This window comes from Paralichthys olivaceus, chromosome 19, assembly GCF_024713975.1.
Source record: "Paralichthys olivaceus isolate ysfri-2021 chromosome 19, ASM2471397v2, whole genome shotgun sequence".
Taxonomy (NCBI): Eukaryota; Metazoa; Chordata; class Actinopteri; order Pleuronectiformes; family Paralichthyidae; genus Paralichthys; species Paralichthys olivaceus.
In genome coordinates this window covers 2,016,355-2,285,000 of record NC_091111.1, presented here as the reverse complement: position 1 = coordinate 2,285,000, position 268,646 = coordinate 2,016,355, and the positions used below count along the sequence as shown (strand labels likewise).

Genomic DNA, 268,646 nt, shown 5'->3' with positions numbered 1-268,646 from the left:
GCACCAACCTCCTCCACCACAAAAACAACAACCTCCTCCACCACCACCACCACCACCATCTTTTCCTGCCACATCTTCTTACGTTGTCCACCTGAAGTCGCCGGTGGTGAATTGGGGGAGTTTTCTCCCCAAACACCTCATGCGGGTCGATCAGGAGTGGATTGCCCAGTGTCTTCACAACCCCACAGGACAGCTTTGGCAAAAGTTTTCTCAAAACTGATTCCATCCACCTAATCCATAAAAGCAGACAACTGTACCACCAGACCCGATGTGGGGTATTCCGCTAAAATGCCATCAGTGCAACACCAAGATGCACCACTCTGGGATCTAAACAAAAGTACAGGAAGTAATTGACCTTGACTCCAGGTATTATCCATTCTGAGTTAAGCCATGGACTTTAAGTGGGGCAGTTTCCTTTATTCCTCTAATCTTACTTTTATTGCACCTCCATTTTATGTAGTTTTAAGTAGTGCCACATGGCACGCTCATAGCACTGCCATACAAGCCAGTAGCCAGTCAGATTTACTTTTAGCCTCTTTCAATGTGGCTGAAACACTTGATGACACCAAGGTACAATCGAAAATATTATTTTCATTACAACAACCACTCCCAAAAAATTTAACAGAATTGAAAACTCTCTTTGAGGTTTCTTCCACCTTCTTTTCCCTGTTAAAAGGGTTTTTTTGTGGGCAAGTTTTTCCTCACTCGAACCGAGGGTCTTAGGACAGAGGGTGTCACTCCCTGTACAGATTGTAAAGCCCTCTGAGGGAAAATGTGTTTTGTGAATTTGGGCTATACAAATAACATTTGATTTGATTTGATTTGGAAACCTTTTATTATAAATTATTATTATTCTTGTCATGGATTTTTTTTTAACAAATTGTGGAATAATATAATAACATATCACAGAACAAAAAGTTACTACTGCTGCTGATGCTGCTGTGTGAGTATGTATTGCTTCATAAGAGCAGTTTCAAGGAGCATTCTGTGGCTTATGATGTTTCTGGTTGGAGAGGAAATAGTTCTTACAATGACATGAGGCGTTCAGGGAAAGTTGGTCGGTTGAAACCTGACTTTAAAGCAATTGGAAAAGGTGACAGTCATAACACCTGTAACTATTGTCATGAGGAAGGACATTGGAAGACAGATTTTGCTGTACAAAAAGCTGAAATGAAGGGAATGAAAACTAATGTTAAGCCTGCTGTGTTTGCTGCACCTGTTAAAAACTGTTTCTGAGGTACTTACCTTTCACACTTGTGAACTGGATGTTTTGGCAGCTGATGCTCCTTTCATTCGAGATGGGTCTGTATCACTGGTGGGAAGTGTGAGGTACTTGTCGGTGGCTTGGCTGGCAATGGAGTTTGGACTGACACTCCTTCCTCACCTGTAGTCACATATTGACCATTTGTGTATCAGAGGAGAGCGCCAGTGCCAGTGATCTTTTCATCTTGTGTGATTACACGCACAATGGGCAAATCAGTTTCCGCCATGTCACCTGACCGTAATAGTACTGATCTGGTGTTGGTCTCTGTCTGAGCTTCTATTTTCACTGTCACATAGGTAGGTAGTGCAGGAGCAACGTAATGATAGTTCTCTGAAAGAACTTTTGAACATGTTTTGTCTCTGAGACAAGTAGTGTTGCAAATGAATATTTTTTGCATAATGAATTGCTGTTCAGAAATTCCATTCCCATGTCTTGAAAGGTGCACATAAAGAGTGAGGACATTTTGGTGTCCAGAAAACGTACGTTAACATCTTAAAACATTTGTTTTCGCCATGCGTCAAAAGGGAGGTGTCTGTATATATTAAAACCTGTCATGTCTGCCAACTAACAGGAAAGCTGAATCAGAGTGTCAAGCCTGTACCATTGCAGCCTATTCCAGCTAGGTGTGAACCATTCACACACCTTATTGTGGACTGTGGGGTTCCGTTTCCACTTGCCAAGTCTGGTTGAAAATATCTGCTTACTGTGATGTGTCAGAGCACCAGGTATCTGGCTGCGTATCCATTGAGATCAATTACAACTAAGGCTGTGGTTAAGGCATTGTCACAATTAATTTCAATATTTGCCATTCCTAAAGTAGTTCAGAGTAATCAAGGCTCAAATTTTTCATCTCATATGTTTGGGCAGGTGTTGAAGCTGTTGCGCATTAAACAGAACCAATCCTCAACTTATAATGCTCAGAGCCAAGGTGCCTTGGAAAGATTCCACCAGACTCTGAAGTCTCTTCTGTGAGCTGGGAGGAGGGTCTTCCATGACTTATGTTGGCTGCAAGGGAGGCGGTACAGGAAAGTACAAGCGTTTAGCCTGAATGAGTTGGTCTTTGGACATACAGTGCGGGGTCAGTGCTGAAAAGATGATTGTGTTGATACTGAGCCACTGAAGAACCTTATTGATTTTGTGAATGGGTTTCAACATTGTTTGTTTATGGCTGGTTGTATGGCAAGAGAGAAATTGTGTGTGTCTCAATGCAAAATGAAAAGTTGGTATGACCGTCGTACTGAGTGCCATGAGTTCAGCCCAGGAGACCAGGTTCTTGTTATTATGCCTATTATGGGTTCTCCATTTCCGGCTAAGTACACAGGTCCATATACCACCAAAAAATGTCAGATTTGAATCATGTTGTGGCAACACTGAGATGGAAGAAAACAAGGCGACTCTGTCATGTTAATCTCCTGAAACCTTACTACAAGCATGTAGGTCAAACAGACTTGGGTCAGGATGCCTGACTTTGGAGGTTTTGGGGCAGGCAAGAGATGGAGTGTCGGAGCCAGATGATAGTCTGTTATGGCCATTTGAAAAATTCTGAATCCCTGTGTGATTTGGACAAATTGTTGGCTCACTTGCCAGAGTCAAAAAGACATAAACTGTAAATGGTAAATGGTTGTATTTATATAGAGCTTTTCTAGTCTTGAAGACCACTCAAAGCGCTTTACACTACAGTTTTCCATTCACCCATTCACACACACATTCATACATACAGTGCTTCTATAGCTAGAACCTTCTGGTTGGAGGACGACCGCTCTACCCCTCAGCCACAGCCACCCAACTGTCTGAGTTGGTTCGAAAGTATCCTTGTTTGTTTGGTGACATTCTTTCACGTACCAATTGGATACAGGCATAAGGCAGCTATGCTTACTACTACACAACCATCACCATAAAATCCTTACAATTTCGCTGTTAGAGTGCGATAAATGTGGAAAAAGGTGAAAGAGAAACCAAGCTGAACGGAATCCAAAGAGGGGAAGAAAAGACTATTTAACTCAAAGTTCTGTATCACATAAAACAGTGATTACCCTAGCTCCTTCAAAACCTGGAATGCCCTTAAGTCACATTTAAGTCACTAACAAATCAACGCCAAAAATAATTTGTTTCAGTTGTGAACTTTGTAGTTCTTGTGTCATCACTGAGAAGGATTACTTACAACATCTTGGAGTTCATTTTATGAAAAGCGAGACTGTGCACTATGTCTTTAGAGAGCGGGATATTAACACAAACGTGTATTGAATGTTTGCATTACACAGATCCAGACAACACACAGCACATTCTTCAAGTGACTATCAATATGATAGTATACATAAGTATGTAGACTAGTCAAATATTACAGATGATATTGCTGTAGGACAATGTTCTGAGGCATTTGAGTGTTTGGCAGCATATGATTGTTCAGGAGAGTATGAAGTATGAGTATGTGTAGAATTGAAGGAAGAAGAAATTGAACTGAAGCTGGGCAACCCTTTATTAAAGTCACAGAGCATTTATAATGTGCCAAGCAATTGCATTACTGAAGTTGAACCTGTAAATACATGTTTATGGAAACATGACTGTGTGCTTAATGACTCAGCTGTCTCTGATTTAGTAAAATGCTTGTGTGAGTCAAAACCCATTGGCACAGCTTCAAGAGCTGATGATCCCCTTGCCACATCTTACAAAAGATTTTTAAGAAGTCATTTTAAATGGTTGAGCCTGTTGAATACATTCTGGACAAAAAGAAAGGTCAAACATTACAATACATTCCCATTCTTCAGTCATTGCCACAGATATTAAGCCTGAAAGACAAACAGGAGAAAGCTTCAACTCTTCATACGCTACTCTTGAGGGATGGTACAAGTCATTTTCTGATGCAACACATTTGAAAGAAAATGCACTTCTCTCAACTGAAGACATAACGCTTCCTCTCATTCTCTACATTGATGATTTGGAGGTTTGCAATCTGCTAGGGACATCAAAATAACTGCAGTATACATTCGTTTGTGAGGACAAGACAGAAGAGAAAAGAAAAAAGTAATAATACAAAAGGCCTTAGTGAAGAGGTGGTGCTTGAGGTTTTTTTTTTGATAGATTCAGCATTGCGTATTTCGGCAGTTGGAAAAGGGAGGGCTTTTAATTCCTGTGTTTGGAAAGAAAATCAAAGGCACAATAGTTTGTGAAGTAGCTGACAATTTCGGTGCAAATTCAATAATAGTATTTTTTATTTATATCAAATTGTTTCTCTTTATTTATAATTGCATAAACACACCACAGCTGATACTATGGTGGCAGGCCTATTTATCGAAACAAAAGCTATTATAAGGATTTTGAGCTTTACTCACTTTTTCAAACACACTGCTGTTATTTAGAACACAACTGTATCTTTGGACTCCTTACCATTTTCTCACATAGGAGCAGATCATTCTCACCATGCTCTCACCTTTTGTAAGGGGAACATGGACTACTCTTGGTGGGCACATCAATCAGGGTGATTGGCCTAATTATAGGCACCAGAACTTTTAGTATGGACTATGAACTGATCGATGTTCTCAAGAACCCAGCTGACACATCACATCACACAAGCTTCTTTGTTTATATCACGATATTAGATAAACCACGGGCCTGTACTACAAAGCGGGTTCAATATACCCAGAATATCTTTTTTTCCTAACAATCACAATCAGATTTGGATGAGAGATGAAACGTTTCACTTAATCACATGGTGTAGCCTCTATGGGCTTTGGTTTAACACACACTGTCAGCACTGACTCTGAGCCCACATTGTGATGGAAATGTTTGCAATTACTAGTTGTGGCAGTAGACCATGCCACGGGGCTCTCACCACAGCAGCCAGAGATGAACCACTCAGACTTGAGCATTTCACTTTGCTTTATTTTATTAATAAAAACAATACTTCACAAACTTCAAGTTAAAGGCAGTAAGCGCTCCAGCACTGTCTCTCTGATCAGTGTCCTGTGTGCGTGTCCTCCCAAGGCAGCTCAGGCGCTGCCCTTTTGTACCAGGGGATCAATCAGCTAACGGCTCTCACCTGCACTGATTGATCCTCTGATCCAGGTGAAGGCGCTCTCCCAGCTACCTCCAAACTAGTCATGTCCACACAAGAGAAATGTGACTGTACATTGGGTACATTTGTGACAGGACGGTCCTGCTCTATCTGGAAACAGGGTGAGATTCAGATGTGCTGGGTGTGTTAGTGGCGATGATCAAGTTAACCGACCAGACATTGTTTCTTACCTTAAAGGAGAGTGCATCACGCAACAGTGTAGTGTCATTTTGGTGAGAGCAGACTGTGCAAGTCTCAGAGAGAGAGAGAGAAGAGGGATGGGAGCTGTCACAAGGGAAATCTGTAAATCAACCATTCCAGAAAAATATTTAATTTCATATATTATATTTCATAATATTTAATGTCATTAAGATGCTCATTAGAGGAGGCTAAAGGACGACCTGAAGACCTGTCCTCCTCAGAGACAGTCCACACTTAACTCCACAGGATCCTCTTTATTTTATGTTTTTAGCGACATAGGGTTGTCTAAGAACTGCAATGTCATGTTTCAAAGGAATTGATTAGTAAGTGGGCTGTGCTTTTATACTGCTTGATTTCTTATCTCCAACTTAACCTGCTCCAGAGTAGGTTAGCTGTTCAGCATAAGTAACCATGGTGATTTTATTAAGGTGAATGAGATTCGTAGAACTAAAAACCCTCAAGTAAACCTGAGGTTACCCGATAACAGAAAAATCCTGTTTCGTAGTAGAGGAATTGAGCCTGAGATTTAACATATGCCATCAACATGGCACAAACAAAGGACTCAAGTGCACGACTCGTCAAACTGGAAATAGTTTAAAAAAGAGTGTAATCGTTCCAATAGGTTTAGTATACGATAGGTCAATCACACAAAAATATAGAGAAGCAGCTCACACTGGGGATCGAGACGATCTGGGGATGGGGAAACACGAAGACTAAATACTCAAGTAGGGGCGATAATGAGACACAGGTGCGTCACATGAAGGTGGAGCAGATAATCAAACATGGGGACCAGACCAGAACTGGATGTGACATATACAATGCATACACGGCACCTCTGACCTAGTGGCAAGTAAATGTATTAGTATAAGTCAGAGCCGCCTGAATGTAAACTATTCATAAATGATTAATTTCACATGGCTTGATCATATTTTCTTTTTTTCAAATGAAGAGTTACATAAGCAACATGAAACCATGTGCAAAGCAATAGTAATATAAATGTATTATTATTATAATATTGTATTTATTAATATGTGTAAACATCAAAATGGTGCACGTACACAGGAGGAGTTTCCATTTTTGTTCTAGCAGAACAGATATGCTTCAATTTGTATCAGTCTGGCTGACAAGCAAGGCCAGCTGTTTTACTCATGCTGTATTTAAAACATAAAAGTCTAGTTAGTCCTAACCACAATAATTCTGTGTTGAATTTCTGCCTCATGGCATCAGAAAAGGTTTATCCCCTGTTCTCATTGACACAGAGTTCAAAGACCAGAATGAACATCCTCCATTTTTCAAATTCTGTGCTGGCAGAAAACAAATTTCCTTGATCAGTCAACTTGTCCTCCACGAAATGGTTAATAGTATTGTTAATCCCTAGATCACTGTTCAGTATGATTCAGCTCTAGCTGTGCAGGCAGGCCGGCAGGGATTGAGACTAGTGGCTGCTTACTCTGCCAGATAGCCAGTTCCTGCATGTGGTGCCTCTCTGCCCGCCTCTCATTGAAAATGAATCATTACCAGGCGGCTGTCGAGCCTTGTCTAAAAAGCCCTTAAATCTTCAATCTGCTTGATTCTTTAGTCTGCTGGGTGTAAATCTGTGTTGTCCGCTGGATGGGTGCTGCTGTGAGGGGGCTCATTCCCCCTAGACCGCATAAATGGCAGCTCCAAAGTGCAATGAGCAAAAAAAAATACAACTTCAGTGTGACCATGGCAACCAAGTTACATAGAACACTGCAGGGTTTGCTGTCAAAGTATGGACTGGAAAAGGAAAGGCAGAGTAAGAACAACAGTGAATGGGAAAAGTCTCAGAATAATGCTGCTGAGGACTTCTTTCATCCCACAGCCAGTGTGGTTATGTATGTGAGGGGCTGCCGAGCACACTTACACACACAAACACACAGCCGATGACCTGAATTTCACCCCTCGTTGAAATATTCCCACTGCAGAATTATTCCTTCCCTCTGTGACAAATCCATACATGCCCACTGATGTGACAAATTTCAGTGGTTTATAAAGTTTCTAAGAAGCTGTTACCTCATCTGCAGGATTTCCATTCACTGTGTTGTCTTACCAGAAATTCCTTTTAGCCTTTTTCCATTCCTATGAAACAAACACTGCAGCCCTGCTGTTGCAGGGTTGGCACTCATTTAAGGTCGAAAGGGCACCACGGTAAAAGTTTGTCAAATCAACATGGCGTAAAGTTCATAAAAACAGCCTTATCTAAGAAACCTTTTGATGTCTGGAAGTATATTCAGAATGTCACTTATATTCCTGACACACATTTATAGGAGAGCATCGCCTCCGGACCAGCACTATGAAATTGACATTAATGAGAGTTGAGGTAGGGGAGGAAGATGGTGCTTCTCAATTTCTGACTTTTTCCAGAATGCTGCAGACGGACTGTTTGCTTATGAAAATAACTTTTTTAAGCACAATGCTGTTGACCTCATGCAATTGCTTGTGTAGCGAGCAAATGTTGTGTGGTCTGTGTGCGCAGCACTTTGGTAGACAGATTACCATGACGTGGTATGAATATTCATTGTCCTCCAAGCAGCACCTACTCATCCTTTTTCTAGCACTGGCATTAGGTCACATTTTTACCATTGCTCAACACTTGTTGGTTGAAATTGGTTGAAATGGAAGCACAGACAAATGTACCTCCTATTGAAAAAAATAATTGCTTTTCCACACATCATGTTTGAAAGTACTTATCGAATGTACGGAGCTGTGGAAGTTGTGTACCTTCACATAGCTAGTCCACAATTACATGCTTTCAGTTTATGAACTGAACTCTAGATAATCTTCTGACATTCTCTGGGCTCACCTGGTACAGCTGGCGCCCCATATACGCAGCTTCCCGGGTTTGAGTCTGGACTCCATCGACATTATTTCCATCTGAAAGTGTTGGTACTGTAGTATGTGGTATGGAATTGGGATACACCTTTCCTCTGCTGTCTCCCTCTTTGTGGACAAGGTACTATCAATGATTAATAGAGGGACGAGTGCAATCCCACAGAGAATGGCCATAATTTAAAATGAACGCAGTCACAAAACCTTCAGATAAAGCTGACAACCAACATGTTGGAGAACTTGCCAGGTCATATATAGTCTCTTTTGCTTTCTATATTTGCATGCAAAGCCTGAGTATATTCTCTGCCTTGATGAATCTACACCTGCTGTGAAACCATGCAGCTAATATCCCCTTGTCAGTGTCACGTGTCTGAAAGTAACACCCACCCACACTGAACCATCTTAGGTTTCAATTTCTGCTCTAATCCTCCTCTGCATTATGCAGAAACCCTGCTGCTCACTTACTCAAGACTGTCCCAGGAAGCTTTGCTTTAACAGGATAATCATAGTGACGATCGGATTGACATTTCAGACACTCGCTCCACTCATTCCATCAATAGGGAGCTCTGCCTCTATCACTAGATCCATATTAGACTCGGTAGATTATCATTTAGTCCAATTCACACTTAATTGTGAAGTTCTCACAGATGGGTTTTGCATTCAAGGTTGTAGCTTCTCTCTGAGTAAGATTAACACACACATATAATTTGAATTTAATTCATTTCTCCTCTTTTAATCCCACTGAGGCCAGAGAAACAGAGATCCTCTATTACTCTCCGTTATTGTCAGCCCATCAGTGGCGACGACTTTGGAAGCAAATCCAATTATTTGACTTAGTATTCACTTTACTGCACTGGGGATCCTGCCTGGGTGTCTTTGCTTGTGGTCATTTTAGGAAAAGCTGGTGGAAAAAATCTATTATTTTGATTTTATAGCTGAGCTGTACTTGAAAGCAGCAAGTGGAGAGTGAATCTCTGTGCTGTGATCAAGTAGCTGACAATGTGACAGTTTGATTCAGCATTTGATTTGTAAATAAATGGTAAATGGTTGTATTTATATAGTGCTTTTCTAGTCCCTGACTGTTGGACTGTACAAACAGTGATTTTAGATTTCCTTAATTGGAAAATGGGACAGAGTAGGAAAGAAAAGCAGCCAGAGCCCATACACCAACGGGGGATTTTAGTATTTACACTTTGTTTTGAGGTTGATAATGTCTGCATGCAATCGGTTCATAATGCACATAATGATGAGTGCGACAAATATGTTTAGAAGCTTAACGTCCATCCTGGGGGAGGGATCCCTCACATGTGGCTTGCACTGAGGTTTCTAGGTCTTTTCCCCTGTTAATAGTTTTTTTTTTGTAGTTTTTCCCTCTTGTTGAGGGTTAAGGACAGAGGATGTCATACCTTGTAAAGCCCCATGAGTCAAATTGTGATTAGTGAAAATGACCTATACAGATACATTTTGGGTTTATTGATTGATTTGTTACAAAACCCTTCACGCCATGTTTTTAAATTCAGACAATGAGAAAGGTAACTGACTTGACTGTGGATGTCATCAGACTGTGTCCACTGGAAATTACTGGATTTCTCCATCCAGGAGTGAGTTGCTGCTCAAGGGAAGGACTTCAGGGATCTCATGGTGATGAGTAAGGTGGGCATTGTATTAGACTGCTGTGTTGAAGAGGGAGCCTAGCTGGAAGGAAAAGTTTTTAATTTACTAGTCAATCTACATTCCTACCCTCTCCCATGTGATTTGGGTAGTGACAGAAGAAATAACATTTCAGATGCAAGCAGCCAAAATGTGTGTCTTCCGTAAGTTGAAAAGTCTCAACCCACAACTCAGACGTCTGGAGGGAGCTCGGTACACAAATTGTTTGCATCTAAAGGAGTACGTTGAGATGGTTTGTGCATCTGAGCAGGATGTGTCCTGAGTGCCTTCCTCTGGAGGCTCAACTAGAGGGAAACCCAAGGGTAGGAAAATAGCATGCAAAGACTTTATATATCTCATTTTACTTGGCACCACATGGAGGAGCTGGAAAACTTGGATGGGAGGGGGATTTTGATGAATTTTAGTGATTTTATACAGTAACAGGAGTATTTGAGTTTAATCTCAGTATTCAGTCTGTAACTGATTGAAAACCAAACCTCTGTGATGCCCCTGTTGTGAAAAAACACAGCATACAGTGAACAAAAGTGAAATGGTTGATTTGGGTGAAAAGTGACGATTCCCCCCATTTGTTACCAACTATTCTTGTGGGTTTGCCCTTGATCACCAAATTCTACTCAGGTCATCCATGAGTCCAAGTGAATGTTTGTGCCAGATGTAATGAAAATCCCTTTTGGCATTCCCAGTATATTGCGTTCACAACAACGTGAGGTCACATGACCATGAATTTTCCACCATCAACTACCAAATCCAATCAGCTATTCTTTGAGTCCAAGTGCATGTTTGTACCAAATTTTAAGAAATCCCCTCAAGCTTATCTCAAGATATTACGTTAAAATGTGTTATAATGCCTCCAACCACTGGCTGTCACCAGAGCAGAGGCATAAAATGTGATAAGTGAGAGCCTTGTGACCTTTGACCCTTTGAGTCCTGAGTAATCACATGATCATGGCTCAACGTGTCTTTGGACATCAGGTCTGCTCTCTGTTCCTCACCTATTTCAAGGCCTCACACATGTTGAATATCTCTCTTTTGATAAAAATGTTAGCTAGCCACATTTTGGATTTTACAAACCTATTATTCATATGAACATTAGCTAAATGTTATGGTGGATTATAATTATATTGCTCTGGATAGTTACAGTAATTAGAGCCATTCATTAATCGAGCAGCATCACTGTACAAGGCATGTTTCTGTATCCATGGTAACAGATATTTTCTTGCTATTGAGTATGTCCCAGAGTTTACATGTTCATTCATTTACTCTCCTCCTTAATGCACAGTGTCATCCACAGATGTGAGTTTGGCTTCACATGGAGTGACACTCCATCAGTGAAGGGCCAGAGGACAGGGACACTGCATGTTAAAGGACACATGCTTGGCTCAGCCGTCCACCATGTTGGCGGGGACTTGGTTAAAACGTATAAAGAAGTACAGTACCTGCAGTGAGTAGGTGACCCAGAGTGATCTCTGGTACTTGCTCCACAGTGTGACAGCATGTCTGTTCAGGATTGTTATCAAACCACACAGCCACCCCACATCTCTATGTTGTGAGCAGAATCGGAGAAGCACTTTGACAGTAGCAGCTACTCGCTTCCATTAGCTGATGTCAGCCACTCAAGTGGCCACTGAAGTTGGAGCAATCAGATTGTGGCAACACAGCCATTTCCTGAATCTGATTTGTCGGAGCATGAATCTGTTTGCTGTGCATGTTGTCAGGAGATTACAAAAACTCCCAGACTGATGTGGGCAGCCAGCCTTTTAATAACTCACAAGGCCATTAATTTGTTTACTGAGATAAAAATGCTCAGACTTGCACATGCAGTCATTCATTTAGAGACACAGATATGCATGCAATCAAGCACTCACAGTACAAATGCTGATGTGTCAGTGAGCATTTTTTAAAGGGGCCAGATAAAAACAATTTTTTATTATTTCTTCACTGTGTTGAATTTTGGATCCTATTTTAAATATGTTTCAGCCTGACAACAACACAGCAGCATCAGAAAGGTCTCAGGGTATTCACACGTCACAAAGACCACTCCCCACTTTCTGCCCTGAGAGCCAACAAAACTTTAGTGTGTACAAAAACTTTTAAAAGATATATGACACGATCCAGACTGTTAATAAAATGCTTTGACCTCTTTATGCAAGTCATATAACTAAGTGATGTGCGAGTCAAGAATTTATATTTGTTGCACCCATGACCTGTTATGAGAGCCAAAAATATGCCTTAATCTACAACCCAATACCCCAATAACGATAACTGTGAAATGTCTAATCCTACAATTTACTGTTCTGTCACTGTATATCAATATATTGTTTCTCACAAGCAGGGCCATTGCACTGTAGGTTACTGTACATGGCCTTGAATTATGTAAGTGCTGCAGCTAAGATTAATATTCCCACGTAACAGTAAATAATTAGAGTATTAATCATATTTTTAGGAATAGTTATGAGAGTAATCCAAGTGATCTAAGACCAAACTCACCAAAGAACCTGCGACTGACAGAAAAGGGCACAGCCTATATGGATATAAATATATCCATCTTTAGAACCACAGCCAGCACTGGCAATGTAAACAGACATATCAAATGGGTGCAGATGAGAGCGGCAGAAATCCACAGACAACATCAAAAATGTAAATACATGATGAATAAAGCTGCTGATGAGCTAGGACAAACCAGGGTAACTATACAATCATTAAACCTTCATTACTGAGGGTATACAAGGACCTGCAACCTCCAGTGTGTGTGTTGGGATGGGGGGATACAGCCTACAACAGCAAGCCTGTGGTATAACACACAATGCTTCTGTAGGCTATTTATCAGTGGCATGCTGGGACTTTATACATGAGCTGCCAGCTATATGTGTGTAGGGGGTGGGTAGTTGCTCACTAGATCGGTTAAGTAAATAAAAAAATATATATGGTAAATGATAAATGGTCACAACGTTTTTCTAGTCCTGATGACTACTCAAAGCACTTTACCGTACAGTTTTTTATTCACAAACACACACACACACACACACACAATGAAACAGTGCATCTATGTGCAGCACTTTTTTTATGAGATGGGGCCGTTTGGGGTTCAGTATCTTGCCCAAGGACACCTCGGCATGCATACTATACATGCAGACTAAATATATATACTACATAATACTATCAATAATTGTTTGTAGTAAATGTTGTGAGTTGTGCAAGTGCATCTGAGAGCAGCATCAGTGACGAGGTATCTCAGAGAATGGAGACACAAGTGTGTGACAGTCGTCTTTTATCCTATTGGTTAAAAGGTAGCAGTAATGAGTATGAGTGAATTACACTGAAATATACCACCCTGTTGTGATTTGACCCATATATATGACTCCAGTTGTTGATGGTGGACCAGAATATGTGATCAATTCTGCTGCCGGGACGTAGGCAAGCAATGTGAGCAGGAACTTCAATCTGGAGTTTTAAGGAATTGTGGCAGTTAATAACTGACAAACAGTCTAAACTGCACAAACATTGCACGGCTAGTTCACAGCAACACTGCTATCTCTCTGTTGCAGTCACCATCCTGCAGTCTACCTGTCTACAAAGTTCTGCCTCAAATCTTAAAATCTTACAGACATGATTGATCTGGTTAATTTGCTCATTTACCTGCTTTTACTAAAAGTCATAGTTTCCCCTCTGCACATCTACACAATAATGTGTGCAAGACATCTGATCTCAGAACAGTGGATGTTGAGTTGAGGACAGCTTGACAACACACGTATCTGCTGGTATAGCTGAGAATAAACATAACTATCAACTCCCTCCCATTTTATACAAATGAAGCTAAAAAAAATCCCAGCTAGGGATGCCACCATCTTGTGCTTTTGACGTTATTACTGACTTCATTACCTTGTCTGTGTGCAGCATTTATTATTTAGACTGGTGTGATTAGGGTTTTTGTTTGGAGACATTTTCAACTGTGGATTAACACACATTTAGTTCTTTAGCTGTAGTTGGCCATCTTTATCCACTCAGCCTGAAATTGTGTTATTTCATTGTTTTGATGGGGGAGGAGGGGGCATGCACTTTTTGCCCTCGATCATTTGTAAGTGGTTATGTTTCTAACCCACTCATGTCATTGTCAGATGACACAGTAGGGGCTTTTCACATTGATCAATGGAAAGTGAAGATTGAAAATGATGAGCTTACGTTACATAAGTGTTACACTTGGTGTCAACTAAGACATGCAGATGAGTCAGGGACTGTTATGTCCACTGTTAAAATGAAGGGGACAATAGCACTTCGATCAAGAAGTGATGGAGCCAGAGTAAGATGTGAAAGAAAAAGTGATCTATTTACAGTTGTGACTCACAGAATACAACAAAAGGTCAAACTGTGGGGGAGGACGGAACAAAGTGATTGAGTGCCAAATACACTGAAAGTAATATAACAAAACAAAGCCTAACTGATTCTACCTCTAGAAACTAAAATGTAAACAAAAGACTCAACTGACTGATTTAAAAAAAAGAACTTTACCAAAAACAGCACAATAGTGGCACCACCAAATTAAGCTAGTGATTCTAAAAGGAAAGTGATCTATGTGAATGCAAAGTGTAAAGGGCATCATTCAGCTACCCATGAGCAGCAAAGGCCAGACTTTACAGGTAGACTTTAATCAGGCTTGTTAGCACCTGGAGAGAAAGACACAGGGGAAACCAGATACAAAGCCTGGCATTTAACAGATTACATGTAAGGCTTGACATACAAGGTCAAACAAACACCTTCAACAACACTCTCACAAAGAAATGACTTGTTTGTCAGAGTGGACGAAATATCAAACTGACGGTGTGGAATTTACCAGACTGCCTTGTGTCTCCTGACCGGGTAAGGTCAGTGATATAACATATAAAACATACAGAGCAAGCAGTATGCAGGGATGTGTTGGTCCAGTTTGAGTAGTCTCCACGGATACAGACAGGGCACCACATGCACTCCTGCTGTGGGATGATGGGAAAGACTTTAATTTGCTCCCATTGTGCATCTCAGACTTCTCCCCGTGGGTGTAAGTGGATTAAGGCAGTGCTAGTGCTCAGTTTGAAGCAGCAGTGGGTAGATAATGAGATACTGCACCACTTAGCATTTACTTTGCAGGTCTAATGTTATGATCCTGATCTCTGTACCGTCTTTAGACTCACTGTGTGAAGACACCCTTTCATTGGTAGCTTAGCTTTTGAGCGGCCCTCCAAGGTTGCCTGGCTATGGCATTGGAGCAGGTGGCAGTTTCTTTTAAGGGTTTATGGTTTACCTCCAGCCAAAACAGCTACTTAACCTAAGTGTCTCTGGATGAGAGGAACAGTAAGCAGCTTGCCGTATGTGATGAAAAGATGGGTGAGAGGAGCTATGGTGCCAGGAGAAACGGTTTGCCAACACAATATTGTCTGGTTCCAGTTTTTCAGAATGTTCAAGCAGAATGTGATTGATGCATATGGGTAAAATTAGACTCAACAATTGTTTTTTGTTGTGATTATCAAGGGAGATATTATTGACCAAGTCACCTCATAAAAACAATGGTGACCCTGGCTCATTAGTCTAGTGATTAGTTGCTTCTTCAGCTCTCTTTCAGTCAAGACTGAATAGGGCGGTGTAATCCATAAGTCTGGACATTTTTGACCATAATGTTGCCACTGACAACAGCTGTCAAGGTTGCAAATTAATCTCCACTGAATTCTTTGGTGTTAATGACAGGAACCAGCTGAGGACTGAGGCAGATGCTACAAAACTAATCATCAGTGTGAAAATGGCTCATTTGGCAAAGGGTGTTCTTACAATAACATTAGTGCTTTACAAGAAGAAATGGGCCCCTGGTTGGGCTTTCGCCCAATAGCTCACCTTTGTGGAATGTCTTCCCCATTATCTTTCCGCAAACTTGAAAATTCTGGGTCTCTCTTCACAGTATTTCTTTTTTCGCACAGTATTGTCAATTAAAATGTAAAAATCATGCCGATTATGCAAAATCATATGCACCTGTCAAGCCTTTTCCTCCCGAAAATGTTATCTCAATTAAATGAAAGCAGAAAAAAAAACACAGAATATTTTTTATTTCTTTCCGCACCCACGCACATGACTGCCTCACCCACAATGACAGCCCAAGATTCTGTAACCATTCAATCACAGAGAAAACTTCACTTGTTATACTGTTAATTACCATATTGATTCATACCCCCGGGGACTCTATCCCATCACAACCTTTTATACAAATAGTAAATCTGTTGTGTCAACCCAATCTTTGCATTGTCCAGGGATCATTATAGTTTTCCATTTCCATTGTTAAATCAAGGATAGTTCAAATGCACGTTTTCACTAGGCAAACAAAGAGAGAATATAGTGGTGAACTGATGCTTATTTATGGAACACCTGTAGCACCAGATTTTTATTTGAACCATTTCTCTTCTATTGATCTTCCTGAACTGGCCTTATTAGTTTCAACACCTAAACCAACAATTAGCCTCTGTCCCAACTAGACTTTTTAAGGAAGTTTCCCCCCTAATTGACAGTTCCATATTAAATCAGATTAATATGTCTTTGTTAACTGGCTACGTACCACAAGCTTTTAAGGTAGCTGTAATTAAACCTCTGCTTAAAAAGCCCACTCTTGATCCAGAGGTTTTAGTAATGTTTTTATTTTCAATTCCTAACTCTGCAAAATGGCCTTGGATACCTTAAAAGGCAAGTTATTATTATTATTATTATTATCCATTCATTATCCGTTATCTATTTATTACATCGCTTGTCCTTTAGAGCACCGCGGAGGAAGCTGGAATCCCAGATGACAGTGGTTGAAAGATGGGGTAAATCCTGGACAAGTGAAAATAAAGCATATCCAAAAACCATAACGTAACCAGTCTCCTAACCATTAGTGCTGTGGGACTTTGGAGTCTGTTTTTTAAACCATCATTATTCTCTCTTGATATCTTTTGTAAAATACTGGACAATATCAGCTGATTGGATTTAACACAGGTACTGGCATGAAACCATTTGAGAAAAGCACATCTGACATTTGCCAAGGAGACCCAGTTACACACTGGTTTTTGTAAGTGATTCCCTGAGGATCTAAGTGCAGATGGCATGGAACTGCATATAGAAACATCTGTGAGGTAACACTTCATTGATATATATAAGCATTGCTTTTTTATATATTGAAAGATTACAGATTACATGTTTAGCAGGTTTCGGTTTTCACTTAACTGTCTATCTACAATTCACTACACCCCTGTTAAATGTTGTTTATTATACTGAGCTCACAGTCTCTAACTAGTTCATTCCAGTGAAGAGGCACTGTAAAGTTTTTTTTCTTCACAGGGACCTGAGGGATATAATTACAGGAAACTTATTGCTACTTAAAACACTAATGAATAAACTATTGCCAACCTCATCAACTGTTTTCTATGAAAGCAACAGTGTCGCCAAGCACAATCCAAGGGACTGTGCCAGTTTCTGAATGGCACAGTTGTCACCTCAGCACCCGTAGACCTGCAGAGGTGTGGTCAGGCGCATCGTTATCTTTAAACAGTGGAAAGATTCAACTTTTCAATCAACAGATCTGTTATGTTCAAGTTATGTTAATATTCACCTATACATGGGTGCACAATGCGTTTACACTCAGGTAGTCAAAGCAATGCTTGCAAATCCACCGTTATAATGTAAATCTGCCACGGTTCAACTTCTCATGGCTTTTAATAGGGAATGGGAATGGCACTCTGATTGGTTTATTGTTAGTTACTCTGACTCACAATAATGATTATTTAGGTGACAAAGAACAACATATTTGACGCATTTGCTTTAATTTTTGAGAATGTACACGTAACTAAATTATTACTTGAGATTTGTCACAAATCTATAAGGTTTGGTCTTACTTGTTAAATCATAAGTAAATATCATATGAAAATTATATTTTGTGTTTTTTAAGTTAAATTTGGATCTATAAAGTAACAACAGACTACATTTGCCAATTAAATGGTGAAGCATTTTCTCTGAGATGTAGTGGAATGGAAGTAGGAACATAAAGTTCATATACTCATGTAAAGTAAGAATCTCAAAATGTAATATACAATATTGTATATTGTATAATGTTACTTGCCACCACAATGAAAAGGTTGTAAAATTGTAATACTAAAGCACAGTATAGTGTAGTAGAGGATGCACTTTGTCACATTTCATCGCTGAAGTAAGTACACAGAACATTTTTCAGCTGGAGGTCATGGGGGGTGGTGTGTGAGCGTGTGTGACACAGAGTTTGATTCAGCAGGAATCGTGTGTTAGCATATCTCTCTCCGGGGGGGGTCATAGAGACGGTCCCATGCTGGTTGCACAGAATGCATGCCCTCTGCTGCTGTGCCCCTGGTAGCTGTTACAAATGGAAAGCAGTCAATGTCAGCTGAGACGGAAAAATCTATCTGTATCATGGTAATGGTGCTCACAGCTCAAAGGATCTGACTCTGTCCTTGAGCAGACAACGCTAAACCTGCCAAACACTCCGCGCCTTTCAAAACCCCCATTAAAATTCAGCGTATTTCCTCAATAGAGACGCTGAGTCATTACATAACTCAGTGCTCCTCTGACTCACTGAAAAGCAATCATCCATTTTTTGGTTGAAAATGAGGATAAATCCCTAATGTAAGCTGCAACAAGCTGGAGCTTGTATTCATCTGGTCCAAACCGACAGACAGACAGAATGAAAAGCTGTTGGACACTCACCACAAACACTACACAGTAGAAAAATAAAAGCTCTCTGACATCTGTACTGGGAGCTGCTTTATCAGATTCTTCTCCGTGCATTCCGCTCAACTGAACTTTATTTGCCTCTTCGGGGCACTAATCCAAAATGAGATATCAAAAAACACTCATTATGGGATGTTATTTTAATTCTTTTTGTGAGAAAGCTAATTACGTACACATTCCTTTCCATTAATGATTACGCAGTCATATGTATAATTTGAGTAATGAATATCAGGGAAAGTGTGGTCTCAGAAGCACTGTGGAAATTAATACTTTTCATTTGGGATCAGTTAAAAAAAAACACACACGGAAGATAAAAAAATGAATAGATGTGCCAGAATACGCAGAGAGAAGCAGAATACTGCTCATGTACAGGTTAGTAATGACGATTTTTGTAAATGGCGTCATATCTGTCAGTGGAAAGATGATTCACCGGTTTCAACTAATAAATGTCAAGAATTGAATCAGTATGTGGAGGTTAGTTTGTAATCAGTGTTCATGTATCATTAAACATGTTGGATGTGTTTCCTCACTCAGAAAATATTTGCTGACTTTCTGTGAGCGTTTTGAATCCTGCAATGTTAACGTGCTTGCAGTCTTCTTTTGTCTTTCGTTGGCACACTGCTTCTTGGTGGTTTTACCTCCATTTGTGAATCATTAGAGTAAAAATAAAATGAAACCACTGACAGGAATGTGTACTGTGCTCACAATATGCCGAATGTGGGCCCTGTGTAGATCCATAACAATACCTGTGGTTCAAAGTCCACAGGGGCATTAGCGTGACTAGTGCATGGAACTTGTTTCCGATGAAAAACAAGTGTTTTGGAACATACTAAGAACAAGGCTCAATTTTGCAAAAGTAGATTATGTGGTTGAAGAAGTTTCACTGAATGTTCTGGTGCCTTTTTACTGCTGCGTTTCTTACGTAGAGGACACATCACACAAAATGTCTGGGTCTGTCTCGTGACGACTGATATGTGCTATATGATAGCTGCTATAAATAAGACAAGAAAAATAATATATATAACAAAATAATATATATATTATGTTGTCAAGGAGAATCAAACAGCCTGACTGCTCTCTGTGACCATGTAGGCAGTGTGTGTTTTAGTTGACTTGTGTGTATGTTTGGAGATGCGGACAGTCTGTCTGGGCCACTATCCTCTCTTATTATCGACCAGCAGCAGGATGTCTTTATCTCCTGCCATGCGCCGAGCTCTTCGCCCTGGCTGACTTGTAGGGCGGCCCGGTTGCTCTGGCACAGCATCACAGCCTCCATTTTGGAAAGAGCTCCACCTCCTGACACTCCTGGGTAGCGCTGAACTTCTGACCCCCGTCTCTTTTGGACACAGTTGCTGCTCTGTAATCCCCTGATCCGTTCTACACAAGAAATTATCATGACAAAAAAAGCTGTACCTGGAAAAAAAACAAAACATGCACAGCTTTGTTTTATTCAGCTGCAAATACGGCCAAGCTCATCTCCATTTCAGAAAGACATTATTTCTGTGAATTGCAGTTTATGGTCGAGAAAAGATGAGTGGGCTCGGTTTTAGCCATCTCTTCTTACCATCTGTTGTATCTGCTTGTGTGTAAAGTAAGCCTGTTTCAGCATGTAAAGCCTCGAGAACAGGCGGAGCTGAACGCAGCTGAGCGAGTGACCGACTAATCCCCTTAACACATGGGACAGTGCCGGCACCAGCCCTAATTGATTCCTGAAAATGACTGGGACTGAATCTGCGAGTGAAATGAAAGGTTTGAGATTCCTGTGTGGGTTGAGGCTTCCAGCAGCAGAAGCAGCAGCAGCAGCAGCCAGAATTTCCAGGTGCAGCATGTCTCAAGCCTTAATCAGAAGATAAGAAATGAAGATTGCTGCTGTTGCAATGAAAATAGATTTACATACACACAGTGGACGCCTCACCCCTTTTTGGCATTTTCAACCTCTGACTTTCAAAGTGACAAGATGTTCGATTTTCCTCTCCCTCCCTCTCTCACTCCCATCATATATTTATAGAATCTCTTTCAGGGGGCTGGGGAGGCAGAAAAAGGGATTATGATGGTTCCCCATGAGAACTATCCTCTGGGCCAAAGTTCCACACACACACACATATATATGAATGATGTTTTTTCCCCTTCCCTTTGCATCCAGACATCCCTCCTGATTAGGCTGTCAGATTTTCTCTCACAGACATCTCAATTTTTAAAAAAATTGTCTCACGCATCATATCTTTCTCACAACAGACGCGACGCTGCAACTAAAAGCAGCACGTTTTGGATCTTCAGCGCTCAGAAATGTGAATTCATGTGTCACTTTAATGAGTGTTTTCACTCGTTTAGCAATTATCCCCAACGTCCCCCTTTGTTCGCTGCATTAATTGATGTGTATTGTGGTTACAAGTTTCCACACATGACATTTATTAATCACAAACCCTGTAGTAATCAATTTTAAATCTTTAGAGCACGTGCCTGATGTGACACACAGCCTCTGGTTATAGTGGCCTAATTAGCAACTGCAGAGAGGCATGGATCCAATGGTTCACATGTCACTGCCCTCTAACATCAGTGTAAATGCAGCGGGTGAGTGAGTGCGTGCATGTGTGCTCTGTAACAGAGTGCCTGAGGACGACACACCATCTATCGCCACGTCCGTGCCGCCGCTTTATTCCTCATTCTCTCGTAATTTAAAGTCACATAAAGGTCATCGCGCTGTGCTGTTATGAATCATAATGAAGAACAGCTCTCAAATATGTTGTGTATCTCTGTGTGTTAATGAAATGAAGAGGTACCGATCAATGCTCCGTCAGTCTTCGTGCCTCTGAGTGGGCGGGACCCGTTCACCTTTGACTGACAGCTGAACCGCTAATGTCAATAAAGTGGCAACATGAGTTCACCAATAGTGTTAAATTAAAGAATTACTGATAACACCATTTAGCATGAAGTCAGTGTGCTATTGCTGATGAGCTAACATGCCTGTCTTCCAAATGACACTACAGGTGCTGCTAGATACTGAATCCCAAGTTGTACCTGACGGCTCTGAAGACATGGATGGTGTGTAATGGAAAAAGCGTTGCATGTATGAATGAGTGCATGAAGAGGTGGATGCAATGTGTGCTGTAAAGCACTTTGAGTGGTTGGTAGGACCAGATAAGCACTATACTTAGTGTAAACTGTAATCAGTTTTTAAATATCTGACCCTGGTTAACTGACTACATCAGTCATTTTTAGCACAAACAATAAAATCAAATGATTCATGGAAAAGGGGATGCTCATAGTGATGAACCCGCAATTAATTATATTCTTCTCCAGAGTCAGATGGCAGCTGTTTTCAGCAGATTTGAAAAATCCTCTGACATCAGCAGCAGAAACAATGGTTACAATAAAGCCACATTCAGACATGAACTCCGGAGGATGTCTGCACAACTGGGTTTGGTTTTTTTCTCTGGAGTTTGCCTTTCGCAGATGAAAAATTCAGCAGGAGATGCTTTGCTCAGACACGTCCACAGCAACGCAGACATGTCCAGAGTGTTCAGGTGAGATGTGGAGCAGCAGGCAGAGGAGCAATGTAACGTATAAATTCAACTGCAGAGATCACATATTTTTGTTTGCAGCACATCAACACCAGACGGCTCTTATCATCAAAAGCTCTCTTGAAATCTCCATCGATGTCTTCTACGTGTATGGCACCGCTTCTTCATTTATTTTATTTTCATTTTTCTGTCATGTGTTCTCACATCAGCTCATTTGGACACTCTCTAGAGTTCTACCAGAGGTAAACTCTGAGGCTCTCACTTGGACTTTTTGTCTTTTCACATACAGCTCCCCCTGAATTTCATCTATTTAGATTTACATACACTATGAAACCACTCAAATGTAAGCATGTGTGTGACTCTTAAATGCTGCCCTTTTGCGCCCAGGGCAACATCAAGCCAAGAGGCATCCCAGGCGCAGTGCTCTTCCGTGAACAAAGTTATTTATTTCATCTTCCTAACGACAAAGATGCCACACAGTTATCATGCCCAAGACAGTTTTACTCAAAGCAGCAGGAGCGTCGGCGGTCACAGTCACCTTGCTGCTGGTAACTCTGCTCAGCAAGCTGCTCCAAGGCATAGCAAAGCACGGCAGCTTTATTCTTAGAGCACATTTCAAACATACGCAAGAAAACTGTCGAACTTTGATAGAACTGTAAGAATTGAAACCCTGGATCACAAAAAGGAAATGAAATAAAAAGGAAATAGAATATAGATTATATAGAATATATAGATCTAGATTAAGATGATCATCAAGCACAAACACAGTTATAGTAGCGTAAAAAGTTGCACATTACCACAAATTAGATTAAATAAGATTAGATTAGATTCCACTTTATTGTCATTGCACATGTTACAAGTAAAAGGCAACAAAATGCAGTTTGCATCCAACCAGAAGTGCTTAAACAGTGAATAAATATATGGTACAGTATGCTAAAGTATATGTATATGCTAAACAGTAAATAAGTATATTTTACAGTATGCTAAAGTATATGTAAATGCTAAACAGTGTATAAATATATTACAGTAGGTATACAGTATTAGTGATATGATTCTACCAGATATTGCTATTGACACAATATACCGGTTATATACAGTACAATGTACAGTATAAACATTAGTGCAGGTGATATGAATTCACAATATTCAGTGAAATAATTCAGGAGTGCAGGTGGTGGGAATTTATGTAGCCAAAGGAAATTTTGAGTTTTCAGCTTAGATTTAAATGTGGCAAGTGTTTGAAATCATCAGGTAGTTTTTATCGGCTGACTACTTTCTAAAGATCTGGTAGTCCTCCTTGGTTCAGATTCTTCAAGGACATCACAAATGTATTTTAGCCCCAAGCAAGAGAACCTTTAAATCCTATAGGAATCTGGATGCTAGTGTAATGATTTAAGCACATGGTTGATGCACTGAGTGTTGTCAGCTGAAATTGTGTAATGGTCTTTTTGGGAAAACCAGAGTTGCAGACATCCACCCTGCTGGAGAGGAAGGCATCACTAGTTTCTTTATATCTTGTCTGGACATGGAAAATCCTTCTCCAGCCATTTATATCAGGTGGTAAAATGCAAAGTACTCCTATTACTGCGACAGAGTAAGGGACCCACCTACAGCTAAACTCAGGTTACCCTCATTAGTGGTGTGTTCGAAACACTACGCACTGAGCCCCTACCACAGAGGAGAGAGCCCAATGCCAACAGGTGCCCGTTATTTCCCAGTCACTGTCAGTGTAATGAATAACAGTTTCAGCCAAACCAACTGCCGCTAAAAGTCACACCACCAAACACTAAAACAAAACTGTACAACAAAATATTTTAAATCCAAAGGAATTTATAACTTCCAATTATTTATTTGCTTCTTTAAAAAAGTTTCAGTTGGTCAGGCCAGTGAGCAACACTCACTACGTCCAAACTGTTCTATTATTCATCTTCCACCACATCATCCTCAGGCTCATCCTGATGTCACCAGCCCGAAAGGTACATGTTGTGAAGGATGACACAATCTGTTATGACCTGAAATGGCATAATAGTTTACAAAATAAATGAACCCACGCCCCATAAAAATCATAGTGTTAGATGTAGATCTTCTCTAAAAATCATGTTTTTACTTGTAGGTGTACAAAGGTTTGATGCACCCTTGGCGTTGAAAGAAGATGACCTGGAACCGAGTCTTGATCATCCCAAAAAACACGAGCATGTCCTGGGATGATGGACAGTGAAGTACTGGGCTCCTAGATGGAGAGATGAGGGAAGTGTGTGTTGGAAGGATGGCTACCCTCCAAATGCATGGATAAATTGCCGTGGAAGAGGGTCGAGCTCTGCTTGTGGACGCTAGAGTCGAACACTGACTGGGGCCCTCCCGCATGCATGTCTGTGATGCTCACAAACAGTCTGCAACAGTTTCCTCTTCCTGGAGCACTGATCTCCAGGGCCACTCAGTGGATGCGGTAGCCGTTAAGTGCTCCAGTTATTTTCATGCTTTGTTTCTTACCAGCCCTGCAAACCTCCAGGGTTCTGCTTTCAGGTCTCATGGGGTCTTCAGATTGTGGATGACCTTGCAGCGAATGGCCACCACCTCCACATGACTCTTGGGACAGTTCAATGAAGTCCAAACACTCTGGAGACCAACTTTTTCCTGGTCCATAGCAGGCAGCCTCCTTTTCAAGTACAAGTTCATTTTGGTGTTGTCATTTGCTCTTGACTGCTTTCGTACAGATCTGAATTTTGTTCAATACTTGCGATATAAATTGTCAGTTAGACTTTAATAAGTCTTGAAATATGTGCATGTTCTCAATCTTGTGTGTTTATACAAAATAAGTGCTCCTCTTCAACATTTCAATTTTGTGCCTGACTCTTTCTTGCAAACAGGCAGTGCACACCTCAGCCTGACACTTTTCACCTCTTCAGAAATACATACCAGATATCAGTTTATTATTCCCTTCATCATGCTTAAGTGCTTTTGAGATGTTTGCTTCCTGAAGTAGAGATCCACGATGGAGAGCAAAATTTCATCCAATGTTACCTTTGTATAAGGTGACTAATCTTTTTAATCCCCCCAGTTGGATCAGCCTTTAAACAGAGTGGCAAACACATAGGGTGGATTAAGAGAGAGAGAGGGCAACCGGCGCTCCGCAGAAACAGTTTAGGAGAGCTCGGAGCACTGAGGCAACAGTACAGTGATAAAACAGGACGTCCTTGACATAAGCACACTTCGCTGTGAGGTTCTGGAAGGGTGGAAGTACACAAAGACAGCTTTGTTCCAAAACAGATATTGCACATGAAGGGCATATTTCAGGCACTGAGTGAAAAACTTAAAGCAAAAATGTTTTTCACAAAATAAAACAAGATTACAGCAAATATCTAAATCCAAGCTGCCATTCTAATAGTCCTAAATTAAATCTGTAAGTCGTGTGTAATGTCAAGGTCTGGGAAACATGGGTCACATTCACCAACAAAAGCTGATAGTCAGTTTTTTGCAACTGCCAATATTTTCGAATTACATGTATATTTTTTTCTGATATTTAGAAAATGTTTCACTCTTACTATAGAGATGAGATGTGAATTTCCAGGGAGAGACACTTCACAAGGGGGAAGTTACACATCAATAGCTGACAGGTGGATATCCATGTCCTTTAAGGTGGAAGGCTTTAAGTGTTAAATCTTATATTTAACAATGATCAAAAGAACAAAATATTAAAAGTGAATTCAAGTAATAAGTAACCGAAAACTTTTTCTGTTAAAAAGATTCAGAAGTCAGAGATGCAATTGGAGAGAATTAAAAATGTTGTATAGTGACAAAATCAGCAGTTTGGAAACGAACACCATTGGCTAATATGCAGTTGGTCCTCTAAAAAGCCCATAGGCCCAATCCCATTTCATTTTACTCCCTACCCCTTCATTTTGCACGTTACTGTGTAGGTTTAGCCCTCGCTTGTTATTTGGATATTATAAGTTTGTTACTTTAGTAAATGCAAACAATAGCATTGGTTGATTTAAGATCTCAACAATGTTATTACAAAACGTTTTGTATCGTCTGTTTACATCGACAACTACTGATGATGAGTCAGGTATTTGCGACGACTACTGATGATGTAACGGCTTCTTTAAGGGCTGTCCAAATTCGTAAGGGAAGATTTCAACCAGCAGCCCTTGTGAGTCTGTTTCAAGGGGCAAGATAATCCTCGCAAACAAGGGGTAGGTAGTAAGGGTAAAATGGGATTGGGCTTTAAAGTATGTCATAAAAAAGACATTAGCAACAGATCAGATAATCTCATATTACTGTTTGCAAGAAAGAAAATTAACCTCTTTCCTAGAATGCCATAGTATTGCTTTAAAAAGACTCCCACTGAACACCAAATTTGTAACAACGTGAGGCAGACTGACGATGAGTATAGTTTCTGTGAATATCTGCTTTCAATGTGCATCTGGAGTAAAAACAGCAGTGCTGAGGATTGGCTGAAGTAAAATGCATCAGACCGCTTTATGACCTGTAAACTGTGGCTGAATGAGAACTGATTGGGTCTTTATTTTAAAATGTGTGGCTTGTCAGGAGATGATGCCAGTGGCTATAAACTATTGCACATCCCCAGTGTGCTACAAAGACCCTGTCAGAAGCCCAATGGGAGGCTGTTGCCAACACCGTGCTCTTTACACACTTCCACACTTTACAGATAAGATCACCCCCCCCGCCCCGCCTTTAAACTCAAGGGAGAGAAATAAACAAATAGAATGTTAATCTTAAAAAGTGAGAGGGTGAGAAAAGGAAGACGGATGTGGGTATTGGCTTTATGTAACTTTTCTCATAGGCAGGTTTATTTCTGTCAAACAGTGTTTAAACCTTTCATAGCTGGTTCAGACGAAGTAGCTGAAATCAATTATAGAATGCTAAATCTTCTATTATCTAAAGCCTCTCTGAGGGGCCCAGTAATGTTCAAATAACAGGTGCAGTGATAAGATCCAAAGATCCATGCTACTGATTTGTCCCTCCTCCCTTGTCTGACTGCTGTATTCACACTGCGGCTCCAAAGATTATGATTAAAAGCCAATACATGACTGATAAATGCAGCCTTCAACCACCTTAATACCTATAATTTAGGGCAATAAAGCGAATTCCATCCAGCCTTCATCAATCTCAGACTTTATCAGTTTTTCAAATTGAATTAAAGTCAGCGCTGCGCTCAAAAGGGATTTAAAGCAACCTGCTCGGAATATTGCAGGCTTGTGAGCCTTTAGTCTATGTCTGGAATGCCAAGCACAATTAATCCCCATGAAATGGAGCTCTGTGGCATTGACGAGAATTAAGGTCCTAACACGAAGTCAATCAAGGGGATCAGCGGGCTGGCGAGTGGAGTGCCAGCAGCGCCGCCACACAGACAAGCTAACTGATGGAAGACGAATGGTCCAGTGGATCAAAGAGACATCAGCAGATGACAGGCTTACAAATATCTACAAAATTGTGCTGCTTCTTTTCTTTTTTTCTCTATTCAGTTTTTGACCTACTGTTAACAGGGTCTGACAATGGCTTTGTCGGTTTCTATCATTCATATCTGAACAACTACGCAATCCATGGCCATGAATTTTTTTACAGACATTAAAGCCCCAAAGAGAATGGATCTTAATGATATTGGTCATTGAACAACTTTTTCTCACAAATCAGACGTCTTTTTCTCGCAAATATCAACCTCATGTCACCACCATGAGGTTGATATATGTGGGTCATTGTGAAATATCTTGACAGCTGCATATGGCTTGCCATTCCTTTTATTCAGGTGATTTTCATTTCATTTCAAAAGTAGTTCACCATATACAGAAATATACTCCATGGGATGTGTCCACATTTTTACATTAAAGTACGGAGAGCATCCACATTGAGCCAGCTGACATTCTGTCTTCCCACAAACATGATGGGCTCTTGTAATAATAAAAGTTGTTACTTTCTATTGTAAAAGGAGGTAATGCATAATACTATTGTTTTTTTTTTACAGGGTCAAATAACTTAACAATTAAAACCAAACAGAAATATGTCAGAAACATGAACACTTGAACATGCATCCATTTTAATTGAAGAATTAGGTTTTGATAAGACTCAAAACCTCAAACAAATCACATGATTGTTTGTTTCTTCAAACCAAAAATGGACGTCATTAATCTGAATCGCCCCTTTATCACATTTTGTAATAAGACCTATATCTCAAATCATAGAAACCATTGAAATATTTACCTGCATTTTATTTATGACCTATACTTTAACCAGCCACAAGGGGGCGATTCAGATTGTTTGGCCTCACTTCTGGGGTGTTTTCACGTCATCCATCTTTGGTTTGAACACACAACCGATACTGTAATTTGTTGGAGGTTGTCGTTCTCTTCAACACTCAATTTTTCAATTAAAATTGACATACTGTCAAAGAATGCTGGAATGAATGATGAACTAAAATCACTGCACTACACCGAGTTTATTCCTCTACCAGGAAGAAAAGCACACCCAGTATCCATGGTGAGGGAAAAAGTGACTGATTGATACACCATCCAGTTTTTTATTTTGTGTTTCCTGTGCTTGTTTCCTGTGCTTGTTCTTCACATTCTGCTTTATTAATACTTACTGAGAACATACCACCCACATATACAGTGTGCTAAACCAACGCCTGGTGCCCAGAAGCATCACACTGCTGTTTGCCAGAAGACCTGCTGAAAGCTAAGCCATGTTAAATCTTCATCATATGGTGAGTGAGAATGCCAATTTGAAGGACCCCGTTATTCACTCAGAGGTCATGTTAAAATGGAACACCTTGTGATATTTTTTTTGGTCTGCCTTTCCTCTTGCCAGAAGCGTTCGTGAAATTAGAAGGTGAACCATTTCAAACCTGGCAACTAATTGCAGGTAAAAATGAAGCTGGAAGCCTGGCAAAGATAAACACCTTGTATAAATAGAAACAGGCAGTTTCAGAAAATGTCAGCCCAGCACATCAGAGGTGTAAGATGGATTTGGCAGCCAGATAGAACCAGACCTGGGTGTGCGGTGAGAATGGGCCACCCGCAAGATAATGAAGTGAGTAGGCACTAAGTGTAGAATTGACTGCACTGAACATATTTCATTAGCCACACTCAGTCCTCACATTGTTCTGCCGTAGTACACCTGAATCCTGAGCAAGGATCTCAGCGTGGATGAATAATGAGAATGAAGGAGAGGGAGAGAGAGAGAGAAATGGAGTGTCACAAAGTTAAAGGGTCGGTTCACCCAACACATTTTATCATGGCTCTGTACTACATAGCCATGTACATACAGTAGTGTCTGACACAGCAGTAGTACAATGAAGCTAAATGGAATCTCATCTGTGGTGCACATGGCATTGAAAGATGACATTTAAAGGAGAAGTTCAAATTTTGGGGAAAAACTCTCATCCACCTTAGTTCTGATGGTAAGTGGGACACCTCGCTCTTGTCTGAGCATTAAAGATCCTCACTACAAAACACTGTATGTATCCTTGTTGAATGCCATTTCTTCCTCATGAAATGTTCAAAATGCTTCTGTTTTGTATATTTCGAATCGAATTGTTTGCACAAGGCCCAGAGAGGAAGTTTTTTGGGGCTACATAGACTGCAATCCCCCAAAAATGTGACTGTCTGACCTATAGAGAATTTGGGATCCAGGTCCCCGGCCTTTCTGTTGTCACTTAGCAACAGAACTGCAGTTTGACACAAAGAGAAGGTTTTTAGACACGTGCGCCATTAGCTTTTTCGGTTGTGTTGAAGCCTGCTACTTAAGCACCCGATATCTTGTTGCTTGCCAGCAGCATTACTTCTTTGGAAAATCAGTTTGTCATTTCGTCAGTTTGTTTTTTATGGTATGGACAGACGCCTTCATCATTGTATTTGTAAAAATGATTTCTTTGGTGCGATGAAAACCAGCTACTAAAAGCTCAATAACCTCACTTTGATGTGGTCTAGTAGCGTGGATTTTGGCCACGCCTCCCATAGTCCAAATACATGCAAATAAGCTGGTGTCTCCACAATGCCTGTGCGTGAGTGTGCCTGTCAATAGCTTTTCCATCTCTATATATCAGCCATGTAATGGACTGTTGACCTGTCTAGGTTGTACCCATCTCTTGTCCAATGTCAGCTGGGACTGTATACAGCCCCTACCCCCATGACCCTCAAAGAAGAAGCACTATAGATAATGGAAGGTCTGGAAGCAATGACTGTAAATAAAGATGGACGACATGACATGAGCTGCCATGTCATGTCGTCCATCTTAATTTACGGACATTGTTTTCAACCCTGTCACCTCCATTAGGGATGCATTACATTACTACATTGCAGGTAGACATTTAACCCATGAAACTGTGACAAAGAGAATGAGCTGGTGTTGTTACAGTGCTGTTGCTAAGCTGCCAGTCAGTCTGAGTGGAATGTGAAGGCGTTCAGACTTGTAGCTGGTGCTGCATTTGAGTCAGTGGCTGGCTGATGAACTCCTTGCTTTGTGTTGTTGAACTGAGTAGCATTCAAGTTTCCACAGGCTGAGCCATCAGGGCGGCTGCTGGTCTATATACAGAGGCAACTATGACTGTGAAATGGTTATGGTTGACAATGGTTTTTCAGTAGTTGTCTGTGTAAAGATTGTGGGGTGGCTGAGCCGTAAATTCATTTTTCAGTGAGTAGACAGAAAAAGTATATCCCACATTCCATTTTATCCAAATATCACCACAAAATCCCAGAGCACAGTGTAACTGTCCCGTGTGTCAATTCTGGCACAATCATACAGTAGTTTGGCAATGTGGTGCAGTAGAAGTTGGGAAATACTTTACTGTACTGTTGAAGTACTGTTGACAGTATAGTGGGACTTTTTTATTATTTATGTATTTCTTACTCGCTCCACCTATTTTACTCATCAAAGTCATTTAACTTCTTCTAGGTTATACTGCTCATCCTGTAAAAGCAGCTGTCTACTGTGCTCTTTCTAATGCCTGAAATTGTCAAGATATCATTGTTGACCATCACATGTGCAATTCATCCACATGCTGTATGTTGCATACTTATAAATAGGACTTTAGTATTGCAATAAGTGTCATTATTATTTTGGTGATCAAGAGTACAGGAAGATTTTGAGCATGTTGTGCATGTTCCTCTTCTGCCTCTGTTGTCTCAAAGATGAATTTCTTCATATTTTGGGTTAATCTGACATTTTCTGGTTCTCTCCGTGTCTTACTCGATGTGCAGTGTTTGTTTTTGTTAGCCTTAAATGAGTTGCTTTTGTTATCCTGAAATTCTTAAATTACAGATATAGCTGCAGGCGTTTCCAATTGTCACGGGGTGGCACTAATTACTAGGTGGACCATTTATGGTGGCTCAGATCCAGTAATTATTGCAATCCAACGCAGCAATTAATTATTTCAGGTTTTTCACCTGTTTGACATCTCAACATATCCTCACTTTGGAGCTCTGCTCTAAAACTCTTTACATGGTTCACATTAATTTGATTTAATTAGATGTCCCCAAACAACCACAGGTTACATGAGCTGTTTGGTAATTATGTTAAAGCCTGGGAGGATGTGTGAGAAACATTTAGGCATTGTGTCATTGTTCATCTTCGCCAATATATACAGAACATAGACAATGATGGGACCCCCAACACCCACCCAGGGTTTTTCACTGAGAACCTGAAATAGTAATAAAGGAGGACAGTTGCCTCCATAAATCACTGTAAATAAAGAGATGACTCCACTTTAGTAATTCACTTTAATTTTCTATCAAGGAGCAAACCACAAACTTTAATCAGTCTGTTTCCAATCACATGAATGTAAGTATTTTTGCACGAGTGTGTCATCAATATGGATTAAATGCAAATGTTTCTAATGCTCCATCGTTTTTAATTGTAAGTCATATATTACAGTGACAGTTTTAAAGATATAAAGAATGATTTAACTTTGGTACTGTATAACCAGATATAACTGCTCGTGAAGATAAAATGCTTGATTAGGGTTATCCATCAGATTTTATTGTTATCCTTGAGAAACCCTAATCTGTCACTGAATTTACCTTCTTCTTCATACACTGTGACCTTTACTGACATAAAAGTCAATGTGTCTGAGTAGAGAAAAGTAAATGTGTGTGTGTGTGTGTGTGTGTGTGTGTGTGTGTGTGTTTGTGTGTGTGTGTGTGTGTGTGTGTGAGTATGATGACATGATGATGCAATAGTGACACATCTGTGCATACAATGATAAAAATTATGTAAGTGAGATGAAAATGAGGGGTTAATTTGTTTAAAGGTGCATGTGGCCAAACTCACAAAGACAAAATACTCATGTCATAATGTAGCAATAACTACTGAGGACTCATTCTGGAGGATGTAGTTTGTGGATTATATTGTGGATTATACCTCACTGATATGAATGGGATGAACAATAATGTTATGAATTACAGTTCAACAGCAGCGATAACTACATCAAAACGTGAAAATAATAAACTTCATGAAGTTCGAGTTTATTGCATGACCTTTAGGTGGATCTATAACTGAGGGTTTAAAAGTATAAAAGTGGGTAAGTGCTAAAGTAAAGTACTATATGACACAATAATAAACAGCTATGATTGTGTAGGCCTACTCATTGATGAGGGGGGATGTAATCATGAATGCAAAGAAGGGGGAATAATATTTTTTTGTGTGGAATAATTTACATCTTAGTTTACACTGTGGGTTCATTTTGATAGTTTAGTATATGTCATTAGGAGCCATAGTTTATTTTTATTTGGTTTATACAGTAATTTTACAATTTGTACTGGGTCTGCTTTCTTAGATTCAGATGACAGATGACTGATTGATGCTGAAAGAGCTTGATGAATCATCTCCCTGCCTGTAAACGTTTCTGCAGTATTCCCAGGAACGGCTGTCAGACTCTGTAAAACCAAACTTTTCTTTGTATTTCGTAACTCTCTCTTCTCCTGCCTACTGTCCAGTGTGAGACATTGTGGTGTCTGAAATGCTATGTGTAGTCTTCCCCATAAAAGAAATTTATCTTTAGGTTTGAGGTCCACAGGTCTTGAGGAATGTGGAGAAAGCCTGAACAAATGGTAGGGTGATAGGTCACAGCTCTAAGTGCAACATTAAATTTGGGCTAGTGTCGTCTCCCTTCCTGTGACGGTATAAACGTGAAGAGCTGGTGCTATTCCCTTCCTGGCACCGGACAATCTGGAGGAAAGCCAGATGCATTTTCTTTAGGTTTACGCAAACAACCCTCCTATATAAACGAGGAGTTGAAGTTGCCTCAGCAGAAGAGATTCATATTGGCTCCGAATCTCTCTCCAGGCAGCAGAGAAGATTCACATTGGCCCCGAATCTCTCTCCAGGCAGATTGCTTTGCTTGTATTGATGCTGAACTTTTTGTATTAAACTTTTATATACAATCAAGACGGTGTCATCGGAGATTCCTTCATCATCTTCACATCATCGCAACCCCAATATACGACAAGACTTGGCGTCACGAACTTCGGACGTGCTGTGTCCTGCAGCGTCGCCGACAACTTCAGCGCACCTACTCCCGCACCACGTCGACAAAAGAAAAGGGTGAGCATTTCTCACATTATTGGGCGCTGGTACGTTCGTTGCTGCTGTTGTGTGCTGCTGTTTGGTCACACCGTAAATGATTCATCTGTGTGGGCATGTCATGATGTGTTGCTGTTGAGTGGAGCTCCGTTCTAAATTTGACTTTGTTGCGTAGTGCACAACGCAACAGGGGGGAGTACAATAGAGAATATAAGGAATATAAGGAATATAAGGAATATGAGTAAAAGAAAATGGAAAGTACTGAAGATAGTACAGAGTTAAAGTAAAGGTGTAGAATAGTCTGATTAGTAACGATAAGGTGAGCTAAATAACACCATGCGAGATTAATGAAGAAAGGGCCCTCATCTTCTTAACGGTAAGACATGTGTAGATTAGACGCTGCGTGAAAATAGACTTTAAGGAATAGTCGGATTTGGTTTAAAAAAAAAAGTAAGTAACAATCCTGGGCCCAGGAGTAATTGGTAATGTGTAAAAAGATGTAAAAAAGGATAAGGTAAAAGAGTAAATAAGGAATAAAGTAAAAGGATAAAGATAAGGAATAAAGTAAAAGGATAAAGATAAAGGACTAAAGTAAAAGGATGAAATAAGAGTAAATGCTTGTAAAGCAAATAGGAATAAAGGTAAGAATTAAAAGAAAAAGCCGCGGATTTGACCAAGCCCTCAGGGAGGCGATTCTAAATCGGCCTAAATCCTAGAAAGTCACTAAGTGAATTTCAGGTCAGTTCAAGGAACTGGAGATGTAGAAATAAAATTCAATTGTAAGTTTTCAGCAATAGTTGACGAACAGATGCTCGAATTAACCTCTCATTGAATAACTACACCTCAAAAGGTAGCATAAATTTAGATTTAAAAGGATAAGGAAGGAGCGGCTAAAAGCATGCTATAGGAAAAGTATGAATGAGTCGACTTGAAACTTTAGGATTGGATGCTGTCTGTGTCTTTGGAGTGATGCCAAAGTTCTCTGTGTGTGTGTGTAAAATCAGCTGCCGAAGTTCTCTGTGTGTGTGTGTAAAATCAGCTGCCGAAGTTCTCTGTGTGTGTGTGTGTGTAAGATCAGCTGTTGGAGCTCTGTGTGTGTATGTGTGTGAGATCAGTTGAGAGCGCTTGATCTGAGTGGTTTGTGTTGCTGTGTTGGTTTAAATTGAATAAATACATGTGGTTGAGTAATAAAGAGACTTACTATTTTATAATATAAGATATTTTGTTTTTAATCTGTTAAAGAACATGTATGAGCCCTATTGATGATAAAGGGACTTTATGATTTGATTAATTACATGAGCCTTTTTTGGGGACGTTTCAAATATCTTAATAAACCTAATGAGCCTCTGAAAGGAGGACATAATGATTGGTTAAACATGAGCCCCAAAAAGGACGTTTATAACTATTAAGAGAAATAAAGAAATCAGTGAGGATGTTTTGTGTGCATAAGCATGGATAAAACAAGAGAGTATTGGGAAACACTGCTTGGGGATAATAAAATACTATTAAAATTTGAAATGCTATTAGGGTGAATAAAATTTTGTATTGATGATGTCTGGTATGTGACTGTGCGCTGATGTTTGAAAAGTGGATGACTTCTGTCATAGATAAAACAGATCTAATGTGTTGGCAGATGTGCGTAAATTGTATTGAATTGTTATTTTGCTTTTATAAGGACTTAGTGGGATATTAAGTTTCTGTCTGTTTTTTCCCTTATCCACCTATGGTGTGTAAGGGAGAGGAGAGAAGAGAGACAGACGATAAGCAGAGACGCTGACCAGTGTGTCCCACGGAGCGATACTTGCTGTGTGCTCCTCCTGATTCCAATCTGATTAAGGCCAGTGCAGTTTTATCCACAAACTCTTTAACCTATATCTGCATTTAAACATATGTATGTCCACTCATTTATAGTCATTATTATTGATAGATATTAGTTTTCTTTGACTTAAAGGCTTTTATAAAGATATTTCTCAATTTGGGGGGTGTTGGAGAAATACCTCAGTAAAGTGAGAAGATAAATTGAGCGAGTTGGGAGATCGTTAAAGTGTTACTTTTATAGCTCTGAGTTGGTTGTGATTGATGTTTGTGTGACACTTCTGGTGTTTGCTTGACCTTTTAAAACACTTAGTGGTAGAACATCTGGTTTTGTATGGTTTGTTTATGAACTCCTGCCACTTCTCCTACATCATGTGTTTCTCTTACACTAAATTGACTTAGATAAACATTTCAGTATTGCCTGATATCCAGTAAGCAACTTGAGACTCTGAGTTGTTTCCTTTTTAGCAGAAAACTACCATTGTCTATACTTGGACTAACCTGAGCTATCAGTTTTTGTACTTGTACATTTCTATTTTTAGTGCATTAGTACATCCATCTGTCTGCTTATATATGACATCTCACATGCTGTAGTTTTTTTTAACAGAGACGCTTGGCAAAGCACTGACCAGTTGATGCATTTAATTAATTCATGGAGTATGATGATTTGATTTAAATTCAATGCTGAAAGTTGCAAAAGTGAATTTGTTGTCTGTGTATGGTTCATTCTGATTTGAGCTTCATTGATAATTCAATTTTGTGATTGTTTGATGATTTGAGGTGAATGTGTGTTAGTTTGATGACAATTAGGTGGTTGTCTGGCTGTGAGTGGGAGCACATTTGCTGATAGTTTGTCCCTTGTTGGAACGCTAGATTTTTTGAGCTTTAATTCTGATTGACTTTTCTTTGTTTGCAAGACATTGAGAAAAGTGTGTTTACAATTTGATAGATTGTTTGTGTGCTGAGTCGACATTTTATGTGGACTTATTGTGGTGATCTTGCTATTATATCAATAAGTGCTTGATTTCTTTAGAGTTGACAAATTAATTTCATTTTCTCTCACTGATTGTTATAACATAATGGCTTATTAAAAATCAATTAATTAATGAATTAAATTAAATTAAAAGAAACAAATAAAATAAAAAGTGATCCAATTAGCTTTAAATTGTCCTAGTCTCAATAATTAGTTTAAAATACAATAAGGGGATATAAAGGCACCATTAAAATGTTTAAAAAGGACATTAAAACTTCAAAAGCACTCACTCCGGTTGATATAGTACAGAAAAATAACCCTTTAATTAAAGGCATAGGCATCGTAAAGGTATCAGAGAAATGGCATAAGCGTTGGCCTGATATTGACCAACCATGGCCAGTACAGGGGACTCTTAACCCTGATGTAATTAAAACAATGCAGGTTCTTGTGTCTACATATAAGGCAAACCAAAAGAAAGGAAAAAAAGGGGCCAAACGTAAAGAAAAGAGACAAGTGGAGCTCGGCATTCTCCAGTTGTTTGAAAATGAGGGACAGAAACTGATAAAAGCTGCAAAGGATAGCAGAGACAGAGGAGCAGAAGAAATAGGACAAAATGCTAAAGAAACAGAAAAACTGATGATAGAAATCAGTGCACCGTTCTCACATACGGATCCAGTGAAGAGACCCCCACCTTATGAGAAGGAGGTGAAGTTCAAGGATGTCTATCCTCAGCTCCCAGTGATCAGTCAGGAAGGAAACTATCGTGTCAGAGATGATGATGACCGAACGATAGAGATGGGAAAAGCGGAAACAACCATAAGGATGTATCCAAGCTCCAAAAGTAAGAGGAAAACGTCAACTCTGGAAGCCAGAGGTGGACTAAGGATGAGGAGGATGGAAATCAGAGATGATGATGATGATCAGAGTGACTCGGAGCAGATGATAGGTGGATATGATCCTGAAGTCAGACGGATGCTGGCTAGAGCGGAAAGGAGAGGAGATAGAACATGGAGGACAAAGGACTTGGGAGATGCTAGCTCCAATGAGACTGAGAATGAAGACAGCGATGGAGATTGGGAAACCAGAGGTGCTTCATCTTCAAGAGGGTTTTCTCCAGGGACATCCAGCACCAGATTAGAAGACCACAGAAGGGTTCTGGATGAAGTTGAAAGAAGCATAGATCAATGCCTTTCAAAGTTGGATAAATCCACCAGATCAGGGAGCAGAGAAACATTGGAGAACCAATTGGAGGAACTGCAGATACTGAAGAAAAACTTGCAGAAAAAAGAACCCCAAAAGAAATATTCACTGCGCTCAAGGAAAGGGAAGGTACCTGAAAAGATGTGTCCGGTGATAATCCGAGGACAGAATTTAGAGTACAAGCCTTGGCAGAGTACAGATATGTCTGCTATACTTGAGAAGTTGCCTACACTTCAAGATGGAGCACATCCTTGGATTTCGAAGTTGGAAGAGATTATGGTGGGAACGCAACCTGCTGTAGGAGACATTAAGAGACTCTTGGCTAATCTCCTTGGTGTCCCAGCTATGGAAGAGATTCTACAGAAAGCAGGACTGACTCGACATGTGGGAACTGCTGTGAATGATCCAGAATTGTTTGCTGCAAGGAGAGGTCAAGTGTGGAGAGCATTGAAAGACACATTTCCAACAAATGTACATCCGGACAATATTCTAATTGAGCCATTGGGACAGGAAGAGAACCCGAGGGCCTATGTATCAAGAGCCCATCAAGTGTGGAGAAATGTTACAGGAAACGATCCAGATCTAAATCAGATGGAGCAGTCAATTTTGCGAGCCAAGTTACAGAAGGGGCTGCCCATACCAGTGAGGAGCAAACTAGCAGAGGTGGTTGGACTTGGAAGCATGGCAAAGGGTGTGTATACAGATCACATAGCCCATCAAGTGGAGCTATATAGGAAAAAGGAACATGATCAGAAGGAACAGGACCAAGAGACTCTCAGAAAACTTAATCAAATCCAACTGGTAGACAACAAGAAGAAGGAGAAGAAGCAAGCTTTGGTTATGCACAGTCAGCCTCCGCTGAATCAACCATCACCACGACCACAGCTGGAGCAGGTTCAGCCCCAATCACTTCAACCACAACCAGTAGTTCCAGTTGTTTCCTTCCCACAGTCAGTTTCTGGTCAAGCGCAGACCTGGAGAGGAAGAGATCAAGGAAACTTCAGAGGAAGAGGAGGACGATTCACTCAGGATTTCCAACAGCTTCCAGAAGTATGTTATAATTGTGGACAGGTTGGTCACTTTGCCCGGGAGTGCAACAGATCAGGAGGAAACTTCAGAGGAGGAAACTTTAGAGGAAACTTCAGAGGAGTATACAGGGGCCAATCAAGGTCATTCAGGGGACCGGTGCACCCATACAGGGGCCCGGAACCAGGATTTTAGAGGTGCCCAGAAGATCCGAAGGGGGGGTGTCAGCTGGTAGTGTCAGGACCGGAGAAAGATCCAACAATAGTGGTGAAAGTAAATGATCGACCATTGGAAATGATGGTGGATAGCGGAGCTGCTTTCACCTGTATTCGGCCTAAAGATGCTACACATCTTCCCATGTCTGGTCAATTGATTAGGACAATCGGATTTGAGGGAGTGAAACAGCTGATTCCTCTTACAGAACCAATTGAGCTCTGCTACAAAAATTTGAAAACTACAATACCCATACTGGTATCAGAACATACACCAATTGCACTTTTGGGAAGAGATGCTCTATGTAGACTGAACTGTGTAATAAACTGTACACTGGACGGTTGTCGGGTGGAAGTACCAGATGATGCAATTCACCAATTACCAATGACAACGGAGACTGATGGCTCTTCAGTCTTTTGGATTGGAAATCTCAGTCCAGATTTTTTGGAACCAGCTAAATTGTGGAAGAAGTTTATCATAGCAAACATGCCTGATGCGAAGCCTCCAGAGTATCCATTACACTGTACGCTTAAGTATTTCAAGGATGATACCAAATCAAACTCAGAAGAATGGTTGAGTCGACAACCAAAACAAGTTCAACTCAGCTCGAGCTGTATAATCTTGGGACCACAAGGAGCAGCTATGAAGATAAATAAAGATGACTATTTGGACAAAGAGTTTGCTATCAAGAAGAGTGCACCACATGTGACCTTGTTGGTGTCTGATGACTATGAGCAGAAGCATATAGGAGGAATGATGACAGAAGCAGAGGAAGCTGTTTTTCAACCGGTGAAAGAGAACCTTGCCATCTGGAAAAGTGAAGATCAACGATTCATTAAGATTATGATCTCTGCTCAAGGACAGGGACAGCCACAAATAGTGCGGATGACACATGAGTCAATCTACAGTGTTAAGGAGAGCTTAGACACTATGAGAGAGGAAATGCTGCAACAAGTTCCAGAATGCTTATGGTCACGACATAGTACTGATATTGGACTTGTGAAGTCAGCCCAACCGACGAAAGTTGAACTCCGACCAGGAGTCAGACCTCCTTGGAAGAACCAGTATCCACTAAAAGAAGAGGCAATCCAAGGGATTGAACCACAAATTGAAGGACTTCTGAAAGCAGATGTTCTTAAGATAACACAGAATCCTCAAAGTAACACGCCTTTGTTACCTGTGAAGAAGCCAGATGATTCTTATCGCCTGGTACATGATTTGACAGCAGTAAATGAAGTAGTAGCTGATTCTCCAGCAGAAGTGCCGGATCCGCATACTTTGCTAACTCAAATTCCTCCAGATTCAACACATTTCACAGTATTAGATCTATGTGGTGCCTTTTTCAGTGTTCCACTTAGTTTAGAAAGCCAGGGTCTATTTGGGTTCACATACAAAGGACAATTTTATGAGTATAAGAGATTGCCACAAGGGTTCAAACATAGTCCACATATTTTCAATAAAGTATTGAAAGATGATTTGGCAGGGATAAATCAGGAACTAAAAAGCACTGTTGTTCAATATGTGGATGATATTATCATCTGTTCACCAGATAAAGAGACATGTCATAAGGATTCGATTAAACTACTACAGATACTGGCAGAGAAGGGGCACAAGGCCTCTCAGAAGAAGCTGCAGTACTGTCAGGAGAAAGTGGTTTATTTGGGTCAGACGATAACAAAGGGACATAGAAGCATTTCTGATAGTCAGTTAGAAGCTATTCGAAAGGCTCCAAAGCCTAGAACAGTTAGAGAAATTATGACGTTTCTTGGTATTGCTGGCTATTCCTCAGCATGGATAGAGGATTATGCTAGTTTAACGGGGCCGTTGAGAGCTATGATTAAAGATACTGGCAATAATCAACTTCATGGTAATCTTTCCTGGACACAGGAAGGCCTTTTGGCATTTGAGACTATCAAACAGAGATTACAGGAGGCTCCAGCATTAGCACTTCCAGATTACACTAAGAACTTCTTGTTGTATGTGTCCACTTCTTCTGGGGGTAAATATGCATGTGCAGTTTTTTGTCAACCAACAGGAACGGGGACAAGTCCACAACCTATTTCTTACTATTCCACTGCTTATTCAGAAGTTGAACTGGGACTACCACTGTGCTACAGAGCAATGGTGGGAGTTTCTTTAATGTATGATAAGGCATCATCTGTTACAATGGGTTATCCGGTAACAATTCTTACACATCATAGTCTCAGAAATCTCTTGAATTATGGTAAATACACATTGACTATGTCTAGGTTAAGAGACTATCATAGGCTTTTAGAGCAGGAAGATGTCACCCTAGCCAGGTGTGTCACGGTGAATCCAGCTGAGAGTTTGCCAACCCCAGAGGATGGTGAACCGCATGACTGTTTGCATGAAGCAGAAAAATACTCTAGACTTAGATCAGATTTGCAAGCCCTCCCTTTGCGTGAGGCGGATCTTGAGTATTGGACTGATGGATCTTGTTATCGTGTGGGTGATAAATTGAGTGCTGGCTATGCAGTGGTAAAAGCCCAAGGAACGGGATTTGTTGTTGAGAAGGCTGAAGTAGTGCCACAGCCTGCATCAGCGCAACTTGCTGAACTAGTGGGGCTAACTGAAGCATGTTTGTTGGCGGAAGGTAAGCGAGTGACAATATTTACAGATTCTGCGTATGCACATAATGTGTGTCATTTGTTTGGATCAGTGTGGAAGAACCGAGGGTTTAAGAAAACAGATGGTTCTCCAATACAACATCACGATCAAATAATGAAACTGTTGCATGCCATGATGAAACCTAAAGAGATAGCGATAGCTAAATGTGCAGCACATAAAAACGATGTATCAAAAGTCACACAAGGAAATAAAGCGGCTGACGAAGCTGCAAAAGCAGTCACATGTGCAGATAAATTGGGAAAAATCTTTCTAGTCACTCATGAAGTGGACTTAGAAGAAAAAATTACACTCAGAGATGTGATCTTAATGCAAGAAACTGCTGTTGCAGCTGATAAACAGCTTTGGCTAGATCGAGGTGCAACCCAAGATTCTACTGGACTTTGGAGAAATCATGAGGGGCTGATAGTAGCACCTCCAGACCTGTTAGGTCTGATGATTCAGGAAGCTCATGGGTTAGCTCATGTTGCAAGGGGGGAAGTTAGGAGAAAGATCACAAAGGAGTATGGTTTTTGGGCACCATACTTGCTTGAACAAATTGACTATGTTATTGGCAGATGTACCATCTGTTTGAAAAATAATATTCGGAGGGGTGTACCAGTACCTCCTGGTTACATTCCAACTCCGAGAGGTCCAATGCGTGAGTTAGTAGTGGACTATGTTGACATGATAAAACCAGTTGAAGGAAAAAGATATATGCTGGTTGTTGTGGACAGATTTTCACGATGGCCTGAAGCTTGTCCAACCAAGCGGAAGGATGCTCAGTCTGTAGCGAAATTTTTGTGTAGAGAAGTCATAAGTAGATGGGGACTTCCAGATCGAATTTCTTCAGACAATGGCAAAGAGTTCGTGGATAAGACGATAAAACTAATACTGCAAAAACTAGGAATTAAACAACGTCTCGGTGCGGTCTATCATCCGCCCTGTGTTTTTGGTATTTTTTATATATATAGAATGTTATTATAAAAGGGGGGGAAATGGAAATAGTGACTCATAATTGGAAATAATGTGATGTCATGAATTATACATTTCTATGCATTTGATTGTTTCTGCAAAAGATACTGTTTGGTGTTTTCTTTTCTTTCTTCCTAGAACAATATTGGGGGATATGCTGAAGGGATTAAGACACTCAAACATGGACAATAAGAATGGACTGAAGGACTCTGAGCAAGGACACTGTGATAACATGTCTAGAAGTCACCACACCATCGACACTACACTGAGAGTCGACGCTGCGAAGGAGCTGCAGTGTGATATATTCTTGTCTTTTCTTATATATTTTTTTGTTGTAATCTTTGATAATGCTTATGATAATCTTAGTAAAATATAAATGTTTGACTTAGCTTTTAGTTTTTTTTATTATTGCATGAGTAATACTTAACTTCTATAACATTTTCTTTTACAATAATTTTTGAAGAATGATGTTGTTACTGGGTGAATATATTGGGACCTTAGATTTTTTGATTGTTTTGATGTTTAGGGATATTGGGGCTAGGCAAGGACAGGTCCATTGGAAGGTGCGATGGGTCGACCAGCCTGAATTTGGACATTTTTTGATTTTATTTTTCTGAGGTTTCCATATGTATTTGTTTCAGTAATATTCATATACAGATTATTAAATTCTTCATTTTTTTGATTGGTTTGGAGTACTACGTGTGGCCGCCTTAGGCAGAGGGGCCGTGAGAGAATTTTCCTGTCTTGATTGATTGAGGGATGTTTCAGGAAAGATAGCTGCCTGACAGGTTTTTCACTCTCGCACTCCATAAAGTTACTTAATGTTGCTAAATCACAAATATAACATATATGTTATTATTTTTGTTTTTCGAGACTCTGCGCAGTCTCGAAGGGGGGAAATATGTGGTGTCTGAAATGCTATGTGTAGTCTTCCCCATAAAAGAAATTTATCTTTAGGTTTGAGGTCCACAGGTCTTGAGGAATGTGGAGAAAGCCTGAACAAATGGTAGGGTGATAGGTCACAGCTCTAAGTGCAACATTAAATTTGGGCTAGTGTCGTCTCCCTTCCTGTGACGGTATAAACGTGAAGAGCTGGTGCTATTCCCTTCCTGGCACCGGACAATCTGGAGGAAAGCCAGATGCATTTTCTTTAGGTTTACGCAAACAACCCTCCTATATAAACGAGGAGTTGAAGTTGCCTCAGCAGAAGAGATTCATATTGGCTCCGAATCTCTCTCCAGGCAGCAGAGAAGATTCACATTGGCCCCGAATCTCTCTCCAGGCAGATTGCTTTGCTTGTATTGATGCTGAACTTTTTGTATTAAACTTTTATATACAATCAAGACGGTGTCATCGGAGATTCCTTCATCATCTTCACATCATCGCAACCCCAATATACGACAACATCAACAGATTGCTTTCAATACGGGCAAAAATAAGGACTTTGAACTCACCATTGGACACCAGTTCTCGTCCCCAACTACAATTACCAGCTGCCTGACCTCCTGAGGAGTGTCACCTATGGGGTGGTCACCCAATGCAGGAAGGTGAGCACCAATGAAATGCTAGCTTTGAAAATGATCAGTAGGCAAAGGAAAACTTGCAACAGAAATTCTGTGTATCAACATGTGGTACAAAAACATTGCTTTCACATCAAATCTCTCTAACATTGCGTGATCCCAGAAACCCACTCTGAAAATGATTAAGGCACTTTGACTCTGCAGACTCACCAGCAGCTTCCTCTCCGCAGCAGCTGCTGTTTTGTCTCTTTAATTCCTTTACCAGATGATTTATCAGGATTCACATTTTATTCTGAAAGCAATACTTCCACTCCTGGTCACGATAAACTATATGAGCAGGGCGATTTTATACTACCAAGTACCACAATATGATATTAACATCTTTTATTAAGTGTGAATTATGCAATACATCCAAATGTTAGACTTGTCAATGTAAATTCATTTTTACAGCAGGCATAAAAAAAAAATATTTAAGAAGAAGCAAATCCCAAAGCTTTGCAAGTCTTCATCTGCCCATCACTAAGATAAAACAGAGTTGATCAAGACCAGGCTGAAAAGTCCATTCTCGATTTATTCATCAGTACAGATATTTGTTCATGTTTTGTTGATCAGACCCTTTCAGCTTTCTGGCATTGGTTCTGAATGTGATCTAATATTCCAACTTCGTGGCATGCCCCTTAATGTCTTGGTGGCCTTGGGTGGTAGATCACTCAGATATAAATGTAGCTGTTATCTGAGCTTTCTTTGAACGGATGTTTCACTGTGAGTTTGGGGTGGCTTTCTAGCGACAGAATAATATGTACCCATCATCCAAGGTCCCTCACCCACAACACTTCCATGACATCTGCTGATGGAATTTGTCTCTTGCCCAGTCTGACAGATCCAAGCAATCCGGAGCCCAAGGACACAGGACACAGACCTCGCCAAGCGAAAGATGATAGACTCATCCTCTCATGAGCGAGGACCAAACCTGCAAATCTGATTTCAAAACCTTTTCTTTCCTTCCTCCTTTTTTCTATCCTTTTCCTGTACATCTCGTTTACAACTCTCATTGTCATGTCGCGCCTTTTTTCTTCTGTTTTTTCCCTTCCCTTTACTTTCTTTTCCTTTCCACTCCTTTCCTTGATTTTTCTGTCCTTTTCCTTTATCGTCTCCTAACTGTCATTTCCACGTCACACCTTCTTCTTTCCTTTCCTTTCTTTTAATAAGGTACTGTAAAAGGAAAGAAAGATTTGCAAAACTCTACAGTTCAAATAATCTACCTGCAAGATCGTAAAATCTCTTATTGGTAATTAAAGTAAAAATAATAATATGTCTAACATCTAGATGGAGAACCATGAAAGCGCAGTGTGAAGTTTCAAACTCTCCCGCAGAAAGGTTCCCCTCATCCTGAACCTTGTTCATAGAAATGAAATGACATCAGCAACTTGTTGGGGAGATGACTGAAAGCTGGTTCTTTATGAGGTTTCTTCAGACGAGCGGCTGTCGTGTGAAATGATCTTGTAAGGCGCATTTGTACTTTGTGTTGTGGTGTCACGGAGCGTTCTCAAACAGGATGTGTAGAGAAATTATCGGAGAGCCCGTGTGAGGATTGGCGGTCACTCGACTGCACCCTCATTACACTTGGCAGCAGCGTGCACAGCGATGACCTCTCCAGCTATAGCAGGAGTTGGACAGCAGCTGCAGTGTCCCCCTCTCTCTCAGACTGTCTCATTCCCACGTGCTGCTTCTCCTGCCAGCCGCCACCGCCACCGCCGCTGTGTCGGATTCTGCAGTCGCACCACACAGACTGAAATGCTGTTAAATTACCAAAGTATACAGTAAAATGTCTCCTCTGAAAGAATTGTGTTTGTTTGACCTCAAAACACCTTTTTATTATGCAATCAGTGAAATTAGCCCGGGGCTAAGAGCACACTAAAGCCTTTTCTTTTTTTTTTCTTTCTTTCTGACCTAAGTGGGGCTCTTAGCCGTGGGGTAGCAAACATTTTACAGGGCTGTCTTTTGAAGTGGGTATGAAAGAACCCAAATTGTAAGAGCTCAGTCTTTCGACATACTTTGAAAGGACCTCTCGAAAAACATGTTTTTATTTGTTTCTGCTGTTTTTGGATAGAAATGTTTGTGTTTTTTCTGCAACAGGCTGACTGCTGTGCCTGAATAAATAAGTTCCGCCTACGTGTCCACTACCACCAACCACTATAATCACTGTCAGAGCGCTCCCACCACCTACCTCCACCCCGAGGAACCAGAGAGAGATGAGAGCTGAGGTGTCAACACCATCGGAAGGCAGCGAAAGTCAGAGAATCCACCTGAAGCTGCCTGGTGTCAGTATCAGGCTTCATGCTAGCTCTGCTTCTCTGCGCGCTGTATTTTTAGAAAAGATGGGGCACAACCATCGAGATTGGCTGAAGTTTCATAACTTGAATAAACAACAACACATCATGAGTGCATGTGTGTTTGTGAGAAACATGAGGAGTCAAATGAAGTTGTGCAGTACTCCTTTTACACCTGGCAGTGAAATGGTGACAGTACAGGTGTAAATCTGCCCATTGAGGACAGACCGTCTAATAAGATTGACCAGCCCATCACTAGGGGTGATCAGGAACACACTCATTTATTCTTTTCCCTATTTTCTCTGCGTGCCGAATGTGATTTGTATTTGAACAGACATTGAAAATGATCTTTCGCCACATTTTTGCTGTCTATCTCTCAAATATGTCACAAAGTAAATATTGCAATAACACTTCCTGTAGACTGAATCCATTCATTCGTTAACAAGGAAATGAAATATTTTCAGGATTGAAGGATGCACAGTTTCTTACCGTAGAGTCTTGGCATTGATTTAAGTATAGGCTATTTTTTCCCGAGGAAGTTCAGTAGTCATACCACAAACCCCATGTAGCAGCTCCCTGTGTGGACAACAGATGTGGCTGAGACGCAACAGACAAGTGTTAATGCAATTTCTTTTCAAACCACATACAACATCAACATGGGCGGAAATAATAACCACGTTGTGACTCTTCCAAACCAGAGGGGTTTAGTTAACACAGGAAGTTATTATTTACATCTTCCAGTTAACACAGGAAGCATTCTTCTCTACTCAGTCCTCAACTATGGATGCTATTCGAGACACCTGAGGATGGAGTGATGGATTCTCCCCCTCCTTTGAAAACTAAACAAATAAAATATAAAAATCTATGAATTACTGTCATCTTCTATTCTTCTTTAAACCCTTTTGGAGTTTGTTATTTATTTTGGGGTTGAAACAAGAGGAGGATGTGACGTGAGCTGGAAAGAGCGATCAGATCTCAATTGGATCTCACTTTGGACACTTGAGACACATATTTAAACCAGGTGTTATTGAAAGTCAATGTTGACTAATCTCAAGTTTGGTCAGTTTTATTTGGACCGAAAACAAAGCCTACTGGCAAAAACTCATATCCGCCACAGCTTGTATCTCAACCTCCAGGTCAAATTTTGACTTGTCATAGTGCCAAAAACAAAACGATGGCCATAACTACAGCGATGGAACCAAAATTCTATTAGATCATAATTAATGTGGAAGCTAACATTGTCCAATTTTCGAAAGTAAAATGTAAAGCTTCATTAATAGATGCTGCATTCTTCAGAGGCTGCATTTGAATACAGAACGCGTATGGTGTAACCATAGCATAGGACCATAGGCTGTCCCATAAACCTTCAAATGCCAGTGGACAAGGCATCCTTCTATTCATGAGCAATACAGGATCCAATGGGTGCATCCTTCTTCGCTTACCATCCCATGATTTATTGCGAGCCAGTGACAAAGCTAACAAGCTGGCTATCTGGGTGGCTGGGCTGCAGAAAATGGAGCCATTCGAAGTGGGGAATACTGGTGTTACAGTGTACTGTGGGGTTTTGGACATTTACTGCTGAAAACAATTTCATATTGTGGACATGACACTGATATGGATAATGAGGCTGTGCTTAAACAATAAAGTTTCAGGACGTAAAAAACAAAGCAAAGACATGAAAGACAATTCAGAGGTTGATGATAATTCTTTTTGGGTTCCTTATAAGCAACATCGTTAATTTAAATAAGTTTAGTTCAGCTTTAAACATGACGTCTAGAACAAATGTTTGAGTTATTGCAGAGGGCACAACAGAAAAATCTAGTCACCAACCACGCTCTGTCTATCACATCTAATTATATATTTTTTAAGTGTGTCTGTGGAACACAAAGACTTCTGACAGGAAATCTATCTCTGTGACAACAGTGTGGCAGGATGAAAGACAAATCATTCACAATACATCTTCGTATTGAAAACATTTAAATTCAAACCTGGATCAAAACATACACCGTGTGCTTCAAATTCACAGAATCCTTGTTAGATTATCAACACACTGTCTGAAACCGCCTCCATTTACACCAGAAGGAATGTTAGAATTACTGTGGCAAACACAAGAGTCGCTTCACACACACTTCACATAGTCAGTGCCACAGGTGTGCAGTGTACACCTTTTGTTTTTCACGTGAACAAATGAGTGCAGTTTTACAAATGCCTCCGCGGACAGACATTCTGAAAGTGCACACGGTTCAACCTTTTTGTGCACAGAGCTGTGACTCACCACACTAATTTCAGAAAACTCCTGGAATGTGCTGCTTTGTTTTGAGCTTTAAGCAGCTTTGATATGTCCAAGGATGCGACGTGTTTTATGACTCCAGCTCTCTTGTTAATACAAAGCTGTGATTTCAAAATAAAGTTTGTGGTAGTAGAAATCTGTGTACTGAGCTGTTGCATGTGCACATGGATTGTATTTTAACAGTGTGTTTAAACCTTATACTGCCTTTTTCCCAGTGGCCTGATTTTCATGTAACCTGCTGAATGTGACACTTTCTGCATGCATTTAAGAAAACAAAAAGGATAAATGTGAACAAGCATCTTTCAAGCTTTGTTCAGTGACATCTTCAAAGCACATTTTCTCCCCGATCACTTTCTTAAGCTGTTTGAAGTCACAGGATGCGGCTGCGGAGACAAACGTGTTTACTAAAGGACCTCAACTTGATTACAATTCAAAGAGGCAGTCCCACAGCGCTTACTCTCTGTGGAAATATGACCTAAATTTTGTCAGGGAAGCTCCGCTTTGAAGTTTGAAATTAGTCTGGGGAACTTTTATTGTTATTTTGCGAAAAAGGCGGCTTCATCAAACTCTTTTTTTAAGTTAATTCTTAATATTAAAGCTTTTGAGGACTCAATTAGTCATTTCTGGTGTTGCCATTGAGCTACTTCTTTTAACAGATTAGTGCAGGGTCATAGAGAGCAGAATGTGACATAAAAATCTGGTTCAGGTTGTTTTTGGCTTCATTCTCAGATGCTCTGCAGCATATTTCATAAATAGAACACCTTGTGGAGCATTACGGCTCCGCAAATGACATCATTCAGGTTTCCTTGGCCATCACACAGCAGCAGAAACCATGAAGCATCTGGTTGTCACATATATAATTTGTGCAAAGAATTCATTTAGCATCTGTCTGCAAAATGCAAGAATAACAGAGGTTAAAACAAATGTGTAAGATATGATTGGGAAATGACTATGATGTTAAAATATACAGTAATTGTGTTTAGGCTGAGCCTGACCTACCTTTACCATGAATGAACTTCCTTCTACCTCTGCTCATAGTTTTGAAAGTAGTGACCGATTCTTGAGACACAATTAAAAATGTAAACTAAAAGTAAAGTCAAACTCCCACTGCAAAGGGTGAATTGCAAAATTGTGCTTGGATGCAGGAAAGACAAAAACTGTGAAATGTTGCAGTACTTACCTATTTCAATGTTTTGCTAATTATCATACTTTTATGATATTTAAGGTACTTGTAACTCTACTAGTTAATTTGACAGTACTAGTTACAAAGCACTTAATCAACCTTTATTTATTCTTAGTGTAAAAATGCAGACATAAAATGCATCATTGCTAATATACAATTTAAATTAAATATAATAATACAGCATTTGCAGGGGGCTATTTGTCTGTATGTAAGTACTGTATGTGTAATAGTGTGTTCAAACCGAACGTGATGCAAATTTCGTTTGGTTTGAGTGCATCGTTTGACATTTTGAACCCAAATGAGTTTTGCATTTTTACTTTAACTGAGGAACCTGAATATCTGCTCCAGCCCTTCTGAATTACAGTCATTTTAATTTCATTGAAATTTACCTGCTCTTTTCTATATATTTGTTCTTTGGTAATTTAAAGTTGTATTCTGGCACAAGTGCATGCTGTAGCATGAATTAATGTTCCAGAGCACAGAGTGTAATCTAGTGTGCAATGTCGGCTCTTTAATGGACCATTAGACAAATACACATAAAAACAGGAAAACATTAAAGTGCAATAAAACCCAATGAAAAACACCTTATCTTTTATGTCTACATGACTGATCCCTCAGCAAAGTTCCATTTGAAATTTAATTTGAAATTGAAAAACAAATTGCCTTAGAGAAACATTTGAGAATACAATCATCCAGTCTACTTACCTAAAATATTTCCGCATGAGACATGATGAAGCTAAAAGCTTATTCCCATACATGACCTCTAGTATGTATTAATGCTTAACTATGGCAGATATATAAATCTGAGTTTTCCTCAACTTTAATGTATTTATATATATATATATATATATATGTCGCTATACAAATAAAATTGAATTGAATATCCCCCTATAGATTTAGCCTGACAGCACTGATTCAAACCTGAGAGAGTTTACTGGCAAACTCACACATCCACTCAGCCACAACACATAATGTCATATAACCAGAACAAGCTATGGCTACTTCTATGATGTGCATAAGATCAGCTTCATTTAGGAAATGCAGCTGTCCAACTGGATCCAACACCCTCAAACCAGTTCAGGAAATTCCATTAGAAAACTTTTACAGAGGTTATTTCTACATTTTTGCTCTTTTTCAATGATCTTATATCCGCCAGACTCTGATTCTTTATTCTTACAGGGAAACTGTATCACACCCACACACTCCACACTACATATACTTTAATCTCATGCTTTTCCTTTACCTTGAGTGGTCCTTTAAATCCGAGCTTGAAGGCAGATATTATGTTCAGAGAAAATCATACAATACATCCAGAAGTTTGAAGAAATCATTTTACAACTTTACTCCTGATTCTAAAACTTGGCTTCAGGCTACTGATTAGATTCTTCTCACCTTTATGGAACATGTGCATTTCATCCCAGTGGCAGAGCTATAGCTTCACTATATATATGTATATATATATATATGGAAGCTGGTTAATATGGAGGGGTTATTTCAAGAAGTTCCTCATCACAGCAGGCTATTAGAGTGTACATGGCTCTGAGACATAGTTCAACATTGCCAGACACAGAGGGACAGTTCTCTCATTGAGATTGTGCTTTTTAAAAAATGAACCTGCAATTAATTACATATAGGCCTGCAGTGAATATGCACATGACATATAATTACAGAGTTTCACTCCTACCAGGTCTTTGCTGGCATGATGAAGTGTTTCATACAGCACAGAACCATCTGTTAACCGACCTGCAAGGAGTTCAGTAGCTTGTAGTGTACTGCTCTCTAGAGTTTACTGCTTTCCACTGCAACTTGAGTTTGTTCCATTACTTTTCACATCAGGTTTCACTGAGCTGCAGCGGCAGGATGGAACATTTGAGACAGGGATTTCCATATGATTTCATCAGCCACAAGATGAAAAAACTTAAGAAGCAAATTAAAATTATTCTTTATTCTTCTGTATTTATTTTGGTTTTCAGCTCTGATGAATAGCATGAATACAGACACGGTAGGTAAAATTAAAGGGTCAGTACACTCAAAATAAAAAAAGAGAGTATACTTTTGGAGATAGGTGACACGATAAAGCTAAACGTAGATACGTATAAAATTGTCTGGTTAGATTTATACTGTCTTCACTTTTTCTTCAGTCAGATAGTCTTTGATCAGGATCATATGTTTGTCATTCATCACATATTCAAACCTTTTATTAATGCTCTTATTCTTCGGATAAATGTAGCAAAAGACATCATACGCTGTTGTTAAAAAGATGTTGGGGGTAGGTGACAACCACTACACACTCTTTTTCTCCATCACCCTCCAATAGAGACTGTATCCATAGAGCTACCTGTTGCCAAGAGGAACACTACAGGCCAGGTTATGCTTACAGCTAGGAGGCAACTCTGCTATAATGAGAATACAAATATTTTATTCCTATTGTGTCTCTTACTTCACTTCATAATGCACTCTGTTGTTGTGGGGACTTTTGGGTTTCTTTATAATATTGTATGGTCTCTGCTGTGTAAAGTGCCTTGAGATAATGCGTGTTGTGATTTGGTGCTGTACAAATGAAATTCCATCAAACTGAATTGACTTGCATAGAAGGTTAAAGAAAGATCCACAGTGAGGGTCCAGCTCTAGATTATGTCTGTGTCCATGCCTAATGTATTTATGTGTAGGTTAATGACAGAGATTCTATTTTATGTACACCTGCATTTCCCCCAGTTTTTGACTTTTCCTAAAATTGTGTTGCACTCCCTATTGTTAATTCAACTCAATAATTTTTTATTTGAATGGCACAAAATCAAAACCCACATTATCTCAAGGCACTTTACATGTGAAGGGTGAGACCTTAACAATTATAGAGAAACCCAACAGTTCCATCAATGAGCAAATAGTTTGGCAGCTGTGGAGAAAAAAAAACTAGGACAGAGAGGAGAGGTGGGTGGAAAAAAGTGGAGAGAAGAGAGAGAGATCGGGGGAGAGGGAGAGGAGGAAAAGACCAGCAACAGTTGTGAAGTAAAGAGGGGAGAGAACAGAGAGATCGGGGAAGAAGGATGGAGAAAGAGACCAGGAAGTAAAGAGGGGAGAGAAGAGAGAGAGATTGGGGGAGAGGGAGAGGAGAAAGAGACCGGGTACAGTTGTGTAACCATCTACTTATTATAATGAAAATAATAGGGGTGCTATTTATAACTGCAATGACGTTATTAATAATGGCAGCACCAGATGATAATAATAACTATAATAATAATAACATATCTTTTTTAGCCCTGAGAGGCAATTTTTTTGTACAAAGGTCAATGACTGCAGGGACAAAAAAGTTCTGCTTGTCCTGCATCTGATAAAGCAACGTGAATTTAGTGAAGTAAAGAGGGGAGGAGAGAGAAGAGATAATAATAAAAGTATTTGTAATAATATAATTATTATTATCATCATTATTGTTGTTCAGTGGTGGATCTAGTCTGTATGTTGATAGTGAGGTGATCTATTGGGACCACACGGTGCAATGAGCTCTTTAATATACGGTGGGGCTTGATTATTAAGAGATTTAGTATATCGATCCAATATATCTGTATTTATGGATTATTCAAATCTCTAATGTGCCTGTACTGATACGGATCCAGTGAAAGGCCTCGTGGGTTCAGTCCAGTTTCTCAGCAGGCACAGACCACGGTGCAGGAAGCGAGCGGAGGAAATGTGTCCCTCGCGACTCCCCGTACTACGTCACAGTGTGTTGACGTGTGGCTAAACAGAGAGAGGCGTCTTCTTAGCTAGCTAGCACGCTGTGAGAGTGAAGCGTCCGGGAGCAGCTCTGACAGCTGACTCGCTGTACCGACACTTTGAGTTGGGACAATGGCGGCCGACTGGGAAGAAATACGCCGGCTCGCCGCGGACTTCCAGAGGGCTCAGTTCGCCGACACGGTGCAAAGGTAACTGCTAGCAGCGAAGCTAAACGGTGTCTGATTTAAACGCTGTGGTTAGCAAGAACTAGAGAGGGAGAACAACATGTCTGTGAGTGGCAGGGTGACGCCGTCACTTACTGTGAAACTGTCCACAGGCTGTCTGAGAGGAACTGCATTGAGATCATCACCAAACTGGTTCTGGACAAGAAGCTGGATGTGGTGCACACGCTCGATGGGAAAGAGTATATCACCCCAGCGCAGATCAGCAGGGAGATCCGAGATGAGCTGTACGTGCACGGAGGTCAGTGTCACAGCCGAACGCAAAGTAGACTCATGGTCCACAAATGTTCCTGTTCACATCACCATGTAAACCATACATGAGTGGTCTCGGGCTGTGGGGTCAACCACTGTTATATTCAGGAGGAGATGTGATGGATCAATCCTGTCATTTCCTTCCACAGGGCGAGTCAACATCGTCGACCTCCAGCAGGTTCGTATGAACAAGTGTGTCTGTGTCCTGCACCATATGTAATGGAAGCTCAGAGCCAGAGCATTATCTTACTCAAACATTCTGGATATGTTGTCACGACCGTCTTCCTTTCGTTCAGATTCTCAACGTGGACTGGGTCCATGTGGAAAACAGAGCGAGTGACATCGTGAAGAGTGATAAAGACGTCCAGCTCGTACTGGGACAACTCATTGATAAGTGAGTGTGACAGTTATTGCACATTACCATGAAACAGGATCCATTCTGCCCTCATATATTCTGTATGGTAAATGGACTGTATTTATTTAGAGCTGTTCTACTCTTCACAACCACTCAGAGATCTTTACACTATAAACCACATTCATCAGTATCCTACCCAAGGACTCTTTGGCATGCTTCTGTCTGTGTTGTGAGCCAAACCTGAACAAAACATTCTAAAATAATAGTTAATCAAATAATGAACCCACATCAGACACTTGGTTCATGGGTTTTTATTGTTCTGATTCAGTTGAAGTACACAGATCAAAAGACTCTAAATTATGACTGTAGTTGTGAGATGTTGTCAGGTGACAGAGTGAGGCACGACACAAGACCCAGGATAGCAGACAGTGCAGGTGTTTTGAGTATTTTGGTCCAGCCGTTTTCAGACATGAACTCTGAAGAATGTCCGCAGAATTGGATCTGCTGTGGAGATCATGTGTTTTGACATCATATTTCACTATGGGGCTGGCTGGAGAAACTCTGAGCCTCTGATTCGGAGATTTACTTCCTCACATCCAGGCCCTCTGGAAAATGTCATGACATGATCTGGAGTTCAGTGCATGTTTGAGAGAAATTCTCAAGTGGGTGAAAACAAAAGCAGGATCTGAAAAGACTCAAACTTTATTAGAGAACAAACCGGGTGAATCTGAACTGATGTGTGGTTTGATCGTCTTGTGTTGTCCGCAGCACGTACCTGAACCGTTTAGCTGAGGAGGTGAATGACAAACTGCAGGAGGCTGGTCTGATCAGTATTGCAGAACTTTGCAAAAGTTATGACCTCCCCGGAGATTTCTTATCTGAGGTGAACAAATCTCATGATACATTTGCTAATAAACTGTGTTATCTTTGTATTCAGACAATTGATTCCTCATTGTTTTTGACCGTAGCTTCTTTATACACACACATTACATTGCTGACTTCACGGTTTCTATCTCAGGAGTTGTCGAAGCGTCTTGGGAAGCTTATCCAAGGGGAAATGGACCAGTACAACAGGGGAGTCATATTCACTCCAGCTTTTGTTGCTCGACACAAAGCCAGAATACGAGGGCTCTTCAGCGCCATCACAAGGTAAACAGTGTTGAGATATTTCATACCAGAACCACTCCTGTAAACAACTTGTGGCAGATGCAAGTAATAGTAGACAACTTGCTGTGGATGTTTAACAGACGGCTCACACCAGCATGTACAAGTACTCTGCCTTTCTTCACAAAGGAAGAGAATTATGGTACCAAGGGTTGGGGGATGTGACTTCAAATCAATACCACGATTATTTCAAACTTAGACCTCAATTAATGAACGATTATTCTATAACATTCCCCAATGGGGCTCATCACTCGGCACATTACTCAGCGACTCTGCTCTTTTTTAATCTCTCACACGTAGAGCTGATCTTTATAAAAACCTGTGGAACTCATATATTTGTTGTGGTAAACAGCTTTAGTTCTCTGAAAATATCTTCCTTATCCCGGAAAATCAACGGTGATACCCAGCGCTAGCAAAGTATTAACTAACAAAACTATTCATGCATGAGACCCATTGACCTTCTTATATGTGTTGTTTTGAATGTGATATTCAATGTTTTACTTCCGTCTGTAGGCCGACACCTGTGAGCAGCATGATCGGAGCGTTTGGATTTCAGGAACATCTTCTGTACTGTAAGGAGAGACTCCTCTTGATGTTTTACAGTTGTTTATTTGACTGTGTTCCACAGTGAATTTCAATCACTTGGATTTTTGTTGTTATCAGCTGTCCTCGAGGAGTTGGTGAATACTGGACGCCTGAAAGGAAGCATGGTTGGAGGGCGACAGGACAAAGCCGTGTACATCCCTGATATCTACGCCAAAACGCAGAATGCCTGGGTGGACTCCTTCCTCCAGCAGAACGGATATTTAGGTATGTTTTTGTATTAATCACAGAGACAAACAATATCAACTAACATTATTATTTTAACAACTGTTATGAACCAACATTAGAATAGTGACACATCTGACATCTGCAGGACAGATAGAAACTTCTGCCACACTCTGAAAACATAACATGAGCAGCAACATGGGACAACACTACCCCTTCATGGCCATGCGCAAAACATAGGGTAGGGCTAAGTGGTGAATTGGGACAGGCCCTTAGTCCCCCTGAGTCTTTTGAGTTAAACCCTGAATGTGCAATTCATTTCAATGCACTAAATTCAGATATTTTATTGCAAGCTTGCTTTTATAGTCTTTAATGGAAAACTGGAGAAACATAAATTAAAATGTTGACATGTGGATGTTTCTTTATGAGCAGAGTTGAAGCTTGGATGTAATTTTTAATGAATGTAATATATTTGAATGTGTTAGTCAAAGACATAAAACAATATAATTACAAAAAAGATGTGACACAGTGTGAGTCATGCATCTGATTCCAGAACGTAGGCATGATATCTAAACTCACACCCAGGGGCGGTGTTATGTCAGCTTTCTTTGGTTCGGTGTAATCTTAACTGTTTAAAGGAGGCTCATGGCGTGACTCCTGGTAACCCATGACCCCCTCGTATCATTCTGGGTCTGCAGTAGGGTTGTGTGTAACTGATGAAGTTCTCTTCCTACAGAGTTCGATGCATTGATTAGACTGGGGATCCCCGACCCCCCCAGCTACATCAAAAAACGCTTCAAGTCCAACAAGCTGCTGTTCCTCAGGGCCGCCTGTGTGGGTCAGACTCTGGTCGACCAGGTGGAGGCCTCTGTGGAGGAAGCTGTCAGCTCTGCCACCTGGACTGACATACAGGTGCTCACACATGGCTTAAGTTAACTGCTTTTACATTCATTGTTATTTTTTTGTTTAAAAAAAATAAAGATGACTTAATTTTCTCTCATCTGACTCTGGCTGCTGTAGCCGATTCTGCCTAGCTGCCTGTCGATGGAGGACGTTGGGATCCTGATCAACCAGGCTATGAGGAATACAGATATCCAGTCTTCTGCCAGAGTACTGGGAGGCACGGTGGTCGTCAGTGAGAAATTCATCAGCAACTGCCTGTCGTTATTTGACGAGGCCATGCAGCAGAAAGCTCAGAAGGTCCACTGTCACACATCTTCACAGAAAACATATGATCATACATAGGGGATTTTTACAGCTGTAAAAGAACAGTGTTTGTGTTTTGTGTGATGTGATTTTTAGGAAGTCAAGAACAACCCTGTGTTTCTGATAACTGAGGATGATTTGAAGCAGTCGTCTATGACCGAGAACTCAGCACCGTCTAAAAAGGAAAAGAGAGAAGCTGAACGCAGGAAGAAGGCGACAGGTTTGTTAAAATAGCCCCCATCTCACCATGACACGCAGCATTCTCTTTAATTATCTATGATTAAATGACACCTCTTAACTCTCTGTCTCTCAGAGGGCAGCGGCAGTGTGAAATCGGGCGGAGGAGGCAATGCCAGAGAAATCCGTATTCGTAAAACCAAGAAGAAAGGCCGAAGAGATGAGGACAGTGATGAGGAAAACGTAACTTCACAGCAAAGTATGCTGAGGGCCACAAAGCTATTTTATCTTCACCGGGATGTAATGTCACTGTATGCACATTAAGCCTTTTCAGTTAGGCATTTCACTGTAACAAGAGCGTGATGGCTGGTTGGCTTGAAATCTCTCCCATGGGTTGTTAAGCATTTTTTTTTTGCAAAATGGAAGACAAAGTTTAATGTAGTTTTCCTGTGAGACTAATTAGCTTGTGTATTACCTTTGCCAAGATCGCAGCAGGCAGACTGAGGCCCCCTTTATGGTCCCGGAGGAGATTGTGGCTGTTTTAGAACAGAGAGTGAGCGACTGCCCTGAAGAAATCCTCTCTGAGCTGGCGGAGGATCTAGTGAGGTAACGCACAGGTTTCTGTCTGAAGTGGGAACTTCTCCAAAGATCAGGGAGAACAGCAATATCATTCTCTGACTGTTCATGTCTCCACAGGCCTCTCACTAAAGCCTATCAGGAGGTGATGCGAACAGTGTTCATGTCCTCCACCAGCTCCCCATCAGGGGCCAACAAGAAGAAGAGCATGAAGGATCTGCAGGAGGAGATCACCAACCTGTACAACAACATCCGGCTCTTTGAAAAGGGCAGCAAGTTCTTCTCCGGTAAATGCTCCTGCCACAAATGAAAAAAGTCAATGATCAGGTTATGTTAAGATTAGAAATATGCATCACACAATTAATTATGCTTGTCAAAACTAACACAAAACAAAGGTAGAGTTGAAGTAATTAATTCAGTAATAAACTGCTCCTCTCGGTGTCAAACGAGCTCTTTACATCTTCACACTGAGCCAAATTTTATTCATTTGAAAAAAAAAAAAAAAAGGGTGTTGGTGGTCTGTGTAAATATTGTGATGGTGGCTACAGATTTCAGTATACATGAATCACTGAGAAAAGTAGAAATACTTTGGAATTATATGAAACTGTAGCGGGTCAGAGGAGTAGGCAGTCCTTCAATGTTTCCCAGGACACAGTTGCATTCATTCAGCTTAAAGAATGTGGTCACAGGCGTCCTGGACCATCTCAGAATGTGGGTTCATTCCCACCTGTGCCTAAAGCTGTACACTTGGACAGATCACTCTACAGCCACACTACTACGTTTTTATTTGGAGACCCCATCAACTCTGCTACGGATACGTCTGGTGTCCACACTACTCTGGAGTTTTAGAGCCACTAAAACAAAGAAGTTTGCTGCTGACCCGTTTCGGTTGTCCAAGGCTGTGTTTTATTCCGGACAGGCAGAAACAGACATGTCTGGAACCAATGAGGTAGACTCACAGTCTCTTGCTGATTGGGTCTTTTTGGTCACAATGTAGCTTTCGCTGCTTCGTCAGGCTTTTATCACATGATCCCCTTCTGGAAGAAAACAAGCCTCAGCTGCGAGAGTAGAACGCAACATTAATAATCCATCACAGGCCTTGCTGACCCTGTTGTCTTTGCTAACAGCTGTTGTACAGTTAAACTCTGTATTTTACAATGATACTAGTTGCATGTGTAGGAGACGAGCCATTATTCGAGCAATCTGCAACAATTCACACATTATATAGGAGCCTAAATTTATTCTATAATGAATGTAACATATATTTCGTTCTTGCAGATGAGACACAGGTCAACATCGCAAAGCACGTCCTGAAGACTGTGTGCACAGACGTCACCAACATCCTGGTGAACTTCCTGGCTTCTGACATGATGATGTCTGTGGAGAACCCAAGCTCCATCGCCAGCGAGGTCAGGAAACACTTTTGCTGATGTCATCTGTGTTTGACTTGAAGAAGCCTCAGGGAGCGATGATCAGTCAGAGAGCCTGGCATCAGATTTAAATCAAGTTAGAGTTTTAACACCATGTGTCATTGTGTGAAATGCACTGTGGGAGTTGTTAACGTCGACTGGATGTTGATCGTCTCTGACATGTCGCCTCAGGTCAGAGTGAAGATTCTGGGCAAACTGTCAGAGGAGAGTAAAGGACCTCTCATGAAGCTGCACAACTGTCTGAATGGCAAAGTGAGTCCAGCATGTTTCCTGTCAGGTGCATGATCAGATGCTGCTTCTCTGTGATGGATAAAGTATAAAAACAGTCTTCACCTTGTTTTTTTTCAGACGATTGAAGACTTTTTGACCAACATAGAGACCTGTGCTGAAGTGTGTGGATTCATGCTGAAGAAGGGAGACAAGAAAAAGGAGAGGTGTGATTTTATTTTCTTCAAGGGGCCTTCTATGTTTTTTCTTATTATCTGAAATACATACATGTTGGTATGAAATCAGATCCTTGTATTAAATGTAGCAAATATTTAAATTTTATGAGGTAAACATATGTAAAAGTACCGGTACGTGCATGTGGTCACAAATTGGTGCATTATGCTTAACGTCACAAACAAAGGCACTCTCACCTAACTCTCTTGCCAAATTAGCACATTCACCCAGGTGTCATGTTTCCCTCAATACTGATCGGAGCAGGAGCCTATAATAACCTGCGTCTACTGCAGAGTCATTTGACATGGGAGTGAATTTTAATTGTATCTATTACCATAACAGACAGAAGCCAGATGTGAGTGGGTGTTTGTAGATTTTGTGACTTGTTAACGCATGTGTTTGTGTGTTTGCAGACAGGCCCTGTTCCTGCACCGTCAGGCCCTCACCGAGCAGCTCAAGGAGACGGAGGACCCGGCTCTGGTTCTCCATCTGACCAGTGTGCTGCTGTTTCAGGCCAGCACCCACTGCATGCTGCACGCTCCGGGACGCTGCGTGCCTCAGATCATCGGCGTCCTCACAGGCCGAATACCTACAGTATGTCTGACACTCACTGTGACCAAAAACCCAACCAGTACTGTCAAAATTAACATTATAATTTAGAAATAGTCATTAATGATAGCTATATTATTGTTATTTTTGTTGTTATACTGTTGTATCATTATCATGTTGACAGACTCCACCTCAGTCTAAATCCCAACTCTTTTTTGTGATCAAACTCACTCTGAATCAACAGCTGCCAAAGAAACATTACGTTGCCAATACGTTTCAAAGCCCATCAGTTAGGCCACTGTGTGAATAACATGATATATCTAACCTATATTTCCTTCTATACTTAATTCTAGACATAAACCATGGAACTTAAATGTGCTGAAGCTCAGAACCTGAAGAGCAGATGTGTAAATAGCCAAGACTATGTCCAATAACTTACAGCCTTTATTCTCTACATCCTCAAGGTCAGCTGAAGTTTGACCAGTCTGAACGAGCTGGATAAGATCGCTGTCTCAAGCCCATTTCTATTCTTATGTTATTTTATTTGCAGAGCATTGTCCCCAGCACGAACCTGTATGCAAATAGCAGGTCCCTCCACTGTAGACATGGAAACACGGTCTGTGGAGACACAAAGGGGAAAACCATAATAGGAAAATGTAACAGACAAAATCCATTTGGGGCTGTTTATTTTTGATCCATAAACAGGTGTAGGAAACCTGAAATAGTACATCTTTATCTCAGTCATAATGGTGTTTGTGCTTCAGTGTGCTCTAAATGCGTCAGCAAATGTTGGCAACGCGTCACTTCATCTTTGGATTGTTTACATCCACTTTTCAGACTCAGCAGATGTCTGTAATCTCCATCTGCCGCAGTGTCGGTGTAATAGAGCGTCTGTTCGTCGAGGTAAACTGCTGAAATGTTATCTTGCGTCCATGTGTTGCTGCAGGAGCAGCAGCAGCTGCTGTCGGCCTACCAGAGCCTGGTGGTGAAGCAGCTGGTGAGCCAGAGTCAGGGCAGGAAACAGGAGGAGGCCGAGGGCAAGGCCGACAAGGTGGAGGAGCAGGACGAGGAGGCCCGGAGCGTCCGCGCGCAGCTTATGACCCTGACGCCTCAGGTGAAGGAGCTGGTGCTGTCCCAGAGGAAAACATCCGTCAATGAGGACTGAACATTTCAAAGAGAAGAAGAGTGAATGTTGGACCTGATCCACAACGAATATTTTTATGGTCCTAAATGTTCAGATTAATACTTTCAGGACTCCTAAGTCAGTTGTTAAAACTGTATTTTTGTGATTTATCCATGTGGACATAATTCTAAATAATTGAATGAAATTCCTTTCTGGGATGTCTCACTGTAACAATTAATTAACGTGAAAATCCTCAATGAGGTTTTGATTTTCATGCATTCATTAAAAGCTCAGCTCTTCCCCGACGTGTGCCCTTCAATTGTTTCATGGTCAAATGTAATTGTCAACAATACTGACTCATGTTTCTACACAGACCTCTAACATTTAACTGGACATTTAATTCTTAAGCCTTGGAAAGAGCAGTGAACCAAGCAATGTGCTTGTTCTTAAGCTTTCTGTAACAGATCACTCAAATCACAATATACATCATCTCAAAGCATTAAATGTAAAAAGGTTGAGATCTTACAACTAAACAGGTACCACAAGTGGGGGGGGGGGGGGGGGGGGGGGGTAGCTCATCTGATTCAACTCTAACCTTAAACTTTATCAGAGAAGTTGAACCTCAGATGAAGTGAGGGTGTCTGCCTCCTGAACCCAAACTGAAGGCTCTAGCTCCTCTACTCTTCCAGACTCTAGGAACCATAGGTGAGCACATCTCCCGAAACCAAACCGTGTGATTTGAGGCATGAGAAGTAACACACTCTGTTAATGTGCAGACTTAATTGAGATTCAGCTGTCCAACTCAACTTCTAATACATTTTCAAGTGCCTGTACTCGAATGGAAGTCGATACTTAGTCCTAATAAAGGTGTTTGTCTGTGTTTGTTTTCTAAAGATTGTCCCAAAGAAAGCCATCATTTCTATGTTTCATGGAAACCCAACACGTAATGTGGAATACACCACAATATGGCGTGAGAGGAATAATGGTGGAATCATGGAGTCACAGGAGGACTGAGGAGCAGGACATTGAAAAATACATAACGTTTCTCTCTTGTGGCAAAATGTGGAACTGCATATACCTGTAACTAAAGGTTTGAGTACCTATGTGCGAGTTCTCCTTTCTAACACTAGGGGGCGACAGCAGCCCACTGAGGAATGTGTATTCAGTTTAAGAGGACCAGAAAGATGCTGTGTGTCTATATACCACGATAGTAGGTGGCCAGTCAGAGACTTAGCTCCACTATGATGGTATCAATAACAGAGGGCGGGTTTTAGATAAGGACGTGCCATAAAAAAAACCTCATGAAGCTTCTGATGCTTCTTCTGCTGAACAAAGATTTGATGACAGAAAGAACGGTGACATCCAGTGATTTGCACAAAATACAGACCCAGCTCCATCCTGACCACCACACACTGTCTGATGCTACACCTTGACACAGACAGGAGCTTTTTTTAAATAAGCCTCATCTTTCCCTCAGATGATTCTGCATGGTGGAAAGCACTTAAAGGTACAGTGTGTAGAATTTTGTGATATCCAGTGTTGAAGTTGCATGTTGCAGCTGAACCCCCCCCCCCTCACCCTCTCCTTCCAAACATGAAAGAACCTGTGGCAGCCTTCAGTGGTGTTTAGTTTGTCCAATCTGGACTAATGTAAAAAACATGGCGGCCTCCATAGAGAGGGTCCCCTCGATGTAAATATAAAGTATTTAAATATAAAGGGCCTTTTCTGGAGTAAAGAAAAATACAATTTGTACAATTTAGATGAAATGAACTAGTGAAAACATGAGGATTATTCTACATTAAATTTCTGCCAATAGATCCCTTTCACTTCATCTTACACACTGGACCTTTAATACTATCACTTCTACTGTTACAGAGCAGATTGTTATGTAAGCTCCTCTTTCACTGGATTCCAGTAAATTTAATTTTAGGATTTCTAAGACTCATTCTGGACTTGTGCATTTCACACCTTTTGCATAATAACCTGAGATCCTTAGCGAAGGCCCTACTCTCCATTCCGCAGTCATGGCTGAGGATCAGAGGTGACCTTTTCTGTCAGGGCTCCCACTCTCCATCTGCCTGTGGCAATCTCCTTATCATTATAAATGGGCTTTCTCATCTGTAACATTTCTTATTTTTGTATTTGTGCTCTAATGCTGTGTGATCTTTAAATTAGCTTTTACTTGTTTCCTGTTGTTTGCCTTTAATTTTAACTCGTAAAGCACCTCGTAACTTTGTTTTGAAATGTGAATACTTTTTATAAAAAGAATATTTCTTTCAGACATTAATGTTTTCCATCTTAAGAAAGTCAGAAAACAGAGAAACTATACTACATATAGCCTGGAAAGTAATAAAGTTTAACGACACATTGTGGCACTAAAGGTTTTAAACCCGAGCCGGCCCCTTCTCACGTTTTGAGCACAAAGTGCACCTCCTGTGCGGGTCCTGACATGTGACTGCACCATGTGCCACGTGGAGGCAAACACGCTTTCTGCATCCTGGCAGCACAAGAGGCTGGCGAGGAGGATATGTATGTGTGAGGTCATCATACACATAAGCACATGCTCCACATTGCCATGGAAACGGGCATCTCCTTGCTGAGGCCAGATTCTTTTTTTTTTTTTTTTCCCCTCTCCTATTTTTTTCTGTCTTCCTCCAAAGCCTGCAGGTTTGGCATATGAGATGTCAAAAGAGGGATTTCGTTCTAAAACGAGAGGTTGAGGAACAGCCTCCTACTCTTAGAATATGATTCATACCAACACAAAATACCGACGCAAAGTTAAAACCACACTAATCCCTTCAGACTACAGAAGAAATAGACTCATGGATAACACACATCTTTCTGTTTGTTTCCCAAATCGCAGATACAGCACAGAGAGGTGGATGCAGCGTTATAATCCTCACTTAAGCTGTTTTTAACCCTTAGCAGGATTTGTGGGACATATGATGCTCAGAGACATATTTCGTAGATAAAGTAAAGATCTTCAGGGTATCACTTTCACAGGCTCTAACGTCTAATGCTGCTACGTTTTCCAGATAAGGTAAACAAAATAGGAACAACCTATTAATGGGTGCTGGATCAACCAAACATAAAATGATTGATTAAAAGAAAATCTGCACATCTTAAAGCTCACGTTAAAGGATTTATTTACCAGCAAACGTTGTTAGCACCAAGCTCTTCCTCAGACGTCTGATAGAAAACAGACATTTATTAATCACCACCTTCTGATGTGACATGAGTTTTTACATGCGAGTTTAAATATGACATTTTGTACAATATTTTTCTATGTAAATTTATAACAATATCTACTATGTTTATATTTACTGTATCTTTAAAATGGATTGTAGGTATTTAAGATGGCGACACTGTTTTTCTATCAGAAGTAGCATTGAAGAGCCAAGAAGAGCATTCTGACACGTCACTGACAAATAAAAAAAAAAAGCTTAGGTGTGTAGATTTTCTCTTTTCCAAGATAAAATCACATGAACCCACACAAGAACCGAGCTCTGCTGATGTGTATGAAGATCCGAAATTAAGTTATGAATCACTTTATCACCAGATCTAATGTGTTGTCAATCCACATTCTATACGTCAACTACACGGGCAGAAAAAGGGAGCAGCTAGCAGCCATTTGTCAACACACCTCATCTCTCAACGTTATTCAAGACACTCAAAAACAATAGTAATGTCGGTCCTGGCAGAGGCCGTCCACACCGAGTCTAGTTCTGCCGGAGGTTTCTTCCACTTGGGAGTTTTTCCTCCCCGCTGTTGCTCATGCTTGCTCGGTGTGGAACAAGTTGGATTTCGCGTTTCTTAAGATCTTGGACTTTTGTGCAGCACCCTGAGAAAAATGTTTGTTGTGATACCGTGCTATATAAATACATTTGATTGATTGAAATTTGATAGTGTAATTAGTGGCTCTTCTGTCTGTCGTCTTCTGACCTTTTTTGTAGTTGGTTGGTTGGTTTTTGTTGTGTTGGAGCCGTGCGAAAGAGATGCGAGCTGGACAGAGCGACCAGAGCTCCATGTCGACACCGGACACACAGGCTCAAATCATATCTGAATGTCAAATCTAAATGCCTGATGTCGACGTGACCGCAGTGAAATCAAATATGTAAACAAAAGCAGCTTGTGACGAAGACGCCTATTCTCGTTTTGCCCCAGTGAGAATCCATCATGCATGAGAGCAGTCGGTCTAATACACATTCTCCCAGTGAAATTACACAGTAGCGACTTGGAAGTGGCTCATGCAGTGAATTGAATCCATGTTGATCCAGTCAATGATTGATGCTGTTTATGTAAAAACCTAAAAGCCTCTCATGAAGGCACCTTGTACTAATGATTACAGGGACACTGGTTCCCTTGGCAGTGCATAGCAACAGCCTGAGCAATCACAGTGCTCATATTGATTCAGGAGTTAACAGAACATTGTCCAGGCAGTGCAGTCTTATGTTTTCTTGACCCTTTAGTTATGCCTGCATGAGGTAATTTGAGTATTGCATAACTGTCACTACGGGCAACAAGCTGATGCCACTGATCCTCTCGAAACTGAATACATATTCCCAAGAATCCACATTCCACAGGGTGAGGACACGAGCTCCCTGAGAGAATTTAAGATTCTCCGAAAATACATCCAAGGTTACCCAGAAATCCCAGTGCTCGCTCCACATTAGCATTTTTAGAACATCAGCTTCACAACACGGCAGGTGTGAACGCAAAAATATGAAAAAAAAACAGGGCTGTAAATTGTCCATGGTGCAGTGTGCTGCATGTGTCAACACCACTTATCCACTCAGTTAAATTGCAGTGTCTCTTCCTGTATGCCAGAAATACATTTACATAAATCTTCATTTTCCGGGTGTAAGCAAAATATAATTTTTGAAAGCCAACAACAACAACGGTATGATGTATGAGATAAGATGAGATGTGATCCCATACAAATAAAACTGAATTTAATTGAGTTGAATTGTATATTAAACCACTTTCAAAACATACCAACTTCAAGATTCAGATCCTACATTACCCATCAGTCACCCAAATGTTTTTTTATACATTTAATTATTAATATTCACAAATCACAATTTCCCTCCGAATCTTTATCAAAAGGTTTTTTACTAAATATTTTTTTAAAGTCTGTGTACACTTCTTTACTTCAGCAAAGAATGAATGGTGTTAAAATCTAATCACACATCAGTGAGTGATAGTTTAGAGTAACTTTATATTTCTATGTTCAAAACAAGTGCCGTCTGCTAAGATCTGTCACAGATGTACATTTTCCACCTGCAGGAACGATGATCCCTTGTTTCAGTCATTCTCTGGTTTCTATCTGTAACAACAATCATGGACCGCAGCACTCAAATCTTATAATAAAGATGCTTGAGCCACGAGCACAGTGATACAAGCCCAAGTGCTTTTGACTTCTATCTTGTTTCCTCGCGCGAACATCACTCCATCCACCATCACCATGCATCCTCCTGAGACATGTGCAAGTTCCTGTTGCTTAGTAATCGCCTTCAGTGCTCTGATTAAAGTGAGCTTCAAAGCTCTGGATACGCTCATTACTCACTGCTGGCTGTATAATGAATCCCAGGGAGGAAGCTGATTAAGAACACCATCTTTTATAATCACAAGTCTGGAGCAAATCAAACTGACCTCGTCTCACTGGAACTAGCGGCACTGGTCCGGTGGAGACAGGTCGCAGGGGGTCAGCGGAGGTGTGGCAGGTCTGATGTCGGCTCACGGGAACAACCCTCTGACCTTTTCTGGACCGGCCGTGTTTCCCATGTGATGCGGACAGTTGCCAGACGCCTCATTTGCTCTGCTTTCATGTCTCCCGGGCCACACAGATTATGGCCCGGGAGGCTTTGATGTGTCTTTTGGGCTGACATGAAGGTGGGTGGCTCTGAAAGGTTTTAAATTAAATACTGACTTAGAATCATATTCATTACGCATTCAAACAACTTTATTTAGCAACGTGTAAATATACAAACATTGAAGATGTGTTCACCACAGAAAATATGCAGCTAAAGTGAAAGTACAGTTAAATAAACAGTCGTGCAGATAAATAAATATCAATTGGTAAAATTAAAGCGTACATAACATTATTTACAACATGAAGGAGAGAAAATAGAAGAAAGGGGAAACTGCTCATTTACAAGTCATAAACATCTGGATCGTTTTTTAGTGTCTATAAAATTGTGATTCAATGGATGTGAAATTTACCACACAGAATCATTAAGTATATAATAAAGTCAGTTATAATTCTCATTCTTAAAATGTGCAATAACATTTTAACAGTCAAATTTCACACTAAGATTAGATTTAGACAATATACAGCAGGTGAAATAAGTATTAACACGTCACCATTTTTAATGATTTTGGCCCATTCTTCCACACAATCTTCTGTGAACCTTGATCTTCAGTTCTTTCCATAGATTTTCAATGGGATTTAAGTCAGGGGATTGGCTGGGCCATTCTAGCAGCTTTATTTTCTTTCTTTGAAACCAATTGAGAGTTTCCTTGGCTGTGTGTTTTGGGATCATTGTCTTGCTGAAATGTGCGCACCCTCGTTTCATCTTCATCATCCTGGTAGATGGCAGCGGATTTTTGTCAAGAATGTCCCAGTAAATTTGCCCTTCAATAATGTGACGTTTGCCAGTACCATTAGTGTATTATGGCATCCAAACAGTTCAATTTTGCCCTCATCTGACCAGACTATATTCTCCCAGTATTTCACTGGCTTTTCCAAATGTTGTGCAGCAAACTTTAAACAAGCTTCAACGTGCCTTTCTTTTCAGCAATGGAGTCTTGCGTGGTGAGCGTGCACACAGGCCATGGCGGTGGACTGCATTACTTACTGTTTTCTTTGAGACAACAGTTCCTGCTAATTCCAGGTCTTTTTGAAGCTCTCCACGAGTGGTCCTTAGCTGGTGAAATGATTATCTGTCCACTTCTGTATTATGGCCCCAACAGTGCTCACTGGAACATTCAGAAGCTTAGAAATGCTCCTGTAACCAATGCCATCGTTATGTTTGGCAACAATTAGGTTGCGAAGGTCTTTGCTTGCCATCAGTTGGGACTGAACCAGCTGATATTCATTTGCACTGACAAGGGGCTGGATTGCTTTTTAATTACTGATAGATTTCAGGCTTTCCATGCCTTTCTGCACCTCCCTTTCTTCATGTGTTTACTCATAGTCATACTTTTTCCCTGTGTCATTTCACATTCATTTCTGAACTTGTTCGTTTTGGTTTCTTTGTATGTACGGACTACTTGAGTTCTTACCAACATCTGGTTTCATCTGGACACATTTCATGACAATAGCACCTTTGAAATATATTTAGTGAGAAAAATGGTGACGCGTTCAATACTTATTTCACTCGCTGTATAATAAAATCCTTCCTCAAATTCATTACACATGCAACATATGACTGGCAGGTGATTTTTTTGTTTTTTTAAGAAAGATAAAGTTTAAAATGATTTTTGAATCATTTTCATTCAGGATTCAAATGTTGTATTTTAGTGTTCAGGGTGGAACAAGCAAAAGTAGATTCTTTACATTCTAACTGAAACACAGAGAGGCTGCTTTCTCTTAATCACATTATACATGGTTTTCCTGCTTTTTGTCAGCCGGCCTCTAAGATCTATTCCTGACACATCCAGCACATTTCAGGCAGCTGCAGCAGCCGTTGACAAGTTCTAGGGTTTAGTATAAGCAGGATTAAAAATGGGTGAATGATATTCCCAGCTGACTATTCTCATGAAGAAATATGAGGCTCACAGAAATGAGGTAGGTATTTGCAATGCTTTGTTGCAGTGTTCCATCCTCACATGTTGACTTCATGATGACGTCCGCACATTTGGTTGGCTGGCCGAGTGACGGGAGTTGACAGTTACTCTTTCAAAATGAATTGTTTCCTGTCACCTTGTCACCGGCAGTGTGTCCAACGTAGTGCATTCGTCTCTCCGCTCAACCCAACCAGTCAAGGCAGACGCCCCCCTGCAAACACAGACTCACACACGTATTTGTGTACTTACCCTAATTAGAGCTTTGCCTTGATTCTATTCCTCGTGGACAGCCTAATCAAAACCTATGGTTAGATTTAACGATGAATGCTCAAGTTAAGTATCCCATAATGCATTTGGTTAAGGGTAAGGAAGAAGGGATGTCTCACATTCATGCTGTGATAAACTCTATAATTTTCTGAATTAGATACATTCATTTACCAGACTGAGACAAATGTTTTCAATCACATTTGCCTCTTTCTAACAGATGCTAGGATTGTGTTATTTGTTAATGAAGATGCAGCTTCTCATGTATTGAAATTACACTGTGGTTGAATTTCTACAAAGAGCCTCAGGGGTCGGTCGTGATTTAAGAGGCTTTTTGTGCAAATGTCCAAGTTTAAAATTGTGCTCCAGAGTCAGACTCAATGTAGAGAGCAGTCACCACAGCAGAGTGCAGAGCTCAGATAAGAAACAACCTTTGAAACGGATTGTAGTGTATGAGCGTGAGGATGATGCACATTTGAATTTCTAAATGTCATTTTCAATACACAGAGAATCACATTCGCCTCCACTGTACCAAGGTGGAGGCAGAAATTGCAGAGACTCCTTCACCATTGGAAGCTGGACTGGAAGCATGAATTGAAAAGCAACTGCACGGCTGGATAAGAAATGTGCAAATGTTTTCCGTGATAACAGTGAGCTTACCCTCGAGCCCCTGTTCCACCTCAATTTGCATTTTTAGATTTTCCAAGCAAATCACCAAGACTTTCCTGTGCATTCATCTGCTTAAAGTAAAATCATTTATGAATATAAGCACAATAAATACCAAAAATAAATGACTATAAACCAACGGAAAATATATATACACGTTCGCTCTTTTACCTAACACCTGTAGTGCAGGACATTGTGAGCAGGGACGTGAGCTCACACTTCTTACACAAAACAACACATCTGTGAGACTGGAAAGAGACGTGAGGCTGGTTGTCAGGCACAGCAGCTGATGCAGCTCCCCGGCATTCACTACTACTACTAGCTGCATTTCACGGAACGCTGTTCGCTCGACTGAGGAGTATGAGTGGCAGGCTCCTGTGAAATCCTCATGTGGAGGAGTGATGCATAAACGCACAGCGGGCGCGTGTCGCCCTCTCGAAAGCATTCAGCAGAGACAATGGCAGGAAGTGAAGTCCCTGAGTGGAAAGAGGAGACACAGGTGATGCGTTGGGAGGAGGATAATCAACGCAGAGCTTGCACAGAGGCGTCACGTAAACAACAGGGAGACAGATGCCTTACACACACAGTAATGATGTTTTTACATGGAGATATGCTTTGAAATGCAAAACAAAATGAATCAGATATGAGGTTAGCAGCTGATGATTTGTTTTAGGTGCATTTAGTTTCTGTTTTAGCTTTTCTGAAACAACACCATGACATTTTCTAAAGCCTTGTCGTACAACAATGACACATTATTGTCTCATATTAAAGCTGGAAACACAAATATGGATCAGCAGCGTGAGTGTGAACATGCCTCTGTTTCCCTTATAGAGGCTCATGTTTCGGTATCCAGATCATATGGAGATTGTAATGTTCATTTAAACACATGTGGTGTCACATAGAATAAACACTTATCGTTAACACAGTTCTACAGCACCTACATGTTATTATTCCAGCTGACCTTGAGAAACTCTCCTGCTTCTCCTCCTCCGTCGCTATGGTCACACATCAGAGACAATTTTACTTTCATGTTCACATGGATGGGGCCGTGAAAGATTCAATTCAATTCAATTTTATTTGCATAGCGCCAAATAATAATATACATTGTCTCAAGGCACTTTACATAGAAGGTCAGGACCTTAAAATCTTACTTAATATAGAGAAACCCAACAGTTCCCACAATGAGCAGCACTTTGGTGACTGTGGAGAGGAAAACTCCCTCGTTAACTGGGAGAAACCTCTAGCCAGAGGAGAGATGGGTGGAAAAGAGGGGAGAGAAGAGAGAGAAAGATAGTGGGGAGGGGGAGGAGGGGGAGAGAGAGGTGACAGAGACCGGGAATGCTTGTGCACCATCAGATCTGACTAGTTCAAATGAAAACAAAAACAGTGTCAAGAAGTTATTTATCATTATTATTGATAACAGCAACAATTCATAAAATAATGATAATTTTAATAATAACTAGAAAATTATTAAAGAGGCTTATTTTTAAAATCTAGGCTCCTTACAGGTTTCCTTATAACATCCCATTACTATGGGGAGGCTTATTTTGAAAATCTAGGCTCATGACAGGTTTCCTGATAACATCCTGTTACTATGGCGGTACTGATGTACCTTGTGTGAATGTGCATCAAACTTTGTGGGAGGAGTAGCAGGATGAAAATTTACGGAAGCAAAAGAATAACAAGCCCGAGCGATAATAATATGAGTGTGATGCATTGCAGGGGCTCCGTCTGCACTTGTGCACCACTAGGCGGCACCCATAATAAGCTTCACCCCTGCAATGCATCGCCTAGTGGTGCACTTGTGCCCACAAGTGTTATTACCCAGAATAATCCAACATCATTGTTCCATCATTTATTTTCTATCTGTCTAAAATGAACAGTATGTTTTACAGAGAGCCACTTGAAAGATTTTAACTTTAACTCGACAATGAGAGCTGTATTTTCACTTAGTTCAAGTTTTCAGCAGGTGTTAGTTAACTGTATGGTAAATTGATTTATTTTTATTTATCTATGTAAAATAAACAACGTAAAAACGTTGTAAAGACGCATTATTGAAATTCCAGGTTGACATTGAATGACATGGAACATATCCCTGCTGAACAATGGAACAGCAGCTATAGCCCAAGGCTATAGTAGGTCTTCAGCTAATGAGCCTCGGTCAGCCATAACATTAAAACTGTTCATTGTGTTGCATTGTGGTCTATTTTAAAACCATCACATTAGGGATGTGATTTATCACATACCTTTTCACTTTCTAGTATTTCACATGACTTAATGGCTTGACAAAGTCTAAAATACACTGATCTGCCACAACATTAAAACCATTTACCAGTTTTATTGATCCAACCCCAACAATTTACTGATCGATGCCCAACACATGCAAACAAAGAGTCCACTTCACAGCGTTTACCAAGGTAAGAAATGTCTATTTCTTTATTACATTCAACAGTACAGTACACTGAAATTGCACATTTTCACCAGATATAGCAGCATTCTGACTGGCAAGTGGACTATTCAATAGGCACATCCAAAACATTTAAATTCAAACATGTTCAAATGGGTCATGGACACTTCCTGACCACATTCAAACTCCATTGAAGCTGTTAATTTACATGCCCTGTATAACAACTTGTACACTGCTAAAACAAAGTGTCCTTTTCCCTCCACTCACGGTTCCAGTGGCAAGAACAAGATCAAGTCCAGTCCAACAGCGCCTGTGTTTTCTTTTTAGCTCAATATGAAAGTTACAATTCATTTGTGGATACTCCTGCATGGTCTGTGCCATTCAGTGCATTCCAGGAATTATAAAGTGGTTTAACTCTTTTTCATGATTTGTATGTTTCATTTACATTGACAACTTCACTTAAAGCTTCGTGTTATTACCCAGAACGACACTCTATCACTCTCAGAGACAAACTGCCTTCTGTGGGATGAGTAGGTGAAGAAAGGAGCCATAGCTAGAGTGATGGCATTGAGTTTATCCGTGACTGTATTCTTGGCATTGAAATTCATCATCTGCAATGCATTCTGGTCTATGAGTGGGGCTGGGTGATCCACTTGAAGTCTAACAAAGCATTAAAAACAGTCAAGTATTGTCAAAAATCAATATCACAATTATCTTGCTGAATCTCTCTTTGACCGGGTGCTTCCTGATTTCAGCAATCATTTTCCTAAATGTATGGCTGCTTGTGAACTTGAACTGTTTTCACTCAGGGATTTCACTGGCACTAGTATCAAAAAACGTCAACTATTGAAGCTTTAATTGAAGATCACTGATGCTGGACGGTCGGTTTACCTCTTCTGCAATGTATTTTTTCCGGTATAGTTGTTTCTGCACAAGTACTAAATCAAAGACAAATGTATTTATCTTTAATCCGCTAAGAGACACAACAGCCAGTGCAGTTGCCTTTGAGTTGATACTTCTTGATACACAATGACCTGATCTCAACCTTCACACACTCTAAAGCTGGACATACACTGTAGGATTTTAGCCCGTTTTCTGAGTCATATGACTTAATTTTCAGCTTTGTCGTGCATTGTTTGTACACGGGGGAAATTTCTGCTCTGATAAATTTCTGACATGTAAGAAATTTTGGTCGGCCGACCTCATTGAAGCAGAGCCACGAGTCGATCCCTTAACCTCTGTGGCTTTTTCCTGACTGCGTGAAACGTCGCACAGAGACAGCGAACTTAAGAAGCCTCACGGATGAGAGACGAGACGTTTCACTTATCTGATCACAAGATGTAGCCTCTATAAGGAGCTTTACTTTCACACACACTGTATTCACTGATTGAGGCCACACTGTGGTGGAAACATTTGCAATTACCAGTCAATAAAAACATAGGGCCCTATCCAAAGCGCAGTTAGATGTTCAATGCTAACACACCCACAACATCTCAAATTCGCCCTATGTTTTTATTGACATGTTTTTGCAAACGTTTCCACCAGTGTGGCCTCAATCAAAGTCGGTGTAGAGTGCACAACCTATTCTCTGGTTCTGACACGTTATTATTTCATGGCCACTTTGTATTTTTTCCCTAAATGTCACCAGAAGGGCTCCTTAACTTTCTGCATGGGCATATTACACGTACAGTGCGAGCAGTCAGGTCGTGGCAGACGACTGAACCGTACAGTCTGAGCACACCGTCACGTTGCAGACGATTAACTCGTACAGTATGAGGTGGAATTTAACAACAGCATTTCTAAAATCGTACAGTGTATACCCAGCTTTATTAGAAAACTGAACTTTCACTGTGGTCAGGAAAAAAAATTCAATTTGGCATCAAGTGTTTAAGTGTAAAATATATCACTATTCAATCATACTCACCAGACCAATCCAATATTATAGAAAATATAGCATGATTCTAAAACAAGTTTCAGTACAGCCATCGTGTACTGAGCACCACCACAATGAGAGAAACGAGTTGAAGCTTTCACCAGGAAGTGAACACTCTTTGACTGAACATTAAAACATTTTGCACATGGAGAGTCCAGTTGCCTTTGACCCCCCCAGATATTATATGGATAACCAAGAAACATACACCCTGACGGTTTCTGAGCATCAGTGCAAAATGGTGAGTCAGACTAAAATCAGCATTGCATTAAACACTGTTCTTATGAAGGTTCCAGCAAAAATGCAAGGTTGTCCAGCAGAAAGGTTGACCCTGACTCAACTTTTGCTGCAACGCATCACATCACCCAGCCAATCAGATACAGAGCACACAATACCCTGCACACTTTGATTAACAGCATAGTTTAATGCTTATCTCAATATTGGCAAGCTAGAGGAGAAGATGGTTTCTCTTAGGGATGGGTTATAAAAACAACTATATTCTAGTGCAGACTACATAATCAAAAATTGTCAAGTATCTTATTGTCAAGACAAAAGCGTATATTGGTCAGAATTAGGTATTTCAAATCTATATTTTTTTCTATTAGGAAAGAATCTCATTATTGTAACAGAATTGGTATCGAACAAAACCAAGCTTACTTAAAAATTGTAACACCCTGATTTCTAGAAAAACGATTCTCTGAACAGTGTTTTGGCATCAAACAAGCTTTGAAACTCATAGATGTTTGCATTTCACCTCCGACCCTGTAGCGTCACACCCACATTAACCTTCCCCCTTTTTTTTAATTTTTTTTTAATGCAGTGCTACTTTCTGTCTGAACACCTGCTAAGAGAAGTTTACCACCAAACAGCAAAACAGGCAAATACAGTACAGTATGTAAAGATTTTTTTTTAACTCTGTATGAGTGTGGATTTTACTTCAGACCACAGAGCGATGCTCTCCGCACACATACACTGCGCTTGGCTGTATGCGCCGCTTCGTGTTTCCCGGCAGCTGAGGAAGAAACTTAAAGTACTTGGGCATCAGGTCGAGGCAGGCGTCGCGGAACTTCTTGATCCGCCAGTAGTAAATGAGAGGGTTGAGGGCTGACTTTAAGTAGCACAACCACAGGACCCATGTGCTGATTTGAAAAAAGCTGTCTTTGTGGTAGAACCCATCGCTAAAGGTAGTTACCAGACTGTAGGCAGTGAAGGGTGCCCAGCACACTGTAAACACAGAGAAGAGGATGAGGATGGTGGTGAAGGCACGGGTCTTGAAGCTCATGTCTATATTCATTTGGAAGGGCCTCTGGAGGCTCAGCAGACCCAGTTTGCTGGCCTGGCTTAGACAGATGCTGTCCGGGTGGCTGTGGATGCGGATGGCATTGTGGCGGATGGTGTTCAGGATCCCCATGAATGTGTAAAGCATGACCATGAAAGGCATGAAGAAGAAGACTAACATTAGGATCAATACATAGGCATGGTAGCCAGGCTCGATGCTGTAGCCAAATACACACTGAGGGGCCCTGGGAGGGATCTGAAGGGGAGGGGAGCCAACCGCCAGGGGGAAGGAGAAAATGAATGACAGCCCCCATGTGACCACGATAAGCACTTTAGCTCTCTGAGGGCTCAGCTTATCCTGCTTCTGGACAATAATAAGAAAGCGATCGATGCTTATTATAAGCAGTACAGCCACGCCTTCCATCACGAAGAACCAAAAGAGCATGGCCGACACTCGGCAGAAGACCTCTCCAAAAATCCAGTTGGTGGTCACCACAGTAACCAGAGCGAAGGGCATGTTCAGGATGGCCAGCATCATGTCTGCAAATGCCAGGCTTGCCAGGAGGATGTTGATGGCCGAGCGCATGGCAGATCTCTGGTACACCATCAGACACACCACCACATTTCCCAACAGTGCCACCAGCAGGATGGCAACCATGACGGAGCAAAAGAAGACCTGCAGAGGGAGGCCGACACCCTGTAGACTCTTCTGGGCCTCCGCTGTCGGCATGAGCGGCTCCAGGGGTGAGTGGGAGCCCAGGGAAAGGTTCGCCATGGAGATGTTCTCCATCGCCAGCCTCTCAGAAAAGTTCAGCAGTCCCGTATAGAGGCAGCAGAGACTGGTGTTAATGTCCCTTGCCTCTGGGGGGGGGGCAGTAGTGGAGTGAACCATTCTTCCCCAGGGTGAGCAACCATTGTTGCTGGTGAGCTCATCCCAAACATGGTGCTGTGGATGCAGGTATTCCCAGGTCAATGCAACATGGCGGCAGCTTCACGGCTGTGGGACCCTAAGAAATACACAAATATGTAGTGAATACAGAGAGAATAAATTAATTAAAACAATTTAATTAAAACTTCCAACCACCAAAACCCCCCCTTTCATTTTTTTCATTTTCAATTACCTCATTACACCAATCTTCATTATCAGTACTGACACAAAACACAATGTCTACGCTCATTGCTCTAAAGTGTTTTAATTTGCGTTGCAGCAAATTTCAGTTGATTTGCATGCAAACTACTGCCCTTCCTTTCACAACAGCTAATACTCATTTGTTCAAAACTGTTTGTTATATAAGCATGATGGATTAAGTTACAGTGTTTTATAAAGATCAGATGAACTGTGGAACCAGCACACTGCACGAAAACTCACTTGTATTAATAGACCTATTTATTTTAGGGGGTTACACAGGGGGGGGAGATTGTCAGGAGTCTGTGTCCACTTCCACACGTCCGGCTGAGAACAAGCAGAACCATGAACTGGCCTTAGGTAAAAGGACATGCTGAGCCTACAGACTGTATAAGGTGGACACAACAAGCCTGAATGTACAGTAAAAAAATACAGCTACCTACAAATACAAGTCTGACTGACAAGGCTTACATCACACTTTGTTATTTTTTGGAGTTGTGCACCTAAACTCTTATTTATTTCTATCCAACAAATAGACACAATTCTTCCATTAATCTTAGAAGAAGACAGAAATGTAATAATTGTATTTCTCAAAAAGGTGAAACCGAATATGAACTAAAGAGGAAAATAAAAGCGTTTGTTTACATGAATCTTTTATTAGACTGAAATGTGAAAACAAATCATGCTGACTGCTTTTCTTACCCGCTGCCAGTATCTAACAGCCAGTGTTCAACTGGAGACAAGTCAAATAGTGCAATAAAACCTTATCACTTGGATAAACACTGACACTGTTTATTTCAGACTGCCTGGTATCATTAACAGTGACTAAAAGCCAAATGCCAAATAATAAACATACCATAGAAAAGAGTCCATTTATAAGTACTTTTCCACATTCGCTTTCATTACTTCATTAATGATCAGATAAAATCAAGGGAATAGATATTCAGTCAATTATGGGGACAACAGTGACTGCCCATGCTTAAACATGGGTTGGCTGCATTAGTAGCTATTTAACAGATAGTGCTATGACATGTCACCAAGACAGTCCAGAGAAAAGCTGTAGTACGGAGATAAACAGGCCGGCAGCCAAGTTCAGGCTGCTCTATTCTCCTGGTGATGACAACTGTATTGTCTGCTGCAATTACCTCCTGCTTCATCCCGATGAAGACCTCGTGAAGAAGCGGGTTTCATTTTGGCCTAGTTCCTGCTCCATTCACCTCCCACACTTACATGCATCAAACTCATTTTCTAAGGTCATGGGCTTTGTGGAACACAATTCTAAACATACTGTGGAGCACTCTGCCAAAACAGGGGATGTAATGCCACATCTCATTCCTTTCCTTTAGAGGCAGCGTGGCCTAAAATGTTAAAATAGCCACTTGAGCGTCCAAGCAATCAAGTAAACCTGCGGTAGAAAATGGACGATCGGGTACTTGGCGTTCAGAAAGACGGTGGCAACGCAATTATGCAAGTGAGAATTGTGGAGAGAGCATCTCGAGAGCTTCTTAGCCACTTCCCCCTGACCTTGAATAGCTTGGAAGAAGAGCTAGGAGACAAAGGGTTGCAGCCGAGTGAGCCTTAGACGGTGCGCGCTGAAAAGTTCACTAGTTCATGTACAAGTTCACCTCAGAGCAGCGTTGTTGATCGGAGGCGGTACTGTTAAGCACCGCTGATATGTATGTGTCTCTATTTCATTTCTGAATAATGAAGTAGAAAAGATTTAATGGACATGATTAGTTACATCAGATTCTAAAACATAGTGTCTGCATATGTAAATACATCTGGATAATGTAAGACACTCTTATTACACATTTACTAGCATGGGTTGATATTAGTCCGAGGCCATAATGAAGTGAATATTTACCACTTCCAAAGTCCTCTGTGAAAAGGAAAGCTGTAAATAGATGTTCTGTCTGACCCACTCCATTTCTAGATCAGTAAACAAGGCTACTGTTGTTAAAATAGGAACAACTAAGAAGCCGTGCTGAGCAGATAACTTGGAATCCAAACCATTTGAGATGTAATGAGGAAGGCCTTTCGATTAAAAAGTGGTGGATAAGAAAAAGACTGTAACTTCAAAATGCAACTGTGTTTAAGTTAGCTTTGCGTTCACAGGCACCGTAAATGAACTGAAGAATTTTAAATCTACAACCTAAAGCTTGGCTACATGGATTAATGGTTTTGCCACCAAACACCTGTGGGAGTGATGGTCTCACCATGAGCTTCGGCCATTGTCGCGTTTAAGAGACGAGAAGTTTTAATACACCATCTCAGCAGCACGGCTTCACTGTGCATCACTGACCTGCATGAAAAAGATGACACTAGCTGGTTAGCATGCAGAAGATGTCCAGCAGAAGAGAAGTGAAACCACGGGCGATACTTTCCACCTCTGTGGACAGATGTTGACGTGTAATGGGATAAAGTCTGATGAAGTCAGAAGTCCCAACTTTTAAGCAGCTAATGTTGAGATGGGCTGTGTGGAAAAAACCTTCACATAGCACCTTTGAATTTTTTTTGTTTAAATATCTGCAGTCAAACGCTAATAAATCCAAAGTTTTTTCCATTTAACGCAAGTTTTGGGATCGAAGATGACAAGTTTGAGTAGCCTGACCATACAGTATTTTGGGATGCGGAAGATTCAAACTGTTATGTACTGATTTGCAAAACTGACAAAAATCGAATTTTAGAGGTTTCAGACTTCTGTGGTCGGAGATTTCATCTGGACACAAATGTTTAGATGTTCAAAGTCAAAATAGATTGAAGCTTCAACTCCAGTTGCATTTAAAAGTCAACATGCTTTTACATTTTGAATGACGTTCGGTGTGTGTTAAAGACAGGAACACAGGGATCAGTGCAGGTTTCTGACAATAACACCCCTGATGAGCTCGCTGGTTGCCATAAGTTCCAGATCAATGATGATCCAGGTAAATAACCTCCATCACACGCAACAGCTGATGTGAGATAAACTCAGGGGGAGATAAATCACAAACCAATCAGAATGACACCTCCTCCACATCAGGCCCTCACTTCATCCACCTCATCCACCTCCATCACATGTGTAACAGCTTGTCTCTGACACACAGTCCTGTGTTATTCCATCAAATGACTGAGGAGGACACACTGAGTGTCCATGGAGAGTTGACATGTTTGCAGAAGACACAGTGTGCACCCAGGAGCCCATCATCTGTGAACAACACACCAGAGAACATGACACACAGCTGGTTCTGGTTCGGCTGCCTCCTCGTGGGCTCTCACCTGCTTCGTTCTCCCATGTCGAGGCTCAGTCCTCCGCACGGTGCATCTCCCCCGACGGCAAAGACGTCTCCTCCCGCTCGAAGTCAAGACAACGGACTGCGGCTCTGCAGAAACGCGAGCAGAGATGGTTTCCGATCCGAGGTGTGGGGCTGCGTGTGAGGCCGTGTGCTCGAATCAACAGCGCGACAGCCGCCGGAGCCTCCACCTACACAGATGGAGCCGGAGGAAAAGTGAAATCCGCATTCGCCTGGTGTCGCTTTGTTTCCGGAGGAGCAGGAGCGAGGCGGCGCTGCGTCTTACCGGAGCTCGTGTGGATTTCAGCCGGTTCTGTCTTCTCCTCTTCGTCCGGCTGCGACGCGTGAGCGGCTCATCCTGCACATACACACGTAGCACACATGTAGCTCTCCGTGCGGAGCCCGAGCCACCACCGTCAACACACTGTGGAACACTGATCACTGTTCGATACCCGCAGCAGCGCCAAAGAGACAAGCACCACTTCCTGTTTGGACTGTCAACATAAAATATCTATAGAATGTAAAAGGACAGCATTATATTATGAAAATATTTTATGAATATATATATGTATACATATAAAAGAGAACAGAGATACACAAATAGAGCGTATATATTAAAAAAATTGTTAATCTTTACATTTACTCTATTTTTTGCGTATGTAATTATAATATATATATGTGTGTGTGTGTGTGTATAAATATACATATATAACCCAACACCCTTATAAGTAAAGAAATAATAATATTAATCTAACACTGATATTCAATAATAATAATAATTCTGATAATAATCTTACTTGTATATGTTTTCATTTTCACTAATAATAAAGTAAAATTTGTAATTTTTTTACTCGTATTTATGAGACTTTAAGAGTAATGTTTGAAGTATACTATATATTGTGTTACTGTAATCTTGGAGAAAGATGGCACAAGACGTTTTATTCAATTGTACCACAGAGGTAGATTCAAGGTGCTGTTTCAGGGTCATTTAAAAACAACAAAGAGACGAAATGAAAAGAAATACATTTTAAATCAGAATGCACAGTTTAAGACATTAAAACAGAGATTAAGCAGAGCAGGATTAAGAAATTAAAAGAGGTAAAAGACTTAAAAAGCATACATTTGTGTTAAAAAAGTTAAGGGAGTAAACTAATACTAATAGGATAGCAATGTGTACCATAATAAAATAAAGTAGGGACAAAAGGATATATAATTTGAATCTTACACGTTGATGTTATAACAAATATTCACCGAAACACACCAACATGTATATTTTTAATATAGTCTACCTTCAATGTTTTTTAATTTACTGTTCTGGCCAATGTCAGCTCACTGCTATAAAAAATGCTTTATTGTGAAAGCAGAACAGTGCAGCTTCCGGCGGTGTTCACTCTCTTTGGTCGGTTTGACGCAGCTTTGTATTCTGTGATGACTGACACCTACAGGAGCCAATGACATGGCTGAAATGTAGGATACGCCCCTGATTGACTGGGTTAGACAAAGTGGGCGCGGCTTCGGGTGGAGGAAATACTTATTTGGTCACGTAGCTCGTTGCTGCTTAAGTTAGCTCATATTATTCACTGTGTCTTCAGTTTGTGACTGAGAACAACCATTACCTTGATGTGATTTCAACACAGCATTGCGTTCATATTACTTTGCATGACTCAACCACACATCAAATAAGATCATATTTTTATTTTATGAATTGTGCGTATGTGCAGCAAACAGATACAAATGCCACCAGGTCACTCTTCTCTATCAATGCATTTGATGTTTAGACACATTGGTTCTTTAAGTTTATTTATAGAGCTTTGGCTTTTTGGGCTTTCCCGGCAATGTCAAAATTCACTGAACGGCATTCAAAAAGCAGAACTCTGCTATTTGTCAGCTCCCAGTCTTTGAAAGAAAATGTTCTATAAATTAAAATGAAAAACGTTAGCTGTATGATTTGAGGTATACTGTAAGAGACATGGACTCATTTGCAAGATTTCCAATACCTTTTCACCTGGCTTTTCATTTCAGGCAAGAAGTAAGGTACAGGTTTCACATGAGCCGGAAAATATTTCACATGTTCGACATGAAATACAAAATATAACATCTGGATGCTACTGACTGGTCCACCCCCCTTTGTTTTTTTGCTTTCACATGTAAAAGGTCTTTTTCAAGAAGACGTCTTAAGATGTCACATTGGTCACAACAGCAGCAGTTCGGACGCTCTCTTTACATGTGAACAGGAATAAATGTCACAGGTCAGTTTTAGTATTCAAATTCAACCAAGCACCGTACTCACATTAACTACAGCAGATAAATGACTGATCATCTAGAGGTTTTGTTATGAAATTGGAAACATCTGTCTGGGGTCACATCATGTGGCTCGGAGGGTGGATTCAGCCCTGGAGCCACTATTTGAAAACCATTTCATTATGTGGTAGCTACTTAGATAAATGGCATAATAATGTATTATCTTCATCAAAAACACAGTGCTGCAGAGTTCTGTCATTGGAGCTCTGAGTGGAGCTACAATGACCCAATAATTAACCGACTGGGTCGACACAAATAATATGACAGATGCTGTTTTGCCTTTCATTGGGTAAATATGATGTTCACTGGATAGGACTAGTCTTTTTTTCCAAGAGTGAGCTGAGAAGAGTCAATATAAATATTTTGTATTTGCATCATGTTTGTCAGAAATACCGTTTTTGAGGTTAACTAGTAGAGTAGCATAAAATGGAAATACTTGAATCCAAAAAGCTCAAAACAGCACCCATGAGTCTGAATGTAGGTAGCCAATAGCTTAGCATAATGACTTGAATCTGGGGGATAGCAAAGGTTAAAAATACCCAGCACATCTGTGAAGTGACTAGAGCTTGGCTAGTTGTTGTAATTGCTAGTTAATTAATTAGTGTATTTCTGAAAAAGTAACATTCCATTGAATTCAGATTTATCAACCTTTTTCTAGACCTACAGAGTATAAATACTTGTGTTGAATTTTCACCAGCTTCCAAAATCTCCAAATGGACTATAAGAAACAATGCTATAATTTAAGATGAAATACATTTTCATTATATAGTGAGTTCTTAGACCCACTGTCTTTATTCATATTTTATTATTTTTCATAGATTCTTTCATCAACCTTTGTGTCCAAACCCCAAGCTTGAGAAACTGTGGCTGATCTCCTGCAGGTCAGGTGACTTTCCCAATGGCAGTGCGTCGACATACATGAATAAATCTGTTAAACACTTTATCTTATCTACTGATCACCATCAGTCCAGTCCTAAGAAGCTTTTATCTGCTTGGCGCCGTCGCTCTTGGGCGGTATGATCTTGACCTGGAAGGGGATGAAGAACTCAACAAGAGCCTTTGTGTCTTTCAAGTCAAGAGAATATTCCTGAGCGATCTTTTCCGGCGTCCACGTCTGAGGCTGACGCTGGTGGCTGCTCAGGGCCTTCAGAGCCTCAACGATGGTCAGTTTGCCTCTAGGAACGTCTGTGAGATCCACCAGGCCGTACGCCTCCCCTGGTAAACTGAACCTGAGCGGCCGGCGCTCTGCCTCTTTACCCGCTGTGACTTCCTTTGACTCCTGTGGGAGGATCAAGGTAAAGGAAATGAAAAGCCTTGGTTTAGTTAAATACACACTTAACCGTGAAGAGATTCCACACGTGTTATGATTCTGAAACCAAAAAAAGTGTGATGCACATGGCCACAATCTTGTAATGCGATACACTCCTTTTTCATTCCACTATAGGTCTGAACTGAAAACTAGTTTTAGAGAAACTTTACATAATTAGCAACAAATTAAGAAAGTAGCAAATTAGCAACAGCAATGTTTTGGTGCCCTAATATGTGTGACCACACACACATTTGACCCAGCTACAAACAGCTGCAGCTACAATGAAGGTTAGATACCAGCTCCTGTTTCACAACGACTGGCATCTTCTGAGCCACAAAACTTTGATATCCAAATCTATATATGCCATGTGTATATTACCAGCAACAAACACACAGTAGTAAGACTTCTCACATACACCATCCTACTGCAGCACATTTTCACTTCAGTATCAAATCTGGATTGATCCGCCACTGAAAATAGTCCCAGACATAATTACTTTAATAAAACAATTTCATATTGTAGCTCTAATGATTAGTATTATAATAATAATTAGTTACAAATGAGCTCAAACAAAGCAGCATCCACCACCATGGCCTTTAATCTATTGCTCTTCTGTCTGTCCTTGGAGAGGGATCACACACGTGTCTCTCTGAGGTTTCTACCTTAAAGACAGAAGATGTCACACCTCGTTAAACCCTCTGAGACAAACTCTGATTCATGATGATGAGCTATACAGATAATGATTGAAAAACAAATGTACACAGCCAGTGTCCCATCCCAGTCTGACCTCCGCTGCTGCTGCTGCTGGATCCGTGGACTCCACATACACAGACCTGAGGAGGCTCAGCAGAGGGTCGTTCTTCTGGTTCACTGTGTCCACCACTGAAACACACACACACACACAAACAACAACACAAACACATGTGAACACTCAGCACGTCCCCATGCTGTGTGATGGACCTGCTGTGACCCCGAGGACACAGTCACGGTTACATATGGCCGCATGTCGCTCACCTTCGGACGGCGGCGGCGCCCTGGGCTCGTGTCGCGGCGCCGCCCGCGGCTTCTCTTTGGAGATTTCTCGGATCACTCGGTTCTCCAGGTTGAAGTTTCGGAACATTCGAGCGATCCGCGACCCCATCTTTGACCATCCGCCGACAACTCCTCACCAATAAAGTTTATTCAAACTGTCGACGGCGAGAGAGGAGGCTCATTCCACGGCGAAAAGGCGAACACAGGGACTCGCTGCGATGGCACAGTGCTCCATAGTACAGACTTTAAGTAATACATATATTATACACACAGTATCAACTTTATATATTATATACAGTCTTATCTTCGAAGCCCTTGTTTTATAGATAATAATACATTAATTTGTATAGCACTACAAGTAACAAAGTGCAAACAATAATAATAATGATAATAATAATACAGATAATAAAAGCATTTGACATCACAGGATAAAACCTTTTATTTATATTTATGTGTAATGATGTATGGCTTTACGCAAAGCTACATTGCTAACAGTAAACAAGGAATTGTGAATGGCCCCTTCATGGCCACTGATTTAGACAAATCCTAGGTTTGCCACTTTCAAATTTATTCCAAACATCATATACCAGAGGGAAAATATTTCATCCCACATTTTCTTGTTTTATCACATGCATGAGGGTTCCCACCTTACTGCTGCATTGAGTTTGGACTGTGCCAACACAATGATCTTTCCCTGCTCACTTTAAGGCCATTCAATTTTGGCCATTGTGTACTTTGAAAATTTGACCTACCATGATTCTTATCTCATATCTGAAGTAAAATTCATGAATCCCAGTTGCTTAATATGTTTGGTATTTGAGAGAGGTCAATGTCTTACTTGTAGAAATCTCCAAAATTCATTGTTCATATTTATTTTTAATTTCATAAAGGATGTGAAACTGATATCTCCCATTGTGTCTTCACTAATACATTTACCCCACAAGTTATGAGGTTTTATTCTAAAGAATACTATAACCTGAGTAGTTATATGGCCAACAGATGGCAGTATTTCATTTTTAAACACAAAGGCTCAACATAAAGAAAAAAAACACATGGCCTCTTTTTTTATGGGCTTCATGTTTTATCAGGGGTTGGTTTCAAACACAAACAGAGCCTGTTTGTCACAGTTCATAGTGATACAAAGTCAATACATCCACCATCCTCTCTGCCCTCGAGTGTGCCGACTGGGCCAGACAACAGAGGTCACTTTTCATTATGAAGGAAGCAGTATGGAGCACATCTGGAAATGGTTATCGGCTCAATCATGACAAAACAACCCACAGCATTTTTCTGAGGAGAGGGATGGAAAGATCCTCTTTTCATTTCACTTACTTGGTGGAATCAGACTCGCGGATGAAAGTCAACAAAAGGCTACAGGTTCTCAGCCAACGGTGCTTTGTTACACCAGAGCCTTACACAGCTGGTTTACCTCATTCAAAAAGAGCTGACAAATAACACATTTCACTGAGCAGACAGATATGAGTCTGCTTGTTTATTTCTCACAACAATTACCTTATTGTAATAAATAGGAAAAGGAAACGGTTCTGTTAGAGATTAAAATGAATGATCTGATTGGCCTTTTGCATGGGAGTAGTTTTGATATCTGTTCATCATCTTTGTCCATAGTTTTTATTTAGTGTGTGGAGCCTGTGACGTGAGGAGGGCAGATGTGTCTCAGCACTGTCAGTTCATAAATATAACTTTCCACTTCAGAAATCCATCTCTCTTCACAAAACACTACAAATGGAAAGCATATGACTGGTGTGTGTGTGTGTGTGTATATATACTGTATGTGTATCCCAAGCCTGATCTGGTTCTCTGAGCCATAGAGCTCCACAACTATTAACATGTTTGTGAACGCTGGGTGACATGTCCCTTCATCATCATAAGCACACACACGTCAGATATAGGCTTTGATTCTAAAGCTTAAGCGGGCATTTGAAGAAAGAGACAGAGCCACAATGGCACTGTGTTAAGTGCCTTGAGATAATCTCTGTTGTGATTTGGTTCTATACAAATAAAGTTGAATTGAATTGATTTCATTACCTCAGTGTGTTCTGCTGGATTTAAACAGTTTCTGTTTGCTTGTTTTCTGGATTCAAAGTTGGATTTGCAATGTTTATTTATAATGAAATGTAAGTATTGCTACATAAAGATCTTCATTTATTTGTTCCAGCTAAAGGTACAGAGCTCTCTTGGCCACTGTTCACAGTTCACACATTCATTAGACACAACACACAATGATCGCACGCCTCTGCATGTGGTAATTTTATTTACAAATGGTAAAAAAGAAACCATAAAAATATATCTTGCTTTCACATATATATATATTTATATACATTTCAATGTATTTCTATGAACTATGTAGACAGGACAAATCTCATGTACAGCTGAGGCGACTGCACTATAGTGGCTAACCTTGAGATCTTTGATACAAGGCAGGACCTCTGAACACAACTATGAACAAACTTCACACAGACTCAGTTCTAAAGCTCCACAGAAGCTTAATTACATCAGAGGTGATCTGGTTTCATCTTGGCAATTCTTCAATTCCTATTTGGAATCAGTTGTTGTATTTCCTGATCTTATAAGTATTAAGGCCACTGTTAGGGAAAAGGAAATCTGACATTACAAGAAAAAAATCTCAATATTTTGGCAGAAAAAATCGATATGACATAGGAAAAGTCATGATATCATGAGAATAAAACTCACAACATTACGAGTATGTTACGAAGAAGCTCAGTCGTAATTTCAGATTACACACACACACATTTCACAACACATTTCTTATGAGTATGAAGTCATACTTTCAAAAAGGTCATCAGGCTTATTTCAATGATCTTGACTTGTCTGCCTATTCATCTTGTGTTTCTGTTTTTGTTCTTTCTACCTCAATGTTTTGTTTTGTTCTATTGTATTGTGTTTTGTTGTGTTCTGATACACGAGCTGCTATGACGACTTAATTTCCCTCCGGGGATGAATAAAGTAATCTATCTATCTATCTATCTATCTTGATGTCATTGCTCAAGTGCATTAAGGACATAAATCCACTTTTAACTTGTGTAGCGTACCATTATGAGACTACATGTGAAATGAATGTAATTAATCGCGTGTTTAGATAATGATATACTTTTGATTTACTATGTTGTGAGATTACAAAAGAAAATCTGATTCAGATAATAAAAGCCATTCTATTGCAAGAATAAAATTATCTAAAAAAATGCAATTCACAATGAGTAGTACATCATAATTTGGGGGGAAAAAGCCATAATACCACAGAAATAAAAATTGGTAAATGTATGTATGTAATGAACTCTATGATTTAATCATTTGTTGAAATATGAAACTCATAACTTCAAATCTTTTGCATCCCTCATGTGACATGTAAAAACTGCCAGACTGCTTACTACTAAGATATTAATTGGTAGCATCTTGAAACATTACCACTAATTTATAAAATATTGTATATTTGTTCTTATGACATCATGACTTTCATCGACATGAAATTTTTTCTTATACATTTAGAACTGAAGTCTTGAACTATGTAAACATTTATAGAAAAATTACAACTTCATTCATACTTCATTCATTATTTTGTCAAAATAATATTTTTTCTTGAAATCTCAGATTCTTTATCGACTAGCAGCCCAAGTATTCTGGCTCAGACTGAGGTGTGAGGTGCATTTAGTTCACCATGAACAACAGGTCATTCGGTCGCGGGATTCCAAACCCGCTCATGGTGTTAGCACTGTGTGTGAGAGCAGGAGGAGTACAGGTACAGTAAGATGAAGCAGTCGATCAGAAGTATGGTGTAGAAACACCTCTGCGTGTGCAAACTTCGACCCCTCTGAAAGCGAGTCAGTATCACAGCCAGCAGTAAAAAGAAGGTGGCCGTGTTCAGAAGGAGGAAGAGTCTTATGTAAGAGGCTGTGCTGGTGAAACCCTCACTCCCTGCTGTGGCCACCATGTTAACCTCTTTGAATTTGCGGCCCTTGACAAAGCCACCCTTTCTGTTTTTGCGACTGTCTGTATAATCCATAAAGGCCCGGGAGTCTGCGTCCCCCTCTTCTGGACTGTCCTCGTATGTACGCTTTGAAGTTTTCTGTCTCTCTTTCTTTTCATTCACTTCAATCTGTGCAAAAATGTCAGGGAGACTCTCAGAAAGCTTCTCCCCAAGGTTGACTTTCTTCCCCCCTTTACCCTTGCCTTGCTTCTTGGACATAGCAAACATCTTCTCAATGACCTCTTCTGACTTCTTTTTGTCAGAGAACTGCAGGAGGCGCTCTGCAGTCTTTCGGAAGCTGTTAGTATTGAGAACCCGTCCGAGGATGTGTCTCTCCATCTGCTGGAAGACAGGCTTGACGTGCTGGAGGTTGTCCTCCATCACGTTGACGTACTCCTCTACTTCCTCTGGCGAGCTGTCCACCGCAACTGCTGCCTTCTCAAATACGATTTTCTTGTGGTCCAGCAGCACCATGGAGTAAAGAGGCTTGCTGGTGACCTCTCCGGTAAGAAGGTAGATGGTGTAAGTGTGATCCTTGGTGGCCAGGTAAATATCCACTCTCTGGTCATCACCATGCAGGCTGAAGCTCTGTATGTCCACCCCCGGTCCAAAAAAAATGTAGGCCACCCTTGTGTAAGGGTACCTCAACGGCATTGTGATGTTCACATAGTTAGAACCATTATATGGGTACCCTCGAGGGTAATTCCAGTAACCTGTCACTCCTTTGTTACTGTAGCCAGTGTCATCCATCCAGAACATCTTATACTTGTCCTCACCATGTGACACAAATGCTCCATGCACACCATCTACCTTTGTGCCCTGGAATGGCAGCTCGGTGTTGTGAAAGAAGGCACTCATGGCCCTGGTTGGGCTGTCAGGATCCAGGTGGATGTGGTCCACAAGTAGGAGGAGCTGTGGGTGAAGAAGGAGTAGGTTCCTCTGAAAGTTCCTAATCTTCAGCTCTGAATTATACGCAGAACGTCCCTCACCTCGGATGAAGACCATTCCCTGTCTCTCCATAGCAGCTTCGACTCTGCCCTGGGCATCAGCTGCCAGCCCCACTTTGTACTTCAACCACTTAGAGTCACAGGCCTCTGTAACCTGTCCAGCCCACGGCTTAAAGCAGCTCCCTGAGACGGCCGAGCCAAACAACACTGCATTATTCAACAAAGTGTACTTGGGTCCATATAGTGCCTCGGTTATAAATGGGAAACCATTGGGTGTGAAGGTGAAAGTGTTCTGATCTGGGTGCTCGTGGCCAGCATTAAAGTTCCTCCACCCTTTGATCCACTCTTTGTACTTGTTCCTGTGAACAATGTCGAAGATGGCGCGTCCACCCAGCTTCCCTGACTTGAAGGAGACAAAGGTGTTGTTGGTGTCTGCAAGTAAAGCACTGCCATATGTGACCACACCCCAGTCCTCAAAGTAGTGGAGTTGGGATGTTCCAAAATCTGGCGGGGGCTTGGAGGTCAGGCTTGGGTCATACCTGCAGAATACAACAAGATAAACAATATAATACTTGTATGAACAATAGATTAAAATCCAATGACACACACAATTTGAATCATTTTGAGGGTATTCTAGATGTCAGGTTGTGAAAACATGTTTGCCTCATCTACCAATGCCTTTCAAACAAGTAGTTGATTGATTACAATTCTTCACATAATCATTAATGTCAAACATTCAAAGTTTCTGGCATTTCAAATCTGAGCTTCACAGAGTTTTATATCATAGTACACTGAATCACTTTGAGTTTGGAACTGTTGGTCACAGAAAACATTTGAAGCTACCATCTTGGGAGGTAATGATGGCTATATGTTGTCAGTATGCTCTAAATAAGCATGTTTCTATGGAATGTTGTCGACCACATTTAAAGACAAAGTATGTGCGAGCAGCAACTGTCCCTTAAAGGCATCCGTGGTGTTTCACACATCTCAAAGGAACTCTGGGACGTTTGCCCATTAGGTCCAGTGTAGCTGTCTATCAAACTCTATACAGTAAATATGTGATTGTAAATATATGATTAAATTCTGATTAAAGCATGAATTTAGAAGCTAATTCCATTTTATGATTGAGGGAACTATCAAGGAAGAAGTCAGCATAAGCAAGCTATATCATTTCTCATACCAAATAATCCTACACTTCTATCCAGCTCTTAAACAATAAAAGTCACCCATCCGTAGGTTTTACACACTTGTGTTTGCATATTGAATGTGTCAGTTGAAATATTTGTCAGAATATCGATTGTCACCAATATTCTGAAAAATTATCTGATGTTCTGATTCAGGATTGCAGATGAGCCAGGAGATGCAGCTGTTGACACGGCGCCCACGTGTGTGTCCGAGCAGAGAAAACCATGTGCAGTGTAAAAACATCAGCCAAGTCAACGTGACCGACCCAAAAATAATTTTGAAATGTTTGACCTGAGCCGCCAGGCTCGGGTTTGGTATCAGCTGAGGTTTCACCCTCAGTGCTATGTTTCCAATGATGCGCTGCTTAGAGAACTCTGTCCTCCACCTCTCTCTTCCCTGTTAACAATATTTCTTTTGATTTCAGATCAGACTGTTTTTACTTGACTTCATCAACTGTGGGACTTTCTTAGCTTTCACTTAATGTTTTTTTCAGGTTGACTCTGGTGTGCCACCATCTTTAGATTTCTGTTTTGGCATTCTGGACTGACAAGAGTCAGTTCCTTTGATTTCTGTGTGTGCACACGACCCCGCAGTCATAGCCCTAAGAAAACATAATGAACTTTCTTGAGAGCAAATATAAAAAAAAACTTCAGAAGATATTGGTGAATGAGGCCCATAGATCACAACAAAGATGTGTTTTTTTCAATATAGAGATCCAGACATCATTTCCTCAATGTGGAAATAAGTCCTGTCTCGAAATGTTACAGAAAAACTAATAAAAAAAATTCCACGATCTGTCTTTGATAATAGCAGTACATAGAAAAACTGCAGTAAAAAATGTCCCATTGTTAAACTAAATTCAGCAGCTTACCAGATGAACTCAGTGTGGAGTGTACACCACCGCTGGCCCTTTCCAGCCTGCCCTGGCCCTTCCATCACCCTGTTTTGATGAATCACATCTGCCAACCAGTTTCCACTGCCATTACGCAACACATAGCGATCCAAGAAGACCAGCTGGCTTTCCGGCCCGTAGAACCAGTTGTAGTTGGAATCTGCAATGGCTACTGTCCGATGAAATCCTGGATGAGATGATGAATACACAGTGTCAGTGGTGGCTTGTCATAGATGCGTCATATAGAAATTATATTATATTGTACATTAAATGAAGATGTCTGCAGTGACAACAATGCATATGCAGAGATAAATACCACTATGTGGACACACAAGGCCGTTTCATATCAACTAATATTTCAGCTCCTATCACAGCCTGTCAGTAATGCTATATCACTTTCCATTTACTTCCTGTCATCTGTATCACATTCACACAATCAGGGAGAGGAGAGCTATCATCCAACTGCCACAACTGTTTTTAAAATCAGATTTTGGCTACAGGGAGAAAACAATATTTTGTCCCAAGAAAACTCCTTTTTCAGGTGTTAGCAACATTCTAATTACCATTTGCTTTCTGTCAACTGTACACAAACACTTAACCAGGGAACATACACAGTCAGTGAGGGGACAGCAATGGTCTGCTGCTGAGGGGGCAGTTGAGGATAATCTGGCCTTGTCTTCCTGTCTGCTGGAGGGAGAAAGCTGCCATTGTGGCTCTGGGTCTGGGGCTCTCTTGGCTGGTGTAATTAGAGGTGCTGTCTGAGTGCAGCAGTGTCATTCAAACACAATACAGAAACTGTTGCGGGGGTTGTGAAATGTCCAAGCCTGACCTCGGGGCCCCCTCCTCTGCTGCTGCCCTTCTTCTGACCTTCAGATGAAACTTCCAGGGCACCACAGGTCCCTCAGATCGCAGCTCAGCTTCGAAAAGACATCCAGGGGGGTAGGAGCTACATGCAGGCATACCCCATTTAAGCTGAGAGGAGAAGCTACTCTCCAATGAGGCAGTCTACGGTCATTTTCATTTCCAATCTAATTTATACAATTTGGCATATAGGCTAGCTGGATGTGTCTGTCATTCACAGCTAAGTAACCACTTATTCATGGTTGTTGACTGAGGTGAAAAGTGTATCGAATGCATTTCTCAGCCGTTTAGTAAAGTAAACAAACAGCAGTTGATGTGACAGTTACCGGGCAGGATAGTCCTGTAGAGGAAGGCAAAGTGTTTGAGAAGCCACGGGTGGTCGAAGTGGCCAATGGCAAAGTGGCGCTGCACCAGGAACATGTACTGGAACAGAGAGCGGGTGGTGTAAGTCCCATAAGCCACGCCTTCATACAGGGAGCCATCCGTCACATCCTGCAGGAGGACCATGGACTTCTCCATGATGGACAAGACCTGCTTGGTCCAGAGGTAAGCCTCCTGAAGGTAACCTGCAAAACAGGGAGTTGAGATGGTGTCACAGGTTGAATACAGTCAGAGATACCTAGTCCTGCCATTGTTTTTTTCTGTTATTGTTATTTAAGTTGACTGGTATAACCATGTTCAATTCTATTCTAGATTTGTTGAGTCAACTTGGGGGTGGCAGAATAGTGCAGTGATAAACACTGTCGCATGCAGGTTAGATGAATGGAGATTAAATGTGAGCATGTGTGGTTATTTGTCTCTGTATGTCAGCCATGGGATTTGCCTCTGTCCCCCATATGACTTTCAAAGAATACATGGTACAGCTAAGGTACACAAAAATATAAACCCTTGGTTTTTGCTTCCATTTTTCATGAATTGAAGTTCATCTATGCAAAGAAATGGCTAATTTCTCATACATTTTATTCTCAAATTCATCGAAATCTGTGTTAAGTGAGCACCTCACCACTGCCAAGATAATCCGTCCACGTGACAGGTGTGACATATCAAAAGATGCTGATTATAAAGCATGATTATTGCACAGATGTGCCTCAGACTGGTCACAACAAAAGCCACTCTAAAATGTGCAGTTAATATTTTAAAGGGGATCTGAACTACAGTTTCACATAAAGGGTATTTTGGACATTGAATGTACTGCCACAATCTAAGAAACAACGTTGGAGGTGGAAATGAAATGAACATTCAGTGCATGTACAACAGCTCTGGTGGGCATTCCTTCAGTTTGCATGTCAATTGCCCACTCCCTCAAAACAGGTGGTATATGTGGCATTGTGTTTTGCATTAAAGAACTGCACATTGTAGAGTTGCCTTTTAATGTGACCACTATTCTTCTCTGCTCAGATGGCCGCCCACATTGAGTCTGGTCCTGAAAGAGGTTTCTTCCAGTTAATGAAGGAGTTTTTCAGTTGCCTAAGGTCTAGACCATACTTTGTAAAGTGTCTTGAGAAAATGCATGTTGTGATGTTACTATACAAATGAAATAGAAATACTGAACATATTAAGCATTAGGTCAACCTTCATTCTTTTTTGGCATTAAGTTTCAGATTCACTTTCACTCGGAACTGCATTTAAACACTCAAAGAGCATTTCTTGAAGGAAGTAAATTGTGATTACTGCCAGTAGCTTCTGCTCAAATCAAGATATTTATTGTAAATATAAAGTGATGACTATGTTCAAATACAGGAATTAACCTGCACCTCACAAATAATAATAATAAAATCTGGTCCAGACAGACCTTTGGTTTCCCATTTATCACAGACGCACTATATGACCCTGCTAACTTTGTTAAACAAAGTAGTGTTGTGTGGCTCAGTGCTGTGGGCTGGACACGTTACAGAGGCTGCAACTTTGGTTAAAGTACAAGGTGTTGCTGGTGGCTGATGTCCAGGACAGAGTCGAAGCTGCTATAGAGAGACAGGGAAAAGTCCTCAGACGAGGGACGTTGGAAGAAATTGGGTTTTATCAGGGCTTATTCGAGCATTGTGCAGGGTGGAAATTACAAATTTCATCAGGCTTGGTGGTAACTGCACCAAGTGGGTTATGGAGGTATGAGTTCATCAGTCCAGCTGTTATTAATGAGACCATGTTTTTTGTGTGAGTCCGGAACCAGGTCGGCTACTGACTGGTACTTCCACTCAAATAACTTTCACTACTGACACTGAACTAGCTAGTACATCAAAATGGGTCACATACAGATAAAAATAGCCAGTGGTGAATATATTGTCAGTGGCTTTCCTGCTTGTGAAAAAAATCCATGAGCTTTTGAAAGCCACAAGCTGGAAACGATGTCACTGAGGAAACACATCGACAGTTGAAGGAGCAAAGGTTCTCTGACAATTGACAGATACTTTTCCAATAACACAACTTAACCACCAGATCATTGCAGGCAATGGGTCAGGTCTGCAAAAACGAACCGTGCAAGACACTAATCTGTACATCAAAATTCATTAAGGAATGGGCCCAAGTTGTAGGAGATGAGGTGATGAGCTAAACCTGATTGGACAAAAATATGGACGATCTATTAAAGTGCAAATTTTACTTTGATCAATATCTGAAAATTGAAATCTTGCAAGCTATGGTTCAAGAGTTAGCCACTAGCTCTGTGGTGGTGCTAGTTTTCTCACTTCTGGATCAAGGAAGATCCAGTGGGAACATACTTCCCAAAGATGACTCCTATGTCATGTACAATCATTGAGATACTGATTTATGCTAGTCCCCATCACATACAGATAAAAATAGCCAGTGGTGAATATGTTGTCAGTGGCTTTCCTACTTGTAAAAAAAACTCCAATAGCTTTTGAAAGCCACAAGCTGGAATATGTGGTGGTGCTAGTTTTCTCACTTCTGGATCTAAGAAGATCCAGTGGGAACATACTTCCCAAAGATTACTCCTGTGTCATTTACAATCATTGAGATACTGATTTATGCTAGTCCCCATTAGATATTTATGCAACATATATGCCCAACAATAGTTCTTTATGTGCTTTGCATAAATAAGGAGAGCAGTAATCCTCTTTTAAAGCAGGGGCATTAAAAGTGTTTTAATTTAATTAATTCAAATACTGTATGTTCAAAGCAGGACATGAAGTGAGAAACCGTATGTTATAAGTTATGAGTGAACAGGGCCGTGTTATGCAGTGTGGTTTATGTGTTATGTCACAAATGGAATAAATGGAAAACGGCGCTACAGCAAACAGAGTCTTCTCAGTCTGTTACCTAAAGAAACCTTCCACACGCAACATTTAGCTGTGGTCATGGAAAGCATGACACCACTGTGGGACACTACACTACATATACTCTCTCCCAAACACACACACGCAGCATTTACTGTGAGAACAAGCGTCTATATAAACACACCAGCAACAACTCTTTGAGGAATCCCAGGGGGTATCGGCAGTAACCGGCTGGGTGGTTGCGGGTGCAGGTCCGCCCACTGGAGCCGTCCCCCAGTCGTGTTTGGTTTAGGCTTGGGGACCGCTTGGCCCTACACAGAGCAGGTATTTACCATCAAACAGGAACTCTTGCTATTAACAAAGACCACATTTACACAAACAGAGCTTGACGTGCACTCATACAGTGCAGGACCACACTCCAGAGCAACAGAGGCGCCGACATGCTTCAGTCGCTTTCCTCAAGTTAAAACATAATATGAACAATTACGATTGCAACCAACTGCTATGACAGACTCCTTTGTCAGTGGACCTATCATAGCTACACATGCAACAATCACATAAAAATAGTCTTATTTGCTCATTTCAAGCTGCACTAATTACAGAGGAGAGAGCAAAGGAACAAGATGAACACCCAAAATTTGTTATATTAGTTCAGTGCCTGTTCAAAACCTGTTTGGAATGTATTGTTTGTTTGGCCTGTGATAAACCTAGTTGGAGCTTGCAGGACTTTGTTCACAGAACCCTGAATCCACGCACAAAGAGCTGTTCACCTGTTTATTCAAAGTTCGGTGAAGCTCGACTTGGTATGTAGATCCCTGGAGTACTTGTTGTTGCCGCTGTCGTAACCGTGCTGTTGAAATAATGGAAAACGTCCATTCTGTTTATGAGACCCAGCCGCCGCTGCTACAGAGCACTGGTCAGTTTATTAATACTAAACATGTCCCATGTGCAAATCATACTGAATTTGACACTGCACTTCGTTGGGCCCTTAAAATAACAGAGAGATTTCTGTAATTATTCGATTATTAACTCATGCTAACAAACAGCATATTCATGAAAGCAATTTCAAGCCTTGCTTTTTGGTCACATAAAAATCATTACATTATTCGCTCTGCTTTCAACTCTGTTTTGGTCTTCACCAAGTCCAATGAAAAATAGCTTGCCTGCTTACGCTAGCTAACTCAAACCAGCACATGTGTCTGTGTGCTGGTTTGAACTGAGTAGGTAGTGCTCTGTGAATTTATCATCTTTTTCAATGATTGTGGGTATTAATAAAGGTAGAGGTTGAGGAGCAGACAATGACCTAAAAGGACAACACTAATGATTAATTGATAGTACATGGTGTCAGTCCTCTGACGGACAGGAAATTATGCATTTTCTCAAGCATTTCCAGAGGAGGAAGCAACAGTTTCAGTGTTGGCAAAAAACAGAAGAGAAACTGAGCAGTCAGCATGAATAATGACGGAAACCATGAGGGAACAGGGACGATGTGCAGAAAGTATTAACAACATTGACTAAAATACACAATTTGTAACATAATGGAAAAGTGTGTCTATGTTTAAAGTATTTGTGCATAAGAAAATGTCTTATAGAGATGAAAGTAGTAGCAATGTCAATATAGTAGAGCATGTGAGTAGAGGTATTGTATATCAAGCAGTCCTGTTGTAATCATAGTCCATGATCATCCGCCACCACTATCAGGATCCACCACCACTATCCACTATCAGCTGCCAACACTGTAATGTATACACAAGAGTGCTGCATAACTGAAAATTAAACAATAATGATTACACAGTGTTGAGCACGTAAACTAATGACTTAATGAGAAACAATAATCCCATGTATTTCATGTATCCCATGAAAACTGGTCATGTATGTATTGTAAAGTAGGACCTACCACACTCAAAGATGGTGCCCTATCACCTGAATGAAAACTGCTCACCTGGTGCACAAAAACAAGTTTTGTAGTTCCTGCTTGGCAGACAGATGAATGATGTCACAAAGATCAAAGATAAAGATAATCTAATAGAAATAAAGAGTGGCAGTTGGACGTGTCCTGTCAGCAGTTTGACAAAACAGTTAACGGCTATTAGGACTTACTGATTCTGAGAAAATGACAGTTCCTTCTCGAGCTCTCCTAATAAATCCATATTTAATCAGTCCATATTTAACTTAGTTCTCTAGAGCAGCATCACCCTGCTGTACAAAGGAATGCAAAAGGTCAAGGATTTACTGAACTTCCTGTGACTCTTTAACTGCATGCCCCTGAACTCCTTCAGTCAGAATGCCACACAGTTGGTAGAGAGCAATTGCAAGGATCTTATGGACATTCAACCCGTAATTCTTTTTCAATGTATTTAAAAATAGGGGTGAGACAGTCAGTGCTTAAATACAATCTGTCCCAGAGGATGACAGCTCAGTTGCAAGCATTTTGACTTCACATACTTTGCTATAGTTGTGTCACATGACTATCCCCCAGTTCTCCTTGTTTCTTTATTGCAATATTTTACCAAATACACGTCCACACTGTCTGTGTTTTGATACTATTTTCCCTCCCAGGCTATAACCACTCTACTGTGGAGTTTTTGAGCCCGTCTAACAGAGACTCTTGGAAATGTTGCAGGCTCTTTTAATTTGAAAACTCCAGGGTCACTGTTTAGTCTTTGGCAGAAACCCAGACTTTCGGAAACAATGATGTATAGACACCCACATTTGAATTGGCTCTTATCAGTCACCACTTGACTACCTGTAATGAATGCCAACATTTAACTCAGAAACTGTTCCACCTTGTCACCAAACCAAAACAAGAACAAGCATCATAAGTATGGGTTATGTATATGGCATGGCTTGCAGCACAGCTTTAAATAGTTAGAAATGTACTGATGTAATGTTTGGTCACACTACTCTGCTTCTTACTGGAAATAACAGCTTGATACAAAAAACATCAGTTTGTAATGCTAGTTCAATGCTACCAGGAGGTGCAGTTTAACTAGTAGTGTTCACGTAGCATTGCTGCTCTGGTAGATGTTTGAGCTGTACTTTAAACTGGGCACTGAGCTGATGCTTCCAGGAGCCAACAAGCAAACACCTGCATCTGGAATGTATGTTTCCTCTGAGCTGCTGCTGCTGCTACATTCTTATCTGGTTATCTAAACCAAGAACCAAACACACATGACAGCACAGGCATCTTTTATTTCAGTGGGGTGGAACACTATGTTATTTTAGAAAACACAACGATGGAAACAAATGCCTTGTGACAGACATCCACCAAAGAACAAGCAGAAAGCACAGTTTGCTCTTCATCGGCATGAGTTTCTCCATTTGGCTGCGACACAAACTTCCATTTGTTCGAAGTCACTTTAACAGAATAATATTTGGACCTTATGTCATCCTTTTGCACAAGAGATGAATGATGCATAATGGAATACAGCCAGGCCTCTGCACAGTGTCACTCGTGATGGCTGAGTGAGGCTGCTAAATGAAGCAGCTGAAATAAGAGCTCTTTATTTGATCACTGCAAATACATCGTGTTAACAATCTATTGAAAAGCTATTTTCTCCCTCCTGCTGGGTATGAACCTATCATCTCTGCATGTGCTCTCCTGTAACGCACACATTAACAAATAAAATCTGTCATAAACAAAAGTACCAAGGCAGAATCCACTACCCAGGTAACACAGACGTGCTGAACTGGCTTTTTTCTGATCTCAGGTCAGGCTCTAACTCTCCTGAGTGTTACACAGCTTTATGCCTGTTGTTATCCCTGTCCGAATAAAACCACTGTGACCGCAGCCACTCTCAGAAATCCAGCTGTCATTTGGTTCACATCAGCACTGGAGCTTTTTGTTGCAGAAATCAAATCCCCATGAGCAAAACAAGCCGTGCAGCAGGAATTCACCTTTCAATGGCCGACCTCTGTAAATTGGATTCAAATATGAACCATAACTGAAATAAAACCTTATGGCGTTCAGAGCACATATCTCCCCAAATCAAAGTACATCAAGCTGCTGTGGCTGATTTTTGCCATCAAAGTCAACAAGTTATTCTCTGGGGAAATGATGAAAATGTAGAAAAATCTCCTAAAGTTAAAGAAAGTGAAAATAAATTCCTGGATCTGCCCTCTGATCTGAGTCCGCAACAAAATGTTGTGGCTTCACCCCTGACTTATATCACATCCTTCGACCCATATTAGTGGAAATCTGTTCTTTTGAGTTATGTGTAATTTTGCTTGCAAACAAACTATATACAATCTTATTTGTATTGCCCAAAATCAAAATATACATTATCTGAAGGCACATATCCATAAAAAGAGACCTTAAAAATTAGAGAAACCCAACAGTTCCCACAATGAGCAAGCACTTTTGTGACTGGGAGAGAAAACTGTTTACAAGTTACTCAGAGAATTAGCATTAAACACACAATATGTAATATTCTGCCAATTTAGCACGCAAATCATTAACAAAAACACTTGGTTTGGTTTTGTCATGAAGTGATGTGGGATCATATGAATTGTTGCCTTCACCGCTGTTGTCATCATTTCAGTCAGTGATCATTGTTAAAGAGGTTTTTACAGAGAGCTAACTTATCCACAGAGGTCTCCTCCTCTCTAAAACAGCACACCATGTAATTAGATCCAGTTAAAACAATGAACGAAGCAGTTTTCATGGTAGAAATTGGAGTTTCTCTGACACTGGCAAACATTGGATGTCTCTGGGGTAAGAGCCGAACTAATGAAACAGACCAAATGAAATGAATTGTTACCATGATCAAAATGACAGATTTCTCTACATTTAAAAATGGCTGGAAACACTTGGGATACTGTGAATTCACAACACAACAAACTTGTATAACACAGGATGGATTAGATCAGATTAGGACAGACCGATATCTGATATCAGTGTCAGACCTGCATATCCCTACATAAAAACATGTTTGAAACCCTGCAGCGAGGGCAAGCACAAAGCCACATCATAAAGACATGGATCACTCACCTTGTGTCATGTAAACCAGGCTTCCTGTGAGCAGAGCCACACAGTTGGTGGGCTGATGGTTGTGCAGGTACTGGAAGCCCCAGCCTCGGACGTAGGACTTCTCATACATCAGGCGTGACGCGTTGCCGATCACCTGCAGAAATCGCTCCTGTTGGCCCTTGTTCAAGTACTCATACAGGAAGTCGTAAGCGGTGGCGAACCCAACCAATGAGTGCGCCAAAGGAACTTCATCCCAGGGGGCATCTTTGACCAGCCTGCGACACACAGCAACAACACAAGACTGAAGGCGAGACACACACGTGGATCTTAAAAACAGTGCAGCATGTGTGAATTTTCCCTCTTAAAATAAAACCTAAATGCTATGTAATGAACAAGAAACCCTTCCCTGTGCAGATTCTTTTAATTACACCTAAACACAGCTGTAAAACTCAACTATTCACGTTGAAAGCAAAAATAAAGGTGCTAAGTTGCCTTTTACACCATGAATACAGCTGCAGCAATAAAGAGATGTAGAACCCGACATGAAAAGTGCAGCATGTGCTCGTTCACACACCGGGATCTAAGAGCATTAGTGTCATAAAAAAGGTGAAAGGTGCTCTCCAATCCTGCTGCTTGATTTAATTTAGGAGAAATGAACTTCAGATGTGTTAAAACCAAATGCTGTGTTCGCTTAGTGTTTCCCGCTGACCAGGGTTCGGCTGAAACAGAGACACAGTCATGACCTCATCCGCAGTCTAGCCGCCGATCACTGAATTCTTCCTGTCATCGCAAAGTTTATGGAAAATGAAACGCGATCTTGTGGTTTACTCGCTGTCAGTTAAATTATTATCTGCTACAGTGCATGTATGAGAAGCTGAAATCTTCGCAAGCAATGAGTCATTTTCTTAGGATTCAAACAACAACAGCTGGCATTAAAATTAAAAGACAATTCCAGTAAATTTCCCATGAATGTGTTCACTTTATGGGCTCGTGCTAACGTAAAACTCGTCAACTTCGTTGTGAAGATTCAGGGAAACTGGAAAAAACCTACATGAGGGCAAACTGCTCCTCACTGCACACATGTACAACACTGTTATGAATTTTACTGCACACTTGTTTTACATGTTTTAAGAAAGTGTCTGTTAAATAACGAGGTTATGATTGCTACAAGGTTTGGTGCAGTGTTATCAGAATGTGAGAATGCGCCATGAGACCTCTGCTTTGAATTATCACTTGTGCTGGTGATGTCATTTGGTGTCAGAGTCTGTGCAGCAGTGATCCTGGAGTGGAGCTGTGATATCGAGGTCCCATCAATACACCTGAACGTCCAATGAAGAGTCAATCTCAGCTGTCGATCACAACGTCTCAGCCAATGTACAAGTTAAAACTAAACTTATCAGAATCATGAGCACCTGAACATACATTTTGTTTGGTACATGTGCCACTTGCTAACATGCAGGAGGTGGAGTTTAGGAGCTATACTGCAGGCATCCACCAGGGGGCAATACAGAATATTTGGCTTCACTTTTGGGAAGTTTAAAGTTCTTGTTTTTGATGCTTTAGTGTTATTTATATAATTTCTTGTATTTCTTAATGTTATAGAGTTTTGGAGTACTGTAAATGTTTGTCAATATATTGTAAATGGTTTTTTTGGGTGGCACCTTCGCTTGTTGTCAGAGTAGTTTGGTGATATATATATATATATGTATATATATATATATGAAAAGAGAGAGCACAGGTTTTCTGCCTTGTCTGTGGGTTGGATTCAAACTCTTCATGCAGCTTTCATCAAGTCTGCTTGTCATGTGAAAGGCCTTGATTCCTCTCGCAAGTTTATTTATCTAAAAAACTTCAGTTGATGTGAACAGCATGACAGGGGTGATGCATATATTGTATATATTGCATTTAGGCATATTAATCTCTATAAGTGTTTGTGAATATACAGACTCTGTAAACGTTTCGGGTCCTTCGAGTTTCTGTTTCCATATAGTGTGACCAATCATGTTGGAGCAGGCTTTGGTTGCCTGAAAGGTAAACAGTCATCATCAAGGGCAAAAGAGGCGGAACACAGTGACTGTAATGAATCAGCTTTCTGCTTTTTAATTTATCTGTAGCCGTTAATAGATTGGCCAGAAGTAATCTGGACCTAAAACACGTACAAAAAGATCTGTTCCAACCTGTTTACTCTGGCTTGGCAGCTGAGTTCTGTACTGTCTGAAGACGCTCTACAGATTTATTATTGAAAAAAGCATTTGAATTGTTTTTGAACATAGGATGATTCATGCCAATGTTCCTGCTTTTACAAAAACAAGTTGAGTGACATTCTGTTCAAAATTTAAACATGAGAAATATAGTCATCTCTATTTTTCAACTTATAGAACCTTTAGGTTGTGTCTACATTTCTATAGGATTCAGACACACCTGAAAAAATTCATTTTTTTAAATGCATGACATTATTAGGAGTTCTTCATGATGTCACTGCAGTGTTTCCCATTACTATACACTGTGGCAGCCCGCCGGCTACTCTGGCATGCTGGGTAAACAGAGCCCTGAAAACCTGTTGGGACAGATCTTCATTTCTCCACATGATTCACATCTGAACTTCTGCTCATCTGACTGTGAAAAAGTTATTCCACCAAATAAACCCTGTATTCATTTGGGTGCACAAATGAGTTTAGAGAGTGCGTCAGTGATATTTGGGCTTTTGGTGAAACGGCCACATTTTTATTATTGCTGCCTCTTTGTGACCTACAGCGAAGGAGACAATCGGGTTGAAAGTTGGCTTTTTCTATAAACTATTTTCAAAGTCAATTAAAGGTCCAGTGTGTAAGATTCAGGTGAAAGGGATCTATTGGCAGAAATTTAATGTAGAATAATCCTCATGATGTTTTCACTAGTTTGTTTCATTTAAATTGTATGAATTATAGTTTTCTTTACCTCAGAATATACCACCTTTATATTTAAATACTTTATATTTACATTGAGGGGGTCCTCTCTACGGAGGCCGCCATGTTTTTTACATTAGTCCAGACTGGACAAACTAAACACCTTTTGAGTTTTTATGACAACTGAAGCTACCACAGGTTCTTTTTCATGTTCAGAAGGAGAGGGTGAGGTGAGGGGTGTTCAGCTGCAACATGCAATTTCAACACTAGATATCACAAAATTCTACACACTGTACCTTTAAAGGCAGTCAGGGCGGAAAAGCCTATGTTTACATTTCCGCCTGCAAACTTTCACAATGAGAAGCAGGCTAGTCGGTTGAGATTATTTACAACGTTGCATTTTGTAATCATGGCTGATGCTGGGGCATGCTCAGCAAAACTAAAAAGAGGAGACACGACAGAAGAACAAAAAAAGCAAGTGATAAAGTACGAGCTAAAAGGTGAAAGATGGAGAGAATTACGTGATTATAAAGGATTTCCTCCTCCTAAACAGGAATGTCTAATGTTTATTTTATTTTGTGAATTGCAAGATTATTCCCTTATCACCATGCATCCTACAAACAGCTGCGTCTCTTCTTCTGTAACAAATGCTCATGCTGAGTCAGACCAGGTTTTTTTTACGACAGGAAACGGCGGAAACACGACCTCTTCTGCACAGAGCAGCGTCAAAATCAACCAAAATTAAAAGTTCTTTGTATTGCAGTTTACGCATATAGCAAAAAGACAAACTGGAACGAAATTACAGCCAAATTATGCAGAAGAACACACAATTTGACTTATGTGAGTTTTGCAGACTGTGTAGAAAAAAAAAAAGGTGCAGGCACCACTACACCACAAAGTAGAAGTAGCCCATTGGAACATGATTGGTGGAGTTGCTGCAGACATAATTGAGGGGTGTGAAGACCACAGCTGACTGATTCCTGTAGCGGCTGTGCAGAGGCCCTCAGAGACTCAGTGACCATAATAAAAGTGTGGCGAGGAGAAAACTCAGTGTGTTCACAAGACGTGAAAACACATGCTCGGTGGCTTCTCCTTTCTGCGCTGTGGCACACAAACTGATTCTGTGAAAAATGTATAATACCGCATAATGAGCACGCTGGAAAATCCCCTTCGCTCTGGAGGAGGGCACAGCAGCCGCACAGCAAAAAGAAAAGGATTAAGCTGCTCGACTCGGCTCGCTCTCCACATGGAGCAGGGGGGGGTATGGAACTTAAATACAGTGAATGATGTGAAAACCAACTAACTGACACGGAGCTGACTGAGCTTACAAAAACTACAAGAACATCAACTACAAGCAAAAACTTGTAATCAAGTATTATGAGGAAAAAAATACTCTGATAACTTGATAAAAAAGACAGTCACAGGTTAAACGGTGAGATTTGTAAATTCAGTGAAGTGACTCAGTAAGAATAAGCTGATGGTCATACCAGCATAAGACAAGCGGTGTGCTTTATTGCCGATTAATTCAACCTTGCATTTGTAAGAGGAAGATGTGCCATTTAATTTTCTAAAAGAAAATTAAGCTGTAACTCAATATAAAGGTATTTGAATCTTAAAGTGGGAGAATGTGACACATCTCTCACATTCTCCCACTTTAAGACTCATTCTGTATCTAGGTCAGAGAAGGAGGTAATTTAAATGTACCACTCGCTTTTTTTACCGTCAATGTGTGAACATATTGTAGCATAACTGAAAAGCTTCACAATAACAGCATTTGAGCTGATATGTGAAGGACTTGGGATGTGAGAGGACGATGGAAATGGATATCAACAAACCAGCCGTTCGTATAAACAACACTCGAACCTAAGAACAAAGACGCAGAAATAAGTCCTCATCTAGTCAGTAATCAGTAAAATGACCAACAACATCAGCAGAGCGAGTGAATCCGGGAGAGACCTCCCTTTGTTTCAAGCGATCACAACTATAATAACAGTGTTACTGTGGTAAACTCACTGACACGATGCCTGTCAGTCACGTTTAGTCTCGTCATGTCGCTATATACTGTGAATATTACACTTTGAACCTTTAATAGTTTGGATCAAGTAGCCAGATATTTTTCTTTGTCTTGACATGACTGGGCACTAATATTCATTTCCCGAAATTGTACATGAAAGTATGACTGTGAAAGTCGGGTCACCGTGAGATGACTGTAAATTCTCTTTCTGTGAATGTATGTAAATGAACAGTCAGAGGTTACCATGGATACCGACACCGGATGCAAATATTCACCGAGCATCATTTTCTGAGACCCTCCTTCTTTTAAAGCTGAGGAGAACTTGAATGGCTCTTATCCACTTCTCAGGCATTTTGCCCCTGCCAGCCAGAGCTAATGTTCATTGAGCTTAATCAAATTGTTAGGATAATTCAGGAGCTCTGTTGAGGATGATGCTAACATTAAGTCCAGTCCCGGCCGACTCTGAAAAGACCAGACATTCTCTGAGGAGGCCGAGTCTGCTGACTTGTTGACCTCTCAAGGTATTAATAACGGTTCAGTCTGTTTTTATTGCAAATGGTTCAGACAGATTTTCTTCTTTAAATATCAACGTGACAACGCAGTGTAAATTTAACTTGAAGACACTGACAATAAGAAATAGATAAATTGTATATAGAAACAAACATATACATTTAAACTTTCACTGATTAAATCAAGTGAAACACTAAAATTACAGCAAGATATTTCAACATGATTGATGAGCTGCAGGATCTTCGGCTTTCATAACTCACAATTAAAGCAAAGTGGACTCAGTCCCTGTCTGTTGTTCAGCTCACATCTGAACGTTTCATTTCCTTTCATCAGGGGGTGCATGTTCCGCACACAGCTGCTAAACATATTTCCTGTGCCACAGATTTTTCAGACTAAAGTGCATCTTTACCAGAGAGAAACCGGAACACTGTGGGTATTGGGGGGGTAGAAAAGCCACCAAAATCCTTTTGATGTACACATATGGGTGAAAAGAGATATAAGGTAGCATCTGTAAACTCTCCTGACTACATTTTCACTTTTTCTCTGGGAAAAGAAACAGGAGGCTGGTTCATATATCTTTTGTAGATGTTAACACGACAAGCCGACAGTTGAACAAGGCCTTAAATCTCTCAGTGTGAAACTAAATACAGGGCTGCAGACCAACTTTTTCATCTCACTTTCGGCTATTAAATTTTCTTGACATGCATTTGTGATTTCTTAAGGGCTGGGTTAGTTTGAATATTGATTCTTCAGGATATTTCCTTGTACAATACCAATTTTTCCTGGATATGAAATAAATTAAGCCTGTCACAATAACAAATTTTGTTATTCGATATTTTATCCAAGAAATGATTGTGATAAATTATATTATTGTCCTCACTGTGAAAGCATTTTAAACCCCTGGTGCAAGAATTCTATCATAGCATAATCATGCAACTAAACCCTTTCACAGAGTAATGAACTTAATTCTAAAAATTCACTTGGAAATTTGAATTAGAACTCAGACAGAAACTATAACACGGTAAAAACCAACCACCTCTTCTGCTCTGATCCTGAATCAGCAGCGCTAATCGTTCCATCGCATAAACCCTGTATGCGCACTTTTTTGTCATCGCCACCGTTCGACATGTTCCTTCTTGTTCACTGCCTCTCTCATCTCTGCTTCACTGTCCGTGTGTCTGTGTGGGGTCAGTGTGTGTGTGAGTGTAAACTCTGCAGAGGAGGTGAGGAAGCGACAGGACTCAATCAAATACACATAGACAGACCAGCTGAATGTTAGGCGCACTGGTGCGACCAAGGAAAATGCTTAGTTGGACTTTACAGATTTTTAGTCAAACTCTGGAGCCCTGAAAAAGATGAAATAATAAAAGACAGTAAATCTACCAACTAGGCTGAGCCGCCATCCTCTCCATGTATTCCTTGGCCAGGTCGAGGGCCCCGGCCCTGTGAGGGTACAGCAGGCAGAACATGGACAGCACACCCAGGTTGTTCCCGTACACCTCGTTCCAGCGGGCGCTGAACTCTGCGGGGCTCCAGGGCGGCAGGTACTCCTCCCGGCGCTCCAGCATTGTTTCCCCAGCCACACGAATCCTCCTCGCCATGTCCCGGTGAGTCCCCGCCGCTGCGTACTGCAGCTCCTCCACGTTCCCCCGGCTGAAGTACAGCATGGGATGTCCATCATAGTTGCCTCCCATGAAGGGGATTCCTCCGCTGGGGTCCACTTCCGTCGCAGCCACCACCGTCGGGACAAGCAGGGGCCACAGAAGACTTAGGAAGAAGACTGTGGGCGCCCCGCGGGTGTAGGTCCTCATCATCTCATCAGAGGGGAGACTGTGGCATTGCCAAAGGAGCTCAGCTGAGAGGGAACAGAGGGGGAAGAGAAGGATTTTGAGAAAGCCAGCACATATTCTGCACAACGTTTTTTTTTTTTTACAAAGCCCAGCATTCCTGGAATAATTAGATACAGCTGTAGTCCTGATGATGCAGGCTTTCCATACTGAGCACAACAGTTAAACAGTATTCACAGGACTTTCGGATGAAAAAGGACCTCTTGTTGACAAAACATATATGTTCACATTTCCCCAAAACTCTTTATCATTTCTAAGAATTCAGTAAGAACCTTCTGCCAATAGCTACATGCATGTTACAAAACTGGAGCTTGTTACACCTCTGCACACTGATGCTTTATATATACACCTCAGGATTTATTTCTGAGTAGCTGTTGTGAGACAAGTCCAGCCATGCACACCCAGATGTCCAGACGAGCAGAGCCGGAGGTCATAAATGGCCCATTACTGCAGTAACATTACTCTGGTCTGCTGAGCGGCTCCAAACCAAAGTGCTGTGCTTCACAGAAAGACAAGGGCTGGCCCAGCGTCTCTGCTCTGAACATGAGGGTAAATTCCATGACCTTAGTGGAGCTATTGGAAAAGGCCTGGTGGAAAACCATTTGGTAGTCATTTAAACGCCGTCTAGACGGGAGCACGTTCTAATAGGCGTTTGCTGTCCGACGTGTGCATGGAGTTTGTGTTGTTTGATGAACGAGGGGAAGCTAAAAATGGTTCTCCCACTGTTGTTAATTCTGAGATTTGACCTTAGGAGGCGTCACATTCCTCTGTGGTGAACATGATGGTTACCGCTCAGCTCATAGTCATGTTGGAAAGGTCAACACAACTTTGGACTAAGTTATCATAGGGAAGCTGTAACTGTGTTACAAGCCAAGGCTCAGTTTTTACAGTTAGACAACTTTAAAACCAACTTACTGTAAGATATTTCATCAAATTCAATGGATATAGATAAATCAGTTAATTGATAAGTCATCTAACAGGGAATTCAAATTAAAAAAGTGTTTATAATTGATTAACTTTCAAATTTTTTATAGGGCAAAAAAGCCAAACATGATGCAGGTTACAGCCTCTCTCTGTTTGATGTAATAATAAATAAAATACCTCAAATTTGACCTTGAAATTGAGGCATTTTGATGGTATTTTTCTATATTTTGCTACAATTTATAAACCATGCAACCTGTTAATTCCCCTGGAATAATAATAACGGAATAATGAATGATGAATAATGCTGTTGCTGCTCTAAAATCATATTTCTCAAAATAAAAAAATGTTTCGGCACAGTCCTGCAGAGAAATACTGAGGCGCATTCTGCAGACATACTAACAATACGAGCAGCATAGGAAATATAGACAAGGGCCATATATCAACTTATGCTCACATTCTTAATCTTGTTTTTGAAATATTTAGATTCAAATTGTCCTGATTTTTTTTTTTAAACCCCAGAGGAAGGTTTCATGTGTTTGCACTACTATCAATGCTAAAGTCCTTACTTGATCTAAGCTTTGCCTGGGGGGGGGGGGGGGTATTCACAACATTAACGAAATGCTGTTCACATCTCATGAAAAACAAATAAACAAGACCTCAGGAAGTTTAAAGTTTGTATCTGTTACTCAGTAACAGACTCACAGAACAGGCCCAGAACTGTAAAATCACTGTAAGGCCTCTGATTCAGTCATTTGGATTTGACACAAACAGCTTCTATTCTTCTGTTAATTGTGTGTTTATTGGTGAACAAATAAATAAAGCCTCAGACAGTAAGCTTCAGGCTGGTCTGGAGCCAGATGTGCACCTTCCCCTGGGCCTCGGCTGTCTCATGTCTGACTTCCTGTGGGTACAGAGACGAGATGCTCCTCAGATTGACAGATATAGAAAAGTCATGTCTGACTCGTACATGTCCCTCAGCAGCAGAAGTTTCTCCACCACACTCTGTTCTTCTCCCTCCTCTCTCCAATAGTTACGCACTACTTCTCCTTCACTTTCCTCAACTATGTCTGCAGCTGTGTCTCCCTCACGTGTCACTCTTCTCCGCCGCACGATGGGATCAAACCCCCCCCCCCCAGCCTCCATTAGAGACGATCAGTGTATCGATGGTGTCGATCGATCCTCTCTTCTCGTTCCTGTCGGGACCGCGCAAAAGAGCAGCGGAGTGAGGAGACGTTCACGTTACCTGTCACTGATCCGCGGTCCCGTCCGCGCTGCGCTCATTTCTTCTCTTCACGGCGACGAGGAGAGTGTGATCGAAGAGAGGAGTCAAAGAAAGTAAAGAGTGTGTGTGTGTGTGTGAGAGAGAGAGAGAGAGAGAGAGAGAGAGAGAGAGAGAGAGAGAGAGAGAGAGAGAGAGAGGAGGGTAAGAATGTGTGAGGAAGGAGAGAGGGAGGGAGAGAGCGTCATGCAGGAGAGTGAGGAGGGGCTGCAGCAGGGGGAGAGAGGCTTAAAGGAGACCTAATGAATTCACACACACACACACACACACACACACTCACACACTCACACACACACACACACACACACTCACACACACTCACACACTCACACACACACACACACACACCCACACACACACACACACACACACAGTAAAATGGGAATTCAATCTGTTGACAAACATCTGGTTGTGATTATTATAAAAAGTGCATGTTTTGGTTCAGTGCAAATATTCTCTATACCCAGACACAACGTATAAGAGGGGAGCAGGTATGCTGCATTTACCCCAACCAGGCTATAGCTAATGTTATATTACAGGGAAAGTTCACCCAAAAGGTAAACTCACTCAGTATCTACTCCACAAAAGAGCCTTGCAGCCAAATCCAACACAACTGAAGTAAACGGAGACAGATTCTCCAAAAGTAAAAAAAAACAAAAGACAAAACAGAAAATGCGTCCATACTGCTCCTGTGTAAATGACTCCACGTCAAGTCTAACTTGAATGTCAGGGTTTACGGACACTTGGATGACACCACAGGAGCACGATGGAGGCATTTTATGTTTTTTTTATGTTGTTTCGAAGAATCAGTCACTCATTTCTTCAATTGTATTGGATTTGGCTGCAACGCTGTTTACCCCTGAAACCCCCAAAGTGTTTTGTGGACGCAAACACTTCACCCATTGGCACAGTGGTGAGTAGATAATGAGGGGATATTTATTTTGTGGGTGAACTATCCCTTTAATATGTAATGTGGTGTCATGTATCATGACATAATTTCACTTATATGAAGAATGATTGTATGATTTGAATAAGATATAGATTGTACATCTAATCTTATGGTATGTAAAACTACACTATACATCTCTGGCTTACTTGTGACATCAGGATGACATCATTCCCACCAGATGGCCAAATACGATTTGCTTTGGGTCGTGTCTAGAGTCTATAGAATCTATATTCCCACATCTGTACACACACACACACACACACACACACATATGTTTACATACTCTAAGTTACCACACTAGCCTCACTTAGCCAACTGCTCCCCCCACCATCAAATATTACACTATGTGTATGGTCATGCAGGTGGGGAACAACTAAGTACAATTACTTTGTTATTGTACTTAAATACAATTTTCATGTATCTGTACTTTACTTATGCGTCGTTTTGTGTTTTGTGTGTGTGTGTGTGTACATTTATCAAATATCTGTATCCGCTGCTGTGTTGTTCTGGGCCGACCTTGTTTGTGTTTTCCAGATGCTGTCTGTCTTCAGGACCAGGCAGACTACCCTCCACACCGCTGACTGTCTGCTGGAGGCTTTCATCAGAGGTAGTCATGCTGCCAGTTGGTTGGCTCAGCTCCACTGCAGGCTCTGGTGTAGAAGCGTTCCTCGTTGCTTCCATGACAGGATGCTTCTTTTACAGGGTGAGGTTTTTGGCCCAACCCACAACCAGGAGAACCAGGTGTTGTTTTCGGCCTGACCTCTACCCCTGTGGACACGCCTGTCCACAGCTTTTTTTAACTCTGTCGCCCATTTTGCCAGTCTTCACTGTTGGTATAGCTACTGTTTTCTGCCTTTGACTCAGCTGAGGCACAGTCTGCTTTCCTAGACCTGCAATGAAATTTAAAATGAAATAAAACACATACTTACACTGTTGTCATTTTGTTTTCAAACTGTACGGGAGTAACCTGGCTCGTGTTCCACGTGTTCCCCTTAAACCTCTTGTGCACAGTCACCGCTTCACGTCTTCACAAAGAACTCACAAAGCCTTATTTAAGAAAATTGTAGAACATTTTATTTCATTGACAGTACTTCAACACTTGAACACAGAATTCATCTTTCCCTGTGTTTTCAAGGACTTAAGACCACAAATTAACCAAACATAAGGCAAATGTGCATGTCAAACGTTCCAGGTCAGATGAGAAAAGAAGAGTACAATCACTACCGCTGTATGCTCAAAACCACTTTGCACACAGCACGAGTAATAATTCACTTTTGACGACCAATCTAACATTTGTGCTGCCCATCGTCAAAATATTCTCTCTTCATCTGTGAGATGATGTCATCTACAAGGAACACTTCCACATTTGGGAAACCGTCTTGTTTATTGATTGAATCGAAGCAAAATGAGAAGCTACAGATGAAACCAGTTTCACCTGTGTCTGCTCAGCTTTGAAACGCTTCGTCCATTTGACTAGCTAGCAGCAAGCCACAAACTGCTGTGGTACTGTCACAAACTTGTGTTGTTTGCATGTCTAATCTTGTATATGTAAAACAAGATAAAGAACAATTGTTGTTGAATTGCTCAGCTCATTTGTGACATACAACAGGAGCAGTGACAATGTGCAATAAGGCTGTCGAGTTTTATAATGTGACATTTACCGGGCCCTTTAAATCCCAAATGAGGATGAATTTTATTTTCACCTTTGAAAGAATATAATGAAACCGTAAGCTCTTAAATGTTGTAAAGGCAACTTGCCCCTTTGCTTTTCAAAGCATATGCCAATCATGCCTTCACTATACAGATATGAGTCTCAAAGAAATGATCTTGTGCAAACAGGTCATTGATCTTGAAGTGGACTTTAGGGGCTCTGTAGAAATTCAACAGCTCAGACGTTGAAGAGAGAGTAAGTATTCAGTGTGTAACAAACTCAGCTAATGTTGTTCTCAGCTAATGCAAAATAGCGTAAACTAACTAACCTCTGCCAAACAGGTTGTTTATTTAAATTAATTTATTTAAAGCTAGTAGACAGATGACCCTGAAACTTGGTGGAAGGATGTGTTATGTGTCAGAGAAGAACCCTTGAATATTATTCACGTTCTTTAAGAGCGTAAGATATTTTTATTTTTTATTTTCAAAGATTTCAAGGGAATAATTCATGAATCGTGATGTGGGGGACTGATTTCTATAAGTTTGTGCAATTTAATGCAGATGGTTGAATTTAAGGGGACTGTTGTTGGAGGAATGTGCTCTGCTTATGTCTGGGCCACACTGGCTGCGTGAGCGGCACATGTTCGTCACAGAACATCTTCCTTTTCGTTTCCAAGCCCATGTTAACCGGTAAGTGTCGTCACACTTCTTGTGAGAGCAACACGTCTCAGGTTCACCTCCTGCATGGGCTGCGCTGCTCTTCCTGATCCTGCCTATTTTCTGCGCTGCATGTCGTTCACAGCAAAACAGTGAAAATGAAAAAGCAGCAGATCAGCAACACAGTCGCCACACGCTGAACACACACCTACTGTGGCCCAGGCCTTGCATTGTAATGTAGACTTCATCTATAGACCCCAGGACTGACCCAAGACTGATAGCTGAAAACAAGTATACATGGATCCACTCAGGTTAGATACTGTATATGGACATGCAGCTGTACACTGGGATAGTACTTAAATCCTGGTCATATGAATATAGTTTGGACCTGGTGTGACTAGTTTTGGATTCCCGGATTTGTTAATAACTATTCTGTTGAATAAACTCAGCTGTCCTGCAGAAGTGACTCTTGAATTGATGTCAAGCTAAAACAGCTTGCGTTTCCAGTCTTAGCTCTAAATGTGTTTACAGAGAAGTATCCAGTATCAATCTTCTGTGACATAAACAAGCACTGATTTGTCCCAAACTGAAAGTGTTCCTCAAATATTATGGCACAACTCGTCTACGCACACCGACAAAAATAACCATTCAGATGTCGGTTAAAGCAAATCTCAGTCTGGTACGGCATTTAAATGAAGCACAAGGAGTCCACGTTTTTATCACTCAAAGAGCACATGTCACTGCTGCACCAAAAATAATACAGAGAACATCTAACATAGTCTTTTTCAACCATTAGTATTATTATTATTATTATTGTTCTTTCCTAGGGTTGTGTTTTTTGAAACAGCCAACACAAAGGGCAGCATTGTGCCAGTTCTTTAGCAACAATGACCTGAAGATTAACACCTTCCACAGAACGGACACAGGGGGAACAGTAGACCTTACACCTCATCTTAAGGTTGCTAAAATGCATATGAATCTATTTTGGAAAAAAAAAATACTTCACAATGAGAGTGTTATACAGAAATACTGCCACGATGACTCCAAAGGATTTCAAAGGACAAATACTGTGACCATCTGGGTTCCGCTTACAGTAGATAACATTTATGAGGTAATTACTTGAGGGGGGGGGGGGGGGGGAGGTGGTACAGTGTTCACTTCTTTTCGGAACAGTTTGAAAAATTTGGATTTTAAAACAACCAGCTATAGAAAATAACACGGGGCTTCACAAATCAAACAATAAAAACACTACATCTCTTATTTTTACTGTATGCAGACACGCACACTTATTGTCATATTTCCACGTATACGGTACACTAAACCACGAAACAACGTTCAGGCGTTATTACAGAGATACTGTGGCTTACATTCACATGGTTTCTCTGAATGGGTGAGGAGTGTATGCTTCCTGTGCTCCACAGATGGCGGTGGGGGTCAGGTGGGGAACTACAGGCAAATATGGAGGCACATTCCTCTCCTGAGGCATAGGGGTAAGGGAGGACTTTTCTTTTTTAAGACTTTTTCCTTTTTTTTTTTTTTTTTATGACAGACTCTCGCACCTCTTCAGCAAGGAATCCGGGGGCCTGGGGTAGTAGCCGGTGGTGCAGGGCTTGTCAGGAGAAAACCTGGGGAACTTGTAATCCAGAGGGAGATCTAGAAAGTGCAAGATCAAACAGGAAAGTCAACTGCAAGTTTAGGAGTATGTGTACAAGCTGCCCGCACGGTTAGCTTCCCAAGAGCAATGATTTATTAGTCAGTGGAAAAGCACACATTGTTCTAAACAGCTGGTCCAGAGAATCGCCATTGTTTGATCTTTAACTTCTAAAGAGAAAAGTCTGCTAAACACCGATGGTTCATTTCAGAAAAAGATGCAACACAGTCACTGTGGGGAGCCGCGGGCTAATCCTCCCAAACACCCCCCTCCCAAAAAAATAAAATAAAATAAAATAGAAGACATCAGAACTGAAATTTCTTTGAAACTCCTGAGAACAGATGACAACAACAGAAGACAAAGGTGAAAGCAGAGCTACAAGGTTCTGTGAAACTGGGTCAGTTTCATCTAAATTCAGACACAACAAATGACCCCAGTGTGAAAACAGCTCTAAGCTCCTCATTATATGGGAGACTGGCACCGTTTCCCCACATGCTGCTCTGCAGCAGAGGTGTTCTGCAGCTCTTTCTGACTCCACATCTGTGTCTGGTCCAGTCGTTGTTTTCACTCAAGTGAGTGTTTCTGTGTTGAAACTGAAAAATGGACCGAATGTTTGATGTGGGGACAGATTTTTAACCACTAACATTGTAAATTCAAGATTGTTCTTCCCCGTTTGTACTTAATTTATTTGATTCTCATGCTCTGAGAGCCACATGTGTGTTTTTAAAGGAAAACGCTGACAAACAACTTATTGGGGTCTTGTGGAAGAAATTAAAAGAGACTTTTTGGACAGCGAGTATGTCATAAAGTCTATGCTACTGTATTTATCTGAACCAAAATTGTTAAAACTGTTGTATAGATAAATGAGTAACATATTGTTCCATGACATTATATCTAATTTTGGGCCTTTAGTAAAATACTGTCTGTCATTTCTTCAATGTTAAGTATTTCTGTTAGTATGTCTGAAAGCATTAACAAAATAACGTGATCTCCGCAGCAGAATTAATACGTGACATCCTGCCTGTCTGTCTGTCTGTCTGCTGAATCCTGCCGAGGGATTTGTTGTTTTCAATGCGTCTGAGCAGAGAATCTCCGGCGGCATTGTGTAAACTGTCGAGAAAGTCCGGACCTAATTCTCCAGAGATCCTCCACAGGACATGTCTGAAAACGGATAATGAAACCTTCCAGAAACTCATTTCATACAGCCCTTCACTCCTGAATAGATACATAGAGGTTCTCTGTTTATCTGGGGAACAAAAGGTTTGTGTTTCAGTCATGTCTCTAGATTGGCCAGAAATACATTATCAATTATCATATCATCTCATTTATACGCAACACACAGCTTTGCCTTCCTGTAAATTCCTAGCTCTTTTTAAAAACTGGATAGAAAATAATTTTCCTCCAATAAACCCTGTCAAAATAGATCTTGCAACATTTAACTTGTAGCGTAAAAAATGGCCGCAACTAGTTCTATTTTATCAGGTTAGAAACACTGTATATGTGACAGATGCTAGTTTAAAAGACAACGAAGCTACACACATCTCTATTACTGCAGAACATTTAAAATGTCTTAAAAAGAAAAGACACTACTGACTGTGTCAAAGATATTTAATTAGCACTAAGAGATAGGATCGCCTTTATCTTTGGATCTTTAAATTAAGACTTTTTGTTGCTCCCGTTAAGTGCATTTTCTGACACATAGCTACACAGCACAACTGCTCACCAGGTCACACATGATGTGAACATTTTGGCAAAAGCCTGCTGCTGTTTTACGTTCTTTAAATGAACACCATTCCTCAAAAAGTGTGTCTTCTCTTTTATCACATTCAGTATTTTACATTTAAAGGTCCAGTGTGTAAGATTTAGGTGAAAAGGATCTATTGGCAAAAATTGAATATAAAACAATCCTAGTCATGTGTTTTGTTTAAATTGTGTGAATGGGCCATTAAAATCTAAATACGTTACTTTTGTTCCAAGTCATTTCTTACTCCCTTGTTTGTTTGAGTTCTGTATTTGAATATAAGTTTGTTCTCTTTGTTTTGAAGTTGTACTGGAACCTTTTGCTTAACTTTGCTTTACAAGTGTAAAGCTCCTTCAGATCATTATTTCGATCTTCTTTTTTGGGTTTTTAATCTCAGTCTCTGAACCTTTGCATGCATTTTTTTCTCCTTCCCCATACCTGCTATGTGCTCAACACTAGGAATGGCCATGGTGCTGTATTTGTGAATGCAGTGGCAGCACCAGGTCAGTTTCTGGCTCTCCTCGTCCCCTCCTCCACTTCTGTGTGCGTCGACAAAGTATGAGCCCCACTGGTTGGACATGGCAGAGGGTGACTTCATGCCTTGCTCCTGTTGAGACAATTGACACATGAACCAAACTAACTGTGAGTTCACATTCATTTTCAGGCAAGTCCAGACCTGAATAAAGTAAGTAGGAATTCTACCCTGAGCACAGGGAATACAGGGAGACTTTAAAGTGGCTTTAACCCACACAGCTTTAATGTTATTTTTTCCCAGAACTGCAGTGAATCATTATTTCTGAGAAATCCCCCACTCCCTTATTCATAATCAGTCATACAACTTCAATGGTATTTGTGACCACAGAGAGTTGCAATCGTTGTAAACAGGATGTGAAGAGAAGGATGTGATACGATAGAAACTTCACACGCCTTAAAGAGGTTAGAGCTTTGCACAATATCAGCTAAATCCTCATGTTGCATAAAACAGACACTGCAAGGTGATATAAATCTGAAAAGCTGTTGTGAGGATTTGTCACAAATCTTCTTACTCATTCCACAAATGAAAGTCAGACTGTCTGTGAAACACACATCTCACAAACCGTTCATCCTACTGGGTCTGAAGATTGTGTCGAAGTAGATCCATCTTGCATATGAACAGCACATTCAGTTTTATTTGATAAAAAAATGATTATAATATCTTCACTGCAGAAAAACCAGGTGGGATGAACACAGTTTTGTAATTTCTCTCCGTATCATAGACAGTTTAAAAATCCAAGGCAAAAAGACGGAATGAGACGATTCTGAAGAAGCTCCAGAGAATCACCACAGGCCAATCAAACCGGCCACTTAACCACGGCCCCTGCACTAGCGCAGCTACTGTAGCCTGGAGTCTCTATCCTAAAGTGGAGATGAGGAATGAACTACAGAGGTCTGGGAAAATCATTTCTAACTTCCTAAACTCTTCAGTCCCAGCTGATGCAGACTCAAGTGAGTGATCACTTCAGGACATTGAGCAGATTTCACATATTTTCATATATTTCTCCACATGTGCTCTGTGCACTAGTGCTTCACAACACCTGGAACAGATGTGTAAAACCAACACTCACCCCCTTAGTGTGTCCTTTTTGCACCTTCCAGCACATCTTAAAATTAGACATGTGTCAACATGCTTGGGTTTACATGTCTCTCTATCACACCTGACTGTCAACATGTGCCCATAATACTTTCTGGGAGCTAATATATACATTTAGAGAAGTGGGCGTGGGGGTTTTGGTAAGTGGGGAGCGGGCTGCTAAACGGAAACAGCTGCTTCAGTGAACTTACCTCAAACTTTCCCTTTTTCTCCAGCGGCTCCACTTGGGCCTCATTACACATTGCTGCTTCGCTCTTCGGGATACCCTCCCCCTCCATTTCCTCCACTATCATCACTGTTTCCCACTTCCCGAAGCTGCTGGCAGGGAACATGTCTGATCTCATGCTATCTCCAAAATAGACTACCTGCAGGTAGAAGAAAAGATGACAGAGAGGACAGCTTGATTATTGACTGCAACACAAATGAGATTGCACAGAGTTCGTAAAATCAGAAAAGCTGGCATAACAGTTATGCCCCCGCCCCCCCCCCCCCCCAGGGTGAACCAGACACGATGAGACTGCAAAGCTCATTACAACCCCGCTGACCATCACTTCTCCTTTGTCCCCCCCACGTCTGGAAAGAAAAGCAAGTTGAGGCAGGTTTCACTTGAGACGCATTCCAAAAGCAAAAGCCGCTGGTAGCTTCGAATCCCATTTCAACCACCTATTTCTTTCTGTTCCTCTGAATAAGAAAGGAAATGGAGTGAGTGGAGTGGAGATAGCTGGAGAAAAGACAGAAGTCTTCTGACAATCTCAACGCTGAAGTGAAAGAGGCCACTTCACTTTTACTTTTTACTGGGTTTACACCAACGACTACAGCTGAAAAAGAACAAAACAGAAAACTGAAATGCAGTTTTCAGGCTCAGAATGATCACATTTCTATGGTCAAATAACCATGTATTGATGTATCATTGCTGTTACTACTACTACTACACTGTTGCAGCCTGATTACACAGGGCTCTGACGTTTTGTCTGTACGTCTTAGTACTCACACGCCATTTGTGGTTTGAAAGACTTGCTCACCGTAATAATGGTTCCTCATCAACTACACTGTTAAAATAGTGGACAGAGTTCACAGTCCTGGTTCTTTTCACAAAGAGACTGTAAAGTGTAACTTTGGTGGATTCCATAGATTTAGCCTCAGATTAGCCTTGGATTAACTGTGGACTTTGCCGCCCCCCCAATTCTTTTACAGTGAGGCTGCACTATAAAGAAATCACTCCACAGCTACTGCAGAGAGGAGGACGGATTCAAGCAAACTGATCATTACAGTCTTTAAATGTCATGTGAGTGATGCGTGAGGTTATGTGTGAAAAAGAAAAAACCCACAGACATTACAAGTCATTTGAAGTTTCAAGGTGTGCTAACCAATTCTCAATGGGTAATGTGTATAAACCATTTGTTTACTGTTGCATACACCCACTGGATTCCATTCATGTTTACACAGCATGTCAAGTGAAAATGTGTTACTTTATGCATCATAGGCTACATACACACTAATATTTGAAATTTGAAAATGTTGTTTTTCTCTGTATCAGAAATAATCGCACATCACATGACCGAATAGGAAGCTAACTGTCTATGCTGCAGTTGGTTGTACAGGAAATGTCAGCTATGCTTTGCATTCAGGGCGAGTTGTCAAGTCATGACTGATAAGAATCAATTAGGAAATCAATGGTGACGGCGTGACTGTATCATTGTATCTAAAATTCTCCATTTCTGCCCGTTCAGAGTAAAACACAAGTGAAATGGAGCCAGAATCATTTCATGAAGTCTCCATTGTAGGGGCTCAAGAGTCTGAAGTGGGGTGGATACCAGATGTAAACATAGCAACAGTGATGTGTATTAAAACTAAAACATATCACTGTGAGAGTACAGAGAAGAATAGATTGTTGAATAATAGCTCTGAACTAAAACACTACTTTATTGCAGTTATATAGCATTTACAATATACACATCTGCATTCATTTCAGACTTATAATGGAAATAATTAGAAATATTTCAAGATGTTTTAGGACATTTGCAATTTTAATGAATCAAAAAAAATGTATTTGAGTTGATATATCACGTCACGTAACATGAGTAAAAGAAAAAACTTGAAGCTAGTAAAAAGTATGATACTAACCACAACTTTGTTCTCTCCTGCTGCTCAGAGCTTTGTATCTATAGGCACTCTAATCTGTGTGTTAGTCAAAATCTTTAGGATGAAGATATATGGAAGGTGCATCATGTAAACCCTTTGACATCACATACTGGGATGCCTCACGTGTGGGTGTGTGTGTGTGACATAGACATTAAACTAGATCAAATCTCTCCTCAGGAGTTGGACAACCTTAAGGGGGATGTCCAGCATTCCAGTAGCTGCCTGTAGCTCCCTCCCCATCACAGAGCTGACGTGTGTCTCAGGCTGACCGTACCACATGTAAACAAACAGTCAAACTAATTATGGCAGCTGCGGGCCGGCCCGATGGGGAGGGGGCTGCGGGAATCTCGTTTCGTTCCCGGAACTGGCCACAGTTGGCCCTTGAGCCCCTAAAAATCCCTGCACCTCTCATTGCTCAGCACTGCTGCCAGAGTCATGGGATCACTATAATAAATATTTACAGAGGCCCAGGATTCCAGCACAGAGGCAACATAATCATAAAAGACACTCATTGACGATGGATACAGTTACATTAGCCTGAACCACACTGAGCTCTGCGTGAGTCACGGCACGGTGAGGTGAACCAGACTGCACCATAGAGTTCCATCAGCTGGACAGACCGCTCTCTCTTATTGAACAGATTCAAATGAATTCCTATGTAATATGAATTTTACTGCCTGATACATTACCGACAAATAAATAGCAGGGGGTTCGATACATATAATCTGAAAATGCTTCAAGAAAGGAAAATCCAGTAGGTTGTTTTTATTTCTTTTTGTTTCAGACCACAGTGGAATATATTTAATAAAGATTACTCGAACTCTTTCTTAAGTTTTCCAGATTTAATTTAGATTAGAATGAAAATCAAAAGTGATGTAACTCTGGTTATAGTTTTATAGTGACTCTCTCACTGGCAATGAGACGGCAGTGAGACCCTGTTTGGTTTAAATTGTATTCATCTTAAACTGTGAAAGTTCTGCCAAAAGAATGAAATCATTACATATTTATGAATGCAGCTCAGACAGCATGACACATCACCATACTCATTTTTAGAACATTTGAAATAAAAATGACCAAAAAAAGAAAAGTTATTTGTGTTATTAGTTTAATTTCATCATAACTTCTGGTTTGACTTATTGGAGGGGGTTGTCTTTGACTGGTAGTCCCAGCTAGACTTTAAACTGTCAGCAAATGTTTTTCTTTTTTTCCCCAAGATGGCTTTGACTCACTGTGAAAGTGAAGTATTAGGGAAATTGTTGACCCGTAAAATAAAGTTTTATTTATTTTCAGCTTGCTAAATTAAAATTTGACTATGATTGTACTGAATTCAAACTCTGGTGCTGAGCGGGAATCGTTAATCTTCCCTGAATGCCTCTATTCAAACCACTTGCATTAAGTCTTTTCAGGTGAAAGTGGAGAAAAGTGCAAACACTCAGAGCGCCTCAGGTCACCGTGGAGGAGTGTTTCAAAAGTGCAGGTTGATACTGAATTCCACAAGAGCTTTCTCCACGTGGCTGAGGAACAGAGGGGGCATTGAGCAGAAGGGAGGGAGAGAGGGAGAGAGAGAGGGGGGAGAAGGAGCTGTGGATGTGGATGATGTCGAGTATTGTTGGGTGGACTCAGGGGTTTGAAGATACAGCTCTGTATGTGCCTGATCTGGCAGGGTTTGTTTTAATAGTCATCATTTGTCTATTTATCTATTAGCCCAGGGAGGTACAATAATAGAATATGAGACACCACTCTGACCAGATGCTTCGCCATGACTATGTGGCGCACAAATGTAGAATACGACGTCCATAACTTTGAGCATGATTGCTGTTCAAGTATAAACCTGGATTTCGTGTGTGAACTGACTATAGCTGAATATACTCTGCTGCATGTTGAAGCAGCAGATGTTTGACATCTGTTTTTGGTATAGACCCCTAACTCCGACCGATGTCCAGTGTCCCTGCGTTCCGGGACAGCTACAGTAGAGTAAAGCCACGCGCCAAGTAGTAGCTGGTCCTTAGCCCTGCTAATGTTTTTGTAAATGTATGAAATGTTATGTAAAACATAAAAAATTTCAACTTTTGGTCTTGAAATGAGAATAATTCATGTGTGACCTCTCAGGACTTATATGTCCGTGTGTACAAGTTAGTGACATCTAGTGGTGAACTTTCATGTTGCAGCTGAATATCCCCCCCACCACACTCTCCCCTTCCAAACATGTAAGAGAAACTGTGATGACTTTTAAGTTGTCATAAAACTCAAAAGGTTTTTAGTTTGTCCAGTTTGGACTAGTGTAAACAACATGGCGGCCCCCGTAGAGAGGACCTGCTCCTGATGGAAATATGAAGTATTTAAATATAAAAGTCCTAGGTTAAAGAAAACAACAATTTGTACCATTTAAAACAAAGACACTAGTGAAAACATCAATAGGATTATTTTATATTCAATTTCTGCTATTAGATCCCTTTCACCAAAATCTTACACACTGAAACTTTAAGAAAAAGCCAACCGTGGTTTTAGCTTGTCTAGTGGAGAGAGTACATAACAAGTATGAGGGGATTATTTGTCCTGTTTCATCAGTCAACTCCCAGCATGCTGGCACACAGAAGCCTTGTCGACAGTCATGCCAAGGGCCACGTTCCTCCTCTCCGTCACACCGGTGTGAATCTCCCTGAGCTGAGTTATCGTCAAGCTCTCACCTCTTTCAATCTCTGCCAAAACCAAAGTTGGAGTCAACCTCAAAGCGCGTCGGAGATGTCCTTCAGCCAGACGTCTGGCTTCTTACTCCTGTGATATACGAGGTGGTGGGCCTACCTTGGGCTCTGGTTTCCCCGTCATGGTTTTCAGCAACTCGTGGAGGTGGGGCCAGTTGCCCTGGGAGTACCACCCTGGCTTGTCCAGCAAAGGTAGACCCTCTTTCTCCTCCACGTCGTTCACTGCAGGAAAGGGAATAAAACCAGACTACATGGTTGAAGAAGTTTGTCCCAACAGCCTGTAGCTACATGACCACACATCCTCCAGTCATTCAGCACCAAAACCTCACCACAGCATTCAGCAGCAGGCTCACAAGGAAGCACAACAGCAGCAGCACCATGTGGACAGTGATGCTACTTCCAATACAACCACTACAGCTGCTCCTATGATATGAGTTAGGACCCCTCAGGGATCAATAGGTTAAATCTCAGGCATTGCAACAAGATTAACGCAACAAAAGAACAGAACATTTTTAAAAGTAAAAAATATGCTGATGTCATCTCAAATTAGATCCTGTGGCGTGGAGTTGAAAATCTGTTTGCTGAACTAAACACAGTGTTGAACCAAGTGACCCTATTATGGGTAATGTGTCCAGCGTTTTTGGAGCTTGACCCCCTCCTTGGGATTAAAAGTCAGGATATATTGGCCTCTGCTTTTTCTTTTTCTTTTTTTGTGAGTTGCTTAACTTTATGCAAGCAACATTTGTTTTTCATTTATTTCTGCATATTGGTATTTAGCCTCCATGTTAGCCAGAACCAGATTTGTATTCCAAAAGACTAGTTGAATAAAAACCATATTCACTTCCTTATAAAAATCTTTTATCTATTATAGCATTATGTGTGGTGAAGCAGTTTAAAGAATGACTTTTAAATGTGGAATGTCCTTGGCTGTCATCTAGGAATCAATAGAGCAGCTTCTCTGGAGTAGGTAATTGCTACTCTAGACAGGCAGTGGTCTTTATGTTGATTGACTGGTATTTAAGACAACAGCAGCAGCAGCAGGATTAAAGAAGCTCCTCATCCTCACAGACAAAACCGTGGTGTTCTTAGGAGTAAAGGGCACCGCAGGTTCAAACTGAGGTTAAATATGCTACAAATATTGTGACAGGAGAGAGTGAAGGAACAGTGATGAGCACATGCACATATGGGAGTGTACACACACACAAGAGGTAACAGCTGTGAGGACACTGGACTTTAAGAGGAATGAGTGGTATGTGGTCTGGACTTCAGAGAAGTGGAAACTGCTGCTGAGATGAACGGCTGCCTTGAAGACGGCCTGTGGCATTTTCACCAAAATAAAAGAATCATGATTTACATCAGCTCCTGCAGTTATGAAATAAATTATGTCATATTATTATTACAATTTGTCTTTTTGGATGACTATCTTGCACATTTCAAATATTCTTTACGCTGCATACTGTGAACTTTTACACCATTTAAACTAGTTCACTTTTTTTGCACATTTCTGCACAAAAGACGTACACATCAATAACATATTCTACCTTTTTTTGTATATGTTTTTTTATTGTCATTTCCTCTTTTGCTTCTTGAATTGAAAGAATATCGTGAAAATCAACTCATAAATAACCAATCACTGTATAAAGCAAAATCCTAAAAAACTAAACTAGTGAAAAACAGATGTACAATGGCCCTGAAGTGCAAATCACAACAACAAATGAGAAAACGCAACAATAAATCCAGAGCACTACCCAGAACACTGGGCGGCTGAGGGTCGTCCTCCAACCAGAACCAGCAGCTCTATCCCAGTCTTCCCCATCTGCATGCAAGATGCTAAACCCTGAATTGCCCCTTATAGAAACAAAAGTGCTGCTAATACATGCACTGTATGAATGTGTTGGAATGGGGTCAACTCTAGTGTTTTAGTTCAGATGTGATGGCTCTCTCTTTGTTTTCCTTTATCCTCCTCACATCCAGATGATGACAGAACCACCAATGGCACACTGAGGAAAGTTTTACGTTAAATTGAATTTGGTACATGTTATATGTGTTTTATATAATTTTGTCCCTCCACCTGGACTCATAGCAAAAGTCAGTGTGCTGTACCAGGTTTAATACAAAGCCATAATACATTTAAACAAAAGCGCTCGCAGATACAAGACGAAGGAGAGATGATGAGACACTTAACATAATGCAGCGTGAGGTGTCTGTGGAGAGCAGCAGAGAGAGAGAGAGACTGATCGGACTGCAGCCTAAAACACAGTATGTACCACTGAAGCTCCAGATCATGCTAATCAGTGACACACAAAGCAAAGAGAAACACTGATTAGTACCAGATCAAACCCAAGTGTTTGAACATGAACATGTGGAGACTAAATGTGCAGACTGTTTTAAGGCTGAGTTTGCTTAAAAATAACTACTTGGCACAAAGGAACATGGAAAAATTATCTTTATCTTTATCCATGAGAATAATAACTGTCATATAAATGAGAATTAGAGAATCCTTATTGATAGGTTATAACTTTTTAATGTAAACATGTTCTCCGAATACCTGCAAAACCTGATTCCTCTAGGTAACGTGGCTTTTTGAATACATGTAGGCGGTCTACCCGAGGGCATTTTACCACTGTCGGAAAGACTTTCAAAAGATGATTGCCAAACCACAAACCTTCTCCCTCCACAACAAAGAAGCGGCAGCTCTACTCTGAGCTCCCTCCGGATGTCTAAGCTCCTCACCCTGTCTCTGAGGGTGGGCCCAGCCACTGTATGGTGGAAACTCAGGAAACCCCTTATCAGGTCACTCCCCAAAGTTCTGTGGAGCTGGCTATGGCTCAGGAGGAAGAGTGGCTGTCCACTAAGCAGATGGTCATTACTGTGAAGTGTCCTTGTACAGTACAAGCACAGTTGAAGGGTGAATGTACTGTAGAAGTGGTTAAATGCAATTTAATGCAGTCCTAATTCCAAAGTTCATGACCATTGCTGAGGGTTGACAGACTGACTGGGAACTCTAAAGCTTCACCTTCCAGCTCAACACTCTTATCATCATAACAGTGCAGTATTGTTGGCATTCAACATTCAACAACCAGTTCTAACACCACTTTAATCCTCAAGTTAAATGTTTTATGAAAAGCCCAGTTTGATTCCTGATGCCCTCCACATGAAGTTGATCCATACGTTAATTTGCTAGAGCGACATTCCTCGTTCAGGATTGCGGGGGCTCGATTCTGTCCCAGCATGCACTGAGCACAAGGCTGGGAACACCATGACATGTTAGCACACCTTCAGATAAGTTCACCTCTTTATTTGACCTGTGTTTGAAAAAGACCACAAAAGCACAGACAAAAAATATAAACTAAACATTGAAAGACCCCATATAATCAGTCATTCTATGTAAGAAGTGGAACTTTTCATGAATCTATTTCAGCAGCACACACTTAATACATCAGCAATCCTCATCAGCAACCATCTTGGTGTCAAATTCTCCCAAATAAACTTTACATGCCACTAAATGAAAACAAAAAAATACTTCCAGCTCAAAAAAGGAGTGGCCTGTCTGTGCAGAGGCGGGGGGAACAGATACTGGTGCTTTTTTTTTTTTGCCAACGTGGCAAAACCCAGGAAGAGCAAGAGAAGGAGAGAGGGGAGGATATTTCAGTGAGTAGATCATCCTGTCTTCTCACATAATGCATCCCCTGTGTTATTGCTGGCAGGAAGACAATCCAGATGAGCGGAACATTTCAGCTGGCTGCACACACCTTTAACGTGAGCATCCAGGAACAGACGCCTGGGCTAATGAGATGGGAGACAGTCCACCAACGTGAATGGAGTTATGTGGACTGCTGAGGGTGATCTAAGCTGATATGATGCTGACAGATGATCTTTTCTCACTCCAACAGCTGCTGGGAATCGTTATACTGAATATAGAATTACATCTGGTCTCATGTCTAATTCTGTATTGTGTTTTTAAATAATACAAGGGATATTGCAGATGTCTAAAAAGCACTGCTCCCTCCAAGCGTCAGTTCACCCAAATGTTAGTGTTTTTGTTGTTGTACATATGACATGCAGATCGTGTTGATTTCTTTCTCTATCTCAGTACCATGGAATTTATTATGTGCTACGTATAAAGCTCTAACAAAACAAAACTCAAAGCTACAGTAGATACAACAACCTCTCTATTATATAGTTTAGAATGATGTGGTACAATAATACCGAACCCGGCAATTATGTAGTCGACACTTACTGTTTAACTGGGAAATTAACTCTCAGGGATTTTATTTATTTATTGATAAGCACTGAAATTGTCAGTGTTAGTTGCTGATACTATATGTATGGTTATATGGTATATTCCTGACTCCAGCCCCTCATGTTGTTCTTAGTATAATATGACCGTAAAGAGAATACTGAATGTGATGGGCTTTGTTTGGTGATGTTTTAAAGGACTCACTCAGGGTCCTGAAGGGCCTCTGCTGGGGCACCAAGGAGAAGAAACCGGGCTTCAGTGCATTTGTGATGATGACATCAAACAGCTCCTCGAAATCCTTCCTGTTGACAGCCAGAGAAAAAACATTAACCTCTGCGATATGACCCTGGTTGCTGCATGAAGGACAATGCCTGGACAACATCCAAAGACACATCGTTACATAAGCAGTTATAGCTCGGTGAAGCCAAATATTCTGCACAGATCTGATGGGAAGGTTGGCGCAATAAGCAGTGTACGCATAGGCCACTGCAGAAGGAATACTTAGACTGATAAAGTAAACACTTTGAGAGGGCAGTATACACTCCCACGGGGAGTTAGAATGAGCATTTAAGGAGCTGGATGGTGCCTCCAAGGAAACCATAGTATATAGGATATAAGAACCACTGTACGATCTTCCATATAAGGTGTCTTATGTAACAGGAAGGACATTTTACTGGGAATGTATAAACATGTAAACTTATCATTTTGATGTATGACAATGTGAGTTTATAGTGAGCAGTTATGGTAGAGAGCAGAGGTTCTCAAACTGGGAGGCAGGCCTCGTTGGGTGGGAGGACTTATACACACACACACTGGTGTATATAAAGTCCCACTGTTTACATTGTGCCTTCAGCAGTTTACGACTTGTATTTACTAAAATGCTTATATAATACGAATAATTAAAGTAGTATGCTTTAAAGCTCCGGAAGATGGCTAATTACCTTGAAAATAACTTATCTGGTGTCCATCTGCTTACACCAGTTACACCAGGGCCACACTGCCTGCGTGAGACGGCTGCGCTGCAGATCTGCTGTGTGTCACAGTTGTCTGTTGTTCACAGGCAGTGTGTCTGCTGCAGAGTTACAATCAGAGGTTTCTGGTCTGAATGCTGTATTATCTTGAATAAAAGTATGGTGATATACGCAACTAAATGCTAGGACTCCAGAGTATGGAGCCGTGCATATTCCGGTTCTGCAATGATTATAAAAATCCTCGTGAAACTAGATTCAGTCAACAGAATATGCTTTTACTTTGAAACAGGTACAGGAAGTGTTGTAGATATCTATGTCGTGACATATTCAACAGATAGACATTGAAAAAGATAATTGAACTGAACCGGGGGAGAAAATTGGCAAGGCGTCCATTCTCTTGAAGAGCATCTTGCATGAACTGCGCTGATCATGCAGGCAGTGTAAACCCTCATGCCAGATAACATGGGTGCCTAAATGAAAAGCAAGATGTTCTGCATAACACTCACGCAGCCAGTGTGGCCCATGCGTTAGCCATTTGCTTCCAGTCCAGAAGTTAAAGCGCTCTACTTTATAGCTGTAGCTGTGCAGCAAAGGAACTATTCTCTGAGTGGGTTTCTCTTAGTGCACCGCTTGCTTTGTATATCACTGACCTCCCTCTGTGCACACTGTGTGGTTTGTTGCCTCTGCCCTATACACACTTCAGGTCCTTGGGAAACCACAATATGTTCACTTGAAATAGCAAGACTTTTGAGTAACCATTACAGATCTAAAGGTATTTTAATGTGAAAATGTGTTTTCAGATACATTGATATGTGAATGCAGCCAAGTTGAAGCTAATTTTGCACAGATGGAAACGCTTTTAAATGATAAAAAGAAGTTCAACACATTAACATCTAACAAATCAATAAGCTCTGCAGCACTCCAGCAATACATGTGTTTATCCGGTCAGGACAAATAACAGCAGCTTCTACGAACGCGTGGTTGGCTGTCGGCAAGTAGTCTCCTGTCAGACAGCTCTGACCTTGTTATGCTACTTCTGACAGCTGACTGTCACTGGCCTGTAGCCGACTCACCACACTGAAGCCGCTGAGGGCAAAGGTTTCGTCTGGAAGAGGAGGGACCGTGTAGTGAGGCAGAAGAGGCTGTCTCGATAGTGAAGTGCTAATGCGACGCACAATGACAGAGAGATTTTGGTTCTGTGTTGACCGAACTTAATTATTGTAATATTTAGCATTAATTATATTCCTCGAGGTAGGAACACTTCACATATAGATAAGACAGGAAAAGCCAAAATACCTCACAAACCACATCTGACAAGATGAAGCCGGCCTAATCTTTGAAAGTCACAGCATAAATCGGCCTCCCCTGACCTTGTAAAGCAGTCATTTGAACATGATTTGGGGCACATCCACTCATGCACAGCTGGGACTCTAGCTGCTCTCTTGGGGAGGCGTTGCATGCTGTGGTGTTGGGAGGTCATGGACGTGAGAGGGGAAGGGGCAGCCGCTGAAACAGCAGGCGAGCAGGGGAAAGGGGTGAGGAACTACAGGAATGACCAGGCTGATCGCTGCCGAACAGGAAATCATGAGGGGGGGGGGAGGGGGGGCGTGGGCCACAGAGGCCACATGAAACAAACTGGCATCCAGAGCAAAGCGGCCTTAAGTCGACCTGCAATTTGGCCGTACAAAGAACAATCAGCTCACAGCGTGGAAAGTGAAAAAGCAGACCACCTCACTGGGCGAGCGCAATATAAGACAACAGCACCTCCCAAAGAATGAGAGAGGCTTATGTTAGTTCAATCACAGCAGCAACATGGACACTGTGTTTTTTCAAGGCCCTCTTGCTGCTTGATCGAGGGCATAACAGAGCTTAGGCTAGAAAAATAAGCCTACACCACACAGGGTGCGGCGCAGACAGACGGTGATCAGTGATACACAAAGCCAGTGTTGAACCACAAAAAGCCCACTAAGAGAATAATCCCTTTGCTGCACACCTACAGTTATAAACTTAAGTGCTGAGTGTTACTTCTGGACTGGTAACAAATGGCTAAGTGTGAGGAGACGATTCCACTTTTCACCTACCTTGCCAAATATGGACATTTGACTCAGTAAAACTAATGAAGTCCAACTGCTCGTTGGTTCTTTGTATTTAGGTTTTAAACTTCCATGAATTCTTCTGTGGCAACATGTTGACACCAGAGCAAGCCACAAACACACCATAAAGCAATGTTAGCATTCTGGATCTGGATTCATGTTCTTATACTCGCCGAAAAAAAATTAATATTAGTCCAATATTCACTCACATATCACTTTTAGCTAATTTTTGGTCGCCCTGAGGCAAATAAGTTGCTGCTTAATGCCTCATTACATGTACCTCTGAGACTACTTAGTACGTTTTACTAGAATTTAAAAACTAGACAGCTCAAAAGATGAAAACCACTTCCCTTTTAAGGTATTGACAGGAAAATGGGTAAGAATGACATTTAATACTCAATGAAAACTGGATTGTGCAGCTATAATTACGCACATGAATGTGTTTACAAGGTGCAGACATACTCTAAGCCTATTAGAGTGGAGCCATTGTTGACGCCACTGGGAGAAAACCAAATAAGGGATCCAACATATGATGCCTCTAAGTTGTTATTCATGATGTGTAAGCAAATGTAAAATAGGCTTGTGTGCCCAGTGTCCACGGAACCATATGTGCTCTGGGACTGGGCTCAATCATAGTTTGTTTTTTTTAAAGAGGGGCTGGGGCAGCATTCACTCTCCATTCTGTGAATGACCATCTGAGGTGCATTGTTGTTTTAGCTGGTTTTCTATCCCCCTCCATGTTTGCCTTCGTAGCCTCCTCTCAAATTCGGGCTCTTCAATTTCCACTAGCTGGCAAAAGCTACCAACACCTACTGGAAGAAACAAAAGCAGTATAACTGGAGAGTGAAGGCGGGGGAGGAACAAATCTAAGTGCAGGTGATCCCATTCATCTATAGCTAATGAGCAGTCAATATTTGCTTCATAATGTAGAGTTAAAGCAAAAAAACTAGTCTTTTTTCAATTTAAATGTAAAAACGTCTGTTTTATTGAATAAAGGCACAGCGTGAACAAAAAATGGAATCTATAACACAATAAAGTGTGAAAAAAGTTAATACTTTGAATACTTTGTGGAGCCAATGTTTATGTGTATAGCGCATACTGTATGTGATGATGATGGTAATTCAAGGTGGACATAAGAGCCACCTTTGACTTTGAAAGGAATGACTAATAGCCTGCAGGGGCTGTAAGGAATGTTGTGAGTCGAGGGAGAAGGAAAACCTCCCAGCTTGGCTGGAGCAGACTTCCGGGTTATAAATCCTATGGGGGCTGTTATGGTGAGCACTGCAGACTGGGTCCTGGCCTTATAAAGGAGGGGGCCAGTCTGTGGTTCCAGTGTGGGCAGTCTTACCCCAGGATGTGTTCACAGATGAGCCTGCAGTAGTCGCTGTGAGAGCTGGTGATGAGGAGGAGGACCTTCCCGGCTTTTTTCATGCTGTGCAGCCAGGTCTTGACAGAGTCAGAGCAGGGCTGCAGGTATCGGCCTGGGTCCCTCTTCACACTGGGGAAGTAAGTCCCTGCGTCCTCTGTGCAGAGACACAGGTAGATACAGTTAGACAACCAGATTTGATCTTAAACATGCATTTAAATTGGCACAGTGGGGACCATCATGCTCTGCGACATGAAATTGATCAAATGATATGGCCATCACATTCATTCAAGCTCTCACCCTATTTGAAAACCAGGGGGAGATTATGATTAACAGTTTGTTAGACTTCTCTCTCTGTCACAAACATCAAAACACCAACTTGGTGAGTATCTTTTAAGAGAATGCTGTTAACTCGTAAAATAGATTTCCCATACTGAAGCTGTTTTTTGACTCTTCAAATCTGATGAGTTCATCCTCGAGTATAAGAGAACATCTGAAAGGATTCTTTGAAGGATTGCTTAAGACAACACTTTCAAGAGGCAAAACATTAGTTTTGTAGGTTGTCCTTCAGACTGTTTACGCACGTTTGTGCCAAGGTCTGTACCGAATTTTGAGGAAATTCCCTGAAGGTGTGCCTGAGATGTTGCTTTCATTAGTAGATTGGTACATGTCTCTGAGTATCTACAGGCGGGAAACCGATGTATAGCTCGTGTTTTATTTACATTTTTTAACATACTTTTTGTGGAGTTCCGCCTACATTCTGCACATTTGTATTCACAGAGGTAAAAGGGGAGCTCAAGGTTCATGTTCCCCACTTCTGAGGCAACATCAGTGGGCTCTCCCCACTTTGAATCTCCATCCCACACCCTAACCCCCGGCTGCCCTTCAGTACATCCTGTCAGCAGAGTGCACACAGCTAAATATGGCAAAGCTCTCCTGCACTCTGTTACATAATCCCAGTCCATCACAGAACATCCTGAACCTCAGATTCTCAGCTGAATGTAACTCCATGGATAAAACACGACCTATGTGCAAATATAAGTACTTGATGCTGATTGGCAATATACATGTAATGTAATACTAGGTTATAAAATGGTGTGTTTTTATCTTGGTACTGAGAGGACACTTCAGTGACAATGAAAAGCACTACACTCTCCTTTGCTATGTGTAGCATGATAAAGGGATTTTAAGTATAGAATAATATTTGGATAAAATCCTGATACATGCGCAACCATATCAAAACACGAACAAAGCGACAAAACATTGCATTTGCTCCCAAAAATAAGTTTTGCATTACTTATTTTCATGATTTGAAATCAACCGATGACTTGTGTTGGATTTCATTCTCTTTCCCAATTCATGAAAAGAGGGCTAACAAAAACAGGGCAGGGTGAGGATGAGTGGTGTGTACTCAGCAGAACATGTGTCTCAGGAGCGTCAATGTGCTTTCAGGGCCATACGGACACACAGAGGCTGCAGTATTCATTTCAACACACATTAGAACACACACTGGTACTGTTGCTACTGAAGTCGTTTGAGCAATATAATCTAAACACTAAACAGACACCAGAAATAGTTATGGAGGCAGCAAATCAACAGCTGCAATTAAGCTTTGGCAATCTACTGTTGAACATATCTGAATGACCATTTCTGTGCTGTGCCAGATGATGTCACACATCTTCTCGTTGACTAAAATTGCTTTTTTTGCTGGAACTCTCTGGTTTGGCATTTTTTCCATGCATGGCTGAAGTCAGTGTGAAATGGCCATTAGGGGAAATCTGCAGATATCAGCCTCCTGTTTATAAATCCATGTTGGAGATGTCTTTATATTTTGGAAGCATAGATTTCTATTTGGACAGAAGCTTCAGTTTAGTCACAATGTCAAGGGAAAGCTGGTCTGAAATTTGATTTGAAGTCAACCGATGACTTGTGTTGGCTTTAATTCTCTTGTCTCTTTCCCAATTGTTCAAGCAGAGACAAAATAAACATCCTTTAAAGACGAGATCGAGCGATTGGACCTATATGGGCTGATTGTCCATTAGTGGGATAATAGCTTGAAGCACCTGTTTAAAGCTTTAAGTATTTTTAGGGTGGATTGAAAAGAAATGAATAGAAAAAGACTTTCAGTCTTCTTTTTCCTTCTTTTTAACAGTGTCAACCTAATTATTTAATTTGAAATCAAAACCGATCAGCACAGATCCTTGTCTTCTTTGACACAGCTACATTTCAACTCCTCAGTTCTTGTACATAAGTCTAAAATGTGGAGGATGGACTCAAGCAGCTCATGAATATCCTGCAGCAGGAGTTTGAAAAGTGAGGGCATGGTGCCCTCCGGTGGTAGAACACAGGACTCTCTTGAGGACGAAAAAAGCTCCTGGAGGTTCTCAAGATGCAGTAGAAGGTTCCAACCTGAAGATGACGACAAACACAGGCAGCTACAGGCTTAGATTCATTTCAGGAGCCCAGAATTCACACATTTGAAATTATCCCAGATGTAAACATCTCGGTCTGCCATAACACAAACTTCTTATAAAGTTAATTGTGTTGACAGACCATTACAGCTTCAGTTAAACAGAAAGGGCAGGTCATGAGGACCCACGTTGCCCACTCAGTGTGAGTCCTCTGGGACCCTACCATCCTTCCTCATTACCCAGTGCCAGGCAGGTCATCTGAGGGAGGGCAAGAGAGCTCCCCTGACAGCTAAATCCCAGCAGTTATGTGTGAGAGGATAAACAACTGACCTCATCATCATTCTTTGTGCAACGTTGCAAACGATCAGATGGCGTGCAGCAGAAACACAGAGCAGAAGCTGTTTTATTCCACCAGGAATATTTACCACCCAAGTACACAGCTGACACAAGACCCAGGGAATGGTCATGTTGATTAAAACACCATCATGGAACTAGAGGCCAAACAATCCGCCTTATGACACCAGAATTGAATTCACCAGAAGCAGATTTTTATTTGCATTTACACCCAGTTGTTCACACTCACATCAATCAATCAATCACATTTTATTTGTATAGCCCATATTCAAAAATAACAATTTGTCTCACAGGGCTCACAATAATATCGTTCCCATAAACATGCCAGATTTTTTTCATTAAGGTCCAGGAATTATGTCGAAAACACCCTTTATCTCATAATGTGGAAGAAAGTGAAAACAATATTCCTGTGTCCAACCACTGATCTGGATCCACACCAAAATGTCAGAGTTCTTAGTAGATTGGCCACCACAACAATGTGTGAAGTAGATTTGAGTAGTTTTCTGCATAATCCTTCTACCTAACACACAAATAAACAAACAAACGGACTAAAACAATGAATGAAATTCAATTTTATTTGTAAAGCGCGAGGGTCACAATTTATTTTTTTCGTGTAATCCATTGTGTTTGAAAATGTGTGTAACTTCCCAAATCTCTACTTCAACGAAACCCCAAGTGGGTTGTCATCTGTGTGTTTGTTAGCAGGGATATGCAAAAACTGCTGAATGTACGGGTCAGAAAAGAATCTTGACATTTTTGTGCCGATCCAGAAATGTGAGTGTGTGCAATTAAGTGCACATCCAAATAAAAATCTGGATGTAGTGAATTTAAATGTGGTTTGTTAAAATGCTGTACATTTAAGTTGTTTTGAATTATAACTGGGGGCGGTTGTATCACAGGGTTAAGAGTGGGTCGTCCTCTAACCAGAAAGTTGTTGGTTCAATTCCAGTCTTCCCCTTCCAAATACTGAAGTGTCCTTGGGCAAACCCAAAATCGCCCCTGACGGCTATGCACTGTATAAATGTGTGTGAGTGAATGTGCTGTAAAGTGCTCCCAGTGGTCATCTAGACTAGAAAAGTGCTGTATAAATACAGACCACTTACATTCACTTTTCAAAGGCAAACAGCTACAGTAACTTAAGTATAATATTATCAATGCCAACAAATGAATACATTTCAAAATTCTTTAAAACCAGAAAAGGGCGTATGGCTAGGCATGCCCTCAAGCAGCAGGTCCTGCTCATGCACCATATACTGTACGTCACTCCCCTCCTCTCTCCCTGTGTCTCCTGTCTCTCTGTCACTTTCCAATAAAAACAAAAGGCCAATAAAAGTAAATAGAAAAAAAAAAACACAAGCTCAAATTCTAGTAGTAAACAGCTGCAGCGTGTGTTGTAGTAGATACTTGTTTATTTTGGCAGGATAGAATATCCAGAGGACCAGGAGCCGCTTCTTAACCCTCAAAGAGAGATTGCATTGAGCCACAGAATCTGGCGGAATAGTGAGCAGGCATAAACCGATGCCCTGCCTTTGGATCTCTGTGTGCATTCAGATTCAGTGACTATTTGCATAGCAGCAGGTGGTTTAACTGTGTAACACTTGATGGAGATCAGTGCCTCTGCTTCTCTGTGATTAGTTTCTTCCTGCACAACTGTCATCTCTCTGGCAATAGTGAGGGTAGAGAGGCCAGATTAATACTGCTGTGTAATGTGTGATCAATCCACAAGTACAAAAGAGATGAGCATATTTAAAACGCTGCTTTGGTCATTACCAGTGCCAGCTGACTACAGGATTTGTGGGTGTTTGTGTGCGTCGTGGATTAAATGCGTCTCTGGCTGTGAATTTAAGACTCAAGTGCCCCAAGGGCCTGCAGGCCTGTGGCTGGGCACTGTGCCGTGCATGCTGGGCGCCGGGCCTGGACGGCTGGAGAGCTGCCTAGCGTCAGAGAGAGAACCGCGACGAGCAGCAGCTCCATCGCTCACACACATCAAAGCACCCTGACAGGATACACAAATCAACAGTTGCAGTGCAAATTAGGGCCAAGCCCGGCAGCGTTTCACAAACAGCCACACCAAAAGTGATGAGGGGGCAGAAATCAAAGTCACGTTCGTTTTCTTTATCGCCAAGTTAATCAGCAAGGGAGATAAAGGCTATCATAACAATATGAAGAAAGTCGCATTTATCCATTTTCTCATTATATTTAATGTGCATCAAGCCCACACAAGGCACATGGAGATGATCTCTAAAGGAAAGCTATAATCTTGGGTGTTTTGTCTTAAAAAGGCATCCAGACAGACAATGTTTTCCAGCACCTGTTGGAACCACGTGGAAAACACTGGCCAGGCCATTTTATCTGTGGACTTTCCATTTTTAGCAGACTGACCTCAAATTGCTGCATTATGTCCCTCATGGTGCACACAGTTTTTTTTCTAAGACAGTGACAGAGGGAGAATCTTGAGATTGTCCCGAGAATGTCTTTTATATGGAGTTATATATGTTATATACAGTATCGTATGTAAAATGTGCTGCTTTCTTTGATAGTACACCAATAGGAGGTAGTAGGTAAAATACCTGACAACTGTTTGGAAACATGCTAACGCAAATGTTGCTGAGACATATGCTAAACTTGAAACACAAATTGTTCAAAGACAAGTTAACGACTTCTAATGTGGAAGCTATTTCTGCAACGACAAAGAGTTTTGAATTTGTTACTATTTATATTTTTAACGTAATGACTCTGAAACTGAGACCGAAATAGAAACATCCATAATCTTGCGTCATGAAAAAGGACAAATGAAAGGTGACGCTCCATCCAGATACGACCACAACTGCTGGGACAGGAAAAGCCGGTTGGGGTTGCATTTCTCTACTAAGGTAACAAAACACATTTTTATTTTCAGAAATAAGAATTAGCCTAATAAATAATTATTTATTCTATTTAAAGTCAGGGTAAGCGGAATATTTTGTTAATATTACACATAAGCCCTATGTTATTTTCTTTCAACAGCATGGGCCATTGTTTTGGTCCAAATATAACTGAGGGTTTATACATCAGGTAAAAGTTTGACATTTTTGAATAGTTTGGACAGTGTTTAACAGAAGGCAGGATCACAGGATTACTTTGCCTCCAACAATATAATGTTTGAACGAAGAGGGCGTTGACAGGTAGGTAGATGTAGATGTAGTCTAAAAGATTCTTATCTCAAAGGCTTTCTCCTTATATGATTGAAGCAGAACGAAAAGGCGACAAACAAGGACAATGGCAGCCGAGAAAAAAATATACAGTGGTTTTTTTGGACACCCTTGAGCACATCACTGTGGGGGACAGTGACGCCAGTCGCACAGTCATTCCCCCTCAGAGCAAATGTGAGGGACACTGAAATCTGTCATTATACCAAACCAGAGCTATATTTAGCCAGAGCTATCTTAAGAAAACTGTGAGGATTCATACATTCAAGGTTTGATCTCAGGAGAACCGTATCTTGAGTTCCCCATACAAGGTAAAATAACTTGCATCACATTTTATATTCACTTCTGCAACTACCGTAATAGGAGCTGAAGAATCCAAAAGCACATTATGCAATTTTAAACAAAAGTTAAATACTCAAGTTAAAAATGCCCTTTAACTTATATACATTAAAGTTCCTCCATCTTGGCTGAATCCTGCTGACAACAGAACGATGAAGAAATGCACAGAAATCAAAAACGTGTAAAACCCAGAGCAAGTTCTGACAGGTTTGTTTTAATCATAGGGGGTTTATGGCACCCGCAGAGACGAATTATACTCCCATCTCAACGTACAATCTCCACAAACAATAGATTACCCTCAGGCCTACAGGAGCATGCTGGGAGTCAGCTTCATTCAGGGCTATAGGACACAATATATGTTATAATTTAGATTTGTATTTATTTAAACAATCCTTATAGTCTTTTTCCTCTTATTTATTTTAAGTTGCATGAGTCAGACATATTTTTGGACAGGCTTTCTGATTGTCGGTGCAACCACATAACAAACACATCCTGTCCGGATGTACAGTATATAACCCTCTCGTGGTCACGGTGACCACGTCTCTCGGTGTGACGTAGTGTATTGCAGCACACTGAGGCCACTGCAGGACATGTGATCCAAGTGGAGGGAGTGTTCTCATATGGTGCTTTGTGTTACTTATAGCAGCTCTGGAGTGTTTTTCTTATGTAAATGTTTGTTTGTAAGGACGGATTTTAAACAAGGCGTTGGCTACATTTTACGACGCTCATCACATGACAATTGCAGAGCAATGTTTTTCATGGAACAATTCTATGGTAAAGCACGGGTGAATCAGATGGGGTGGTAGGACACAGTGAATACTAAAGATCTTCTGTTGTGGACTCTACAGGTCTCTGTTCGTGCAGAGTTCAAGACAAACAACAGTTGGTCAAGGGCAAAAATTGTCAGAGTGTAAGTTGATCTCCATATGGTTGCACTGAAATGTGTTTAAATGCCGGTGTGCCCAGGTCTTTAACAGGCCCAATTACAAGTGGAGATTGTAAACTAAACTGACTGAATTGGCCTTTGGCAGCAAGTCTAGGTGCAGAAAATAGGCTTTCCTGTTTCTGATGTATGGTGTTATAGCGAGGGTAATCCTGGAAAAGCTAGCAAAAGCACATGCAACCGATAAATCCCAACCGCTCCCCTCTCTCGGGAAAACTACGCCCATATCAACACTGCTAGAAGTCGCCATTTCCCTGATTTGCTGGCTTACTTGTGGCTATCAACTCTGCTTCAGGGGTGTCTCTTTGCCTTGTGTGATCATGCACAGTGAGACTGAGGCCTGGGTGCATGTACTGTACGTAGGATGGTCAGTTAGTGACAGAAATGTACGCCATTTGTTGTGTTTACAGTCACGTGAGTACCAGAGTGTTCTACGAAAAGAACTTTATTTATTATTAATGGCTTCCAGGTTTTAAAGAGGAATTCAATATATAGGATAAAAAAGTGTTTCAGAGACAACCAACCTTACCTTTAAATAATGGCAAGAGAGGTATTTTCACATTTTGGTAACCACTGATGCATCGGGGTCAGAGGTTTGCTCTCGCTCCCGTTGGGCTTCGGCTTTATCAGCCTGGAATACTGGGTGTGGAGCGATTGTGGCCCTGGTCTTAACCTCCTGAACTGGCTGCATATTAGTGAGTATGATCAAAAACTTGACCAAATTCATCCTTGAATCAAGTTTATGCCAGATGTAATGAAATACTCTATCATGTTCAGTGGACACGTCAGTGTGACCTCAATCCAATCTGTTCAACTCGGAGTCCGAGTGCTGAATTTGGAGAAAGTCCATCGATATTTCGGAAGCATTATATATTTTCAGGTGGTGTGTCTGTCCCATTCGCGTGGATTTGATGAGGCCAAATGAGAAGAGAAGACTGCCATGTGCCGAGGGTCACAAGTACTTATTATCTTTCTGCATCATGCATCCTTACAGTACAATACAATATTCTCTCTATTTAACCACAGTGTAGCAACACAAATGCATTATGGGCCACAACCACAATAACAGTGAGTCAATGCAATAAAACACTAATTAAACTGACTGTGTTAATTAAAAAGGTCTTTGGTGTCACCAGCTTTCATCAGACTCCAAGCATTACTGCACAGCTCCTGATGCAAGCTGTTCATCAGGAGAGAGTTGTTTATTTGATACAGAAAGTGCCTCAACTGTTACTGTTGCATGCAAAACACAAATTTAGCTTATCTGAGAGCGGTCCAGCCAGATCAAAGCACGGGCATCACTATAACAACATTTAGCAAGTCAGACATAACAGTGTATGTCCCCGCCCTGATATGTGACATCAGTGTGGAACATACGTTCTGAATACATTTGTTACAAAGCTGTGCAAGACTGTTTAAAGGGACTGACATACCAAACAAATAGACTAGGTAGACTATGATTCTAACAGAGGGAAACTGGCACTAAAATCTCAAATTTGGGGATGGTTTGTATGTGATATGAAAGTTTGTGGTGTTTACATGTCCTCTCAGACAGAGACAGGGACCGAGACGGAAACAGGAGGGGTGAAAGTAAATGTTGCATTTCCTGAACACACATACTGAACATACTGGGAACAGGAAAAAATGTAAACAGAAAAACATCAAACTATATCATGTCTCACATTTATAAGGACACAGCTGGCCTGCTGTTGCGTTCACTACTTTTGTTTTGTACGTCTCTCATGTGTAACTGCTTAAAGAGGGAGAAAAAACTTCTATCTTCATGTCCCAATAGTCATCAATGAATAAAGTTGTCTGAAAAAAAGAAAAAATAGTGTCTGTGGCCCTTGCAGGGCTGTAATAAGCTTCACTGGCGTACCTGTCAGTCCGTGTTCTCACTGTCCATGACCAGAGTCTTCATCCAGAGAGACATATACCACCAAAGAGAACATGGTCAGGACTCAAGGAAAAGTTTGTCTGTAGTGGTTGTCAGTCATTGCGCCTTCATTTGTTTTGGGTACCTAGCATTGATGAGAGGGCTGATGAGAGGGGGTGGGATTTATTGTTGTATTTTCAAAGTGTAGCCTGCACTTTCCAGCTTTTCCAGGATTGCAAACCATAGCTTTAAAAGACTGATTTACGCATAATTACTACAAGTCTATCTTATGTCAGTGAGTTCAATAAACCTCAATGACCTCCCCAATCACCAGATGTGAATCCAGTAGAACCTCTGGGATGTGGCAGAACAGGAGATTGGCAGTAAGAATGTGCAGCTGACAAATCTGCAGTAATGTTGAGATACAGTCATTAAACTTATGTGGCTCAGGGCGTAGAGCAGATCGTCCTCTTACCAGAAGGTCGGTGGTCCGATCCCAGTGCCAAGTGTTCTTGGGCAAGAATGCCCCTGATGGCTGCCCATAGATGCACTGCATGAATGGCCTGTATTTATATAGCGTTTTTTTAATTATATCGGCCACAGTTCAGTATTTTGCTCAAGGACACTTCAAACCACTGACTGTTCGATTAGTGAACGACCCTCTCTACCTCCTGAGTCACAGCTTTGAGTTGGTGGGTTGTTGTTCATGCAAAGTGTTCGCCCTGAGTCTTAAAACATAAGAGAAAGAGGTGTCCCTTTTTGTAATTAAATCCACCTCACCTCTTCCTTCTACACATGTACGTCATAAAGAAAATGCTCATTATCTTAAAACGACGTGGGTTGGGCATTTTAAACGCATAAAAAGACATTTAATTAACTCAACCTTCCAGACTAATTAAGGACAAAGACTTGTGGCATGGGTGACTTCATCATCTAACGTAAACAAAGCTGTAACAACATGGATCCTGTTGCTATGTCAATATACAAAGTGACGCATGTATATGCTTACTTCTTAACAAGGTCAAAGCAGAGTGTGTTTGATGGATAGAAACATATCGACTGTGACAAAACTAGTATCACCATAAAGATCCAAGTTTCAAAGTCTGTTAAAAATACCAAATACAAAAATACCGGTCGGTTTGCAAGTGGTATCTAGAAATGCTACTAACCTACAAGAAGGGAAATGTTGCAAAGTTGAAAAAGGGATTTTACTGCGCAGGGGGAAAATCAAACAGCAAACCACAGCTTTATGGTTAAAGTCGGCTCCACTGCATCCAGGGAGCAGACGGGCTGGACTATCAGACATAGGACGCTCAAAACAATCACACTGAGAGGAGCTAAACAAATTCAGCAGTTAATTTAGCAGTGGACGCTGAGGTGAATTGAGTGGTCGGAGACGTGGTGGATTTGATGAGAGCATTTCGGTATTTTTGCAGCTTAATACCATGTTTGAAATGAAACTACTGACTTTAAAGCTGTCTTATTTTGGATTTGCTGGATTACCATAAAACCAGTGCACATGTCCCTTCACCATGGCAGCCCCCTTAATTTACAGAGAAAATTAGGCATTACTTTTCTTCACTAGCTCCACCTTTCTCCTCTGAGATATTTGCTGACTTCACACTGTGACACATGTGCATAATGCTATTAAAATGTCCTTATAGATTTGTTTCTAACCAAACAAAATCTAGAGGTTTGAAAAGATAAAAGATAAATCTGGAACATAAAATCCAGCTCCTTTTATGGCTCTCTATCATGCTCAGCAGCTGTTACTTAGGGTTTTCATTCAAGCGAGCAACACAACAAAAGTGCATTGCCCACATATGCAGAGCCAACGTCCCAAAAATGTGTTTTAATCTGCTTTCTCAAAAGCCTCAGAGAATGTGCCTTTAATACCCTCACAGTAATTATATCACAGAGGGGAAGGGGTTGCATGGGTCACCTTGCCAGTGGTTATTACAGTTCTGAATGATCTATGGGATTGATTTAAGTTCTCCTTGGGAATGACCAAGAATTCTATTTTCACTTTAAAAATTAATATTTGCCATAAAGAATTATCACAGTGAGAAAGTATGTAAGAATTTGAGCTTCTCTCTCTTCCTTCAAACACATCCTCCTATGACTTCCCAACACACCGACAGCTAAGCGCAAAACCGCAAATGCCGTAAAAACAGCTCGAGAGCATGTGGCCTTATCTCCATCACATTCAGATAGACAATAAAGATGCGCTTAAGAGTTCTGGGAGAGAGATCAGGCAGGAACTGCGACACAACCAGGACAAGGCAGTGAAGGCCGGCTCTTTGCATCTGCCATAAAACTGTCCAGCAGTAACCTCTGGGAACACAAAGCCCCACATTTTGGGGAAGAGCAAGAAACCTTCAAGCTGTGTTTACATGTCTTAGCACATCTGAAAGATTGTGGTGCCTGAGCTTAGTATCATTCTTCTACAGCCACACTATGCCCCGTAAACAACACATATTCTCATTGTTCACAATCTCACTGACTAAAGCCAAAAAGCAACATGCATTAAGAGACAACAATTCAGATAAGATAGATTGAAAACTGATTCTGAACTATCTAATCAAGACGTTGCCTTTTCTGTGATGCACAATTCTAAAAAAATATTTAGCTTCTGTTCATAATAACTCATGGACATCATATTACATTGTAATTGAGCCACTGTAATGGGTTTAATGGTGTAATGGGTATAATAGTTGTACTACACCCAAATCCTTGTGTATTTGTTCTATCTATTCATCAGCTGTGGCAGGAATCAAAACAAAGATATTTATACTGCTTGTGAGATAAATACTATTCATGGCTTGCTCCTTATTCATTTCCACTGAGTGATGTTAGGTTTCTTTGGATTGTAGGGTGAAAAAAAGAGCAAATGGCTTCTTAAGTTCCTTATGCATTCTTCCCACTGTACTAAGAATGGTTCTCAGGGATCTTTCCCAGCCCAACACCCAAAATAAAATCAAAACCGACAAAAACAACAACAGACCTGAGCCAGGAGAGCAGCCCGGCGAGGGAAATCCACACAGATTCCGGTATATTTAGGACACAGGCCACCAGGGCTGATAAGCACTGGGTTCAAAATACCTTGCAAATAACATAGATGTATGCCAGCACCTGAGTTCATTCATAGTATGTTCATTAAAAACCAGGTGAATAGTTCTGGTGAAACTATTTCTGGCAATGAGGAGGCTCATTAAAATGATTACTTGCTGCCACAGTAAACGTCAAATCAGGTCAGTTTTATTTATGTAGATGATGACCCCCTCAACCAGATGTTAGTCAATAAGAAGAGTCTCATTCGACCAAGTTTTGATCGGCTGGTTGGTCGCAGGGAGTGGAGAACCTCACTTAATCAGTCAATCACAATCAAGACATTGCTTACACATGGCAGGTTCCTGTGTTATTAGATAGTAATTCCACATGTCTGATTAGATGTTTGGGCAATGACCATGAAAGCAAATTATTGCAACAATAATTTAAATCATACATTAGAAATGTAGCACTACCAAGTAGCCTCCTTGAAATTAAAGTACCACTAAATTATTTGCGCTAAAATATTTGACTTAAAAACTTCTTTCTGAATTCATTGATGTGGTATTTCAGTTTGTAAAATTCTCAAAAATGAATTTCAAGCAAAAACTTTAATTCCATGCAGAGTTCTGAAAAGTTGAGGGTTCTGAGCAGTATCTTAGCTGTTCCTAGGACTGAGCTCATTTTGACGGAGGCTTCAGATGTTGTACCTGCCGGAGCCATTAACCCTAGTTTGGGGGTCACAGCCCCTAATGCTCCTACTACCACAAGTATCAAGTTGCATTTCACCTCATACATCTGCTCTAGCTGTTCTTTTTGCCTATTGTACATGATCTTCTCATGCTCCTTTTTCCTGATGTTACTGTAAGGGTGAATTGCCACATCTATCACTAATGCCATTTTCGGTTCTTTGTCCACCCTTGTCAGTCTGGAATCTAAAGTCCCACAGGACCCTGTGGATCTGGCGCCTGTGCTTATGGAAGTCTTTTGATTTGATTTTAACTTTGGAGACCGAGAACATTTTAGAGCTGACAAACATGTTTTGGAGTTGATGACAGAATCAAGACACAATAATGTCACATGTCACATGACAGGCCACTTTGGCTCCACCCCTCAACTTAAGATTCCATCACGTTTTCCTCCGAAGTGTCTCACTTTGAGCTTCCGCGCTCTCTCAAAATCAATACAGATCAGTCTTAAAAGTGTTTGCCTCAGATGTCTGCAGGAGCTGCCAGCATCATTCCTTCCATTTTTGTCCTTGTGCACCATAATTATTTTGAACTCTGCGTAATTTGGTTAACACCAGCGCTCCTTTCAGAAAAACATCAACATAATAGTGTTGGAGCTGTTTAAGACATTGGGTTTGGCCTCCAACAACTTTTCTCACCACCAGCACCACCTCTACAGTCAGTCAACGACAAGCCTGAGTCTGCTGGGTTTCCTATAGTGACACTGGAGGACCATAATGGAATTAATGTGAGGAATGATTAAGTCATCGGGGTAAGTTGAAAAAAAAAAAAAAAAACTAAACGAACATCACAAGGTTCAAGGCGGTTTGAAGAAATTCAACAAAAACAAGTACAAGAACGGAATGCACACTTATGGGATTGGGAATTGGGATAAGTTCCCAAGGTCGAAACCATAGGGGCAGATAGTAAAAGTTTTATGGGGGAGTGTTTATGGTGAAGGTGAAGGATCTCTAGCACAAACCATGGAGAATAAACACTGAAACAGATTCTTTAGTTTCCAGTCCTGAAGTGGACCAACCCAAAACAGCGGGTATAACTCTTGTAAAACTGCAAGAATATCGTAACAAATATATCACCGATTTGTTGTGGTTTTAGAGTTTGTTTTTTTACATCGACAAACAGCCCTATGTTTGCTAGTAATTTCACCATCCTCACTGTCGTGCCCAACATACTTGTAGTGTTGTTGTTTTTTTCTCTGATAAACTTAACTTTGTTTCATTGTGTACTGCCATCAAAGCTATCAGTGGATTTTAAGAGCGCCCTCTGCTGGACTACAAGGTCTCAAACTGCTTCAAATAACCTGTTGCTCTTGTAGACTACATTTTTAATTTGAACATCCGCAAAGTTTAATTTCTTTCCACATTCAAATGTAGATTTGACAGCCCCATTGCAGGCAGAGTTAAGAATTCATATACTGCTATCGTGTCAGAGTACAATATAAAAAGGTAGCTAAAAAGCCAACAGTGATAAAGCTAGCTGATCTATAAACATAAAACTATTTCCATTCATAAATGCAAATCTCTTATCTTCATCAAGAAGGGTTCAGCATCTCGCCCACGGACACTTCGGCATTCAGACTAGGGAAGAGTGGGATCGAACCGCCGACCCTCTGGTTAGAAGATGATTGTTCTAACCCGCTTCAAGTAAAATGAGCTAGTCCCTTACGTCTACAAAAACAACAAACAAACAATGGTTTGGCTTATCGGATCACAATCGATCCTTATTGCAGCCTGGATGCATTTACACCATGTGGTCAACTTCTTTTTAACTTTAACCTGCTCATGCAAAATACATTTTAATGCGATGTGCAAATGGGGTATAATTTTTGTTTTCTTTTTTATCTAGAAGAAAACTAGAAAGTTATGTGTTTTGATATACCATCATTAACTTTTACTTATTAATTCATGTAATCAGTTACATTTTTGACTTTCTTGATATTTTTTTTTAACTGGCTTTTTTTGGCCACTCCAGGCAGGCTGAAAAAAACATTTGCATCATATCATATTGTAGACGCAGATTTGTAAGAGCTGCTGGGATTTAAAGATTGCAACACCGCTCGTGCAAAATCTGCTGAATATGAGTTAATGCTGGAGGTAGAGTACAAAGAAAAGCACTGGTCATTATAGCACTTACTCAGCTTTGACTAAGGTAATTGACTTGAAAGTAAGCCATTACCAGCTCCTAAAATAAATCCTCAAATGAGAGCAAGATCTGATTTGCTAACAAAAAATAATTTGCGTCTCTGGCTTCAATTATTTTTCTCTGAGAACAGCTTTTCCATTATTTTTAAATGACTCACTTGGGTGAGAATTTGTCAGGCAAAAAGAAGAAAACAAAATGCAGAAGGATGCAGTAAGGGCCTTTGGTTGCTATTCTGAATTACAGTCAGCCTCAGGTCGGTCAAGCTTCCAGCCATGGTTTTTGTCTTCGGGTCCCTGTAATTGCAGCCAACTCTCAGCCAGGAGGTCCGGCTTCAGTCCTTCCATTCATAAAGCTCAAAGTGCCTCTTAGTGGTGTATTTGGTTTATTAAAACGTAAAATCTGAGCCACCGTCACTTCCCAGTTCAAACACTCTATCTTTAGCTCCTGCTTTCCACTCTGCTGACTTATAGGTACATCAACCGGCAATTATTCTCTCCTTTCTCTCAGGCACTATGGCATCCTCAAATCTCTGGGTCAAACGGACACAAGACAGTCCAAAAACAGAAAATATTAAAATCAAGATAAAATTACTCAATAAGAAAACAAGAGTTTCCTTTGATATGCTTTCATACAGGAAAATCTTGCATGAACTCCTCAGTTTTGTTTCACCGAATAGTTGAATCAAAAACAAAGGATGAACATGGTACAAAACACATTTTACCAGCCAATTACGCATTTAATTGATTTATGTACAATACCAAACCAAACTCCTTATTTGGTATTAACCAAAACGTATTGACAACTGTAAAATGACAGCTGAGGGGCAGTGTCTGGTCAGATCTGTGGTCTTTATATAAATATATATTTAATTTACCAATTTAAATAAGAAATTCTGGTATTGTTTATTTATGAATCAATTACAAGTTAAAGATCAGCCACTAAAAGGCTTGATTATTGCGATAATATTTTGAAAAAAAAAATAATCTAGAACTTCTAAAATACCATGTCAACTAGGTAACTCCATCTGCTCATGAGGATAAACAGATAAAAAAAATCCAGCAACCACTACAGATCTTTGTGGTGAGACTATTTCCTCAATCACTGTTTCCATGGTTAAGAATAAACCCTGAACCGTCAACTACCACTCGGCACTAGCCAACCTGAAATTTTCTGTTGATAGCTGCTAATCGAAACAACACACCGCGGTAAAGAAATCCCAAGGATATAAAGTATTTTTAGGGCTATAATCTACCAAAGAAAATCCTGGCCGACTGACATCATACCTAGTCTTCGGCAAGTGAACCGGGTTCACTCCTGATAGCCTTATTTGTCAATGAATCGCAAACAGCGCAACTCCAAAGTTGATCCTAATGTAGTCAAGTTAGCCGACTGCTTACATGGTTGGTTGTTGAGCTGTGATATAGATAGTACTGTTTGCAAAGTACTGTTTGCAAAGTTTGCACTCCAATTTTTGGTCACATCTGTTTTAACAAAATGCAGCCACAGACATGAGTTCTTTGTTCTCAGTTAGTTCGGAGCTGAATGTGAGTAAACCAAAGCTGTTTTCAGACATGACCTTTGGGCAAAATCTGGTGAATATAGCTATGGAGTTTAACCACAGTTTGCTTTTCACACATGCACAACACAGCGGGAGGTTCTCTGCACAGACACATTCACAACAGCAACCAATCCTTTGCATTATACAGGCGAGCGGCGGCGCAGCCTGGTGCAGCAGACAGAGGCAGGAAGTGACGTACTAACTCCGGTGTGGCTATCAAAAGACTTTCTTGACAACACAAAGATGCTGGTGTTGGCTCTTATCGCCACAAAATGTCTGGACATCTTTGTCGGTGTCTTCTGTGTGTGTGAAACTGCTTTTTCACCAGGAGAAATTTCTTTTCTTTTCATTTTTGATTATACATAAGTTTGACCGAGACCTCGCATTAGACCTAGCAGTCTCATTCATTAGTCGGGCAAGTCCCATGTTGTGAAAAATTAATAGTAGTCGAAAAGATTTATGTGGCACTTTTTTGACCAATAAGAATTTTTGTCAAATGACAGCACAGCAAAAACCCAATCAATCGGTTGCGCAGACTGCTTTTGCGGTTGTTTAAAAAACAGTGATTGCACATTTTATCCAGCAGACAGCAACTTTTTTTGCGATTCTAAAATGTGTGAGTAGCACTTGATGTCTTTTAGCTCGTGGTTTTGGTTTGACAGCTCGCAGCTCCATTATTTTGGTTCAATCTCTCAGCTCTCATCAATTTTGTAATCAGCATCAGCAAACAGAGGGAAAGCTCTATAAACGCACATGTACTACCTGGAAGTAAGACACTAGCTGGTGAACATATAGTGTACAATTTTACCAAAACACAACAAAAAGGGTAGATTATCATCACACTTCCTTTCATGAGGTGTGTAATACAATACTACACTTGCAAAACGATGAACTATGTTAACTGTTCCTCAATCGATGACCAAGGAGCTAAACAACTTTTCTTCTGGATTTTCTGGACGCACAGATGTGACTTGTCGATTACATATACATATCGAGACAATGTGAATAACAGACAACATGTTGGGGGACAAACCCCTGTCATCACCAGTGTTAATTAAAGCCACTGAAGGAGCATTAAGTCATGTCTGGAGAGCAGTGGTGGGATGTTAAGATGTTTGGAGGGGCAAAACAATTGTTACAGCAGACCCTTTCCAGTAATACCACCCACCCTGCCACCAGGACACGTGTGAAAAGAGACTGAGGTCGACTTCATATCACTCCGTCATTGCTGCTTTCCCATACGTCTCTGCTCCTAATTACATGTTTATGCACTCTGACTGCTTTATGCCGTGCGCAGCATGAGCTTATCCAGAAACAGCATGCGAATCCAAGTAAGCGTTTACATTTAAGCTCCCAGTGCCAGATTTAGATAGAGAGGCATTAATTTTGACACACCAAAAAAGAAAAAAGAAAAAAGATCCAAATGAAATAAAAGGCAGCCATGAACTCAATGCGGTCACAGCCACTTTCTTAGTGAGATGCAGTGGCATATCTGCAGCTTAGAAAGTTGTTAAATGTCGACTCCACCCCCCACAATACTCTGTCATTTAATTCAAAGAGTTTACCAAAGATGCCCACAGCTCACTGAGTGCTCATCTGTGGCTGCTGAGACGTTGGCAGTTTAAAAGGTATGGCCCAAGGGAAGGAAAGGGAAGGCTCTTCCCAAACCAGAGCTCCATTACAAAGTTGACTTATATTTACTGTATATGTGTTAAACCATTCTTGTAATCCAGACAACATTTGATCTTAAATTTAACCATCAAGACATAGACTATTTTTATGTTCGCGTCTTTCTCATTATACCGTCATTTTCAGCTGATTCATCCGATTTGTTCTGCTTTCTGGTTTTTTAAAGTAAAGTTTTTAAAAGGATAAAAGTGTCTCCACTATTTAGAATCTTTCTCAGAGCATTTATTTGACTCCCTCTGCTACATCATTCGTCCAAACTTCACCAAACCTAGTACATGCCTGAAAGTTTTATTTTAGATATCATGTATAAATTTCCCTTAATTGAATGAAGTGAACCCACTAAAACTCTTTAAGGTTCAGTCCAGACTGAGACCAAGAATAAGGCTGGTTGAGTGTGCTACAGAAAATAAATAAATAAATAAATAATACAATTATTAAAATAATAATAATACAAAACATGGCTCCATGTATAAAATATTACATGACAAAGTTTTAAGCAGCTTATGGATAGCTTTCATAATTAATGAATAACTCATTGCGATGAGGAGCGCTAAAAACGTACTGAGTTACGAACATTAAATTTGGCAGACTGGTCACTAATTAAGTGCTTTGCATTGTCAAAAACTGTTGCAATAGCGCCACCATGTGGTCAGTTATTGATGTTTTCATTAATTGATGCTTTGATTGTCCCTTGATTTAAGTACGATAATGTTAATTTTTTTATGCATCAGTTGCTAATGGCAACAGTGAATGTAATCCAATGCATTTTCTTCAGAAAATGCAGAGGTTCTAGTTCCAGTATCTTAATTCCGGCTGGTAATTGAAAAACACATTCTCAAATGTGAGGCCTCAAACAAAATGATTTCCGTGTCCTCAACTGCTACAAATCTGTGAATCTGTGTGCAGAGCTGCAGCTTCTCACAGGAAAAAGAGCAAAACCTCACTTCTGCCTCCTAGTGTCTTCAAGCTGAACTGTGGTTTACAAAAATCACAAAGACAATCCACGCACATAAACCTGTCATCATCATGATTTACTATGCAAGACTTTACGATGCAAATATTTTATTATGTCTAATATGGAGCTGGTGGCAAGTTCAGAAATACATCTTAAGCACTTCCTGCTGTCTTTGAAACCCAAATATTTACCTACAGTTAGTTTTTTTAAAAGAGATTCTAACACTTTCCGGTATCTAATTAAAGCTGAGTTTAAATTCAGATTCAACCAAAATTGAGTGAAAATAGTTGTCTGGTGCATATAGTCCACCACAGCTGGACTATTGCACGGTCTTCAGACTGGAGGAAAATATTGTCACACTCACACAGTCTTTACTTTTCCAGAAAAACAACCTGTCACAAGCCACTTGGTCAATTACTTTATGTCTTCAGACTAAAAAAACAACTTCTGTATGTTTAAGCAGCTAAAAATACTAAAAAAAGGACAGTCAGTTTAACCACTCTGACTCATATATAAAATGTGCAAACAGTGATCAAAGTGTAAGGTGCAAGACTGAATAAACTAGGCTCACTTGGAGCACTGCACAAGCTGTCTGCCACAATCTCAACTATTGATCACCTGAAAGAGATAAATCATGAAATTAACAGAATCTGACAAGAGTCTCCTCACTGCCGCTCTGTGCACACAGAGGGAAGCAGGAGAGGGCAGGGAGGAGAAGGCAGGACCATCACCCTGAAGTGACTTCCCTCCTGAGGACACGGCACCCATCATTAAAAGATGACATCAGAGAAGGGAGGGCCTTCCACACGAGGTAGACCCTTCACGATGCTGGAGAGCGCTTCAGTATAAATACCTTGAGCCCTGTGCCCTGGGAAGCAGCAGCTGCCACTCAGACTGACAGACTCCACAACCAAGGATATAACAGCAAGGCACTCGGACAGCAGCGTCCCCGACCCCCCCACTGTTTCTTTGGAGCGTAAACCTCCACGGTAAGATGGCTTTTTGTTTTCAGGTTAGTGCAGTTGGGGGGGGGGGATCCCTGCTGCAGCCAGGCTCTCACTGAGGGGAGGGCCAGTGGTAGAGCACCGCCGGTTGATGCAATTACAAGTGTAATGAGCCATGTGCTATGGCTGAGTTTACACTGGGTCAGAATGAATTATTGTGTGAGAAAATAGACAACAATGCTTCTGCTGCAACAAAAAAACACTTTTGACAAAAGGTGTAGCTGTAGGTGCTCAGAGCTGTATGACCATTATTTTCAGCCATGTCCTTATTTTTGCATCACTTACGAAAAATAAGAGAAATGCTGGGGCTAAGCAGCTCTGAGATTGTCACTCACACTTGTTTAATTGTCATTAGAGGCGAACATCACTGCTCCTCCTCATAAGTGGATTTTGTCTTTGCAGGTTTGGCTTCACAAGATGGATCTGAGGGTAACAAGCGTTCTCCTCGTCCTCCTGGCTTTGGCCGAGGCAACCCCTGACAGGTACTACGTGCCCAAAGTGAGCAAGACTCCCTACCCCGTCAAGAGCCATGGTGAGTGCAATGTGTCTTTTCACCCAACAATTGTTCAGGTTATATCAAGTGATAACAATGCAGGTACACTAGTAGTAAGAAAGATACTTATACAAAAAGAGATGGTTCAAATTCAGCTGGGGTAAATTTGCAGGATAAGAAATCCTCAAAATTCTTCAAATCAATGTTATTAGAGTGCGTCAGCTCCAGAATCCATCAGGTTTATGTTTATATTCAAATAAGTATAAATGAAATAAATAATAAAAGTGACACTTCAAGTTACACTTTGAATGGAATTCAAAGACTTTTAAGATGCTGACAGGCAAGACAGCAGGTGCACACAAAAGATGTTCTACAACAGTCAACAAATAAAATATAGTTAGTCTTCTTATAAATAATAATAATGATAAACTTTAATTGTATAGCACCTTTCATACAAGAAATGCAGCTCAAAGTGTTTCACATGCAATATGGATAAAAACAAAAATATGTTGAAAAATTAATAGTTACTCACTCCCCATGAAATGACTTAAAGTGTGACAGGTCCCATTACACTGAATCACAAATCTGAATATGTGAACCTCCAACAAGAAAAACAAGGCATTCCCGTTAATTAACTGTAAATTCAAGTCATCACGACACTTATCATCATTATCATCACCACTCCTCTGACCTTGTGCTCAAATCCAGTCTTATGTATCTTGGCATGAAATTATAGACCCCTCCCTCATCAACTGTCTGCAGGTGCACACCCAGCGGGTCCCTCTCAGCGTCTCATAGGCTGAGGGTAGAAGACTACGGTTGAACTGCTGTGAATGTGTCAATTTGTATATAACTGAGAGGTGAGGACTAGCTGTAAAAGAGCACTTGTGCCCTGGATAAATAATAGTTTAAGAAGGAATCTGTCATTTTCGCATGTGCAATAAAATAAAACCCAAGCTGTGGTCATGGTGTAACACTGTATTTTATAACCCGACTAAATGGTTGAGAATTTATTTCACCAACTTTTTTTTTGAAGAGGTTCTGATGTGGTTTGACTGCGTGCCTCTGTGTAAAAAAAACATACAGTAAGTCGACAATGAGAGCTCAAATTTGACAAATCTCCAAGACAGATGTTGCTACCACGTAGCAGGCACACCCTGACAAACTGCTTTGTGGTTTTAAAAATCGCACCATACAATGAGAATGAATAAAAGATAAAAACAGCACAGACTGCTGAGAAACAACAGTAAATCCAACACACCACATCAAATTTACTGTAACTTCACTCTGCAGAGAAAAAAGCTGATTTCTTCAAAAAATAAACAAAGCCACAAACGAAAAAAAGAAAAACTACTCACACTTAACCAAAGGGAGAGTGGATATTGGTAGTACACTGAGAAGTATGTTAGTACTTTGAAGGTTTTGGCTTAGCTTCTGTGGCCAGTATCACCTCCAGGCTGCCAAAGGTCCAGTTCTGGCTCATTTATTCCCTCATGGGATTTCAGGCACAGCCTTAAGTGGTTTGAAAATGACAGCCCTGTCAAAGCAGTTTCCTCTGAAAAACACCATTTCAAAAGAGAGGCCAACACAACTGGATTTGTTTGAGTCAGGTCTCTTTTGGCAACAATAGAAACCCTGTCACATATGCTTTTGTGCATGGTACAAAAAAAAAATTAGAATTCATAAGTTAGCAACTAATATTAATGTTAAAAAAGTTGAAAACTTAAAAAGTCTGATCAGATAACTTGTTGAATATCCCAAAGTTCTGAATCTCTTAAACCCCTGAGATCCTTCTATGGTAAAAGTAATGCATTTAATAAAATGAGAAAAACTCCAAATTTATGAGGTAGATTTATAAGGTAGGATTGTTCTTATGTTGTTGACTATGGTGCTACATATACATTTGTGAGCATTAACCTCCAGTAAAATAAGGAATTGACATTATATGGCAGATTTGTGCAAACACATGCATTCATTTGACCTTGCCCATGAACTCTTCGCTTTGTGGTAGGAAGTGCAGCAAGTCAATGTTGACATCTTGCACGCCACTAACTATACATTCATGGCCACGGGCAGTGCAGGAAATTAAAGGGTGCAGTATCAAACAGGCATATTAAACTGAAATGCACAGAAGCTGGTGTACTGAGTCTCACGCCAGCAGACTGGTGTGGCTGTGAAGTCTGTCCTTGGAGAAAAAAAGATTGCTGTCCCTACACCATCATAGGGAGAAGTGTTTTAAATCACTTTGTTTTTCTAGGGAGTAGAGCACCAAACTTTTGGTTATTCATGGATCAGGGAGTTGTCATGTATTCTATAATTATGTATAGCCTAATAGAAATTATACATATACACATACAAATGATCATGTACACTCCATTTGGGTATTACCAAGTACTATAAGCCTGTTTTTTGCTTCTTGTATGTTTTCAAGTGTAATTTCTAAATCTACATACCACATCATGTAAATACTGTGCCGTGCCCTTTTTTTTTTCAAATATAAAATGATTTAGTAAAACAGTTCACTGAATCCAATGATAAATTAAATATATATATATATATATATATATATATATCCTGCATCATCAACTTGTACATCATACTTGCAAAATAATTATATCACATGCATCTATATTTCTTTCTTCCCTAGCCGTTGCAGGTGAGCAAGGTGCTCAAGGTCCTCCAGGAGAACCAGGTCCAATGGGACCACCTGGACCTCCCGGAAAAAGTGGTGTAGGGCATACTGGACCACAAGGCCCACCAGGACCCGCTGGACCCCCTGGCTACTCTCAAGCAGGTAAACCTGGTACTCCTGGTGGCCCTGGAAAACCAGGTGGCCCTGGCATCCCTGGTGAGAGGGGTGCAACTGGCGCACCTGGACAAATGGGGCCCAGAGGTGCACCTGGTTCACCTGGAACACCCGGACCTGCTGGGCTTTCTTCTGTTGGAAAACCTGGACCAAGTGGCATTCCTGGAGCAATGGGACCAAGAGGAGAGCCTGGCCTGAAGGGACATCCTGGTATTCCTGGTATTCCTGGCATCAAAGGAGAGAGAGGTATTGGAGTTCCTGGTGTTCAAGGACAACCAGGCGCAGTTGGACCAATGGGTCCATCTGGTATGCCAGGCAAACCTGGAATTGGTAAACCTGGTGCCACTGGCTATCCTGGAGAGCCTGGCAAGAGCGGCATGCCAGGAAGAGATGGTGCTCCTGGGCCAATGGGTATGACAGGACCAAAGGGTCACACTGGTGCTCCAGGCACAGGAGCATCAGGAAAGCCAGGCCAAAACGGTACCCCAGGTATGCCTGGACCTATGGGGCCTAAAGGTCCACAGGGTCCAGCTGGTCAGACAGGATCCCCTGGTATGCCAGGTGTTGGCAAAACAGGTGAACCTGGAATTCCAGGCAGCAGAGGAGCCCCTGGTACTTCTGGAACCACTGGTCAAAAAGGAGAGCCAGGCCCAACAGGCTTTACTGGTCACCCAGGTGCTCCAGGTGCCATAGGCCCAGCTGGTCCACAAGGTTCAAGGGGATTTCAAGGTGAGGCAGGCCCAACAGGACCCAAAGGCGACATTGGTATGGTTGGTGCCCCTGGCCAAAGAGGAACCAAAGGTGATCAAGGAGCTCAAGGTTTCACAGGAAAACCAGGTACCCCTGGAGCAGTAGGCCCTTCAGGAATTCCAGGTCACAATGGTCCTCAGGGTGCAAAGGGTTCACAAGGCCATGCTGGTGCTCCAGGACTCCCTGGTTCAAATGGTGCACCAGGACATAAAGGACACACAGGTTCCCCAGGAGCACCAGGAAAGAGTGGTGAGAACGGAAGGCCAGGACCTATGGGACCATCTGGTCCAACTGGTCCATCTGGCCTCCCTGGACTTAAAGGCCATCCAGGTCTTCCCGGCCCACCTGGTCCAGCTGGCTTAACATCTAAGGGTGTTTCTGGTCCCCAGGGTCCACCTGGAGTTCCAGGGTCAAGAGGTCATGATGGTCTTCCAGGCCCAGCAGGTCCTCCTGGTCCACCTGGCCAACCAGGAGAGGTGGTCTACCACCATGAGAAGAGCATGCCAGTCAAGTCCCATGAGGTTGTAATGTCTCATGAGATGATGAAGGCACCCATGTCTGCCTTCAGTGCTGTGTTGACCAGGGCCTATCCCGCAGCTGCAACTCCTATTCAGTTCAACCAGGTTCTGTACAATGGTGAGCACCATTATGATGCCAACACCGGTGAATTTACCTGCCAGATCCCCGGCCTCTATTATTTCAGCTATCATGTTCATGTCAATGGTGCAAACGCATTGGTGGCTCTCTACAAAAACGAGGAGCCAGTTGTTTTCAGTTATGATGAGTACAACAAGGGCTTCCTGGATCAGATGTCAGGCAGTGCTGTTGTTATGCTGCATCCCGGTGACAGAGTCTATGTACAGGTCCCTGATGAGGAGAGTAATGGTATATTTGCGGCAGATAATGTTCACTGCACTTTCTCTGGGTTCTTGATTGCCTCAACGTGATTTCAAAGTCCAAGAAAACCTCAAAACCTTACAAACATTTAACTACTCAGAGAAATAGATCAGTTTTCAAGATTTGAATTTGAGATTTTGTATGAAAGAAAAATCAAGATGTAATTTTAACTGCCTCATTTATATATTTACAATTATGAAAAAGTCTTCAAATTCCTAACAGAGGAATGCTTAGTGAGTGCTCACTAAAATGTTATAATATGTGGATCAAATTCAACCCATTTCCCAGTTCATCTTGTGTGTTCCTTGGCAATTTTAGGAATCATGAAACAATATTGGAAGATATCTCAAGTGGTGCTCTACAAATGCCTGTAACATTTACAGTACGTCTTATTTGTGTTTGGTTTTTTTCATGAGTGTTTTGAAATTTCCTGTAATATACATACAAAATACAAACAAAACTGTTGTATTATATGTATTAGAGATCAGCACATTGTACTGTGACTATTAAAAACACAGAATGAGAAATTTCAACTGCATTTTTTTTCAAAACAACTATGTCCCATTGGATGTGTTAAGTTATGTACCACTTACTGATCAATACACAGAATAAAAGTTCTAGTCTGAAAAAAAAAAGATCCTCCCTGTGTGTGTTGTTCTTCCTTATAGTGGTGGTCGTTGACAAGAAGACATCAGTGGTGAACAATAAACTAAAGCGTGTGTGTATGCTTTGGGATGGACAGCATACCTTTGAATGCAGAGGTGTTGTAATTGTGGTCAATGGCAGCAACCATGTCCTTCCAGAAGTCGGAATTCACCTCATTTCCTCGCTGTTAAAAGGAATATAAAGTTATATTTTAATATGTTTGTGTGAAAATATTAAACATTAATATGAAGCCACACAGACTAAATTAAAAAGTACCTTGTGTAGCATATCCACAACTCTTCCACAGAGAAGAGCCCCAGGTAGATCAAAGTAGTTGTCATAGAAATAGTACTTCGCTGCAAAGACCAAAACAGACGAGTAAATCAAATAAATCCAGTGAAAGGTGAAGTCAAAAAAACATCCCAGATATCACACATTAGCTGACGTAAGAGCCAACAGCACACAGCTATAGGTATTAATGAAGGATACAAACAACATACCAGATCTGGTGAAGGAGGTATTGAGGCTGTTAAAGTGCTTCCACTCCCTTTTAGGACCATAATGTTTGATGATCTCTTCTATGCTGAGGTCATTGGTTCCATGTGTCGCTCTGATCAAACAAGAAACAAAACGATTATCCCACTTGGTCAGTGGAAACCATGAGAACCTTTTCAAAGAGAGAGAAGCAGCCCTACCGCAACACAGTTCCATCTTCAGCCAACTTCACAAGGTTTCCATCCTCCAGATCCACCACTAGTCCTTTGAAACTAGACACAAAAATTAGGATGTTATAAAGATAGGAATCCATATCATCACTGTTGTCCTGTATTCAGCATAGAAAAAAATATTTACTAGATTTGATTTTTCCTCTTGCAAAAATGCCAGCCACCTTCACCTCATTGCCTCTAAGATTCCTTCAAACTAAACGACGAGGAGATGAGATTATAATTTAGATGAACTTTAAAGGTTCACAAGCCTAAAGGGTCGGGGACCACTGGACCATTCGGTAGGTTCTAGCAGGGGTGGCTGGACAATAGGGGGCGATAGCGTGCGGCACTCCAAAAGAAAAAAAGGAAAAAAGATGAAAGTAAATTTTGTTAAATATCATTAGAATCGTCAATATTATTTAAAAAATCTATTACATTCTACAAATTCTCAAGACAGTTTGTTCTGCCTGCTGCCTCTGAATATCATTGTCCAATCAGCTGCAGTGCCGAGCCCTGTTCAATAGAGTATGGGCGGATTTCGATATGGCTGAAAATCGCCTGCACACGCTCTTATAGACTTGGACTGTAAAATGATTCAAACTGCAGGCACTGCAGCGCCACCTCTGTGACTTCCGGGAGGGCACGCACTTACATGCTCTGTCAGTTGTAAGCTGTTGCACTTGCACCTTGGTCCAATCACGCTGTGCCTATCATCTCGCCACTCGAGAGGAGCAGTGTTGAACATGTTCATATTTTCATGAACTGAAGGAATCGGTTCATTACATTTGATTAATGTCAATGCATCTATTAGCAGCACTTTTTTGGTTCTATGAGGGTTCAGCATCTTGCCCGGCAAGGACACTCCGGCATGCAGATGGGGAAGAATGGGGATCGAACTGCTGACCTTCTGGTTGCAGGATGACCACTCTGAAACACCAGGCCCCAGGGCTCCGCCCCCACTCACTCGACTTAGAGCGACACATGCACTAAGATGAGGAGCGTTCACAAGAAGCTGCCGGTAAGGGACTTTGTTGACCAACAGTAGAAACAGTGGAAACACAGAGTTTCTCTCTGGTCACAGCTGCTCAGTGAGCAGAGCAGAAGCTGCAGTTGGTTTGTATCAAGCTGGAGTTTCTGTGTCCTCCTCCACTCTGACCTGCTCTTGCTTATAAACACTATCGCTAATAAACACTCATCAGTTACCGGGACCTGATGTGCACATGAAGTAACTTAGTGTTTGATTCGCTCCAGAGTTTATGAGGCTGCATTTAAACACCATGAAAAATGACTCATTAACATTTTGTGTTCAGTACAACACGAGGCGAGACGTGAACAGCAGGACTCGGTGTTAAAGTGACCGGAGCGACACAGATTCATGCATTTACCCATTAAACAGGTAACCTCACCCACAATCACAATTGCCCTCCCTGAGAAATTTGGCAGGAGACGCCAGCGAATTCTACTGTGTACCCTAGCTTAGCACAAAACTAAAAGCATGGAGAAACTGCTGGTCCACAGGCAACTCAGATTTACGTGGGGAAAAGTCTCCCAAACCAACTCAAAACTAAACCATGTCAAATCTGTTTGAATGTGGTTTAGTGTCACATAAACTTAAAATGATTTATTATATTAAAACATATAAATAACAAACAAACAAAAAAATTATATATTAGCCATGTTTCATCATCTTATCAGTTATACTACGTTGCCTGGCCTTAAATTAGAGAATTAGTCATTGCAATTTTTTTTTTTAGGCTGACTCACTGATTCCAGTTTTAGCTGATTCTTATTTCCTTTCTTTATGAGATCTATAATTGACAGCATACACCCCCCCTTTCATCCCCATTTTTCTCTGCCAACCCCAACCTGACGTGGCAGATGGCCGCCCACATTGAGTCTGGTTCTGCGAGAGGTTTTTTTCCAGTTATTGAGGAAGTTCTTTCTCTCCAGTTGCCAAAGTGCTTGCTTATTGTTGGGTTTCTCTAAAATTTGTAAGGTAAAATACCTTGAGATAATGTATATTATGATTTGGCGCTACACAAATAGAATTGAACCGAATTAACCTTTGCATTAAGACCAAGAGCTTATTTAGCATAACCAATTATGTGCTATTATATGGTTTAAATGATGCCATCATGATGTAAAATGTCACTATTCTTTTAATAATAATAATAAAAATAAGAATTAAAATGTTCTTCATTAAGTTTGACATTCTAAATGTGTTTGTGTCTGTTCCTCCACAGCTTTATACTGGTGCATAGTTTTTAGATATTAGCAGATTTCAAAGGGATGGTGTGCAATGTTATTGCTCTAGTCGTGGGTATTATATGAATATAGTCTGTATATCCCTCAAAGAGAAACAGGTATTAATAACAGCTCTATATGTTTTAGTTCCCCCCTAGGCTGTGAAAACTGCGGCTGCTGACTCACCAGAAGTCCCATGTAGCAGGGGTTAGGTTCAGCAGGTCCTTGTCGTAGCCTTTATGCTCCACCAGATACCTGGCAAAGCTCTCATAGATGAGCTGCAAACACACACAGGAAACAACATCAGATTGAGCTGCACGGTCATAAAGCAAATTCCATCAAAAATATAGGTTCTTCTTTCAACCAAAGCCTATGCTGGATGATTTCTCCTTATCGTTTCCTAAATTATTTCTTTGACACTAAATGTATCCGATGCACATCTTTTAAAATTCATCCATGCTTTTTTCATTCAAACCTTTTTCCTAGGTGGGATATTTGCGACATCACAGACATGCTGCAATACATAGAAAACCGTAGAGAGAAATGCCCCATGGAGGGCACTGACTGTGCTCTGGGCTTCATCTTTTACATGAGTCTCCTCAAACTCAACGCAGACAGAAGAATGTTGGAGTGCTCCTCTAACGGACTCGGATGGAATTTGCGGAGTAACAGAAGTAAGGTAGGTAAAGCATTCCTGCAGGACGTTCAACTCAAATAATTATATATAAACACTTCACAAAAAGGGAGAATCCACAAATACGAGATTTAAATAAGAATAACAAAAAATCTAACAACACAATTAATCTTTGATGGCACTAATCAAAGCTTTCATCAATCTGTAATTAACTTGTATAAAGAAAAAACTTTTTACCACATCAGGTTCAATATTTCACTTTCTGACTACGAGAGGACGACTGGTGGACGTCTATAACTCTTTGCTTGTGACCCAATGATAAATTGAATTCAACGATCTGACTGAATCAAATCTGGAACCTAACTGACATTTCTAAACTCCAAATTATTTACCAACCAATTCGAAGGGCCGTTCAAGCAGCGCAGAGTCAGACGTGTCTTCAGTTTCATTAGAGAGGTTATGTTTTTGCACTTCGATGAGGTTTTGCTGCTCTTGCTCCTCTGTTTCAGTGTTGACAGGATTACTGGCCAGGGAGAATATTTCACTCTGCCACTGACCCACTCCGTCTCTCCCTCTCTTCTTTCGTTTCTGCATTTACTCACTTTCTAGTTGATTATCTTGATGCATATTTGGTGATGTTGAATTTTTCTCTCCACTTTATCAATTTCTGCTGTAACGCTGAACTGTCTTAAACTCTGCAACAGGTTAGTGTAATGTTCAGGCTTTTGCATTTCAATAAAGCAAACCCCTTGGTTCTTTTTCTATATCCTCCTCTTCCATCTTTGCCTCTCTATATGGTGATGAAGGATGTTATTCCCTCAGTTTATTTCTCCTCTCCCTCCATTTATCTCTTACCATTCCTTACTGACATTACACTCTGTTTGGTGGTTTGCATGTCAATTAGACCAACCTCAGCTATTTCTCTCTCCCTCTTTTTTCCTTCCTCCTTTTCCGTTCTCTCACCCACTGTGGCTTGGCGGGCTGATCAAAGACTTCAGTTCCCAGGGACACATTTGTCACTTTGCTTTTTTTCCTTCCGCTACTTTGACTCAAGATAATGTGCAAATTGTTGGGGGCTTTTATCCCGGGAATCGTGAGGTCCCCTGCGCTGCTGCCAGAAGGTCGGAAGTTCGATCCCCAGTCTTCCCATCTGCATGCCAAAGTGTCCTTGGGCAAGATGCTGAACCCCAAATTGCCCAATAGAACAACAAAAAGTGCTAGTAATAGAAGCACTGTATGAATGAATGTATGTGTGAATGGGTGAATGGAAAACTGTATTGTGAAGCACTTTGAGTGGTCATCAAGACTAGAAAAGCGCTGTATAAATACAACCATTTACCATTTAACACTTAATCCAGGAAAAGTGGGTTTCTCAGCAAATGTCCAGAATATGAGGTAACTTGTAGTTTTGTCTCTCAACTTCTCAGAGTCATGAGAGCTGCCACAGAGGAGTGAAGCCTGTGTCTTCACATTTAATGAGATTTCAGACCTGGTTTAAATGATTGTGTAATTCTCCTTCAGTGCCGTGTCAACGTCTTACACACACAATTTCATTTATTCAGTCATTTACTAACTGATGTTTTTCAAATCTTTTCTGTAATAAGGGCCAGTGTTGTTTTGTTGTGTGTGTGTGAAGCTGAATCCAGGACTCCGGCTCTGTCTCAACATTACGAGTGATTTTCTCTGAGGAAAATGTTCACGCTAACTTTCCCTCAGAGCTTTTCATTCCCCGTCTTTGTTGAGATAGAACCAAAAGGCACATTTTCTCTCCCCACACACACAAACAGTTTTGCTGATATAAGTGATTCTCTCACATGTGTAAAGATACATCATCATCACACACACACACACACACACACACACACACACACACAGAGAGAGAGAGAGAGAGAGAGAGACTCACTCACTGCCAGTAGGAACAATGCCACAATTGTCAATATGATGGACCAACCCATAACCCTCTGATATGAGCTGCTGTGTCCCACAATGAACTGAAACAAGTCTTTGGACTACCAATGTAAAGTTTTCTAGAAAATGTCACCAAGCTTCCAAACATCTGGAGGTCCTTATCAGTCGAACATTTTGCATATGAGATGTTTCTAAATATGATCGGAGAAAAAGCGTCTTCATTTCTACTTAATCAAGCATTGTTGTTAATGAAGAAACTATAAATAATAAAGTTAATTTAGGAGGCTTGATATGTTGATGGTACCTTCAGTAAAAGAGTCTGATTCATCTGATTCATCCTCTGGACTCAATTTCATAACAACCCACATCCAATGCTTGTGAGGACACTTCGCTCTGGATCAAACCTTTCCTGCCATGATTAGATCCGAGCTGCCGATGATGTTGCTACTGAACCAACTCAGTGAGTCGGTGAACTAGACAACCATCGTGATGGGAGACACTTCATCATTCATCCACCCTGCTGGGAATTTCATTGCACTCGGCACAAACATTCACAAGAATGGCCTGATTAGAATTTGGAGGTCAAAGGTCAAAGTCTATGTGACCTCACAAACTTTGTGAACTCGTTATCTTGAGAACGCCTCAACAGAATCTTTTCAATTTTGGTACAAATGTTAACAGTGACCTTGTGTAAATCTTGATATAATGTATGTAGACTGATACTGCACTGGTTGGTGGAGACACACAACTGCAGTAATTCTGGTTTTGTCATGTTGATGGAAATATTGATACTGAAGATACTGTTGTGATGTAAATTTTTTAGATCCTCTATACTCTTCATAGGTTTCCCTCTTATCCTCTTACCTGGATTAATGATGTGACCAAGCAGAGAAGTGATAAGGAATTTAAAACTTTTATTTACAGGATTGTTTTTTTACAAGATACTTGAATATACATATAATGTATATATATATATATATATATATATATATATATTAGTCTTTTATATTATAAATCAATATAAACTTTGAACAAGAACACAGAATAAACACAAAAGGGTTGGGTAGGAGGAGGACAGGGGTGGGGGAGGATTAGGGTGTGGGGGGGAGTAGGGAGTGGAGCAGGAGGTGACTCGTTTGCTCTGCCAAAGTTTTCCTGGTGTCTGCCAGGGACCAGATAACTGTCAATAATGATTGTGGACAGTGTCTCCATCTTCTCCTCTGTGACTGAGGTTTTCACATGAGGTGAAGAAGTGGCATCAGTCTGGTTGCTGATTGGCTGCGTCTCCTCCTCAGTGTTCTGAGTGGATGAAACATCAGCAGCGACTTCCAGCTGTGGCAGCTCCTACGACCGGCTTGGTTTGAGAAGTCTGCGCTTCTTCATCTTTTTGAGCTTTATTTTGAACACGACTGGCCCCTTATCATCAAAACACTGGAAGATGTCACTCCTCTTCTCCTCCTGCAGGAGACTGAGAGTGGGGTCAGTCTGGCTGGTGATCAGCTGCGTCTCCTCCTCAGGACTCTGGGTGGATGCAGCATCAAAATTGACATCCACCTGTGGCTGCTTTTCAGAGAAGGCCGCATCTTCGACCGTCTTGGTTTGAGCAGGTTGGTGCTTCTTCATCTTTGTGAGCTTTATTTTGAACACGACTGGCTCATTTCCATCAAAACCCTTGCAGATTTCACTCGTCTTCTGCTCCGGCAGGAGAGCGGCCACGAATTCAAACTGCATGTTTCTCTGTAATTCTTTCGTCGAGGTCAGAGAAATTAAAAAGCAAATTGCGTCCAGACAGCGAAGTGAACAAAGCTAATCGGTAGCAGAGAGCTAAGTAATAACCAGCTGAACCAGGCAAACCAAGTGAGGACTGACCATTGATCCATGACATATATTGCAACTGCAACCAAGAATTCAAATATAAAAACAGCCGTTTCTATGACAACAATCATATCAACAAACATAATAAGAATTTAATTAAAATTAGAAATAAAGTGAACAGTATAGTAGAGTGATTGTGGGTTTGATTGACTGTAATAAAGGTGCTACGCTGCCAGTGAACAGTCTCATTAGGCTACTGTAGGTTATGAAGTCCCCCAAAAACAATAATAAATAAAAACACTGACTTTTTAAAGATTGTAGAAGTTTTGTTATTTTCATTATCTCCCAACTACATGGACCCTTCATGACACTGATGGCATGAGAATACTCATCCAGTGAGAAATAGATTAGACATTGTGTTGATTTTAATATCAGTAAGTCACAAATATATATTCAGTAAATAATGCGGTTAATTAAACAGAAGAGCTGCATGCAGGGAAAAACAAAAAACAAAACGGTAGTAATAAAAACTGAAGGAGAATCAAGTTTGCACGGCTATCCTTATTAGTAAACTGCAACCACAACCTTATGCCGAACCTTAACCACGACCAGTTTATAACTAACTAACTTAAACTCAACAACAATTCACATCCTAACACTAATCTTAACCAGGAGCTCAGAAATGCTGTTGTGCCTAATTAGGACTAGTGCTGCGTTCAGAAAGACCAAATCATCTCCTTTCCTAACCACTAATCATGTCCTTTCCTGACCACTATCCTCGAGCCCGACGGAATACGTCAGGTTTTTCAAAAAACTTTATTTATAAAAAAAGATTCGGACAAAATGTACAGTACTCTGTGCTGCAGACTGTTTCCTATTTAAAAGGAACGACACGTCCTGATAAATTGTGTTTTCAGTTCATACAGAGGAAACATTTAATCATCAGTTACCTGCAGGAAATAACAATAAAAACAGATGTAATTGAAAATGATGAAAATAATAAATAATGTTGGAATATACGAGGAGAAAACCTTATACAAGTGGAGTCAGGGGATTGAAATGACTTTTGTATTTAGTTCTAATGATAGTTTTGTGAACTATGTGAAGTTCGATATGTTTGTTTAACTGGACAGATGAAATCAGGAGCTCAGACAGATGTGAGGATTCACATCAGTTCTGGATCATGAGAATTAAACAGCCGTTCATTCTACTTTATATTAAGGTGGGTGTGTCCAAGTGCAACTACGATGCTGTGTCGCTGTAAATGTTGCGGCTGCAAAGAATTGTGGGACGGTATTTTCTCCTTTCCTTTCATAAAGGATGGTCCCATGTTTCCTCTGCTAAAGATGATACGTTAGGAAGCACTGAAGCCCCTTTCCTTATAACTAAGAGAATGTAACCAGCTCTTATTATGGCGGCCGCTGAAATGCTCACATATAGAGGAAGGTTCCTAAACAAAATGGACTGAACACAGCCCAGGCTTTGGTTCCCATGAGGTGCACTGGTCCTGACGAGATCAGTGTTTATACTCGAAAAGGTCCCAAAGAGGTAACGAAAATGAATACACACACACACACACACACACACAGTCTGTGTGTGAGTGGGTGTACATTCAAATATGCATGTGTACAGCATGGGATGCGTGCCCATACTTTTCACACACTATTTCATTTTTGTGTGTGTTCGTGTGTGTGCATCAGAAAGACTATGTAAAACAAAATATCAAACAAATATGTTGTGTATTCTTATATTTCCTCAGATGTGTTAACTGCCTGTGTGTGTGTGTGTGTGTGAATACAGGGGAAGATTATTCCTCTACTGCAGAGGCTAGACACACACACACACACACACACACACACACACACAATCTGTCTACATGCAGCCACCGACTGACCCACAACAACGCGCGTTGCTACCCGTGTCTGCTCACGACTGGCCACAGAGGTGACGAGCGGCCGCTGAGCCTATCGACCACTCGGAGCTATTTTTAATTCTGATGTGTTGCGGCGGATCGAAGCGCCACGGCCACCGCATGACTGTCGCTATAACGCACGCTCACGCACGCTCACGCACACTCACCCTGGAGGTCTCCTTCAGATGGTAGCGGCAGAGCGTGTGGTCCAGGTCGAAGCCGATCACATCGCAGTCCGACAGGCTGAAGTATTCGCTCATCGTGGCTGGAGCTGTGGGACACGCTAGTGCACACACATGCACTCGTGCACGGCAGCGCCACACGACTGTGAGTCAATGTCACCGCCTGAGTCAGGGGATGGGGCTGCGCTGTGCACGCGCTCAGTCCTCGCTCACGGTGCACGGGAAGAATCCTCCGGAGCCAGTTCTCCTCCAGCCCGCATCGGTCGCCACTGACCGGCGATCGTCGTTAAGTTGGCCGAGGGGAGGCAGGAGCGGAGGCTCGTGTGCGCCAGGAGGAGGCGGTAGAGAGGCGATAGTGCTTCCGGGTGTGAAACGAAACTGTAATGCTCAGTACATATGCGCAGAGGGGATTTCGAAAGCGCAGTGGGATTTTTCAGGGCCGGATCAAACTTTTGGGAGGCAAGCATGAGCCACTGGGCCCCTGATAATCCCCTGCACCTAATATGCTGTGCACAAGGTGTACAATCTTTTTTGGTTGTGAAATGGGATTACATTTGCACCTGGTATTAATACCCTTCTATGTAGAGGTCTATATAGTGATTAATGGTAAATGGATGGTATTTCTATAGAGCTTTTCTAGCCTTGATGATCACCCTGTACAGTACAGTTTGCCATTCACACAGGACATTAGGTACAGGGCATCTATTAGCAGCACTTGTTTCTATGAGGGGCAATTCGGCATGCAGATGGGAAAGACTTGGATTGAACTGCCGAATTCTGGTTGGAGGTCGACCGCTCTACCCCTCAGCCACAGGACACCCCCATATTAGGACACACTAAAACAGACTACATTAATTTACTATATACACTATATGAAACACAAAACATTCAATATATTGCAAAACTAAACTAACAGCTATGTTTAATTAAAGAAGAAATTCGCTGGACGTCTTTGGAAAGGGATCATTTGCAATGGTTTATGGAATGCATAGTTCCTTCACTCTTTATTATATATACACAGACTTTTGCCTTTTTTATGTATTGCAATGTTGTTGTTCGATATGAAATGATTCTTAGTTGGGGACACAGCTTTTGTCCCCAGTGAACACAATAGATAAATATAGACACCTCTTATTACCTTGCCTGTTCTTCATCATTGTTATTAAGTATTGTTATCCCTCTTGTTTTCTGCTGTGTTTTCATGTTGGTCAACTAATCTGAATTTCTGGGGTGGCTTTGGCTGAGGGGTAGAGCAGTCGTCCTCCAACCAGAAAAAGTCAGCGCTTCGTTCCCAGTCTTCCCCATCCTCGGGCAAGAACACCAAATGGAAATAAATTGCACATTGTTCTACTATCTCTTTTAAAGACAAATCTGTCTGTCTGTGAGTGTCTTGAGAACTGTTATTTGTCTAATAAAAATATTTTTTTCTAGTTTGGGGTTTTGTGCAGGCCTTTACTTGCTGCAACTCAGTTACTGAATGTGACTTTTACAGTTTCACAAATAAAGCTACAACCCGCATTTACACAGGCCAAGCAAACAACCCATCTCAAAAGCACGTGCACACTCAGATCTGCAGAAATACCTCGGAGATATGAGTGTGTAGGTAAAACAGTGTCTCTTATCTCCATGTGATCCGAACACACCCTTGCTCGTCCGGACGAGGCTGCATTATTAGACAGATGTCAGATATGCTGCATGATATTCACAGATAAATGTAAATTATCATGTGAAATGTTGATCAATTTTTCAGTATACACGTGTACAAACGTTATATGCCACAAGTATGTATGATAGCAACTGGGTTTTAAGAAAAAGATCTTTCATTTGCAATGTCAGGAAGAAGAACTGCACTTTCCTCAATCTTCAGGTGTAATAGTTATGTCTCTAAGTAGTGGAGCTTGCTGTTACCATGCAAATGTATACATAACCAGAAAATCACATCAGTTACAACTGGATCGAGCATTACTACATTAGTTTACTATAGACACTAAATGAAACACTAAACATTCAATATATTGCAAAACTAAACTAACAACTATGTTAAATTAAAGAAGAAGCTCGCTGGACGTCTTTGGAAAGGGATCATTTGCAATGGTTAATGGAATGCATAGTTCCTTCACTCTTTATTATATATACACAGACTTTTGCCTTTTTTTACATATTGCAATGTTGTTGTTCCAAATTAAATGTTTCTTAGTTGGGGACACAGCTTTTGTTTCCAATTAGTGGTTTTTAATCTCCAACTGTAGCCAATGATAGAAACACACACACACACACACACACACACACACACACACACACACACACACCAGTGCTATGCTCCACCATGGCCGCCAGGACACCTGAGTGTGATGTGGGCCGCTCCCCATTCCTGAGCAGGTGCAGGTGATTTCCGCAAGAACGTGAACCATGGACTCCACACGCACTCTCACACACACACACACACACACTCACACACACTTCCTCCCACCTGCCTCAGTGTGTCCATCTTGCTGCTCGCTGTCTGATTCTAGGATTACTCACAAACCTCCTGTTGTTTTTAATGGAGCGTCCATCATGAGCGCGCACCAGGGATTTCCTCCCCAAACCACTTGCAGCTGTACTCCCGACACAGAATGACCCGCAGTGATTGACCGGCCATGGAGGTCAAGAAGAGATTTGCTTCGTGCTGGCAGAGCTTCCTGGCGTGTTTCAAGAAGCCGGGTCAGCCTGAGGGGCAGAGCGGGTCTGAGGACGCGCTCAGCGCGGTGAGTGCGAACCCGGTGTCCGAGAGGAGCCCGGCGCCGGCCGGCGAGGGGACGAGCTGGCGGCCGGCGGACAAACCTGGGGATCGTTACATCGCCCTGTACGACTACTCCGCTCGCACCGTGGAGGACCTCAGCTTCCAAGCCGGAGACATCTTGGAGGCTCTGGACAAAAGTACTGGTGACTGGTGGTTTGCCAGAGCCACCACCGGACTGTCAGCCTCCAAAAAGGGATACATCCCCGCCAACTATGTGGCCCCTGTGGAGAGTATTGATGCAGAACCGTGAGTATGGTCGCGTGTGGTTGTTTTTCCTATATCTGACATACTGGACAGCTTTGGAACGTCTAGGGTGGGGATCGCAGGGTAACTCTTGATCTCAAACATGGCCAACGATTACGGTAATACCACGATAAAGCCATTCTCCCATAATCGATATATTGCAAGACAATCATGTAAAGATACATCACAAAGTCTGTCTAACTGTAGAAGAATAGAAAATGCCCCTGAAGAGTTGAAGTGAGAGGTGTGTGTATTTATCCACTGAGAGTTTGACAGAAACCATGTCCAAAATACTCATAAAGTCTCATCTCGGTGTCTCTTCAGTCCTTAACAAACACTGTGTGTCTTGTCAGTGTCCACATGCACCATTGTTCCAATTTAAAATAGCCATAAACAGGCAAGAGTCCAAACTATGACAAAATACTTAATATCAAGATTTAGTGCCAGCATATCTATAATCGTATCTCGGTTCAGGACGGCCATTTGTTGATCAATTGATATTTTGTCCCACCACTAGTCTAACAAATACACTAACAAATATAAAGTGAAGTAAGAACTGTCTTTGTCCACCCAGTGACGTAATCCAGTGTAAAATGTCATGTTTTCAGTCATGGGTTAAACTGGTTAATAATTATCTGTGAGCAGGAGGGCTAAGCTCCCAGGTTAACAATTCCCAGGAGGAAATATAAATGGTGCACTAAAACTGACTGTCCTGGGTACTGTTGCTTTATGGATGGTTTAATGACTGCTTCTGCAAGAAAATATAATTTAAGCTGCATGTTGTTGATAAAATATTTTGTGCAAGACCGTGATATGTTGATATAGTAGAACTGTAGAGGGTGCTATTACTTTTATAGACATTTGTTTCAATTAAATGGGCACCTTATTTTGGTGACATGCAGATCTGTTGGAAAAAGTAAGTCACAGAAACTTCCAACCTGTTTCTGTTGTTCATTGTCATCCTGCTCTGCACCTCAGTCCAACCTGTTTCTGCTCAGCTGAACTCTGGTTTTTCCTGTTTGTGTTTTAAAGGAAAAATAGTTCGTCATTACCTCGATCCATCTTAGTTGACTTATGTCATAGTTTCACTTAAAGGTACAGTGTGTAGAATTTTGTGATAAGTAGTGTTGAAATTGCATGTTGCAGCTGAACACCCCTCACCCTCTCCTTCCAAACATGAAAAAGAATCTGTGGTAGCTTCAGTTGTTATAAAAACTCAAAAGGTGTTTAGTTTGTCCAGTCTGAACTAATGTAAAAAACATGGCGGCGTCTGTAGAGAGGGTCCCCTCGATGTAAATATAAAGTATTTAAATATAAAGGGCCTTTACTAGGGTAAAGAAAACTACAATCATACAATTTAGATGAAACGAACTAGTGAAAACACCATGAGGATTATTCTACATTAAAATGAGTTCCCTTTCACTGAAATCTTACACACTGGACCTTTAAGTCACGCTGGATGGGCATGATATGAGGCAGAATGAAAAAATGTGATGCATAACACACTGATCTAAGAATCGTGGGTTAAAGCGTCCAATCACAATGTACATTTTCAATGTTATGACTCTTTACTTATTGACATTGAGACCATACAATCTTATGGAGAAGCCCAACCGTTGTGGGAACAGTGATTATTGAGTATTACACTTGGCTACAGTGGAGAGGAAAATTTGTGTAACAATAGTGATGCGTATACATGTAATAATAATGTTATTAATGATAACAGCAATGATGGCAGCGCTGATGCTGATTTGCACTAATAGGGTAATAAATAAATAATATTTGAATAGTAGTGTCACATCTGGATCCTTCAGCTCTGGAGTAAGAACATGAAGAATGAGAGAAATGGAGGGGGTAGAGGGGGGCAGAGGAATGTCACTGTGGACGTTTCTCTCTCATGTGTTGCACACTTGTTGCTTACTTTGCTCTCAGCTTCTGTTCAGTTCTTCCCAAACCAGCTCCATGAGGTTTGAGCCTAGATTCTGTGCTGCTCTTCATCGTGACTCATTATCTTACTGTAGGATGAACCTCTGATCAACCAGTCTTGTAGAAGTGTAAAGTACCACTTCCAGAGGGTGTAGTACAGTTTGTTCCAACACTGCCTTTGTATAAACACAGGGTTTGTAACAAACAACTGTAGTTGGGACATTGTGGAAACAGTTTCTGATACAATCTACTTTTTTACTTGAGGTAATTATACTGTTGCATGACCTTTGTTCCGTTTCGGGTTATTCACTGGGCTTGAATTGCTTATATTTCAATAAAAACTTGAACAAAGCCGGTGCTCTAAAGCGTTTGACCATCAATGTAGTTTATTTGTTTAGGACTTAAGCAGCAGATCAATCAAAATGTCAGGCTGTGTTGAGAATTTCGGGGTACAAGAAGGTGTATTTAGGATTCAGTATAAATAAGCCTAACTGTTTGTGTGCATGGTAGATAAAGAACATGTCTCCATTAGAACAATGTGGTTCACTTATGTGTTGTAATAGTTTTAGGACAACAATGGAGCTTAAAGTTATCAAGTTTGTTGAAGTTTGTTAAAATATAGGGTTTTTTTTCTCCACAGTAACAAGTGTTTGCTCATTGTGGGAAGCGTTGGGTTCATTGAGTTAGTATTTTTACTCAAAAATGTCTGGGATTCTGCTTGACCACCTCCTTTGCCCAATTTCTGATTTCCAGGTGGTATTTTCCTGACACCAAGAGGCAGGATGCAGAGAAGATGCTGCTGGCTGGAGGGAACCAGCACGGTGCCTTCCTCATCAGAAACTGTGAGAGCCAGAAAGGAGAGCTCTCCCTCTCAGGTGAGCTACGATTAGAAGCTAAACCAGCAACATCAGCTGAAACCAGTGCTCGTCAATATGAACATTAAAGCAGGGTTATGCTCCAGAAAATGAAATGACACAATCTGTTGTCAAACTAAAAGTTGAAATAGCAAGCAGGGTTCAGACCGTCACACAGACATTGTAGGCACGTAACTTTTGTGATAACAATTACGTGTTTCTCTAACAAAAAAATTGGTGAAAACATCGAAACGTCCTACTTTAGTATTAAAGACAGCGGGGAAAAAAATTCCTGACCCATACTGCATCCTTTCACCAAGTTTCATCATATTCCACCCTGTAGTTTTTGTAGCCCTGCTAAGAAACAACTAATGTAAAAACTAATGACTGATCCCACCATTTCAAAGCAGTATTTGCCATTAATTATGTAGACTGTGGCAGCCCATCATATTCTAATTTGATCCACCAAAGTTTCATAATAAACCAAACATTTTTTACACTTCTCAGATTAACATAAAAGATCTCTAACTTGGTGTGTGCAGCATTATTTGCATTTTATTTGCACCAAAATTGAACGGGTGCTTGACCCACACTGCATCCTGTCATCAAGTTCCGTGGTAATTCATAGATAAAAGCAGATAAAACATAAAAGCAGAGCCAAACAAAATCAGACCAATGATTTTTATGTACCTGAATAATTATTAACTGTGGATGACAGAAGCACCTAGTTGGTGTGGGAGGGTTGGAACAAATTGTTGTAAAAGTGTATCACTTCACAGTATCTTTGATACACATGACTGTAACCATTAATAGCATGAGCTGACATTGTCTGACATGTTGTTATCTTTGTCACATGAAGTCATGCTTCTCCCCAGGCAAGCCCCGCTCAGTGATTCATTTGTTCCGTCCGTTCAATTACATGATTGATGGTTTGAAGGTCATCAAGTTAAATAAATAGAAACCTCTACTGCTATAAAGCAGTGTGATAACTTTATCTCTCTCTCGTCTAATCTGTCTTTTCACCGACCTTGTTCTTTCCATTACAGCCAAATTCTTTGCAAGCTCATTCACTGACACTCCAGTTCATTTCACCAGCATTACACAGGTTGATTCACTGTTCTTGTAGGTGAATTATCAGGTCAACACATGTGAGGAAGACAATTGGATTGGAAAATACTGAGCAGGAGTGTTGAAAATATCATAACTTTTCTCATAATTTTTGCAATATTGACATCAGGACCATACAGAAAGTTGCCAGGTCAGATTTAAAATAGACTTCTGTATAGTAATTCAGCAAGAACGTTGAACATTGTGAATTTTCACACATAGTGATGGGTCTGTTAATTAACAGCATGGTGGACAGTCCTGGTCAAGTTTTTCACTGCTGCCTTACCAGTACAGAATTTATTTTAAAGTCAATTATTTTATGATTTATCGTAGAATTAGAATGTTTCATAAAATGTTCAAAGTTACTCAACAACAATTAAATGGTTTCATATTGTGAGATTGAAAAGCACTTCTAAACCCTACAATTGAAATACCAAAGATCCTGAAATCCCTTTTTGAACAGCCTGTGATCTTATTAAGAAGTTTCACAGTCGTGAATTGTTGAAACTGTGCTTAGAAAAAAACTGGATGAGAGTCCGCAAAGGTTTGTAGTGATATTAAGAAAAATGAAGCCAGAGAGTAGTCAACTTACATTAAGACATGGGAAGCAGTCTATCATGATATTCTGATTCGGATGGCAATGAATGTTTGAAAAGAACAATGACATCTAAGATTACCAAGGCATCTTAGAGTGAAATGTGTGACCTAGTGTCAAGAAACAATGTTTGAGTCTTGGCGGGACCAAAAATCCAAAGCACACATCAAGCAACACATAACAGTGGTTCAAAGGTAAAAGATGGACGGTTCAAAACACGCCAATTATGAGTCCTGACCTAAACTGTCAATTCGCCGTTTGGATTTAATGACTCAAAACTTTACTGACTTGGTTCCGTCTCATTACTCTCTTCAACCTCATTTACAACTGCAGCAGGCAGCTGCCTTCAAATCGGGAAAAAACCAGGACGTAGCTTGAGTCTTGGGTTTAAAACTAGATGCTGATGTGTCTTTCAGTGCTGGACAGTGGAAGGGTGAAGCACTACAAGCTGAAAAAAATGGAGAATGGTCAATACTTTGTGTCGAAGACAAGATGCTTTCAAACAATTAAGGAGTTGGTGCAACATTACTCCAGACAGGCTGATGGCCTCTGCGTGCGTCTGAGTGAACCATGCAAAAAGGTAAAGTGCACAGTGTTGTTGTTTCTTAATTCCATCATCACCTATTGTTGCAGTATGAAGACAAATTGTCATCTTGCTAAATGGTAAGTCTTCTTGTCCCCGTAGATGGAGGCTCCACAGACTCATGGTTTGTCCTACAACACAGTGGACCAATGGGAAATTGATCGCAACTCCATCAAGCTGCTCAGGAAGCTGGGAGCGGGTCAGTTTGGTGAAGTCTTCGAGGGCATTTGGAACGAAACCACAGCAGTCGCAGTGAAGACCCTCAAACCTGGTACATGAAGTCATAATTCATAAATGCAAAGTATAAGGGTTCACTCACTCCTCTTGCCACTGCTTTAGTGTTCAAACTTCACCCAAGCTGTTGCTTTGCGATCTCTAAATAACAGAACACCTTTTCAAGGTACCATGGATCCCGAGGACTTCCTGAGAGAGGCTCAGATCATGAAGAGACTGCGGCATGCCAAGCTGATCCAGCTGTACGCAGTCTGCACCATGGAGGAGCCCATCTACATCATCACAGAGCTGATGAAGAACGGCAGCCTGCTGGATTACCTCCAGAGTAAGACGGCCTTTTTATTAATCTACGCATGTGATTAGAAGCTGCTGCTGCTTTATAACAGGATCAGAGTCCAGTGACACTCCTGCTGCGGCTCTTTGAAACCAGTCTTTCTGCCTGTGGCAAGGGTCAGTCTAGGGCTGGATGTTATGGCCAAAGAGGATGTCGAGATAAAAAAGTCATGTCGGTGGATTTTGATAATTATACAGCTGAAGGTTGTGGTTTCAAACTTCCGTATGAGCAGAGAATTGACAAACACTTGACAAACTGCCAAAACATTTTTCAAATATGAGGTAGAACAATGACGTGCCATCACTGTGTTTATACAATGCATAAGCAATATATCAATTTACAGGGAAACCTTGTTAAATTGCTTTTACTGAAATTTATATTGTGATAATTGATATTATTTTATGGCCCAATACAAAGTCAATACAATCCAGAGATTTATACCAGAGAAAGAGAAGCAGTTAAATATATTTTTAGCAGATGAGTGGAGGAGCAAAGGCCCCATTTTACACCTTAGTGATTTCATCTTTTAAGAGAAAATTCAGGGGAAGTGTCTGAGCCTGCTATTGTTCTGTTGACACTTGTGGAGTCCTTGGATTCAACAACACAGCTTCCCTTCCACTCGCAGGGGTCGTTACCTCTGTCAAGGAGCTTATGTTTTCATTGCTGTTTGCTTGTGTCTGTCTACAGGATCACTCCGAAACAAACAAACATTTCCTGGAGTGCTTCCTAGTATCTCTAGTAGTCGTAATTCAGATGTTTCAAATGCATTTTTTAAACTTTCTTAAACATAGTGTCGTAAGGCGTTGGCCTTTGCAATTCAAAGTCAGCTAATTTGTCCCAATAAATATATCTTGCATACTTGCATTCATTCCAGCCTCACCAAAACTTCAAAACTCACCAGACTCTTTCACTTCTCTAAACCTTGTGTTGTGGATTTTATTTTTGTAATTATAATTTGAAAAAACTGAAACTTTTAATCATCAATTTACACTTTCTAACCCAAAATGGTTTTAGAATTGTCCTCAATATGCGTCTACTACTACACTGTGAGCTTAGATAAGTACACACCTGTGTGTATCAGGTCCCATAGTTCACACTGAATGTCAGGGAAAAAATCCAGCAATGAAATCCAAGGAACTCCGTGCAGACCTCAATGATAAAACTGTCCTGAGGTGTAGATTGACTAGAAAACCTATATTGTCTAGAAAGCCATTGTGTTTCAGTGCAGAGCATGTTCTATTGCCAGTAGCTGAACAAACAGGTCTTGGGAGGGGTAGGTATTCACTAGTTAATCAATCGCAGAAGGTGTTTATCTCTCAGACGGATAAAAAACAAAAGTATATACATGTTACCCTCCGTTTACATATTTACCTTGGCAGCTGTGTGTGTGACAATTTCTCAAAAAGATCAATAAAATTAACAGTGAATAAATCATTATATAGGTTGTAAATGGCAAACAATCAGACTGAATATGCCAGTTTAAAAAGATGGCTTTTGAGGCATTATTTGAAAATTGAGAGAGTTAATATTATGAATGTCTGGTGGAAGGAGTTCCAGAGGCGGGGAGCAGAGCGGCTCAAGGCTCTAGATCCCATAGTTGACAAGTAGGCTGGTTGCACAGTGAGGTGGATGGAAGTAGAGCTGAGAGTGCAGTATAGAGAGGCAAGATTATGGTTGGCCTTGAAGGCGAGGAGCAGAATCTTAAATACAATGTGGTATTTGACCGGGATGCTGAGGCACAGAAGTGACGCGCTTTATGGAGTTGGTTAAAGGGACACATCCATCCAACATACAACAGGAAGTTAGTTATTGTAGCTTGGCTGTGACACAAGGCTCACAGAGGCAATAAAAGCTCTTTAGAACCCTTATCTCTGAACTTTGCATCAAAAATGGTATGGTTTCTCAGAGTCATCAATCTGAACACACAGATTTTACTTGCACTGTCTGGGGATATCATTGATATTATCTGATGTGAATGGATGTTCATAAAGGACCTTTTAAGTTATATAAGGAAATGCTACTGTCTAGCTGCTTTCAGACATGCACTGAACTGTACTAATCGCTGAATGCAAGTGTGAGTGTCAGAGGCTCCTGAGGTTCTTCAAAGTTTCTAACATGTGACCGATGCAAAAATGAAAAAAGCAGTTTTCACATAAGAACACTGTAGACGACCACCTCACTCACCTCGGTGATGAGTAGTATTTTGACCTGTCATTGGCTTCACATGTGACCTTCTGTCCTGTACTACTGTGATATATGTTGAGTTCACCCTGCAGGAAAAAAGACTGTGGTGTGAGTGTCACTTCCATTTAGATTGATGGCCACTCTGAGCAGCGTTCATGAGGAGCCGATGTTTGATGCCCTGAGACCGTCTGTGTGGTGACCCCCCCCATCAGCCATAATTCACCACACACCCTGAGATTGCAACATATCACAGCTAGGACATGTCTCCAGGATGTAAAACATTGGACGGCAAATAAGTGTCTGCAGTATGATGGATATGATCTTGTTTTGACCTTCTCGTCTCACCTAGGCTATAGAGAAGTAGCACCACCGCACCGGCTGTGAAATTCATATTAACACATTCACTCAGTTGTGAAAGGCTGTCATTTCCAACTTAGAAACATTGACAAACGTAAGCCCTTCTTCTCTGTTAGTGACCTGAGGTTTGTCTCAAATGCCTTAACTCAATTCTGTCTTGATTACCATAATGCCCTTTTTTTGGGCATCAGCCAGTTGTCCCTGTCACATCTGCAGCTGGAGCAGAATGCTGCCACCGGACTGATAACTGGTACCTGGAAGAGAGACAGCATCTCACCTGTACTTGCATCTGTGCATTATGGCTTCTGGTTAAGTACAGGGTGGAGTTTAAGGTGCTTTGATTTGTTTTCAAAGCACTAATTACATATCTGAGCTTCTCTGCCCCCTTTCCACTCCCCGATCCCTCAGTTCTTCTGATCAGCTGCTCCTGGCTGTTCCTTGGTTGAGGCTAATAGAGTGCTCCCCCTCTTTCAACATATTGAGGTGTTCACATGTTTTTGTGGGCTTTTTAGTGTCCTTATATTGTTTTATTCTCATCATTTTTATTTTATTCAATGCAAGTCTAAGTTATTTCACATCTTTTCTTTTATTATACAGAAATGTGGGCAACTGCAATTGATTTTAAATGTGCTATATAGATGAACTTGACTTGACATGTGCAGAGTCACAAGTATCAAGTTAAACACATCATGTCCACTTCAGCTGCTTTCTCTTTATTTACTATTGAGGCATTATTTTCCAGCAGTATCTTTGTTTATTTCAAATGATTAAAAATTTTTTTATTTATGTGCATCATTCATGTGGATCTCTGGAGACATTTAACTAAAAGAACATACTGTATTTGCATTTTAATATAATATTCACAAATCATAACTTTTATGATAAGCAATTATTCATTTAAACTTCGTCATTATTGATTTCTTAACACTTTATAAGGAAGATCCTGACTGTTCACTCTCCACCAGCTGTTGCTGCGTCACTGAACTTCTCGCCACTGTATCTAAAAAATACCTTTGTGATGAGCCAACATTACATTGTTAATCTAGACTTGCAGCTTTGTTACATGCAGTCCATTCCTGGCATTCGATTTAACTGTGCACGTCACTCACTGGCTGTGTGTCATTGTCATGCTTATGAATCTGTTCAGACAGAGATGGTATCTTTGGCTGAGTGTTAAGAATACAAACCCCAGCATGCAACAGCTAAGAGTTATCTTATGCCTCTGACATTGGTTATCTGCAATGTGCCAACAGGATTGATGGTCGACTAATGATTATTTCACTGATTTTAGCTTGGTAATGTTTTGAGATAAAGCTTAGTTAAAAAGTTTTCACTACAAGTAAAAAAGTTTGAATAAATCCTAAGTGTACAAGTTGGTCAACACATCATATTTGCATTAATTGCTGGTGTATTTGTTAAATTCCCTGCCAGGACTGTGACTCATTTTGTCTCTTCCTCAATTACAGAGGACAAAGGCGTCACGCTAGGGATCTCTGACCAGATCGAGATAGCTGCTCAGGTGGCATCAGGCATGGCGTTCCTGGAGTTACAGAACTACATCCACAGAGACCTGGCAGCCAGGAACGTCCTGGTGGGCGAGAACAACATCTGCAAGATCGCCGATTTTGGCCTTGCCAGGGTCTTCATGGTGGGTTTGACTGTGCTAGTTTAAACTGTATGTAGCAGGTGTCATAGTTGTCATGAATCACATGTAGCTTATACGTGTGTAGTACATGAAAGAAATACCTTTACATTAAATTTTTGATTGATCTATATCGATTTATATATATCCTGATATGCAGCATACAACCTAACCTTAACCTAACCCAAACCACAGGTTTTAATACATCACGTATTTTCCTCTTAAATCCAGCTTCATCCCACTTCATTGTGAAAGTGTGGATCTCTACTGCATGTAAAGGTGTACTCTGTGTTTTTTTTTTTTGTTACTAGAAAGAGAATGAGAATGTGTATGAAGCCAAAGAGGGCACAAAGTTTCCTGTGAAGTGGACCGCTCCAGAGGCTATCCATGACAACAAGTTTACCATAAAATCGGATATATGGTCCTTTGGAATTTTGCTGTATGAGATCATGACATTTGGCCAGATGCCTTACCCAGGTACCACCTCTATCTTCTCATTATAAATGATTTAGAAACAATTCACCGAACATAAAGATAAAAAAAAAGTGTGATCGTTAATTTGTCGCTGTTATTCTCAGTGATCATCTCCCTCTGTTACTGTTTCAGCCATGACCAACTACCAAGTGGTCCAGAGGATTCCCCAGGGCTACCGGATGCCGTGCCCCCCGAACTGCCCCAAAATCATGTACGACATCATGACCGACTGCTGGAAGGAGGACGAACAGGACCGGCCCACATTCGAGACCCTGCAGTGGAAGCTGGAGGACTTCTTTGACATGGACGTGACCTCGTATGACGATGCCAGCCGTTATTAGCATCCACCGCCCAGTCTGCGACACATCGAAACAACAAAAAACCCTCTGAACCCAAAAACAAAATCATACTCGTATGAAGACCAATATGGAGTTACACTGACAGTTTCACGAAGTAACACATTGAAATGTAATATAAAACTCTTTTGTTGCACACAATTGAGTGATCTAAATGTTTGATATGCATGTGATAGAATACTGTGACTGTAAGTGGCACACAGTGAGGAAGCTTTTGCTTCCAAGTGTACTTAGTTTCGACACTCCTGGTCTCGCTTTGCGTGTCAAAGGAATGCACTTTCAGACAGGCCGTATGCACGTTGAGCCTAACTTTAAGTTAGTCCTAAAATGGAAGAGACCTCTTGCAGCACAATCTGTCAATCTGGATGAACCTGTTCTTCTTGCGTTCAGCATAGCTCACATTGTTTCCCCCTGGAAGCTACTAGAGAGGGTGACTAATGTTCGCTCAGTTTGCTGTGCTTTGTGTCTTAGATAGTGAGACTGAGGTGAGTTGCAGGTGCTGTCATCTCAGCTCACTGGTGGTTGCATATGTACTGCAAGCAACCAAGTTGATCTTTATCTTTTTATTCCAGGATATGCAGCTGTATGTGGTCCTGGCAGCCCATTACAGCCCCTCTAAATGAAAACACCATACAAATCTCTTTCCTGACAAAGAACAAACAAATTACATTTTGAAGAGAAGTAAAAGCTGAAGGACTTTGCCATGTTTGTATGAAGTCCTGCAGGTGTATGAGTGGAGGAAATCACAAATGAATGTACACAAATGACTCGGGCATGACCTTTAAGTAGCTGTTTGTAAGTTTTATTATCGCTACACAGCCAATGTTAACAGCTATTCACTTATCTATTAGGCTACATCCACATAACTACATTTTTGTTTGAAAATGCATTCACTCTGCTATGGAAACGCCTGGCATCCAAGTTTGGAAGTGCTGCTGGCCCTGTTTTAGTTTGAAGACTGCAGGGCTACATTTTAGTCTGAGGTGTTTGGAAACAACCGCTTGCTGATTGGGTCTTTTGGTCGTGACATAGGAGCCTGACGAATCAGTAAAGCCTATCACGTTCCAAAAGAAATATTAACCTCAGCTAGCCTGGGTGTAGAACACAACTTGAATTATCGTGTAGGAGACAAGCAGTTATTAGGGCATACGCATGCCCAGTGTATGAGTGGTCACAAGATATACGTCTTTTGGTATGGTAGTATGGACAGTGATTAAAACTGATACGGAGCCGAACAATTGTGTGGACAGAGATAATACTTGTTTGAAAATGCTGTTTTCAAATGAAAATGTAGCGTGGATGTAGCTAAATAGGACCAACACGATAGTTCAGCATCAGACTTCATTCCTTACCTAAAGAGCTGTCAGGGAAATAAACGCCAATGTTAACTCTTGTATCACTTCTTTGCTTCTATTGAAGTTAGCATCCCTAAACAGCTAGCCACGTCCGTGTTTGTAGTAGTGAGTCACTGCAGCATCCTGTCTGTGCTGAATTAGTTTTGACCATCACCACGACCTGCTCCTCGCAAGAAACTATGATTGGCGACACGAAAAACAAATCTCCCATAAGTGGCATTAACATTTTGAGACATTTTTAAGCTGCATTTATTGATAATTGTTTGTGTTGTTACTTGGAGCCATTGCACATTATTACGAAGGTGATATGAAGAAAGCGTTAGTATTTTCACAATCAGCATAGAGAACAACATAAGCATTCATTTTCAGTAGGGTTTGCATCCTTTAAGCTTTGTTTTGGTCCTTGTAGTTTTTATCCAAAATGTAAACAAAAGTATGTGTGATTTTTCCTCAAATGTAAAAACTGCAACAGAAACAGAATTGGTAGGTTGTTGTGTCTTCTCTGGTCAGGTAGGGGGCAGCACCCACCTCATGTTTGTGGCCTGTTAGCAGTTATGTTTCGGTAATGAGATGCCTAAAAAACTAAAACCATTCCCTTCCTATTAATTTTGTGGTATTCAGTATATTTATTCATGTCCCGTCACCTTGTTTTTTGATGTATCGCTGAAAATTGTTTATCCTATTGATAGTTTTGGTTGCTATCAGTTAGCCGCACATTTATCACAGTGTAACCTAATGTTAATGTATTGCAAAAGAAACAGTGAGACTTGGATGATCTACTTTACTTTAATGAGCTGCTTGGAATAAACACACTTTAGTTTAGGTGTTGGATGGAGATGCATGGATATAATTTGGATTCTGTCTATCAAACATTGTTGTCAGATGTTTGACCTTCTTAAACATATGTCAAATATTGTCTAACATGTTATTTTTATTTTAGGCACATGAAGCAATTTGTGGCGAGGCCACAGTGTGGTAGTCCAGGGTATGGATGGTGCCCTCATGCTACTTCACCTTAAGCAGCAGCACACTCACATTTCTGCTTTTATAATCTGTCACACTCAATCAAATGTTTTCTATTTTTCAGTCGTACTCATGTGGGACCTACAGTGTAATGGCTCAGTGACTGAACAATGCAACACTAGTTTTTTTTCGTCTTTTTTTACTGATTTAGGTTGAAGTGTACCGCTGCTCCCAGATCTGTGGCAACAATCTTTCTAACCACAACGTTGTGTTGCTCGATGTCTGATGCATTAACTTCAGTTGTACCAGCCATCATCATGCTCTGATGATTGTGTCTTGTTTTCAGTGTCATGAATGCATTCCCTTTAATTGTACATTATAACCATGCCAGTGTTTATATATGATCATACTGTATTTTAACGTAATTATCCTTTTATTGTTATCACAATTAAATGATTTATATTTAGTACGATCCCTGTTGTGGCATTTCATTAGAACTGAACTTTTAAACCTTGTGTTTGTGAACGAGGAATATAGGAATACATTCGAAAACAAGGGGATAACGCTGATCTCTGTCATCGCAGCAACTTTCCTAGAATTCACTTCAGAATTCACTTCCTCTTCCTCATATAGTTAGTTTGCAAAGCAAAAGCACAATGTTGGTATTGTTGCTACAGTGGTTTGTATTGAGCTGAATTACAGAGCTTTCATTTTGAAAAGTTATGACCTTACATCTAAAGATTTTGTTGATTGCTAACAGACCTTATGAAGTAGCTCACATTCAATGTATGAAACAAATAACAGCAGTTAAATCATTTCACATTTTGTATGTCAACCACACACACACAGCTAATTCAGTTTCAGTTTATGAAAAAGTATAAAATCTATAAAATCATCACCGTTCTTAGGGTCAGATTCTTCTGTCTTTGAATATGTTTGCAGCCTGAGGTTATACGTATTCTTTTGCCATCTTTGGCAAAGTGGGATTCTTAATCTATTACACTTCCTGAGACTTATTGCATTCTTTAGTCTTGTGCAACTTGTAAAACCCACTCAGACAAATGCAATTTTGGATTAAAAAAGAAAGAATCCTGCACATCACTTAGATCTGACCAAAATTTCAAACAAACTGGAGGTATTTTATCCAAACTATAGAAAAAAACTACCTCAACTACAAGAAGATTGTATAGTTTAGTTTAAAAAAGGAGATTCAATTGAAAAAATGTTTTCAATTTAAAGTTTATACTTTATATTTTCACCCAATACACCAAACTTCAATGCAGCTTATTTGTCTCAATATAATTCAACAACAGAATAAAACATTTTCCATTACAATATAAAAAATTATTACTGTCAATATTAAAAATATAGCAGTTTTCTAAAAAACTAAAAAAACATGATAAACTGTATTTATAGTCCAGATGTAATGTCCCTATGTGGCCACAGAGTGGGGCTGACACTCTGCTGCTCTCATGTCTTCCTGAGAGCCAGACAAACCCAGGGCAGTGTGTCTGAACGGTCTGAACACAAACCCAGCAGTCAGTGACAGTTTAACCTTCTACCTGTTACACCAATGCAACTGCTAGAGTCTCCGGACTTAAGTTCCTCTGCCTTATAACTTTGAGTTGGACATTGATAACAGATGTGTTGCAGAGTTATTTTAATTTGAGGTTTCACTGCTCTTAAATTCTGACCCTGAAATTTCACTGTGTGTCTGTCTCTAGTGATTGTCCAGAAGCATTCAAACGTGTCATGTATACTGTCTGGAAGTTTAGCAGTTGAATTAAGGGGCAAAGGCCACATTTTGCACCAAGGTGATTTTTCTTAAAGAGACAATTCTGGATATTACAGGAGAAGTGTCTGAGCCTGTTTGTGTTTTCTTGGCACAATGTGAAAACCTTGGATGCAACGACACAGCTTCCCATTAACTCCCAGGTATTATTACTTCTGCCAAGGTCGTTATGTTTTCTATGTTTGTCTCTGTCTGTTGGATCATTTAAAAAAAATGTCTTTTTTCATCCATCTATTATTTATACTGCTCATCCTTTGAGGGCTGCGGGGAGCTGGAGCCAATCCAAGCTGAGAGACCGACAACCATTTACACTTTAATGTCACTTAAAGCTGCTTTCACACATGCACTGAACTCCACAGACGCTCTGTATTTTCTCCAGAGGAGGTGCTTGTGTGAACACAGATGTCCGAGTGATTGGCCCTCAAGTATAAAGTCCGTAGAATTTCAGGAATATCTGACGTGAGGACGCAGCAGAGCCCCCCCCCGCTGGATTTGCAGCACACGCAGCAGATGCAAAAATGAAAAAAAAACTAATCCCGGTGAAAAAGAGGTGTCACACATGTAGAAGACACCGACAAAGTTGTCTAAAGAGTTTGTGGTGATAAGAGCTGACAATGGTGTCTGTGTGTTGTAAAGAAAGCCACGTGATCTCCGCAGTGGGGAAGCCAGAGTAGACACAGAAAGACTTAACTGGAATTCAAACCAGGAAGTACTGTGCCCCCTTCTAGTTTATATGAGATACATTTCTGGATTGGACTGATGGAATGTGTGGCATCCCATAAGCATAAACTGGTGACAATGTGTTGCGTGCTGATTGTGGTTCTGTTGCTTCGCTCTGCTTGTGTTATGAGGGCGCCAGCACAGGCACCAGCCAGTCAAGTGAGGTCTAAACAAATACTCGAGCACATGATCTAGCCAATCAAATCATCTGACCTGCCATCAAACGTCAGTAAGGGCGAGGTCACAAATACACAAATACAAAGCAAATATCCTTTTTTGTCGAACTAACGATTGGCTGGAAGTTACGGGAGGCAGTGGTTTGGTAATGAAACATTTGTGTAAGTGTGACCGGGCCCTAAGCCTGCAGAGAGGAGGCAGAGGCTGCTGGTGAACCTTGTATTTGTCCATCGGGTTGTGGAGTTTATTTCCATGTACTACTCTTTAACAGTGCATGAAAAGCTACAATAGCTTAATACCACAAAGCCAGCTATGATGTGTGCACTGAGCAGGGGCCTCATTTATAACCTCTGGGTACGCATCTATTAGACCCCATACCCTGATACAAACACAAATACTGACCACTGAGTGTAATAAGGATGGAATTATTAATCTGAACAGTCATTTCATTTCATTTATTTGACACGGACAATTCTCTAATCAACAGCCAAATGACTGTAAATGAGCCAGAGTAAGCTCAACAGGCTAATTTGAATTTGTTGTCCCCGCTCTAGATAATATATACAGACTAATATTCAGACAGGTACAACGCATAACAATAAGTAACAATACAACAAAGGAGACAAAGCACGGCAAGTAAAAATCAAAAACTGAAGACAAACTGCAGGCAGACTAATGTGCACATATCTGATTGTCAATAAGCCATTTCTTCAGCTGACCAGTAAAAGAACGTGGTGTTTGCTTCTCTTATCTGCATTGGCAGATTCCATTCTTCAGATGCTGAACAGAGAACAGAGAATCACGTCTTTGAGAGGGAGCGATCCAGTCCCCTCCCCTAAGGCCAGGTAGAGCAGTGTTGTGTAATATCTAGTAACAAAAAGTTACTATATTTTATTAGGTCTTCCCAACTTAAAAGTCGATGTGTATTTAAAATTTGACAGCTGGGAAAACCGTTGTGTTTCTGACCTAAAACCTTGATACATCAAGAGCCTTCACACTGGGAGAACAGTGGGCCAACATTAAAAGGAAATCTGCAGCAATGTCTGCTTTCCCAAATGTAATCTGCAGCAATTGAGTGCAGTCATATTGCTAAATGGGCTAAATCAGATGCAACAGATAACAAGTGCACACAATAAACAATTCAAGTCGCATGTGACTCAAACTTGGTCCTGATGAATGTGGTGGAACGAGGGCCTGGCCAGACACATGAGCCTTTTAACCTGGCACAGAGAAGTGTGTGTGTGTGTGGGGGGGGTTGCGTGCATGTGCAGGCCGGGGTGTCTGCCTTCTTGCTAATCTAATAACAAATCTATCTATTCAAGCCGTTCATGATGTATAATCCCTCCCTGTTTTAACCTGCAGGGGACAGTGGCTCCTCACTCCCTGTCCCAGCCTGCAGAGCTCGCGGAGGAAATGCAGAACAGTGATGTCCAATTTCAAGCACGCCCAGTTGAGCAGCATGTCATTGGCCTGCTCAAGTGCAGACGGTGGTGTCTAGAGGCCTTAGCACCCCCCCCCCCCCCCCCAAAAAAAAAGGATGTCAAACAGTCAGGGCGTGTGCAGCTCTGCACAACATGTCCCAGAGGATTCACCTTCCTCTCCCTCCCCGCAACATGATAACCCTGACCCACAGCCCCCCTCCCTCACAGGAAGACTATCACCTGGGAGCAAGGACCCAAGAGGATGTAATACGTCGTCTCTGAAAATACAAGAATGCAAAGGTTCACTTTTAAACAAGCTCTTTTATAGTAGATGCAATGTCACACAAAACAGTTCTTGTCTGTTCAAACTCACCTGCTATAACATTGATCGCACCAATGGTGTCTCTTTGTTTCTGCAGCACAGCTCCGGTCAGGATGCGGCCAGAGGGGCCATGTGCATGCAACACACTGGTACTGGAGACTCCTGGAAGCTCTGCAGCGACCTCCTTGCTGGGGGCCTTCCTCGCCGCCTACAGCTCCCATTGACTCTGGAGGAATTAAAGGTAACAGCATATAAATCACTGTCCTTACACATTTTCCTGAGTATATAGGCCATTCTCATCTACACTTGCATGCTCACTGTCAGTCTGTGAGATGAAGTTCCTCAAATAAATTGCGGCGGTGGTCAACAACTGAATCACTGTGTGGATTAAAAATGGTGGCAGATCATTTCGTTAATGAATAAATTTTTAAAGAGGAGTTGGCAACGAGACAGGTGCGACACATTTTAGGAGGTGTGGGTCATCAGTAAAGCGGAAGTGACCTGAAACAAGATTTGAGTTTCAAAATGAAGCAGGAAACAAGACAACATGTAGAAGAAGCAACCACTCTGGGACACCAAACCCACCACCCAGTGAAACAACTCCATACACACTTAAACAACATACAATCATTCTCAAAACAACCACAATAAAGGTTTTAAATGCAGTCATTGCTTGTCCTCATTATTTATCGTGCAGTTACTAAATTGTGCAAATTACTGGCTTTTGGTGTAAATATTGAATGCTGTGCAAATATACTTCAAATATGGAATTAATACAGAAAGAGTACTTTCGTTACAGAGCTACAAATGTGAACAGTAATAAAGCAAACAGCCCATTCTGAACAGGCATGTTAAGAAGCACTCCTGGAAATGTAGGATTATTTAAGCAAATAGATCGTATCTTTGGGCAGACTGAAACTTCTTTGACAAGGATGACCGAGGAAGAAGCTGCAAGCAGGACAAGTTCAGTCATATATTCAGAAATTAGTAGAAATAGGAGTAAATAGAACAAACCTAAATTCTACCTGTTACATGTATGGAATTTTATTAAAATTTGATTTCATGTATGTTCTTATTAGAGGATTGTTTTCTCTCTCAGCTGTTGTCGCATCAAGTAGCTCACAAGTGTCAAAAATGCAATTTTGAAAATAAAAGCCTTGTCCGCGCTCACTAATAATTCAGGCCTGGTACTCAAACACGTTGGAAGTGAATGGCGCTGTAGGCCTTATTATATTAGAAAGCAAACCACATGCAGAGTCGTACACGCTCACAAGTTCATAATCAAGTTGTTCAGAAAGCCACAGTGGAGCAACACGTTGGTGCATCTTCATCAATTCAGTGGAGAGGCTGCACTAAAATATTCAAAAGCTTTTTCAAAACATTTCACAGAGATAAACTATTTCCATAATTTGGATAATGAAGAAGTGGCAGTGCAAAAAGAATCCAGCTTCCTTTTAGTATCTCGGCTGCACATAAGGTGGAGGAGCCACCCTGAAAAAAGCACCTGTCTTTCTCCATTAAAAAGTGTTCTCCTCCCCATTTAACATAATGCTTCACAATAACAAGAGTGTGTTCTAATGCAGCGCTGTAAAACCACAGCAGATTTGCCCGTGGTCGTAAATTACAAGCAGACAACGCGTGATTGCCTCTCAAAAGGGAAAACAAGTGGATGAGACAGGTTTAGTGAGAATTATTCAAATGAATTGCTCTTGTTTGCATAGAGAAAAGGAGATTTTGAAAAGCGCTGTCTGGCATGGGACGGGTAATTCCTTCTGCAGCCAACATATTTATGAGCACTGAGTTAATTCCCCTATTCACACAGACATGGCAGGACTGCGGATGTGCCTCTCCTCCTCACGTCTGCAGGCGTCGGCGTATGATTGACCGCGACTGAATCCCAGTGTGTCTTGAGAACGCAAAGCATGTCTGCGGCAATGTTGTGCAATTCAAACTGTGTGATTGACACGTTGTGTGTCAGCGTACTGACACCTGTACATCTTTGCTCTGTGAGAGACACTGGTGGTGTTCTGCAATTAAGATCCTCGAAAGATTCCGGGTGTTCTGTAGTTATCCTGACAGATTGCTTGTTTGTTTGACATATTAGAGCAGCTGCTGACTACCACTACCACCCTGAGCCTGAGATTTGTCGTATGTGCACTTTCTTTGAGTATTTCCATTGTATTCTACTTTGCACTATCACACTCCTGCTTTAATCTAACGGCTGGACTCACTGGTTGCATTTTTTTTTTAAACACAAAAAAGATATGATGATGGAATGTATATGAATACAGAGCACAAATAGATGCACCAGCTGACAAAAGAACAAGTCAGCAAATGTTTTCTGTCGCCGAGTATTAAACTGCACAGGTTCTTACCACCTGCAAGCACAGGTGTTGCCTTTGTGTGTGTGTGGACGTGCCTGTGATTTTCCCTTATCGTTCCATGGCTGTTGCACATATGAAGATTTTTACTTCCCTCTGGAGAATGAGCGCCCCCATGTGGTAAAAATAAAAGCTTGTGACCTGTATCTGCATTTCTGCACTGCTATCACATGATTGGATCATTTCACACACACACACTCACACTTTTTCTACGACAAGGGCAATTTAAAACTTAGTATCTTGCCCAAGGACAGTTATAGGCATGTGAAATGGGGAAGACTAGGCTCAAACTGTCGACATTCTAGTTAGAGGGTGACCCACTCCACCCCTGAGCCACAGTTACTCAAAACAACAAAATAGTTGAGAAGCACCGAAGGAGCTTTCTAAATTGAGGACTGGAAAACATCATGTCCCGCTCTCCTTTCTTCGTCCTTGTGGAATCAACCTGTGGACATGCCTGGGGTCCTGCTGGCTGAGAGATGAAGATGTCCTTAGGGTCACTTTAGTGCGAGGAGGCTGAAGCAGAGCAACAGTGAGTGTAATTATATTTGTGGCGTGGGGTCGGGTGAGGTTCAGGAAGCCAGCTCTGTCGGGGTTGCAGCATGCAGTGGTGTGGGTGACATGATGGATGGACGCTCACGCTGATCCCTCAGACTCTAATGGCCCAGGGAGAGGGGCAGCATGGGAGCTTCTTCTCAGAGACGAATGGACCTGTTCCTGGAGTCCTGAGCCCCCTCGTTCCAAGCCTGGACCATCACGTCTTCATCACACGTCGACTGGCAGCGGCGATAAATGCCTCGCAGTCGCTGTAAGATGAAAGAAGGAGAGCGGGCTCCTTTCTAGCAGCAGCTCGGCGTTCATTAGCAAAACCACAGTGGCCCTGACCTGACATCAGTCCCTCCATATTTAATTATGTGCACTCTGTCGGGGTTCAGAAGTGGCTGGAGCATGTGCTGGGTTTTGTTAAAGCAAAACCAGGAACACAGAACAGGGTAGAGCCTGCTGTGATCAAAAGGTGAAATGAAGACGGCTGGACGTGTCTTCTGATGTCCTGTCCTGAGGTTCGTCTGGAAAATTACAGGAGACAGTACTTCATGGAAGCATAGCGGCTCAGGCGAAAAGATCCCGAAAATGTACTGTTCTGCATTTAGCCTGTTTAATGGATTCACATAGTGAAGCAGTAAATTTCCTCTTAAAACCCACTTATGCAGATTTGTACTTATGTAAGAACAGAATCTACACACACACACACACACACGCACACACACACACACACACACACAGACACACACACTTTACTTCTGACAAAATGATCAGTTGTGGTGTTTTTTTTAACCCTACAGTTGCACAATAGGATTCAAATTACCATAACATTTTATCATTTTTATCGCAAAGATCATGTCCCGGATGATTTTAACACATGGACTCTTTGAAGAGGGAAACACTTTTTCACTCATCTTAAGGTTTTACACTGGTGTTTATATATGAATGTGTCACATGTTCCATGATTTTACAGCTACAGCTTTTAGTGGTCTGTGTCCAGGGAGAGCGGCTAAGGTTGCATATTTCTGTCTGAACCCGTCAGAGCCTGAAAGAAAACTAACCGAGCCCGATGCGGTTAATGGAGCTGCACTGAGTTTGTGTTACTCTGTCCCTGACACAGATGGTTATTACTCGTTTTCCCTGATAACAGACATGGGCAGTGTAAACAAAACGTGACCAACACCGCTCGTATATCATTTCAAACATTATGGTGTTTTATATTTCTTTGGACCTCAGATTAGAGATCACTTTTTTTTTTTTTTTACTTGGATTATACGACTTTCTCCTGATGCAGCTTTCACTGAACGTTTAACTGCATTCGATGTATCGTTGTCTTTTGTGTGTTTGTTATTTTACATTCACTGCTGTCAAAGCACTTTATAAACTCTGTTTTTGAAAAGTGCGATAAAAATAAAGTGTATTATTATTATTAAACTGGTGGAACACAGCGGGGTATTTGTGTTGTGTATTTTTGTGTATTTGGGTTGACAAGCAGATGGGATACAGTTGTGACCAGAAGCCTGGACAACAGGGGAGGAGAGGAAAACAGTGAGGTCACAGCTGGAGCCGTGACATTCTACACTTAATGAATCTCAAATAGAGTTGTCTTAGGGAACTTTCTTAAGAGCATTGCATGACATTTCATTTAGCTGATGCTTTTATCCAAAGCGACTTACAATAAGTGCATCAACCAATGTCAATGTGGAGCTCGTTCCACCATTTAGAAGCCAGAACACTGAGTGGTTAACTCACAGTGTGGGAGCAGCAAGCTGATTGGTAGATGCAGAGCGGAGTGAATGGGCTGGGGTGTGAGGTTTGACCATTTCCTGGATGTAGACCGGACCTGATCGGTTCACAGAAAGGTATGCAAGCACTAATGTATCAAAACGGAGCAAATTTAAGCAAAAACTTTACAAGATATCGGTGAATAATCCCGTGTGAATGTTATTTTCTCTTTTAATAGTGTTGTTTTAGCACCAAGAGCAGCTTTTCATGTTGTAATTTGCTCTTTAGTTCGAAACATTTAAAGAAGAAAGCAACAAAGTAAAACAAAACAAACACACCTACAGATAAAAATCAGAAATATTCCTGATAAATGAAAACTGAACAATACACGTGTATATTAAATGGATTTAAATGCAACTGAAAGCATTGTTCTGTTTTTCTGAAACTAAGCATTGTTTGAATTATGAACAATTTAATAATTTCTAATTAAAAGTGTATCTTTTGGTCATCCTCCTCATCTTCACAATATGTTTACTCTATAGTCCTCAAACACTTTCTCTACCACATTGTGCTGTTGGAAATTTTCTTTATTAACAGTGGTATAAACACAACCACAACAAGAATGTGTTTAAGAATGCTCTAGTCTCAACATGTCGATATTGTATTGCATGACGAAAATAGATCATCTGTGAGACATGTAATCACATGTACTGGAAATCTGGAGTATTGATGCATAAATGTCGTGGAATAAAAAAATCAATATTTTGTCTAAAACATAAAGATTAGATGTGAAAATAAATGTTGCAAGAGAAAAAAAAACATAACTATAAAAACTGCATATCTGCAAAGAGCTTGTGTAAATGTGCCTATTTAGTTACTCTCCACCTCTGAACATTGTGGCACACACCCATAGACTGTGGATACATCCCCTCTGCACTATTGCCATGCTTTGAAATTTAAACCATGGCCAAGAAAGAGCTTTAAAGATTCATGCTTTGATTGATGAATTTAGACACATTCAGACTCAATCTCTCTATTTAAACATTTAGAGCATCTGTTCTTCTCGATCACGTCTTCAGCTGAAGATAAACATCTATGCATTTTAATTGAAATTATATCAGCCCATTTAATGCCTCGCGTCATTAAATCTTTCTCCAAACAATTCGTCTTGGTGAGATGACACTGGAAAAGTGTTTTTTTTTTTTGTCCACACCTGGTGACAGAGTTGAGCTGTTACCTCAGTGTGACAGTGCCCAGCTGCCCCATTCACAGATTCACAGGCCACTGCACATCCACAGGCCGAGTGTGTGGGGGTCATACTCCTTGTCTCGTGTCTTTGTTTGTTATCGGTGAGAAAACACTAATGAGCAAAGTGTAATTTCAACAACAGCTTGCGCTGTCACTTTTAGTTTGACACACAAACCACAGTTTAAACATGCAGCCATCAAAGCTCAGTGTATAAACACAAGTGACCGTATCAGTACACAAGGCTACTGTTGCTAAAGCAAAAAGGAGAAACCTAGCAAGCTGTGCTAAATGTCATCCATGTAGGAGTTTTTGAGATGTTTCATATAAAACAATAAATGTGAACCTCATGTTGGTACTAGAGGAAAAGCCAGGGATTCACCAAAGTCACCAGGATTCATCCTCTGATCAAAATGTAGTGGCGATCTCTCCATGCTGGCTACTACTTCTCTGTGGTCCTCCGTAAATTCCACATATTGTCTGTTAGTAGTCACTAGTTTGTTTCATCTAAATTGTATGAATTGTAGTTTTCTTTACCCCAGAAAAGGTCCTTTATATTTAAATACTTTATATTTATATTGAAGGGGACACTCTCTACGGAGGCCGCCATGTTTTTTAAAGTAGTCCAGACTGGACAAACTAAACACCTTTTGAGTTTTTATGTCAACTGAAGCTACCACAGGTTCTTTTTCATGTTTTGAAGGGGAATGTGAGGTGAGGGGTGTTCAGCTGCAACATGCAATTTCAACACTAGATATTACTAAATTCTACACACTGTACCTTTAACATAAACATGTTAATCAGTTCTGTCAGTGGTGTCTGTAGTGTGTGGGTTTGTGTATAAAAATAAGAATCAAACAATTATCAGTGTGGTGCCGCTGCCATGTCTATGGTGGTCCTGGTGAGGGAGAGATCCAACAGAGAGCCAGAGCCCAGTCTGCAGTCCTCTTAAATACTGGTCAGCACTGGTGTGCCACATCCCTGCTGAATCCCATGGTCTGACTCCACCTACATAAACCTGAAACACATAAACCAGCACAACTAACTTGTTTCAGCATCATTTTACACTATGATTGAGTGTGATTGTTATGTTCCCCGATTAAAGTCTAGGGGATGAGGGGACTAACAATATAAATAACCCAGGGAAAAAGAATCCAAGCAATGGATGAATAAACAAAAACTGGTAATTTATTAACAATGAACTGAAAACAACCTATTAAAAGTGAAAGCAACACTGACTAGCAGCAGTAACAATTAAACCTAAATGCACAATGTAAAAGAAACTAAATGGTCACGCTAACAACACCAGCACACATGATTTAAGCAGAGAAGATCACCAAATCCACCACACACAGCTTGAAAGCTGCCACTGGGGCTGGCTGTCCGCTTCTCTCAGCCTCTTAACCACCATGGCCTTGATTGGTGATTGAGCCCAGACGTGTACACACACACACACCGCAGCTGCAGGGAAAGTGTGGTACCTGAATGAACACTGGGGAGAGAGAGCAGAGAGAAAACACAACAAGGCCGTATCAGGGATACTTTATGTTTACAGATGTCCACAGACTCAGGCAGGCTGAGTCAGAGGCCACAGTTTGCATCAACGATCGCCATGTTTGACCAACACTTTGTGTTAATCTTAGCTTCCTCACCTCTTCTGGCATTCTTATGCAGAGTGATCATCGTGAAGGCAGCTAGATTAGCTAGAATCCCACTGTGTTACCATATGCTTCACCCATTTTTTTGTCTGAGGCTCACATTGTGGAGCTGTCTGGTGCTAACTATCTGACATCGAAGGCAAAAGTCCTCTAGATAGAAGTCGATTAGTGGAGGGAAGGAGACGGATGATTGCTGAGCTTTGATTTTTTAGAATCACAGATTGTGCATAAGGTGTAGAAAACGGTGTGGGCGGTTCTATGTTTTACCAACTTTCACCCACTTCCAAGTCAGATTACTCTCTCCTTTCTGTTTGGCATCAAAGTAATCAATTAACATTACGGACACAAATCTTGGCTAAAGTCTCAGAGCCTGACAGAACACACCCGCAGAGTTTAGAGTGCACTTACTCTCTGAAGTTCCAATCAGCTTCTACCAATCTGAAAAATGACTTGACAACAGATGCTTGTTTTTCTCTCAGAGATTAAATGCCTGAACAACAGCCAGAAATGTCTTTTTTCACCTTTGAATAGTACCTGTGTTGCCAAGTACTCTTTGACATTGGTCCAGATGTCCAAGTCTATCAAACGGTGTTCAAGGACTGCCATGACCACTGACAAAGCTGGCCAAGAAAGCACTACTACAGATTTTCTAATGTGCCCTTCAATGTGGATGCCCTCTTTTTTTCCCTCTTGCTTGAATGAACAGGACATGTCATTGTCAGACGAGTGATTATCTTCACATCCTACTACTGTTTCAAATCATCCGCCTGTGCTTTGATGTAAAACTAATAAGCCAGCAGCAGTCTTTTTATCATTAAGAGCAGATGTTTTTTATTTGCATCATACATGTGCTGCAGGGCCGCAGGCTGAGCTGATCAAAGATGACATCAAATGAAATACTGTGGCTTGTTTCTTGTCTAATATTTCTCCATCCACATGTAAAGAGATTAAACAAGTCAGTTGAAGTCATCTTGACCCTGATTGTGATTAAGGACAAAACTCCACAGTCTGTATCCTAAGTTTGGACAGGACCTCCATCTTGCCCTGAAAGCACAGAGGAAAGATGATTGATTATGTTATGCAGCAGACCTTTGTCTTTCTAGCGCCTAGAAATAAAGATAGGCAATCATCCATCAGACCAGCGCCAGCAACTGCTTCCCAGGACCCGAATATATGATTACTTTGACTCCATTTATCTGCATACCTCCTATTCAGCAGTGTGGATTGGAGTGTGCAACTCTACTCCAAAAACACCATAGCCCAGAATATTCCTCACAAGCTGTCCCCAATCCTCTTATTGCTATCAATCCTGCTTTCGCTCATTCCACTTCATTGTCTCTTTATTTCCGCACTTTCCTGCATGGGGAAGCTTGATTGATTTGGCTCTCGAGGGTGGGAGACAGCAAAAGTTGGGGGGCTAGGCAAAGTGTTTGGAAGCGTCGCATAAACTCTGACACAGACAAATTGCTCTGGCTGGATCGGATGAATCATTTGACTTTTGGAACAGCTTCCTCTCAGACGAGTGGCCTCGTCATGCCTTTTCTCCCATGTTATAATATGAGGACAAGAACATCTGTTTTCCCCTAGTTCGGAGCACCAAGCTGGAACTAACAATGAGCAAACCCACTGGCGGATTTGGAAATAACAGTAAAAAATAAGAAGTAAGGGCATAAATCACATATTTAAAAACATTAAATGAAGTGTATCATATATTTTTATTGCATTTCAAAAAGTATTGCTATTTCTTACCCACTACTGATCAGATCTATATATATTTCCTAATTTTGTGTTATTTAGGTAACAGTGATACGTGTTGTTCCAACAGAAGGAAACCCTTCTTTGCAGGGCACCAGGGTTAAGCTAGAAAGCTATTTAGATAACAAGTGGAGGAAGGATTTAAGTGTAGGTCGACTGTCCTTTCTAGGTAGGACGGAGGACTTGAGACACAAGAGTCAGGCAAGATCAGCTAATGTGTAGCCTATATGTTCACCTCACACATGGTGTGCTAAGAATCGCTATTGTTGTTATTTTACCAATGAGTCAAAATACACAATCATTTGTTTTGAAGTTACTCACAGTTATAAGATAGAGACATGAAAAGATGTATTCAGTTCCCCAGCTCCATCATGTTTAAAATCTGCTCTTAACAGCCAAAGAGTCTTTATTAAAATGGAAGACTCAAAAGACATGAAGTATTCTGTTTCATGCAAGGTGGCTGTTATACTAAAGGGTAAGGCTATGAAGAGAGAACTGGTGAACTGGTTTCAACAACAACAACAACAGAAGTGCATGAGATGCAGCAGCAACCTATAGCCATCACACCTCTTGTCACATGACTTACAGGGGCTACCCAAGTCCTAACCAAAGTGCTAACAGTTAAGACTTTGGTTAGGACTTTGGTTAGGACTTATTAAGGACTAGATACATTGTTAGGAGGTTTTGTTAGGAATTGTTTAGGACCTAGGGAAGCAGGCCAGTCATGGGGCAAAAGGGACACAACGACCTCACAGAAGCCTTATTTGTTCATTGAAATCAAGATACAATGCTTTTCATTGTGCTATATTTTTATTTAGGTCTGCTAGCCAAGTTGTTCGTGTTCTTTGCCTTAGAAATATTTGATTATGACTTTGGGGTGGGGAAGCATCTGAGGGAACAATGAAGGGACTGGTGTATTTGTTGTACTTTTGAGTAAAAATATCAACACATACTCTGAGAAACACATACTCTTTCTTTACATTACTTGTGTTCACGAGTACTCTGATTGCTGACAAGATTGAACAAGCGCTCCTCAAAAACTACAGCTAGTATGCATCAGCCAGCCTTCAGCTGGTGAAAGGAGAAACAGAGGGAATGTAAAACCCTCTCAAACACAGCTACAGAGTAGTTTGCCTTGCAATGGAAATCGCAGTGGCATTGATCAACACCATGTGCAGATTATTCAGAAAGCAGAGGCAGCTGAGAGCAACACTCTGGGACAGATACTTGGGGGCAATTAACAACATTGACACCATTTTGTGTGTTGATCCTAAGCAGCAGGGTTTTCATGGAGAAGTCCCACCAGCGCCAAGCAGCTCTCCCTCACTAATCCCCCGCACGCTTTCCATTTTTAATGAACTTCATTTATTTTTGTTACAACCAATTAAACATTTCAACAGGGGCTTTTTTCAGTTGCCTGTTGGAAGAAGCTTAACAAGATGTATTTCAAATAGTTGTGTGAATGGGGGCTAAGCCAAAATAAGCATGACATCATTCCTGACCCCATCCAGAAATGAGGCCAGAGAGGGAGTCAGGCAACACTTTGATGAAGACATCGCCCGAATGCATTCTTTATAGATAACAAAAACACATCTCCATGGGTGTACTTACACCTGTCTTTCCAAAGGCTTCCAAACACGCAGGGCATAAAATCATCCTCATCAGATTTAGAATTTAATGAGCCAAGCACCACTGTAGTGTAACCAGATGGCAGCCGAAAGGGTGGGAATGAAAGAAATAACCAGAGACTCAACTGAGCAGGAAGTAACAACAACACTGAACAATTCCCAAACTTTTTTCCAGGTTAAAAAATGTTAAATAGGTCTGTGGGTCGATTCATTCATGATAATTATTGTAAATATGCAGCAAGTAATCTGGGAGGATCAATAATTGCTGCTAATGGCTTTGTAAGTAACAGTTTTCTATGAAAAATAGGTCTTGAATGACTTCTTGGCTGTAGAAAGTATTGTGTACACTTGTTAAAAAACTGAGCATTGTAGCATTTAGAAATGATGTCCATAGTAACACATCTGTAAATGCAAAAATAAAAGGTAAAAGGAAAACTACAAATGAATGGCCGAAGGATGCTGCTTAAAATCAAATAAATACATATAACCAAAAGCCAATTAAACCCCCCCCCAAAAAAAATCCAATAACTAGAACACTTTGGCATGCAGATGGGGAAGACTGGGGATCAAGCTGCTGACCTTCTGGTTGGAGGATGACCACTCCACCCCTCAGCCACCCCTTGCTATCTATTTTGAAAACAAAAATACAAAGAGGACAGCACCCGTAAACCTAGTGTAAGTAATACAAACGTTAAACAATCCTACCATGTAAAGCTATTTGACCCAGTCCCCAGGTATATTGTGATAGCCTAAGCAAATGACTTATATTACAACCATGAAACAAGCTAACAAACTCTCATGTCAAGCAGTGCTTCACGTGAGGCATGTCTGGTGAGCCGTGAATGGCAGCTGGTCTGGGCTTATGTACTCCTGGGTTCCTGGGCCAACCAATCAGAGAGCGGGCACCAGGAACAGAAAACAAGCAGCTGGCGAAGGTGATGGAGGCCATGCCTTCCTGGCTGGGGCCAACCACATACCAGGAAGGGCACACCTTGATTAACATCTCTAATGGACTCTGATATTATGTGCACCCATCCACCTCAACTTCCTCACTTCATGGAATGAGTTTAGTAATAACATCAGCACTCCCTCCTTTCTCCCATCAAAATTACAGCTGCTCTAAATCTGCATGTGGACTCATGCTGTCTTTCTAGTGGGGGGAGAGTCTGCAGTTTTCATGTCGGCTTTTCTCTTGTATATCTTGTATATATACACATATGTATTAGAGCCTGGTAGACCTGCATGGAAGAAAGAGTCCAGTATAGATTTCATGCCTCTTCTCCCCTCAATTCAAGCTAAAATTAAACAATGTTATTGATACATTTCATGTTTCTGGTAATAAAAGTCTGTTTCGAAAAATATAAAAAAACACATTGACGGCAAGAATGGTCAGAACATTGTCAGAGTTGCAAGACAATCAGGACATCAGCAAAAATCAGGTGGCATCAAACAGAAATAAAAACTTCACAGGTTAATTTAAAGAAAAAGTCTAAAGAAATAATAATACAAACGAGTCAAATTGGAATCATTCATGTTTTCTGTGTGTGGAGAACAACATTTAACATGAACTAACATCTGTTTACTGCCATCGGTGGTTGCAGCTCGGTGTGTTTCTGTTTCAAGGTAGGCCTTTAGTGCAATGCAATATTTATTGAGCCTTATGTTCCCCTTGTCTCGCCTTCCTTTGCTCAAGGACAAAGGCAGACATGTTTTGATGTGTACGGGCAGGAAGGCAGGAGTCTCTCGCTAATGATCTGGCGAGCTGATGGGGGCCTCAGGGTGCTCTCTGCTTGCAGACTGCTGCAGCCAATCTGAAATTAGGAGGGTCACCAGTTAACTAATGAGGCCATATTGTCCAGGGACAATGGAAGGAGAACAAAAGAGAGAGAGGACAGATGAAAAGGTGAAAGTAGAGGAATAAAGACTTTGGGTAAGGTGATTCTAAAAGGGTTAGAGGAATAGGTAACTGATCCATCATGTTGGTCTATATTAAAAATCCAGCTGCAGCAGCGATTGTAAAGTAAAATTAGGAAAGTTATTTTAAAAAGGGAAAAAGTTTATGATCTTTAGTATAGAGTCGCCAAGATGGAATAAGTCTATAGAAATAAATGTCTATCAGTAAAAACACATACTTTAGAATAGCAGCTTTAACCACTTTATAATGCATGAGACTGTGTACAGGGCCGTCTCTACAGAGAACTCCCTCATTAATGGTATTAATGATGTGTTGTATTTTTCTCAGCGGCGATGCCGTACAAGACTGCATCTCATGTCTCAGTAAGGCACATAAAAGGGAAAGGTGTGTTGACTTCAAACATGGCATATGCAATGACCAGTCCATAACCACAGCTTTTGACCTCTGTGGCTATAGAGCTGTCCTATTTTTTTGAGTGGGTCCCCATTTTTGTTCAACCAGCATGATGCACAAGCATGTGTACACATGCTGGCAGTTACGGGCCAACAAATATTCCACTGATCTATATGTGGCGGTGGCAGATACACAATATGAGAGTACATGCAGGGATCAAGTCTGCAAGCTGGGTGTAAACAATGCAGGATTTAAAATACTTAAACAGTCGTCTGTGTATCTTGTTTGAAAACATGTTAACATGTGTTCCAGGCTTCATGGATACACACACAGTGTAGTATACTCTAATATAAACAGAACTGTTAAAGGGTTTAAAGTCGTATCCCAGTGATTTAGGATCGGAATCCATGAATGTTGGAGCCATCAAGGTCAAAAGTGACGCAGCAGACAATGAGATATCTTGTCTTTGAGTCAGTAGTATAGTTGAGTCCAAAAATCTATTTTGCTGAGGAAGGTCCCTCACTAAGTGAAATGACCCAGTGATGATGATGATGATGTTGATGGCAGCCATAATACGAGCTGGTGTAACACTGTAATTCCTGGGGAAAGAGCTTACTGCTTCCTTTTTGATCTCCTTTCCTTTCATAAAGGATGGACTAGTGTTTCCTTTGCTGCTCTTTGCCATTGGAAAAGTCAAAGTGAGGCACCTATGTAGTTTCACCAGTGCAGACTAACACTGATATAGAAACAACAGAAACCACTGAAATGTTAATGGAACATGTTGCCACTGGTTTGTTTCTTGCCTTTTGTGGAAACTCAGTTTTGTTAAATGTTTTGCTCATGTATGGATACAGTTATATTATATATCAATCAATAAATGAAAGGGGACTGATGGGGATAATGAAAAAAATATGAACTGAGAGAACCTGACAAACTCACTTTAATTCTGCAAAAGAAAGAATAAAGCAGCTCTTGGCGAGTAAAGGAATGATGTATCACTATCATTAGTGATGTAGCAATAGATTGATGATGAGGATGAGCTTGTTTCTTTACCTGTTATACAGTTCACCCTATCATGTCATCTTAGTAGAGCTTCGATTGGTTCCTAAATTCTGCAGTTTTCACTTTAACACCCCTGGAGGATTTAAATTTCCCTTACCAATAAAATGATCAGTAATTATGAGAGACTTTTATTTCATACTTTTTAATTCACCAACACATTTGCAAAGACAATATAACCATTACAATGTCCATGAAGAGAAAGAAGAGCAACACTTGCATACAGGTATTTCTGCTATGGGAATTTCCATGGCTAAGAGGCTGTGGAATTTTTGAAGTTTTTCCTTACTCTTATTGAGGGTTATGGACACAGGATGTCACACCTTGTTAAAGCCCTATGAGACAAATACTGATTTGTGATTATGGACTATACAAATAAAATTTGATCGATTGATTGATGGAATATCTGGTAGTTGGTTGACAAAGTCGTATCCGCCATTCAAGGCAGTTAACGATACAAGGTACAATAACCCAACACTTCAATATGCACTGTCATGGGCAATTTGGAGATCAAATCACCAAAGTCAAATCAGGCACTACAGAAGGAAACCCCATTTCCTTCTAAACTGGATATCTTTTGCCTGTGTCCCTCATCCAGCCAACTGCCAACCTGCTGGGTACCTCTTCTAAAGAGGTTCACCTGATGTGCACCTTCAGGGGGGTGGGTTTTTTTGGAAGCAGTGGAACATAACATGTTATCACACTGAGATACTCTTCAATCATGCAGGCCACTTCATCATCCACTTAATCCAGAGAGAAAGAGCGATCAGTATATAAAAATGGATCATTTCTTATCTAGGGCTGGGTATCGCCACTTCGATTTTGACATTGTTAAAGACTAAACCAGTAATTTCTTCTGAATAAGAAATTTTGTTATTTATTTATTTCATCTCTGAATGTTACTGAAATCAAAGAATTCGAATGTGCCCAGTCATGTGACCAGTTACGTACACTAGGCCAGTGTAAACAGGAAGCAGATAGTTTACTTGCAGTTGATTAATGCGAGGAACAGCGGTGGTAATAAGTAAGTGCCGCTTTCAGATATGAATGTCTGAGAATGTGCGCAGGATTGGGTCCGGACTCTGCCCCGAGTTTGTCTTTCACAATCAAATGCAGCAGGAGATTCTCTGCTCACATGCGTTCACACAACAACCACACAGCCACATGAATGAAAAGCAGATGAGAGGAGGCGACACGACTCGCTAAAATACACATAGACACACCAGCTAAGTTTTAGGTTCATCGGTGCAACCAAACAATATGTTTTGGTCGTGTGTGTGACCAAAGTGGTCGCACTCTGGAGCCCTGTACTGAAAGACTGTTACTGAAAGAGAAGAGACTCAGGATCTGAACTAAACTAACAGCTTGGACCTAAGAGAGCATGAGAACGTCGTCTTCCCCACCTGCTCTGTTTACCTACCTCGTTTGATTTATACCTAAGTAAACTATTTTATTAAAGCTTCACAAACTACTAAACGACAGTGCACTGTAGCCTATTAGTGCCATTAACCAACTGAACTCCATAATGTGTGCACTGCACTGGGGGCAGGAGGATGGGGGTCACCACGACATTGGATGAGATGATTGATTGTTTGGTTTGATTTGGGTTTTTTTTTTTTGGCCATGGCGACAAGAAATGTTGCCAGCGGAAACACTGTCAGTAGTTGCAGCCTCACTCCTGAAATGTGCTATGATGTTGTTGTTACACAGCATGTGACTGGTGACAGCTGAGTGACTTTAAGAGGCTACATCACAGCAAAACAAACCTTTGGTACACAGCCGCCATTAATTTCCCAGGGCAGAACAAGTACAAGATAAATCCCTACAAATGTTTCTGTCTCTTCTTTATGTTTGTCCAACATCCTGACACTGAAGCCGGACCAGTGCTGCATCACTGTCAGTCACAAACGAGAGCAAAAGTAATTGCGCTTGATTAACCTGGCCCTTTGCCACATCATTAGATTGATAGATGGAAGTGGCAGATCAGACAGGAGAAGGTGGGAAGCACTTAAGTCATAAAGCAAGGTCGTTCTTACCACGTGACTGACTCATTTGCAGTGTTTGTTTCCACTCGCCTCTGCCTGCCGCTCACAATGTCAATGCATGGATGAGGGGCAAATATTTCACTTTCCTGGGTGACCATCTACTTGACGGCTGCATTGCAAATGCAAATTGAAAACAGGACACCAGGAATCAGTATGCATATGCTATATTCACATGGCACGGACTGCTGCAGTCACTATCTGTTTCGGTGCCAGGAATGCTGCTATATCAATCCTTTTATCACAATTTATTCTGTGCTATCTGATGAGCCGACCATTCAAAGCAAGTCAAATTTATCTGGGATGACTGTTTTGTTTTTAGAAAAGAGAGCAAGCTATGTAAGCTGATAGAAATAAGATCTTTCAATGTGAAAGGGACTTGACTGCTTATCTGTATCAGGACCTCTGTATTCTTTACTATTTTTACAACAAATATTCAGGGCTTGTATTTATTGAGCTTCCTCTGATCAGAATCCTCCAACTGCACTTTCTGCTAGGGTTTGTCATCCAAGAAAAACCAGCAAGAGCAAGCTTCATTTGAAAAAAAGGCAACTGTTACATCCCACCCCTTCCACTGGCTTTCTTGTCAAAGCTACACGCTCAAAACACGTGAACGTGCACTGACTGACTAGCTCACTTCTAACTATCGTCTCTGCGTCAATGGTGTCCGACTTTCCGGCTGAAGACTTAAGTGATGCGCGCTGAGAGCACAGGCTGGGTGTCCACTATGAATGAAATGATTTGTCTTCGTTGTAGCCCTGTGAGGGCCACAGACACCACCTTTTTTCTTTGTTTTTTCAGCTGTCTTTAGTTGTTGATGGATATCGGGACATGAGGAGGATTCGAAATAACACAAAGAGTGTTTCATAGAAAAATTACCAACCCTGCCTTTAAGCCCAAATATAAGGTACTTCAACTGAATACAACTTAGGGAGAGAGGAGAGGAATGGTGCACCAAACAGTCCAGGCGGCGTGGAGCCGAACCAGGGACCTGCATCTCAGGGCATGAACCCAAACCACTCAGCTGTAACATCAACCTCCCAATTGAATTTGTAAATGATGTAATGCCACTACATTTCTGAAGGAAATGTAGTTACTGGACGGCTATAGATACTATACAAATGGAGGGTTTACGTACTAAACAAAAGAGGATCTTAATGGATTAAACAAGGCCGCAGTGTAACAATATGTGCGGTCGAGATGTGGCCCCAAGGTGCTGCAGCTGGAGAAGAGCAACTGCACGGTCTGACTGCAGCCGGCTCGCTCCCCCAATGTTTTAAGTTCATGTGACCTGGTGACGTTTTGCAGCGCTGGGGGAAGTTTGTATCATGTTAATTCAGCACTGCATTGAACACACCTATTCGTTTTACTTCGATCAACTACAATCAAAAAGGCCACTTACACCATCAAGCTGCTCCACTTTTATAAGTTAAAAAGTTATTCTGATTTGAAGTTAATCAGAGGAAGAACCTCAGAAGAAAATAGGTCTCTGGAGCCATCGATATCTCCCAAAAAGTTATATTTGTCTTGTTTTTACTCAATTAACGTATGACCAAATATTTGTTTTGGCTTACAAACCATGCTGTCATCCAACCCTCCTTTATATCTCCACAGCCGCTTCCCCTCCCTTAGCTATCCATGTTTTCTTTCATGAATGCATGTGTGTTTCATATAAGGGTTAGTCTGGCAGTTAATATACAACATGTGGCTACAGTTAGAGCTTGATGACACCTCATTTGAATGGGGATATGTGTGCAACACTCAAACCCAAGAGGTGCTTTGGGATGCACTAAGCAGGCTGCGTCAGGAGCTCTGGGTAGAGAAGAGGAATTAAAATGCTTGCATAGACATCATGTAATTGGTCTGTGAACACCTCCAGCAGTGGAGAATCTGGGGACGCAGCGGCCTCTGGGTCTGCTCTGGCTTCATTTAGAGAGAGAGCTTATCAGGGGAGTGTGCCACCGTTGCTATCTATGATGTGGCGGGCGGCGGCGTGACGCTGTCGGGTCGCGTTTTTTCGCATGGGAAGGATTTTTTGGAGATGGAGATTACACTCATCTAATTAATTATCGTCGTAAAAAACAGCAGACATCATTAATGTGTAATTCCATTAAGGCGCCTCATTCCACCGGTATTCATTAGTAGACATGAGTGGGGTAAAGAGATCGCTGAGGGACAGAACGTGTCCATGCCCACGCACCATCATGCATACGCTCTACAATGAGTCTGGTAGTGTTGTGCATAATTTAAATCAGTCCTCTAATACAGAAGGCGCACAAACAGTAAAGAACATACTGTAGAGGATGTGTAAAGGAAATGAATCAGAATTACATTACACCTTTTGTGTGGTGTTTGTAGACCCTATCCCAGCATGCACCTGGTGAAAGACTGTGAGACTGTGCCCTAGCTAGTAAAAGTAAAAGTGGCACAAAACACTTGCTTTCCTTCCATTAAAGAATGATTTAGTTTTATTACACCTGGCATCTCATATTCACATTTCTATCTCTTATGATAACAGCAGCTCGACCGCACTGAGTGACACTGAGGGTAGGATAAGCCGAACCACAGTCTGGGCTGGTTCAGGAGAAGTTCAGTCGACATAAAGTTCATGCAGAAAGCATTCACATTTTGTTATTTTGCAGCCGCATCGATCCACACATCATTCCCCATAATGACAAAACAAAATCAGTTTTGAAATCATCACTAATAATGAAAGATGCTTCAAAGTATTGGTGAGAAAGATTAGCGTTTATCTAATGCACTTGTATTCAAACCTTGGTGTTAATTAGCCGTTTGGTGCAAAGTCAAACAATAAGGTTTCTTCTTAAGTTGAACATTGGTTTCTTATTACATCTATGGACAAGACTCCAAATTAAAGATCCTCTGAGGGAGCTGAGGATCTTGAGAGATTTTTCAATGACCCCTACAATGTGCAGAACAGTTTGTGCCACGTTTGAACCACTCTCACCAAAAAGAAATGGTTCCACAGAGTAAAGATGTGTCCAAATTGTCAACCTGACCTGCTTTAAGCACATTCTTGATGGAAGGAGCTTTTAACAAACTTTTGATCCCAGCGCGAAAGATGCCAGCGCTTCAGGCCACGGTGTTCCTGCTCCTCATTTGCAGACTCTCTCCATCTGAAGAGACCGTGATGATGATTTTTAGTCGTAGATTCTTTCAACCCCCTCACAGAATCAAAGATCTCATCAGCGGACCTATGAGATTATCTAGTTTGTCACAGATAACTCGGAGTAGCAGAATACTTTGGTTAAGGTCACATTGGATTGGGGCGCCTGTCTGTCCTCTTGAGGACCTCTGAAAAGGTTGCAAGGAGACAGGGCCTCCACCCCAGTTATATTGCTTTTGTGTAGTCGACTTCTATCTCATCAGACTTTTATCACTTAATCCATCGACTTGACCTTTGGCGGAGTCTCCCAAACTATTTCTTTTAACAGATTTTGCATTGAGCCCTGTCGGATCCCAGAGGACAGCGCAAGCCGTTTCTGAATGATTAATGCCCTGCTTTGTTCTGCCTGAAAAAGCTTTTCTTACAAGCTCCATTCAGCTGGAGACTGGTGGAGGGAAGAGACACTGACAATACCACAGGAATAAATAACACTTTCACAGCCTTTAGTCATATCTCAAAGGCTATTGACAATAAAAAAGAGAATCTTTCAGGGAACGATTCATTACTGGAGAAGAGGAATGCAAATTGCCTGCAAGCTACTCTTATTTACGTCAATACAGTGAATTGTAAAGAAAGTTGGATTTGTTCCACCTTTGTCTTTCTTTATAAATCAGTAAGAATAATGATCACAAGGTGCACAGAGCTGCATCTCTCACAGGAAGCAAAATCAGACTCATACATGAAAAATCACCTAAAGCGTCTGAATATAAAGGTCACCAATGCCTTTCTTAATTCCAGCTTTTGTCCTGGTCCATTATGTGTCCAGTCTGTAGTGATGCAGTGGCCACTCCTCAAGTCCATCTGGTCAAGTGTTGAATGTCTGACTGAGACTGTCCAAGTGGCAGCAGACAACCTGTTGTTAACACCACAGAGGGATGGGGGGGGACGAGTGAGGGATGAAAATGTAAAGACTTTCGTGCTTCAGAAGTGTTTGTGCAAAATTCATGCCAGTACAGCACTTGAGCTGAGAGGAGAGAAGAGGATGAAGAAGTCTGGCGTTAATGCATCCTCACGGAGAGACAAGAGGTCACGAAGCTCAGAAAGCAGAGAGGATTTCAACAGTTTGAACTGTTGACTTTTACTGTGCAAGTCAAATCTATAAATCCCCCCCCCAAACCCACATAAACCTATTTGCAGTATCATCCAATTATAAAAATTGATTGAGCTCAGCAAAGTTGAATTCCATAATGCACATCACACCGTTCTATGAATTTTAGCAAGTTTACAATAAAAACATTTGAAAATTGAAATGTATTTTAATTGGTTTATTTCCTTACCCATTAAACATTTGTTTAATAAGAGTTAATGCATTTCAACTCCTTTTTCAACAAGTTCTCCAACCTGACTGACCAACAGTTTCACACAACCCAGAGGTATAATTCCAGAACTTTGTCGTTTTTTGGTTTCACATGGTTAAGTGTATGTAACGGTACCGGAATTCCTTCTTCTGGGTTGTAATAGGCCTATTGTTTAGACAACCAATGGGCTTCTTTTAATAGAACAGCCTTATTCTTTTAAAAATTTCCTTTGTTCTTCTCAATGTAAAGTTCTTTGAGATGCATGAAACTATGATAAATATGCAAGTAGTATCTCATTATTGATAAAGCTGTATTATTCTCCTTTGGCCTCTACAGGTTGTTTAACAAGGTGCCAAAGCCGCATCTGACACATTACCACACAAGCTGTCAAGGTTCAAATGCTAGCAAACCATAGCCATGTCTGGTTACATGTCCCTGGTAACCAGACAAATCTAAATGTTAAATGTGTCACATTGCTGCTTCATGATTGAGTTGTCTGTTGGTACTGGGCTGGTAGTGGTAGTAACAGTGTGTTAATCAGAGCCCTGTGGCTGAAAACAGCTGCCTGCTGTGGAATAAAATACGGTCGATGCAGAGTAATTCTCTGGGGTCTCATCCCAATAAACGAATCTTTTCAAAATATTCAGTCATTTCATTGTTATTTTTAAAATTGATAAATACAGCTCTAAGTCCAGATGAGTGTTTTCTGACATTCAGTGAAAGAAAAGAACTCTGTTCCGTTTCAGAGGCCACACAGAGGCTGCATTTGAAGAGACATACAGCACAACAAGTCGGTCCTCCTATTCCCCAGCAATAAAGGATCCAATGGGGACGACCGACCTATACCAGGGTTCACTGTGCACCACTGACAAAGCTAGCTGGATGTGGATAGCCGAGCTGCAATTACTGCAGTGAATCAAAGTAGCTAATGATGCATGAGTATGATGTTGATGATGGGTGTGACAAGCTGGTGATGCAGACAGGAAATCCTCAGTAGACCAGACCTTTTTCATTAGGGTTCCTCCCTCGTAGTTAAGCTCAAAGATGCAGCCGGAATTGTAACACAACTTATGTGAAGGCTACACTTGACTCGACTTTAAATGAAAATGAAGTAAGGATTCCAAATATTCGAAATAAGTGTCTGCAGCTTCATTATTTTGTTGTCGCTTAAGAACAAATCTGTTTGCAGGCCGATTGGTTATGGCCAGAAAAGTCAGACCTCCTCCTGTCTCACGCTGCAAATCTCTGCCGGCCAAGCCAGTCAAATTGCTCTCTCATTAGTCAGCCAGCTGACATGTGCAATTTCTTTAGCAGGAACGTGTGTGTGTGTGGACAGTGAACATCAGGCTGGAGTGTCCGAGCTGCTGCATCTACAACTGAAGGTCCATTTGGCAAAAGCATGAAGAGTCGACTTCACTTCCTCATATTCTGATGTAAATACCAGGGGGATATTTTACCCATTCAAAACTTGCAGACAGAGTGAATGCATATACTGTAGATGTATTAATTAAAAATTCAAAATATATTATGAGGGATGAATTGACAGTTTGGAGACTGTTTCATTGAATCTGACACCAAGATAAGAAAAGAAAATCTTCCATCAAGCTGTCTGAAAACTAACATGACTCATATGCTGCCATCTGTCCTTGAATTTATTTGTCTACATGTTAATTTCAGTTTTTTCCTGAAGCCATTCTCTCACTCTGTTTTCATGTTGAAATATTCAGTAATCATTACAGATAATGTTGAATATATTCCTACCCACACAAGTGTTCCTAATACATGCACTTTCCCTGTGATATTAAATGATCAGTCAGGGTGAAATTCATGTGTTTATATGTTTTGCACGTTTTTAACAATGTGTGAAGCACCTGAAAATACCCATGTGAAACCCATACATTTACATAGCACATGTGGTACTATGTAGTGCACATAGTACCACATGTGCTACCATGATTTCCACATGTGAAAATCATGTAGTTTCTCTGTATGCAAGAGGCCTCCAAAATCTACATTGCCTTGAGAGGAAGTGGTCCTATCCTAAATTGTGAAGATATACTTTTGAAACAAGATATGTCTATCATAGGATTGTATCGTCTATGGAAAGCTCATTTAGGTGACATAATTACTCCAAAATGTACAAACTAAGTAACTTGAAACTGTGCTGTGGTCACATCAAACACGATGCAAGTTTCGCATGTCTACAGGATCATTTGTGTTTACTCCTGCAAGCAAGGTGAGTTAACACAACCCACGAATATCCACCTGTTCTCCAGAAAAAGAGGAGAGGGGGACATAGACGCACTGTATGAATGTGTGTGTGGATGTTAAACTGTACAGTAAAGTACCTTGAGTGGTCATCAGGACTAGGAAAGCTCTATATAAATACAGACCATTTATAACTGCTGTGTTGTATTTGTGGTAACGCCAGAGAAGTGAGTCCCGTCGGGTGAGGGTCCACAAGACCATCCAGAAGCGCACGCAGCAAATCTTCCAGCGCTACCTGAGGCTGACCAGTGGCCAGTTTGACCACTTGATAGCTCGGGTGTGTGCCAGGATCTGTCTCCGGTGAGTTTCATTCTCAATGCTGATTGGCTTTCGTGACATCATCGCTTAACGCAAATTTTTCACTTGAGTTTGGATATTTGAATCTCGAGTGATTGATAGTGTCTATTGCACCATTTGCGTCAACCATGTCCATAAATTTGTGTCTAGTCGGGCTTTCTCGTAGACTTTGAATATAATCTCGTGCAAAAACGTGTGAACGCATCATTATGTGTCAGCTACTGATCTGCTTTTCACCTTACAATGCTGAGACTTGAGATATTCCATGTAAAACAGTTTCATCTCTTCACTTTAACAGAAGGTCTGGTTTTAAGATGAATAAAGATGCAACGTAAGTCTGGCAGAGAAATACTGTTCTCCTCCTATATATGTGGAGAACAGACATGGGGAAGATCCATGCTAACGGAGCCACATGTTAATGGTAACTGCTCTAATTAGGCATCTTGGGGACAGGGTGTGTCTCTAAGTAAATAGAAACCAAGATCTCTGCCTTCATATTTTGGAGGTGCTGCCCAGCTGATCAAGTGAAGGCAGCAGATGGGTGTAGGGTGCTGTATATTCACTGGTATGTTCCTGTCATTTTCAACAATAAGATTTACAGCTCTTCAGAGGGAGCTGGATCTTATTACTCTGCTCTACTGTTTGGCTGGACTGCAGTAGCACGGTGGGTCCTGGGACGATTGGATATAATGTTTTTAGTGGTGGTGAACATTGTTTTTATGCCTCTGCACCAGCCATAGGCAGGGGTCGGATTCAATCTAGTACGTCAGTGTGCTTAAAGTGCCAACTGTGTTAAAGTATAAAGGGTACAATATGCAAGCATTTTGTGGATCCATATCATGAGTCATTGTAGTACATATGACTTTTTTCCAAATAACTAAAATTTCAGCTCTTCGAACTCAATAATACCAGTGCAAATCTCTCATACACACCACTTAGTTTCATTTTTATTGGGATGGTTATGATGTAGTAGATGACAAACGTACGATCATGTATTTAGTTATTAATCGATGGTGTCAGCTCAGGAATCCTTGTCGTCATTTGTAAACTGATTTATTCTGTTCAGCGTTTAACAAAAAATAGAAACATACACAACACTGCCCAGGATCAATATATTTTAACAACGGACTTCAATAGTTGCCTCCTTATATATTCAGAAGCAGATAATTTTGGTCGTTTAGACATGTTGCAGTATCCTCTCAGTCTCAAAGACAATCTCTGATAAAGTTAAATAACGTTAAATTGAATCGGGCACTGGCTCTTGAGAGCTGGGGGGGGGGGTTGGTGCAGCGTGACTGACACGTTCCTCAGCAATTCACATTTCACCACCCTTGTCAAAGTGCCACTCCAGGCAATCGCCTTGTTCGCCCACATGGATGAGGCGGCAGTGACAGTATCTCATGAATGCTATGAGGAAATTTGATACAAATGTTCATTTGGACTCAAGAATCAACTGATTAGATTTTTGTGGTCAAAGGTCAAAGTCATGGTGGCCTCATAAAGTATGTCTATGTTTGTCTATGTAATTGAAGGCGACATCTTAAGATCTGCTTGAGGGAAAAGATAACATTTTAGTGGCCGACTCATTCTTATTCAGAATTCTATTCTGGTCACCCTTGAGGACATTAATTTTGCCTTGGATACATCCAAAATGCCTTGAGGAAATTCTTTTACTTTTGGCACAAACATTCACTTGAATTTTGGATTTCATTTTGGTAATCAAGGTAACGATGGCCTCACGAAAGCGCCATAATATCTTAAATGTGGTACAAATGTTAACTTGGACTCAAATATGAACAGATTAGATACAATTTCTTCATCGTTTGAGCAGTTGTCACTTGGACTCAAAGATAAAGTGATTATGTTTCAGTGGTTGAAGGTCAAAATGATCTTATATGCATCTGGAAAAAAAGATATGTTCAAGTATGAACACAGAAACTGCACTGGTTGGTGGAGGCATACAGCCACAGTGCAGTAATGTAGTAAAGTCATGGTTATTTAGCATCTCTCTGAAGTTATTTCGTGTTCGTCTCTTTGTGGTGAATCAGAGCATTTCTACTTTTAAGTGAGCTCAACGACTTTAATACAATTTTAACTGGCACTGCAAAACATAGCTCTGGCCTCCTACTCGCTTGCGCCTCTGGGCCTGTGCTTGGTCTGCCAGTAATCCAGCCATGATTAACCCTGTGTGCCAGCCCCATTTAGTCTGTAAAATGAGTTAAATGTCAGGGAGGGGATAAAAACAGCGATATTACAGAAGTAGTGCCATTCTCCTAAGACTACAGCACCTCCTCTTAGTCCTATGCCTGCTCCTATGTGAGTCTGTGAGCCCACCATGCAAGAAGGACACTGGAGCCATTTCACAGCTATTACGATAGAAAAAAAATAATGTGCCTGACCTCTGCCAGACAAGATGAGAGAGTGTTTGACCTTGACAGAGCTCACCCTCCCTCCTCTCTGGAGTTTATGCAGGGGGTCAGTTGCCTGTCCATCTTTGAAATGACACATAAGTCAGACCGGGAAAGAAATAAATGCAGCTCATTTACACAGATGGGTTCGACTCTCAATCATAGCAGATGGCAGGACCATGCATCTTAGTGACATTTCAGAAAACTGTGAAAAAAAACTTGTGCTCCACCAGCGGAGTCCTTGCCTGTCACTTCAGTCGCCCCGTGTCCAACCTTGGGGAAGGCCTCGACCTGCCGTCCCAGAGGACAGACGCTGACTGACAGACAGACGGAGAGGCAGACCCGGAGAGAAACCTGTCGCTATGCTAATGCAGAGCTGGCTATCAGACACCCTAGTGACACTCCCACCCCGCCCAACTCAGTGTGCTCAGGGGACAGCAAGAAGATTTCTCTCACTTCCACAGGCAGCCTTCATTTTCCACACTACTGGAAACTGGACACTGTCATCTGTTACTGAGTCTCTGGGCGGCACAGCCTATCTCTGCATGGGAAATTGAGTGCAGTGATTTTCTGTTCTGAGCAGAATTACAGTGGTCTGTGATGGGCCAATGAGTCACACATGGAGAGGTGCTGTTCGCGAATGAAACTCTCACTCATCCATTTCATTCCATGAATGGTTTAAATGGAATTAATCTGAAGCATAGCTTCATATATGCATCCTCAATATCTATGAAAACTAATTCCCTGAAAGTGTTCTTGTGATACAATTGTGAATCTGTTTTGAATCAGAGCAACTGAAAAAAACAGAACAAACATGAAATTCAAATGTTTGCTTGCATATACAGTTACAGCTTTGAAGCTGTGGACAGGTCTTCACCAGCTGTAGTGCACTTCTGCTCCATTGTTCTTTGCAAAGCTGCTGGAGCCCTGTCAAGTTGCTTGAGGACAATAAGTAAACAACCAAAAAATGCAAGAAATGTTGGGTTTCTCGATATATTTTAAGGTCTTGACCTTATTATGTAACGATTTGGTGCTTCAAATTCTCACCTCACCCTCTCCTTTCAAACATAAAAATAAATTGTGGTAGCCTTTAATTGTCATAAAAACTCAAAGGTGTTAAGTTTGTCCAGTCTGGACTAATTTAAAAAATGTGGAGACCTCCGTAGAGAGGACCCCCTCCATGTAAATATAAAGTATTTAAATATAAAGGGTCTTTTATGGGGTAAAGAAAACTACAATTATAAATACAATTTATTCATTTTTTAGTTTATGGATGGTTGTTTCCAAGTGCAAAATTATCAGTGTATCCAATGACTGTTTATAAAGATGGACAACTCATCTGTACTTCCTCCCACTGTAAAAAGAATGACTCAGACATAGCCACCTTGCACCGGTGAAATAATTTGTAGTGACATCTGACCTAAAATGACAGAATCCATCTTTTGGGAAAAATTTTAATTAGCATATCATTTGACTTTTTAGTTTGGTCCATGTCCCATATGCTCACGTGGAGGAAGCAGGGTTTAGAACCTGTACTGCAGTCAGACATCAGACCGCTTCACTTCATCTTTATATGCAGTCATTAAACTCCTGACTTTCTCTGCAGGGGCTCTCACTGTGAAAGCAAATGTCACAGTGAGAGCCCTTTAGAGTTTCTGCAGACTGTCTCTGAAAAGAACGTTTCGTGGAAGGTTGGGACCCAAATCTTCGGAGCTCCTCTGGTGGTCATGTTTCAAAACAGCTTAAATGTGATGGAAAGTGTCTTTGCTACAGAACACTTGAAGTGACGGTGTCTTATGGCTTATTACAAATTATATGACTTCTAAAACCAGTTGGCTGCACCAGTGATGATTAACCTGTGTCCTCCTGAATATAGAAGTATTTTGTATCTGATATTTGTAATTATGTCATATTCCTGAGAGTCTTTTTTATGTTGACCAGAGAGGAAAACACATTTAATCTACTTCAGTTCTGCAGTGTTAAACAGTACAACTTTAAAGCTTGCTAGAGTGATGAATACATTTTAAAGGGACTGTATAAGCACCTTTTTAGTGATAAATATCACATGATGTGCTGAGACATGTCTACAACAATATGACTTTGGCAGCTTCTCACAGACATCGATTGAAGCTATAAAAAAAAGATGGTTACTTCTTAAAGTGCCCATGATATAGAATTATAAAAGGAAGTCTTGACAGACAGTCTAAGATCCAGGGGATGAATCAACATAATAAAAGAGCAGGACATCCATCATGCACCCAATTACTTTTCAGACCAAATTAGAGGGTGTCAACAAAAAGGCCAAGGTTGCTGGAGTGCCGGTGTTCCTACTGGATAAATACAGCAGGATATTCACCCGTTTTTGATTCTTTGTTTCCTTGTATCGGGGCTTTTCACACGTTCAGTGCTGTCAGTGCTGAGGAGCCTGGGATGCGTTTAAATCATAACCTAAATAACCCTACCTGTGACAGCCTTCACAACCTGTGAGGGAATAAATATGCCATGCTACCCAGGGCCACTTTAATAATACTCCGGGGATTGCTTCTTGGCAAGCAGTGTCTGTGTTCTGCATAAATATTACATGTCACACCACGTACAGGTGTGCTAAATCAACAGTAAACCTTTGCCTGCCAGAAACCTGATATACGAACCATCAATATTAAAAGTTTTAGCTCCTGGATTTTAACTATCTTAGAATTATCAAGGTAGTTTTTAGTAGGTCAAACATATCTCCTATTTTTTTTAATGTGAATGTAAACCATTTAGGTCCTAAATCATTATTTCAACTTTCAGACTTAATCATTTTACATGTACAGTACCAGCAGCAGAAATACAGGACGATTACCACAGTTTGTTTAGGTTTGTTAAAAGATCAGGGTTTGGGTTATAATTAATACTTCCTTGATCTTAGAGGACATCATGGTTACATCAACTGACTTCCTCCTTTGCATCCATCATAAAAACCATGTTGCTTAAAGGTTGCTTGCAGAGATGACCTATGGAACAGAATCCAAACCATTAGAATCAGATTGAAAAGATTAGAGCCAAACAATATTCCATGTAATATATAAGAGACAGCTATTATACAGATATTGATAGTATAAAGTACTCAAAAACATAACTAAGACATAATTTAAACCACGACCAAATTGCACTTGAACATCTATCCATGCATTATCTACACCGCTTATCCTTTGATAAGGCACACCGCCTTGCCGTCCCTACTTTAACATGAGAGGACTTAGAAATACATGTAACAGCCTTCATTCTGTATGTCAGCACCACATATGCACAGGCTATGTTCCGGTGGTGGATATGTACAGATGGACAGTTAATTCAGTTTGTCTAATATGTGCTTTCCACTTCTGCTTGAACACTTTTAACTGTCTCGTCTTAGTCTATTTGATAGAATCACTTGTGCTTGATGAGAGCTCATAACATGATGCCTCTGTCGAGTCGGTCTGAGTATATAACCAAAATGATCGAAATGAATCAAGCTGACACTTAATTAAAGACTTGACCCATTTATCCATGACTTAAGTGTTTGAGCGGTTTCATTTGTAGATAAGTCTAATGCAGTATTTTGCTTTCTCTTGTACATGGAGTCGTGACACTTCAATAAGTACACCTAGCACAATCTCATACTGCACAAGAACAAAGCTACATTTACTGCTGTACTTCATCAAAACCCATATTTGCCATGAAGCCTTTTCTGCTTTGTGACAGTGCTGGTAATTTGTGTGTCCACAATCACAATTGTCAACCTTATCATTGCAACGTGTTTTGTGAACAAGAGGAATTTGGCGGTTGTGGCCAAGTAGAAGAAAGGGGTGGGCGATACCATAAAAGTTTTCACAGGCAAATAACTAAAGTTATTTAATAATCAAAGTGAAATGATTTCAAATAACAAATTATCCACTTAAAGCTTGACTATTATATTATTGTCCACCTCTATACATGCTAATCTCTGCATTTCAAGACTCAGTGAGCTCTGTCCTTGTGTCGGGGTCTAGGTGCTGCTCCTCCCTCAGTTTGCTGCAGCTCTGAGGTCTCTTTCACATGTTTTTTTTTTTTTTGTGTTTAAACAAGTTTGTTGTGTTGCAACAATAGCAAACAGCTTTCCTACTCACAGTCAAATCACAGTTTGCTACATTTCCTTTTACAGCGGTGAATGGCTCTCCTCTTTTGTTCAGGAATCACTGAATGTCAGGTTAAGTGACTGGTCAGGGTGTGCACCCCGGCGAGCTGCATGTGCAGTGTGTGTGCGGGCCGAGTGCTGCAGGTGTGTCATGCAGACAATACACAGAAACGATAGTGGAGAGAAGGAGAGAGTAGATTTTTAAACGTCTCTTTTTCTCTTTGTGCGTGTACAACATAGAAAAGAGAAAGTGAAACTGAGCCCTTGTTTCCATTCTATTGGCACAAGCATCTATCCTCACAAGGAGGACGGAGTTTGGGTAGTAGTCAGTGGTTACTAACTATGCAGTGATATCATAACAAATAGAAGCTCTGGAATACTTAGAAGATAATATTCAAATTGTAACAAACCCTGAATTACTTTTACTATGAGACAATAATTATTGTTATACTACACCGGAGAATTATTTCATGATTTATTAGTCAAAGGATGTTCACATGTCTTGATGCAAGAATGTGCATGTGAGTAGTTACATATAAGCAACATCATGTTAATGACTACATTTCAATGTGAAGCAGGTCCTAACTACACATATAAAACAATCAATGGATTGAATGTTGAGTGTTTCTATGCAACACAGACTCTTTATCGTTGCTTTGAAACTAGAATCCTATGACCTGTAAATCAACAAATTGCTGCTTACTGAGTGTGTATGTAAATATCAATAATACTGAAAAAAGTAAGTAGTTAACTTAGTGTTACTTGGATTAATACTTTTCTGTTTGACTGCATTTGATGTGATGTGGCAGTATTATATAATTATGAGGTTAAATGTTTTGTTTGGGCTCAGGTGTATTATTAAAGGTATTAAAGGTAATCATTATAAAGCCACAAAAATACACCCCACCAGAAAAGCTCATTTCTGCAGACAATAAATGTTGATTCTCTTTTCTTCATCTGAGCGTATGTGTTTCCTCTTCACTGATAAACCACAGTATATACGCCATGAGCAACAACCACTGACTCTAGATAATTCTCCCTGTTTTTCACCCTGAGCTCCTGCCTCTGTGCCCGAAAGACAGAAGGCTGAGAAGCAGGTGGAGCAGTGGAGTTGAGGAGGCTGGCCAGGAGCAAGGCAGGCAGATGGCAAAAAGTCAGGAGAGGATGGTGTGAGGGAGAATCTGGAACAGAAAGGGAGAGAAAGTATTTTGGAGAATCTTAGCGAGGTGGATTCATGCTGAGAGACAAGAGAGCTCATACACCAGGGCTGTAATGTAGGAATTCAACCAACTGTCATTGTGTTTTTAAACTGCTTTCAGACATGCACTGCACTCGGGACAATCTTCAGACATTATCCAACAGCGCTGGGTATGAGAAGATGTCCAAATACAGTAGCTCAAGACTTTCTCCGGCCAGCCCGAGTAAAAATTCCAGAAAAATGTCCGAATGAACCCATCTGATGTAGCAGGAGATCTTCCACAGGATTCACTATGAATATTTATGATGTTTGTGACTTATGATAAACGTAAAAATCTCAGGATGAAAAAGTTGTGCCATACACGTAAAAGACGCCAGTGAAGATGTGGAGAGTCATGGTGATAAGGACCGATGCCTGTGTCGATGTGCTGTAAATAACAACATTTATGGTGGAATTAATACGTTACATCCTCCCTCTGCCCGCTGTACCACCCCTCCCCTGAACGCTTCTCTGTTGTTGTGAATGCGTCTTAGCCAAGAATCTCCGACTATGTTATTTATCTGTTAAAGGCAAACTGGAGAAAGTCCGTACCCAATTCTGTGAACATGCAGAGTGGTCAATAATATAATGGCTGGGATCTGGAAATATGGTGACATCTCCAGAATGATATGGGACTCGCAAAGTCAATCAAGATTCCTAGCACACAGATAGCCCACATAAGCTAAGTGGTAAAGCAAAGTGGTTGGGTAAGGACATGGTCATTCCCAGATGTCAGTATTCCTGCAGCTAGACTGTTTTTGTAAAGTTTAGATAAGCAAGAACATTTGATGCAACATGCTAACATCACCTCCTTTGCGCAACCTGATATGTTGAATGTGCTGTGATGTAAAGTGATCAGTGTTGTTTCAGGATACTTCCTTCTTTAGCTTTGGAGGATAGCCATAAAAGCAAAAAGTAACTTGCATTACCTTTTCGAGATACAATGTTTACTCAATTGCTGAATTTATTATATTTACTGGAATGTTTTGCTCCGAAGCAGGGAGTGTGACACCAAGGTGTAGAAGATATGGGTGAAGAGATAAATCTTCTTCAGAGCAATGTTTTCTTTTCATGGATATAATCTTACACAGAGACTAAAAGCATATTGTCTTCCCTGTGACACTGACAGTTATTGCTGTAAGCAAGTGGAGGGGTGAAGGAATGGGAAGGAGATGGAGATCAATGGCTGTGTACTCTGTTTCTGAAGAATGTGAATGGAGTGAGAGTGGAGGACATCTGGGCTATGATTTGATCATGGCACTTTCCCCTGTGAGTGCATTCCCATGTCCGACACCTTGGATTACAGCCTTCCAGGTCATTAGCAGAGCTACTTTGGGAGGGTTTGAATTGGAAATCTATTCATCTGCTTTCCTCGTATTGATTTGTGGTGGCGATCCCTTTGCCCCCTCCTCTCTCTCTACTCTTCTTCTCTTTCATGATCAGTGCAATACAGTAACTGATCATTAGCTATACAGGAAACAAAATGGCAAGCCTCAGGTTTGCTTTGTATGGCCCTATAGATCTCACAAACTCCCTCTCTTTCTACATTTGTGTGGCAGCAGAACTTCACACATGCAGTAAACAAAGCTTTTCCATTCATCTGCGTTAACAGTGGTGCAGCAGTCGGCTGCTCCACAGTGCTTCAGTGCACAGAGAGTGTGGGGATGCGGGGAGTCATTTCCAGGCTTCTCTAACAGAGACTCTCTCCGAGTAATGAGACTGTAAATGGAGCTGCTGGGCTTCATTCACCTTGTCTTAAACGTGGGTCTCTTATTTCTCAGGATGATAATACTACCATGTTCAGCTTGTGTTGGCTCTATAGCATAAAGGGCTTTATCAAGGACTGATGCCGTAAAAGCTCTGCTGCTTTCATTGGTAGGATTTAGTCCTTATTCCTGATCCTCCTCTCCTGCTTTTTGCCTTGTTTCATCTATAGTTCTGTATGTTTGCCCGTGTGTGTGTGTGTGTGTCTGTGTGCTGGACTTCTGGACACGTTTATCTCCCCTAATGACTCCACCTCTTTGCCAGTGTTTTAAAGTTACATGCCAATTGCCTGTTCCTGCTTTTCTAAAACTCTTCTAATACTTTCAGGTTCAGGTGTTCTGCGACGCCTCTGAGAAAGCCTATGGGGCTGTAACATACCTCCAAACAGAAGATGGTCAGGCCAAGACCTATCTGGCATTCCTCATGGCAAGATCAAGACTTGCGCCTAAATGCTTGCTGCCTGTGCCATGACTGGAGCTGTGTGAAGCTCTGGCAGGAGCCACAGTGATACATGAGAACTCACCTTGCAGATCTTCTGTGGAGTCACATCTACAATGTGCACAATAGTCACAAGTTCCAGATGTGGACAAGTGCAACACTTGGAGGGACCTTATGGACATTACAGTGCATGGGGCGGCAGATCAGAACAACAGCCCTACAGTGGCAGACTACCAGAAAGTGGAGATCCTCATCTTCCAGTAGAAAAGTTTCCCAGATGAGCTGCATCCTCTGAGAGCTGGTAAGCCTGTTTCATCTGGTAGCCAACTAGTTACCTTGTCCCAGAATTTCGATGAGTCAAGCAAGCTAATCAGAGTTGGTGGGAGACTACATAGATCTAAAGACCTGGAGCATGCTGCCATCCATCCCATCGTCCTTGATCCCAGTCACGCTGCTGTCAAACTCTTGATTCAGGATTATGACAGACATGTCACCCTGGCCCACAGCGGGTGTTTGCAGAAATGAGGTGCACCTTATGGATCCTCAGATGGCGTGAAGCTAACCTGTCGCCATAAGCACTCCTCCACAGACTGTGATCGATGTCCAAACCAGTGGACGTTGACTCATTCTTGATGGCCCTAAGGAGGTTCATTGCTCGGAGAGGAACTCCGGCTCAATTGTTCTCAGATCAGGGGACAAACTTCAAGGAAGGAGAGAAAGAGCTGGGTGAGGCCTTAGTGACCCTGTCACCGGAGTTAAAACAGAGCCTTGCCAAAGATAGTCTTTAACTTCAACCCACCTGCAGCTCCGCATTTCAGAGGAGTCTGGGAGAGAGAGATCCGCTCCGTTAAGCAAGCACTCTGTACAACACTGGGCACTCAAGCGCAGGCTGAAGAGGTGCTCAGGACAGTGCTCATTGAAGTGGAGGGTATACTAAACTCAAAGCTCGTGGGTTATGTGTCATCTAGCATTACAGACCTTGACCCTGTGACCCCAAGTTTCCTGTTGATGGGGTGGGTAGATGGATCCCTTCTTCTAGTAGTATACCCAGATATGGAGCTCCTCAAGAGATGCAGGTGGAGGCATTAGCAGATCCTGACAGATCACTTTTGGTCAAGTTTCATCAGACACTACTTACCTGGTTTGCAAAGCTACCAGAAGTTGCACACCCACAAGGACAACCTCTCAGTAGACAAAGTTGTCATGCTTGCAGACCCCCAGCTACCAAGAGCACTTGGTCAAGTTCAAACCAGTGCAGATGGTCGTTTGAGGTCTGCTGACATAAACATAAAAGACAAGATCTACACCAGGCCTGTGACTTGGCTGGTGGTCCTCCCAGCCATACAAGATGATGACGACCATCCTCCTAACCTGTCTCCCCCCAAACTGCCTATCAGCAGCGCATCGCGAAGGTGATAGGCACGTAAGGGAGAGGAACAGAGATACAGAGACAGCTGTCTGTCAGCCAGAGACTGCTGACTGTCCTGTGCGTGCGTCCCTGAGACCTAACCACGCACTCATCTCAAGCACATCAGAGAGGTATGCATATAACACGTAAATTCTCATTTTATAATTATTAGTAATTCTATTACTGACCAGTCAGCTCTGATATAAAATCATTAGAATAGAAGCTTGTGTGCACTTTAATATCTGAGCTGTTGACCTTCCCCTGCTTTCACAGCCAGTGTACAAGTGCAACATTGCAAACAGCAAATCCATTACTTTCAATGGACAGTGGGACTGTTCTCTCCTGAGAAGCTGCCAGCGTCCGAGCTGTGCACAGTGCCCTGATGTTCCACTAGGTTTTGCAGCAGCAGTGAAACTAAATCAAAGTTAGACCACGAGACTTGCTGACCTGACATTCTGGCACTGAGAAAAGATAAAAGTAATGTACTGTAGAGAAGAATGGAGGAGTTAATTTTGTGCATCTGACTTCACCAACTCCTACTGGGACCTGGATAAAACATCTCAGACATAGTAGAAAAAAATGTGGTTAGGGACACCAGGATAGAAAATGTAATTATACTCTGATCTAGTCCCTAGTCCTCATCATTAGCCGCCTAGTGGGATATATGATACCTTATGTAACTCTCATTTTCCTACATTGCACCTTGCTCTAACTACACACATTTGCACATTTGGTAAAAAGACTGTAGTTCATTATGGAATCATTATTGTTTTCCACAGGAACTTAAAGTTTATTAGCTGTTCACTATTTTAATGAATTATCTGGCTCTCATCATCCTTGTTCCTTGCAGCAGCAGACGGTTGTGTACAGATTTAACTGTTACAACATTGTTTTCCAGGTGTTCCATATTGATGCTAGCCATACAAAGTGCAGGACATCAGGGACCAGAGTTTGCATTCAGTGTTTCATCTCTGGTTAGGGGTGGACCACAAAAGGTCTGGTTAAGGTTAGTGAGAGATTGTGGCTTTGTTCAAAAGTGTATCATAATATCCTGTGTGAAATCTTCTTGAACTTTTTCTCTATTAAACCAAGGACAAGATCTTTCTCTGTCTGTGTTGAGAGACTTGATATTTTGCTGGAAAAACATGTTAGTGACCATTTCACTTATTAGTTACTGATTTGTTCAGAACCTCTTTGAGACTAGCCTGATGTTTTACCAACATGTCCTTCGTTATGTTATTATAAAATGTAATCCAGTCTGCTTTAGTTATACACTACTGGCTCCAAACCAAATAACTGACAAACTCAAAATCAGAGATAAAAACAGTGTAATATTGTACTTACACATGTTAATAGAAACACCCAATATCAATCTTTGTGCACTTGAAAGCTCATTTTAGTGCAGCCTTTAAGGTCATATCAGCTTTTATCCTCCCCAATTCAGCACCAAATCATAAGCTATTTAAAGCAAGATTTGATAATGAATAAATAATGTCACAACCCACACAGCAAAAAAAAATCCACTGCAACCATATCCTCGTTTGTCCTTACTTTAGCCATTTAAAGAACAAACATTTGTGTAGTTTTGTTGAGGCAAAAGATGGTTAAAGGTTAAGGAAAGCTGATGATCTTTGCTCATCCCCTGAAAATTTGTAGTACTTGACATATTGTGTAAAAACGTGCACAAACTTGATTTCACCCTCAAAAAAAGATACCATGTGCTTTCCATTCAGTACGCTTGCCTTAATAATAATACTTTAATTTAACACACACAATGTGATTTACAAAGCCTTAAATAATTGCAGTGGTTGTGACTGTGTCTATATTTAGTATGTTTGAAATGTAGTTGCTTATTGGCACAGCCTTACACACATATGGCTGCAGTTATTGTGTTATAGTTTTTTCAGAAAGTGAACTGCACCTGATGATCAATATTCTTTTTCTTATGTCCTGCCATATTCTCTTAATTTCATCATTTTTTTTGTTTTACCAACAGCATTTACTTTCTCACAGGTACTCTCCCATATCAAGTTTCTTTGAGTTGTATGAATATTTCTTTAACATGTTTGTTTGCCTCTTCCACTAACACCTCCAATTCCATGGCATTCAATTTCTGTTCTCCGTAATGCTCCGTGGCGGAAACCGGTAATGCACGCAAAATCATTCATTTAAATACTCCTGCCTCTACCATGTTTGAACGTGTTATCATTCATGCAATTATTTTTAGTAGATCAACTGCAAAACGCCGACCAACCAAACATGCAATGTGTTATAATGCACATGCAATTAAGCACTCTCTATTTAGGCTCTTAGTAGATCAGGCCTAAACACCAGTGAAGACCATTTCTCTGAAATGTATTTGGCAATCCAAATTAGTTGTGTAAATTTATTGTGTAGGAAGTAATGACATAATATGTTACACACATGTATTAATTTTTACTCTTTGCTTCCATAGCTTTAACAGCCATATCATACCTCATATGTTAGAACATACTGTATCTTATATCCCACCTCATCTCTTACATATCATAAACATATGTATTGTAGCAGACTGAAGGGCGTCAGCTCCACAGATGTGGAGCAGCAGTGATGTTTGGGCCACGACACTGGATGAGGCAGCAGAAGAACAGATAATGAATGACTTACTTATGACCTCCTTTAGACAATGGCATCTTGTGTTGATCATCATGTACAGTTCAATTAATTTCTTTAACACATCTGAATTAATGCCTTGACAGATATAAGTGAGGTATTACTATGTACATATACACCCCTCTGGTGTAACTGATTTAAAAGAGTTCAACACTAAATCATTGCCTGAGAAGCGCTATCTATTTTTCTTTTGTCATGAAACCCCTGCAAGGATTCTGTGGTGATGCTTGTATCTACATTTCCCTCACTGCAGCTCAATCCACTGAAATCATTGCAAAACCTCTGCTTCTTTTGTCTCTCTCGTTTTTTTTCCACCTATTGCATCCTCACACTTCACCTCTCCAGCCCCTTGACTGATGCAGTTGGCATGGGCTGCAGAGGCAGTAGGGAAGTTGTTAAAAGGCTTCACTAGAAGCTGGGTGAATTACAGCTGCAGCCGCGGATGCTGCAGAGAGGAAGAAGTCGAGCCATCACTTTATCTCTCCCAGGCCGGGGTCTCAGGAGTCACGGGGCTATCGTGCATGTCAGGAGCCTCCAGTCTTTAATCACAGAGGAGACACTCTCCTACTTTTTCTTCAGTTGCCGCGTCGCTTAGCCCTGGATCAACATCTAATCCTCCAGCTTCCTGTCCAACTGGCTGCTGAGTCAGCAAATGAATGGGCGTGTGAAGTTTTGCTGGAGCCTCTCGAGTGCCACTGCCCAGACTGTTGCCACTGTACTCATTTAGATTTACTGCAAGTGTAGTGTCGGGTCAGTGTACAGTTCCAGTGTTGACATACTTGTTTCTTCTAGTTCTTGAAGAGACTGGCAAATCAAGAATATACCAGAAAATGTCAATATTAAGTTTGTTGTGTGAATAGCTGTTTAAATTCAACAACATATGAGTGAAGAGGCTGCATGATCACTTTCCCTTTGTACATAACTATATTTAGGTACAACACCTTCACATGTGGAAACACTAGATCAAAGATGGGAAAGCTTTTGTTGTTTTAATATAATTTGTAGATAAGACTTAAGATTCATTACATTTTAAATTTCTAGTCATCATAGAAAGATTTTACTGGTATACTTTTTGCTTATGTCTTCAGTTTGGATAACAAGACTTGAGCAATAAAGAGCTCAATATTTTTTAGTGGCAGACTTTATTCTCATCCTTTAGAAGTGTGAAAATGAACTTGTTAACAACACATTGTTTGATTTAGTATATCTTTGTTCACTGCCAGGGTACGAGTGACGTTTGAATCCACGTAAATAAACAACAATTACTTCAAATGCAGCTATTACACATTACAGTTTGTACCCAACCTCTCTGTCTTTTAAATGATCATGAAGTGATATGAAACTGTTTAAGTAGGGATACTCAGATAATACACACACATACACAGTTAGCTAAACTGTTATCGCGGCTGATGAGATTTCCGTCAGGCTAACATGATCCTTTTTCTATTAATACTTTAATCAACGATCTTATGCAATTGTCAGATTAATAAAATCTCATTGCAAAAGCTCGACATGTCAAAGTTTATCCATCAAACTTTACCGCTGTGTGTGTTTAAGGAAGAGTCCTTGGAGAGTGCCTCCATGTACATTTCGGCCAAAGTCAACTTATGATAGTATATAAAACTGTAACTGGTTTATATGCATATATATATATAAGGTTAGTTTTAAAACGTTCCCTGATAATAAAGCTTTTAGGGCTGGATCAGGTCTGTGCTCTATAACTTGGATGGAAGTGATCTAGTGCTGATAAACTGAATCTCTCTTTTTAACTCAACCTGCACAAGCACTTTCGACTGTTGCTGATGAAACGTACTAAGGCACTGAAATCAGAACCATGGTTAAACGACTCTACTCGTGCCCTCAGACGTGCATGTCGGCAGTCAGAGAGAAGGTGGAAAAAGGACAAACCCCTGTGTTATATGAACTTCTACAGAAAGCTGTAAAATCAGCAAAAACTGAGTTTATATCTAACTTGGTCTCTAATAACTATCACAAGCCTCAGGTTCTACTCCTACACCTGTCCTCTGTTGTTCTTTTCTTAAATTCTTTGTTGAGAAAATCTCTGTTCTTGGATCATCTTTAACTACGCCCACTGACCATGACCCCCCTATCCCTTCTATGTGCTCAGCTGTCTTAGATCAGTTTCAGCCCATATCAATCTCCTCCCTATCCAAGGTGGTCCACCATCTGCGGCCCACAAATATCCCCTCAGATAGCATCCCCCTCCTCTTTTAAGCAAGTCTCTGACACTGTTGGCCAATGTATCCTGTCACTGATAAATACCTTTCTTCTCTCTGGTTGTGTCCCAGCTGCCTTTAAACGTGCTGTTGTGCAGCCCTTGCTAAGGAAAGAAAATCTTGATCCCTCTGTTCTCTCTATAACTTCTGGCCCTTTTCTAAACTGCCTTTCTTGTACGAAATCCTAGAGAAGGTAGTTCACCCAGCAGCCAACATTTCTAATCGACAATAATGTATATGGAAAGTTCCAGTCTGCTTTTAAACCTCGTCATAGCACTGAAGCAGCGATTTTATTTCAACTGTTGATTCAGAAGACTCTGCCGTCCTGGTGCTCTTAGACCTGACGGCTGCTTTTGTCACTGTCCGTCGTGTAATCCTGTTGTCACATTTTGAGAACTCTGTAGGGATTAAAGGTGAATTACCCAGAGGGTTTCAGTCATACTTATCAGATAGGAGTTTCTCTGTTCCCTTGGGTGATTACTTCTCGGGAGCAGCCCCACATACATATGGTGTCCATCAAGGATCCGTTCTAGGCCCCACCCTTATCTCCTTATATACAGTATGCTGCCCCTAGCATCAATTTTTGAAATATATGATGTCCCTTTCCACTGCTTTGTGGATGATATTCACATACCTGCCCCTGAACCTTAAGCCTAAGAGTTTGCCCAAATTAAATCAAATCATGGATGAACTTAAACTTCCTCAAACAAAATGAAAATAATACTGAGGTTACCATGGACACCCTGAACTGTTGGATGTGGGCACTCTTGGCCCTCTAGCTTTTAACATTCACTCCTCTGTGAAGAGGATCTTCATTTTGACAGGGTTTTTAAATTTGACAAGCAAATTTCCTCCATTGTTCGGTGAAGCTTCTTTTAACTAAGACTTATAGCCAAGGTAAAGGCCTATCTCCCTTAAAATGATCTAGAGAGGGTGATTCATGCCTTCATAACCTCTCATCCTGACTACTGCATTTCTCTATATGTAGGCCTAGACCATTCATCTATTAAATGCCTGCAGCTATCCAGAATGCTGCTGCCCACCTCCTGACTAGAAAGAAAAAGAGAGATCATATTACACCTGTCTTGCCTTCCCTCCACTGGCCTCTGTTCATCACAGGATCAATTTTACAATTTTCGTGTTAACTTTTAAATCTCTACATGGACTGGCACGGCCTTACTGAGCTGAGCTTCTCCATAGTCACACTCCAGTTAGAGAGCTGAGATCAGCCACTCAGCTGCTCCTGGACTTACCTAAAACGAGGCTCATTACCAGAGGTGACTGTGCATTTGAAGTAGCCGCTTCAAACTTGTGGAACAGCTTACCACTCCACATCAGATCTGCCCCCTCTCTATCACACTTCAACTCATTACTCAAAACACATCTGTTCTTCTTGGCCTTCTCCTCGAGTTGAGAACGTTTTTTTCCCCAGCTTATTTTATTTGATGTAAATTTAAATTATTCTACTTTCTATCTTGTTTTATTTTGCTACTTGCACTCTGTTGTATTACATTTTACTGTCTTCTTGTTGTACCTCATACTTGTGACTTTGGTCATCCAAGTTGTTTTAAATGCTATATACAGTAAGTGCTATATAAATACAATTGACATTGACATTGACATCCCTTAGTTATGCTGCTATAGGTCTAGACTACTGGGGGAACTCCCATAATGCACTGAGCACCTCCGCCCGTTATTCTGTCTCTCTAGCCCCACTTTTATTCATTTTACGACTTTACTAACTTTGAGACTATGCCCCCCCTCTCTCATATTCTACGTATACAAGTAACTCTGACTCCAGAACTGCAGGATCTAAATGACAACAATTTCTACAATTTTTTTTTTAACTTTACTATTATTTATCATCATCATCTCTTATGTTATTTTGTTTCATATTAACTGGTACTGCTATAATTAATAACATATTTACATCTATAATTATCACACTTATTATAACAACCAGTCTGACAGAGGTGAATTATGATGGAGCACAACCCACCCCCCTTTTAAGGTCTCAACATTACTGTATTAAGTGCCTACAGATAATTTATTTATAAAAAAAAAAATTGAAAAGAAAGGAACCGAAAAAAGAATTCCTATCACCAAGTTGATGGTATAAATGGTATTGTAAATGTTATTGTAATGGTAAGCCCAAATCTGTCCACTGAAACTGACATAAGTTATTTTAAGTCAATGGTCATTTAGACATTTCCTGTGAAATTATTGTTATCCTAAAACTTGCTACTCAATAAAACCCTTTTGACAAACAGTGTTTGGGAACGGCAGTAACTGTTATTAGCATTAATGGGATGAAAACAGGACATGTTAATTGAGGAACAATCACCCAAATGATGGAGAGGAGGGAGATTATTCAGTTTAACTAAACAGAATGCTCACCACACCAGTAACAAGTGGCTGTTTAAACCTGCCTATTATTACGAAAGCCTTTTATGAATCATGTCCTAATAAATGTTGAAAGGAAAAATGATTCATTTTATTCAGCTGTATTTTGTTACTAACTGCTGGTCTTTTCTCCAAATTTCACTGACAATTAAAATAGCACATATATCATAGTGTTGTAACAGTACATTAATAAGTGAAGTAAAAGCAGGTCTGGAGAGAATCAGTCGGTTAAATAATTGCCAGATGCACGACAGTTATCACTGATGTCGGTAGATGAAACTCTATTCAGCAGAGATTCACAGTGTTACTCTGTGCCGGTGTCCTACTGCGATGCATCCGCCCGCTGCTGATAATAATGGGACATCAGGCCCTTATTGGCCTGTCAGCTGTTACAGATGTGCTATTCCCTCCTGTAGGTCACCCCCAGGCTGCAGCAGCTGCTCACTGCTCCTCACCCGCCATCACCCCATCCTCCTGTGAAGGTGCAGCGATGCTCATCTCCACTGGTCAGTCATTCCTGCGTCTGCCCCGATGCCTCCGGCAGGAGATGGGCACTCATTTACAGCTGTCAGATATCATGGGGAAGCGTTGCTACCACAAAGTGTTTGCTAATGAAAATCCCATCTATGTCTCTTGCCTTTGATTTCCCCAAAGTCTCCCTCAGACTGGAGGTTTTCAGTGGCCCAGACTGATAGGGTGTGGCAGGAGGCCGCTGGCAGCAGGTGATGAATCAAGGGGTTGTACGAGCCAGTGTGGGCTGTAATTTTATTAACTGCGGCCCGTGATTGATCATCCCCCCCCAACTCTATCCGCGGAATAAATGTCCGCTGCATAAACAAGTCTTGAAAAAACACACGAGCAAGGTGATGCGGTTGTTAACATTGTGCTGAATTCTCCCTCCGTCTAATGAGCAAACAGTGATGTGATCCATTGCCATGAAGTTTGCCCTTGATTCCCAGGGGAATTATGGCCCTTGGGACACCATGCAAGGAGTGTGGACTGATACATAAGCTTCATCATCTTGTGGATTCCGCTCTCTCACTCCCCTTTTATGTGACGCTTCATACATTCTACTTGTCAGTGTATGCAGATCCGTCCATTCCTGTTTCCCCTTCCAGAATATGATGCATTATTCAGAGGCCATGAGGTCAAGCAAGGCAAGCAGTGCTTGACCAGTTAGGGCATCAATTAGAATTAGAATTCTGAAGTGGAGGTGGTATCACTCATTACATCTGATTTCAGAATAAGTTTTGTCCCATGAAATCTCCAATCTTACCAACTTGTGGCAGCAGCAGTCTAACCAGTTGTTGCATCTATATTTTCCGTCTGTCAATCTGCCCTTGACTCAACTTCCACCATCATGAAATCAGTCATGATGCATGGATTATGATAAGCATGTGCAGATGTGTGAAACTGTTTTAAAACATTTGAAAATTACTTCAACTGTCTTCCTGTGCGTTAAGAGGCAGAGTTATCAAGTAAACATAGTTATCTCCCCTGCTCTGCTTACCTACCTGTGCAAGTTACTGTAGCTCACTGTCATTATTCCATCATCTCAGTTTGGATGCCAGCAAGACTACATCTGTAAGTACTCTGCCAAGGCACCGTGCTTAAACATCGACTGGACGGAGCCATTTGTTTCTTAATTTTACAAGAACAACCTCCTTTTCATGAATTTGAATGTTTCTGGACTTTCTTCCCCTGTGTACCACAATCTGCAACAGAGCACAGGCATCACTGCTCAGAGGTTTCTCTCTACAACACTGAGAGTTGGCCCAACATTCCACAGGACAATAGTTCTGAAGTCATATTTTATAATTATTAGTAATTCTATGACTGACCAGTCAGCTCTGATATTAAATCATTAGAATAGAAGCCTGTGTGCACTTTAATATCTGAGCTGTTGACCTCCCCCTGCTTTCACAGCCAGTGTACAAGTGCAACATTGCAAACAGCAAATCCATTACTTTCAATGGACAGTGGGACTGTTCTCTCCTGAGAAGCTGCCAGCGTCCAAACTGTGCACAGTGCCCTGATGTTCCACTAGGTTTTGCAGCAGCAGTGAAACTAAATCAAAGTTAGACCACGAGACTTGCTGACCTGACATTCTGGCACTGAGAAAAGATAAAAGTAATGTACTGTAGAGAAGAATGGAGGAGTTAATTTTGTGCATCTGACTTCACCAACTCTGGATCCTACTGGGACCTGGATAAAACATCTCAGACATAGTAGAAAAAATGTGGTTAGGGACACCAGGATAGAAAATGTAATTATACTCTGATCTAGTCCCTAGTCCTCGTCATTAGCCGCCTAGTGGGATATATGATACCTTATGTAACTCTCATTTTCCTACATTGCACCTTGCTCTAACTACACACATTTGCACATTTGGTAAAAAGACTGTAGTTCATTATGGAATCATTATTGTTTTCCACAGGAACTTAAAGTTTATTAGCTGTTTTCATTATTTTAATGAATTATCTGGCTCTCATCATCCTTCTTCCTTGCAGCAGCAGACGGTTGTGTACAGATTTAACTGTTACAACATTGTTTTCCAGGTGTTCCATATTGATGCTAGCCATACAAAGTGCAGGACATCAGGGACCAGAGTTTGCATTCAGTGTTTCATCTCTGGTTAGGGGTGGACCACAAAAGGTCTGGTTAAGGTTAGTGAGAGATTGTGGCTTTGTTCAAAAGTATGTGGTTTCAGGGGGAAGACACCAGTAAAGACAACCGAAGCTGCACTTACTTTATAGTTTCTCTGAAATGTATTTCGCAATCCAAATTAGTTACGTACATTTATTTTGTAGGAAGTAATGAAATAATATGTTATAAACATGTATTCATTTTTACACAAAAATGATTCCATAGCTTTCACAGCCATATCATACCTCATATGTTAGAACATATCTTATATCCCACCTCATCTCTTACATGTCATAAACATATGTATTGTAGCAGACTGAAGGGCGTCAGCTCCACAGATGTGGAACAGCAGTGATGTTTGGGCCATGACACTGGATGAGGCAGCAGAAAAACAGATAATGAATGACTTACTTATGACCTCCTTTAGACAATGGCATCTTGTGTTGATCATCATGTACAGTTCAATTAATTTCTTTAACGGTATCTGAATTAATGCCTTGGCCCATGGTAATGGTAGTGCCGTTCAACACTAAATCATTGCCTGAGAAGCGCTATCTATTTTTCTTTTGTCATGAAACCCCTGCAAGGATTCTGTGGTGATGCTTGTATCTACATTTCCCTCACTGCAACTCAATCCAATTAAATCAATGCAAAACCTCTGCTTCTTTTGTCTCTCTCGTTTTTTTTTCCACCTATTGCATCCTCACACTTCACCTCTCCAGCCCCTTGACTGATGCAGTTGGCATGGGCTGCAGAGGCAGTAGGGAAGTTGTTAAAAGGCTTCACTAGAAGCTGGGTGAATTACAGCTGCAGCCGCAGATGCTGCAGAGAGGAAGAAGTCGAGCCATCACTTTATCTCTCCCAGGCCGGGGTCTCAGGAGTCACGGGGCTATCGTGCATGTCAGGAGCCTCCAGTCTTTAATCACAGAGGAGACACTCTCCTATTTTTTCTTCAGTTGCCGCGTCGCTTAGCCCTGGATCAACATCTAATCCTCCAGCTTCCTGTCCAACTGGCCGCTGAGTCAGCAAATGAATGGGCGTGTGAAGTTTTGCTGGAGCCTCTCGAGTGCCACTGCCCAGACTGTTGCCACTGCACTCATTAGGTTTAACCTCAGATTTACTGTTAGTGTAGTGACGGATCAGTGCAGTTCCAGTGTGGACATACTTGTTTCTTCTAGTTCTGGCAAAGAAAGTAATGTATCAGAAAATAAGTTGTCCAGTTGCTTTAGTTTGACGAAACAATTTCACTTCATGAACCATTCACCAGCTTTTTCCTGCTCTGTCTAACATGTCACATCAATTTATGTCCAAAAAAGCTGCAGGTCTGACACCCAAAGTATCAGCAAATGGTTTAGCCCTGAAGACACCAGTGTGCAGATCATAACTGCATGTTGCATGATTCAATATCTTTGGAAATCTGCCTTTCCATGCTGGATTGAGAAGGCGTCTGAGTTGTTGCACAGTGTGTGTAGACAGTTTATTCCATTATCACGTGTTGCAGCTCCTTGTGGTCTCAGCACACACCAGAACTAATATTTATGAGTTGTTCACACTTCAAAAGAGCTAGCTCACAGTTCAGATCATAAAGACTGAATATAGTTCACATTGACAATTTAGAATTTTTCACTGTTTTAATTCGTTTTTTAATTAATTTCATTGAATCTGACCTTTGTCTCTTAATTTCTCACATTGTCCTAATTCTCTTGTCATTTTCTTGGCATATTTTTCTTTGGAAAAAAAAGATAAATAGAGGCAGTCTGTCTTCATCAGAGATTAAAGTGGCCTGTGTTATATTAATCATGTTCCATAAGACCCAAAAGCAGCAATATAAAAGAGAAAATTAATAAAAGAGAGTGCTCCAGGGTGAATTTTCTGGTCTCACCTTGCTATTGCATAGATTTCACTATTCTCTGAATCTTGGCTGTAATTGTTTTCAGGTGCCACCATACATGGCTCATTTATTTCCTGAATAAATCAGTCTTAAGGTGTTTTAATTGTATACCACAGCTTTGGGCCAGCAGATTTGATGGATTTCTCTCATGCCGGGCACCGTGAACAATGAGACAGAGGCGCCTCTGAGGGAGGAGATAACACTGTCTCGCTCTTTGAGGATCCTCATTAGGAGCATTTAAATGTACAATGCAGGACATTTGAAAACCAGCGGCGGCATTTAACGATGAGCTTCTCCTTGACCAGGACTGATCCGACCATGCCTGCCTGCTGTTAAGACTAATCTCTGTCATCAACCCCATCCAAGCCATTACACCCCCAGGTCTCATTCAGCACCAAAATGGCAAATTATGCATTAGTCAACGATGAGCACTCAGAGTAAAGGTGTTTAATATTACATAATAGCATTAATTCTCACTGAGCAGCAATAAGGCTGATGTGAAGGACTCCTGCAGCGGGATTTCAATGCACTCTAATATTTGGACCAGGCTACGTCTTGACTTATTCATCGGAACATGGTGTAATAATATAAGTGTGAGTTGCTATCCTGATGACTAGAGCTTCACTTGCTTTCACTCACACAAACACTTTCTCTTTATTTCTCTCTTCTCCAGCCTGTGGTCCACAGGGGTTAACAGGTTGCATTAAATCAAATACAAGGCCAAACAGCAAGGGGTGGAGGCGAGAAAAGATGAAAACCTCTTACAGCTGGTAAAAAAGCCACTCTCAAATTCAGATGAATAGGAAATTACTCAGCACCCAGTGTGGGAATGTGTCGGGTATTTTAAAGACAAACCTTAAAGCTTCACATATGAGAGCTAGGATTACTGTACAGAATTTATAAAGTAAAATGAATATATATCATAATATTATAACCACACATATTCACTGTCATATAACAAGACCATGTTTAATGGGCAAATAGCACTACTAATGCAGTGCCCCTTTAGAATGGGATGTTTGCCTGTGTTAAAGCTCCAGAGGTACTTCAGAATAATTCCTAGTCAATAGTGAGTCCAACAGTTCTACATTAGACTGATATGTTTTATTATTTGTGTGCTGGACATTGTGTTCAGAGGTTTTATAAACAGTCTATGGTGTAAAGTGAAGTTAGAAAACTGTGTGCTTTAACTTTGAAGACAAATTGCCAAATTCTACAATCGGTGTTGCCATGACGGAGGATGGCACCTGCTGCACCCGGGTCTGTGTCATTCTGATTTGGTGAAATTTACCAAAACAAATTATCAAAACGATCTAGCAAAATTGGTGTGATTTGTCCAAGTGAATATTACAGTTGTTACTAGGGATTAGCGAGTACACAATTATCTGTGACTGTTCAGTAAAGTAAAGGAATTTGGTATTTTATGCCTGACATGGATATGGGTTGATCAGAAGATGCTATATTTATTGTTTATTAGAAAACTAATTACAGAACAGCCTTAGAATTGAGCTTCAGATCAATGTTTTTGATCACAAGAGTAAGAGAACTATTCAGAACAAGTTTTTTATAAACTTCAGTGAATCAATGAACACATAAAATGCAGTATTAAAGGTGAAGTGTGAAGAATTTTATCTCGTGTTGAAATTGCATGTCGCAGCTGAATGCCCCTCACCTCACCCTCCTCTTCCAGACATGAAAAAGAACCTGTGAGAGAGGGTCACCTCCATGTAAATATAAAGTATTTAAATATAAAGGGCCTTTTCTGGGGTAAAGAAAACTCCAATTTAAACAATTTAGATGAAATGAACTAGTGAAAACATCATGAGGATTGTTCTACATTAAATTTCTGTCAATAGTTTCCTTTCACCTAAATCTTACACACTGGACCTTTAAGAATTATTAAGTAAAATGCAGGTTTTCATACTCAACATATTCAACTCAGTTTTCATATTGAACATTTTCGTTTTTATTGATTTATTTTTAATTACATTTAAACAGTGTGATGTTTGTTTGTGTGACTGATCACAGGGCTTTTTTTTACTAGCTGTCGTAGTTTTCTGGGGGGTTGCTGTATTTTTTATTTCTACACAAAGTAAAAGTAAAAAGTGAGAGAGAGGAGCAATCACTCACTCGGCTATTGGAGAGGAGTGCTCGCTCTGTGTGCGTCTAGCCAGCCTTTGTGCACCGCGGCTCGTCCAGTGGACGCTGAGAATATATGAGCACACGTTAGTATCCCTGTGGACAGAGTGGCTGTGACAACAACAAGATTGTGTTGTTGTGGCGCTGCTGAAACAGTAGCAGTGAACTTTTTTATAGGCTCCATGTAGGGGAGGAGCTCTGTGTGTGGCTGGCCTAACAAGGAATGATGCAGACACAGCTATCCAAGTACGGATATTGACACATTTTACTCGGATGGTATTCATGCTGGTAGAAGTACATTATCCGTACTCGATACTTGTTTCATCCAATTAATCAGCTCAACCCTAGTTGTTACATGGCCAGAAACTTGAATCATTACCATTGTTGCTTTGTGTCTGCTGGATGTGTAAACGCTTTGATAACATCGGTGCAATAACAACTTTTGGTTAATTTCTCAGCCCCTTTGCCAAACAACATTCCCTGTGTCCACAAGAGACAATCAGACAGTTACTGGATGATGGGAAATTAAAAAAAAATTGTGTAAGGGAATTGGGACGCCATTCGCTACATCATCAGTGGCCAACCACCGTTATTACATTGAAAAACAATATCAAGTAAAATTAACATTCGAATAGACACATCTGAAAACTGCAGGGCAGATGGGTAAGATTTATTTATTGATCAATAAACCGTCAGTCAGCGTGTTTAAAGTTATTTAAATGTAAGTTTAGTCCTGTCCATAGAAACGTCTGTCGCGCTTTGAAAATGTTTGTGAGCATTTGATCCCCAGCGGTCGCCATCCTCATTCGCTGCCTCCATTCATAATGTATTCTGGAATTTCAATCTACCCTTTGGTTTTTAGGCGGGTGCTGAATACTCTATGTTTGAAGGGGTGATGAAGGGCTACACCACCCCTTCACGACCACATGCAAAACAAAGGGGTAGGGCTAAGAAGTGAATTGGGACAGGGCCTTCAAAGTTCCATAAACCTCTCCACCACTCTCAGTGATAATAATAATAATAATAATAATAATAACTGTATTTGTATAGCACTTATCTAAACATAGTTACAGTGCTTCACAAGAAAAATAATAAAATCCAAGGCTAGAAGAAGAATCAATTATAATAAAAAGGTATTCCCTGTGTTTGTGGAAGCAGCACTCCCCGAACATCTGCAGTGGCTGTGAGTGTTCTGAGTTCCTGCAGCTGTATTTGCAGGAGAGACTTGTCAATCTGTCTGGGGAGATGGGCAGCAGTGTCACCAGAGTCTGAACAGAGGCCATTTAGAGCATCTACTAAAGCTTTCTCTCAGGGTGGCAGCTTTCATCAAAGCTGATCATATGAGTGGTTCAGGTCCGATGTTACAATCTCTGAACTTAGCAGGTGCTTAATTGCTGTCTCTTACATTATGGCTGATGCCCCTGGTCTTGACACACTAACACAGCAACTGGATATATATTGTTTGGCTTCTATTCTGGTTGCTTTGGTGATTTTTGGAGTGCTTTTCATTTCCGTGTCCAATTTTTAAGGCTAGAGCAGCCACACTGCCTCCAAGTGGGTGAGTTCTTCTGAAGACTCGGAATAAAAGCACTTTTGATTTTCTCCTCCTACCAAAGAGTCCAGGCATTCACTCGAGTAAAATAGGCTACTTTGACTCAAGGAAATTCAGTGGTCATACCAGAAACTTCATGAAGCAGCTCTGTAGCAGACACGCTCCCTGTATGAACAACAGACGCCTGCTAGAAACAGCAGATCAGCAACACAGCTGTTATGCATTGGACAAGCAGCCAGTGTGGCCCCAGCGTTTAAGGTTTCTTTGTTTATGTTCTGAGTTTGTACTTATTCCAGGAATCTCTGTCTGTCTATATGTCAGCTTCACATTTGGAATACATGTCTGTATTGTTAAGGGCCCAAGAAAGTGCACTTTAAGAATTTGAATTGGATTTATTACACTTTGAATAAACAGGTGACCGGTGCTATGTAGCAGCAGCAACTGGCACGGTTCTGCTTGCTGAGTCGAGCGGTGGCCCCGTTACTACCAACAACAACAAACAACCACCATTACCATGGGACAAGCAAACAAGCCACTACAAACAGGCATGTTAAGAGTGGGCAATGCACTACTAATGCAGAAGATTCAATCTAAAAAGATGCACTGTATGAATGTGTGTGAATGGGTCAATGGCAAACTGTACTGTAAAGCACTCTGAGTGGTCATCAGGACTAGAAAAGCCATTTAAAATAGCAAAACCTTTTTTCCATATATTTTCTGGCATGATAAATCTAACTGCCTGCTGATTTCTCAGTAGATTTAATTCTGTCCCTTACCCATGAATGGATAAAAACACATTTTTACCCAAAATGTTATGTGGGTTAATCACGGGTTCCCTTTTTGTCAAAGAGGTACCCATTGACCGGTGAACTCGCAGCAGCACAATCTTCTTTGTGAAAAGTAATCGTACCTATAAAAAGTAAGAAAGTGGGTTGGGTGCATGTGAATTATAGAAACTTATAAATACCTGGTTTCGTTAAATGGTCTCATGCCTTGGAGACAAATTAAAAAGTGAAGTCACAGGATGAAAACGGCATCGGAGCGACAGCAGCTGCAGTCACAAGCTCTTTTATTCTCATAGTATCTGACGACAGATGCAGCATCGAGCTAAGTTTAGAACAAAAGCAGTTTCTTTTTAGACGCCTCAATCAGCGGCGCTCCTGTGTTCTGTTCGAGTGTTACACAAACGAGTCGTGTCAGTTGTCTCGCTGTTATCTGGATTTCTAGCTTTCATTTCTGTTTCTAGCTGCCTTTGCCACGCCAGTATGTCTTTTCACGCAGGTGAACTGGGACACATCCACTCATGGTGCCTAATCTGTTTTGGCAAGATTAGTTTCACAACGCTCGCATTTCCTGAGGTGGTTCTGACAGCATTCTTTAGTTTTTTTGCACGAGCTTTCAGATGGGATACACACCGCAGGCTTTGCTGTCAGTACCACAGCATGGGTGTAGGTTGTGTGGATTATTACCACATTGTCAAACAGGTGTTAGGGTGCACATGAGGCAAGGAAAGCACAGCTACTGAAGCACTCTGACCTAAATTAATCATTCCATGCCCATGCTTCAAAATGCACCTCTTGCACTTAAGGTAGTCAGAGCAGGGCAATGGGCTGTTTGGAGGAAAGTACCTGCTCTTCAGATTGCATTGTCTGCATTGTAAAGGTCTGGGGAGCAGCGGCTGTTAGATCTCATTCCTTTACTTGTAATGAAATGGCCATGCATGGCTTGCTGGAGGAGGTCCATGGTTCACTAATGCCACATTTGGACCCGCTGAGCACAGCAAATATTTGAAATGTCAGTCCATTTGATAATGTCAGTAGGCCTCAAAAAGCAGACTCTGCACTACAGTCAACTCACACTGTTGAATATTAGCAGCTCTCCTTTCCCTCTCACCCTATTTTCTCTCTTTTGCCTTTTTATTAATCCCCCTCTCTGTAGCTGCTTCAGTCCAGATTAGCAGCAGAGAGTCGGGAGCAGACCAGGCAGGCCACAGATGGCTGCTCAGCTCTCTGTAGCCCACAGTGAAGCAGGTAATAGAGGTTTTAATAATCCAAAGCAGGGCATTTACCTCTAAATACCATGCTGATATATTACCAGGCCCATGAGGAGAAGATAATTGTCGGATTAAAGAAATCTCATTTGCATTAGTACGCATGTGTCGCGGGAGAAAATTCAATATTGCATTGAAATGATGACCTTATATGTCCTGGTGCATGTAATGGTTTAGTGTGTGCGGTCGCTGCATTCTCCATCATGTGCACTCATTATAATTCTTCGCTACAGATGTGTTTTAAAATGAAAGGGTAAAACTAACATACGTTTAACTAGTAAGGTGTTATTCCATCACAAGCCTCAAGACTAAAGAGCCCAATTGTGAATTTTTCCTTGTCATCAGCGAGTGCTGCTCCTCCACGTTGTTATTGTCTGTGTGCTGGATGTTGTGGGCAGAGCTTTTTATGAACAGTCTAAGTGAAGTTTGTAAACTTTTAGTTTATCCTACCTGATTTATCTGCAATGATTGATTCAGCTGATCTTATTTTTTACTTTTTTTAACTTTCCATGTCAACTATTTCGGAGGTCTGTTTTACAACCGACACAATCTCCAGAACAGTTCAAAATCAAGGTTCCGTATTTCAGATTGAACAGCAAAACCCATTTCCTGATTTTACTCTGAAGGGAAACAGCTGTGTGTTTGTACTTTTATTATTTGACATTACATTTTGCTTGAAGACGCGGTCTGTTTATTAATGTTGCATTTACCAACCTCTTCTCTGTCAAAAAATCCAAATCCTTCAAACTTTATTCACTGGATGTGGTGACATTGAATCCAGTTGTCACGTTCATTTTTATTTTTTTATGAGACTGAATCAGTAAACTGAAATCTTTTTCCTTGCTTTGAAGGGTGATGCCCTGAGGTAACCAACAAGGGATTACAAATGGTAAACTGACTCCATGTATGGCCTATAGTGCTTTTCTATTTGGAGGTTGCCCAAAGACACTTCAACATGTGGTCAGGAGGAGCTGGGGAATCAAACCACAGACCATCGGATTAGTAGATGACATCCTGCTTTATATCTTAAGGCACGATGCATTTAGAGCTTTAGCATAATGCTAAAATCCTGCTGGACTAATGAGTGTATTTCATAACCCTGCACTACTTCTCCTGCTCCTGTGAGCATAATGGAGGTACACATTGTCTCTGACAGCCACTGTGCTTGCTAATGTAAAAACACCATTTAACATCCCAAGTTTTCCTCGAGACAGTGTGAAAGGAGCCAGAATGTGACGTGGCGTTCAAAGACCCGCAGACGTGCTGACTCCAGCAACCAGTTGACAGCGAGCAAGCGCCTGTGGTTTTGGGTGTGATTGCATTTATGGAAATCTTGCTGCATGTTTTTAAAAACAGACCAAATGCTAATATGTGCCATGTAGAGGAGCAATCCATCACTTTGTATGTTTGACCCAAGACAAACTGGTTTCAGAGAGATGATGTTTTTTTATTCCCAGTCCAGTATGAGCATGGTAGGAAGTTGAGTGCCTCATTAATCACCATGAGCCACTTACATACCAAAGTATTAATACAAATAGTCACAGTACTATGTTATAATGAGGTTCTTTCATATTTGCAGTTTAGAATAAATCTATGTGATGTTTGGGATAAAAAAAAAAGAGCTTATGATCTGGAATGAGATGCGTGTTTGTGTGTTCCACTGAGTCTCATTGCCTCTCAGCTGAACTCAGTTTTTTTTTTTTTCACCTGCAGCGATTTACTGTCATCTTTGCAAAAGTTTGTCATCACTGTTTATAAATCCCTGCTGTTCAGATGAAGTAGGACTCACTCTGTTTGTTTTGTCATCATGGGGAAAAATAAATGAATGTCGGGATAATGTGCAGAAAAAGATGAACCGAAACCCACAGCCCGCCATCTCAATCCCACTAACGCAATAAATGATAATGATGACAGACATTAATCTCTCAATTGCGGAATGCAAGTGCACCCGAGGCATTCGCAGATCAGAGTGAAATATTGGGCTTGGTTTTCATTTGGTGCATCTCATCTGGCCCCTGACAGAGATATGAACAACTGAGGCCCAATAAGTTTCCCTCAGGCCCATTTCCCCTCTTCATTCATCTCCTTAATAGAGGCAATAACAGCACATTCAAAGTGACGACACATCGCACAGTGAGATTAAAAAGCCCTGCCACCCCAACGCACTCATGTTTAACATGCTGTACACAAGACAGGAGATTGCATTCAAATAAGAGAAGAGTAGGAGGGAAAAATGACCCGTGTGGTTTTTGGAATTACCCTATTTATCTCTGCCAGAAATTCAAACTCATCAATGGGAAATCCAAAAGAAGCAGCATACTAGGCTGTGTGCCATACTGACATTTATTTGTTGTTTTTCTTCTTGTGTAGAACAAAAGGTTCACAATACTCCAATTTACAAAAGACCTGTACAATTTGCTTCACATTTGATCAGAGCAAACCTTAAAAAAATAGATTGACCTTCTCAGAAATAATCCTATTTGTCTTATTGATCAGTGTTAGATGAGAAGATTGATACCACTCTCATACTGTAACATGAAGCTATAGCCAGCAGTATGTTTTTTTTTGATCGCTCACTAGAGATCTGTTACTTTGAGGATGAAAAGGAGACGCTCCAGGACGTGATCATGACTGGATAAGAAATATTCTGGGCCTCCAACATCAGAAAAATAAGTTTTCATATGTTAAATACTGAACTGTAGAGGTGCTATCCCATCAGCATTGGCCATTGAAAAAAAACAAAACAATTGTTACTGCTGTTACAAAAAACCACCTGCCCCCAACTCATAATGGTGACACAATTTAGATTCAAGTAATTAAAGTAAACGAAACAGATGTGAGTTATTCCTGAAAAGAAATTAACTACATGCAAATGACACAATGTTTCCAGTGGTACAGTAAATTCACCTGCAACTGATGCTGGTATTATTATTTCCTCATAGGCCGACAAAGAAAATGAGAAAACTGAGGAAATGTTTTTATGTGCATGGTGCATTTGCATTTACAACAATGACAATTATATCTAACATATGCCGTTTCTAATTTTTTTTATTATTGCTGGAAATCAACACAAACACCCCCCCTCTGTGTCTTGTGAGCCCCTACTTTGGGAACCACTGTCTAACTGTGTCATTCGGCTGAGAGAGAAGGCTGGCAGCAGGAGGCCGAGATGGATCTGCATTAGATTCATGTCGACAGAGGGACCCGCCGCTGCCGGTCTCTTGGGCTGCTGGCGTTCGCAAAGAGCACACACAGACGGCCGCCGTGATTGGATTCAGATCAGGTGTCTCAGGGAGGTTGAGCTCCATGGCAATGACGGCCTCCTTAGAGACTGCGACCGTGTGGATCCATCTCTTTCTGCAGCCGCTGGAGTTTACACAGACAGAGAGGCTGGCTCTGTGTCGGGCCCCTGACCCCTGAGGTTTATTTCCAGCCATCAGCCACCTCTTTGTTTAACACTGCCGTTTTAAGAGGCTGAGCAACTCTTTAGTTTAACATCAAACTTGAATAGCAGTCATAATACATTGACTGTAAAGGAATAATAACAGGAAACAACAATTGTAAAGTCATATGTTCTTAAGCGTGTAACACTGTTTTGTACAAAACCAGCCACCATTAAACGCAACACGCATGAGAAGTCTTTCTTCTTCCCAATAACAAATTCTGACTCTGATATCAGTACCAAGTTTAGCATTTGCACACGATAAATGATAGAAATAAAACTGAAACTGAAATAACATATTGATTTGATATTCGATCCCATTACATCAGCAATGTCTATGGTCACTTTTAAATATGTCCTTTACTTTCAACCTCACCGTGAGATTGCTGGATAAGTCTCAATAACCTGTTTATTGCTGTGCCTTGTGTAACTCACACAACAGATCACAGGAAGTGAGTTGGACCTGGTTAGTCTCCTTTTGAATTGTCTCTGGCTACATGTCACAGTTTGATAACCAGTATTTAATAACACTTTTCTAACCTAAGCATTCCCTCTAATCGCTTTATACTACAAGTCACATTCACCCATTCAAACACATTCATAAAATGCTATTATATCCTGCAATTTTCCATTGGACATTCATTTTCAAATTCTGTCTTTTCTTTCTTTTTCTTCAGTATCTTGCCAAAGGACACTACAGCATGCGGACTGGCGGAGCCAAGGATGGAATCACCAGCCTTTGGGGACCTTTGACAAACAACCGGCTCGACCCCCTGAGCCACTGACGCCCCTTGTTCCATATTGCTTAATTTTAACAACAGGCCAATTCCAGCCACTGCTCTAGTAGTAGTAGCCAGTAACCAGTCAGCCAGCCAGTATATGCTTTAGCTATTTATCCATTAAAATAAACACCGAAATGAGACTTCCAAGTAACTGTAGCTCAAGTTTCCCACGTTTTGGAACTTTGTCATTTTGAAATGAATTTGGACTTTGTAACTCTCTAATATGCTTGTCAAGCTATTTATGTTACAGTCTGTCTTGAAACTGATGTTATTCTACGAATTTCATTCAATTTAACAGCCCATCACCATCCTACAGATAGCCGGCCAGCTATCTCATTCACCAACCTGTCATGGTTTGCTTTACTAAAGAGGTCTCAGTGTCTGTCACTCACGTGCTTGGTTAGGTTTGAAGTGTTTCCTTGTTTGGATGATTATTGCTTCTTATGCATACAGGCTAATTAATGTCAGTTGTTTCGCCATCAGCTCGCCATAAAAGCTATTGAGCATTGTTTGCTTTAGAAATAAATCCTAGTTGTCCACAAGATCGAATTTAAGTATTTCCTTAGTTATTTGAAGCTTTGGTTTTACACCAGGACTTGAACCAGAAATAATTATGAGGGTGAAAGGCAGTAGGCTATCAGGAAGTGGAATAAGTTCAGCAGCAGCAAAGCAAAGTTTGTTACGATAGCAGCACTGCTACATTTTATGCTGTGATCTCAACATAACAATATTGTAACCCCAGAGTGTTGTCATCTTTAGTTGGTTTGTACACAATTCTCGAGGAAGATATTCCGGTGTCAGCTGGGGATGATTTGGAGCAGGACCCATATTCACAAAGGTTCTTATCTCACATCCTAAATGAAAAGCTCCCAGAAAGAGTTTCCTCTTAAGACCTATTCACAAAGCTGCTGACAGCAACTCGTAGCAAGGAACAAAGAGAACTCCCTCAGCTAAAATTAGAAGCAAGACTGACTTTGTTGCTGTGGATGATATGTTTCATTAATGCACTTCCAAACTATGCCTACAGTGACTGGTTGACGGGTGACTGATCTGAGTGAATGCGTAGTAAAATATGAATTAATATACAGGAACACAAGGACAGATTAATTTAAATTTAGATAATCATCAAATGATCACACTTTAATGTGTTAATTCTACATAAAGCAGAGATTTACCAGGTAATCTGCCCAAGGCTGTGAAAGTACCTTTATTTATAAATTAGCTGGTGATTATTTAATGTGCATTAATGACCTGTCAAACAAATTGGAGGTTTGAAGAACACAATATTTGGTTGAATGAATAATTCTGTCAGACTGCTGAGGCTGAGATAATCTGTATATTTAAATGTATACCTGTCATCTCTGGATTGTTGAGTCCATATTAAGTACCCACCATCAAACAAGGGATTGAAATGTCATTATTGTGTTTCTACAAAAAGAATTAATGAGGATTATTGACTATGCACAGGTCTCAGTGATGAGGGGGTCTTTAACCTAAAAGTAGCTTTTAGTCCTGAAATGTTTTGTGAACGGCTAAAATGTATCAATCATGCAGGAAAGTACAAATGAGTATAATGCAGCTCATGTTGCACTATATTTCAAACGGAGTGTATCATTAGCCTTGAGCTGTAGCAGAGGCTTTCAACTGAATGGAGGCCTCCTATAGACACCAGGGACTTGGATGTATAGAATGCTGTGTAGGTTTAAAAGAAAAACTGCATGCACACACAGGGATATGTATGAAATAGGCCTTCTTTTCATCAGATCGATAAACATGTGCATACATATAGCTCATTGTGGAACTATACTGTATATGCCTCACTTGAAATCCCACCATTTGTCAGTTATGAATATGGTCTTTAAAGCTGCCCTCTACCATCACGCTGGGGTTGGAAATTCCAGCTGACATGGGGCGAGAGAGGGTCCACCACAGGTTGCCAGTCTATCACAGGTCTAAGACATAGAGTCAAACAACCATTCATGCTCAAATTCACACCTAAAGTCTCCAGTTAAAATAATCCCAATCTGTATGTTTTTGGACTGTTGGAGTACTCGGACATAACTCATGCAGACACGGGGACAACATGCAAATGCCTCGGCTGACCTGGGATTCAAACTTCAATCTGCCTTAATCTTTGCTTATTTAAAAAAAAAAGTGTACTCTATTAATGTTTCCGAATCATGAATGTCTTTCTGCACATAAACAATTAAAATGAAGTTGACTGACATTCTACAAACATTTATAAAGTGCTTAATGCATTTACCATTTATGAATGAGAGTGGGGATGGGTAGTCCCATGGCCATGACTGAGTAGATAATCAAACTGTGACATTTCAATATAGTGGTTATTAGCTGGCACCAGAGACATTTCAGGAGTTTAACCAGGTCCTTCTCACCTGCTGTAATTTGTCACTCAAGCTACACAGTCAAACACAAGTTTTGTGAGACCCAACAATCTAACAGTATTACAAGGTTGTTTGGTTGATTTTGAAACTGTGATTAAATAAATGTTACCAAGTTTACAATACTGATTCCATCTTTATGTCATATTTACCTTTCATCATCGTATATCACCTGTGGCTGCTGTCTGTCATATGTATATGCAAATGTATAGGCATCCTTTATACTGAACTTTTCTCCACAACAACGATAAAAGCCAACAATGTTCATGTGCACCTTCTCAACAAGACCTCTGCCTCCAGGCCATCTTTGCCCAAGTTCAGCGTTTTAAGTCTTAAAGACATTTCTTCTTCTTTCACTCTCCGCATCAGTTGTTTACCTACACACCCACACTATATATCCCACGTGTGATTTACTTGTGCTGTTCATTCTACAAACATACATCAGCATTCTGGTAATGTTTACCTCGTTTTTCACCTGCAAAAGCTTGTTGCTTCCCAAAAGGAGGCTATGTTTTCACCAGTGTCTGTTTTAGCTCTATTAGTCAGCAGGATCACTCAAAAAGTGTTGAACTGGTTTGCCCCAAACTTAGTAAAGGGATGGGGCGTGATTTAAGGAAAAAGCCATTACATTTTGGGGCAGGTCTGGTTAAAGGTCCATAAATAATAATAATAATAATAATAATTTGTATTTAAAATTGTGAGAATTTATATTAATATCTCTGGTCTGCATCCTGGGTTTTTGTATTCATATTAATTGATGACTAAAACTTTTCCAAAGTGTCTATGTGTTCACATTTTGATTTATTTCTGTCATGGCTCAGCAATAGTGGACACCATATTCCGATCGTTACCAATCTTGTTGTCCAGTTAGGAAGATCTTTAGGGGCTCAATCGATAGGTGCTCTCCCCTGCCCCTTAATGAATCCAGCCTGCTATTGGACTCAATTAGCTTCTGCTGTTCTGCCGTTATCACTGATTCTCATTTGCTGGCAAATCCATTCTATCATTCGCCAGCTCGTTGTTAACTGTCATGCAGCAGAACGAGGGAAAGCAAGGAAGTAGTTCGAAGAGGCACACTTTCCACATTGTAATGTTATGTTTTAGTCTATTCTTTTTGTATTTTGGAACATAATTCCCCAAACCATAACACCCTGCTGAGGTTTGCCTTCTGATTTTTCTTTCTACTTCATGGCTCCTTGATATTTCCTGTCTGTTCATGGCAACCTTGATTCCATTTTGCTTCCTTTTTAAAACCTGTCCTCTCTCATAGTTTACTGTAAAAGCTTTTCGGTTTGCCTGGGTTGGTTAAAGTTCCCATTTGCACCCCAGCAGGTGATAGCTGTGGTCCTGGTGTTGCAAGGCCAGCCACAGCCTACCTGTGATGGTATGGCAGTCTGGTGTAGGATGGATAAAAGGCTTGTGCCCTTGCCAAGTATATATTTCTTACCTCTCTTCGTCCTGAATGACACAATTATGAATACACTTCTGTTCAGCCTAAATCTAAATCCTGTTCGTGTCATTTCAAAAACATGATTCCACCTTTCCACTTATTTTGGAAGCTAGTGGTCGACTTTATTCAACTTCATCAGAGATTATCTTTGAGACAAAAAAATCCTTGAGAGGATATTGCAGCACGTCTGCATGCATATGTGTGTGTGTCCTCCACACATGCACGCACACACACACACACACACAGACCCTGGGGCTCCGCCCCACTCAATGGCTCAGACCAACACACACAGTTAGATCAGAGGAGCGTTATGATGAAGAAGCCGTTAAGTGACTTTGTTGAAGAAGAGTGGAAACAAACAGTGAAAATATAGAGTTTTCTCTACAGTCCACAGCTGCTCTATGATCAGAAGGTTGGTCTGTATCGAGAGGGAGTTTCCTACTCCACACTCCTGCTGATCTGCTCTCACTTTAACTAATAAACACCAAACACTAATCACAAGTTATCAGGACCTGATCAGTACATGAGATTTACTTCGAGTTCAATTTGCTCCAGAGTTTATGAGGCTGCATTTAAACATAATGAAAAATGACTCGTCAACATTTTGAGCTCAGTACAACACGAGACATGATGCACAGTCCTGACTCAGTGTTAAAGTGACCTGAGGATCTGGATTCATGATCCGACACTGTCGATAAATAACTAAATACAGTTCAATTCAATTCAATTTTATTTGTATAGCACCAAATCATAATATACATTATCTCAAGGCACTTTACATAGAAGGTCAAGACCTTAAAATCAAAATATAGAGAAACCCAACAGTTCCCACAATGAGCAAGCACTTTGGCGACTGTGGAGAGGAAAAACTCCTTTTGCAGAACCAGGCTCAAATACATGAATGTAAGTTTGTCGTCCAAATCATTACATTAAAAACTACACTAAGCGGTGTACATGAGAGATTTGCACTGGTATGATTAAGCTTGAGGAGCTAAAATTGGATTATTTGAAAAGTAGTTAAATGTTCTACCATGACTCATGATATGGATTTGAAAATAATGTCCACATATTGTGTCGTACTTTAATACTGTTGGCACTTTGAGCACACTATAGTGTTGTGCTACATTGTACTAGTGATCTAGTGTACTAGCACTTTATGTGAATCGCATATTGGTGGTCTAGTTATATTTGCCTAGAGTGGCCGAAGTGCATGTGCCAGTCCTGCCCCTTAACATATATAAATGCATTATTATTATTATTATTATATATCCTGAACATAGAAATATACACATACTGCTTTACTGTCCTGAGATCTGTTCCTCAGCTCCACAACCAGCCCCACATACAGTATGATCGCCGGACAGTCCAGGATACTGTTGTTATTTCTCCTTCTCAGTCTCTTTTTTATATTATTTCTCTTTCTCAGACCAAAACAGATAATAAAAAAAGACAAGAGAGACATGTTGCCTGCGCACTTTCGAACACTGGTGTCCACTGCCCTTTACATAACCCTCACCCCAACACAAACCCTATTCAAGAAGGAAAACATATTTCATCCAGTGGTTCTTTTCCTCTCAGCGGTCGCTGTCACCTTCCTACCAATCCCATCACCATGTCCAATCACAACACAACATTATGTATTTAGTAAATCAGTTAACGATCAGCACTTTGGCTGATTGCTGGTGGCTCACACTCATCCTCGCCGAGTCATAATATTTGGACCCAAGTTGAAGAACTCATCAGCATGTTTCAGGGGAGAGCAGCGCTTGTTACGATTTATGGTCCATTTCATGCTCCCATTTCCTTTAGTAGGCAATATGTGTCACTTTTATAACACTATGAAGTTGAAGTGTTGAGGTGAAATGTTAAGTGATGTTTCAGCGATATGCAAAAAGAAGAGATTGGCTAAGCCTTAAGTGGATATCCCAGCATTCATCCAGCCGTCAGAGGTTCACAGTCATTTTCTGACTCCGACATATCAGGGTTGAATGGAGCGTCTGTGTCCTTGATGAGCCCCCGCAGTGCTTTACAGCCTGGGAGAGAAGGACTAACACAACAGTACCTAATGAACAGCTAGGTCAAGAAGCGACAGCCCTGGGCAATTTGGTGTTTATGTGCATTTTCATTTTTTTCCTGATAGCCCTAGTTTCTTTTTGTCTCTTTTGTAAGTAAGTAAATAAGTGTGACACTGTTTTAGCGGTCAGGGTGGATAGACGGCTTTACAGAGTTGGAGTTTGACATGCCTTTTCTTCCTTTTAGCTGTGTCACATAAGGAATTATCAATCATTTTGGCAACGGCCCCATGCTTCATACTTTCAACTTTTACTGCCAACATTAGAAGATACTTTTATCTCAAAACCAAAGTGACTTAAAATGTAACAGCACAATCAGCTCTTTAATAGCCACAACTGGCAGTGCCATAAAGCCCTACTGTGGAATAGGTCGAATGTAATCCAACGCAGCATAATCAAATGGCCAAAAACCTCTAACGTAGGGAGACAGGGCCTATAGAGAGAAAGCATCCTTTTCACAGTGCCATAGACTGTACCCATATGCATATCCTGGCCCCAGCTGGACCTATGCAGGCTGACTATGGAAAATAAAATCTTTCCACAGCATAAACATACAGGTATTATTATTAACTGTTCATACACAGTCGGACAGATTAAGAAATTAGAGAAAACTCATGTATTTCCTTTTCTAATCACTATATTATAGCAGTAAGGTGTAGGCTAGCTGCGGGGCCTGTCCTCTCTTACACACTGTCAGACCCAAAGTTGACCCAACGTGAGACAATTATTCACATAATCCTGAACAGGATTTTACATTTAGAATAACTGTAGAATCAACCCCTCTTAGTCATGCTGAGCTCTTTTAAATGAATCCTCTACCGAGCCATGTGAGTCACATCCTTGATATTGGGTTTCTGTGCTGTCAGACGATCTGTGAGGAGAGATGCCTGATATGAATTATTGAGGCAAAAAGGCCGGGCTCTGTCCACGATTCTCGGATATTTCAAGCATCACTGTCCCAGAGCTTTGCTTGAGGTAAGAGACTGTTACTACCCAGGGGATTTTGCTTTTTTCCCTTCTGTATGTCATTTAAAGGATTCTTTTTTCTGGATAACATCAAGCACACATTGTTAACAATGTTAATGTTATGGGTTATCATTTTAATTTTATTCCACACTATAATATGAAGGAGAGTTCAACACAGTTCTGCTTGGGGACCATCCCTGCATGCTTTATCTGCTGAAACCCAGCACACACCCTGCAACAGATGCAATCATGCACACAAAACCATGGCACATATTGAAACGGCATCTGGGAAATTGAAGCGGTGAAAAAAATTAAATTAACCAAGACCTTCTGCTCTGTTGGAAATTATAGTAAGATCTAAATATTAATTCCAAACTAAATTACAATTACAAAAATGTAGACTTTGGAGGAAGAGCCACATGTGAAAACATTTAGTATTGTATAACTCTTCAGCTTCAAATACTAATACTGTCCTGTAGCTCACATTGTAAGATCTTAGTACTTGCTTCCCTCGGTTCACTCCCTCCTTGTAACTTTTGTCCTTTTTCTCATGTGGCTGTTAGGGTTCCTTATCTGTTGTATTCATATTTACACAATCAATCAATCTGTCAGCTGTTCTCTCCTTCCCCTTGCTGATTGTGACCGTTTTTCCTATTTTGGTAAATTTTAGTTTGAGATTTGTTGCTCTGCATCACAGGATTTGGCCTCTTTCAGGGACATTGCAGCCTCTTTTCTACAATCAATTGTTTTGGGCTGCTTATGTAGTCCATACACACGCCCAACACAAAGCTTATACAGCCTGGCTAGAAGTGGCCTTGATTAAGCCCGGCTGCATTGTGGCAGAGGTAAATGGTCTGTATTTATATAGTGCCTTTCTATGATCAGGTCATGATCACCACTCAAAGCGCTTTGCAATACAAGGTAAAACTATTCACCCACTCACACACATTCATACACTGCATCTATGGGCTTTTTCTATAAGCATCCAGTGTAAAGGTTTGAGCCTGTGAAAGAGGAAGTTGAAGCTAATTCAAGCTGGGCATTTTCACTTTAGCAGAATTAGGTTTTACCACTTTGATGGAAAACCCCACTAGACCATGAAAAGGAGTATAACTACTGCGATCGGGTTGAACGGTACTACAGAGGTGATTAAGACATTGGTCAGCTGAGTCAGTATTAAATTAATCGGAGTGGGCTATCCATGTTCAGCGGTGCAAGCCGAGAGTTGCTGCACCATATTACTCAGAGGAAGAATAGACATTGATTCTGAACAGATATGACGAGCTTAAAGAAACAGTGAAATGTAACACTGTGGCAGTTAGGCTTAATGACAACACAGGAAATAATTGTAAAGAAGTGTTTTTTCTCACTTGTAATCTTTTTTATTTAATATGACGAGATACGAGAAAACTGTTTACTTAATACTATAATACTATAATAACTTCAGGAATAAAAACCTCAATTGAATTTTCATCTGTGGTAAATCAGGATATAACATAAAGCATTGTATGAATTGACAATAATACTTCTCATCATTACTTTATTAATTAATGCAACTGGATTTCATACAAATGTCTTTCATAAGTATGGACCATAACTAAATCTCCTGTTTAAAGCACAAATCTTCAATTAGTAATCAGTCCTTATCCACCTATAGGTTCCACCTCTGTGTTGCTCTTTGCAAACATTGATCAACGAAGCCAAACGCATGTCCATAGTACAAAAAGTACAAGATGTATTATGGATAGTTCCTGGACACGACCTGCCACAAGGATCAAATGAACAGTAAATGGTTTATATAACATTTTTCTAGTCTTGATATCGACTCAAAGTGCTTTACAGTATATTTTTGGTCATTCACTCACATTCATACATGCAGTGCATCTACCAAATGGGAATTATAGGATCAAGGTGTTTCAAATATGTATTTATCAAACATCTAAATCATTCTTAACTGAGCCCATCACTGAGCAGCACAAAACAGTGCCCAGTCATGCTGTACAGTGATACATGCAACCGAGCAGTTATTATGGTTGCTCATTATCTCCCTATCGAGGCAATCATTACCTCATGATTACCTCATTACCCAGTGATACATCATACAGAGTGGTTACTTCATAACCTCACCATTACCCTCAAGTTGTAATGTGTAGTTACTGAAAACTACCACATTATTTCCTGATTACCTCACAATTTTGTCCCATCTTTTGCCGACCAAAGTAAAGGTCATAATCGAATTAAGAAGCGAGTGGTCCCTCTTCATTTCGTCATTATATCACAATAAGTTCCTCAACAAATCAGAGATTGAAAAGTGTTTTAAACACAATATTTATGCCACATAAACAGTAACATTCACATGCACATTATTTTCTGATGCATGAGTGATGAAAGTAAATTAAGAGGATACCAGAATGCAACTCACTGAGAAAATATATTCATTTCAATTTTATCTTATCAGTGCCAAGTCATACCATTTAGACAATGAACTCCCTCTTTAACTAGAAGATAGTAATATGCTGACATTTGTAACTCAAATGTTTATATACCATATCGCTCAGATACCCCCACCCCCACAAAGAAGTGATAGGTTTAGGTTAAGTCCCAGTCATCACAATCACCTGAGAAAAGACAAACATGATAAAGTTCCACGCGTTGGGAAAAATTAACCTTTGCAAAGCTTTAGGTCCAACGCACAAATATGTCCCTCCTTTTTCTGGTAGTTTTTCCTTACTCTGCACAAAATGTTTTAATGATCAATGCATGAATAGTTTTGCGCAGAGTTAATGAAGAGCAAAATCACAGATATTAATGAATGAATTATTACCTAATATTTCAATTAATATAGTATATCATTATCTATTGTATATCATTATCTACTTCATAGTCATGGCTTAGGGAACTAAAAATGAACTATTAATGACTCATCGGCTTTAGTCATTCCAGAATCCTTCTTCACATTGTGTGCACTGTAAGTTTTACTAGCTAATAGCTTCAGTATTTAATCATACAAATATCTATTTTTACATGTATCATTAAAAATCAAACAAAACAAGTATATTTTGATATCTCAAATGAGAAACTGTCCACACACTCCTGTTTCTCCAGGTGACAGAAGCTCAAAGCAAAGCCACAATCATTTCCACACACTCACTCTTGTTTTTGCTGTGTTTGCTCATTGGCTGTCACACACAGTCATAAGCTCTTGACTGAGCTGACCTTTCAGCACCATTAGCAATTAAAGCCTGATATATCTCGGCCTCGTTGCTAATTAACATGCAAATAAAGTCATGAATTATGCAAAGGGCTAGCTGGACTAAACATGATAGAAATATTGAGCAGATGCTGAGCTGCTCAGAAAGTGGCTGTTAGCTCACGTCAAAGCGTTTCACAGAAATGGATTCAGCTGTTCATCCAAATATCTGTTCATGTCGCATTCTCAGGATATGGACTGTTTACCTGTGGACGTGGGGAACTTTGCTTTAATTGGGGGTAAAACTGTTTACTTGACTATTTCACAGAACATCTTAGTCATGGTAACAAACGTGGATTATGACAAGAATGACAATGCACAAGTAGTGCAAGCATCCTTCATCAACCTTGTCTTGTGGGTGATATTCTATATTATACACTACATTGTCAACAAGTCCCATTAAAAAGACAAACACAAGCATTGCTGTTTGTCTCTCAATGCTCAAATTTTCCCAAAGGAAGTGTCTGTCATTCACTGATGAAGGCATTTGTGTATTTGTTGAGGACTATATCCTGCAGCAGATTTACACACATCTGATGTTTTTGTGAGGTTTTTTTCCTCGCAGCATAATGATGAGTGTGGGATTGAGTCAAAATCAACTATGATACATGTTGATTATAATGAAAGAACACGTCAGCTTGTGCAGCAATGTGGCTCGATGACGTACCCCACCCATTGGCTGCTCCAGAGCACTGGTTTACAATGATGAATCTCTCACAATATATGTCTTCCACAGACAGACAATTGTGTTATTAGTAGGTAGATGGTAATTTTGGCAGCATAACTTAATTTCTTATAGAGAGGATGTTTGACTTAAAGGTTCAGTGTGTAGAATTTAGTGACATCTAATGGTGAAGCATGTCGCAGCTGAACACCCCTCACCTCACTCTCCTCTTCCAAACCTGAAAGACAACCTGTGGAAACCTTCAGTTGTTATAAAAACTCAAAAGGTGTTTAGTTTGTCCAGTTTTGACAAGTGTAAAAAACATGGTGGCCTCCATAGAGAGAACCCACTCCTGATGTAAATACAAAGTATTTAATAAATACAAAGGATTATTATTCATCTTAATCTTACACATCTTGAAACATGACATTATACTGATTTTAGTAATCCAACAATCATTTTTTTTTAAATATGCCTCATTCCACTTACTTACATTTTGCTGTCACTTTTCTGAATTTGTACAGTGATGATTTGTCCTCACCTTTTTAACTCTGTGCTTGAAGAACACATTGACAGCATCACTTGTTTACATGAACCTGAAGCTTTCAGTCAAATACCATCTGTTGTGAATCAGTTTTTAAGCTGCTACCATCTTGCTCAAAATGGAAAAGTATAAATCAGGCAGGTTTTCAGCGTCGGAGTGACAGAGAAAGGAACAAGGCAAGGCTCATGTTCTCATTTTTCTTGAGGTCATGACTGGACTCATCCAGCAGCGCTGTGGCTACTTGGTATACAAGGCCACAGTAAAAGGAAATGGATCTTGATTGTCATGCTCTGTTGCCCCACTACCAATTTCCTGAGTCTCTAAAATTGTAAGACGCCAATAACTCTTGAGAGGCAAGTGACAGGATCTGCTGGTGTGGAACGTGATGCACCAAATATGACAGCATGCAGTATTGAAGCAACTCATGCCTGTAATTAATTTCTATCCTTTAATTCCGCTTGATGTAATTATCAGATGAATTGGATACTTAGCATTGCACTGGACAGTGACCAGCAAACTGAGACACTCTAAGACATCAATGTCTTTATTTAGTTGTGCACAGTGTCTCCTGGGTCACCTTGCTTACACTATCATAGACTAATAAATAGTTCATTTTGCAATTGTTAAATGATAATTCTGGGTTATTACACCTTTGATGTAACTTTAAAAACTTGATTACCATTGGAATTAACATCAGTGAGCTTACAAAGTTAACTGCTGACATCTTGGAGTGAAACAGTGAAATAAGGTTCAATATTTGCACATGACAATTACGTTATTTTACATTATTTGACGACATATCTGACACCGATTTAAAAAGGTAAAAAAAAAGTTTATCACATACATGATTGTTTATTTTTCTCTTTAAAATGTATAAATCTTGGTCTATGGTCTTTGTGTTCCCATTACGAATATAAGGTTCTGGTCTTTATGTCAATGTGTGTCATCACTGGGGATTGATAATATTTAGATATATTAATATATCTATATATTAATAATATAATGATCAATTCATTCAAAAATGTTTACTTTGCATGTCAAGAGGATGTGACCAAATGTAATGAGTTGGGAGAAGACATCCTTTTGGTCTTCCCACATGCTGGACTCCTGCAAAGTGTTGCCACAATCTGGCTGAGGAGACTGCAAACGAGTCCTCTGGTGAGGAAAGATTAGTGACGATTGATGCAGCCCTTCATTGGAATGTGTGGTTCAGCCTGGGTGTACTTCAGATTGTTAATGATTGATAGTCATTTCACCTTTGGCCCAGGCATGTGTGGCCTTCTTGTTAAGCAAAGCAAATGCGCCCAACATTCCTCTGCTTTTTAATCTTGTCATGTACATTGAAGTGGTCCTCTTCTCTACTTCCATCTTTCTTTTTCTGCATTCAAGTACAGGTTAGGTGGCTCAGAGGGTAGACTGTCTAACTAATTGGAAGGCTACTGAATGTGACTGGTAGTGAAGTGGTTTGAGTGTTTGTTATGATCAGAAAAGTGCCAGCTAGACACTGTTTGTCAGAGATCAAGAAGCAAAAAGGTTTGGATAGATGTAAATTCTCAATCTGAAAAGTAACAAGCAACCATTGTCACGTTTTACAGAGCGGGTGGACCCAAAGATGTAGAACAAAAAGGTTTTAATTAAAAGTGTCCTTAAATTCAGGCAGGGCTCTTTACAGAGAACAAACAACATCCAAAATATCCAGTTAAACTCAAAAAGTGCTCACAACAAAAACAAGGGAGAGACAAGAAGACTCTAGAAAACTCACTTGAGGGAATGAGGAAGGAGAAATAACACCAGGGTGGTGAAACAACCACGTAAGAGGACAATGAACCAACAAAGACCGAGGCGAGCACAGAGACTTAAATACACACTGAACTGATGACAAACTAGAGACAGGTGATGCATGACAGGACAAACAGGTGAAACCAGTCAAAGCAGGAAGTCAAGGTAGAAAACACACAAGGAGCAGAAACTACAAAATAAAACAGGAAACAGAGTGGACCACAAATCTAAACACACTGAAACACTGAGTTAAACAAATCTGAAAACAAGGAAAAACACACCAGGAGAAAAACTAAAACTGAAAACTCAGAACACAAATCCAATCATAAGGAAAACACAGGTATAGATACAGATATAATAAACAAGGAGTCTATAATTGAAAGGAAAACGCTCTTCATGAAAGAGCCACAAAGTCCAGTCATGACAACTATAGTTTTACAAGACCTGTTCTTAACTATAGTCTTCTGAGAAGAATGACCCCACCCTACAACATTTTCACCCTAGTTGAAATATATTCGATCGGAGCATGCATATTTGTGGTTATCATTATAATTAGCTTAGCATTTCAGCAACCAACGTAGTATGGACTAAAAAGGGAAAAATGAAATGTAACCCATATAATCCCTGATAAAATGAGCCCTCATCCATTTATAACTCATGCACTGTATTCTCATCTCTGAGTCCTCCTCTAGTATCAGAATATATCAAATCTATCATCATGCACATTAACACCACAGAAAAAGAATGTGCTGGCATTAAGTCAGGTGACCTGACAGATGGCTAAAAATACATAATCTCACTGACTGCTGGTTGCACATCATTTGGCCCTTAGAACGCTGATTCACAGTGGTGAAATCAAATGAAGCCCTATCAATCCCATTAAATGTGCTCCAGCTCTATCAATCCATGTTATGACACCCCTGTTGAACACTAGCAGTGTCCAATATGCTATTAAATGTACATGACAGATATGTTTCTTTTAATGCAATTGATTTATTAAGGCATTCATTCATGACATTCCAGTAAAAATGATAAAAGTCAGCAAGTTTAAATGGCCGGTTGATCCTCCGAGCTGCGCTGTTTTCACTCCGGCTGAGTCAAGGGTCAAGATTGTTCTGCCAGGTTAGCAGTTCACTATCTAGCAGTGAACGAGGAGTCAGAACATGATGACCCACTGAACACCGTCCCTCTGCTCCTATTGGTCATAGTGGAGTGACTGTCTGCTGACAGCCATGGGAAAAATGTGGGTCCATTTGATGAGTTTCAAGTTTTATGGTGGAATATGGAAGTCAGATTAATGTTGTCTGGACACATCATTACAGTACTCAAAGGCAGGTAATTACCTGGTGATAACTCAGCAGGCAATGAACAGTGGACACATCCATCCATTCATCCATCCACTCACATCTGCCAGCTCAACTTGAAAAACTGCCACAATCATTGCTGTGGAATATCATGTGGAATATTGCTTCTTTTTTTTCTAGACCCAATCAAGTTTTGAGCCTATAGTCCTGACCTTGGACAATATGCAAACTGAACTTTGAGCCACCATGACAACTGAAAATTGGTGCCATGTTTCTAACCATGACAATATTGTTATGTGTGTCCATTACTTTCGTCCTTTGTCTTTGGTCTAACATATCTCATCAACGAATGGATTACCGTGGATATTTGTACATCTGGATGACATGATGACAACAGTGATTTTCCTCTAATGTCACCATGAGGTTGACCTCATGTTGTGAGTGGAATGTTTCAGCAACAATGGAATAGATTGGTTCAGATATGCATAGAACCGAAATGACGATGATTCAAAAGCGATTATTTTACTTTTCCGCCTATGCCACCTGTGTACTTACAGAGTGAAATACCTCAATATCAGCAGGATAGATTGACATGCTATTTCGTACAGATCCCCATGTATCCCAGAAGAGCCCACTGGAAGGAAAGATGAGGACCTTGTACTAGTGTAGTTATTTTAATAAATTGTACTTCTCAGAGTAGTTTTGCAGAATACTTTTTACTCCTACTCAGTTGCATTTATGATGAAAGAAATTACTTCTACTCCGTTACATTGGGTCACACGATTCTCGTTACTTTTCTATGTCTATGATTTATTCATTTTTACACTCAGCTGAGCAGCCACAGCGACTTTCAGATAGTGACACCCAGGCCACACTGGCAGTGCAAGCCTAACAGCTGCTCTGTGGATCTGCTGTGTATCAGGCAGTGTGTCTGATGCATGTCTGCAGTGGAGCTGCAATGTGACGTTTCTGGTATGGTCACTGTACTTCCTTGAATAAAAGTACAGCTATATCTGCAACTAATTGCCAGGAAACTATGCTATGAAACGGTGCATCTTCCAGTCCTGTAATAACACAAGTAATCTTGTTAAACAAAACCTTGTCAAACCAGCAGAAATGCTGCACTGTTTATTACTGGCTAGTGAATATTGCATGACTTACCTTATGTTACAAATTTTAAATTGTGGAATATATTCTCCAGGGATTGATAATTGTACCTATATTTGTATACTGCTTATTTTATGACCTAGTTTGGAAGATGTATATTATATGGCATAGAATTGTTTTTCTTAATTTATTGGAATATTATTTTTATTATCTTGCGCTTAGGTTAATGACAAAACTCACTCAATTAATTTTAAAGTGACATTTAATTTTTTGGGGAAACTGAATACATACGCATACACTTTCCCATGACGACCCAGTGAAGGCTCTTAATACCACACTAAATTTAGCTGGAGATCAAGGGGGGAAATCTACTAAAAACAGAATTTCTAAGAAAAGAACATGCTGAACAAACTGACAACATGTAAGAGAAGAGAGAGGGGCTGCTCTGAATGTTTTCACCATCTCCAGAAAGTAGCTCAGTCCACTGAGGAATGATGAGTTTCAGAGGCTGCTGTGTTCCATATGTAATCACAACATTAGTCCCTCTCCAGCGTCTGCAGACCCAGGAGAAAGACCTACCATCATTCTTTGTCTGCACCAGGTTGTCGTTCATGACATGAGATCCCTCCCCAGCTCTGCCAGCTCTCACACTATTGATCCACCAGACCAAGAGTTAGAGGAAAGCTCCCGTCATACATCAATGCTCTGTCTCAGACCAGCTGATGAAAACACTGGCAGCCCATCTCTGCGTTCTCCCTGTAATCAGTCAATGGGTCCATCCCTGAAGACCCAGGGCTCGAGTCGTTCTAGCGGCCAAGGACACCGGTCTGCCCACCCTGACGGTCCTTCAGCCTCCATCCACTTGAGAGATGGTACAGAGTGTCCCCAAAATCAGAGCAGAATAGCGCTCATCTGTCTTCGTTGGTCTTGCAATGAGCTTCTCAGCATGCCAAGATCGGACATGGATTTCAGCCATCCATCTTGATCTATCAAGTCTGATGACTTTCAGTGTCCCACTGTAACAGATGGTAAGTAACCTTCACGCCTCTCAGGGGGAGTGTGAGGCATGACAACACCTGATTCAGTTCAATCGCTCAAATGAGCCTTGATGGCCAGTCAATGGACACTATAAAACTATTACAAAAAAATCTTCTTCTGTAAATCTATAGAGTCAGATTGACTTTATAGTTAACTAAATACAATGAACGCTAGTGGTGTACAGCTAAACAAATGACTGGTACTGGGGTACTGCAGAACACAAAACCAAAGTTAAGCCCTTGTGGCTCCATTTATGGAAGATGCGCCTTTTCAAAACACGATAGTAGTTATGTTTAAAGGGATAGTTCACTGAAAAATGATAATTCACTCATATCTACTCACCACTATGGCCATGGAGGGGTGGGTGAAGTGTTTGAGTCCACAAAACACTTCTGGAGTCTCAGGGGTAAACAGTGTTGCAGCAGAATCCAATACAATTGAAGTAAATGGTGACCTACACCTAAGTGTCCACAAGCCCCGACATTCACACACAACTCAAAACAAGGTCATTTACTCCGTGTGTAACTTTGTGGATTCAAACACTTCACCCACCCCTCCATCGGCATAGTGGTGCATAGATAATGATGACCAGATGTGAACATCTGGGATGAGCCTGGAATGGAATCAATCCAACCTCCAAGTTGACAAGCCCACAGAACTGGAGGATACACAAATAAGTCTTAAATGAACATCTGAATATTAATTAATGGTTTCCATGTTCATGTGAATATGTACATTTTCCATATGCCCATTTCGTGAGTTATTATTTTGGCTGTCTAAAATTCAGTAGCTTAAAGGTCCAGTGTGTAAGATTTAGGTGAAAGGGAACTATTGCCAGAAATTTAATGAAGAATAATCCTCATGATGTTTTCACTAGTCCGTTTTATCTAAATTATATGAATTATAGTTTTCTTCACCCCAGAAAAGGCCCTTTATATATAAAATACTTTATATTTACATGGAGGGGGCCATGCTTGTCCAGACTGGACAAACTAAACACCTTTTGAGTTTTTATGACATCTGAAGCTACCTTGTTTGGAAGTGGAGGGTGAGGTGAGGGGTGTTCAGCTCCAACATGCAACTTCACCACTAGATATCACAAAATTCTACACACTGTACCTTTAATAGTCAAATGTGACTAAATTCACATTCCAACGTGAACATCTGTGATGAGCCTGGAATGGAATCAATCCAACCTCCAAGCCAAAAGACATGGACCATACACAAATAAGTGTATTCATGAGTGTCTGAATACTAATCATAATACATTTTCCTGAGCATCGCAAACCTCACTAAATGACTTTTAGTTTGTGAATTTGATCCATGTGCTCCATACCATCAGGGAAGGATGAGAACAGCACGACCACTTAACCAAATTTATCTTTTTTATGTTATATCTTCTTGTAATAAACACATTAATAAACTGAAGCTCACAGAAACCATGGCAATGAGCAGAACATGATATCCAGTATCCACTCCTGCCTAATGCACCCGTGCATTTTAGAGGCTACATTGATTTCCTTGATGACTCTGATGTCACGTCGTCTGATGATAGAAGTTCAAGCAGGGCAGACCCAAGCACAGACGTGGACAGGCTGGTGTAGTAAAAATAATTTAATAGAATAAATGATCAAAACCAGGCTGACAGGTAGAAAGGCCAGTGACAGACAACAGGTGGCAAAATATTAAGGACGGCCAAGTTAGCAAGAACCACAGAAGGAACATCAGACAGGGTGTGGTTCAAACCATCATAACCATGGATTGCTTCTATATAAAATCAAAGAAGCAACACTTAATTTTGTCCCTATTTTTTGCCCGTTAGTTAATTTTACAGTTGCTAGCCACACAAATGGTCTTTTTGTTATTGAAATAATGGTGGATAGATAGAGAGAATTTCATTTCCAAGGTCTTGTCATCCAATGAAGGCCAAAGAGGGTCACATTTCCAGCACAAAGAGGCCTTGCCAAGTGGAGCTCTCTTCCTATTATTGGAGAAGACAGAGAGGGTAATTTCATACTTGTTTATACCCCACATTCACAGGCTCTATTCACATCAGAGCAAATTGATTTCACTCCTCATATTGCCCCAATCCTCCAGTTTCCTCCACTCCATGCTGAAATTAATCATGGTAATGTCCCTTCTAAGTGAAAAGAAAATTAATTTTCCCTGCCATACGGATCTAACTAATAACAGAGTACAAGAAAGTAGAAAATGGGAAATCATTACTCAGCGAACATTATCTTTATTATTCATACCCACTGCTGAGCACGAATGGAGGGGCAGCCGCGGAGGAAGTTAAGGCAGATACCTTGAAGTGTATCTGACTTTCAACAAGTTCCTGGAGAAGGAATTAAAAAGGCAATTGGCCATTGATTGCCCCCTAATAGCAGAAAGAGGCGAGGAAGAAAAAAAATTACAGCAACACATTTCTTTCTTTAAAAAAAATGCTTATTCATTCATGCATGTTATTAAAGCCACTGAGCTGAAATCCGCTGCTGAAACACACACAGAACAGAAGACGAGCTTTAGGCAACCTGAACTCACCAAGAGTTATTAATGTGTATTTGACACCCATAAATCAAAATGACACCCCACAAAAATCCTTATTTGTCATCTCAAGCAAATATCTCCTCAAGTCATACACTGAGCTTCTCCATTTCATTGTTATTTCATTATTAAGGCCTTATGTTCCTCTTAAGGTGATTCTCTCTATATCCATTCAACCACAGTACAGTTTGTACAGGCTCAAACCAACTGACAGACTAAGAACGTGTGAGAGGAAGTGAAAGAAATTATGCAAAGGTAGGAATATGGGCACAATACAGGCTGAGGATGTTGTCAAGACTATGACAGGACTGACATGCAAGTTGATGCAAAGTGCTGCTTACGCCTGAAATTCACAAGGAATCCCATGTTGTTACCCTCCCTAGTCAGCATCAGAAATTCTGGCTGGTTAAACTAATTAAAATAAATAAATGTAATTTAAAATATAAAAGGATTTCTCAGCATAGATTATATTTCGTAATGTGAGTCCAACAAAGTTATATGTGGAATGTGAAATCTGAGGATGAGAAGAAACATCGCCCAGATGATTTAATTAAGATGTGAAAAGAAGAAAAAGTAAGATGAATGAGGAACTTGAAATAACAGCAAAGTGTAAAATGAATGCACACTGTCTCCCAGAAATTACATATATACATTCAAACATATAGAACTCAGAAACAAACATAATGCTGTGTGCATTTATTTTTAATGATCCTCGCTGGACTATTATTTATTTAGGAACAAAACAGGCAGCAAAGCCCTTAAGTTCATAAGGTTTTTTTCTGCCCTGCTGCTCCACCTCTGCTGTCAACTTGGGCTACCTCAGCATTTCCATCACATACTGTTTGTATATACTGCAGTCTATAAGTCCAATAAAGTCTATCAACTCAATCCCTAGAGTTCAATGTGGCCATAATGCAGCAGTATCCTGCTGGCTTATCAGATTTGTTCTTAAATCTACTGCAGACTCTGCTCAGCCTTCACTTTCTGACCTTCCAGTTCTTTTCTTAATCTTCTCTCCTGCAGGGACAAAGTGGTTGATTAGTTTTACTTTGTGACTGTTGACAAATTGACTTCTGACTGTTTTCCTGTACAGTATCTACTTGAGCAGCGGGGCAGTTGCCAAGTGTATTGGCGTATTGCTCTTGGGATAGACCCAGTTTATAGGCTGATTGCAATGAGGTCACGTTGTACATGCAGGAAATGGATCAAGCTCCTTTGTGTGAGGGACAGATGTGGTGCCAGTTCTTTAACATTTAAAGATCTATTTCAATCTGCCTCTGTTCCCTTAAAGTTTATTTTATAACCACTCGGCTCAGTTAAAACCACAGGCGTTGCCTCAATATGAAAGAATGAATGAAAATCTCAGACTCTTAAACAATAAAAAACAAGTAATGCTGGGTTCACACCACACATAAGGTGAATTTTCACGTTGCGTTACTCGCAGTACTCGCACAAACAAGTCCAGCGAACAACCTGCAAATATTTGCCCTTTCTCCTCCAGAAAATACAAGTGAGGTCTACTGGCTATTGGATGCATATCATTCATTGTTGATTTTTCATGGTCTGTCTACTCGAAAATGTATTAAACTGTGTAAATGATAGGAACTGACACTTTGTATATTACATTATATATATTCACTCATTCATATAGTCCATCCTCCACTGACTCACTTTTGTTATTCTGAATCTTTTGCCACACCACACTTTTGCAAAGACAATACATTATTTCACTTCAGTTTGCTGGATTTTAAACCAAAATAATCCCAAATAGGTGATTTTGTATTCTTCTTTGCAACAATCCCTTCTATGCTCAATATCCCTGACATGCATGGAATGTGCGCACCACCTGCTTTTGCAAACAACTTTTGGGTGACGATGGTTCAAATATTTCCCCTTGAGCGAATGATGCCAATTTTTCATTGATTGCTCTCATGCAGGTTGTGTCGGTCAGTGCGAGTGATGCGGAATTTGTGTCTACTGACATCTGCATTGACTTTGTATATAATGTCTTTGCGTAAAAACATTGCTTTGTGTTTGGTGTTAACGCGCCACTGGTCTCAGAATTCTCTCAAGCCAAGTTTCTTCCTGTCTACACCTCCTCTCTTCGTCCTGTGACCTGGTTTCACCAGACAGCCTTGGTGCCTCTGACCGTGTCCTCCCGCTCATGGATTTGCTGCACAGCCATCTTTCTTTTCCCTGATGGAGCTGCCCTACCCCATTAAGTTTCTTTGCGCTCCGCTCTGTGCCCTGCTGACTTTGTTGACCTTTACCTTCGTCTGTGTGCTGTGTGTGACTCTGACTACTGAACTACTTGTGTGTTATGTACACAGAAATATGTATTATACATAGGGTTGCAAAGGAGCGGAACATTTCCGGCAAATTTCCATGGGAAGTTAAAGTGGGGAATTTTGGAAATATTCCAAATTGGAAACTTTCCACGACCCTAATTATACATCATCTGTATTGATTCTCTCGATCATAAGAACAAACCTTGACAGGCTTTTCCTTTTTTAGTGGAAATTATACTGTATCAATAATAAATTACAAAAACAAACAAACAAACAAAACAAAAAGATCATTTCTAAAACTTTCAAAACTTCTAGGATGAATAGGGGGCGCTTGTGAGACATTTCATGGCATTTGGTTTTACCAGAACCTGTTTCTCTGCGATCTTGGCTTATATCGTTATTAATGCTAGCATTATCAGCTGCTAGATTAAAACTAACCAGATTAATACTTGGTTGTCTAAAACTACGATCCTTGGCTACCTCCTTAAGAAAGTCATTCGTTTATATCCCGATGTAAATCTTTGAATCCAGGAGGAGGAAGGTGTCCTGTCGCAATCAGTTGTAAATCCTTAACTAACCAATCTGCATTAGAAGAATACAACTGCAATATGGTATATGTACAATGGCATTTATTGGATGAGAACTGGCTCTCTGTAGACCAACCCCGACCTAATCTTATGTTGTGAAATGGATGCATTTCTGCTCTTTCATGAAGGGCAGCTGACTCCAATTTTTTGACGTTATTTATGATGGTAAAAAACCAAAATGCTTCCATACAATAGTTCCCAGACTGTTAAGTGTCCTTATCATCTGTTTCGCCATTTAGCCTTGATGAAGAGAAAGACACCTAATTAGCTAAGAGCACCTGGACTGTTGCAAACCCAAAAAAATTGTGTTTTTCAGGTCATCCAAGAGTCCAAGTGAATGTTTGTGCCAGATGTAATGAAATCCCCTTGGGCACTCCTGATTTATCTCATTCACTACAATGTGAGGCTGACCTCTGACTGCCAATATCTAATCAGTTCATCTTTGAGTCCAAGTGAAGGTTTTAACGACATTTGAAGACATTTTCTCAAGCTGATCTTAAGATTTCACGTTCAACAAAAACATAAATATACTTGACCTTGACCTTTGGCTACCAAAATTGTTAATCCTTTAGTCCAAGTAAATGTGAAAGTAAAATGCCAATGCAAAGTAAAAACATTTGCTTAGTAAGGTAACAATGACCTTGATCTTTGACCATCCAAATCGAATCAGGTCATCTTTTAGTCCAATTTCTGTTGAAAATTTGAAGAAGTTCCCTCAAGGCGTTCTTGAGATATCAAGTTCACAAAATGGGATGGACTGACTCCCTGACAACATTTTGCCTCCAGCCACTGGCTGTCTCCGGCACAGAGGAGTAAAAACTATTAAACATTCAGTCATGAAAACTGGAATGTCTGTATAACAGCCTAACAAATAATGTATAGCTACAACTGGATAGTGCAGATGATTGAAGGAATTAGCCTCTTGCACAGTCTAACTGTTACCATCCCCTCTAAAATAACATCACCTTGTGGAAAATTATTTATATATGTTTCATAAAGACAAGAGTCGTTTTAAGACTTGTGATTGGGGATTGATCTGCAGCCTCATCTGTGGTGCTTCCAGTGTTTCTGTTTGGACAAATTCTCTGGACAATTAACAGTCCACTCCCATGCAGTGTGAGGGGAATGGCTCACTGAGGATCATGACAGATGTCTTCATCCTCTCAGCAAACAGGCTATTAACCCCTTTCTGCCAGGGCCCCTAATCTCTGAGGTCCACCTGTGCATCAGCCGGGGTTCATGAAGCACGACCAGAACAAGAGCTTGAGGGAGAGACAACGTTTCTAAGACTCTGCTTCTGCTCACTGCATGCAAAAAAGATCTGTATCTTTAATTTCTCTACTGAGTAAACAGTATACAGGTTCTTTTTATATCAATGTATTGATTGTTCCTTTGAAAGAAAGTGTATAAAGGTCTTATGAAAGTAATTAGGTGGGCCTGGGCCCTTTCAGTGTGGATGGGTATTTATTACCTGAGAAAAGAAGCACTCTGACACTTAATTACAGCCAGTATAGATATAAGGGTCTAAGTTGTGTCTTGTCGAAGTTTAAATCTGCAAGAACTTTATGCAAACTTAACACATATCAGTCACTGTGGATCTCCTCCACCTGAGCTACGAGGTGAGAGTAACATTGAGGATCTGTAGGAAGAGACTCAAAGCACTGACGACCTGATGAGATTCAAGACTCCATCTTCATCTGATTC

General features: G+C 40.8%; 7 protein-coding genes and 3 long non-coding RNA genes across 12 annotated transcripts; 5 read left to right on the top strand and 5 right to left on the bottom strand.

Moving 5' to 3' along the window:
• The first annotated feature begins 33,267 nt into the window (after positions 1 to 33,267).
• Positions 33,268 to 44,011, top strand: LOC138405598 (uncharacterized). Its single transcript, XR_011239395.1, has 2 exons — positions 33,268 to 33,862; positions 42,807 to 44,011. It is a non-coding gene; the product is annotated as an uncharacterized lncRNA (long non-coding RNA).
• Positions 44,012 to 53,708: 9,697 nt separating this feature from the next.
• Positions 53,709 to 62,290, top strand: ufl1 (UFM1-specific ligase 1). Its single transcript, XM_020091948.2, has 19 exons — positions 53,709 to 53,911; positions 54,040 to 54,185; positions 54,346 to 54,374; positions 54,493 to 54,590; positions 55,320 to 55,434; positions 55,570 to 55,700; positions 56,229 to 56,287; positions 56,379 to 56,525; positions 57,220 to 57,395; positions 57,504 to 57,683; positions 57,786 to 57,909; positions 58,003 to 58,125; positions 58,352 to 58,472; positions 58,563 to 58,729; positions 59,721 to 59,851; positions 60,044 to 60,124; positions 60,221 to 60,306; positions 60,727 to 60,907; positions 61,809 to 62,290. Exons 1-19 carry the CDS (start codon positions 53,835 to 53,837, stop codon positions 62,025 to 62,027), a joined length of 2,391 nt encoding a protein of 796 aa, XP_019947507.2. The 5' UTR covers positions 53,709 to 53,834; the 3' UTR covers positions 62,028 to 62,290.
• Positions 62,291 to 73,111: 10,821 nt separating this feature from the next.
• Positions 73,112 to 81,168, bottom strand: gpr63 (G protein-coupled receptor 63). Of its 2 annotated transcripts, XM_069515172.1 has the most exons (3): positions 81,000 to 81,153; positions 80,700 to 80,904; positions 73,112 to 77,325 (listed from the first exon to the last, which is right to left on the bottom strand). In XM_069515172.1, exon 3 carries the CDS (start codon positions 77,208 to 77,210, stop codon positions 75,978 to 75,980), a length of 1,233 nt encoding a protein of 410 aa, XP_069371273.1. In that variant the 5' UTR covers positions 77,211 to 77,325; positions 80,700 to 80,904; positions 81,000 to 81,153; the 3' UTR covers positions 73,112 to 75,977. The 2 variants fall into 2 exon arrangements, with proteins under 2 accessions (XP_069371273.1, XP_019947519.1); XM_020091960.2 differs by having other exon boundaries at positions 80,700 to 81,168.
• A 1,225-nt stretch (positions 81,169 to 82,393) lies between these two features.
• ndufaf4 (NADH:ubiquinone oxidoreductase complex assembly factor 4) lies at positions 82,394 to 85,545 on the bottom strand. Its single transcript, XM_020091479.2, has 3 exons — positions 85,338 to 85,545; positions 85,111 to 85,205; positions 82,394 to 84,293 (listed from the first exon to the last, which is right to left on the bottom strand). The coding sequence occupies exons 1-3, from the start codon at positions 85,462 to 85,464 to the stop codon at positions 83,988 to 83,990; spliced, it is 528 nt and encodes a 175-aa protein (XP_019947038.1). The 5' UTR covers positions 85,465 to 85,545; the 3' UTR covers positions 82,394 to 83,987.
• A 2,065-nt stretch (positions 85,546 to 87,610) lies between these two features.
• dse (dermatan sulfate epimerase) lies at positions 87,611 to 111,033 on the bottom strand. 2 transcript variants are annotated; one of them, XM_069514618.1, is made up of 6 exons: positions 110,866 to 111,033; positions 108,235 to 108,706; positions 101,464 to 101,717; positions 93,570 to 93,809; positions 92,362 to 92,569; positions 87,611 to 90,844 (listed from the first exon to the last, which is right to left on the bottom strand). In XM_069514618.1, the coding sequence occupies exons 2-6, from the start codon at positions 108,663 to 108,665 to the stop codon at positions 89,098 to 89,100; spliced, it is 2,880 nt and encodes a 959-aa protein (XP_069370719.1). In that variant the 5' UTR covers positions 108,666 to 108,706; positions 110,866 to 111,033; the 3' UTR covers positions 87,611 to 89,097. The 2 variants fall into 2 exon arrangements, with proteins under 2 accessions (XP_069370719.1, XP_069370721.1); XM_069514620.1 differs by having other exon boundaries at positions 108,239 to 108,706; positions 110,866 to 110,999.
• Positions 110,818 to 112,785, top strand: LOC138405517 (uncharacterized). Its single transcript, XR_011239281.1, has 2 exons — positions 110,818 to 110,957; positions 112,385 to 112,785. It is a non-coding gene; the product is annotated as an uncharacterized lncRNA (long non-coding RNA).
• A 113-nt stretch (positions 112,786 to 112,898) lies between these two features.
• On the bottom strand, positions 112,899 to 168,280 carry nt5dc1 (5'-nucleotidase domain containing 1). The gene is made up of 12 exons (XM_020092001.2): positions 167,928 to 168,280; positions 161,678 to 161,769; positions 159,236 to 159,307; positions 159,041 to 159,150; positions 158,817 to 158,896; positions 158,643 to 158,724; positions 132,676 to 132,850; positions 128,468 to 128,565; positions 124,124 to 124,245; positions 119,371 to 119,544; positions 117,988 to 118,156; positions 112,899 to 115,810 (listed from the first exon to the last, which is right to left on the bottom strand). The coding sequence occupies exons 1-12, from the start codon at positions 168,018 to 168,020 to the stop codon at positions 115,698 to 115,700; spliced, it is 1,380 nt and encodes a 459-aa protein (XP_019947560.1). The 5' UTR covers positions 168,021 to 168,280; the 3' UTR covers positions 112,899 to 115,697.
• On the top strand, positions 152,808 to 158,532 carry col10a1b (collagen, type X, alpha 1b). Its single transcript, XM_020092000.2, has 3 exons — positions 152,808 to 152,934; positions 153,352 to 153,481; positions 156,090 to 158,532. Exons 2-3 carry the CDS (start codon positions 153,367 to 153,369, stop codon positions 157,943 to 157,945), a joined length of 1,971 nt encoding a protein of 656 aa, XP_019947559.1. The 5' UTR covers positions 152,808 to 152,934; positions 153,352 to 153,366; the 3' UTR covers positions 157,946 to 158,532.
• A 2,054-nt stretch (positions 168,281 to 170,334) lies between the features above and the next one.
• frk (fyn-related Src family tyrosine kinase) lies at positions 170,335 to 184,403 on the top strand. The gene is made up of 8 exons (XM_020091838.2): positions 170,335 to 170,970; positions 173,647 to 173,768; positions 175,866 to 176,029; positions 176,135 to 176,303; positions 176,433 to 176,591; positions 180,608 to 180,789; positions 181,095 to 181,260; positions 181,390 to 184,403. The coding sequence occupies exons 1-8, from the start codon at positions 170,582 to 170,584 to the stop codon at positions 181,596 to 181,598; spliced, it is 1,560 nt and encodes a 519-aa protein (XP_019947397.2). The 5' UTR covers positions 170,335 to 170,581; the 3' UTR covers positions 181,599 to 184,403.
• Positions 184,404 to 188,217: 3,814 nt separating this feature from the next.
• Positions 188,218 to 188,804, bottom strand: LOC138405531 (uncharacterized). Its single transcript, XR_011239293.1, has 3 exons — positions 188,682 to 188,804; positions 188,415 to 188,589; positions 188,218 to 188,319 (listed from the first exon to the last, which is right to left on the bottom strand). It is a non-coding gene; the product is annotated as an uncharacterized lncRNA (long non-coding RNA).
• Between the last annotated feature and the right edge of the window lie 79,842 nt (positions 188,805 to 268,646).

Bases quoted from the DNA above. Each gene is read 5' to 3' on its own strand.
- ufl1 (XM_020091948.2), top strand. From the start codon at position 53,835: ATGGCGGCCGACTGGGAAGAAATACGCCGGCTCGCCGCGGACTTCCAG. The intron at 57,396-57,503 runs GTGCTCACACAT...TGGCTGCTGTAG, and splicing joins CCACCTGGACTGACATACAG to CCGATTCTGCCTAGCTGCCT. The intron at 60,908-61,808 runs GTATGTCTGACA...GTGTTGCTGCAG, and splicing joins TCACAGGCCGAATACCTACA to GAGCAGCAGCAGCTGCTGTC.
- gpr63 (XM_020091960.2), bottom strand. From the start codon at position 77,210: ATGGTTCACTCCACTACTGCCCCCCCCCCAGAGGCAAGGGACATTAAC.
- ndufaf4 (XM_020091479.2), bottom strand. From the start codon at position 85,464: ATGGGGTCGCGGATCGCTCGAATGTTCCGAAACTTCAACCTGGAGAAC. The intron at 85,206-85,337 runs GTGAGCGACATG...TGTGTGTTTCAG, and splicing joins GGCGCCGCCGCCGTCCGAAG to TGGTGGACACAGTGAACCAG. The intron at 84,294-85,110 runs GTCAGACTGGGA...ATCCTCCCACAG, and splicing joins CAGCAGCAGCAGCAGCGGAG to GAGTCAAAGGAAGTCACAGC.
- dse (XM_069514618.1), bottom strand. From the start codon at position 108,665: ATGATGAGGACCTACACCCGCGGGGCGCCCACAGTCTTCTTCCTAAGT. The intron at 101,718-108,234 runs GTAGATTTACTG...TGTGTGTCGCAG, and splicing joins ATGGCGGCTCAGCCTAGTTG to GCTGGTCAAAGATGCCCCCT. The intron at 93,810-101,463 runs GTGAGTGATCCA...CCTGTTTTGCAG, and splicing joins CCTGGTTTACATGACACAAG to GTTACCTTCAGGAGGCTTAC.
- col10a1b (XM_020092000.2), top strand. From the start codon at position 153,367: ATGGATCTGAGGGTAACAAGCGTTCTCCTCGTCCTCCTGGCTTTGGCC. The intron at 153,482-156,089 runs GTGAGTGCAATG...TTTCTTCCCTAG, and splicing joins CTACCCCGTCAAGAGCCATG to CCGTTGCAGGTGAGCAAGGT.
- nt5dc1 (XM_020092001.2), bottom strand. From the start codon at position 168,020: ATGAGCGAATACTTCAGCCTGTCGGACTGCGATGTGATCGGCTTCGAC. The intron at 161,770-167,927 runs GTGAGTGTGCGT...GTGTGTTTGCAG, and splicing joins ATCTGAAGGAGACCTCCAGG to CTCATCTATGAGAGCTTTGC. The intron at 124,246-128,467 runs GTGAGTCCTTTA...CCTTTCCTGCAG, and splicing joins GAGGCCCTTCAGGACCCTGA to TGAACGACGTGGAGGAGAAA.
- frk (XM_020091838.2), top strand. From the start codon at position 170,582: ATGGAGGTCAAGAAGAGATTTGCTTCGTGCTGGCAGAGCTTCCTGGCG. The intron at 170,971-173,646 runs GTGAGTATGGTC...TCTGATTTCCAG, and splicing joins GAGAGTATTGATGCAGAACC to GTGGTATTTTCCTGACACCA. The intron at 176,304-176,432 runs GTACATGAAGTC...CACCTTTTCAAG, and splicing joins AGTGAAGACCCTCAAACCTG to GTACCATGGATCCCGAGGAC.